Source organism: Peromyscus californicus, unplaced genomic scaffold, assembly GCF_007827085.1.
Source record: "Peromyscus californicus insignis strain IS unplaced genomic scaffold, ASM782708v3 Scaffold_18__1_contigs__length_77618521, whole genome shotgun sequence".
In the NCBI taxonomy this organism is placed as follows: Eukaryota; Metazoa; Chordata; class Mammalia; order Rodentia; family Cricetidae; genus Peromyscus; species Peromyscus californicus.
In genome coordinates, this window is record NW_026294480.1 from 42,412,974 (window position 1) to 42,701,331 (window position 288,358).

At 42.7% G+C, this 288,358-nt stretch overlaps 5 protein-coding genes and 2 long non-coding RNA genes across 14 annotated transcripts; 4 read left to right on the top strand and 3 right to left on the bottom strand.

Moving 5' to 3' along the window:
* The first annotated feature begins 47,220 nt into the window (after window positions 1–47,220).
* Plpp1 (phospholipid phosphatase 1) lies at window positions 47,221–112,728 on the top strand. 5 transcript variants are annotated; one of them, XM_052743296.1, is made up of 6 exons: window positions 47,221–47,462; window positions 79,968–80,122; window positions 101,413–101,693; window positions 104,593–104,650; window positions 111,376–111,552; window positions 112,287–112,728. In XM_052743296.1, the coding sequence occupies exons 1-6, from the start codon at window positions 47,225–47,227 to the stop codon at window positions 112,410–112,412; spliced, it is 1,035 nt and encodes a 344-aa protein (XP_052599256.1). In that variant the 5' UTR covers window positions 47,221–47,224; the 3' UTR covers window positions 112,413–112,728. The 5 variants fall into 5 exon arrangements, with proteins under 5 accessions (XP_052599256.1, XP_052599257.1, XP_052599258.1 ...); XM_052743297.1 differs by lacking the exon at window positions 79,968–80,122 and adding an exon at window positions 96,443–96,594; XM_052743300.1 differs by lacking the exon at window positions 47,221–47,462 and adding an exon at window positions 47,625–47,777.
* Window positions 112,615–181,121, bottom strand: Mtrex (Mtr4 exosome RNA helicase). Its single transcript, XM_052743295.1, has 27 exons — window positions 180,817–181,121; window positions 175,445–175,582; window positions 174,184–174,250; window positions 171,615–171,677; window positions 170,618–170,730; window positions 166,530–166,704; window positions 165,232–165,322; window positions 162,869–162,993; window positions 161,828–161,926; window positions 161,060–161,162; window positions 158,919–159,050; window positions 158,188–158,267; window positions 156,507–156,617; window positions 154,588–154,689; window positions 150,719–150,844; window positions 146,548–146,698; window positions 140,092–140,264; window positions 139,535–139,603; window positions 138,908–139,036; window positions 137,463–137,573; window positions 133,161–133,349; window positions 131,431–131,594; window positions 126,780–126,885; window positions 124,672–124,728; window positions 123,386–123,548; window positions 114,067–114,171; window positions 112,615–112,861 (listed from the first exon to the last, which is right to left on the bottom strand). Exons 1-27 carry the CDS (start codon window positions 180,948–180,950, stop codon window positions 112,809–112,811), a joined length of 3,129 nt encoding a protein of 1,042 aa, XP_052599255.1. The 5' UTR covers window positions 180,951–181,121; the 3' UTR covers window positions 112,615–112,808.
* A 150-nt stretch (window positions 181,122–181,271) lies between these two features.
* Dhx29 (DExH-box helicase 29) lies at window positions 181,272–228,449 on the top strand. 2 transcript variants are annotated; one of them, XM_052743293.1, is made up of 27 exons: window positions 181,272–181,567; window positions 189,945–190,018; window positions 191,159–191,272; window positions 192,689–192,818; window positions 193,318–193,463; window positions 195,629–195,757; window positions 198,342–198,468; window positions 199,162–199,320; window positions 202,502–202,667; window positions 203,079–203,202; window positions 204,917–205,531; window positions 206,320–206,463; window positions 210,769–210,945; window positions 211,920–212,060; window positions 213,403–213,547; window positions 213,647–213,764; window positions 214,848–214,932; window positions 217,211–217,299; window positions 218,471–218,599; window positions 218,681–218,756; window positions 219,595–219,819; window positions 221,651–221,787; window positions 222,327–222,420; window positions 223,880–224,182; window positions 224,651–224,782; window positions 225,989–226,085; window positions 228,156–228,449. In XM_052743293.1, exons 1-27 carry the CDS (start codon window positions 181,387–181,389, stop codon window positions 228,206–228,208), a joined length of 4,110 nt encoding a protein of 1,369 aa, XP_052599253.1. In that variant the 5' UTR covers window positions 181,272–181,386; the 3' UTR covers window positions 228,209–228,449. The 2 variants fall into 2 exon arrangements, with proteins under 2 accessions (XP_052599253.1, XP_052599254.1); XM_052743294.1 differs by lacking the exons at window positions 181,272–181,567; window positions 189,945–190,018; window positions 191,159–191,272; ... (3 more) ...; window positions 198,342–198,468; window positions 202,502–202,667 and having other exon boundaries at window positions 199,209–199,320.
* A 119-nt stretch (window positions 228,450–228,568) lies between these two features.
* LOC128113540 (uncharacterized) lies at window positions 228,569–239,894 on the bottom strand. The gene is made up of 4 exons (XR_008219528.1): window positions 239,827–239,894; window positions 237,830–237,919; window positions 234,522–235,132; window positions 228,569–232,713 (listed from the first exon to the last, which is right to left on the bottom strand). It is a non-coding gene; the product is annotated as an uncharacterized LOC128113540 (long non-coding RNA).
* Window positions 239,895–240,029: 135 nt separating this feature from the next.
* Window positions 240,030–243,147, top strand: Ccno (cyclin O). Its single transcript, XM_052742818.1, has 3 exons — window positions 240,030–240,633; window positions 241,144–241,329; window positions 241,955–243,147. The coding sequence occupies exons 1-3, from the start codon at window positions 240,247–240,249 to the stop codon at window positions 242,438–242,440; spliced, it is 1,059 nt and encodes a 352-aa protein (XP_052598778.1). The 5' UTR covers window positions 240,030–240,246; the 3' UTR covers window positions 242,441–243,147.
* A 2,433-nt stretch (window positions 243,148–245,580) lies between these two features.
* On the top strand, window positions 245,581–251,688 carry Mcidas (multiciliate differentiation and DNA synthesis associated cell cycle protein). The gene is made up of 7 exons (XM_052742820.1): window positions 245,581–245,974; window positions 246,069–246,165; window positions 246,341–246,432; window positions 248,717–248,789; window positions 249,287–249,528; window positions 250,939–251,049; window positions 251,220–251,688. The coding sequence occupies exons 1-7, from the start codon at window positions 245,858–245,860 to the stop codon at window positions 251,652–251,654; spliced, it is 1,167 nt and encodes a 388-aa protein (XP_052598780.1). The 5' UTR covers window positions 245,581–245,857; the 3' UTR covers window positions 251,655–251,688.
* On the bottom strand, window positions 246,265–250,286 carry LOC128113246 (uncharacterized). Of its 3 annotated transcripts, XR_008219395.1 has the most exons (4): window positions 249,973–250,286; window positions 248,586–248,833; window positions 247,956–248,059; window positions 246,265–247,218 (listed from the first exon to the last, which is right to left on the bottom strand). It is a non-coding gene; the product is annotated as an uncharacterized LOC128113246 (long non-coding RNA). The 3 variants fall into 3 exon arrangements; XR_008219394.1 differs by having other exon boundaries at window positions 246,265–248,059; window positions 248,586–248,749; XR_008219393.1 differs by having other exon boundaries at window positions 246,265–248,059.
* Window positions 251,689–288,358: the final 36,670 nt, after the last annotated feature.

Consider the following 288,358-nt stretch of genomic DNA (forward strand, 5'->3'; position numbering starts at 1 on the left):
CCCCAGGGTGTGGTTGACCTCCCAGATGCTCTGCAGCGGGTTTACGTTCATCCAGCATCATTTGCACTTGCATCATTCTGAGGTTGTGCACTGCGTACCAGCTGCTCACTCTTCCTGCCATTGACTGGTAGTTGTTTTCATCTGTAATCCCAGGCTTCGTGGGATGGAAACTGTGGGAAAATCAGTCTCTAAAGCAATGGAAAGTTCCTAACTACGAGACCAACCCAGCCACCTATGGTGGGAAAGGCCGTGAGACGGCCCCATTGCATCAGCTACAACAATAACAGATAATGTGAAAATGGAAAGAGATTTGATTTTATAGGCCTTCTATTCATCTCCAAAGGAACAATGTGTTTTTAGGCATTCGGTTCAAATTCATTTGCCTTACCCCTCAGCTGCTTGGTTATTTTTCATTCTATTTCATTAACAGACTGTATTTCCCAGCCAAAACATTGCACACTGTTAATTCTCGAACAGTCATGACCCATGTGGTCCCCTGGCCCTTTTTCTTCATAGGGAACTATTGTCCCCAACATTGTCTCATCTGGGAGAATCTCACTGGGATTACTGAAAAGCTCAGGAGCACTCTAGGTACCACCCGTCTTTGGTCATGTCAGCTGCCCAGCCCTTTACTGCCCACATTACCGCCCCCTAGAGGTCACCGCCATCACTGCCACCACTGACCAGCGGAGGTGGCTCTTCTGGAAGCCATGACATGATGTTCATATTATTGAGGTGATGCAACTCTGTATCCAGTGTCCTTCAGAAGCCTTAAGCACTTCTGTTTCCACTTCTCTTCCACTAAAGGAATTAGTGCTCCCCCAAACTCATTGGTCTCTCTTAAAAATAGTTCCTGGTAGCCCAGGGCCCTGAGCAGGCCTAGACATGTCTAAGCCCCAGTAGGGAATGACTTAGGCTTGGCAAAAGTCACTGCTATGTGACTTTCAAAGTTACTGCAGTTCTTCTATCTACCCATACGATGCTTTCTAAAAACACAGCTAACTGTGACGACCTGAGTTATTCAGTCAGAAGCTGGTCATTTTCTTCTGCCCATCCTTATGAGTTCTCAGATGTCCAATGACTGACAGATTAGTGAGCTTATGCCCGATCAGCACTCTGTTCACCTAAAATAACTTTCCTCACATTAATTCTTATACTGAGATGTGGAGACATCAGACCGCTCACCCACTGGTGGGAACGGAAAATGCTCCGGCCACTTGGGCAATCATTTTGACAGTTTCTCTAAAAGTTAAACAGAAGTACAATGCAGCCCAGAATTTCCACTCCTAGGTATAACAAGAGCGTTGGAAATGTATGCTTTGCACAAGACCTAGTAGTAGACAAATCCTCACAGCAGCATCCTTGAGCATCATAGTCCCAACGTGGAAATAAGTCAAAGGCCCCTCCATTTGGACAAACAAAATAGGAAACGGCCATGTGACGGAATACTATTGAACCATTTAAAAGAAAGAACTAATTGGTACATGCTACAACTGGCTGGCCCTTGAGAAACAGCCCAAGTGAAAGAAGCCAGACACACCAAGCCGCAGGCTGTAAAACTTCATTTATTTGAAAATGTTCAGAACAGGCAAATTTAGAGAGACAGAAAACAGACTGCCAGAGTCTGGGAGGAGAGGAGAACGGGGAAGGACTGCTACCAGAGAGAGTTTCTTTGGGCAACAATGCAAATCTCCTGAAGTGAGAAGTAGTGCCAATGTCTGTGCCTCCTCATAAGCGTACTAAAACAAACAAGCAACACCAGTCCGGTCTACACACTTTTTTCTAGAGGTAGGGACCAAACCCAGAGCCTTGTATTAGTATCAAATGATCTTCCACTGAGCTACATCCCCAGCTCTGGAACGTACATTTTAAAGGGATGGATGGTGTCAAAAAAAAAAGAGAGAAAGAAAGAAAGAAAGAAAGAAAGAAAGAAAGAAAGAAAGAAAGAAAGAAAGAAAGAAAGAGAGAGAAAGAAAAGAAGAAGAACAACAAACCAGGCCTTAGACATGCTCCTGTCATGCTGGCATTTAGGAAATGGTGGTAGGGAGGTCAAGGGCTCAAGGTCATCCTTGACTGCTCAGTGAGTTCCAGACATCCTGGGATACATGTGACTCTCTCTCAAAAATACTGAAAGCACTGGTAAGATACCCATATTCCTGTAAGCAACTCCACTGAGACATGTTGGTGACACACAGGAAAGACATGGAGATTGAGGGGACTAGTGGGGACATGGGGAGGAGAGAAGAGAGAGTGATAGGGGTGAATATGATCAAAATACATGATAGACACATGTGAAAATGTCGTAACGGGACCTGTTAGTACGTATAATCCATATACACTAACAAAAACATACTAGTTGCTAGGGATTTGGCTCAGCTGGTAGCGCATTGTCCTAGCCCGGACAAAGCCCTGGGTTTTGTCCTCAGTGTCACAAAAAACTGAGTGCGTGCATGCAGTAGTACTTGCCTGTAGGCTCGACCCTGAGGTGGGGGAAATGAACGGATCATGTGTTCGTGGTGATCCTCAGCACTACGTAGCTCATGGTGACTCAAAGAGCAGCCTAAGCAAAGGGAACACAGTTTCTGCTTAGGGGAGATGCAGGCTCTGCAGAGAAAACCCCCAGCTCCAGCACCAGGGCTCAGGGGAATCTGTCTGAAACCGTTGGCTCCCCGACCAGAGCCCTGAAGTTGAGCCAGAGCAGAGTGAGGCCTCTTCCAGGAAGAGGGAACCCAGAGTGCAGGCGTGGGCAATGAGAGGATTCAGGGTGCTTTAGGAACCAAAACAGTATGGGGTGGCAAACTCTTGAGAGAAGCCCCAATCTGCTTGGCAAGAGTCGAGTCCAGACTGCAGCGCCTAAGACTCGGCCCTTCTCTCTTCTTTGAACTTTCTTCTGTGCCAGGCTATTTTCACACACAGCTAACAGAAACTAACTCCCACAGAAAGATATGGACACGCGGGTTTTTAAGCTAGAAAGCTTAGTGGTGGGGTGGACTGGAGAGTGAGTGGATTCTGCGTCTTACAGCTCTCTTTCTCTCTCTCAGCTTCTTCCCGAGGCAAGTTACCCTTGAGGCCACATGACCCGAGACAGGCTGCTTCCTTGTCCCTTTTGGGAAAGTAAGACTCCTAGCTCCTGTTTCTGGATGTTCCCAACAATCCTCCTCTGCTAGCTCACTGACACTAATTCCTGGCTGAGCCTTGCTGAGTGAGGGCAAGTGGCCAGTGTGGGGGCTTCTCTGTTGGGAAGTCACCCTTGGAGCCACCACACAGTGGGTCCTAACCCGAGGGACTGCCTTGGGCTGCAGGGGCCGGCACCTGCTTTGGGGTTTGCCTCCTCCTGGGCAGCTAAAAATAGGTCCGAGTCCAACTTCAAAGTACAGGTTACAAATGTAGCTTTGGACGGCAGCTTTTCTAACGACTGGCTATCATACAAACCAACCTCCTAAATATGATCTTAAAACCTCTTTCCACCCTCAGATTTCCATAACTTACCTCGGCTACCGCATCTCCTTCCCTCCACGCCATGATCCCCACCATACACACACACACACACACACACACACACACACACACACACACACACACACACACACCTCACACAGTGTGCAGCCAGACTGGCCTTTGCCTCTTCCCCAGCTCCTTTCTCAGGATTACTCAACTTGGATTTTTCACCTAGCAGAAACCACCTCCAAAGGCTAATTTAGAAGCTGGAGGATACTTGTAAAATGTATCTCACTTTCCCTATACAAATCAGTAAGAAAAAGAAGTCCACAGGCAAAATAGAGAAGTTGTCAGTTTACAAGAGAGAGAGAGAGAGAGAAAGATTACAGGTCATGTTTTGCCAGAGAGATTACAGGTCATGTTTTGCCTATCAGATTGGCAATGTTTAGGAAAAGCTCATTAGCACTCAATGCTTGTGTTATGAGAGCATCAGCCAGGATGATTTTTCTAAAAAACAGTCTGCATGTAGATCGATATTTAAGATGTGTGTGTGTGTGTGTGTGTGTTACTTTTTTGTTTGCTTCTTTAGACATAATTTCGCTATGTCACCTAGACTAGCCCCAAACTCAGCATTCTCCCATTTCAGAATGCTGGCATTGTAGATGTGTTCTACCACACCAGGTTCGAAGCACGTGTGCTGTCAGTTCGTTTGGTTTGATTTGGGTTTGCACGAAAGTACATATAAGCCACCATGCAGTTTTGTAGCTCTTGGTAGGTTAACTTGACGACAAAGTCTTTATCGCAACTTGTCAAAATCGTGTTCAAGGAGATACAAGAAGAAAAGCCAGGAGGAGTTCAACCGTATGTGTTGTGATGAACTCAGCAGGCAGGAGACAGGATGCCCTGTTCCCCACAGGGCCAGGGACCCAGTGAGTCAAGCTCACCCCTTGCTGTCAGTATCTAGAAATAAGGACAGTCCCTACATCTGCTTCGGGAACAGACCGGTTCCTGGGACCTAGCCCCAGAGGGTCAGCTGTTCCTCCACAGCATACCTTCAAAGCCCACAAGAGGCAGCCAGTTCCTCTGTCACGGTACAGGAGACTGACCAAGTTGTCCTCACTTGTGTGCAATTGTCCCTGAAAGTGGAACTGGGTGTTCAGGGTGGGAAAAGGACGGGGGGGGGGGGGGGGGGGGGGGGGGGTTGGGCCTGGTCTCCTTTGGACTTGGATAATGTCAAATTTGAAGCCAGACATCTAGGCCACTATGAAGGTGTATTTGTAAAGGTGAAATACTCCATTTACAGCCAGGTTGGCATGATTTCTAACTTCTAAGGAAGTTAGATGGATGCTCTGTTGGCATTCATCTGTAGTCTAACTCCACAAGTGTTATAGATAGGGTCTGAAGACTGAGAACAAAACTCTGTGTGTGTGTGTGTGTGTGTGTGTGTGTGTGTGTGCGCGCGTGTGCGTGTGTGTGTGTGCGTGTGTGTGTGCTCGCGCGCTCTACTCATAATGAGAAAAGAACAAAATAAGTTATTTTGCTTGACATGGTGGCTCGTGCCTGTAACCCTAGTATGCAGGAGGCCAAAACCAGATCTCCCTATGCCTGAGGCTTGTCTCGGCTATAGAGCAAGAGCCTGTGTCAACACATAAGTGAATGAATAAATAAAAAAGGACACGTTATTTTAGAAGTAGTCATGGCTGCCGGCCAGCAGATACTTCACTTCCATTGTACGGACTAGAGAGTGTCCACCACATTTTTAGTTCACTAAGGGCATTCCCCTGAACACTGCGCAAGGTCAGACAAGCAGCATTTTAAAACAGGAACGGCGATACAAAAGGTGCTGCTGTCCAGAGACCCACACTATTCACATTTTCCTAAGTCTCCCTGCGGCGTTTCTCCACACACTGTTTAAAACAGGGTTGAGATCATACTTTATATATAATTTTATGATCATCTCTTTTTTCCTTTGGCTAAATATCACACTGAACATTTTTTTGCATGTCCTTACAAACTCTTTTTAAGGAGAAAAAAATCTTCATAGGTGCAGAATGTGCTAGCTTATGAAGTCTTATAATCTACTTAAGCATTCCCAGTTTTTAGATATTCAGATTGTTTACAGGTATTTTTAACCTAATGTGAGTAAATCTGAAATGGGTGTGATTACTTACAAGTTCTCATCTGCATTCTTGTTTGTTTCCTTAAGACAGATTCGCAGTAGAGAATGCACTGGGTCTCAGGGTATGGACACATTTGAAGACCTTTGAGACACATATCAAATTACCTTCTCCAGAGACACTTCCAGCCCTTCTGGCAGCGCCAAAGGCCGAGCCCGTGGTGATGGAGCCCCACTCACTGTGGACTGGACCAGAAGGCAAGAGTCTGCGTCATGGTCCCTGCTCTGCCACAAACCAGCTGTGACACCCTAAGGAAGCATGATTCAGAAAATACCAATAATAATGACTTAACCATATGTGTAAGCCTCACATAATTAAAAACATCACTTCTGCATGTTTATTTGCTTGTTTTAAATCTCCCAGCCACTCCGTGAAAGCAAAGCTCCGAATGATTAAGCGATTTTTTTTTCAAGGGTCACCAGCAGGAAAATAGCGTGAAACGCACAACTTCTGCCTCGTGTTTCTGAATGTTCTCCACCAGCGTGGGCTGTCTCTTTCCTCCTTGCCATGCACGGTCTCAAGGTGGGACCTCTCGGACCTCACTGGGAACTTGGACCACCTGGGAGTCTGGTTACTACGCAGGCCCTAGTAGGTACAACCCTCACTAACAGCTCCCCAGTGGCCACAGCTGCTGGTCTGTGAACCTCAGTTTGAAGAACAAGGCATGATGAGTCTCTTACATTCTTTTCAAATAATAGTATTACATAAAACAGCATTTACACCCAAGTCCAAATTATAATATATGTCACTTACCTATAGAACACACTAGATCCTACAGTACATACATCAGTGGATAAAGGCTAAGGACTGATTACAAATGGCTCCATAGTCCTTTGGTACAGTTTCAAATAACAATATTAAAATATAAAGCCAGACACACGTCTATGGAAGAAGTCCTCCAAAAGTAAGAGTGCCTATTTCAGGCCTAGCTTGGTCCTGACTACATTTAGCTGGGGAGGCAGGGGCTGTACCTAGGGAAATTCACAAAGGAAGGGCATTCCAGACAGGGGTCACAACCTAGGTAAGGGGAGGTAAAGGAAATAGGAATGAGTCAAATGTCTTCAGGCTACTGAACAGACTCACTTGGGAAGAATGTATAATTTATGCGAGAGATAAGAGTCGCAAAACGCAACTCTGGGCCAGATTTTCACAGCCTGCAGATGCCAGGTTAATTTAGACCATTCATTATCTACTCACATTCAGGCATGGTGCCATGGACGGCTCCTGAGCAGAGGAGGGGTGTGGTGGGATGACGTCAGAGGGAGACAATCAAAGCCTTTAAAAGGCCAAGGGCACCCTGGGGAGGAGGGAAAGTCACTCTGATGAACGCTAACAGGTACAGATGCCAGAGATTGTGTGAAGGGGAAGTAATAGGTTGAAGATACTGATTACGTCCTTACGGGAAGTAGTGGAAGGATTTGCGGCCGTGAGTCTCTCGGGTGTCAGGACCACGATGGCAAGGTGATTGTACCACTAGTGAAATGGAGGGGAGCTTGGAAACCTGGTGCCTTGATACCATTTCCCCCAGACTAACAACCACAACTGCCCAACCAACTTTATATTCCGGCGTGGCCCAGAGTTCTATCATCACGACGGAAGAAAGATTCCTTGAGGTCACGCTGCTCTCGTTTCCTATTAATTAATATTCTGTCTATTATCTGTAAAGATGGCTCCTGGGCTTACCACCGGCTTCCTAGGAAGGAGGAGACACACGGACTTCCGTTCACCATAGCAGCTGTCCCTGAGAGCACCGCACTGGAGGAGCAGGGTGGGGAAACTGACGTGCTGGATCAGAGCCAAGGAAGTGCTCTGTGAGACTATGATCCTGAGGGTGGTACCATGAATTCTGGCTTTCCACTCTCTGCCAGCACGTTCCTCTTTCTGGAGGCCAGCATCTAATTCTGATGTCATCCCCGACCCACTATGCTCCTCTGGAGGCTCCCTTGCTGGAATCTTAAACCCAACTCACAAATCCACTGGCTCCATGGCCTTGTAGAGGCCCAGGCATCCTTAGAATAGCACAGTTATTTGTAGCCAAGGCAGACCTTTGTACACCCTTGGCATCGTCTTCTAGGGCGAGCTCGTGGGAGCCTGGGAGGAAGAAGCCCAGACACGCCTGTGACGTTCCCTCCACGCATCAATTTGTCCCATTGTCTTTTTGAGTACTGCGACCTCAGGCCACAATTGTAAGGTGTTTTGGAAAGTTTGGAGTTGTATTCATAGCTCTTGCAGGATGGACAGAGATGCTTTAATTAAAACAAAAGCAACAATGGCAAATGGTATTTTGGGAAGGGGGCGTGTGTGTGTGTGTGTGTGTGTGTGTGTGTGTGTGTGTGTGTGTGTGTGTGTTAAGCCAAGCATCTTCATCAAATTCCAACCGGCATAGCTGCATATGAAGATTTTTTTTCTCTTCTCATTTCTGATCCTAGATAGATAATTAAGTAAGAATCTGGGAACATCCACTCTAGTCAGAGCACAATATAGGCCTGTCATCCATTAGGGTTCAAAATAAGCTGCTGATTCCATCAGGCCAATAAAGTGTGGCCATTCCCCTTGTTAACAGTCATCTGTTAGAATAGATGGGCTCTGTGTTGATTCGACAGTGGTGTTTGGTGGCATGATTTAACACAAATTTGCAGTTGACTACCAGATGAAGTGGGTCTATGACACAAAGCCACCAAGAAAAGAGTATCTGGCTTCCCTACTTTTCTGGCTTCTGGGAAAGGCTGTCGGGAGGGAGACAGAGTCCTAAGAACACAGATGCAGCATCTCCCTCTGGCACAGCTCGGTAAGAGACTAATTCTCAGCATAGCTCCGATTCTATGTGGCTATATAAATAAACCTAACCTTTATTTTCTATTACCCTTCTCAATCACTTCTGTATCAACCATGAAGCCTGATACAGGAGCCGGGGCAAGAATTATCTAAGAAGCCTCTTCAATCACAGGCTTGTCATTGAAAAGTAGGTTAACTGTTTCAAAACAACTGATTATTTCAACCACAGCCCACATGAGGAAGAGACCCCAAACCGAGTAAATGCCCCACACTTGCCTAAGAACAAACCCACAAAAGGAGGATGGGGCTTGAGGGGAAATCAGATGGGTTCTAATTGCTGCCTGGAGCTCCTTGGCAAGATCTTTTTGGCATAGACTTTTATTTGTAAAAAGTCTCTTATCTGTTGAACCAGCTGAGGTCTTTGAAATGTCACTTCCTTTTGGCATCCCTAAGGAGGACTAGAGCAGAGTTTACTGACTGTGTCCAAACACAAACTGAAGTGGAGAATCTACGAAAGGCGCTGGTTGACTTGGCCCCGAAAGACCTCTTTCGGTAATCTACAGTCTATTTCAGATATGTTCGCCTTTCAGTAAATGGAGTAAAACGGACAGAGACTAAACAATCCGTGTTGCTTCAAGCTTTGCATTTACAGTTTTGGACAGTGTCCTAAGTCTTACAAAATGTTAGATTCACCATAAGTGATGGATTTCTCTTTGTGGGTAGTGTCCTTGTTCTCGTGTGTGAGTGCAGTCCATGAGTGCCCTGGCTTGCCCGTGGAGTTGAGAGAACAGCCTCCCATGTCAGTCTTCCGTGAGAGACACCTTGTCTGAGGTAGTGTCACTTACTGTCCAGTCACTTCAGAAGCTAGGCTACCTGGCTCGCAGGCTTCGGGGATTTTTCTGCCTCTGCCTCCCATATTCCCTTTGGAACGCTGGGATTAAAGATGCATGGTACTGTGTCTGGGATTAAAGATGCATGTTACTGTGTCTGGCTTTGCACAGATTGGAGGGACCTTGTGAGGCATCGAACCATTCCCCTGCCTGGATTCATTCAATTTCGTGTGGTTAAAATACCATTGGAAGGTGATACCGATTTGTATATATATCCTCAAAGCTAAATCTATTGTCACCAAAGCACCAACTCTTCATGTCTTTATCTTCAGAAACATGGTGTGAAGTGTCAGGCTGGTGTGACTCTGTTCCTGATCAGTGTTTCCCCCTCTCACAGCTAACAGTGAGTGCATCACAGAAGCACCAATGATAAACCATGAAATTTTTTATTGAGATAGCCAGGCAGGTGCAATCCCAGCCCTTGGAAGGTTGAGGCAGGAGGATCACTTCAACTCTGAGGTCAAACTGGTCTACAGAGCCAACCTTGGGCCAGCCAGGACTGTATAGCAAGATCCTGTCTCAAAAACAAACTCCAGGCAAACAAACAAGAAATTTTAATATAATATTTTTCATGTCTTCTTTGAAAATCACATAAACGTATACAATGTAGTTTTTTAAAGTTTATTATATTTTAAAAAATTATTTATTTATTTTTTTCTTGCATCTGTGTGTGAAAGACAGCTCTACTTAGTAAGCATAGATTCTGAAACACCACTCCCTAAGTTTGAATTCCAGTTCTTCCTCCATGCTATATTATTTATTCATTTGTTTACCTATTGGTGTTTAGGAGATAGGATTGGCATTGCTCAGCTAGTTGGTCCCTATCCTCCTGGGCCCGAGTGGTCCTTCGGCCTCAGCCTCTGGAATTTCGGGGACTACAGAGGCACATAGCTCTATACTTGTCCTTGATTTACCATGAAGCATACAAAATCCTCGTGCAATTGCTGTTCTGGTTCCTCTTTTCATTTGAGGCAGTCAATGGGGAAATGAAATGCAGTACATTATTGCCAAAGTTACATGCTAGTAGATGTTCAAACTAAGATACAAAGCCTGCTCTGTCTGTGTTTGATCTCAGTCAAAGGCAGAGGAGTGAGACCAGGTCTGTCTTCCCCCAGGCATATGTTTTTCCACAACAGACATATCCACTACAAGCACCCAGTGACAGCAATGTGCTGGCTGTGACAGTCAGTACAATTCCTCTTTGTTGGCTTGCTCCCTGGTTGTGCCTGCCAATAGGGGGCGCTAGTGAGCAAGCACTCGCTCTTTTCCATTTGATTCTCCAGTCACCGGAAACGGCCCTCTCCATAGCGGCAGATCCTTCCAGTAGCAGTAATTTGTTACAGTTTGCATGTTGTCCATCACTCCAAACCAGCCTAACTGCAGCCCTGTGTGAGACAGGTACCATCTGGACCTAGCCCCCCCTTCTGAGATCTGCCTCCCTTCTGAGCCCCAAGAGGCAAACGGCCTCTTACATCTCCCTGCCCTACACCTAATGTTTGCCCACTTTAAATAATCAGCCGCTCCCTTCATTTCTCAAGACCTAATGGTAATCACCATTTCCTGAAGTCACAAGTTCTATGGCAGCTTAATGGTTTTCCTGGCTCTCCAGTACTAGGCAAAGAACTCTTTACATTACTGCTGTAGTTTCTGTCTCTTGACTAGACTCTACCTGGCTAATACGAGTAGTGAGCTTATAATACTGAAGTTTATTTGTAAGACTACCAACAGTGTATCCAGTGCTCTATACTGGATCTGTGGTATTATTAAATGAAAAAGGGAGAAATTTATTGTTAAGGCAAGATGGCTGTGTGTCTGATACTTCAGGGTCTTCCTGACATTGTCTGTGATGTCCACTCACAGCTGTGACTCCCCAGTGAAAGGAACCTTCGTCTACCTTACCATTTAATACCTCTGTAGCTGGAGTTATCCCCAGTCCCGCCTGGGCTGGCAGCCACTCAGACTCAAATAAACACACAGACAGTTATATACCTTATAAACTGTATGGCTGTGGCAGGCTCCTTGCTATCTGTTCTTACATCTGAAATTAACCCATTTCTATTAATCTATAAGTTGCCACGTGGCTTGTGGCTTACCGGTACTTTTACATCTCACATCTTCTGTGTCTGGCTGGTGCCTCCTGACTCAGCCTTCCTGTTCCCACAATTCTCTTCTCTGCTTGTCCCACCTATACTTCCTGCCTGACTACTGGTCAATCAGCATTTTATTTACCAACCAATCAGAGCAACACCTTCACAGCACACAGAATGTATCCACAGCACTTCCCCCTTTTTTCTTTTCAAAAAGAAAAGTTTTAACTTTAACATATAAAAATTACATATAACAAATTATCAAGCAAGAATTACAGTTACAATATACCTTAGATTCCCACTCTATGAAATTAGACCTGTGTAATATGTAAATTACTTCCTAGAGTCACTAAAAGTCATTTCTGTTAGATAGAAAAGGAAATTTCAAAGATTACTATTACTCTGCTTTTAATTAAATTAAAACTATTCACTTCTTAGACATTTTAAGTTTGCTAATAGATTGAACACATAGTACTGGTAGCTCATATATACCTTCTCTTCTCTTTATTCCCAGTTTCCTTGTCTTAGTCTGGTATATTTCTTATAATTGATGAACCAATACTAATACATTTTCATTAACTAATGCCCACAGTTTATGATGGAGTATTTATTGACTTTGTGTCCACAGTTTATGACAGAGTATTCATGGACTCTGTGTGTGTGCATGCACACACGTGCCGAATGTGTGTATAGGAGCGTGTGTGTCACTGCAGACATATGGAGATCAGAGTACAATTCTCAGGAGCTGTTTTTCACCTTCCCCCATGTGGTTCCAAGATAGAACTTGGGTCATTAGGCTTGGTGACAAGGACATTTACCTGCTTGCTAAGGCATTTCTCCAGCCCAAGTCCATTCTTTTTATTGTAGAGTTTTATGATGTTAGCATACACAGGTAAGCATTGTATAGAGTGGTTCCACAGCCCTGAGGAATCCCTATGACTCATGGACTCCTATCATCTCCACCCTGAACTCCTGGCATCCGCTGATCTTTTTATTGTCATAATAGTTCTGCCTTTCCTATGATGTCATATAGTTGAAATAGAAGTATGTAGTTTTTTTAGATGGGCTTCTCTTACTTAGCAATATGCACTTAAGAATCTCCCGTCTCAGCAGACCTGAGCTCGTGGGAGCTCATAGACTTGGACTTACAGCTAGGGAGCCTCCATGGGACCACTGTAGGCCCTCTGCATGTGGGTGACATTTGTGTAGCTTGGTCTGTTTGTGGGGCCCCTAGCAGTGGGATCAGGACCTGTGCCTGGTGCATGAACTGGCTCTTTGGAACCTACTCCCCATGCTGGGATGCCTCTCTCAGCCTTGATGCAGCGGGTAGGAGCTTGATATACCATGCCTTGTTGATTACCATGGAAGGCCTGCCCCTTTCAGAATGGAGGAGGAGTAGATTGGGGGTAGGGAGGTGGGGAGAGGGAACAGGAGGAGAGGAGAGAGGGGAAACTGTGGTTGGTATGTAAGATAAATGAAAATTTTTAATAAAAAAGAACCTCCCGTCCCAGGTCTGGGGATGTAGCGAACTGTAGACACACTTGTCTCGTGTGTTCGAGGTTCTGGGTTTGATTCCCAGCCCTGCAAAAAACGAATATATAAATCTTCTACCTTTGTGTATGCCTTTGTAGTTTATTTCTTTTTCAAGTTGAATTTTATTTCATGGTTTGGACACACCTCAGTTTAGCCATTTAACTATCAAGAGATGTGTTGATTGCATGCAGGCTTTGCCTCTCTTAAAGGTATCATCGACTTTCATGTGCAGGGTTTTCTATGGGTATATATTTTCATCTCACATAGGTAAACAGGGCTGGAATGTAGCTCGATGTAAGACTGTTTGCCTTGCATGTAGAAGGCCCTGGGTTTGATCTCTGGCACCACTTAGGCTCACTCTCAGTATTTACCTAGGAGCATAATTGCTGGATTGTGTGGTGAGAGTATATTTAGCTTTGAAGGGTGTGGTGGCCTGAGTGAGAATGGTCCCCAAAGGCTCATATATTTGAATATCCAGTTCCAGTTGTTGGACTGTTAAAAATTAGGAGCAGTGCCTTTGTTGGAGGAGGTGTGTCGCTGGGGTGGGCTTTGAGGTTTCAAAAGCCCACAGCAGGCCCAGTCTCTCTCCCTCTTTCCCCCCATCTCTTTGCCTCCTGCCTGCAGATCGGGAGGATATAAGCTCTTAGCTCCTGCCCTGGGCATCCTGCCTGCCACAATGCCCCCCACCATGATGCTCACAGTCTCTCTCTCAAAACTGTAAACAAAACCCCCGTTAAATGCTTCCTTTTTAATCGGCTTTGGTCCTGATGCTGTGTCCCAGCAACAGAACACTAACCAAGACAGAGGGGATTGCTAACTGGTGCTAAAGTGACCGTACCATTTGACTTCCGTCAATTACTTGTCTTTGTCTTTTAAATCTAATTTCACAATATTGGGCTTGGGTTGTTGTAGCCTCACATGAAGTCAGGGATTCAGTCCTCAGCACTTCATAAACCAGGTGTGGTGGCACATACCCAGGGAGGTAAAGACCAAAGGATCAAAAATTCAAAGTCATCTTTGGCTATGTAGGGAGTTCTAGGCCAGCCTGGAATACCTGAGACCTGTGTTAAATAATACAAATACTCATACTAATGATGATGATACACCAATCTGACTGGAGTAACCTAGATTCATTCTTCCAGTGTGTGTGTGTGTGTGTGTGTGTGTGTGTGTGTGTGTGTGTGTGTGTACTCAATCTCTTAAATTTTCCCGGGAAGCACACCATTAATCCCAGCTCTCAGGACGCAGAGGCACTTGGATCTCTGTGAATTTGAGTCCAGCCTGATCTACATAGCAAGTTGTAGGACAGCCAGAGCTACATAAGAGAGGCTTTGTCCCAAATACACACACACACACACACACACACACACACACACACACACACGTATATAATTCTTTGACAAATCTAGTCCACCAATTTTACCACATGAAAGATGAAAACCTTTTCTCTTCTCTGTAAATCCAGTGATGCCTTCACGGTGACCCTGAGATATCCAAAAAGTCAACTCACGCACATGCTGGCTCAGCACCCCTTTTAAATGCTAGTATTTTACAATCGCAAAAGAGGACCCAGGGAACATTCCAGGAAAGTGACCAGCAGACTCATTTAGAAAACATTTCAACATGGAAGCCAATCACTGGATAAATGCTAAATCACCCTGGCACGAATCCAGTCAAAGTAAAGCTTCAAGCCACACCTTCTTTTGTTATATAGTTAAATAAATGTTGTGGCCACAGTTGCAAAAGACTGAACTCATCCCTGTGTCTTGGGCTTATCTCCAAGAAATAAGATCCTCTCTGGAATTGAGGCCCATAGTCCGAATTCTGACACTGCCCAGAACTTGCATGGGCAGGGCAGAAGGAGTGGAATTACCATCGGGTAGGATGGAGTGCGTGGTTTGAATGTCAAGGGCATTCCCGAGCTCACTGTAAACCTCCTTCTGATTCTTGCCTTTTCTAGGTTGTTGAACTGAAGCCTGTTTTCTCTGGAGTCCTAAGTTATTCCAGACCACAGATAGAATGATTTGCTCTTCCCACCTCCTTAGAGGTGGAGCCATGGGACAGATGGCTGGCACTGTGTATGTAGCAGACACACACACACACACACACACACACACACACACACACACACACACACACACAGAGTCGACTAATGTACAGGTCCCTACATAAACACTGCTTCTCAAAACCGTTCCAAGGCTTTTAAAGGCACTTTGGTGCTAAAACTTTTTGGGGTAAGGGGTGGGGGTCAGATTGTGTCAGCTACAATCTTGCTCCTTTTTCGTGATTAAAAAGAAAATAAGGATTTCGGGGATGTGGCTCAGTGGTACAGTGCTTACCTAACATGTACAAGGCTTGAAGTTTGGTCTCTGGCACAGAGAGAGAGAGGGGGGGGGGGGGAGAGGGAGGGAGGGAGGGAGGGAGGGAGGGAGAGAGAGAGAGAGAGAGAGAGAGAGAGAGAGAGAGAGAGAGAGAGAGAGAGAATGCATACTCATTTCTTCCTTCCACAGCTCTGTGAAGTTCCAAAAAATAACAAGGATCCCTCAGCTTGCCTCATTGGTGGAAATGCCTGGTTGGAACATTCCTTTGGCCACTTTAGCTGAAAACTGCATACCTAGGAGACTAAAGCATCCCTGCTCCAGTCTCCTGTCTCAGAACTGACTGAGAATTGTCTACGAAGATAGGAGGACTCTGTGCAAAAACCCCCAGAGAAAACAGCACCAAAACCACACCTGACCCCACATGGAGGCTGCCTTTCCGAAGCCAAAACATGATGGGCTTCTGTGTTGGTAGCATCCCTCGGGAGGTCTGTCCATTTTTTCCCTCAGTCACATTCAAGAACATCTAGAGTATCCCTTTGACTATGAAACAGGACAGTTGTCATCATGACACACCACAGAGGCCCTCTGCATCCAGGCTTCTACCCTGCCACTGGAGAAGCCTCTCTAGGGAAAACGGAAAAACTGAACCACCCATTTCTGTCCAGGACACTTTTGCTCCTGGCCCTTTTTTCCTGCATCAGCTTGTACTTAATGGATTGTTTTATTTGGCAATGACCAAGCGAGGAAACCAAGGATATTAATAATGATAATCGACATTTGAACTTCCTGGGTACGATGTGTACTTTGTACCCAAGTGCTGAATAGGATTTTTTTAAAAGGGATTATTTTGAACACGCACAGATGAGACTAAAAAATCGTCACAGACTTAAATAATCCGTTTTCCTTTGTCCCAGAAAAACATATTTTTTTGTCTTTGTGCCATTTGAACCAACTCTGCTTTCTTTTTTCCGTAGCGTTGGCCCTTGGGAACGTTCGAGGTCACGAAGTAACGTTATTTATGCCAGCTGCAACCCTTGCCACAAAGCTTGAGGCATCCTAATTACAAACACAACAGCAGGGAGCTGAAGCAATTCGGTGATTTTCCATCAATAAAATGGTTTCCACCAGCAAAATGCCATGGGGACTGATAGGGCTGCTTGGTGACTCAAATGCCATTATAAATCTGATTGTTTTTCTGGTTTTGCAGTGAAAGGCTGTGTGGATTGTTGACATAGCAGCTCTTTGTAGTTTCTATGCCATCCTTCCTCTGTTTGAAGGGGAAACCAAGGAAGACTGTAGGTGCTGAGAAAACAGAGACCTTGGTAGGAGTGGAATGGGTTCAGTTCAGTAATTCTCAACCTGTGGGTCGCGACCCCTCAAGGTGTTGTATGCCAAATATTTACATTACAATTCATAACCGTAGCAAAATTATAGTTATGAAGTTGCAACGAAATAATCTTATGGTTGCGGGTCACCACCACATGAAGAACTGTATTAAAGAGTCACAGCATTAGGAAGGTTGAGAAACACTGCTTTTTCTCGATTGTGATCTGTGGAGTTCAAGTCCTGGGGCATCAGAAACCTACCACAAATATTTCCTGGACATATTAAAATCTGCCCATAAGACAATTTATCAGGAAAGAAATCCCTGAGGTGGGGAGCCGATGTCCACATTTTTTGCATGGGATGTTCTACATTTCTGAGAAGAACTCAGCCATGCGTGCTTCTGAGAAGTGAGCTGACGACGCGCTGCTTCCCTGAGACTCCATTGCTTCAGATGGCCCAGAGTCAGTCCCATGCCCTGATACTTCTCACAAACCAAAGGGGACACTGTGCCCTTAGAGGGGAGTATCCCCAAAGAGAATTTTCAGTGTCCGTGGTGTGTATGATTGACACAGTAGTAATAACACAGTCAGTGCCAATCCCCAGAAAAAGGATTTTATGTCTCTACCCTTGAAGCCTTGAAGCCTCTTCCCGAGTCATTCGACCTTTTCAGTAGCCTGATCCATCCCATCGCACTTCAGGAATCCTGAAACGCCTTATTAGTGACTAGGAAGAGTGAATCTAGATCCCCACTTACCCTCCAAAGAAAATCCAAAGGTGAGTTGAGAAGCAGCTAGGAAAATGTTAAGGTCCTTAAGTTACCTAATTCATCCCTAAAAATCTCCTTCAGACTCTCTACCTTCTTTGTCTTCTTATTTGGTTACAAAGTATGGTGTCTATACAGAGTATAATTTGTTGAAGCAGAAATCATTTTTAAAAAACCTTTCACTGTTGCATCCGCCAGGAAGAATCATTGGAATCATGTTAGTTTATTTCTTCCTAGTTATTTTTCTGTGCTGAAATTCTAGTATGTTGTGATTACATTCATTATAAATTATGTTATATTATAATGCGAGGTAAGCCATCACACTCACTATAAACAATTCACATACAGAAATTAATAAAGGATAAACATTTCCTAGAATCTGAGATAGGTTGATATGTATTAACCAACTGTATACACTATCTTGATATATGGTACCTATGTGTCAGTTATATATCTATTACATATTAGATATATTTGTTTGATTTTTTTTTGTGTTTTTTTTTTGTTGTTGTTTTTGTTTTTGTTTTTCGAGACAGGGTTTCTCTGTGTAGCTTTGCGCCGTTCCTGGATCTTGCTCTGTAGACCAGGCTGGCCTCGAACTCACAAAGATCTGCCTGCCTCTGCCTCCCGAGTGCTGGGATTAAAGGCGTGCACCACCACCGCCCGGCCTTTTAAAATGTGCAGTCCAAGCTGGCCTCGAACTCATGATCCTCCTGCCTCTGCCTCCTTCAGCAAATCCTACCGGTGCGCGCCACCACAACTGGCTTGATTTTTTTCAACCAAATGGTTTGTATTATACACTCTAGTCTTTAATTTCTTTTTACAATATGACAATATACCTAGACATCTTTTCAAGTTCAGCTATGTATAATGGCTCTGCTTTCAAAATGACTACACAGCACCTCACTGTACGACACCTTTTAAAATGTGAACCCTATTGGAAGTAAAGACTTACTCTTTCTATTTTTTTGTTATTTTAAAGTATGCATCCTTGTGTATTTGTCTTTGCATACCTATTTGGGAAGCAGAGCTACTAGATCTAAGATTTGAAAAATGCATGTTTTCACATAAGCATGGTTACATCACATTTAACTGTGCGTATTGTCACATCACAGGTCTTGGCTGTAGCTCAGTGATAAAATGACTGTCAAGTGTGTACCAGACCTTGGGTTTGATCCTCAACATCACAATCAACCAATCATCAATGACAGTAAGGAGGAGAGGGGATGTGTCACTTAGGACAAGAGAATGTTTCCAGATTAAACCATTGGTTCAATTTCATTGGTTCACAGTCTGGTAGCCCAGGCCTAGTAGGCACACAAGAGGCTCAGGCAGGAAGATTACAAGTTCAAGACCTGCCTGGTTTGAAGAGTAAATGCTAAGTTAGCCTGAACAACTTAATGAGAACCCTGTATCAAAATAACTTTAAAAACAATTTCAAAGACTGAATATTTCTCAGTGGTAGAGTGCTTGCCTAGTATATAGTCAATCCTACTACTACAAAAATAAATAAGTAAAATAAATGAACTTAAAAAGCAGTTAATCTGGCTGGGCGGTGGTGGCGCACGCCTTTAATCCCAGCACTCGGGAGGAAGAGCCAGGCTGATCTTTGTGAGTTCGAGGCCAGCCTGGTCTACAGAGCAAGATCCAGGAAAGGCACAAAGCTACCCAGAGAAACCCTGTCTAGAAAAACAAAAAACAAAAAACAAAACAAAAAAGCAGTTAATCTAGGAAAACACAGCGTTTTCTGATCACAGTGTCTGGGGCCTGCTTTCTCATTTTCTTATTTAAATATACAATGGTCCAGGAAAAATGGCAGCTGTCATATCTTCATATATCAAATAATCTTCTAGTTAACATGAGCATTTACACATGTGTCTTAAAGATGCATTAGCTCACACCTCGGTCAAGAACATAGATTACCCTTGGTTCAAAAACTTGTTTTCAAGAACAAACATTCACACCAGACTGGGAAACCCTGGAAACATTTTTATCGCTTGCTTTATGTAAAGATTAATGGTCTCAAATCTATGGTTATCAAAAATGAAAGCATAAACTCCTTTTCCTAATAGAGTTGAAGAGTGTAGAAGTAACCAACCGTCTTATTGAATAAGAAACACAGAGCCAATGTAAAGATAAAAGCCCAAGAGGTCAGAGCTAAGAGCCTTACCCTTCCTGCTTCAGCGATCCTCTTCACCCAAGAGAGACCTACTTCCTGTGTGTTTGTCTTTATATAGACTTTCTGTTCTGCCTTCTCATTGGTTGTAAACCCAACCACATGACCGCCCCGTCACTGCCTGTCTGTACAGACCTCCGGGTCGTCTATGGTTGGTATTGGGATTAAAAGCGTGTGTCTCCAATGCTGGCTGTATCCTTGAACACACAGAGATCTACCTAGTTCTGCCTACCAAGTGCTGGGATTAAAGGCGTGCGCCACGAACGCCCAGCTCTGCTATGGCTTGCTATTAGCTCTGACCCCCAGGCAACTTTATTTATTAACATACGATTAAAATCACATTTCAGTACAAATAAAATATCACCATATTAGAGCTGCAGGGATTAGGGTACCCTGCCAGCCATCGTAAAGGGTTCAGCTGCCATGAACTGAAGAACACGGAAGCATGTGGCGCCAGGCAGTGTTGCAACGGGCCTGACCCCATCTGGGTGTTCAGTTCTCCTCCTGCTCTGTAGCAGGGATGCCGACCGCCGCAGGCCATTCCCTCCGCCTCTTCCAGGAGACCTGGCCAAGGTGAGGCACCGTCGTGTGTCTGGAGGACGGTGGGAGAAGACAGGGCGTTCCTCCCTCTTTTCTGCCACAGCTGGGTTCTCGGCTGCCACAGCATCTTCACTGAGGTTCCCGCTTCCATGGGACAAGCCCACGCTGCTGGTTCTTGCTCCCAGGGGCCCCTGGCTTTGATCTGATCACCTCTGCCCCTGCATCCTAAGGTGGAAATGCCTTCCTGCTGCTCCTTCTGTTTGCGGTGCTGTGACATCGCTTCCCATATCTCAGCTGCCCCATCATGCCACCTTCACTAAAGTCCCTCTTTCCTAATACTCCTTTTCCTTGTTAGATACACAGCCTGAGCTACGGGTCTAGGTAGGGTTCAGAGTCAGGTCCAGTCTGTCTTGGGGCAGGAGGGCCTGGCAAGCACAGGGAAGGCGGGCCCGAAGTCATGAGCAGGGCCATCATCATATGCAAGCCAGGCTTTGTGGCTCGTACTTGTAACAGCCGCACTAGAGGCTGATGCGAAAGGATAGTGAGCTTGAGGGCAGCCTGGACGACATAGTGAGTTCTAGGCCAGCCTGAGCTATAGTGTGGGAGCTTGGAAAAAGAGAGAGAGAGAGAGAGAGAGAGAGAGAGAGAGAGAGAGAGAGAGAGAGAGAGAGAGAGGCAGAGGCAGAGAGAGGGAGAGAGAGAGATTTTCAAGTGTGTATAGAAGCTTGTTATCATCTCATAGGACAAAAGAGCACAGAGGTATGATACCTTCTGGAAGCCATATCAGTGTAATGAATAGCATATAGTAACTTATTAATAAACATCTACCAATTAAATGTGCATGGTTTGCCAGGAAAACCATTTGATCTGATTTAAGAGAAAGAATTTGAAATAGATTGTTTTTTTCACTATCTATGAGTATTTCTGCTATGAAAAGGAAATGAAAGTGGTCCCCCCCTCCAAAGCCATTTAACCGTGTTGTTTGGCACACAGTTTTTAAAATTTGGAATCAACCCAGGACCTCAAACATACTAGGCAAACTCATTACCCACTAAACTACAGGCCCAGGCACCACCCTCTGCAATCTCCTTGAACTGAAGAATATCTTCTTGCAATTAAGTCAGATGTTTAAGACTAGAAAGCCAGGCCTATGAAATAAAGGTTTAAGTCAGAGGTGGTGGCGCAGACCCGTGTATTCAGCTCACAGGAGGCGGAAGCTGGATGAGCATTGGTTCAATGGTGGCCTGTGCTGCACGGTAAGGACAATGCAAACCAGACCCACAGAGAAATAGCTCAGGTATCCGAATTCTATAACAGAAAAGGTAGGGAATAGGGGGAAAATATTGGTACAGAGTACTCATATGCTGCTTGTAGGAATGGCATAGGACAAGGACACTGGAATAGAGTGTGGTAGAGTCAGAGGAAACAGACATACCCACTCCTCATGGCGCTGAGACATTGCATCCAAGGGTAAGCCACAGAAATGTGTTCTTGTGGTCACCAAAAGATGTACATACCATGTCCACACCAGAACATAGTAGCCCCAAACCTGGAAACTACTCTGGTTCCCATAAACTAGAAAATATAAATACATTATCATATATTCATGGAGAGGAACACTTTACAGAAATGAGATAGAATGATTCCAAAACTCCCATGCAGCAAATGGCTGAATCTGAAAACAAGTCAGCGTGAAGAAAAATATTATCCTGTTGCATTAATATGAAGATATCCTGCTGATCCTGAACCCCAACTAGATAATCCCATAAATTTTCATTTCAAATGCATAAAAAATTAATTTGTTTGTAGTTGGCTATGGTGGCACATGTGTGTAATCCCTATATTTAGAGGCTAGGGCAGGAAGGTTGAGAGTTCTAGGCTGGTCTAGGCTACACAGCAAGTCCCTGCCTCAAACTGACAAAAATGAATTTGCTATGTTTTATAGCTGTGGACCTTCTGAGGAACAGAGGTCTGCTTACATGGCATTATGCTCTAGATCTTAAATGTGCCTTTTAGGTCTTGTTTGGAAGGCTTAAGGCCCTGGTGTATGGAGGGGGTGGGATCTTTGTACAGTGAGACCTGGCGGGAAGAAGTTGGTCAAGGTCTGTCTGGTGGGGCACAACTTTAACCCCAGTACTCGGGAAGCAGAGCAGAAGGCTCTCAAGCAGAGCAGCCTGGTCTACAGAGCAAGCTCCAGTGATGAGAACAGAGATCGAGGCCGGTCAGCGAGGGTAGGGGCCCCAAAGCAGCAGATCTGAGAATCTCCTAGCCGGAGGCCAGGAATGTCAGAAGAGTCCAGGTTTCCCCTCCCCCTTTATCTCCTGAGCACCTTTGCCTAAAGGCTATTCTCCATGACGTGACAGAAACTAAGAGGAGGTACCCGGACACCTGGACACCTGGACAGACACCTGGACACCTGGAGGAGAGTGAGTCATCTGGACCAACAAGCTGTGAGGGCCAAGCTTCCATTCCAGGAAAAGAGCAGGGTCGTGGGAGGCCGGGAGATTGAAAAGGATGCAGGGAGCCTGGGGCAGATAAGACAAACTTTATTCACTCCCGCCAAAGGCTCCCGCACAGACAGACAGACATCCATGCACAAGCCAGCACAGACAGACACACGGGCGGGCGGGATGGCGAAATCAGGGCGAAGGATCCAACTAGGGCTCACATCTCTGACTTCAAGGCCAATTTTGCATCAAATCGACACAAAAGTCGCACTCTGACGGGAATAGTTGTGCAACAGTGACGTCATACTTTATTTTCAGTTTCCTGGACGTCTGATAGCAGCCATTTTGTGCTAATTCACAGCTCCCAGATGTCCAGCTTTAGCCATCCCTGCTTGCACTGAATGTCCACATCAGTGTCATGCTTTCTAAACATGAACTGTCCCTTGCAGTTCTTTGGTCCTACAGCAGCTCATGTCTCCGAGAACATCATTGCAGTTTCTGCTCTAAGTCCTTTTAAAAGGCCCCATGGGATCAGCTCCATGGTACCTGATTTCTGAGGACCCCTCCAGGTCTCTTTCTCAAGCTTTCACCCATGAATCTATAATATACTTTAACCTAAAACTCACCATCTATGGCCAGTGAGTTTCCTTCTCCCAGTTTAAGAGCCGGGGACCTGAAAGACTCGGGGAAGCTATGGTGACGCTTGAGTTTCCAGGGTCCTAGCTACCAAAGAAAGACTCCACTGTCATCAAGACACTCCAACATTCCCCTGTCACCAGGCCAGTCAGAGCCACACCCTGAGACTCTATCTCCAAAGAAAGGGACTGAGCCGGGCGTAGTGGCACACGCCTTTAATCCCAGCACTCAGGGAGGCAGAGCCAGGTGGATCTCTGTGAGTTCAAGGCCAGCCTGGTCTACAGAGCGAGTCCCAGGAGAGCCAGAGCTACACAGAGAAACCCTGTCTCGAAAAGCCAAAAGAAGGAGGAGAAAGAGGAGGAGGAGGAGGAGGAGGAGGAGGAGGAGGAGGAGGAGGAGGAGGAGGAGGAGGAGGAGGAGGAAAGGGAAGAAATGAGGAGGAAGGAGGAGGGGAGGAGGAGGGGGGAGAAGAGAAGGAAGGACAAGGAGGGAAGAGGCAGCATGGCACTGGAGACATGTTCTTGAGGGAGACACTGGGACCCCAGCCCTTTCTTTGAGACTTGCTTCCTGGCTGGCACGAGGTGAGCATGACCATGGCTCGCCCTGCTTCACTGTAGGACCAAAGCTGATGATGCAAACCAGTCGTGGACAGAAACCAGGGGCCTAAGTAAGCCTTTTTCCTCCTCAGTTGTTCATCTTGGGCATATTGTCACTGTGGTTGGGAGCTGCCTGGCACACACCCTGTCCCCAGTGCACAGCTATGTGAGCACAGCATTTGTGTCTCTCTTTATACACACGTTCCTAGATAGCCAGAAAACATGCCCCGCCCCCAGATATCTATATTCTTCATATATTAACTGATACTCTAAAAGGGACTTTGCATTTGTGATTAAATTAAAATCATTCCAAGGGGAGATGATTCTAGACTATGTGACAGAGCCCAAGTTAATAAAAGTTCCCAGAGAGCCTCTTCTGATGTGGTCAGAGGGACAGGTGGCATGGGAGACCTCCAAAGATGCCAGTTGCTGTCTTTCAAGATAGAGGATGTGGCCATGAGCCAAGGAATGTGAGCCGCCTTTAGAAGTTGGAGCAGGCAAAGAAACTGATCCCTTCCCCCTCCCATCTGGTATCTTCTAGCAAGGGACATGGTCCTGCCAACACCTTGATTTTAGTGGTGTCCCATGTTCAGATACGTGATGTACTTCTGACCTACATTGCTGTAAGATAACGCATCCGTGCTGTGTTTAGACACTAATGTGGTCACAATTTGTAGCAGCAGCAACAGAAAGTGGGTACATCTTCGTTCTGATCTTACGTCAGAAATACAACTTTTTCTCAGTGTCACGCTTTCAGTCCTTATGGGTTGCTGCTCTCAGTGACATCAGCAACAATCTTAGGCTATTGGAAGTGTGGCAAGGGGAGAGTTATGAAGTGTACCAAAGCACAGTGGCTATGCCAGGAGTAAAGGGCACACGGGGCTTATCTACAGGTCAAACTCTCCATTGTCCTTAAAGGCTTTGCCATAAAGAGAAATGATAACTCAGCAAAGTCACTGCGCCTATGAAAACCTGCCCGAGGTTATTACAAAGACACCTTCACCCATAGAGAAATCTGCAAGTAAGGACATGGCATGCCAATGGTCCTAAGAATCTGTCCATACAGCTGAGGACTGATTAGACCACCCAGACTTGGGATCTTGGGGCCTAATGATCTCTTCAAAAGCCCCACGACAGAAACCCACAACCAATCAAAATGCACAGAGCTGTGTGGCCCAGTCCCAACCGATACATCTACAACACAGCTCCCACACCGAAGGCTCATTGCAGGAGAGGGGGTGGGATGATCATGAGAGCTGGAGGAACAGGGCATTTGCTGGGAGATTGTGTCTCCTGGGAATGTCAGGACCTACATCCATGACGTCTCACCAATATGACTGCCTAAACATGAGCTGAACAAGGACAACCGTAGACATGCTAATGTGGACGGGGGAAAGTTCATGAGGCTTCAACCCCACATGAAGAACTACAGGCAACTAAGGAATGTTGAGAGCAGGAGAAACCGTCTTCTGCACAGAAGAGAACATCAACTGGTTATCCAATACCAAATAGTCAGCTCTGAAAACATACACAAGGATGACATTATGCAGACCGTGAGCAGGTTGCAGCTAGGTATTTAGGAATACACGCATACACACACACACACACACACACATACACACACATATATCTCACATCACAACAATTAACAAAAGAAGAGTTAATTTAAAACAGTTAGGAGGAGTGTATGGCAGGGTTTAAAGGGAGGAAAGGGAGGGGGAAATGGTGTGATTATACTAAAATCTCAAAAAAAATAAATAAAAAGTAATTTTTAAACAAGCTCGACAGCAAGAGAACAACATACCCAGGCAGAGGCTGAGTTGTCATCCGCAAGCCTGCACGGTGGTACCAGGAGAGTGCCCGTCATTGGTGACCTGCTTTCTCCATCCGCATCCTTTGATGTCTTTAATGTATGCCCCCAGCTGTTTTTATAGTGCCATGTAAACATGGCTTCAAAACAAGTTTCCCAGCCTACTCACCACCGTGCTATGCAAAAATCTGGAGCCTCCACTGAGGCTAATGATTTGATAGGCCTCACCGACATGCTTGATTGCATGATTGCCAACCTCCAGTGAAATCGTTTGGAATTACCCTGTAGAGCTGGACATCCCTGGATCTGTCCTAAGAATGATAGAGGGAAGTATCACAATCTCAGTAGCTTTTTAAAAAGATCTATTTTTTTTTTTGCCAGGTGGTGGTGGCACACACCTTTAATCCCAGTACTCGGGAGGCAGAGGCAGGCGGATCTCTGTGAGTTCGAGGCCAGCCTGGTCTCCAAAGCGAGTTCCAGGAAAGGCATAAAGCTACACAGAGAAACCCTGTCTTGAAAAACAAAAACAATGATCTATTTTTAATTATGTGCATGTGTTTGGGTATGTGCACATGAGCAGAGTTGCCTGCAGAAATCAGAAGAGGATGTCAGGTCCCCATTAGCTCGAGTTACAGGTGAAGCACCCAACACGGATGCTGGGAATCGTGTAAGAGCAGTACGCTTGCTGAACTTTCTCTCCAGCCCTAGTCTTGGTGTCAGAAAGCAGAAATATATTCCAACACCCTTCTGGAGACCTGACCTCTTAAACCAGCTTCCCTGGGCCAGGCCATAGGGCGGTGGTTCTTAACCTCTGGGTGGTGATATCCTGCATATCAGATATTTACATTGTGATTCGTAACAACAGTAGCAAACTTATAGTTATAAAACAATATTACGGTGGGAGCTCACCACAACAGGAGGGACTGTATGAAAGGGTCACAGCATTAGGAAAGTTGAAAGCCATTGCCATACGGGATCTTGTGTTCTTTTCTTCAGCCCAGAGTCATGGCTCAAATGGCCTCCCGCTACTGATTAAGCACAGTTAAGGGCCATCTGGATGATTCAGGCCAATCTCCCCTCTCAAGATCCTTCACCTAATTACACCTTCAAGGACTTCCTGTGTGAAGGAGCAGCCACACAGGCTTGGAGGATTAGGATGGGGACATATGTGGACAGGGTTCCTTACAGGCCTGACAGAGCTGGCGAGCAATCCACGAGCTCCCCTCAGTCACTCTAGAAACACCCTTGCCTACAAGCATAAACAGTAATGTTCATACGCACATTTTTTCCAAACTGCGAGACAAACCAGGAAGCCACCCCGATTTATACTGACAGGTGAATGATCGAGGCTAGATCACATCTTCACAAACAGACATTCATTCCTCAGTCAAAATGGCTCATCGGCTGCAGCAGGAAGCAGAACAAAATATGCTTTCAACACAGTGATGAAGACGTAAATTCTTACTAATATATATGATATGATACTGGTGTGTGAGACACGTGTCTTATAGCAGGTGGTGTAGGTTCCCGATTCCCACCTTTTTTACGGCAGAGTCTCTTGCTGTTCACTGCTGTACACGCCAGGCCAGCTGGTCCTTGAGCTTCCAGGGAGTCTCCTGTCTCTCTCCAACTTGCCAGAGGGGCGTTGGTACTATAGACAAGGACTATACACTGTTAAATCCGGCTTTTTGGGGGTTCCTGAGATTTGAACTGGAGTCCTCACACTTGAGCAGTAAGCACTGGATCCACCAAGTCATCTCCTTAGCACTGTGATTTTTTTTTTTTTTTAATAAAGATTAAATCATATGAGGGCTGCAGAGATGGCTCAGCGGTTAAGAGCACTGGCTACTCTTCCGGAGGACCCAGGTTCAATTCCCAGCACCCACATGAGGCAAATCCCAGGGATCTGACGCTTTCTTCTGGTCTCTGAGGACTCCTGCACTGACATGCGCATATCCACACACATCCACGTGTAATTAAAAAAAATTTTTTTTGTTTCGAGACAGGGTTTCTCAATGCAGTTTTAGTGCCTGTCCTGGATCTCACTCCCTAGACCAGGCTGGCCTCGAACTCACAGAGATCCGCCTGGCTCTGCCTCCCAAGTGCTGGGATTAAAGGCGTGCGCCACCACTGCCCGGTTAAAATACTTTTTTAAAAAAGATTAAATCATATAAAATATTAGCTAGGAAAACATATGTTTTCTCTTTGGAGTGAAAGACGACGTGGATAAAATTCAGAATGCACATTAGATAAATAAATAAATAAATAAATAAATAAATAAATAAATAAATAAATAATTTTTTTAAAATTCAGAATAGCACACACACACACACACACACACACACACACACACACACACACACCCCGTGGACAGGAGGGTAGGGGTACAAGACCCAGTAACTTCAGAAGTGCTGGAGATGTTTTAGATCTTAGACTGTGTGGTGAGTCCTTCAAAGTTGGTTATGATTTGCATTTTACATGTGACAAACATGCCTTCCTAGGTATCAAATGTTGCCATGTATTTTTAAAGCAGGCGTTGGGGGCCCGCAAGATGGCTCAGTGGGCAAAGCCCTTGTAAGCCCGACAGACCACCTGGGTTCCATACCCAGGACCCACGTAGTAGAAAGCGAAAACCGACTCCTGAAAGTTGTCCTCTGGTCTCCACGCATGTGCTGTGACGCATACACACACGCATACACATGCTGTACCCGCCCCCCACACACACAAATACGCGTAATAAAAATCTTTTTAAGCAGGCATTTGGAGGCCCCCTGTTAGACCTTCGCTGAGTATAGACACACCCAGGCTTGCTAGCACGCCCGTACAAAGGGCTCTGTTGCAAAGGTGTGTGGGCAGAAGCACAGGAAGTGCTTGGGACCTAACACCTGAGCACTCGCTCCTTGCCCTTCTTGCACAGTCTCTCTCTGTCTCTGTCTCTGTCTCTCTCTGTCTCTGTCTCTCTCTGTCTCTGTCTCTCTCTCTGTCTCTGTGTCTCTCTCTCTGTCTCTCTGTCTCTCTCTATCTCTGTCTCTCTGTCTCTGTCTCTGTCTCTGTCTCTCTCTCTCTCTCTCTCTCTCTCTCTCTCTCTCTCTGTCTCTCTCTCTCAACCTCCAAATTCCCTGAGTAGGGAGGATCTTTTCACCTGCCACAGAGAGTCACCAGTAAAGCGGCCTTACCATCTGTGGCCGCCAAACGCCTTTCCCCTTCAAGTGGATGAGTGTTTTCTACGCGGGCGGCAGAAGACGCTGAGACTAGTGTGCGCCGTGAGAGCATTGCAGTCACGGGGAATGTTCTGCCCTTCTGCAAGGCCGAGTATTTTCCGTCCCCTTTTAACACAATCCAGCTGCTGCACATTTAATAAACATATTTTGGCTTTCCCCGACAGGGTCACGAACAAAAGCGAGTCCAAAGGCATTGTGGAGAGGCTCCCTTCCAGCAGCTTGGGCTGGGGCGTGTAGCTCAGTGGTAGTGTTTGCCCAGCATGCGTGATTCCCAGGTTCCGTCCACAGTACTGCACACACAGAAACTTTACGTCCAGGCTTGAAAAAGTGCCCTTTCTTCCTCTTGGTCTGCTGTTATCTCTTACTGTTTTGCTACCGACAGACTCACAGCCAAGTTTAAAGCCCTTTAACACATCCAATAACGTATTCAACATGAGGCAGGGTGGAAGAGAAGCACATCTATACATCAACAAAGGTAGCTGCAGATAAACATGGTTGTCCTTCTTTCTGCAGTAGACATCTCTGTAATCAATGATTTCCTTTCCACAGACCTGCTGTGTGTGGCCTTGGCCTTTGCCGTCAATCGTCTTATCTATCAAGGTGGTGTGATTCTGGGTGACTTTCTTTGTCTGTTACTTTGATGGCAGAAAGGGCCCTAAATGGCCTGAAGCAATTTGAGGTTTTGTAGCTCCAATTCTGGAACTGGTCTTTTAATTAAAAACAAAACAAACAAACAAACAAAAAAAAAAAAAACGGTGCTGGATATTGAGGTAAATGCTGAAAGATTAGAGAGACAAAGGAACAAGCCACAGTTACGTCTTACCTCTAGGACTCCTCAGCCTGAAAAGGCTTTAGTTCCTGTCTCCTCACATCTTATATACCTTTCTCTGCCCAGCCATTTCACTTCCTTCCTAGTGCTGGGATTAAAGGTGTGGGATTCTCAAGTACTGGGATTAAAGGTGTGTGCCACCACTGGCTGGGTCTGTTTCTCTCCCAGACTGAATCAATCTCATGTAGTCCAGGGTGGCTTTGAACTCACAGAGATCCAGACGGATCTCTGCCTCCTGAGTGTTAGGATTAAAGGTGTATGCTATCACTGCCTGGCATCTGTGTTTTATATAGTGGCTTGTTCTGTTCTCTGATCTTCAGGCAAATTTTATTGGGGTATACATTATATCACCACAACGTTTTGATGCAACTAAAGTTTTCAGGCGGTAAAAGGCCTCTGCTGGGCCCTAAGACTTCAAGGCCAACTGAGTCATGAAGTCTGGGAAAGAAACAAGGTGAGTCCTTCCCGCTTAGTTTTCTGTGTGAGTGGGAAAGACAACTCCTGGTAGGAAGGTCCTCCAGATTCCACCTCCCCACTCAGAGTGCTGTCGGGGCTGCTGCAGCAAAAAGTCTTCAGCAAGCATCTCTCAGCAGCAGAGGCTTCTTGCTGTACTGGACTAGGAACTGCACTATAGCCCACAAACAACCACCTTCTTTTAAAATGTAGTTAAGCCAGGCGGTGGTGCACGCCTTTAATCCCAGCACTCAGAAGGCAGAGGCAGGTGGATCTCTGTGAGTTCGAGACCAGCCTGCTTTACAGAGTGAGTTCCAGGACAGCCAAGGCCACACAGAGAAACCCCGTCTCAAAAAACAAAATTAATGAATTAATTAAAATAAATAAATAAAACATAGTTAAGTTTTATTAGTATATATTACTTGTACAAAATAATGGGTTTAATTCTGACAGCTCCATACATGCATGTGATGTACTCTGATCATATTGGCCCATCTTCCCAAATAGTTCCCCTTCTGCACCGCCCCCGACTCCTATCCTGGGCAGTAACAATAATACTAATTACCTCGTATCTTTTTTTAATATAGATTCTGGGCTGAGCATGGTGGCTTACATGTATAGTCTCAGCACTTGGAATATTTGTTTATGTGATGTGGGGTTTAGAACCTGCTGGTTCATATGCTAGACAAGTACTCTACTACTGAGCTTCATCCTAAGCCTGATGTTTATCTTCCTGAACCTAGTTTATTTTCCTTAACACGATGATCACTATTGAGTTACATTCATCTTTCTGCAAGTGACATAATGTCATTCTTTGTGACTGAATAAAAACTTGATTGTGTATATATGCCACACCTTCCTCATGTCCAGGCTGATTCCACAACTTGGTTGTTGTGAACAGAGCGGTAAACATGGGTGTACAGGTAGCTCTGCTGTATGTGGACTTTGACTCCTGGTACATAGCCAGGAATGGCACACCTGGGTCACGTGGGGCTTCTATTTTTAGTGTTTTTGAGGAAGCTCCATACTGAGTTTTTCCAAGGAAATCCACACCTGGTTAGATTAGCTTACATTTCCACCCACAGTATATAAAGGTTCATGTTTTCCCCACATACTAAATATCCCTCTCATTCAGTCCTTACATTGTGGATTATCTTTGGGGAGTAGTGTTTTCCTCCTTAAATATCAGAATAACTCCAACTGAGTTTAAAAAGACCAGATTCGACAAATCAGAATTACCAAGAAATATGCCAGATGATGTGTAGGTACTTGTAAATGCCTGTTAGGATAAGTGGTTGGAGCATTGCTTTGAGCCTGCTGTAGTGGACTCAACAGACCAGACCGGTACTGAGTCATCCATGCTTCCTGAGATGGATGAATTTGAGTGCATGAATAGCTGAAGCTCGGTCGGGGGCAGTCCCAGCAACTGAGTCTTCATTAGCCATGGGCAGTCAGCTCATTCGAGTAAGACAAAATGATGAACAGAGAGAGGGAAACAGGGAGAGGGGAGAGAGAGAGAGAGAGAGAGAGAGAGAGAGAGAGAGAGAGAGAGAGAGAGAGAGAGAGAGAAACAGCGCCTTTGAGAACAATTAAGTTGCTCTTTTTGCTCCGCATCTGTTTTCAGCCCATAAATGCTACATGATTGTGCAACAGGCAGGAATTCTAGGAGATTTCCCGGTTTTCAGGGCTGCCTGTTGCAAGCATTCTTATTGTTGTTATTGCTCAATAAGTTTGGGTAACCTTATCAGAGATAAGTTGAAACTTGCTTAAGATTTTTTCCTTAGTAACATTTCCAGGGTGATGCTTTCCATGATGGAAATTTGGGGGATTTCTGGATGCCTCCATCTTCAGGGTAAGTGTGCAGAGGAATCACTCGGAACCCTGCGGAAGACACAGGTTTGATTCTGTAGGACTAGGGCAGGCTCTGACAGCCTGCATTTCATTTATTCATTTATATATATATTTTTTTATTTATGGCTTTTCAAGACAGGGTTTCTTTGTGTAACAGCCCTGGTTGTCCTGGAACTTGCTCTGTAGACCAGGCTGGCCTCGAACTCACCGAGATCGGCCTGCCTCTGCCTCCCAAGTGCAGGGATTAAAGGCATATGCCACCACCCCCCAACTGACAGCCTGCATTTCGAAGCAGCCTCCACCAGTTCCAGCGTTGCTAGTCCAGGGTATATTTTTGACAAGCAGCCTCTAGAGCTCAACACAGTGTCAGAGACCAGTTTGAGAACCTAGTAAGAGCTATGGAAACATTTTGTAGTAAAATGCATAAATACAGACTTAAGCGTGCAATTGCGAAGGCCCAGAGCATTATCCTTAGGTCCCAAGATAACTGGGTATGCCATCAACCTGGTTCTGATGAGGAACTACAGGAATCTTAGACTAGTAACGTCCAGCATCTGCTGAGCACCCAGTGTGTGCTTTAGCACTATGCTAAAGGTTAGAGATGTAATAGTTCATTTAAATACAACAAATCCATGAGGAGGGAATTGTTATCATCACTCATTTGACAAGGTCAGGACACTAGCGCACAGTTTTAAGTAATTTTCCCCTGGGTATTTGGGGGAAAATCTTCAGGAGCCTGCCTCCTAAGCCCGTTGTTTAATTATAATTTTGTACTGCGATGACAACGTGTAGCAATTACTTTGAAGGAAGTGGTTCTAGTTTATTAAATGTAAGATGAGAAAATTAGGGCTGGCTAGACCTGAGACTCTCAGATTCTGATGAGAGCAGAATCTCTGGAGGCGGGGTGGGGTGTGATGTGCTGGGCCTAATGACAACCTATCAACATATCGCTTGATGACAACATATCGCTTGAGTTTCTTCCTACACCTTCTGGGTCATCGTTTCTGGGATGAGGTCAGACAACTGCAAGATTAACAGATGGTCTCCTTGATTCTGGTACGCCAAGTTTAAATATCCCTGTAGGAGACCTTCTGAAAAGAGGGATTAACCGTCCGGAGCAAAGTCAAATGAGATTCAGTTTGCCAGGAGCTCTGCAGGGAGATGGCTCTGAAGGCTAGGAAGCGTCCGGATCTACATCTGTATGAAAGCCACCAGGGGACTTGACAAGGCCGTTCAGGGGTCAGAAGCCTTGTCCATTCACAGGTCTTTCGTAGTTTATTTACCAAGCGGACAGAGCCATTTTAAAAAAACAATTTGTACCATTGAAAACAAAAAAAATTATATAAAAAAGTGTACAGATGATGGTAGGATTGACCTGTCTTCTCACCTCCACCTCCAGACAAGCTTAAGGTATGTATGTGTGTATGTATGTATGCATGTATGGATGGATGAATGTATGTATGTATGTATAGATTAATGTATGTATGGATGGATGGGTGGATGAATGTGTGTATTATGGATTAATGTATGGATGGATGGATGGGTGGATGAATGTGTGTATTATGTATGTATGTATGTATGGATGGATGGATGGATGAATGTATGTATGTATGTATGTGTGTATGTATGTATGATGTATGCATGGATGGATGGATGGATGGATGAATGTATTATGTATGTATGGATGGATGGATGAATAGATGTATGTATGTATGTATGATGTATGTATGTATGGATGGATGAATGTATTATGGATGTATGTACAGATGGATGCATAGATGTATGTATGTATGTATGTATGTATGTGTGTATGTATGTATGTATGTATGTATGGATGGATGGATGGATGAATGTATGTATGTATGTGTGTATGTGTGTATGTATGTATGGATGTATGGATGTATGGATGGATGGATGGATGAATGTATTATGTATGTATGTATGGATGGATGGATGAATAGATGTATGTATGTATGTATGTATGTATGTATGATGTATGTATGTATGTATGGATGAATGTATTATGTATGTATGTACAGATGGATGCATAGATGTATGTATGTATGTATGTATGTATGTATGTATGTATGTGGGGTGAACTAATGTCACAACAAGAAGAGGAGGAACACAGCTGGACTTTATCCTAAACTCTTGTTTTCCTTTTCTCGTTCATTGAATTAAAAAATTGTACGTCCCTTCACTGTTCCCCCACGGCCCTGGGAGCTGAGAAAGGGCTGCCTGCTCCCTCCCTCATCAGGAGATGAGTCATCTTTCCAATAAAACTTGGATACCAAGAAAGGGGCTCGTAACAACGGAGAATCACATGCACAAGAGTTGAGAGAGAAAAAAAAAAAAGGAATCGGAGGACGAGAGGGGGCAAATTTTCTTCTCATCTCTGAAGTAGTTGACAAGGATAGATTCTGAGGTAGAACTGAGACGAATCCTGCCTAAGCTTGTTTCTTCTCTCCTCTGACCTCATGCTGGGAGGACTGAATCCAGGCCCTCAAGGATGTTAAGCATACGCTCTACCGTTGAGCTACATACGTGATGTCTTTAAGAGTATAATTTTACAGATAATTAACATATATCTCTGAAAATATATTTTTTAAGTGATTGTTAAATAACTGGTGAGCAGTGTAGAGGAAGGAAGTGGGATCCCAAGGCCAGGTGTGGATTTACTTGGAACAAGTCATGTCAAACTAACCCCATTCTATGGTAGATTAGGGAACCATGGTGGGGACTGGGTTGAGTGGGTGGTAAGGAAGCAGACGTAATGGGTAAGAAGTCTTTGGTTTTTTGTTTTGTTTGAAATATGAAATATGTACCGTGTGGCTGTATATATGTTAGACATCTGCTAAGTATGTAATCACATCTCGTAAGAAACCTGAGAAGAATATTGTCTGTGGGAAGCCCTGGGATCCATACCTAGCACCAAATAAAATAAAATATAAAAGGAAATGTCTTCTTAAAAACAACAGTAAAGGCCGGGCGGTGGTGGCGCACGCCTTTAATCCCAGCACTCGGGAGGCAGAGCCAGGCGGATCTCTGTGAGTTCGAGGCCAGCCTGGACTACCAAGTGAGTTCCAGGAAAGGCGCAAAGCTACACAGAGAAACCCTGTCTCGAAAAACCAAAAAAAAAAAAAAAAAAAAAAACAACAGTAAGAAACTCAGGTTCTTCGAGCCTGTGCCAAAGGCAAGGCTCAGTGGGAGAACATCCTCCTGCAACCAGGTCGCCCATCCACAGGGATCCGATCTCAAGCATCCACTTCCTCTTTATGTCTCTCCCACCCCCCGGGGATGGCGTCTGACTTCTCCACATTGACCGACAGGTTTAAGCATGAACAAAAGACCTTTCCTTTCAGATTCCATAGGAAATCTGAAAGGGGTCTGGAAGCCGTGAAGACTTCAGAAGCTGTAAGATCAAGGCTGAGGAAATAGCTCAGTAGAACTCTTGTCTACCCTATCACGAGGTCCCAGGTCGATCCCTGGCAAAAACCAACCAACCAACCAACCAAACAAACAAACAAAGGAGTGAACCCCAGAGAGGTCGGGATGTTGATTATCTGATTTTGAGGTAAGGGTTACCCACCGATGGTGCACTGTTCACTGTAGAGCTTGTGACCCCCCCACTCCCAGGTTGCAGGGGGCAGAATCCAGCTCAGTTAGCACAGGTGAAAGCCTTTGTTTACAATAATACTGCATGCAGTTTCTCAGAAACAGGACGGAGCAGGTAATCTGTTGTGAATAATTAATACTCTGGGCCTTATTTTCATTGTGAAGTTTCCAGGTTTAAAAGTGACTTTTTCCCCCTCATATAAGAAATGTAGAGGTAGTCCCTTGCTGGTTATTTGGTGGCCTGGTGACATTACAGGTCCCTTGGTCTTTTCCTCAGGGTCACACAGGCATGCTATAATTCCAGACATGGTCAAAGAATGTAGGAAACAATGGGTGGAAGTTGGAAAAGTAAAAACCCTTAAAGAAACCTGCCTGTCAACTTCTGCCTATGTTACATTTATAGAATTGTATTAGTTAGTTGAAACAAGAAGATATATTTTAAGAGGAAAAATGAATAATATGAAGGATGATTATTGAGAATACATACACACACACACATATATATATATATATATATATATAACGTCTATAATTTATAAGGATAAGATTAAACAACCAAATAGAAAATGATAGAAGAGAATAGGCAGTCAATGGAAAAGGAATAATTTTGGTGAATAAATTAAGGAAAAGGTGTCCAAACCACTTAATGATCAGCAAAATGGAAATCAAGTTTACATCGAAATATACATTATGTGCTGTGGGATGGTCTGTATGTCAAATGTGTTGCTGATTGGTCAATGAATAAATCACTGATTGGTCAGTGGCCAGGCAGGAAGTATAGGCGGGACTAACAGAGAGGAGAATTGAGAGAACAGGAAGCTGGGTGAGAGAGACACTGCCAGCCGCCACCATGACAAGCCGCATGTGAAGATGCCGGTAAGCCACAAGCCACGTGGCAAGGTATAGATTAATGGAATTGGATTAATTTAAGCTGTAAGAACAGTTAGCAAGAAGCCTGCCACGGCCATACAGTTTGTAACCGATATAAGTCTCTGTGTTTACTTGGTCGGGTCTGATGACTGTGGGACTGAGCGGTGAGAGAGATTTGTCCTGACTGTGGGCCAGGCAGGAAAACTCTAGCTACAATTATGACCATTAAATCACCAAAAGACAATCACAAACTATTATGCTGAGAATTCAGACTGTTTTCCAGGTGAAAGGTGAAACTGTTAGGGATGCTGTCTGGGTTATTTTGTGGAGCTGAAGAAGGGTGTAGCCATAGCACAGCAGATCCATAGCTAGAAATTCCAAACAGGAGGCTGTGGATGTTTGCAGCAACATCATTAAAAGAAAAAAGAAAGGAAGGAAGAAAGGAAGAAAAGGAAAAGGAAATAGCCTCAGTGACTAAGCCAGAACAATGGCGGTACATTCATGGTAATATGACAGGCACACAGCTGCAGTCAGCGCCAGCAGGTAATGTGAGAAACACCACTGAAGCCGGGCATGGTGAAGCATGCCTATAACCCCAGCAATGCCAGAAGATTGGGAGTCCCGGGCCAGTTTGCTTCCACTGTATTGTCAGTGTGGGGACAGTTTGGACTATATAATGAGACCCTGTCTCAAAAACCAAAATAAAACAATAATAAAACTACTATAATTGAGTAAGGAAAAATAAGGGCAGAAAACTACATATGGTATACATTTTGGGGTGTGTATGTGTAGCATGAATCTTAAAGAGTCTTTATTAATAAAACAAATCCGGGCCAGGTATTGGGGTGAACACTGGAAGATCAGAGAGACAGAACAAGCCACAGCTAACCTCACCTGGCCAACTTCTCAGCTGATCTTGTTTCCTCAGACTGGAAGCCTCTGTGTCCTCATATTCCAATGGCTCTCAGCTGAACTGCGCTGCGCAAAACCTACAAGCTTAACCAGCCAAATGCTTAACTAGCCAAATGCTTCTAGTTTCTGGTCTTCATGCCTTATATACCTTTCTGCTTTCTACCATCACTCCCTGGGATTAAAGGCTCGCTTTCTGGGATTAAAGGCGTGAGTCACCATGCTTGGCTGTATCCTTGAACAGATGGATTTCTGCCTCTGGAATGCTAGGATTAAAGGCATGTGCTACCACTGCCTATCCTAAGTATCTAGTGGCTTTTCTGTTCTCTGACCTCAGATAAGTTTATTAGGGTACACAATATTTTGGGGAACACAATACCACCACATGTATGGGTGTGTGTGTGGGTGTGTGTGTGTGTGTGTGTGTGTGCTTTCCATGAGCTCAGAGAGTTCTCAAAGGCAGGCTGTTTGTTTGATTTTTTTTTTATTTTTAAAGATTTCATTTTTTATTTTCATTTTTTTTAATTAAAAAAACTTTTTTTGAGACAGGGTTTCTCTGTGTGGCTTTGTGCCTTTCCTAGAACTCACTCTGTAGCCCAGGCTGGCCTCGAACTCACAGAGATCCACCTGACTCTGCCTCCCAAGTGCTGGGATTAAAGGCGTAGGCCACCACCGCCTGGCCAAGATTTTATTTTAATTTTAAGACTCTTATGAATTCTTTGAGAGTTTCAAACAATGAATTTTGGTCGTACCCACTCCTCCCCTCCCTCAAGTGTTCCGTGCATCACACCCTACCCATTCAACTTTGTGTCTTTTTTTGGTTTGTTTTTTCCTTCAAGACAAGGTGCCCAAATGTTTCTGGATATGTGGTCTTCACTGGAGAGTGGGCAGCTTACCAAGGGTCACACTCTTAAGGGAAACTGTTTCTCCCTTTCCCAGAGGCTAGTAATTGCCAGGAGCCCCCCATCTTGGAGTGGGGTGCTGTGCCCCACTCGGTTTCCATACTCCACACTGGGATTCGGTCTGGCTTGGGTTTGCACAGATTTTGGTCCATGTCGTTGCTACTGCTGTGAGTTCAGCTGGGCAGCTTCCCTGCCGTGTCCAGAGGACAACATCTCCTGGCAGGCAACCCTTGCCTTAGGCTCTATATTCTTTCTGCCCCCTCTTCTGAAATGATCCCTGTATCTTGGGAGGGGATCAAGTACATATATGCTCCCGTTAGGACTGAACATCTGGCAGTGTCTTAGCCAGTTGTGGTCACTATGCGAATCACCATCTACTACAAGTAGAAGCTTTTCAATTCCGGATGAGAGATGCATTGATCGCTAAGGTTAATATTAGGTTCATTTAGTAGCATCTAGGGCCTATGATCTATCTATCCAATAGATGGCTTTTAGAAAAACTTTTCAGATTAATTATTATTTTATATGTATGAATGTTTTGTTAGCATGTGTGTTTATGATTACCATGTGCATGCCTAGTGTCTGCAGAAGTCAGAAGAGGGTGTTGGATCCCATGGGAATGGAGATATAGGTAGTTGTGAGCCACCACGTGGGTGCTGGAAATTAAGCCTGGGTCCTCTGCAAAAGCAACAAGTGCTCTAAACTTCTGAGTCATTGCTCCAGCTCCATGGCATAAGATTTTTAAAAGTTGAAAGCCAAGATAGACAAACAGACGGATGTACACACACACACACACACACACACACACACACACACACACACACACACCTCTAAATAAGAGCTTTTGAGCAAGGGAACAAGAAAAAGACTATCTGGATGAACTCAAAGATATTGTTAAGATTTACGTGTAAGCTGGGCTGGGTGGCATGCTGCCTGTAATCTTACCTAGCACTTGGGAGATTGAGGCAGGAACTGGAAGCCAGTTTGGTTATTCAGTGAGACCCTGTCATACACATACAAATGATTCAGCCTGTTTTGTTGAGTAGTAGATTCATGATGGTTCATTTTATTATGCTTCATCAAATTGATATAAAATATTATATGATAAAAACTTTAATCAGAGCCAAACAGTTTTGACAATAAGTATAAAAAATACACCATATTGTGTGATTTTCTTTTAGGGATACATGCAATGTGGAAACAGCCCTTTATATTAACTATTCTAGTTTTACGATGCTATTTGAATATAATAAAAACTCTATTTGCTTCAGTTCACTTAGAGAAAAAGGACATAGGTACATGGAAGCACAAATATACAAGGTTATTACAAATATATTAGTTATTATCCTGCAGACACTTTGTTCAATAAAGACATGGGGAGCTCTGTTGCAACGGAGGAAGACTTACCAATAACCTACCAGAGCATTCTTAATGAAGGAGTGGGACAGAACTGAGGTCAGGGGTAGTTAAGAGGAGAGGAAGTGCAGGACAGAGACTGTAGACTCTAATCTTCACCCTCAACTTGACTGTGTTAGAATGACTTGGGAGATCCACCTCTGGGCTTGTACCTGAGAGGGAAAGACACAGCCTAAATGTGAGTGGCAACATCCCATGGGCTGGGGACCTGGACAGAAGAAAGAAGAAAGCAGGTGGAGTGCCAGCATTCACTGCTTCCTGTGTCATCATAGGGTACCATGCGCCCAGCTGCCTTACTTTCCCGCTGCCATCCCCGAAAGCCTCTCCCACCATGCCCTTCCCTGCCATGATGGACCATGCAGTAGACTGTGAGTCTAATCATGCTTTTCTTCCTTGAAGTCGCAGCAGTGACTACAGTATCTAATGCAGACTCCTTTCTGAAGTTCAGTAATGACAGAAGAGAGAAAAGTAGTTTCTTTTGGGGGAAGTCTTCGGGAATATTTTTCCCAAGCCCAGGATACTTAGCTTTTGTTTGACGTCTGAGCTGCAGGGAGAAAAACTGTTGGGTAAGGATAAACTAAGCATTTAAGGGATGTTCTGAGGATGGGTTCATCTTTTCCCCCAAAAGTTATTATCAAGTGCTGTCACTACTTGAATTTTCTTTTTTTAATTGTTACTGCCATTTCAAAGTTGTTTGATATATTTTGTCTCAGTGCTCCAGAAGCTAGCTAATCATGATCATACAACTCCCCAAGGTGAGGTGAACCCTACTCCAAAATCAAGTATTTCTCAATCATTCTTTTTCCAATTCAGAATATACACAGCACAGACTTTACTTTAAATAACAGGGAAGGAGTTCAGATATTTTAATGGAATTTGATTTATTAACTATTTTTTTGAGGCAAGGTCTCAAATATATGTAGCTCTGGCTGTACTAGAACTCACTATGTAGATCAGGCTGGCCTTGAACTCAGAGATCCTCCTGCTTCTCTGCCTCTCTTGTGCTAAGACTAAAGGTGTGTGCCAACAGGCCTGGCCATTAGCCTGCTGTTTAAAGTTATTATCTAGGACTCCTGAGTTGGGGAGGGCCTGTTAACATCTCAACTGTGTACTTCCTTTTCACCCAGGAACACTGTCAGTGTGGCAGAGGGCTGGGAAAAAACAATGCAAGAGTCGCCTTCCTACGGCATCTTTCCAGGGCTCCCACTCTGGTCTGTGAGCCTGCTGTACACCAGCACACTTCTGTACAATGCTGCATTCATTTATCTACATGCCTGGCTTTCTGAGTGGGTAGCAGGCTACTTGAGGAAAATGTCCTCTCTTGCTCACTTTGGCCCTTCTACAACTGTGTCCTGAGACATATATATTGCCAGATCAATAAATGCTGCATGAATCACTCAATCATTGAGGAAGGCAAATCACCTCACACCTCTTAGAATGGCTAGTATCAAAAGAGTCACATCGGTGAGGATATGGTGATACAATAATTCCTATATACTGCCTGTGAGGTATAAATTAGCATAACCATCATGGAGTTTCTCCAGAATGCTAGAAATAAAACTAGCACATAATCCAGCAGTCCCACAACTGGTGTATATCCAAAGAGAGACATCTGCATGTCCATATTCATGGCAGCACTATTGACATTGGCTAAGACGTGAGATTAACACGTATATGTGGAGATCGATGGGGGGCAAGTCCAGTCATAAAAAGAATGAAAGACTGTGACACATGGGTGAACCTGGAGAACACCCATTCAAGTAAGTCATGCGCAGAAAGAAAACTACTGTACAATCTCACTCATGCATGGAGGAAGACTGACTCGCATGGTGGTTACCAGAGGCATGAGTAAGTGATTGGGAAAAAGAGAAGGGGAGATGTTGATCAGAGGTTAAATAGAGGCAGATGGGGTCGGGAGAAGAAGACTGGAATGGGCAATTATATAGAGACAAGAAGTAGGTAAGTAATTACCATTGGAAATGACTACTTATTGATAGCTCTAAAGTTTCCTTCTTGACTGGTGACAATGTGTTAAAGTTGATTGTGGCCATTCAATTCTGGGAACATCCTCAAAATTGCAGGGCTATATACTTTCAACAGGTGAGCTGTAGGATAGAGGAATGAAGTCACTTAGACAATGTATTTATTGGTGTGTGTGTGTGTGTGTGTGTGTGTGTGTGTGTGTATGTGTGTGTGTGTGTGATATGTGTGCATGAGGAGGGTTTGCTCGCGCCATGGTGGAGTCAGAGACAACTCTCGGAGTCAGTTTTCTCCTTTCACTTTTGACTCTGGGGCTCGAACTCAGACTGTTAACGCTTGTATGGCAAGAGCTTTTACCTGCTGAGCAATCTTGCTGGCACGAATGATCTCTTAATAGAGCTGCTTTTAAAAATAAATTTAAAATGGATGAATAAATAATTAATGAAAACAATAAGAATGTGTTTTCACTTTCTTTTGGAGTAGGAAAATTGGAGGACTGGGTTTCTCTTACTCTGTGACCAAGACTAGCCTGGAATTTATTATGTAGCCTAAACTGGCCATGAACTCAGGATCCTTCTGGTGCTGCCTTCCTAGTGCTGGGAGTAAAGGCATGCACCAACACTACTGCAGTGTCTTCTTCTTCCTCTTCCTCTTCTTTTCTTTCAAGTTGGGGTCTTGCTATGTAGTCAAGTTAGCCTTGAATTGAGTGCAGAGATTTAATAAGGTGAGAATGTTCACCTGTTTTTGGTGTGTGTGTGTGTGCGTGTATGTTGTGTGAACATGTTTGTGTGGTGGAGGCCATATACCAAACGTAGGTGTCTTTCTCAATCACTCTCTAGCTTATTTCTTTTTGGACATGGTCTCTCACTCAAACTACAGCTCACCAATAGGCTACACTGGCTGTCCAGGAAGCTCTAGGCATCTGTCTGTCCCTGCCTCCCCACTGATGGGATTACAGGTGCACACTGCTATGCCCTGATTTTTACATGAACGCTGGGAATCCACACTCAGGTACTCATGCTTGCATGACAAGCACTTTACCAGCCTAACCATTTCCCTAACTCTTGAAATTTCACATTTGAATATAACACTTCAGTAGTAGATATTTCTTATAAATTTGTATGGTTGCTATCTCATAGTTTCAGTTGACTTATTCCTCCATCCAACATCTGCTGGTGTAGCCAGAAGTTTCTCCCGGCCTGCCCAGCTCCACAGTCCTGCAGCCGCCTATAAAATAATCACTCAGAGGCTTAATATTAATTGCAAATTCTATGGTCTATTGGCTCAGGCTTCTTGCTAGCTATCTCTTACAACTTAACTCAACCCATAACTATTAATCTATGTATCACCATGTGTTCCATGGCTTTATCTGCGTCCCATTACATGTTGCTCCTTGGACCGTGGTTTGGCATCTCCCCCCACTCTCCTTTCTCCTCTATCTGTCTTGGATTTTCCCACCTGGCTCCATCCTGCCCTGCCATAGGCCAATTCAACTTTATTTATTAGCCAATGAGAGCAACACATATTCACAGCGTACAGAAAGACATCCCACAGAACTTCCCCTCTTCTGTCTAATTAAAAAGAAAGATTTTAACTTTAACATAGTAAAATTATATATAACAAAGCAGTTATCAAACAAGAATTATAGTTACAATATCTAGTCTATTTGTATTTGACAAAATTAAAGAAAATATTCTATCATCTATCCTATTTTGTGAGTCTAGTTTTATATCTAATTTACCTTTTTTTTTTATTTTTTATTTTATTTATTTATTTATTTATTTTTTTTGGTTTTTCGAGACAGGGTTTCTCTGTGTAGCTTTGTGCCTTTCCTGGCTGGCCTCGAACTCACAGAGATCTGCCTGGCTCTGCCTCCCGAGTGCTGGGATTAAAGGCGTGCGCCACCACCACCCGGCGCTTAATTTACCTTTTATCATGACTAAGGAAAACTATAATTATAATTATCTAGTCTTCAACTTCATCAACAACCCCGGAAGGATTATAATATTACCTGAGTAAAGAAGAAATGCATTGCAAGCAACTTTTATAATTCTAGAAATGACAGAGATAGCTGGTTGCCTAGACAGTCACCCAAAGTTTTTCTGTAATGTTGGGGCATCCATCTTTAGCCTATGGTCCTAGAGTCTCTCAGTCGCTCTTTCCTGTGTCCTGTAGAATGTATGGAGTCTCCTCTGCGAAGCAGGGACCCAAAGGACCATTTCACCTTGTTATGGCAAAATTTAGTGGTCATTTTCCTATGGGTCCTGTATGTCCAGTTTATACAACATATTATCAAGCAGTCTAGGCAAGAGCAGTTTCTTGCCCAAATGGCTATTTTTGCCATAAAGAAAGCAAATTCCATGTGGAGTTTCTTTGATGCCCATCATCCTCTTTGAAATAATTGGTACTGCCAGGAGCAGACATGTCTCATTGTCTAGAAAAGTTTAAGTTTTTAAAACATTTAAAATGCCATATTCTGTAGGTCTCTGAAGTGTTTGAAGATTATCTACCTAATTGAAATATATCCATGTATACCATGTTAACTAACATGACTATAAGTTTGATTATCACAGATGACTATTAATCTGTATTTCTTAATGACATATTACAACTTCAAATGAGTTACATAAACATAATACCTCAAACAAGAGTAAAATTATACATAGATAAGACTATAACAAAATTAACTTTATTTTCTTTTAAGGAAATTAGATTTTTTTAAATTTCAGCTGCTTTGAATAATTTCTAAAAGCTTTCAACAATTTATACCCAGAAAGATGTGCCAGTTTTGATTCTGTTTTCCTTACCTCCAGAGTTATGAGTCCCAGACTATAAGGTCACAGACAGTCATGCTTGGATGAAACGTCTTTGGTTCCAGTGATGCTCTGTATTTCACGTTTCACGTCATCAAAACATAGCCAATGTCTTGTCTTAAACTTAGTGAAGCTGAATCTGACCACCTGAGTTCATGTGGTAACAGTCCGATCTCTTCTATAAAGTTAACCTTTTCTTTTTTTGTCAATAATAAATGAGCTATGGGTAGGTGGCAGGATGTGGACCTCAAAATTCCCATAACCCAGTTGCCTAATAATTTTAACATCTGTTCATTCATATACATTTAGTAGTTGACACTTGTCCTGGTTAGGTTGTTTTTTTTTGTTGTTGTTGTTTATTTTGTTGTTGTTGTTTTTTTTGTTTTTGTTTTTGTTTTTGTTTTTTGTCAACTTGACACATGCTACAGTAATCTGGGAAGAGGGAATCTCAATCTCAATTGAGGACCGGCCTCCATCAGACTGGCCTGTAGGGTCTGTGGGACATATTCCTGATTAATGATTGATGTGGGAGGGTTCAGATCACTGTGGGTGGTGCCACCCATAAGATGGTGGTTGGTCCTGGGTGGTATAAGAAAGCCGAGCAAGCCAGGAAACAGTGCTCCTCCATGGTTTCAGCTTCAGTTCCTACCTCCAGGTTCCTGCCTTGAGCTCCTGCCCCCGACTTCTTTAATGATGAACTGTAACTGTAAGCTGAAGTAAACTCTTTTCTCCCCAAGTTGCTTTTGTTCATGGTCTTATCACAGCAACAGAAACCAAGCTAAGAATTCATGTGGAAGGAGGTTTATCATCAATAGGACTACAAACTTGCTTTGTAGCCAAGGTTGTCCCTGGAACTTCTGATTCCCTTACTTCTGCCTCTCAAGTGCTGGAATTACAGCTGGGTACCATCTTGTCCAGCATGTTCATCTCAAAGCTGTTTAGATAAAACTTCAAGTCTAGACTGTACCTAGCATACAGTATGTATTCGATAAAAGTTAAAAAAAATGAATAGTCCTATCACAAGTGTTTTAAATGTATTAAGACCTTGCTCTCTAGGACTCATAACTCTGGAGTTAAGGAAAACAAATCAAAACTGGCACATCTTTTTGGGTATAAATGGTTGAAAGCTTTTAGAAGCTTTCAAAGAAGCTGAAATTAAAAAAAATCTAATTTCTTTAAAAGAAGATATACTTTTTTTCCCAAATACATATTTCATCTGTGGTTTTACAGTTGCACTTGGAAATATACATCTGACCCCCAAAGATTAAGATCCTTCCATTTGTCTTTTGGGGTGTTTTGCAGCAAATGCCCGAGAAGCAGAAGGTGTGTTTTGTGATTTCTATTTTACATCTTCATGTAAGAAGGTAAGCTTATGAACACCTTGGCGTGGAGGCTCAGGCTTATAATACCTTGGGAGGTAGAGGCAGGAGGATCAGGAGTTTAAGGCCATTCTCTGCTCCACTGCAGAATGGGAGGCCCTCCTGGGTTATATGAGACTGTCTCAAAAAAAAAAAAAAGCTATGAACAAGGAGGAAACCATCTATTGTTAACATCGGTAGTGGTGGTTTAACTCTTTATAAAGCGATATCCACACTGCCTTCTCTTAACCTTACCACTTCCTCTTGAATAGAACAGACAGCAGGGATCGTCAACATCCCCTTTTTACAAAGGAGGAAACTGAGATTACTAAATGTGTTCCAAAGGCCTCCTGGGAATGAGCAAGGGGATTGCCACTATTGAAAAAGGATTGATACTTATTAAGACGTCATTAACTCTATTGTGAATGTGAGCACCGGGGTGCTACGCTACCAATCAAACCTAAGGCCCCTCTATGCAGGGCCGGAGCTTTACCACCGGACACGTCTCCACACTCCTCCCCAATGAAGTCCCTATCAAGTCTCCTGCAGTTGGAGTCATGAAGGGGAAACTCAGCTGGAGATCTGTAGCTGGGGAACAAAGAGTGAAGTGAGCCGGTGGACAGAAAATTACTAAGAGGACAACCATGGCAGGGGTATTCTTGCTAAGGGCAGACCGCGGATTTACATCAAAGGTGGGACGGTAAATCCGTTCAGATATTGAGTATTAAAATATCAAGCATGATCAGACAGCAAGAAGGATTCTTGCAAAAACTGAGCTCAGCTAGAACCACGAGGAAGGCCTCTCCCAGAAGGGGGCTTAGAGGTAACAAACTTAAACAATTCGGTGAGGGCGAGCCCGCCACGGTCCCATCCTCACGGGAGGAGAGGGGTGGCAGGCCGTCGGAGCTGCGGGATGGTGTCCCCCGGGTCCGGCTCTCCTTTAAAGGAAGGATCGCCTAGCAAGCACCAAGGGCTGAATGGAAAAAGAGAGGGCTCGCAATCCTTGCAACTCGCCCCGCCCCCCCGTCCGCCGGCTCCCAGATTCAGGGCGGGCTCTGCCGGTCGGCGGACGGGGTCGCTGACGCTGATTGGCTACCGGCGCGGGCTTGGGGGTTTCCCCGACTCCGCCCCATCCCCGACTCCGCCCCGTTGTCGCCTGGGCGCGCTCCTTCAGCCCGCGAGAGCGCGCTCAGGCTTCAGCCGTACCGCCAGGCGGGAGGAGCCGGAGCCCGCGTCCCTCCCTCTCTTCGCCCTCCCACCCCCACGGGTCCTCATCCTTAAAGCTCGAGTCCGCTCGCCCCGCCTGTCTGGAGAGGGTACCGGGCAGCGGCGAGCGTGCGGCCGCGGCGAGCCAGCGCTGACAAGGGCAGGCGCCCGGAGGCGACGGAGCGGCGGCAGCTGGCCCCGAGTCCCCGTTGAAGAGGAGGGGGGGCGGGTGGAGGGGACGGGACGGTGAAGGGAAGAGGGGTCCAGGTCCTGCTCGCAGCCCTGCATGGTCGCAGCGCTCAGCCTGGCCCATTCTGCCCAGACGCAGCACCCGCTCAGTACCCGAGGCGCAGTCGCTTGGGGCCGCCGCCATCCCGCGGGCGAGCCTCCCGGGCATTGGCTCTCCCGACCCGCCGCGGTCCGTTCCAACCGCCGCCCGCCCCAGGTAGCCGTCCGGCCGGAGACCATGTTCGACAAGACGCGGCTGCCGTACGTGGCCCTCGATGTGCTGTGCGTCTTGCTGGGTACGTCAGGCGCCGCGGTCCCCGGGGGTCTTCCGGGCGGGCGGGGGACGGGGGGCGGGAGGCGGGGAGGCCGGGGTTGGAGCGGGGTGCGGGGGGGCGACGACGACCCTGCCGCGGAGCCGCGCACTTGGTGGTGTAGGGTGGGTGTGCCCGGCCCCCGCGCGCGCGTGCGCGCGTGCGCCGCCGCCGCCGCGGCTGCGGGAAGAGAGTTGTCCCGGGAGCCCGCTTGCGCAGCTAAAGGGGGGACTCCCCCCCCCCCAGCTTCTGCATCCTGCACTCTTGGCTCCCGCGTGGGCTCCCCCTGCCTGTCTGCCGGTGCGCTGAGTCCTAGCCCTGCTTGGCCGCTCTTCTCGCCTGTGCTGTTACCCTCTCTTCCCCCCCCCCCCCCCTGGCCACACTCCACCGGACAGGGTGGGCTCCTCCCTCTCCACGGTGCAGAGAAGCCTAGCCACTGGCTCATCAGGTTCTGCAGCGCAGCTGGAGGTTTGATGCAACCCCCCCCCTCTCCACCCCCCTCCAGGCTTCTCTGGAGCACCAGGCTCCAGTGCCCGGTGTACCATAACTTGTGAGAAAGCACTTTAAAGTTTTCGACTATAAAAGGCTTAGAACGTTCCTAATTAGAAGGCGTTGCCAGGTTGTAAATTGTCAGGTTGCAAGAGGGGAGGATGAGGATGCCAGGTTTCTGCCTGGTGAGGTGTGAAGAAGGTTGCGTTCCCTCCCCACCTTCCTCCTCCACCCCCAACCCAAACGCAGGAGTCCTGCTGTTTCCTTCTTGCGCAGACCTTGCGGCGGTTTACCTTTCGGTCTCCTGTGACAGACAGCCCAGCAAGGAGTTCTAGACACTTCTCTAGCTACAGCAAAGTCGGCGTTATTTTCCTGATCGGAAGAATTCAGTTTGGGGGGTCTCTGGTCGCCAGGTCTTTCTTTCCGGGGGAAGGAGGCTGGAATCATCTGGACAAGGGCTCGGCTTTGGAAGCAGTGGCTGCTTCCACCTTTTTTTCTGTATAGTCAGTTGTAAACCGTTGGAGGTTTGGGTGATGGTTAAAGTAATTGAAGTAGTCCTGGCAAGTTCTCAAGGCGACTAGTGGCTTTTGCATCTTAGGTACAGATATGCCTACTGGCTTCTCAGAGATAAGACCTATTTCCTCAGGCTTTAATCTAGCAGCTCTTGACTATTCCTCTCTCCCGCTTCCAGCCTGACCGTTTAGACTTCTTGTCAAACTGTGAAAATTTTGGTACATTTTTTTAAAATGCATTTTCTTAGAGTCCTTTCTTAAAAAAAAAAAAAAAGAATCCGTGCAACTTCTCTCTTTACCAGGACACCTTCACCCCGCATTTTCACAGTGAATTGTAGGGTTGGTTTAAAAGAGAGGATTCAGTCTTAGGACAGGCTTTAGTAACATGTGGTAGCCTGTTACCCAGGCACCTGTGAGGTGGAGGCAGGAAAATATTTAGTTCAGATCCAGCCTAGGCTACCTAGGGAGATCCTGGGTCACTAAACAAAAGCAGTCTTTGTGGAAACACCTTTTCAGATGTTAGGGCATATTATTTTAAAATTACTAGCTTAGGAAATACTTTCCTTTTTTCCTTTCTTTTCTTCTTTCCCTCCCTCCCTTTCTTCCTTCTTTCCGGACAGGGTCTTGCAGTGCAGCCTGGTTTGGAACTTGTGCCTCTTCTTCCCCAACCTCCAGAGTGTTGGGGATATTGGCATGCTCTCCCATGCCTGGCTAAATTATGATGTCCTTTTCCTATACCAAACACCGATTAGGAGGGCTGAACCAACCCGTACTACTCATAGGCAGCCACAGCTCATGTTATTAATAGGAGGCCACATGGTAGATCTATCCTTTTAAAAAATTCATGCGTGAGACTGGTGTTCCGGCTCATGCTTGTAATCCCATCACTCAGAAGGTGAAGGTAGGAAGATTGTCATGAGTTAGAGGCTAGCCTGGGCTACAGACATAGTTCAGGTCAGCCTAGTCTACAGAGTGAATCCCTATACTGAACAAATAAACTGACAGAGATCATGTGTAGTGGGAAAATGTGTACGCAGTGAAATTTTATAAGTTATATTTTCTGGTGGCCTGTGTTTTCAACGTGATACATTCTGTTGAGCTTGGAGTGATCTGACTGCCCCAGTTGACCCCACAGTTTCAGGAATAAGATATCTGTAAGGCATTGATCTATATATGTATATATAGTTTTTGTTTTTTTTCAAGACAAGGTTTCTCTGTGTAGGCCTGGTTGTTCCGGAACTTGCTCTGTAGACCCGGCTGGCCTCGAACTCACAGAGATCTGCCTGCCTTTGCCTCCCGAGTGCTGGGATTAAAGGCATGAGCCGCCGCCGCCACCGCCACCGTCGTCCAGCTAATTTGCTTTTTCAAAAAGCTCTTCATCTATTTGAATCTTATCTTATCGGTGTAGTATTGTTTGTTTGTTTTTTCTTGTGCCGCGACTGCAGTTTCTTTTAAAGTAGTTCAGTGCATTGTCAGGATTTCCCTTTTCCTAAGTAGAATGTAACCTACTTATTTTCATTAGATATGTACAGAACGCCGTTAGATTTAACCACATCACCTCTCACACGTAACACGAAGGGAGAATGACGACACAGGACCTTTTAAGACTGACTTTTGGAAGATAGGTTTTTCTAATAAACTTACCCGTTTTAGACGAGTCTGAGGATTGCACTAAATTTGGGATTTATTCACCTTACTGACAGCCAGGGATTGGCAGCCTAAGATTGTCTTTGCTTCAAGAAAGCTTTCAGCCTGGCTTGGACGTTTTCCTTTTCCCCCTTTTCTGTGGAGCGTCTACAGGTAAGGGTTGACTCCATGGGCAGAAAGATGATTAAGCACTTCGTAAGTATAGGTTATGTGAAAGTGATTCATAATTACAATGTGATGTGTTCCACTATCACTCTGTGTGCCCATTTTAATATGATGATGGTACATGGTTTCGTTACACAAGTCATTCATAATTTTTACCCAGGGTGATGTCTTTTGAAGTGATCGTTAAACAGTATGTGCATATGTGTTTATGCGTGTGTTTGTTTCTAAATAAACTCCATTAATTCTTCTATATGTATATCTAAATTATCAGCTCCTTCAGTGGATTTGGTAAATCCTTGAAAAAGGAGATATTTGAGAGAGAATATATATTTGATTCCTCTGAAATGGAGTCTTGTCATCTCCATTTTTTTGAGTCTTTGATTTGACACGCCTACCATTGATATCTGTTTGAATTTGCTTGATTGCTTTTTTTATTTATAGATATGGTCTCACCATGTAGTTTTGGCTGACCTGGAACTCACTATGTGGACCAGGCTGACCTTGAACTCAGAGATCCACCTGCCTCTGACTCCTAAATGCTGGGATTAAAGATGTGCGCCATCACACTTGACCTTACTCCTGTTCTTTTGACCAGTGGTTCTAGAACTGTTGGTAAGTCCATCTACAATCACCTGAACACATAAGAAAAGCTACTATATAGAGAACAATAGAGAGTTGGTATAAAAGTAGCTATTTTAGCCCAATGTATTATACTGTGTCCTGAATATAACTTACTTTTTAATTACTAAGGATCGGTATGTATTTTAGCCACCAGGTAATAGATACCGAGTCCATTAATTGATTCAGTGTACACTGGGAGATGACTTTTGTACCTTGTTAGAGTGCTAGGGATATAAAGGTAAATAGGACAGTCCCCTCCCTAAAGGAGCGCAGAGTCTGATGCAGGAGAAACAAACAGGATGTTACATCATGTTAAGTGTGCTAATGCAGGTATGATGCCCTTTGATCACAGAGAAGGGCCATGTCTTAGATCTATACTGTTTAGAGAAACGGCTTCTCTGTTTACTCTTAGAGATACGGAAATGTCAGAAGTTGCATAGCATTACTCTTAGAATTTTTTCCTACCCATTTTTCAACTTGATCTGGGGGAGTGGGAACTCAAGTACCTGTGCTGGTGATTTATCTCTGGGTAGGCCTGTGATATTTGGAAGACTGGGGTGGAGCTGGCAAAGCTGCCTTCTGCATGTCTATATTTTGCTGTGTAGTGATCCCTGTATAATTCTGTGCTGCACAGACCTTAGACTTAGTGCTGATGTTGCTACCGGAGGAGAAGCCACCGTTCCTAACTGCTGTCTCTACATGCTTTCAAAGTGGCTCCCTCAGCTTTTCCTCTTGACTGTAGCATTTGGGTGTGCTGGGCTTTGTGTTTGGTTGTTTTCTTGTTTGGGCCAGGATCTGATAATACCTATCTGTGTCCAAACTAGAACTGAGAAAGTTTCCTTCTTGCACCAGTCACCAGGTACAGTTGTTTTGATAGCAGATGCAATAGGGTTCTTGCTGGCTTGTTTTTTTAAAGGTTTATTTATTTTTATTTGTGTATGTGTTGTGTGTGTGTGTGTGTGAGAGAGAGAGAGAGAGGGAGAGAGAGAGCGCGTAAGAGCTAGAGAGCCTGTTTGAGTTTTTGTGCCATGTGTGTGCAGTGTCTGTAGAGTAAGATGGTGTCATATTCTCTGGAAAGATGGTTGTGAGCCACTCTGTGGGTGCTAGGAACCAAGACTGAGTCCTCCAAAAGAGCAAGTGTTCTTAACCACTGAGCCGAGCCATCTCTATCCCAGGATGGTCCAGTTTCCTTATCATGTTCCAAATAAAGCATCATTGTGCCGACACACTCCATAGGTGTAGATAAAATTTGACAGCAAAAACATTGGCTACCGACAGTAGGCAGTTATGAAATCTCTGTTACTTGTTAACTCAAATACTGATATGTCATTACCACGATGCTGACATTCTTTTAACACAGTCCCCAAGGAGTGATCCCTTTGCTAATCCTCAGGCTGAGTTGCTTTAAGAGCAGAAAAAAAGATACATGGAAATAGTTCGGTTTCATAGTCTCCAGCATTTTTGTACCTTACCTTTTCTCCTAAAACTAATTCATTCATTCACTTATTTCATACATTTACTAACAGCTGAATAGGTACTAGCTTTAATTACGGACATTTCTTTTGCCTTTGATGGAAGTTTGCTAGGTTTGTTTCTTTAACTTTTCTCATTGTTTCTAGTAACAGGAGGAGAGAAGGAATCTCAAGGTGAACAAAAGTTGATCAAACTTCATGTGCTTGTGTCAGATTAAGATTCTGTCGCAAAGCTTTTTCTTAAGTTGGATGGGCAGTTTGGAACAAGAGCAGAGACTGGAGGGGACTGCTATGCTTTGGTGACTACTTGGCTTCATGAAGTTGAGTTGACTTGACCTTAAATGTGCCCCACTTGGACCTGAGTATGGAAGTGTTTGGAGAACTTTGTCCATATATGTTTTATGAACTGTGAATTCCTCCTTCATATTCTCTTTGAATTATATCCTTTTGGAAACTCAGAGACATGCTACGAATCATACTAATCCCACTCACATATAGTCATTTTTGGCTGAACTCTACTAACGTGTTTGAGATGTTTGGGGACTTACTCTGATTCTAAAAAAACCCAAGGTTTTACTGTTTGAATATGAGGTTGTCACTGTTGGCTAGAGATGGAGATGCTGGCAGCATAGGCGAGCGGACACTCAGATTCAGGTGGACCAGTTGGCCCAGCATGTAATTTCAATTTTTGTGGGAAGGAATTTGGATTATTTTTTAAAATTATTTTTGTGTGTGCATGGTGTTCAGAGAGCGACTTTGAGTAGTCTGTTTTCTCCTTCCACTTCTGAGTAGGTTCTGGGATTTGAACCCAGGTTGTCAGAGTTGCAGGGCAAGCACTTTATACTGACTGAATGACCATCTCACTATCATATAGTCTGCACGGTAAGCTAATTAGGGATTGGTCGCATAGGCGCCATTTTGTCTCTATTTTCTTTTCAACACAGCATTTACTTTCCAGAGGTTATACATGATGGTTGCAAGAAGCTTTCAGACTTTTTTTTTCCTTTTAAAAATGTTCTTGTTCTTTTTTTTTTTTTCAGTTAAAAAAAATTGGGGAGGGGGTCTCATGTAACTCAGGCTGGCTTTGAACTTGCTAACTGAAGATGGCCTAGAACTGCCTGTGTCTCCCGAGCGCTGGCATTAGGGGAGTCCACCACCGAGCCTGGTTTTAGGTGGTGCTTGGGATCAAAGTGAGGCCTTCTTAGATGGTAGGGACAGTCTGCCAGCTGAGCCACATTCCCCATTGTTTTTCATTCCTCCCAACTTCCTTTTCTTTCTCCTTTTAAAAGGTAGGTTTTTAAAGTCTAGATGGCTTAGGCAGAGCTTTGTTTTGCTTTTAGTTTTATTTTCTTGACCCAAAGAAGTCTAGAATTGGAAATGACTTGCTCTTTGAAATCTGTACGTTTTTCTTTAGCACATTAGAGACAGTGCATTCTTGCAGTGGACTTTGGACCCACACTTCCTCAATTCAATTTCTTCTTTAGTTTGTTATCTCTGTGACCTTGGGAATGGTCTCTCTGAGTACCTGTGTTTCCTCAGCTGTATAATATATAATGACCTATTTACATCTCTTTTGTGAAATTTAAATGAGTCAGTATGTAAATTACTTAGGCAAGTACCTTGCACTTACTATATATGTGGAGTAAAATAATTCCCTGTAATTCTAGCACCCATAACACAATAATTAGTAGAAGTAACATCATCAAGTTTTGTGTTAGGGATAGAAATACAGACTTTAAAATGTTTCCCGTGAGAGCTCATGGTATGCTTTTGAGATCTAGTGTTTCATCAGTTAAGAATAAAACCTACATATATGCAATAGTAATTCCAGGCAAGGTAGAAACTGATCTGTTTAGTTTTGGTAGGCTGTAACTGAGTAAATGGAAAACTCATTACTATATACAGTGATAAGTCCTAGATTTCACTGATTTAAGAAAAAGAGGATTAGTTACATCCTCACTATTTCTACTTTTTTTCTTTTTTCTTTTTTTTGGTTTTTCGAGACAGGGTTTCTCTGTACCTTTGCGCCTTTCCTGGATCTCGCTCTGTAGACCAGGCTGGCCTCGAACTCACAGAGATCCGCCTGCCTCTGCCTCCCGAGTGCTGGGATTAAAGGCATGAGGCACCACTGCCCGGCTATTTCTACTGTTTTAAGTCCTAGGAATGATTGCTCTGCTTGTTTAAAAAAAAAAAAAAAATTGAGCTAAGATTCCTAAGATTTTTTTTTTTTTTTTGAATAGCAGTAATTGTATGTTCTCATCTGTATACAAAGTCTCCCTCCTTTTTTGAGGCAGAATTTCATGTAGTCCAAGTTGGCTTTGAACTGTCTGTGTAATCAAGGATGACCTTGAACTCCTGAGCCTTATGCCTCTTCCAGCACAAGAGCTTGAGACCTGCCACACCTCATTCAGTTGCATTCTGTAATTTGAATTTCTCTTGTAATTAGGCAGCAAAGAAGCAGTTGTGCAGTAGCCTCTCTCTCTTCTTGTGTCTTCCTTTTTCCGTGAGCTCTGTGTTGTGTGTGTTTGCAGTGTCTCTGTGTGCAGGTCTGCAAGCACATGTGGAGGCCAGAGGTCAGCCTCAGTGTTGCTCCCCAGGAGCCTTGTGTTGGAGACAGGTTCTCTCATGGAGCCCCAGGTCTAGGGAGCCCCAGGGCCTCCTGTCTCTGCCTCCCCAGTGCTGGGGTTACAAGCTGCCACCACTATGGCTGGCTTTACAAAACAGCCATGACTGGGTGCTGGAGACTGAGCCCAGGTCCTCAGGCTTGCAGCGAGCACTCTATACCAGCTGAGCTGTCTCCAGTCCTCCTCGCTCTCACTGGATCTTTCTTCTCCTCCTCCTTTTCTTTTGTCCTCCTTCCTTCCCTACTTTACTTCCAGTCTCAGGCCCGGCTGGCCTCAAACTGGCCTCTTTGCAGCTGAAGCTGGCCTCGATTCCTGATCACCTTGCTTCTGCCGCCTAAGCGCCGGGATCTCAGGTACATGCCGCCACGCCGGGCTTACCCTTGTTTTACGGGTATTTGTTTTGACCCATGTTAACCTGTTGTATAAATTTAGCATTACGTTTTGAAAAGTACTTGAGTCTGTACCACTTTTCATTAAATTCACTAAGTGCACATTTAAGTGCCTACTGCTTGGCTAGGGGCTGAAAGCATCAGTGTGAGAGAGGCAGGTTCTCTGTGCTAATACACGACAGTTAGAATGCTTTGCAGAGGTTGTGGAAGAATTAAAAGGGGAACACATTAGTGAGGCTTTGGGGGAATGGCTTCTCTAAGGAAGGAGTATTGGAAATGAGAGATACTTACAGGGAGATGAAAATGAATTGCCCATGGAGGAGCTAGGGGGCTGATATTAAGCATAGGGAAGGGCAGGTGGTGAGGCCCAAGGAGGAAAGGGCATTTTAAAATAGAAAAGATGCCACTGGCCAATTTTGGCATTGCTGTGGCATTTTGGAGCTCATCATGACTAGGGAAATTTCCCTCAGACTTCAAGGCAAAAGAGTTTTGTTTTTGGTTTTGTTTTTAAATTCTACATGCCCCGCCCCCCATGGGACTTTAACCTTAAATGTTACTACGACTGGCAGCAGGCATAACCAGCAGTGACCAGGTGAAGAACCAGTGTTGCGGATCTGTTGAGTGAGTAACAGGCTTCTGGGTATAAGGCTGTGGTCCACAGAGGAGACTGGGGAGCTAGCTAGGAGATGCTCTATCAGCTATCACAGCCTTAAAACGAAGCCAGTATCTCTTTGGACTTTAAAATTGTCCCTAAGCAGCTTATTTTATTTTTATTTAATCAAACAAACAGGGTTTGTCCAGGGGGGAAAAATAGAAAAAAAAAAAAGGTCAGTGTGGTTGAGTTACCATGTGCATCTATACTTCCCCCAACCCCCACACACCTTCTTGCTTGAACCCAGGGCCCTATATATTCCAGGAAAGTGCTCCAACACTGAGCCTCTCCCCTCAATTCCTAATGTCAGTGTAGAAAATAATAACATTGACTTAATGCTTTCTGGGCCTGTATAGACTTGCTCAGGGTGATTTACTTGACCCTCTCCTATCTGTAAGGGATGGAACTTAGCCCCAGGGTTGTTGAGAAACTGACCCAAAGCAGCTGTAAATGGTGTGAGTCAGGAATTGGAAGTGTACTTTTGAGGACTGTAACTTCTGAATAGTGATTAGTTTGTTCAGATTTGGGATGAGTTGTAATGAGTGGGTAAAGAAATGGGGGTGATATTTGGCTAAGTAAAAATAGTGATTACTGTAGGTGGCCCAAATGTTTTATGATTGCCTTTGTCCTGTCTGGTTGTGTGGTTTCAGAGACAGTGTCTGCTTACCATGTTTTGATCATGAAATCTACTGTCTAAAACAGGCACTGTAAGGTTTACAATTCAAATTTGTAGAAACTGTGAAGAATTAGCAGTGAGGTAACTAGTTGGGATGTCATTGGAGGATGCAGTTAATTTGCCTGCTTCAGTGGCGTGCCTAGAGCCTTCTTCTTCAAATGGTGTTATTGTTGTAGGCATTCCTCCTGAGTTCTCACAGGACGGGAAGAACCTTTGCCCTTCCCGTATTTCAGGTGAATCATGGGTAGTGCTCAAAGTAAGGCATTCTAGCAGACATAGTTAGAACCTCGTGGTTTAGTCCCAGGCTGTCAGTTCTTGGAAATGTTGCTTGAATCTTTTTCTGGGTGAGGTGTCTAGGAAAATGACATAGGAAATGGGTAGTGGAAAAGCTCTGTAGTTAATTGACAGCTTCTTAAGCTGGGTTCTGCTTTGCTTTTTGAGTTCATGAACATCCATAGTAGGAGATGGTTGGCTGCTGTAGGCTAGAGAGGTAAAGGAAGAGAGAGCCATTATTTATTGGTGGCCTGTGATTTGTTTTTGGTAAATGTTTTATATAAAGTCATGTACCATGACTCAACTGTGAAGTGTATGTATAGTACTGGTTTTATTTTAATGCCTTACCACTGGGGATGCAAAAGTGACTGGAATAATAAAATTCACGGGTTCTAATGAGTTCTTGCTTATTATGGAACACAGACTCATGAAAAATTAGGATATAACTGTATGATAAGTCACTAATCCTTGCACTGAGATTCCAAAGAGTGAATGAAACAAGGTCTCCATTCTTAAGAGGTGCACACAGCCTTGTAAGAGGAAATAGGCTTCATTCAAAAATTGGACTGTGTTTAGAGACAATTTCCCCTAGACCATTGCTCTTCTCTATGGCAGAGGTAATGTGAAGCTCCAGGAACATTGCTTTTGGATGGTACTGCTAAGTTATGGATCCTGTAGAAAATTCAGGAAACCAATCCATAAACCTTACATTACTATGGATACTTAGAAGGTATGTGGTACATGGTACATAGGCATTCAGATGTTTGTCATATGAATGAATGGATGAGTCAGCTAATCTTCTAAGACTTGAGAATATGCTTGAGTCAGCCAGCCACTCACAGAATTCTAGCTCCATCTGTTACTGTGATACTGGGCAGGTCACCCTAGCTCCCTCGGCATTTCCTCATCTAATGAGGAAAAGGATGATGCTTCTAGTGTCTTCCTCATAGTGCTGTGAAATAAGATGAGATAATGAGTGAGACAATGTTTGTGACACGTCTAGTTTAGTCTTGGCCTACAGGAGCCACTCAGTGTTGTAATTTTAATCATTATTGTTATTAAGCTAATCAACCAATTTTGTATCACTGACACATGGTATTTAAATGTGATTTCCATTGCTAGTGAGTTTTCTTTTGGAATACTGTTGAATGGAGTTCTAATTGCAATTTATTCTCATTCATATACCCCCCCCCCCCCCCCCCCCCCGTGTGTGTGTGTGTGTGTGTGTGTGTGTGTGTGTGTGTGTGTGTGTGTGTTAGGAATCAAACTCAGGGTCTCATGCATGTTAAGCAAAGACTGTACTACTGAACTACAGCCCTAACTACAATTTCAGCAACATTGAAGATGCTCCTCAGAGCCAGATGTGGTAGTTCATGCCTTTAGTCCCAGCACTTGGGAAGCAGAAGCAGGTGGATCTCTGAGTTTGAGGTCAGCCTGGTCTACAGAGTGAGTTCCAGGACAGCCAGGCTACACAGAGAAGCCCAGTCTTGAAAAATCAAACAACAACAACAAAAAGAATATGCTTTTCAGTTACTCAGCCCATTTCTGTTCCTGATCTGCAGATTGCTATGGGAAGTTTCCCCTTTTCTTTATTTTCTTTCCCCTGCCTCCCCCATTTCGTTCTTTCTTTTTCTCCTTAAACAGGGTCCTGCATATCCCAGATTGTCCTCAAACTCAGCAGGTAGCTGAAAATGACTGGGAACACCTGATCTTTCCTGTCCCTGCCTCCTCCAGAGGACCAGGGTTGCAGGTGGAGCTACCACACCAGGCTTGTTAGAATTGTTTCTCACCTGTTTCTTCCTGGAATCACATCCTCATTGTACATGTATTTATATTTCTAGGTGAGCAGTCTACTCACGGCTCACAGGCAAGGTAACTAATGGATGTGCAAGGCTTGAGAGAGAACGGCAAACTAGAAACAGGAATAAACAAGGTGTTTGTGTTGTGAAGTTAGGATGGTTTGGGTAGTTAGAGCTTAGTAACTTAGTAACTTAGTGCTTGGCTCCCAGAACATGAACATTTGGTTTCTTGATGTAAGCTGGTCAAGAGTTAACTGAAGTTTGAGGTTGACCGAGCTAAACTGCTAGCTGTTTGTACGACTTTTCGCAGCCAGCGTCAGCTTAAGGAGAGGGAGCACACAGCAGCCATGCCCACCACTGGTGTTCTGGGGTAATTCTGACTCAAAGAGGGCATTTCGTTAAACATAGGACTCTGTGTAATTACACTTCATATATTTTCATTAAGTGATTAAAAAAATGTTTTCAAATGACATCCCAATATGGTTTAGTTATCCAGGGCCACAGAGGCAAGAGATATTTGTGGTAATTTTTTTCTCCAAAGGGCATAGAAAAGATACAAATATTAAGTGTGCTATTTTCCAAATACTCTCTGCATCTGATCCAATAGCCCAGTAAAGCTATCTTTGATGTTACCAGAACTTGTTAGTCAGGATATGGGTAATGGTGATTTTACAGTTACGGGTGGTTATCTGTATTAAAGCTGTGAAAGTCTAAGTGCTGCCATTAAATGTAGACGATTAATGAAACCCAGAAACAAATGTATAGTTCCTTTTTATGAAGAGAAGTTCTTGCATGGATTTTCCCTTTGCTCAAGGTTAAACATTGTCCATGGTTCTTTTTAGTGAATGGCTGTTTCTTTGTATAACTTTATTTAAAGAGTTAAAAGTGTGGTTTAATAGGAACAGACACCGATTTAAGAGTCAGAGTCTGGCCTTGCCTCTACTACTCCCTGTGATTTTCATGGCCAGAGTCACACGGCTGCTTCATTTAGTCATATGTAAATCATAATGAGGATGATGCCTGTCTCAGGGTCATAGTGAGAAATGAGGTTCATTTCAAAAGAGTCAGACATCTGCTGCAGACTGTATTGCAGTAGTTCATACCAGGGGGCTCGGGACGAAGAAACCACAGTTCCAATCTAGTCTGAATGTCAGATGGACTGCCATCTGTATCAAAAGCAGTTTGTCTTCTCATACAGCATGTCTGTCACAATTTGGGGGCAAAGATATAAAACATGTTGGGGACTCTTTTAAAACTGTAATCTGCCCGTAACCTGCAGGACAGTAAACAGAGGAAATGCCCATTGAACAGAATAAATACAGTAGCGGATTCATGGTTGGGGTGCTGAGGTTTGACTGTTAGGCTTGGATGCTACAGTAAGGCTGCAGCTAACAGATGGTTTATCATCGTATGTGTCTGTAGTATTGTGATATAGATCTGTAGACTCCTGGGGAGTTTCACATACCCTACAGCTGCAGAGACCCAACACCACCAGAATTAAAATACCGTAATATCTTGGCCCAAATTACAAGAAAGCCTTAACAAGTTTGAATCCTATATAAGAACCATATTCACTTTTTCATAATAATTAAAAACTTATATTTAGGACTGGAGAGATGGCTCAGTGGTTAAGAGCACTAACTGCTCTTTGAGAAGACCTGGGTTCAATTTCCAGCATCCATATGGCAGCTTACAGCTGTCTGTAACTCCAGTTCCATGGCAAAACACCAGTGCACATAAAAAAAATGTAAAAACCCTTACATTTAAAAACAGTAAGATGGGCTGGAGAGATGGCTCAGACGTTAAGAGCACCGACTGTCCTTCCAGAGGTCCTGAGTTCAATTCCCAGCAACCACATGGTGGCTCACAACCATCTGTAATGAGATCTGGCACCCTCTTCTGTATACATAATAAATAAATCTTTAAAAAAAATAAAATAAAAACAGTAAGATATTTGAAAAAATGAGGATGACCCATCTCTGCCATCCTCACGGTCCTGGTGATATCAGCCTCCAGTGCTGGTGGATCCTGCAGAGATATGACCTAGATAGAGTCAGGATCCAGGCTAGAGCCTCTAAGGAACTCTCAGGACCTGGGTTTCACCATCCCACACTGGTTGCTGCAATTCCTGGGTGCTCTGGGCCAGATCCAGGGGGTGATTTTCAGTGCCCTCTGGATAGGGGTCATATTTACAGTGACTCAGATTTCCTGAAGTAAGAAATTTGTTCCTTAGGTTAGCCAATTAATTAGACTTGTGTTTTGAGTTTACTAGGAAAATGGGTAGATCTCCGGAAGAACTTCCTGGTGGTTGCCCTGATTTCATACTCTCAGACTTTCCATGATTAAGGATGAAATCCTAGAGCTGGGCATGGTGGCACGTCTTGAGCTTAGGCTTAGAGGCCAGCTTCAGTCACATAGGAAGACTGTTCAGCAACACACATGAAGGACCACAATATTCCAAAACAGCAGCCAACACCTGGATTTGGAAGGCAGGACCTTGGCTTAGTAACCAAGTAACAAGACAAGTTGTTACAGCACAGAAGTTAGACATCTGGAGCTGTCAAATACATCCAATAGGATTATGATAGACATGTTGAGACAGGAGGCCAGGCTTTATTGATACTGATGCAGTAGGACAATACCGTCTATAATAAAGGGTGTAAATTGTTACGTTTCAGAGGGCCAGCAGTGTATCTGTAAAAAACTATATTTACTCAAAACGAGAGTCAGAATGCATGCAATTTTAACAGAGTTTTATTATAATACTTTGTATTAATATGTAAAACATTTTCATTTACTTCACTAGCTTATGGAATGTTTGCAGAATTCTTTTGTTTCATGATGTACATAAACTTTTAAGTGTAGGGACACTGCCACTTCTTGAATCTCAAGTTTGCAGCTCCAGGTTTGTTTTTGTTTTTTGTTTTTGTCTAAAAAGGACTGCGTCTCTGTCTCTAGATGTAGGCCCTGTTCTGGGGCCTGGTGTTGCCCGCTACATGTTAAGCATTTGTTTCTTCCGCAGATATGTGCTCATTTACTATGTGCCAGGCGCTGGGTTAAGTGGCGGTCACATAAACAGAAGAAAACAAACCAGTGTGTGCTTTTGAAGGAGATCTTGGGAGCTATGGTAGTTTATAGTAAGGGGCTTTAAAAGAATTACTTTCTGGCTGAGAATATCATGTTCAGTAGGTGTTTAGCATGTGCATGAGCTAAAAAACCCAAGCCAAACTGAAACGAAAGAGTTTGCCTGGTAGAGTGCTAGCCTAGAACTTAGAAAGAGAGGCCTTAGGGAGATAAGAGGCATTCAAACTGAGGCAATGGTAGTGAGCTAATGCAGTTGGTGGTGGAATTTGGGAAGCTGTCGGAGCCCATCTTAGTGACAGCATAGGCAATGGGTAAGAGATAGTTATCCGAAAACCCGTTCTTAAATAGGGCACTGGGAGAGAACGAGATGTCAGAGGGAGGTGATGGAGAAGAGATGATGAGTTTGGTTTTAGCCTTATGAAACTTTAAACACCTTTGAAATGTTTAAGGAGAGATGCTAAGTTGTAGAACTCAGTGGAGAGTCTGTCTTTTAGGAGTCTTAGGCATATTTGTAGTAATTGAACTCATGAGAACTGGTGAAATTCTAGGAAGTTATAAAATGAAAAGAGCAACACTGATACCTCAGATTGGTCTGAATACGTTAAGACAGTAATTGCTGGGTATAGCTTCATCTCTTCAGAAGTTGTCATGATAGGCTGAGGCGACAGCTTAGTCTGGAAGGTATTTGTTATACAGGCCCAGGGCCTCCGTTTGTTTCCCCAGCCCCACACAATGAGCCGGGCAGAGGCCTGCAAACTAGCTCAGCAGGTAAACTAGGACTTAGCATCAAGCCTGACTCACAGCCTAAGTTGTGGCCTCAACCACAGGAGAAGGCGAGAACCAGATGCTGAAAGCTGTCTTCTGACCTGCACCCTCCCACATCATACACTCACTCTAACGATAAAATGAAAAAAGCTGGAACCGGCGATGTATGCTTGAAATCCCGGGGGGACAGAAACAGGTCACTCCCTGGGTCTTGATGGCCAGCCGACCTAGCCTGCTCTGGTGAGTTTTAGGCCAGTGAGAGACCCTGTTTGTTTCAAAAACAAGGTGGACAATGCCTTCCGAAGGACACCTAAAATTTCTCTCTGGCCTCCACACACTGGTGCACCCATGTGCACCCATACATTGAGAGAATATGGTTGTGAGGAGAAGGGCAATTGTGCAAGGGGAGGAAGATAGGCAGCATGACTGTAGATTCCTTGAGACACTTTCAAGCTCATGCTGATAGATCAGCTTCCACCACCCCTTTGTGACAATTTCACTCTGTGATTCAGGCTGGCCTGGAACTCTCAATCCTTCTGCCTCAGCTTGCATGCCCCCCTTCCTCTCTCTTATTGTGTGTGTGTGTGGTGTATGTGTTCATGATGTGTGTGTGGGTGGTGGGGCACACAGAACACATGCCATAGCACGCATGTGGAGTTGGAGAACAACATTGTGGAGTCAGTTCTCTCCTCCCTCATTTCTGTGGGTTCACGGGGGTCAGATTTAAGTCACCAGACTTTCATGGCAAGCACCTTACCGGTCCAAGCATCTTATTGGCCCACATCAGCTCTTGAATTCAGAGACTGTGGGCGTGTTCTGCCAGGTCAGGCTTAACAGGATCAGTTCTTTTTGAGGAGAACTGGAGGAAGACCAGTTGACACCCTGAGAGTTGCAGGTTGGGTTGTCATAGTTTGCTGTGATGGCCTAGTTAGGGGATGCAACGATCAGTAGAAATAAAGGAAAACAACTTTAGATGAATGGTAAAGAAATAGTTGACCTTACTTAGAAATAACTTATTTGAAACTTACTGAGAAATAACTTATTTGAAGCTCGACATAGTGGTATATTCCCAAAATCCCAGCACTTAGGAGGCAGAGGCAGGAGGATTTCTTCAAGTTTGGGGCCATGCTAGTTTACTAGTGAGATGTTGTCTCCAACGAAACGAAGGAAGCCTTGTGTTGGTTTCTGTAAAGTAACTGTTACCAGGTATGATGGAAGGCATTTGGGATTGGAGCCTGGTATTCAAATTTCAAAATTGTGCTCCGCAGGTTTCTTCTACCAGTCACACTGTTGCTTGGTTCCGTAATGAAGGGAGTATTGTCTGTCTCAGGTTTGATGGGTTTAACAAGAATGTCTGTAAATAAATAACCCATTCCTTAAGCTGCCCCATTCCAATGTGGGCTCTTTTTCTTGTTTCTTATGGCTGTAGGTATTTACTATATAGTTGCAATATTGAATGCTCACTCTTAACCTTAAAGAAGTAATTCATAGGAGTCCTTCCTTCTTCAACTTATCTTCTGTATGAAACAACTTGAGTGGATCAAATAGACATTTTTTTTGAAAAATGGATACATGGTTTATTTCCATAAAAATCATAACTATTAAAAAAGAGAACACTGTAAAAATTTCTTGGCCAGTATGCTTTATATTTGTGTGCATTAAAAGAAGTGTGTGTGTGTGTGTGTGTGTGTGTGTGTGTGTGTGTGTATGTGTGTGTGTGTTTTGTAAACAGTGTGCTAAATTTATAGATGCCAATTTGGTGTCTTCTTGCCGAAGTGAGGGTTTTTTATATTTTGGAGACACTAAAGTTAGTAAATGTTATTTTGGTTTCTGGATGTTTGCCACTTGGCGTAATTTCAGACTAAACCAATTCCATGTAAATGCTCTTGAGATTTGAAAGGTATTTTTTTTTAATTTGGTGGTATGTAAACTATAGTAGGTCTGAGGGTGTGAAGTCCCAGGTCTGGATCTCATTTGATTGTTTATATTTCCCCTACAGTTGAATGCCTGACTTCTAGCATGCTAGGCAGGTTTTCCTGAGCTACCTGCCTTATTTGTAGAGTTCCTGAAATTTTTCTGCACATATTTTGAGCATCAAGATACCTAATTTTGTGTCTAGATAATGAATCAAGTCAGTCTGATTTCTGTAAGTTTGGTTACTGAAGCAGTCTCCTTAAAGATTTTAAAATTTGCTCTCACTGCTACCCTATACAACTTCTGAGGCATTAATGTATTAGCTCTTGTAGATGACAACTCTAGAATTTTCATGAGTATTTGAATTTGACAGCTTTATCAAAGAATTGTTATAATAGTGGCCATGTTCTATTCACAGGAACATAGGCCTTTCTATTGATGGGAGAACTGATTTCCTCTTACTGCTGGTTAAGAAGGCTTCACTGGCTCATATAATTTTGTGAGTGGGCTTGCTGAGCCAAGTCTCAGTGTGTGTTCTCTCATACTGAGAAGCAACTTAACAAGGCATTCTTCCCAAATATATAATTCTTTGTTTTACGAGTTTTATTGTATGTAGACAAACCCCTAAAGCTCACATCTTTAAACCAGAGACTAAACTCTGGAGACTGTACTTCAAAGGGAACATTTTCTTTGATAACTCTCCTGTGCTGTCTGCTGAAGCTTGTCTGGATACAGCATTTGATGAAGTATACCTATGGAACTGCAATGCATTTTCCAATTTAAAAACGACATATTCAGGTGGGGTGGTAGCTCACACCTATGATCAGCACTTGAAGAGGGGAGATTGCTGTAAGTTTGAGGCCAGCCTGGGCTACAAAGCAATGCTGTCTCAAAATAAAACTATGTTTTCTAGAGCCGTATGTGGTGGTACATGCCTGTTAATCCTAGCTATGTGGAAGGCTGAGACAGGATTGCAAGTTTGGGGTCAGCCTAGGCAATACAGTGAGGTCTCATTTGAAAAACTGTGCCTTACCTTTTCACTCTCCTTTTTTTCTCCCCTTCTCTTGCTTTTGACTTTGGAAATTCATGATGCTTCACTGGATAACTATCTGGTACAATCTACTTGGTTCCTCATTTTTCGTATTTGAATCTTAGATGATATGGAATGCTGTCAATTACTGAGTTCTAGGTTAATTTTTTTTCTTTAAAAATATTCTGTGACTTCTGGGTTTTCTAAAATCAGTTTATAATTAATTGATAAAAATCTAAAAGGGCAACAAAATAAAATTTGTGTCATTTGTAATACCATTACCACCCAGAGATGTGGACTTCTTTCCACACTGTGGTTTAATATCTTTTCTGTGTTGTTTTTATATGCATGTGTCTTGTATAGAGTCTTGATTGGCCTGGAATTTGCTACGTATTCTAAGCTGACCCCCAAGTTGCAGCAATCCTCCTGCTTCTGCCAGAAGTGATGGGTTACAAGCTTATACCTACCACCATGCCCAACCCTCCAATTAAAAAAAAAGATTTATTTTGAGCTGGGCATGGTGGAGCACCCCTTTAATCTCAACACTCTGTAGGCAGAAGTGGGCAGATCTATGTGACTTCAAGGCCAGCCTGATCTACATAGTAAGTTCCAGGATAGCCAGGGCTATGTAGAGAGACCCTGTCTCAAAAAACGAAAACCAACCAAACAAACAAACAAAAAAAACAAAAAAAATTAAAAAGATTTATGTGTTGGAATATTTTGCTTGCATGTACGTATATGTACTACATGCCTGGTAGTGATACCAGAAGAGGGTATTGAATTCCCTGGAACTGGAATTGGAGTTTTAGCTAGTTGTGAGCTACTGTGTGGGTGCTAGGAAATGAATCCAGGTCTTCTGGGAAGGCAACAAGTATCCTTAACCACTGAGCTCTTTCTCCAGACTCTCCTCCTCCTCTCTTCCCCTGTAAATATTGGGGCTGGAAGATGACTCAGTGGTTAAGGGCACTGGCTACTCTTCCAGACAACCCAGATTTAATTGCCAGCACCCACAAGGTGGCTTACAACCATCTGTAACTGCAGTACCAGGGAATCCAACATCATCTTTTAGCCTTCATAGGCACCAGACATTCACATGATACACGTGGTGCATATACATGCAGATAAAATATCCGTATAAAATAAATAGAATTTGAAAAAATGTTATTATTGTGTTTGCATGATATGTGTGTAGGGGGCGTATGTGCAATGATGCACATGTGGAGGGCAGAGGACAACTTAATGGGATCAGTTCTTTCCTTCTGCCGTGTAGGTTCTGGGTCCTCAGGCTTGTGTGAAAAGTGCCTTTATTTTCGGAGACATTTTGCTAGCCTATTGCCTTGTTTTTATTTTTTAAATATATTTTTAATGGGTGTGGATATTTTATCTGTATGTATATGTACCACATGTGCACCTGATGCCCACTGAGGCCAGAAAAGGGCACTAGATCCTTTAGAACTGGAGTTACACACACTTGTGAGCTGCCATGTGGGTACGGGGAATTGAACCCAGGTCCTCTGGAAGAGCAACCAGTGCTCTTAACCACAGAGCTATCTCCAGCCTTCATTTTTTCTATCTTAAACAAAATTATTATGACTATCATTATTACTGTGTATGCATTTGAGTGTCTGTGTACTTACATATGTGGGTGCCCCTGGAGGCTAAAGGGGAGACAGATCCCTTGGATCTTAAGTTACAGACAGGATGCTGGGATCCGAACTTTGGCCCTCATGATAGAACAGCAATCACTTTTAAGCACCAGACCGTGTCCCCAGCCTGCTAATGTTGGGTTTTGAGATGGGATCTCACTATGCTGGTTGCCCTGACTACAAACTCCTGCTACAGAAGTTCTGCCTCAGCTGTCCAAATACCAGACTGTAATATACTCCAGCATATACAGGTTATATTCTTTGTAAAATGAAGGTAGTCTTTTTCTTTTTATTTTTTTCCTTTTCTTTTGAGACAAGGTCTCATTATATAACAAAGGCTAGTCTAGAAGTTACTGTATAGCCAAGCTGGCTTCAAACTTGAAATCCTCCTGCCTCAGTCTCTCAGAGTGCTAGGATTATAAATATGTGTCACTGTGTCTGGCTAGTCTTCAGAATTTTAATGGTTATATGATATTTCATTGTTTGTATTTGATACTCGCCACTTTGTCCCTCGTTTAAAAACTTTATGTATTTTGAAATATTCATTTGGGTGTGCATGTGTATGAGTGAGTGTTCTGGCTCCCATGCGGAGGTAAGAGGGTAGCTTTTGAGAATTGGTTCTGTCCCTCCACCATAGGCTTTACTTGCTGAGCCGTCTCACTGGCCCACATTTGAAACTCTAGGTTAACTGCAATTTTTGTTCTGTTCTGCTGCCCAGTACATCCTTGGAGAAACTTTGGCAACCTCGGGTCTTCCTGGTTATTCAGTGTACTCTGATCTGGTCTGTCAGCTTCTGTCTCTCTTTGGTAACTCCTGTAACATCAGATCAAAACAGCTGAGCAGATTAGATAGTGTTGACTCTGAGACAGTGAATCTGCTAGCTTCATTCTGATAGATTGACATATCACATCAAGAGAACAGAAGAAATTACAGAATAAAGCATTTTTAAGATAAATCTTAATATGCTAGGTATCACATTAGTGAATGGGCTTTTAGTTCATAACATTTCTGGGTGGTAGGTAAATATTTTTCTCATTTACTAGACAAGGAAACTGAAATAAGGAAAGAAATTTGCTGATACTCATTCAAGTAGTCACTGGGAGTCTCCTGGTACCCAGACCCGTGGTCCAGTCAACCTCTCCATGCAGACCTGCTGGGTACAGCCACTAGGAAACCTAGTGGGAAGGTTTCCAGAAGTAAACCAATGTAGGCATATCTTACTACCCAGCCCTGTCCAGGACTCCATCCTGCTACACCAAAAGGAAGGATTACAGGATATTGGAGTAGCAACTTGTTGGAGCCCACTAGGTTTCCTAGTGGCTGTACCCAGCAGGTCTGCATGGAGAGGTTGATTGGACCACGGGCCTGTGTGCCAGGTGACTGTAACTAGCAAGGGGGAGGGCTTTTGCTCCACCCCTTGGCATTGTTATAAATAGACCTTTGGAAGAAAGCTCTGGGCCGGTGGATAAGGATCCAGACCCACCTGAGTTTATTCTGTGTTTTCTCTCCCTTCTCTGTGTCTAAGTCTCTTACTCCTCATTCCTCAAGAGTTCCCGGGGTAAATAAGTGTGGGGGCTGGTCCCTCACAGCAAATCATATGGCAAGTAGGCTGAAGTCACTGGTACAGCAAATATGGAGGTGAGATGAAGCCTCAGCTAAACTGCAATGATATTTTCTTGTTGTTGTTGATTTGTTTTGTTATACAATGTAAATTTCTTTCTTTTGGCACATGATGAATTTACATTAACTTTTAAAAAAGTATTTATTTATGTTTATATGTGTGTGTGTGCATAGGTTTGTTTGCACCGTGTGTGTACAAGTGCCCAAGGAGGGCCAGGTGTGTCAAATCCCCTGGAACTGGCATTGCAAACCATTGTGAGCCGCTCCATGTAGGTGCTGGGAACCAAGTCCAGCTCCTCTGCAGGAGCAGTATGTACGCTTACTTAATCTCTCCAGTCCCATAGAATGAACTTAGGCAAAGTAGAATTTAGCCATGTAGTTGCTACAAAGTCAGGGTACAGAATTGGTCACTTTTTCCATAAGTCACTGGTTTGTTATTCTTTCACACTTTTATCTGCTCTTCCCACTGCTCTTCCCCTCTGGTTACCACTGAGCTGTTCTCCATCCTATAATGTCCTAGAATTCGTATCAGTGGAGTTAAATGATGTGTGTAGCCTTTTGAGTCTTAGCATACTGCATTTCTGATAGGCTGCTCATTTATTGTTCTGATACAATTTTGCTTTCAAAATGTGCCCTTATTATTTCCAACTCCAGTTCCAGTTCTGTAAACAGTGGTTTTCAGCTAAGACATTATTAAGTTATCACTTCAGGTACCAAAGAAATCTCCAATAGATTTCCCTGGTAAGTGTCTCAGAGAAGGGAAACTAGAAACAAGCACATATGACTTAGTTATCTCCCTGCCTCTTGCATTCAGAAAGCCACATGGAAAGTTTGCTACTGACTGTGACCTTCGGCAGCTTGAAAACAGAACAGCTGTTAGCTTAAGGGAGTGGAAGGCATGAATGTTCTTGGCCAGTTGGCACTGTTCTCACGTGCTTTTCTGGAAAGGAAACAACAGGTGTGAATAAATAGGTGAGCACTCTTCCCTCTCCTCCTCCCCCAACAGCCTTGGAAATTCACGGCTTTGCCTTTGTTTTCTTGTGATCCTGTGGATTGAATCTGAGGGTCATACATGTTACCCAGATACTCTACTACTGATCATATCCTCAGCTCCACCTCTGCATCTTTCTAAAAAGCTGTTTAAATATATACATTAAAAAGATCCTAAGTATGTGAATTAACTAAAATATTGCAGTGAATTGCCAACTCAAAACCATAAAATGCAAAACAACAACAAATTACCCCCCCCCCCCCATAAAACCCCACAAAACACCAAAACCCTTCTTTGGTAAGTTTCATTTAAACACAGACTGCCTTTTCTCCCTTGCTTTCTCTTTTGTCCCAATGAAAGAGAAGATGTGGAGTACTTTTTGTAGTAGCCAAGCAGCTAAGCCAGAAAGAGCTGAGGGTGCCTTGTTCTTTGCCCCTTGCCTGTTCACTCTCATCTCTGAACCAGGGCTCTGTAACACTGGCCCCTCTCACCTGCCCTTCACCTCTACCTACAGCTGACCCTGTTCTGAAGTACAGCTGTCACCGATTCTCCTTTGGTCAAGAATACATGGATGTTGAGGGCCAGCAAGATGGCTCAGTGTATACAGGTGTTTGCTGTCAAGTCTGAGATCTTGAGTTGGAGCCCCAGAACCCATGTAGTAGGAGAGCATCATCCTGCAAGTTGTCCTTTGACCTCCACACATGCTCAGAAATAGCACATAACAGTTGATCGGTAGGAGGATGCTTCATGTGACTGGAAAGATTTTGTAACCCTGTTTTTGGAAAGAAAGTAAGAAACTGTATTTTGTCAAAACTGAATTGGACACAAAAGAACATTCCTTAAGGTGGGAATAAATAGAACTTTCTAAGAGCAACTCAGATAACACAAAGCAGTAAAGGCCAAAAAATTTACTTCTGACCTTCAGCAGCTAGAGGAGGAAATGAAAGGGTTGTAGAAGCACACTTCACAATCTGGACTACTAGAAAAATGCAAAAATGTGCACACATGGTCAGATTTACATAACCTATTTTCCCCTATGGAATGTGTTTCTTACATGTGAGTTTTATTTATTTCCTTTTTCGGTGAAACATTAGTCTAGAAGCAACTTCCTGACTGTTTAATATTGTAGATTTTGCCGAGGTTTTACAATTCCTTTCCATTGTTTGCAGTAGAGTACTTGGGCATCAAGATGGCCGCTTAGCCTGAGTGTGGTAGAGTAGCTGTCCCAGGGTCGCATAGAACATGACCACCTCCATATACAGACTGGTGAACAGAAGAGAGGTATGTTTGTGTGTGTGCAGAGCTGCTCAGGTTCACCAGGTTATAGACTGAAGGTGGGTTAAGAGAAAAGGTCTTCCATTCTCCCAGGAAACCATTCCCTGGTGGTCAGACCCTTTTCCTGGAGGACAGCTGGAAGTATGAAGAGACACATTGTGTTATGATCTTGTCCTCCCTGCTAAACGTGGGATGCTGCTTACCTGCCCTACGACACACTCGGCCACTGACTACCCCGGAGAGTCAGTGTCTGAGTTTCTGACACTGTTCAGCTAAGAGATGCTACTAGTGATAACAATTTTTTATCCTTTTTAATTTTTATTTATTTATTTTCATTTCATGTGCATTGGTGTTTTGCCTGCACATATATGTGAGGGTGTTGGATCCTCTGGAACTGGAGTTACAGACAGGTATGAGCTGCCATGTGAGTGCTGGGAATTGAACCTGGGTCCTTTGGAAGAGCAGCCAGTGCTCTTACCACTGAGCCATCTTTCCATTCCCAACAATAATTTTTTAATACCTTGCTTTGGCTTTGTTCCCCTCCCCCATTTTTAAAAGCTAAATCATGACCAACCATTTCATAAGCCTGTACATGTGCCATACACCAACACATGTTTACACATCTCATTTCAATCTACCTTTTGGTTGGTTTGTTTTCTGTTTAGTTTCTGTTTTATATTCCTTAAATTTTCCTAAGCTCCTAAAAAAAAGTTTCTGCAGTGATACTTGCTTAATTAATTTCTTTTTCTTTCAGCTTTTTGATTCTGAGATATTTTGTTTTGTTTTGTTTTGTTTTTTAAGACAGGGTTTCTCTATGTAACTTTGCGCCTTTCCTGGAACTCACTTGGTAGCCCAGGCTGGCCTTGAACTCACAAAGATCTGCCTGCCTCTGCCTCCTGAGTGCTGGGATTAAAGGCGTGCGCCACCATCGCCTGGCGATTCTGATATTTTTTTTGTTTGTTTGTTTTGAAACAGGGTCTTATAGTCCAGGCTGACCTGGCATTCCCCTTCCTTATCCTCGTGTCAGATTATAGGCGTGAACCATATACATGGCTCAAACTGTTCTTTTATATATTTGTGGTATGAGATGCCAAGTACTATATGAATATATTCTTAATTGCCGTGTTCCTCATATATGAAAAATAGAAGTTATAATTATAATTATTGAAATTAAATGAATTAAAAGTCAATACTTAAGTCACATTAGCCACATATAAAGTGCTCACTATCCTCATGTAGCCATGGGCTATTTTACTGGACATTGGTTTCTGTCAGAAATTCAGTTAGTTAACACTTCTCTGCACTATATTTTTCCCTCTGTTTGCCATTAAACTAAAGATGGCTTATATTAATATACTTTATTAGTAATCAATAACTTTGAGATTTTTGTGCTTGTTTTAAGATAGGGTCTTGCTGTACAGTCCAGGCCAGTCTTGATCTTCTTTCCTCAGCCTGTTCCTGTGTAGCCAACTTTGACTCACTAGAGTAGCATTCCTTTGTTCTTCTGTAATTATAGAATTAGTACCACCCTTTGGAATTGCCTTCCTGAACACCATTATAAGAGTATTCAAGAAGTGACTAAAGTCACCCATTCTACCAACCTGTTGAGCTTTAAGATTATTTTTGTTTTTGTATAAACATGTCATATAAGCTAGCTTTTCAGCTTTATTATTTTTAGGTGATCCAGTTATTATGGTTATAATTATGCAGTAGATCTCAAAAGTTGCAAGAGAGAAAACCCCTAGAACAATGGTTCTCAACCCATGGGTCACGCCCCCTTGGGGGTCGAATATCAGATATCCTGCATATCAGATATTTACATTACAATTCATAACAGTAGCAAAATTACAGTTATGAAGTGGCAACGAAAATAATTTAATGGTGGTGGTCAGCACAACATGAGGCACTGTATTAAAGGGTCGCCGCATTAAGAAGGCTGAGAAGCACTGCCCTAGAAGGTACTTATTTCAGTGTACGTCTCTGAGGCATCATGTAAGCCAAACAGCTAGTCATTGCTATTTACTGCATCCTCTCGGTTTTAAATGGACTATGAAGACAAGCTGGTTTTAAACAATTTCTTACAGATATGGCTTTTCCAGGGGATATATATGTATAATTATAGGAAAGGGAAATTCAGGAAAATGATAATATAATTTTAGGTAAGTTATAAGCATAATTTTAGGAAATATACTTAAAGTATTATGATCAAGCATTTAGAAAATTCAGATGTAGTAGTGAACTTAATCTTTTGTTAGAAAATAGTTCCAGCACTTGGGAGGCAGAGGCAGATGGATCTCTATGAGTTCGAGGCCAGGCTGGTCTATAGAGCGAGTTCCAGGACAGCCAGGGCTATGCAGAGAAACCCTGTCTCAAAAAAACCAAAAGAAAATAGTTAAATTTGAAGGTGTACACAGCAGGAAATATCTTTTACCTGATTGTGAAATACCAACCTAAAAGTTGAAGATTATTTTGCTGAATATAGTGAATATATATTTTTTGGATCTGATCCATACTTTTATTACTGATTAAGTTTTTTGCTTTTAACTTTTACAGATTATGTGGTAGGAAATCTGAAATATAATTATGTCCTTCTGTGAAGATGAAACGTGCTTATCGTGAATGAGCATTAGCATGGTTAATGACCTGGAGTGGTTGCTCGGTAAAGGGTTGTTTCTGTTGGAGTATATGAGAAGGCCATGCAACACGATCCAGTTGTTTCGTTTGTGTGCTGAGACTCAGTAAATCCCACAGACAACTGTGCTGTAAGTCTTTTCTGTGAAACAAGTCTGTTTGTCCTTCAAGGGCTAGCAAGATGGCTGGTCAGTTAACACGCTTGCTCTTCCGGAGTCCTGGCTTCAGTGTCTAGTGCTCCCATGGTGGCTCACAACTCTAGTTCCAGAGGATCTCATGCCCTCTTCTGACCTCTGCAGGCAGGCATGTGGTGCACGTAACATACATGCTGGCAGAACACTCACACACATAACTAAATAAATGAATTAAAAACCCAAAACATGTTTTTGCTTCAAGAAGTGGCTACAGTAAGACTTACATGCTTTACTTACACTATATAGAATTTTATGTACTGCAGAATTACACCGTGAAACTTTCAGAGTCTTAGAACAAAGTTATAGAAATGTCGTTTCCTTGTTAACTTTGAAGATGTGAGTGAATGCTGAGATTAGAAAGTGCACGGAGGGGTGGAATGCCTGTGATGTATAGATCACATATAATCATAATATGTATCATATATTATGTGCCGTAATAACTGTTTCCTATAGTTCTGAGAACACAGGAGCTGAGTCTGGAGCTGATTGTTTGCTTGTTAGGCCTTACTTTGAAGCAGGATTACTATTTGCTCTTCAGCATCTCATGTGTAGGTCTGTTTTTTTGTTTTCTTTCCTGCAAGAGGCTGTAGAATTCTGTTTTGGGGTGGGTCAGTCAAGAAGGTGCAGTTGGGTCCCTGACTAGTTTTTCACTGGGAGGCCCCTGCTGAGAAGCGCTTGCACAGCACTCACAGCTGAGGCTTTGTTCAGAGGTGATGCTGGGCTCCGCAGGCATTGACTTCAGGATTCTGGGAATTTGTAAATTATAAGGTTGCAAAGTTAGTAATTAACATGGCTCTGTTCAGCCTGTTCATCTTTGGTAGCAGTTTGTTTTCATGGAAGAACAAGCCTGAGAAAGAATAGTGTATGGAAATGAAAGTGTTCCCTTGCACAACCTCCCCCTCGTGTGTGTGTGTGTGTGTGTGTGTGTGTGTGTGTGTGTGTGTGTGTGTGTGTGTGCGCGCGCGCGCGTGCGCACATGAGATATTACAGGAAATTAAACCAAGATTTCATGTATGCTCAGCAGGTACTCTGACACTGAGCTATACCTCTAGAATATTCCTGAGTTTCAGATTGTTTGCTGTGTTATTTTATGGTTTCTTTGAACTTGCACTTTTTTTTCCTTTGGTTTTTTGAGACAGGGTTTCTCTGTGTGTAACTCTGGCTTTTCAGGAACTCACTCTGTAGACCAGACTGGCCTTGAACTCACAGGGATCCACCTGCCTCTGCCTCCCAAGTGCTGGGATCAAAGTCATATGCCACCACACCGTGCTTGAACTTGTACCTTTTTTTTTTAATTTTTAATTTAACTTTATTTTATGTGCATTGGTATGAGGGTGTTGGATCCCCTGGATCTGGAGTTACAGACAGTTATGAGCTGCCATGTGGGTGCTGGGAATTGAACTCAGGTCCTCTATAAGAGCAACCAGTGCTCTAAACCGCTGAGCCATCTCTCCAGCTCCGAACTTGCACCTTTTAAGAAAGGAAAATTATGTAAACCTTTTCAGGATATTGTTACACAAGATCACCACGGGCTGCAGAAGGTTTTTTTTAAACCAAAGTTTCGAAGAGAAGGAGTGGTTGAGTTGGGAGCACCCTAAAGGGAACTTAATTGGGGGGGGGGGCATGTGACTGGATAGCAGCTGTGGCCCCAGATTAGGGGTTAAAACCCATAGTGAGCCTGCTGGAGGGAGACAGATTGATAGCTGCCTGTCTCTGTGCTTTTGTCCTCTGGCTCCGGCCAGTTACAGCCTCTCCGTCCCTGTTGGCTAAACCTAACTGAAGGCAGAGGGGAGAGAGTTGTGGGTTGTCTGTGTTCAGCCGCCTATGCTGAGTGAAGAAGGGCGGAGGTGTACTGGGAATATATCTGCAGACTATTAAAACCTGCTTCCTGATAGTCATGTACACGTGAGCTATTGCAAATGAGTTCTCTTATGGAACTTTGAATGAGAGAAACGTGTCTAGAATTATTACTAGTGTCAAACATAATGTCTGTGGGGACTAGAGAGATGACTCAGTGGCTAAGAGCACTTGCTGCTCTTGGAGAGGACTCAGATTTGATTCCCATCACCCACATGGTAGCTCACAACCATCCATAACTCCATTTCCAGAGGATCCAGCACCCTCTTGGGTATCAGTCACATACGTGGTATACATATGTACATGCAGGCAAAATACTCTAACATATACAACAAATAATTTTTTAAAACTTTTAAGGAACATATCTATATTCTTTAGATATTAAGGAAAGAATTGCTTGCCTCATGAAAATTTGTTTAGAGAAGACTCTTCCTGTAATACTGATTTGAACATGCAACTCTCCATCACTCCCTTAAAATATTACAATTACAAATAATCTCTATAGCAAATAAAGGATCTTTTAAAAATGTATATTTTGAGACAGGTTCTCATTGCATCATCCTGGCTGACCTGGAACTCACTGTGTAGACCAGGCTGGCCTTGAATTTACAGAGACCCTTCCATGCTGCTTCCAGGGTACTGGGATTAAAGGTGTGCTCTGCCACATCCCAGAAAAAGTATTTATTTTTGAGATAAGATCTTATTGTGTAACCCAGGCTGGCCTTGAACTCATGATTCTTCTGCCTCAGCTCCTTAAATTCTGGGAACTGTAGGCACATGTACAAATAGAGGTATTTATTCAGAGGGATGACTCTGCCCCCTTTCCCCTCTCTCTCTGTCTCCCTGTAACATGTAACCTTTATGAACAGTAGGGGAAGTCACTGTACTGTACCTTGAAGAAAAGGATGTTTTTATAGTAACAGCTCACACAGCAGACATGAAGGGAGGGGGAGACATGTTGAGCAGAAGAGTTTCAGTGGGAGGAGGGCGGGGAGGGGGAGTGACTAAAACCCATTGTATACATGCTAGAACTGTCAAAGGACAGAAAGTCATTTTCAGAAAGGAACGCTGTCGAGTTAACGGCCTGCCCTTCCGACCCCGTTGTCTCTTCTGAGACCTCGTTCTCCTTACTGCGGGCATTCGACAGTCTGCATTTACCTAGCTAGCTGGCTGTGCGGCGCTCCAGCTTTGGCTTTTGTAGTCTAGCATTGTCCTTTTCTAGTGTTGGTGTTCTCAGAGAATGGTAGTACATGCTGCTAAACAAGGTAGGCACACCCCTGCCCACTAGGGTGTGCAGCCAGCCCTCTTCCTCCTCCTGGAGTCCCTCTTCATGGTTTTATGAAGACCATTAGTTCTTGACGGATCGCTCTGTTATTCTTGACCTTATGCTTTCTCTGAGAACCGTTTTATCCTCTTGAAGTTATAGTTTCGAATGCTTACCCATCTCTATCCTGAATTTTCTTTATTTAGCTCTTTAATACAATTTTATTCAGTTCTAACTATGCTCCTGATCCAAAGGGCACAATAATAGTAAAAATAGTATCCGCTTTTAGAGTTGCTGAAAGATGTGTAAAAAAGCAGTGTCGTGTAAAAAAACAGTGTCGTGGGCCAGGGGAGGGGAGGGGAGGGGCAGCTCTCACCAATAGAAGACGGAGACTCTATAAAGATACCCAGTGTTATGAATTATTGTGGGGGGCGGGAGGGACTATCCTGCACGTGCAGGGAAACATGCTGGGCAGATGCACGCCATGCCGCACCGCAGCAGTAGCGGCCAGTGATTCACAACCCAGCGCTGCATCCACGTGGAGAGTTTATTATAATAGAGAGATGAAGAGAAAGACAGGAAAGAGACAGAGAAAGAGAGAGAAGAGAGAGAGAGAGGTTGAGGATGCCCACCTCCTGGGAGGAAAAGCAGGAGAGAGAGAGGAAGGGGAGGTGTTTTTCCTTAGAATGAGGCTTTTACGTGAGGATGCAGGGCGGAGCCAAGGGGTGGGATTCCAAGGGGCGAATCAGAATATTAACCCCCAGGGTTTCAAAAGCATAGTAGTTCAGTGTGATTGGAGCCTTCAGGGCTGTGAGAGGAGTGGGAGACAAGGCTGACGGCCAGTAGGAAGTGAGGGAGAACCCAGAGGCAGTAAGGACTCTCAGGACTGAACTCACGGGCGTTCACCATGAAGAAAGTCCTTACAACCTCACGTTTCTACCGTAGGGCGACCATTCTCCACTCCAGACACCGAAGTGTCACCTGCCAGTCTGCCTCCGCAGTGTGAGCAGCCTTCAGGATGTGTCGCCCTGTCCACGACGTTATTCCTTTCCTGTTTTCATAGTTGACACTATCACTACCTTCTGAACCATTTCAGAGTTGTGTTAGATAGTTCCTTGTCCTCTTTCGCTGCTTTAGATGTTCATTTCTAAAATGCTTACTTACTGTGTCACTGACTTTGACCAAAAGAAGACTGGTTTTTATTTCCTACAAGGCAAATTCTTTCTTAGACCAGTGTTTTAAACTCAAAATCCTTTAATAAACACAACCCGAAGCCCTCATACTGGCATTAAAACCTCAAACTTTCAGAATTTAGAGATAATTAGCAGCAAAGATGTTCCTCTAACTGTGAGGTTCCATCATGAACAGATGTATTTACTGAACAGGCATTTTTGAAAAGGACAGACCTACTGCCTCCAGTCTGTCTGCCTCGACACAGTTCTAACCTTTTACTGCAGCAGGATCCCTTGTATCCATAGGAGAACATGTGCACACTGACTGGGGGAGTAGCCGGGATTAGAACCCTGGCTGTCTCCAGGACACCATTCTTCACTTCTTTAAACATAGTAAGTAGTGAGCAGTGGGACCCCTCACAGAGTCGAGATAAGGATTGAGTTCATCTGTGTCGTCCTGTGCTCGGCGTGAGTGAGCATGAAGTGTCGAGAAGTTGTCTCGATGGGATGGACCCCTTGTTCATTCCCTCTGCTCTTGTTGCTGCTGCTCTGGTGGCTCTGGTGCTGCCCTTGCTGCCTCCTGGGCCTCCTGCTCTCCCCACCCCCCACCCCCCCACCCCCGGGCCTCCCGCTCCCCCCGGGCCTCCCGCTCCACCTGTTTGCCGCCTCCCCTTGGATGCTCTTTTCTGACTATCTCAGTTTATGTCAATCTCTGAATTTCTATTGGTACTTTTATACCATATAATCATATTTCTGTTTTTATGGTATATTTCTGCTTCTTATTTCTTTTTGGATGTGTGTGCAATAATAATAACTACTAGAATTACCATCACAGTCAAGACCCAGAACATTTTGTTACTCTCCCTTGAAAAAAGTCTGTGTTGGTATTTCTTTTTAAACAAGTTCTCTGATGTCCATTCTGTTTTTACACATACAGCCAAGATCTTGAACCTGTTTTTGCACAAATTAGTTTTCTGTACCCAGCCTTAGTCTAGTGTTGCATATGTAATGAGGGAGCAGATGTGTGGGTGTTTGAGTTGTATAAAGCAAAGCCTGAGTCAGTGGAAATTTGAACATACTTGGAAACTGCCAGCCAGGTGACATGGTGTGGCGGGTAGACCTAGCTTCCTGGGAGGCTGAGGCATGTTAAAGTTTAACACTATGCCATGTTAAAGTAGTTTTGGAGCCCTGCCAAGACCAATAAAGCCATTTTTTTCGTTTGCCTTGGGGAACAAGGGCTTGTTCCTTCCTGTTTTTATTATCAAATATACTTAAAAATTTTTTTCGAACTTTATTCTAATGTGAAACAGATTTTTACTTTTTTGTCCTTCAAATATTATGATGCTATTACTAAATTCATTTATGCTAGTTTGTCTTTTTCCTTAAACGTATTTAGGATATTAAGCTGTCAAATAGAAATTAATTATGGAATATAAAAGTAGAAAACTTGCCGACATTCTCGGCTTTATTTTCCTGTGCATCAGTTTTGCTCTTTTCCCTGGTGGCTTCTTTTCTGATTGTACCTAAGGTGAGAGGTCAGTGCAGGCAAGAGGATCAGTTTTGAATGCGCAGCTGCTACGTGGTCCCATTAACCCTTCCACTGGATATCAGAGAATATCAATCTTTCTCCATAAAGGGTGGAGTTAAGATTTACATCCCGTAACCCCTTCTCCCTAAAGAAGTGAACTGAATGTAATTATATGTGTCTTTTTTTCCCTTCCCCAACAGCTTCCATGCCTATGGCTGTTCTAAATTTGGGCCACATATATCCATTTCAGAGAGGCTTTTTCTGTACTGACAGCAGCATCCAGTATCCATACCATGACAGTACCGTCAGAAGCGTTATACTCATCATAGTGGGGCTTGGCTTACCCATCTCCTCTGTAAGTAAATGACCAAGCAGGTAGTGATGGGTTCTTGTGCTGGAGGTTGGATGAAGTGACGGCATTGGGGTGGGGGTAAATTCAAGCCCTACTTTTATTAGTATTACTATGGAAAATGGTTGCTCAAGGAAGGAATTCCACTGTTTATTCTTAGAGCATCGTGATTTTCCAGTCAAAGGTGTATACTACTTAAAACAGCTTGAAGTCATTGGACCAACTCTTCTCAGGATGCAAATGAAGAGGTAGAGTCCCCCTACTGCTCAGCTCCAGTAAAGCTCCTTCAGGGCTGAGCCTAAACCAAGGTTCTGCTTTATCCTAACACTGTTGGCTGAGAATTGAGATCATAAAAAGATGTTACTTTCTAAATTTGAAAAGATAAACAGAGAAGGATTGTAAGTGAAGTCTACAAGTTACATGAAGACTATCACTATTTTAAAGTTGTGGTATTTGAGATCACCAAGTTCTAGGATTAGGTTTTAGTGTTTTAGGTTACTAGAAACTTCCATCCCATGTTAGCATTCACAAACTGAGTTAAGATGGCCACTGGGGATGTTGTGCCTACTTGCTTTCCTAAGCCTCGCCGTCCGTCTGTGTCTGTCTAAGATGGGTCTCATGTAGTCCATGCTGGTTTGAGACTTCTGGTCCTGTTTCTGTTGACCAAGTCCTGGGATTCAGGCAAATGTTTTTTTTTTCTGACTTGGATTGAAGAAAAGGAGCAGAGCAAAGATTGACCCCCTTGTGTGTCTTCGAGTGCAGCAGGTCACTGTGTCTTTCTCCTGTGTCCTCCTGGGTCTCGTCAGCTCACTCCTTAGGTGTGGCTCAACTCTTAGAGTCTTGTCAGCAGCCTTATTCTCCAGCAGGACTGGCTGCCTTTTCTTTCCTGATTTTTAAAAAGCTTTTTTTTTTTTTGCTTTAGCAGTTCATGAATCTGAATTAAGTTTGTCTTTTTCATTGTAAGTTTTCTTCTTCCCTGACTAATTTTCAGAATAGTTTTCTAGTGGATGAATGACTTTGAATTTTATTACATTTCAAGATACATACTTCTGTATACTTCAAATATGAGTTAACAACTTTATAATAAAAAGAGTGAAAAATTGGTATTAAATTTTAGGAGATACCTTTCCCTAAGAAGCAAGTACCACCACAACTAGCATTATTCAGTTGTGGCACCAGGATTGTGTAGTTGAAGTTTTCTCCAGTCCTGCCCAGCCCCACGGACCCTGCAACCACTTATAAAATAATCACTCAGAAACTTATATTAATTAAACTGCACGGCCATTAGCTCAGGCCTACCACTGACTATCTCTTACACTTAGACTCAGACCATTTCTGTTAATCTATATGTCGCCACGCGTTCTGTGGCTTTACCTGTTGCCTTGACATGTTGCTCCCTGGACGGCAGGCTGGTGTCTCCTCACTCAGCCTTCCTGTTCCCAGAATTCTCCTCTCTCTTTGTCCTGCCTATACTTCCTGCCTGGCTCCTGGCCAATCAGTCCTTTATTTATTAACCAATGAGAGCAACACATTCAGAGCATCCAGAACATCCCGCAGCAGGATTGTGAACTGTGTAGAGGGAAGCTGGCAGAGCCCTCACTTACATGCCCATCAACAGTGCCACTGTGCTTGGATGGAGTGCAAGGTGTTTGTTGTAGCTATGATTTTAAGTAACTGTTGCCAGATCAAATTTTTATAAACTCTTCTGTATTGTGTGAGGCTCAGGAAGTTAACTTCCAATTGCAGGGTTTGGTACATTTCATCTTTTTCTTAAAACTTAATTACAGAAATATAATAATTTATGAATTGAACAACACTTATAAAGTAGATCAACAAAAAAGCAGTAACCTTTAGTCTACTGCCTGATGAAAACTAGTAACATTTCAGTACAATTTAGTGCGGCAGTTTTTATTTCATTATGAGAATACTGCAGATTCAGTTTGTGCCCTTTTTATTTAACAAATATTTTTGAAATAAGCGATCACAATAAATTCCCAAATATTAGGCAGTTGAAATAAAGACCAGTAAGACTAAGGTATGTATTTTCTTTAAAGTAGTGAGAAAAACGTGGTATGAATCTTTGAGTTTTTGGTATGAATTCTTGTGAGCTTGTTGTTAGAACTCGCTTGGAAAAACATGTTAATGTAAACTTAGGAAACTGGAAGAAGAGTATTTGGCTAACTAATGTGATCTGGTTAATGTGATGATGGCTGTGAACCAATGCAAGAGGACTTTATAATTTCTAGAATAGACTTATTCTAATAATTTATGCATAATATTTCGTATAGAAGATACTTGGTTTTCACTTACACAGATTGTTTATGTTTGACATAGCTCTGTGTACATATCTTATATAATTTAATGAGTTAAAGACTTTAGATGGTAAAAAATCTGCATTTTAAAAGTGACTCTTTTTTTTCTTTTAAATTTTTAAAAAGAAACCCAAGTGTGGTGGGCAACGTGCTGTTTGGATCCCAGCTTCGATGTGTTCTAGTTGCCACTCTGGTGGTGTGATAAAATACTCTGACCAGAAGCACCGTAACGAGGGGGAGGGTTTAGGTGGCTTATGCTGCTAGGTCACAATCCATCATTGAGGGGAGTCGGGCAGAACTCAAGAATTGAACAGAGACCGTGGAGGAACACTATCTGCTTAGCTAGCGTTCTCATACAGCCCAGGCGCACCCAGGGAATGATGATGTCTGCACAGGGCTGGCCCTCCTGCACCAGTCCCCTACAGACATGTCCACAGGCCAGTCTGATCTGGGCAGTCCCTCACTTGAGACGCCCTTCTCAGGTGTCCCCTGGCTGTGCCAAGTTGAAGTTAAAGCTAGTATCTAGGACAACAGGAGAGTCTAGTCTTTCTTATTCCACTTTAGAAAAAAGGGAAGTGAAGGCTTATGCATTCATAGTCATTCGCTTGTTTTCTTTTTTTAAATGTGATTTTGAAAACTAGCTGAGGAAGCTACAAACATTGCCTTTGTTTTTTTTTTTTTAATTCAGGCCCTAGGAAATTGGCTGAATTTGTGATATTTGCTTTAAACGATAATGTTATTTTTAAAGACAGAGTCTCTTATAGCTCCAGCTGGCTGCCATGTAGCTGAGGTAAAGTTTTTTGGTCATTAAAAATAATTCTGCCCTTGGGTGTACAGCAGGGAAGGTTTAGGTAGATCCATGAGGAGAAGAAATTAAAATAAATTTCATTAAAATATTCATTAAAATAAAAAAGTTCTACTCTGAAAGACACTGTTAAGAAGTTGGTACAGGTGGTGGTGGCACATGCCTTTAATCCTAGCACTTGGGAGGCAGAGGCAGGCGCATCTCTGTGAGTTCAAAACCAGCCTGGTCTGTAGAGCGAGATCCAGGACAGCCAGGACTACACAGAGAACCCCTGTCTCGAAAACACAGAAGGGGTGGGGGGAGGAGGGAAAAGAAAAGAAAAGAAAGAAAGAGAGAGAAAGGGACACACAGACAGGTGTTTTGGAATGCTTTTCCCAACCCGATGGAGGAGCACAGTTGAAGATGCACTAAGAACCTTAGAAGTCAGCACTGAGAAAACAATCCAAGCTGGGTGTAGTCCTGGGCTTGGGAAACTAAAGCGGGAGCATCTCCAGTTCATGGGGGTGGTCGGGGAGAGCTAAAAAGTGAGGGTGAAGAGAAAGCAACCCGATTCAAAGTGGACGGGCGGTCTGAAGAGAAAACCTCAACTAGAGAAGATAGGCCAATGGTAAATTAAACTGGGGTTCCACCGTGTCCCCCAGAATAGTGAAAATTCAAGACTGATGATGCCAACTGCTGCAGAAAACGGTATAGGTACTTTGGAAGACACTTGGGCAATTTCTTATGAAGTTAATTTAGTCTGATCGTAGGCTTCAGCAATTGTGCTCCTAAGCATTTACCGCAGGAGTTGAAAACTTCTGTTCACATTAAAACAACAAAACAACTGCACACATGTGTCTGTAGCACTTTTATTCATAATTGCTCAAACTTAAAACCAAGCAGCATGCCTTGGAGTAGTTGAATGGATGAATGAACTGTGGTATTGGAGTATCTCACACATGGAATATTCATATCTGGTGACACAGAAACTAGTGGGCTGGGGTGTAGCTCGGTGCTACAGCACTTGCCTAGCATGGGTGAGTCCTGGGTTGTGTCCTTAGGACTTCAAGAACAAAACACAATCCAAGGACATATGCCATCAAACACATAGGGAAGAACCCTACGTGCATATTGCTGAAGACAAGAAGGCAGTCTGGAAAGGCTGTGCATTTTGTGATGTCCACCGTGATATTGTGGAAACGCAGGACTACAGAGCTCGTGCAGAGACACGTGGGGAGAGGGGAGGATAAAAGGAGCACCCAATGCAGAGGGTGTTTAGGACAGAAACTATTCTGTGTGATAGATACTGTGATGGTGGGTGCTGGCCCTGTGTATGCGTCAATGCACATAGAACTAAGAAAGAGCCCTAAAGGGAACCATGGGCTTTAGTTATTACCAGTGTGCTAACATCAAATGTGCTGGAGCAGTGTAAGGTGTTTATACGACAAGCGTGAGTGTTGAGAGCAGATAGGGTGTATATGGGAGCATTTAGTTTCTGCTCAGATTTAAATGAATGCTTTAAGAAATAAAGTGAGGCCTAAAAACTGGTTGAGCACCTGCCTGCCCTATGGAAAGTCCTGGGTTCTATCCCTCCCATTACCAGTACACATACATATACATACATACAGTGAATATTAATTTTAAAATATATTTTTTAATATTCTGATAGTCTGATAAAATGTCAGTGTTGTTTTGTTAAAGAAAAGTAATGATTTTTACAAAATATGGTCAGTATTATTAATTTCTAGGTGTAAGATTATCTGATAAGATATCAAATATATGTTTTAGAGTTTTGCACAATTTGTTACCTAATTAAAAATTACAATTACGCCGGGCGGTGGTGGCGCACGCCTTTAATCCCAGCACTCGGGAGGCAGAGCCAGGCGGATCTCTGTGAGTTCGAGGCCAGCCTGGGCTACCAAGTGAGTTCCAGGAAAGGCGCAAAGCTACACAGAGAAACCCTGTCTTGAAAAACCAAAAAAAAAAAAAAATGCTTTAAAAATTACAATTGCATTTATTTAGTGTGCATATGTGCTTGGTGCAGATGCTACAGTATGCATGTAGAGATTAGAGGACAACTTGGGAGAGTAGGTTCTCTCTTTCCACCTTGTGGGGTCAGGGATTGAACTAAAGACATCAGGCTTGGCAGCATGTACCTTTACCCACGTAGCCATCGAGCTGGCCCTATTTATTAATTCATTTAACATAATATTTATTCCAACTGCAGGCTATTGGTTCTTACATTCCCCGAGCCTACCCTAGAGGCCTCATGCTTCTTAGGAGAGCATTCTACCTCTAAACTATAGCTCCTGGACCTAATAGTCCTTATGAAAGAGGAGTGGTTGACAACTTAATAACTGTATATACTGCTGTTTCTTAAAACTTAAAATTTGGAAAACATAGTGGTACTTAGAAATTAACTTTTTAACAACAGTTTTGTGTTTTTACATTTGAACACTCCTGCCCCATTGTGACATTTATTAAAAAAAAAAAAAAAAAGGTGTTGCCAATTGTGATGGCACATACCTTTAAATCCCAGCACTCAGGAGGCAGAGACAGGTGGTTCTCTTTGAGATCAAGATCAGCTTGTCTCAAAAATTGGAGGGAGAAAGTGTGGTGGGTATTTAGTGCTTTTGATATATGTAGGCAGGACTTTTCTCTCCCACCTGCCTGTTCCCAAATACCTGGCAGCCACTTCTTAAATAATTGACTCTGAGACTTAATATTACTTATAAATGCTCATCTGGGATAGCTCAGGCTTATTATTAACTAGCTTTTACACTTAACCCATAATTCTTACCTATGTTTTGCCATGTGGCTTGATACCTTTTCTCAATCCGACATTCTCATCTTGCTTCCTCTGTGTCTGGCTGGTGACTCCTGACTCAGCCCTTCCTTTTCCCAAAATTCTCCTAGTCTGGTCACCCCACCTATACTCAATCAGCATTTTATTAAACTAATTCCAGTGACAAATCTTTACAGTGTACAAGAGCATTATCCCACAGCAGATATAAGAAGCCATTACTATTCAAATGTTGTACAATAAACCTCTACTACATTAAAAAACCTTTTTGGCTATCTGATAAGTAAGGTAAAAGGTTGAATTTGGAAGCATCTGTAGTGAAGATTTTCTCCAAATATAGACCCACAGTCTAAATCTAAAGCTCTGGGAACCAAAACTTTTAAAATTAATTCAATATTATATAATTCATATGCCTTAAGCAACATCCCTCATCAGAGTCTACGTTGGACCTCATAACCAGAAACAACGATATTTACCCAGTGGAACATGACTAGTTAAAGCAAATGGGGTGAGGTTCGTGGTTGTCCCATCATCTGTTCAAGTCAGGTTTGACAGGAGACGATTTCAGATTGAGTTTGGTGTCGGCTGTTTGGAAAGAACTGAGGTAGGTTGGTGAGAGGCCTCAGCAGGCCTCAGCACTTGCTGCCAAGCCTGATGATCTTCCTTAGCGTAATTTGTTATTTCCTTTAACTACTTAAGATCCCCAAATCCCTTTTTGGTGAGAAAGACTATGGCTAAAAGTTAATCATGGAACCACTGAAATGAAATTACCCCTTGTGACTAGAGTGTAGGTTGTTGGAAGTCCCAGGAAGGAAAGATATGGAACACAGTGCTTTTGAATATCCTTGTGTGTGAATATAGTGTCCCCAAAAGAATTTGTCTTAGTTAGGGATTTATTGCTGTGAAGAGACACCATGACCATGGCAACTCTTATAAAGAAAACATTAGTTGGGGTGGCTCGCTTACAGTTTTAGAGGTTCAGTCCATTATCATGACAGGGAGGATGGCCGAGTGCGGGCAGATGTGGTGCTGGAGCTGAGAGTGCTACATCTTGCAGGCAACAGGAAGTTGACTAACAGTCAGACTGAGGGAAGCTTGAGCAAAAGAGACTTCAAAGCCCGCCCCCACAGTGACAAATTTCCTCCAACAAGGCCACACCTCCTAATAGTGCCACTTCCTTTGGGGGCCATTTCTTTCAAACCACCACAGAAGTCATTCATGAAAGGTTTCAGTATTTTCCATAGCTAGAGATAGCTGATGTTGCACACACCACGCTCTCTAGAACGCTACTCAGTACCAGATGGGGACCAAATTCCTGTGGACTCCATCTTTCAATAATTTCAAACAAACAGAAAACCCACTTTAATACTTTTTTGTTAATGATTTTTAAGATTTTTGCATTTATTGGTTCTTGAGAATGGCAAGGTTTCTGTAGTATAAACCCATGTTTCCAATATCACAAGAAATGGAATCTGTATCACTTGTGGAAAGAAAACTGTTGGTTTGTGTATATATGTTCGTGGGTTAGGAGCAGTCAGCAGGAGCTCAGGGCATGGCGTTAGAGCAACCTGCTTTCTTGGAGGAGAGCTCAGTCACTGCCTGCCTGGTTACAAGGTAGGTACTCCGTGAGGGGTCTTTTAATGGTGGCTTTCCACCGGCTACCCTGCTTTCCTACAGTGAGAGTGGGGACAGAACTTCTCCCTTTCCGGAGGATGAGCAGAAGTCATGAACAGGTTCACTGATTTTTATCAGTAGAATATGTGGGAGTTTTGATATTCAGATATTTCAATGCAGAATTTTTTGGATATTTATGAAAATAAAAGGCTGTGTTTATTGAATAGTTATAAAGGACTGTGGTAGATATATTACAAGTTTTATTAAAACAAGTCCTCAAGATTTGTATATACTTCTCTTTCATAGCTTTTATAGCTGTTAAGCAGTCAGGTATTTAACCTCAGCAAGCCCACTATAGCCTACTATTCAAATTCCTTCTGACAGTACCTCAGTGACTTTAGTGTGGGTTGGGTCTGTTGTGATGGACTTTGTAAGTCATGTGGGCCCTTTTGATATGTATGTTCTTTCATCAGTTACAGATTATGATGAATGTGAGTCTGGTTGTTGAAAACTAATAGAAGATCCTCAAGATCAGGGATCTGTGTGGAAGAGGGGTAGAGGTGGTAGGAGATGATTTCAGGGAAAGTGTTTCCCGGATATAACAGGACTGATACATGCTAGGAACTCACAGAGGCTGTGACAGCACACACAAGACCTGCACAAGCTCAAGCCAGGCAAGATCCCAGGAAGTCCCACGTCTAGCCATTGAGCTGTTCACAATTCCAGATGCTGGGAGAGGAGAAACCAGTCTTCTTCCAATGATTATGTCAACCGTAACCCCAGGGCAGGCCCCATGCTCAGAAGTGGAGTAATCAGTCAACACAAATTGGACTTCATTTTTTTTCAAAGAGAAAGACAATGCAGTTGGGTAGGTAGCAAGGTGGGAGAGGATCTGGGAGGAGTTGAGAGAGAAGAAAGAATAAGATGAAAATATATTGTATGAAATTCTCAAGAAAAATAAAAGCCAATTTTAAAATCTGATTTATTGTAGTAGTTATAAGATCTATGTATACATACAGAATTATACTTAATATAGATCAATACTTATATTTCTAAGTTACATTTTTAAATTAGAAGATAAGTAATAGCTTAACCCCTATAAGAAATAAAAGTATATAAGATAAAAATGAAGTTAATAATTAAAATGCAATTAGCTATTCTTGGTATGTGGAAAGATATGTTGGAAAACTATTATTTTCTTGATTTGACTTTCCAAACCCCCAGATAAGTGCCATTTTGCCAGAAACTCAGTTTTGGGGGTTGGGTAGGCACAGATTAGCATCTGCAAGGATGAATTCAAACCGTTTTCACCCATCTCTTTGGTCTGGGACACTAAACTTGATTGAGCATTACCTGGGGGGTAATGATTCTCTTGTTTTTATACTGAGACAGTGTCTCACCTGTAGCTCAGGTAGCCCAGGAACTCATTATATAACACAAGCTGACATTAATTTTACAATCCTGCTGCCTCACCCTCAGAATGCTGGCATTAGTCATGTGCCTTTATGCCTGGCAGGAAATGTAATTTTGGGATTGGGGGGTTAGGTATTTTCTAATGATCCTGTAAAGATCATGCTTCTGACCACACATCATTGCCAGGAATCCTCAAAGCTCTAAAATTTCTTAAGAGTTGACCAGTTTCTAAATCTTCATAGAAAAGTTCTTTTATGATGCCTACTAATTCTGCACATACGGTGCCTGTATTCCACAACAGGAGTTGTGTTAAGTCCTGTATGAGAGTAATAACTAACGACCTCCAGTGTGTGTGCTGTAACCAACGTCCACTGTAGAGTTTGGAGAGAGCTTCCTGTAGTCTGCATACATTTTTTTTCTTGTTTCTGTTTTTAGGTCTGTAGGTGCCTTATTGTTTTAATACTTTTGACTCTCTTTCCCCCATTTTATTGTTTTTAATTTTTTAACCTGTGTTACAAAATGGTTGGCTATATTTGTATGGGTCTGTTTCTGGACTCTTCCTACTTTATTATTATACCACCAGTGAGTTTATACTGTAGCTTAAAATTGAGTGGTTAAAAGAAAAATTATACCATTGAAGTGGTTTTGTTTGTCTTGTTTTGTTTTGCAAAATTCAGAGTGATTCCTCCAATTTCATTCTTTTTTCCAGATTGTTTCTTGGTTCTAATTTTTTTTTTGTCTTTCTGTATAAGTTTTACATAAAGTGTATATTACTGTTAATGCCTGAAAAATAAGAAGTGCACCAAAGCCAGGTGGTGGTGGCACACGCCTTTAATCCCACCACTTGGGAGGCAGAGACAGGGAGATCTCTGTGAGTTTGAGGCCAGCCTGGTCTACAGAGCAAGTTCTGGGACAGCCAGAGAAACCCTGTCTTGAAAAAGCAAAAGAAGAGGAGGAAGAGGAAGAAGAGAAAGAAGATGATGATGACATTGTACTAGTAGTACACTGAATCTGTAAATCATTCTGGAAAGGAGGAATACCACCACCTAGTTATGTCTCCCAGGCCATGAAAATGCCATAGCGTATATTTATTTTTATATTTATGTGGGTCCTGAGCTTCTCATCAGTGTTTGTAGTTTTTAAGTATACATAGATGCTTTGTGGATTTTTGAGACTTCATACCTAAGTATTTCAGTATGTTGAACAGTTATAGATGGTATGGTACTTTTGACTTTGGTTTCCAATTGTTCATTACAGGTATATAGAAGTGGAATTAAATTTTGTATTGATTTTATACTCAATGTTCTTTCTAACTTGCTATTTTAGGATTTTGGAGTAGATTCTTTGGGTTTTTCTACATTTTTTTTAGGTTTAGTTCCATCTTACCAGATGCATGCAGGTGCCCCTCCCCCATTTTTTTCTTTCTATATAAAAATAATTTATTCAGCCAGGCCATGGTGGCACATGCCTTTAATCCCAGCAATTGGGAGTCAGTGGCACGGGGATCTCTGTGAATTTGAGGCCAGCCTGGTCTGCAGAGTGAGTTCCAGGACAGGCTCCAAAGACAGAGAAACACTGTCTAAAAAACAAAACAAAACAAAAAACAAAAAACCCAAAACAAACACCAAAACAAAAATTTATTTGCCTGTGTTTTTTTTTTTTTTTTTTTTTGCCCCCCCATCCCCTCTTTCATTCTCCTCTGTGAGGGTTCTCTTCTCCATGAGCATTTCATCTGGAGTGCTCTGGGATCACTGGATCCTCATTTCTCCCCCGGACTTGTTCCTTCTGTGATCTCCCCAGGACTCGTGTGTGTCCTCTCTACCTTTAGCCTTGACTTCTTGCCTCCACTGCAGACATTACAGCTGCCGTCTGCTCTAGGCAGCTCGAGCAGATCCATCCCTTTCCCCAGCTCCATGGCCAGGGTTGCATTTCTCAGCTAATGTGGCTTTAAAGGGCTTGCTCAGCTTGCTTCCCACCCTTGACTATTCTCTCATATGTGTACTGAATCAGTCCACCAGCAAATCCTGTTGGCTTAAATCCAGAAATTGACCACAGTCCGACCACTGCCTGACTGTCACCCCTAATTAGTGACCATAAAAAGTGGGATCTCAGTTCATTGTTGAGCTGATTTGGATGATTACTTAATAATTAAAGATGATTTTCTTCGAACATTAAGACCTCATTCTCTGATGCATTATTAGATTTTATAATGAAATGTAACTTAATGTTGACAAAAATAAGATTTAAATGTCTGGAATTGCTAAGACATGAATGGAGTTCCTCAGTCTTTTGGTCTGCATACTGAATTAAATGTATTTAGAATTAAATTACTACAAAGGTTTTTAAGATTTAGTAAAAGAGAATCTTGGCATGGTGATGACTGCCTTTAATTCCAGCACTCAGGAGGCAGAGGCAGGAGGATCTCTGTGAGTTCAAGGCCAGCTTGGTCTACAGAGCAAGTTCCAGGACAGCCAAGGCTATACAGAGAAACATTAACTTGATGGAGGTATTTTCATTTCCCTAATATTAGAAGAGGTTTGTTTGTTTGGTTGGTTGGTTGGTTGTTTTGAGAAAGAGTTTCTCTGTGTAGCTCTGGCTGTCCTGGGACTCGCTCTGTAGACCAGGCTGGCCTGAGTTTCTGTCATATAAGAGATAACCAGTTTCTCAGTTTTGCTGAATTTTTCTAACTAAAACAGTTTGTAAGTATTTCTCTTATTGTTCCAAGACCCTGAGTATATGTATAAGAGGGAGTTAAAGAAATTGGTGTTTTTAGCTATCTTTTCCTATGTCAGGTGGAGGATGAAGAAAGATTTTTGTGGTATGCAGTTTGTGAAAGTTAGAGTTATTATGTATCCTTTTGAACCATTGAAGATTTTCATTATTAGAAGCAGAAAGCTGTACTATTTCAAGGATGATTATAAGTTTACTATTCAGAGAACTTGAGTTTTAAATGGGTTCATTGTGAGTGGCCATTGGACATATTAAAAATCAGCATGTGGGAATGTAAAGTGCTATAGCCTCTTTGGAAAATAATTTGACAGTTTCTTAAAAAGTTAAATGTAAACATACCACATGACCCAGAATTCCACTTGTAGGTATCTGCCTGTTAGAAATGAAAATACATCCACACAAAGACTTGTATATGAATGTTCACGGTAGTATTTAGTCATAATATCCCCAAACTGGACACAGTTGAGATGTCCATTAACTGGTGACTAGATAAAGCAAATGTACTCTGTATGGACAGTACAATAGTATATCAATAGGGAAAATGCATGCCACAACATGAATTAACCTCATGGATGTTATAGTGAGTGATATCAGCTACACAGGAAATACCGACTATTGTATGATGCCATTTATATGAAATGCCCAGCAGCAGGTTTGTGGTAGGAGGATGGACTGAATGCACACAGGCTCATGAATGTCCTAAGGCTAGATGGTGGTGGTTGGTGTAGTGGTAAATCTACAGTACGGATTTTAGGGGATATTCTGTGCTTTAAGGTTATTTAAAAGGGGGGAGGAGAGCTGGGGAGATGGCTCTGTGGATAAGAGCACTTGCAGTTCTTGCAGAGGACCAGGGTAGGTTCTCAGCACCCACACTGGGTGGCTTTATAACCACCTGTAAGTCCAGTTCTAGGGGCAACTGATGTCCTCTTCCGGCCTTTGTGGACATACATGTGCACAAGGTATACAAATAGATAAGCAGGCGCAGGCGCGCGCGCGCGCACACACACACACACACACACACACACACACACACACACACACGATAAACAAGCAACTCTTTAAAAATAGGAGAGAAGTTAGAATTAATTTCTTAGCTAAAATTATAAGAAAAATATTGGCAGACACAGTCATTTAAGAAATTATGAAAAGAGATTTTTTTTTAAGAGATGTAGTCTTTCTGGTAAACGTAAAAGGATATTTGATTTGAACTGACAACAACATAAACAGTCCTTTGCTGTGAAGTCACACATGTCAAAGATAACATCAACTGTCTGAATATTCAATTTTTCCACACTTGTGTACTGATTCTGGTGAATTGGTAATGTACAGTTACATTTAGGGAGAAATAATTGGTCAAAAATGTTAATGTCTATATCCTTTAATTTTATATAGAGATATTCTAAGGAAATAATTAGGAATACAAACAAGGATTTGAATTGGAAGTATTCCCCATGGTGTGTTTTTTATTATTAACCAAAAAACTAAAAGCAACCTTTGCGCTGTCCCTGTTGGAAGAAGATCAGGATTGTTGCAGGAGTAGGAACTGTTCCTCATTAGCGTAAGTAGAACTTGTTTGTTGAAACAGATAGACGGTGCTCAGCAGCCCGCAATAGTGAGACCATTGAGGCCTGCTGGCAGCGGGGACCAAGCTTCCTTTTCCTTGTGCCCTGGGGAGGGTCAGGCTGCTCACTTCTTTCTCTCTGTCCTCTCTTTCCTTCTTTGTGCCCTGTCCTCGGCCTTTTTGTGTGGGGGCCAGCTCACATGGACTCAGTCTTATATTTCTGAGAGGTTCTAGAAGCATCCTTTTGATTCTTAAGTGGGTCATGAACACCCGTGGCTGGCCTGTACTGCGTTTAGTTAGTGGCAATGAAACTGCATTGGGTCACTATATATTTCACGGGTTTCTGTGACAGTGACAAGGAGTGTTTCTTACCAACTTAAACGTATTTCTGACGCCTTCTGAACTCAAATTCTGAATAGTGAGCACCTGTGGTGGATTCATGCTTTAAGAACCTCTCCAGTCTGGTTTCTACTCTTTTTTCGTCATTAAAGCTCCTTAGTGAAGGTTGACAATTAAAACCAGCTGCAGCTGGGGCTCCTTCTCCATCTCCTGACACATCTGTCTTCTGACTCCCATGGATGCTGCTCCATCCTGCCCTGCCGCCAGCTCACCCGAGCTCGCCCAGTGGGGCTCCTTTAACGTCACTGTTATCTGTGATTGTTCTTCCTGTCACATCCATCCTGTACAGTATCTTTCTCCTGGGGAGCTATGGGAATCCTTTACATCACCCATTCTGTTTTTTTCTTTCTCCTATACCCCTTCCTGCTGGGCTTCGCATTCTAAATCCCCAAACGTAGTGACTAGTCCTTACAACGCTGCACTGCACGATTGTTCTTTCTCTGTTCTTCTCTGGGGTGATTATGTACTGCGATTTTCTCAGCTTTAAAGTCCTGCAAGCACTGAGGATTTTTTTTTTTTTTCCAGGGGAAGGGGAGCTTCCAAGACAGGGTTTCTCTGTGTAACAGCCCTGGCTGTCCTGAAACTCACAGAGATCTGCCTGCCTCTGCCTCCCGAGTGCTGGGGTTAGAGGCCAGTGCACCACACCCGGCAGCACTGAGGATTCTTTATACAGTGTGTTCACTATTCACTCACTTACACATATTTTAAAATGGACTACTTATCACACATGTTCGTAAATTTTATTTTCTTTTTCTCCATCTTAAGAAATATAACCTTTTTTTCTACTGTAAATTTAAGAGTAATTCAACTTGATTTTTGTAGCCAAAGGAGCAAAATCTTAATATTAATGGGTATGTATATTAATATTTTTCTGTATATTTGAGGCTATTAATAATAACTTTCCTTAGACTAAAGACACAAAATGTAAAGTGTTTTGGATACTAATGATCTGTGTTTAATTTCTGTACTGAATATCTTACTACAGAAAGAAGCAATATTGATTGAAATAAATACAACCAATTCAGAAATGTACTGGGTAGACAGTAAAAGTTTCCAGTATTTTGTGCAGAGTTCTTTGGTTTTTTGAAACAGGGTCTCTCGTGTAGCTTTGCGCCTTTCCTGGATCTTGCTCTGTAGCCCAGGCTGGCCTCAAACTCACAGAGATCCGCCTGGCTCTGCCTTCCGAATGCTGGAATTAAAGGCGTGCACCACCACCGCCTGGCTGTGTGCAGAGTTCTTACAAGTAAAATGAACCATAGACAGAATAGTTGTTTGTAAATGTGAAATGAATGTCCGTTCAGTCGTGTGTTGTGATTGGTTGGAGGCTAAGTGTTCAATTGCTGTGTGGACAGGCAGCAGTGAGCCTCAGCCCTGTGTATTTAGCCCTCATTATGTGTTGAGAAGTGTGAGCAGTGTGTGTAAATCTCCTGAAGCTGTGCCACAGCCATGGTATGTGTGTTGAAGGCTTGGGTATTCCACAGACATGTTGTGAATTGGGAGAGGCGTGGAGTGAGAGGGTGGGTTACAAAGGCAGCTCTAGTGTGACTTTTTAAAGGACAGCATTTAGTAGAAGCAAGGCTTTGGGAACCTTGTCGAATTTGAAGGATTTTTAAAGAGTTGGCAGCTGTCATTGGCAAATAGTTGATTGACATTCAGTGTCTAAATGAAAATGGGAAGAGAAGTCGAAGAGCTAGCAGTAAAAGAAATGTGTATCTGCTCGCTTTGACGCTTGTAGGTTGGACAGAGTTGATGCTATGATAAACAGAGCAGCAGAGGCTTGGTCGTCATTCAGCCTTAGGGCTGTAGTGGACTAATGCAGACTTCAGGGGACCGTCAGGGCCTGGTGCCTCGTGGAGAGGAAGCATTTGAACCCGCATTGGACATGCTAGCTTAGTGGGTGAGACATGGCATGCAGAGTGGGAGAGCCTTCACTCCTGGGTCAGTCTGGAAGTGGACCTGTTGAGCATTTCTGTTGGACTACAGAATCTCTCTTTACAAACAGTAAGCTGTAACTAGTAAATAAGCCACGTTTAATGACGTGAAGAACTGAACTCTTGAAATTTACACTTAGGCAAAACTTAAACATTTGAAGAGGTAAGTGTGAGGCATAATCCTCACAGGAAGCATTAACGATGAAGCGGGGGTGTTAGGTGGTTTAAGACCATTGTCGGTCTTAAAAAAGTCTGCTTAACTTCAGGTCCATTCCAAGGCAGCTCTACGTATCCTCTGGGTAATAGAAAGAAACAAATGAGTAGTTAATTTAGACACTGTCCTCATCTAGCTGTGGCCTTGGCTTGTCCAAACGTTGTAATGAAAAAGGATAAAATGGGGAATGTTAAAATGTTTTCCTTTTAGAAACAAAGTCTATGACAGATAGGTCAAGAAAGTGCTGGAGACCTGGTTGGTTAAAGACAAGAAGGTGAGAGGTGATTTCCCCAGAATTTATTGTATTTGGGCAGAAACGAAGGTTGGACGATGCCTTGTGTTAAAGTGACTGACAGAGAACTCTGAAACTGTTTCCTGTAGCAAAACCACACTTAACCCTACATCTCAATCCTTCTAACTTACGCTGCATGCATCTGCCTTTCCTTCTTACATGTGCTCTTACTGACTTCACAGCAAATGCATTTTTAAAGTCTCTGGGGTGGTTATTGCTGTTTAGCAGTTTTGATAATTTTTAATGATATTTTTATTTATTCCCTTTTGCTAGCTGGATTGCCTTTTGCAATTCTTACTTCAAGGCATACCCCCTTCCAACGAGGAGTGTTCTGTAATGATGAGTCCATCAAGTACCCTTACAGAGAAGACACCATACCTTATGCGTTATTAGGTGGAATAATCATTCCATTCAGTATTATCGTTGTAAGTTAAACCTGCTTTTCCAAGTTTATAACTTTTGAGCACATGGCTTACTCTTGTGATAGTTTGTTAATGATTAAATGTATATCCCCTCAGGATTTTTTTTAGCCTTACTGGAAGGATTATTTTGTGGAGCTATTTTAAATGAGATCAAAAGTGTTGAAAAATATGTAATTGTAGCCTAACTCAGTCTGTGTAGATTTTGTGCTAATTTTTATGTCACTGTGATTATTATAGTTCTGATTTGCTACTGTTTCAGTAATTATTTGACTAATTGTTGAATGTTACAGCAGTGTGTTTCTCACATAGTTAATGCATTGGATATCATAACTGAATATCTTTTTCTGAGTTCTAGACAAGAAAAATTGCTAACTGATATTAAAACTTCATTTAACTCATTTCTTTTTTTAGAAGAAGTTTAAATACTGCCATAAATGGAGAAAAAAAGTTTTTGAGTTCTGTGATTAGCAGTAAGCGTGGAAGGAGTTTTACTAACACCAAAGGCAACACTTCCAGTTTGAGCCACAGTGTAGCCATTGCTGTCCACTGCCCCAGTGGGGTGCTCAGAAGGCATGGCTCTGGGTGGAGTTTAGTCATAGGCTGTGTCCATGGCCTGTACATCCAGAAACTGTGTTACTTAAATAAACATTTATGTGTTAAAAAAGCTTATGACTTTAGCAACAGTATTTATGTAAACACAGTTAAAGGCAGAAAGTATGATCCTAAGAGAAAAGACAACAGCATGTACCTTGTCAACTTTTGAAGTTAATGTTAAATTAACATTTAATTAATTTGGCAACATCATTAAAATCATCACCGTATCTGATTAGGAATGAAAATTAGTTAATTCATACTCTGTGGTAGACAAGTAATGAAAAGAAACCTACTGTATGAGTGTTTATTTTGTGAAACTGAGATGCCAGGAAGAAGGATGCTGCTTTGTCAGCCCGCGCCTTCAGTGACTGTCCTGGAGCCACTTATGTGACACTGTCTTCAGGATCTGGTGAGGGATCGTATATAGCCTGCATGATTGTCCTGCAGCATGCAAAGGTTAAAGAACTAGTAAAGGGGAACAAGTCCGTGATGGTTTGTCAGAGGAAGTCATCTGTGTAGAGACGGGGTCTCCCTGTGTTTCCCAGCATGGACAAGAACTCATGTGCTTAGGCACTCCTTCTGTCTCAGCCTCTGGAGTAGCTGGGAAGTCTTTTCCTCTAAAAAAAATTATACATGAATCTTCCCTGAGCATAGTGGTGCATGCCTATGCCCCCAGCACTCAGGGAGCTGATGCAGGAAGATTGTAAGTTCAAGACCAGTTTAGACTACTCAATGCGATTGACTCTCATGAGAACAAATACGCACATACAACGGGGCGGGGCTGTCCTGGGTTATAGTTGCAGATAGCGGCTGATGTCCGACCAGATTCACGTATCCCATTTAAAGTGCCTGAGGTCCTGTTCTCTCAGTTGTGCTGTCAGTTAAAGTGCACAGGTAACACTGTAGGCTGCACCCGAGGAGAGGGCAGTGGTGGAGCAGGTGCCCAACACAACAGTCCAACATGGGAGTTACGCTCTGTGAACTTGGAGCTTTGTTTCAGGATGAAGAGATGGGTCAGTGGTCCCTGCTCTTCCAGACTATCCAAGTTCAGTTCCCAGCACCCATGGTGATGGCTTACAGCCACCTGTAACTTCAGCCCTGGAGAGTCTGACACCCTCTTCTGGCCTGGGTGGCCACCAGCACATGTGTGGCACACCCACAGAGACACATATACACATAAGTAAACATTTAAAAACTGTGAGCACAGTCTTTCAGAAGTTATCTTTGCATTTAGTAAAATGATGAGTGAATTAATGTAAATCAAGATCCTTGAAGCGCACATTATTTTCTTAAAGGTGCTAAAAGTACCGTTTAATGGACAGGCAAGATGGCTCAAATAAAGGTGCTTGCTGCCAAAGAGGACCTGGGTTCGATCCTTGGGACTCCCATGGTGAAAGGAGAGAGCTGACTCCTGCAAGTTGTTCTTTGACCTCCACGTGCACGTCTATAAAAACAGATACACACATACACACACACACACACACACACACACACACACACACACACACACACACACACACACACACACACCCTTCCCCAAATAAACATATGCAAAATAAAGGTACTAGGAGTTCTTATTTTCAAATTGGTATCAGCAGAAGCAAACTCTGCTTAGGGCAGCAGCTTCATGAACTAATTTAAAATAATTCTGGTTTACTTATTAATTCAGGTTTTTTCAGGTACTCCTTAATCAGAGTTGTATAAATTGAATTTTATTAGTAAATTGTGCGTGTGTGTGTGTGTGTGTGTGTGTGTGTGTGTGTGTGTGTGTGTGTAAATCATTACACAGCAAGTCACTGATTAGACTTTGCCCCAAGCCTTTGGCATGACTTGCAGCTGATTTTGTAATCTCACTGGTGAAAGTCACAGAGAACCGAGAGGAGGGAGGATTTCAGTACCGAGGAAATGGGGCTGATAACGTCTCTTCAACCCAATAAGTCACTCTTGGCTTTTGAGAAAGAACCTGGAGGATATAAGGCAGTGGAAGCCAGGAGAGCTGTCTGGGAGGTGCGCCAGTAATTTCAAACTTCTTTCGGGCCAGCAGACCCAGAATGAAAGAAGGCCCACTGTAGGGATGCTGTGTAGACAGCATCTTTAGTGGGGATGTAAGGAGCTGGTAAGAGCATGCTGTGAGCATAAGCTCAAAGGGGGACGGAGCAGCGATTTAGAAATTTGTTACCTTTGTAAGGATGCTGCTTCACTCCCTGGAACGTTCTCCTTGTGTATTAATAATTTATTGTAGCCTACTGTCTTCAGTAAATGAAACTGAAGTACTTGAGTTGTAGGACACATTAGGCCACAGTTGGCTTAGGTGTAGACTCGAGCAAAGATTAAGAACAAGGTATAATGGATCAAAGGTCAGGACAGAGTATCAAGATGAGTTAAAGAATGACTGTCGAATGCAGATCGAATAGAGAAAACTTGATGTAGAACTTCCTTTGGCTGTTTCTGTCAAAGAGGAGAGCATGTAACTTTAAAAAATGATGTCTGCTAACAAAGCACTTGTCAGCGTTAGAGCACCCCGGCCACTCTGATACAAGTGTTAGATGCTGCTGCTTGTGTAGGTCAGCTGGTAATCTGCCCCATGTTCGGAACGTAGAGAGCTGGTTTTCTTCCGTCAGTGGCAGGAGCAGGGTTTGAGTGCCTGCAGCTGAGTGTGACTAGGAAGCTGTGCACCTGATTCTGGAACATAACTGAGTTCTTGAAGACAGCTAGCAGCTGAGGCATGGAGGACCCATTGCTAAATTGTGATTGATTAATACACTTGGTGTGTTTCGTACCACCAGAGATCAATGCCATCATGTGCTAGAGAAATCCTTTCTCACTAGCAGCCCATTGGGAATTACCAAAACCTCCTTAATGACCCGAAGAGGCAATATATTCTTTAAACAGGGCCACTGAACGTTGGTAAGGGTGACCCCAGAAGTCCAGTTTCCTTCTCCTATGACCCAGTCTGAGGAAAAGGGTTTTATGAGTTCATTAACAGCTGGACTATTTTTGTGAGGTATAATGTGTTGAAGGGGTTTGGACTTTTACTCCGGGCAGTACCTTTAGTTACCATTTATTGACACCTCCTGTTTTAGGCTCTCGTGTCAAATTTAGCTTTCTACTGAAAAGTTAAGAAACCACCCCAGCTTTACAGAATTCATAGTCTAATTGGCAGGATTCTGACTCGGGGATTCTGGGAGCTATGGAGCCAGATAGGGGAAGAATTGCCGGCAAGGGGTTCTTGAGAATCATTTATTTCACCCATGGCAAGGCTGCTCCGCACACACACAGCCCTTCCCCGATTGGACATGTTTGAGTGCGTTGTAAAACTGCTTATGTAAGTGGAAGGTGAGGGAGAGAAGTCAAGTGAGTGTCTCAAGGGGGACTTCACACAGCTCTCCACCTCCTTCCCACCCACAAGTCAGCAAGCTCATTGTTCTCCAAGTGTCTGTGTAGATGGCAGGCCCGTAGAATGCATCCTCTTATTGACGCGAATAAATGCTGGGGTTTATAGTGATGCATTCGGTATCTGGAGTTCTCAGGATACTGGTGGTGAACCTGTGGAGTTGTTCTGCCAGGAGCTCACTACACTGGTGTGCTCTCCACACACACAGACTGACCACGATAGCGGTCCACAGCATGCTCATGGGAAGACTTTAACTCCATTTTTATAAAATAGTGAAAAATAAGAGGACTCACCTGAAATCACCCTGGGGAAGGAGGAGTCTCAAGTACTTGTTTGATCTCTCAGTAGGGTTCTTTCGAGGAGTCTGCTTTTCTCTGAACTTTCCAGAAGGTAGAACTTGGAGACGGTGGGGCTGGAGTGTTCTTTCTAGTTTGATGGGTGTCTGACTCAAAGGAATGTCGAGAAAAATGGAGACTGATAGATTTTAAACATGGTTATAGGAGGAAGATTTTCATTGGAGAGGTTGTGTTTGAGTGAGCCACAGCTGTCTTTTGGGCGTCACTGTGGCTGTGGGGCTCAGTTTATTTGAATACAAGAAAAGTCCCAGGGCTGTTACTTCATGCAGACTGCGCACTGCTTTTGGCTCAGCCATGGCTTTGTCTGCAGTGCCTACAATCAACCTGGTGCTTTGGTTACTTTAGAATCAGTGTCCTAAATTGACTATTTTTAAAGGGGAATTAAAGCAAAGACCATTGCAACTTAGCACTTGCTTTTCTTTTTGTCTGTTTACAGTGCCTGCTTGTTTTATTCTCCTGTTTTTCCTTCTTTTTCAGATGATTGCCGGAGAAAGTCTGTCTGTTCACTTTAATACCTTGCAGTCAAATTCCTTTGTCGGCAATCACTATATAGCCAGTATTTACAAAGCCATCGGAGCCTTTTTGTTTGGCGCCGCAGCCAGCCAGTCCCTGACTGACATTGCCAAGTATTCTATAGGCAGACTGCGTCCTCACTTCTTGGCTGTTTGTGACCTTGATTGGTCAAAAATCAACTGCAGTGATGGTTATATTGAGAACTACATCTGTCGAGGTAACGAAGAAAAAGTCAGGGAAGGCAGGTGAGTGTGTGCTCTCCAACGCCCATGTCACTTTGAGGAGTGTCCGCTGGCTGCAAGGTTTGCATGCCTGGAAGAGGAGCTGCCTGCCACTTTGCTAAGAGAAGCTGGGGCAAGCCGCGGAGTGAGAGGAATCGTGAACCACCCTTAACCCCAGTCCTGCTGTTTAGACCATGGTGTTTGTGTTCATTTAGGAGCATTTTACTGAAACGGTTTATTTTGATGTATGAGTTTGTAAAATGAACCCGGACCACTTACTTCATGGTTGGTAAACTTTTTCTTAAGATGCTGGTTCAAGGCCTGGAGAGGTGGCTCAGTGGCCTAAGTTTCTTCACTTATAGTAGGGTTATATCTTGACAGAGGCATTTTGAGCTGAAAATGTCGTAAGTAAAAAGTGTATTCAGTATACCTAGGCAGCCTAAACATCTGTCACACAGTGACTGCGTTACACTCAGTAAAGGTGGCTTTCCTTCTTGGTCATGTAGCTAGCCACCAGTGCCCAGGTTCACAGAGTTCTGGACCCTGGATTGTATAATGGAAAGATATTTATAAATCAACTTTTAAGATCCAGTTTCCACTCGGTGAATGTTACTTTGATACCGTAGTGAAGTAAAACAAGTTGTAAGTGAACAGTCTGTGTGTACTAGCTGAACTACGTTTTAAAATCGCTTTACTGGTGTATAATTTGTATCCATGAAATCTGTCCACCCTTAATCAAGGTTGTGAGTATTATTTCCATTGCATTAGGTTTTTGTCTGAGCCTGTGGCAGCCCTTGGGTCAACTTTCTGTCCTCACAGTTCTATATTTCCTATGATGTTGTATGTGAGACATTCAGTGAGGACTGATATGTCTGCCTTCTCTTTTTAACATGTTGGTTTCATGATTCATCCATGTTCTGGGAGATTATTACAGGAGATTATTATGCCGATCCAGTCATCTGAAAGTTGATTGACATTTAGGTTGTTTCTAATTTGGCACTATGAAAAAATAAAGCTTCAGCTGAGCATAGTGGCTCACACCTTTAATCCCAGCTCTTGGGAGGTAGAAGTGAGTTCCAGGCCAGCCGGAAGTACACAGTGAGATCCTGTCTCAAAAAATAAAATGAAGTAAGATAAAAGCTGCTCTAAACATTTGTGTGCATGAATATGCCTTTTATTTTACTTGAATAAACAGGAGCAGAAATACTGAGCAGACAGTATGGGCGTTGGTACAGTTCCAGGCCACCAAGTATCGCAGTGGTTGTGGCACGCTGCATCCTTCCCAGGAACGTATGAGTCCTGGCTGTCATTTGCCATTAGTCTTTGGTGTTTTGGTCACCCTGTGGGCTTTCTGTATCAGTGGTTTTCCTTTGTATTTTGTCACTGGGTGTCTTCATGTGGCTTTGTCCTGTCGGTCCTGTCATCTGGGAAATCTCTGCTCAGCTCTTGTTCCTGTTTAAAAAAAAAAAGTGGGTCCCTTGTTCTCCTGAGTTGTGAGTTACTTCTTCTTATACATGGCATTTTGGAGACATGTTTTGACATATTTTCTCCAAATCTGTTGCATCGCTGTCTTTTTTCTTACTGATACTCCTTGAAGTATAGAAACGTAAACTTTTAAGAGCTTCTTTGTGTGATGTTGTGTGTGCACGTGGAGAGAGAGGTCGGCACTGCATGCCTTCTTCAGTTACAGCCCACCTTAGCTTTGGAGCCAGCGTCTCTGGGGGCTGAGCCGCATCCCTGAGCCTAGCTTGCAGAGAGCCCCAGCGATCCTGCGGTTCTAGGACTCGGGTCCTCGTGCTGGAGCGGCGAGCACTGCTCCAGTGTCTGAGCCATTGTGTCGTTCGCTTTCATAGTCCGTGGCTGGGGATCCTAGTGAATCTAGACCCTCCCGTGCTGTCTAAATCCAGTCTTAAGTTTAGCTCCTACAGTAAGTCCCGCATTTGAACTTATTTTGTGTATAATATAAGGAAAGAATATTTATTTTCCCATGGACTATGCAGTTTTCAGAATTATTGACAAATCCATCTTTGGGGGAAGGGGATCGAGACAGGGTTTCTCTGTTGTAGCCTTGGCTGTCCTGGGACTTGCTCTTGAACTCAGAGAACGGGCTGGCCTCGAGCTGAGATCCACTTGCCTCTGTGTTGGGATTAAAGGTGTGCACCACCACTGCCAGCCAAATACATCCTTTTTAATTTAAATTTTAAAATTTTTTTAAATTTTAAATTTTACTAGCACTTTTGTTGCAAATAAAGTGGGTCTGCTGCCGGTTGCTCAGTCTGTTTCATTAATCTGTGTGCTTTTCTCTGCCAGTGTTATACCGTAACATGCTTTGTCTGTTGTAGGTCTTTTGTGGCTCGTTTGCTAGAATTTTCATTGAGATTGCTTTAGATCTTTACATTTTTGGTGCCTTGTGATCTTTTTAAAATTATTTTTTATTGTTCTGAGTCTGAGTGTTTTGCCTGCATGTATGTATGTATGTGCACCATGCTCGTACCTGGTACCTGCAGAGGCCGGAGGAGGGCGTCAGATCACTTGGAACTTGAGTTACGGACAGTTGTGAGCTTTCGTGTGGGTGCTGGGACTCGAACTTGGGTCATCTGAAAGAGCAGCGTGCTCTTAACTGCTGAGCCATCTCTCCAGCCCCCACAGCTATTAATCTATAACACTGGGTCTCCTAACTCAGGAAGATGGTTTTCTTTAGTTACCAGTGATTACTTCCTTTTCCATCTCTTTCCCTCGATCTCTGGAGCCAAGGAGATGTCACAGTCAAGAACAGTCTAGGCCTGGGGTGTGGCTCCCGGGTAGAACTCTAGCCAGGCATGCCCAGGCCCAGGTTGGATCACAAGCACCAAACAGAAAAAGAGAACACGGGGAGGGACAAGCTCTTGCAGGAACTGAAGTCAGCGTTTCTCTTTGCTCCTAGGTTGTCCTTCTACTCGGGCCACTCTTCGTTTTCCATGTACTGCATGCTCTTTACAGCGGTAAGTACCGAACGTCTCCGGGGCCGGGGCTCTGCACGCAGGTGGAGCGAAAGGAAAGAGGCAGGAAGCTCACTGCACTCAGGAGCTGCCAGGTGCCCTGTGTGCCGACACCGCTGGGCGCAGAGCCTCTGTGCTCCTGGGACAGGGCACTGGGCTGGGGGCCCGGCAGCTGTGGCTACCGCTGGAGCAGCTGTGTCCTCTTTTCATTTTCTGAAACATTCCCTACAGACTGCACTGCTAGGTCCAGCTGTGAGCCTGTGGGTCAGCACACTTGCCATGTTCCAAGTTGGCATGGAGGAGTTAGAAAAGATGGCCACCCACAGCTCACGAACCCAGAGATGAGTATGTGAGACTCCGTTAGTACACATTCTAGGAATCTATATATATGCTTATATGCACATATATATTTACGTATTTTTGTTTTTTTCAGACATGGCTTCTTTGTGTAGTTTTGGCTCTCCTAGAACGAGCTCTGTAGATCAGGCTGGCCTCCAACTCAGTTGTTATATTTTATAACATTCTTTCTGTACTTACATAATTACTTATGTCATTCCATCAGCTACAAGTTTTGTGCTTTTTCTTTAAAAAGTCTTTTATTATGTTTACATGTGTGTGTGTGTGTGTGTGTGTGTACGTACGTGTGTACGTGTACATGTACATGTGTGCCTGTGGAGGACAGAGGACAGCTTGTTAAGTGTTCTCTTCCTCCCTGTGGGTCACTGGGACTGAGCTGAGGTCAGGCTTGGTGGCATGCGCCTTTACCTGCTGAGCCATCTTCATGGTCCTATGTTAATTTTCTTTGTAAGTAAATTTTTATATAGTTTAATGCATGTAAATTTGCAGATTCCTGTTTTTCCCTTAATATGACTATATGTTAAATATAACATGAGTATTTAAAGGTTAGATTAAAAAAATCCATTATATAGTTGGGCAGTCACATAGGTCTATAATCTAGCACTTGGGAAGCCTGAGTTCTGGGCCAGCTTTATCTGTGGAAGTCAATCTCTGATGTGAATGAATGTTGAATTAATTTGGTAACTGAATTTATAATCAACTTTAAATTTTTTTATTTGAAAAACCTGTAAAAAATTTTTGCAGATGTTATATAACATTCAAGTCCACAACTTCAAGGCATTACCAGGTGATTTTTGGATTCAACATTCTGAAAAATCACAGGGCTTTCCTCTTACGACTCAGCAGAATCAGAGCTTCCTTTGAAGACACACACTCAAGTCTTTCTGTAGCTATGCCATAGAGGTGTGACTCATTTCAGGGTAGTTAACAGCAAACTGTGCTCTAACATTCTCTGTTTATCTTTTTTTTTTTTTTTTTTTTGGTTTTTCGAGACAGGGTTTCTCTGTGTAGCTTTGCACCTTTCCTGGAACTCGCTTTGGAGACCAGGCTGGCCTCGAACTCACAGAGATCCGCCTGGCTCTGCCTCCCGAGTGCTGGGATTAAAGGCGTGCGCCACCACCGCCCGGCTCTGTTTATCTTATTAGGAAAAATTAGCTCCTGTTCCAAAGGAACCAACCATGTTTTGTTTTCTAACTAGGATACTAAGGAAAGCTGGGCTGGTCAGAGCCAGGTGTACCCCACATAGGACTTGGTCCAAAGCACAAGGTTGTGGGCTACAGTGATTGGCTTTGGAAGTGTTCAGCCAGACCTGCTTGGGTCTGTGATTTGTCTTCTTCATGACCTGAGTGTCAGTGTCTCTGTCCTTGAAAGAGACGTAGGATTCTGTTTTGGTTGCTGTCAGTGATTTATATTTTACACTTAAAACAAAACTCTTTCTTGTAATTTCCATGTAGAAAAATGTGGAGCTTCTGCTGCTCTCGAGGGGAAGAGTAGAGGCCTTGGAAGGGGCTGTGGTCTGTGAGCTGTGCAGAGTCTCTTGACAATCAAGGGCACTTGCTTTTTTGATTACCTGAAAGCTTGGAAGTCACATAGATGGAGGGAGGCTCAGCTTGCCCTGTGGGTATGTGGGAGCCTTTGCGAATCTGTTCACACCATGAAGTGGTACCGGGTCAGTGTGACTTGACAGAAGCCTGGGGAAGGTGGCTCAGTTAGTGAAGGGCCTGCCTGCAAGGATGACCCCCAGTTCCAGTCACAGCGCCCATGGAAAAAGCTGCATGTGCTGGCCCTTGCCTGTAACAGCAGCACCGGGAAGGCAGGCAGGAGGCCTTCTGGAGATCACTGGCCAGAGCTCCCGGTTCAGTGAGAACCCTGACTCAAAAAGTAAGGCTGGAAAGATGGCTCAGCGGTTACTGCCTGTTCTTCCAGAGGACCAGGGTCTAATTCCCAGTACTTACATGGTGGCTCAGAACTGTCTGCAGCTCCAGTCCCAGGAGACGCAGCACTGCCTTCGGGCCTCCAAGGGCACCAGGCATGCGGATGTACACTCAAGCAAAACGCATACACCGAACACACAAGTGGAAAGCAATAGAGGAAACCCAACACAGACTTCTGGTCTCAATGTGGCACCTACCCATATTCTTAAGTGTACCCAAATTCTTCAGCTCAGGTCTGCACTTAGCATACAAACTTACAAAGAGAGAAGTCTAGCTAGGTGTGTTATAAACCAAGGCGTTTCTGCAGGACAGCAACCACATGCTGTTTAACTGGCTTGACACAGTAGAGACATGGACTTGATTGGCATGTAAGCTTAGCTTTGCTTCATCCCTGAACAGTGTCTCCTGGCTTTCCTATTTATATACAACACAACCTCCCCTCTCCCACACTCCTGAGGCAGTGACTCACCTTGTTTCTCTGGGCATCTTGGCATTATAGGTCAGTCCCAGGTTTGGGTGGAGATAAGTCATTTAAAGTCTGAAGATTCCTGACACTTACAAATTAAAATTACAAATTTAATTACAAAATTCCTCCTAAAGCCCGTCCTTTGACTGTTGTGGCCTGGCAGGCAGCCCAGCCCTGAGCTCAGTGCCGGGAAGGAGCCCCAGTGCCAGAGCTGGAAGGGCTCCGGGCAGGGCCGCTTTGCACTTGCTGTGACTCCCCTTGAATCTGGTTGACCGCCAAAAATCACAAATTTTGTGACTGTCAGAGTAGTCATGAGAGAGGACAGTGAGTGAGAAATGTATCAGGTTTTTCGTGGAGCCATCCTACTGAGGTTTATTTACATCATGGCCCCTGACATCTCTTTCACAAAAGCAGTCACACCTTCTTTCCTAGCATCCTTACCACTCAGGTATAGACACCTGCCTATTTAAACCTGTATTCCTTCACACCACTCCTTCCTTGAGACTTGTGGTCATGGAGCACTGACCTTGGCCCACTTAGCAATGTTTCTGGAAGATGTTTTCAAACTGTGGAGGAACACTGAGCAGGTGATGACTTCATGGCTCACAGGGGTCACCTAAGACCATCAGAAAATGCATTTACATTACAGTTCATAACAGTAGCACAATTAGGAAGTAGCAACGAAAATAATTTTATGGTTAGGGGTCACCACAGCCTGAGGAACTGTCTTAAAGGGTCACAGCACTAGGTTGAGAACCACTGAACTAGAGGGATGGGGAAAGGAGAGAGAAATGCCTCACAGCGGTTTCCTTGTGAAACTTGCCGCTTGGCTGGCGCCCATTATCACAGCCTTCTGTGGTTTACGTGTAGACAGAAAGTCAGGGGGGGAGGAATGTCTAGGGTGGTGAAGTGGGTTTTTGTTCGGCCTTCTTCATTCTGAACCATCTCCTGGAAATGCCCACCTCATTGGAGTTCTAGAGCGTTCCTGTGATAACAGGGATGGCAGAGCACCAGGCTCTGGTGGTCCTTTTGTCATTATTACTGTTACTATTAAAGTTGCTGATGGAGAAGAGCCCAGTGCAGTGATTTCCGGGTCTAGTCAATGTTTTGCCAATGGGGAAACACCAGTGTAGGTGGACCTGGAGGAGAATGTTTCAGTGTGTGCTGGAACTTACTTGACTACTGACCCATAGTGAACTCAGTTCTTTCCCTTGGTAGCTGGGGAATAAAATTCTGCAAAAATAACACTGAACGTGCCTGCAGGCTTCTCTGGAAGGAAGGATTATATTTGTTAAGAGGGATTTTGGAGCAGGGAATGTTCTTTCCAGTCCCATCTCTGGGTCTCTCATGTCAAGATACACAAAAACGATCTTCCTCATTTCATTTAGAGGTGCTGTATGCCCACCCTCCCTGCAGAGATGGGTAGAATTCTTCCTTCCTTGATTTGCAAACATTTGTAATTCTCAGATGTTTTTATTGTCTGAAAAGGAACAACCTGCTGCTGACAGCTGGATGTTTGTACACTACCCAGAACTTGGCTTCAGCTGTAGTCTAGAAACTTCCTCTTTAAAATGAACTTTGTAATTAAGGTGGAAATAATGAAGTGATGTTTAAGACTCTTAAACAAGAAGGGGGGTGGGGGCAGGCTCTGTAGAGCCAGCAGCACTCAGACAACTGTATGGCATTTTGTAACTGTCCACACCTGCACTTGCTGTACCGTGTAGATGGTTGGGAGGACAGTGTTTAGTCCAGTCAGAAGTCACTGAACCGATTCTAGTTCTCTAAGTGCCTGTGGACACGTGGACGCTAGGGGAGGACAACCTTAGGTCTCATCTTCAGGAATGCTGTCCCATCCTTTGAGCCTGCCTTACCATCAGTAAGGTAGACTGGCTGGCCAGGACCTTCCTCTGCTGTCTCTGCAACCCCAGCTCTGGGATTACAAATGCAAACCATTGTGCATGGCTTTTCTCTGTGGGTGCTAGGGGACCCAACTGTGGCCTTAATGCTTCCAAAGCAAGTGGTGTACAAACTGTCTTAGGGTTACTATTGCTGTGTTGTAGATGTATCCAACCTTCCCATCAAACAATAAACACAGAACCAATGCAAAGAAGAAAGCCAAGAGGTCAGAGCCAAGAGCCAAAACCTTACCCTTCCTCCTGCAGTGGTCCTACCTCTCCGAACCAGAGCTACCCCTGTGTTAAAGTCTTTATATAGAGTTCCTGTCCTGCCTTCTCATTGGTTGTAAACCCAACCACATGACCGCCTCCTCACAGCCTGTCTGTATAGGCCTCCAGGTTTTCCATGATTGGTATTAAGATTAAAGGCATGTGTATCCAATAATGGCTGTATCCCTGAACACACAGAGACTTACCCAGCTCTGCCTACTAAGTGCTGGAATTACAAGCATACGCTACCACTGCCCTGCTTTCCTATGGCTTGCTAATAGCTCTGACCCCCGGGCAACTTTATTTATTAACATACAAATAACATTTTAATACAAATAAAATATCACCATACTGTGTTGAAACACCGCTGCCACAGCAACTCGAGGAGGAAAGGGTTTATTCAACTTACTCTTCGACATTACAGTTCATCAAAAGACATCAGGACAGGAACTCAAACAGGGCAGGAACCTGGAGGCAGGAGCTGATGCAGAGGCCATGGAGGGATGCTGTTTACTGGCTTGCCCCACCTACTTTCTTACAGAACCCAGGACCAGCAGCCCAGGGATGGCCCCACTCACAATAGTCTAGGCCCTCCCCATCAATCACTCACTAATTAAGAAAATGCACCGCAGGCGTGTCTACAGCCCGATCTTAGGGAGGTATTGTCCCAATTGAGGTTTCCTCCTCCTCCAGTGACCGACTCTAGCTTGTGTTGTTATAAACTAGCCAGCACACTGAGCTATCCCCTCTTAGCCTGCAGATTTTTATTTTTTGGTTTCTCAAGACAAGGGTCTCTCTGTGTAGCCTTGGCTGTCCTGGAACTCTCTCTGTGGACCAAGCTGTCCTCAAACTCACAGAGATTGGTCTGTTTCTGCTTCCCGAGTGTTGGGATTAAAGGCATGTACCACCCAGCGCCTGCAGGGTTTTTTTCTTTTTAGGCGTGTGAGTAGGGGTGATGGTGTCATGACACAGGGTCTTGTATCCTAGATGGCCTGGAACTTTCCATCCTCCTTAAGTGCAAGGATTACAAGGATACACTATTACCACCTATAACTAAATAACTAGAAGTATAGTTTTTTTTTTTAATTGTTTTTTGGAGGTTTTTTTGCTTTTAAAATAAGATTTTCACTGGAGATTTCCTTCTGTATCAAAAATTTCAGGTATTTATGTGCCAGAATCATGGGGAATGTCCTCAAGTATAGAAACGGTAACAGGTTAGGGGAAGAGCACATTGCTTTGCTGATCCTGACTGCATTATAACCCACACTGCTTATTTGGGCAGGTTATTATATTTACTTAGGTAGATCATTTATTTAGTTGCAGTTGCTATTGTTTGAGGATAGTAGAACTCTTGGGTAAACTGGTAAGCTAAGCAAACAGTCCTTAGATGTGCTGGGCAGGACCCAGAAGTCTGGCCTAGAGCAAGGGCCAACCCTTGCCTGAAGTCTAACAGTGGACCCCAAGACTAGCGACAAACGACAACCCTGTACACTACCAGAATTGTAGCTCAGGCTACAGGGGGAGGAAGGACTACTGTGAAATCCTGTCTATAGACACAGTGAAGCCCTGCTTCACACTTCCAAGGGCCTGGGCTAGCTAAATAGGGAATAAAGTCTCCTAAATACAAGCTCTAGGACAGTATTTGTGGCGGGGTGGGGAATCCTTTAAAGTAGTAACTAAAGTTCTATTTCATATGTAAATATTTTGATAATCTAAATGCCAACACTTTAGAGGGGAAGTGATCCTCAAGTTTTCAGCTTGCTTGATAAATGAACTATTCTTCCTGCCCCCGCCCCTTTCTATTAGCTTTATCTTCAAGCCAGGATGAAGGGAGACTGGGCAAGACTCTTGCGCCCCACACTGCAGTTTGGTCTTGTTGCTTTATCCATATATGTGGGCCTTTCTCGAGTTTCTGACTACAAACACCACTGGAGTGACGTGATGGTTGGACTCGTCCAAGGAGCCGTGGTTGCAATATTAGTTGTAAGTATACACAACTGTAGCCTGCGTGCTGACTGACACTGCTCGACATTTGAAAAATCCCCAGTGAGGAACCTGACAGGGTAGAAAATGTGGCCCAGTAATTCCAAGAATCCCGTTTTTGCTTGTTTTGTTTTTTTGTTTTTCCAAGATAGGGTTTCTCTGTGTAGCCTTGACTGTCCTGGAACTCACTCTGTAGACCAGGCTGGTCTTGAACTCACAGAGAGCCGCCTGCCTCTACCTCCCAAGTGCTGGGATCAAAGGCATGGTAAAGAATCTCAATGTTAATAAAATCTTTTGCAGGATAGGTCAGATAGGTAAAAATTAGGTTACTTCTTTGTGAATGTTGTAAATTCTTAGTGTTTTCATTGCTAAAGTCTATTGCTATAATAAACAAGTTTCTTTTTGCATGAGCTGAAAACTGATTCACTTAAAAAAACTCATTAAGTGTTAGCTGAATGAAGCTATTTACTAAAGACATACACTAAAAAGCTTTTTTTTTTTTTTTTTTTTTTAAAGATTTTCTTTTAGCCATTTTTTCTTTTTGAGACAGTGGTTCACTATGTAGCCCTGGCTGGTCTGGAATTCCAGAGAGCCACCTGCTTCTCCTGTGTTGGGATTAAAGGCATACACTATTACCACCAGCCCAGCCAATTATTACTTTATGTTCCTAATTGCTTCCTGAAATTTTGTATATGATTTTTAAATTTATGTAAATTCTGCCCTGTTCTATACAGGCTGTGTATGTATCAGATTTCTTCAAGAACAGACATCCTTATGCAGAAAGGAAAGAGGATGACTCACATACGACTCTCCATGAAACCACCACCTCAAACGCGTACTCAAACAATCACCAGCCTTGAAGGGTATGGAGGAGCTGGTCAGCTTTCTGAAGGAAACCGCTAGAAGGAGGCGGCGGCGGCGGGAGGATGCATATTACTTTCCGGTGTATAGGCCATTGAAGGACTGCTGCTATACCTCTTGGATTACCTACTTTACCTGTGTATATAACACAATGAGTATCTAATAGCCCGATTTAAAAAAATATTCAAGCCTTCCACTAAAAACACTGCCCCACCTGTACATTTTTTAATTGAAAGATGCTATGTACAAATGTGTATGTTACATGCCTTCTTAGAATGATATCTGATTTAAGTATAATAAAATGCTTGAAACAACTCTTGATGGGAGGACCACTTGGACACTTGTAAGCAGTTACAGTCAACTGTAATCAGATAGATGGTGATTAATGTTGAACTCTATAAGTAGAGGCTGGCAGCAAATACAATATCCCTCTTGATTTTGGTGATTCCTATGGGAAAAAGAAAATAATGCTTAAACTTTCAAGACCATAAAGCATAACTTCCTTGTACTAGGATTTTACAGCTCAGTCCTGACTAAATTGGTAAGAGAACAACGTGGACTATAAAAAGCTGTTAGCTTAAGAGACTTCAGAGTCACTGAAGAACCTCGGGGACAGTCCTTGCTCTTTTGACTGTGGTACACATGAGTGGCTACTTAAGATGTCAGAAGCAGATGATCCAGATCCAGCAGTTGTCTTTATACCAGAAGACATGGGAAACTTTTAGACTAAAGCAGGACAAGTATACACATTTTTAAACTGTTTATATCAGCTGCCTCTATCAACATTCTACTCAGTGTGGTACAACATGTAAGTTAGAAATCACTAGCATGAACTGACTTTATAGCCTGTCTTGTCTTGGCCGAGATACAGGTAGAGATGTGGAGATGACATGCTATTTATGAACAGCATGCTTCCCAACTCCCCACCCCCCAGTTTACAGTCTAGCCATCCTTCCTAACCTGGTCTCCCTATATCCTCCTTGCTAATCTACAAACTTGGCCATTTCCATCTCCCCGTCAATCCCTACTGTACTTGCTCTGCTCCAAGCACACTAGCCTCCTGCTGCTGCTCAAACATTTTTGAGTCTGCAGTAAAGGCCCAGTGTCATTCCTGTGGAGGTCTTTAGGCTACTGTCTTTTTCTGTTTCCTTCTTGCAGACTTAGTGAGCGCTGACTTATTATCTCCCTCACATTATAAGATAAGTTCCATTAATGCACTTTTATGTCCACTCTTACATTTCTTTTTTTTTTTTTTTTTTTTTTTGGGACAGGGTTTCTCTGTGTAGCTTTGCGCCTTTCCTGGAACTCGCTTTGGAGACCAGGCTGGCCTCGAACTCATAGAGATCCGCCTGGCTCTGCCTCCCGAGTGCTGGGATTAAAGGCGTGCGCCACCACCGCCCGGCCACTCTTACATTTCTTAAAACAATGCTGGACACCCCGTATTTAATAAATATGTAAATGGGAATCTGTGTATAAAACAAAAATCCCAAAAATGTCCCACATAAACGTCCCAATTTTATGTACATACTGTTAGTTGACCTTCCATGACAGTCTGGCCAAGACACCTCAAAATTTCCTTCTTAGCTGTGTCAAAGGCCCAAGTCTCAAGATTTGCCTAAATGATCAGAAAAGGCTTATAAACTAAATACTGACCTTCAGCAAATTTGTTCTCCAGCTCTGTGTTTCCAATGGCTTTTGCTGCTTGACACATCTGTCGAAGCAGTTCTTCCAGGCGCCTCATACAGCGAATTATGCTGCCTAGACAGAAAAGGAATCAATGGGTTCCTTGGGAGTACAACCAGGAATAGGAAAACACTTGTTACGATACAAAGCAGGAGAACATGAAAAGCTTCGATTAATGGCAGTAAAAGACATAATCTAAGGACACACTGGCATGTTTTTAGAGTGGGTAAACCAAATGCCCTGGCAGAAAAGAGAACAACTTGAGGAAGGTTGGCAAGGATGGCAGCTCTGAGCCTGTAAGAATCACCAGGTCTCTGGAGACAGTGCACAAAAGCCTAACAAAGTACCACGTACCAGGACCCTGAGTGAACCCTACTTAGGATTCTGGATACCCAGGCACTAGCTGTGGAGAGAACAGGGTTAGCATGCTTCCTCAATGTTTTCTTTACAGTGTGGTCTTAGAAGTAGAGAGGAGACAAGTTTCTCCCTACAGACTGCAAATCTGGAACAAGTACCTATCAGAGCTGAAGCTGTAGACAGTGCTATTTGTTAGACTTGTGTGGGGAGAGACCTGGCCTGTCTCCAAGTGTGATCTTACGGTGAGATCTGAGGATTTCACTGTAATGTCCAGACTACATTAGGAGCATCATTTATCTTAAGTGCAAGCTGTAAGAAAGGCGGCCATACTCTCTGACTTCTTGTAACACTGAATAGTTCATTATTATGAAAACTGATAAATGTTAATCACTGCTCAACGCTAAGGATCCTTCTTACTGCTTATATCCTCCATATTATGTTCCAGCATGTCCAAGTGGGATAAATAACTGAGATACAACCCAAAGCTGGATAAAAACAGGGAAGCTAAGTATGGTGGTGCACAGCTTTAGTCTCTCCCAGTACTCAAGGAGCTCTATGAATTTGAGGCCAGCCCAGTCTACATAATCAGTACCATGCAAGGCTACATAATGAGACCCTGTCTCCAAACAGTACTGGAGTTCAAACCCCAGGACCTTCCATGAGAGCTCTACTACTGAGCTGCATCCCTAAGTCCCAATAAATAGCATTTAAAATGAGGATTTGTCTCACTTGAAAGAACACAACTAAAGTCTATTTGTAATACACAATTTTTGTGAAGTTACTTGGCTCCTGGTTAGAAAGCTCATTAAATGAGTCAAAAGCAAAAGGTAGTTAACTACGGCTTACTCACTGCTGTGCTAAAAGACCTAGCTTAACTAAGGAAGGAAAGATTTATTTTGGCTTATGGCTTAGAAGTCCATCACGGAGAAGTCACACCAGGTATGACTGAGCAAGCATGTGCCATGACATGACTTTGGTCCTGGGAACATGACTGGGGCACTTTGGGGATGAAGAAGACAAACACAGAAGAGCTGGGATTGGGTGGGCTGTGCTCTCTGATGGAGGGCACCACAATGTAATCTGGAAACTCGGGTAGTCTCTAGGGGAGCAGCATCCGGATGCAGTCATCTGGGAGGAGGAAGCTGTGTGCTAGCCTTTTTGTTTTTTGTTTTCCTGCACACACTAGCCAAGCATCTGTAAACACATCTGTAAAAAAGGCTCTGTCATTCCTCTGAGCTCACCTGAAGAAGGTGGCTTTGCCTTTCCATGAGTCTGAGGCATTGGGATCCTTGACATGTCTGTGTTCATGTCAACAATACAGATTCACTCAGGGTTTCCTCCACTCCCCACAAGCATGTTCCCATCTATGTGGATCTGGGTGGCGGGAGAGAAGGCAGGGAGGAGGGCCAGGATGAATCAACACCCTCTGCTCCCACAGGTCCTACAACTTCACAAACAGCAACAGCATCTGGGGACCCAATGCATACATAAGTCTACAGAGAATAGCTCACATTTAAGCCATACAAATGCCAGGATAGGCAAATTCCATAACTACAGACATCAGAACTAGATCAAGAGTGATAACTTCAGCCTCATGTATATGGACATCTTTGGTAATCCCGAAAGCTTCCTTACATGTTGGGAGAGTAAAGAATGTTTAGAAGACAGGATAAAATCAGGCTGAGTATGTCTGAGGAAAGCTGGTGCTGTATACCATTTCCTGGGCACTGATGCTGTGCAGGCCTGTGCTCTGTAGTTTGTGAATTTCTCATTAGGATTTCACAATTCCTCGAGGCAAGTACTATTGTTATCCCTAGTCTGCAATGAGGTAAAGGAGAAAGTTGAGAAGTTCCATACACAAACTGACCAAGGTCAGAGGTAGAATTTATGTCAGGCCAGAGGCTTGGCTCACTGGGAAAAAGGCACTCATGCCTGCCCCCGAAGCCTGAAGACCCAAATTTGATCCATGGAAGCCACAGAGGAATAACAACACTGAGTACTGAAATTTTCCTTTCACCTCTACATGCATACCATGGCACATAAAAAGTATTTGGGAGGAAAAAAAGAATTCACAATGCCTACTCAGATTAATTCACATAAAATTATTTATCTGGGATTTCTAAGATAAGTATATTACAATTCAGTTATACACTTAAAATATTATAAATACTAAATTATTGGTTTTAAACTTTTGCTAGAAATGTTCAATGCTGGTAGTACAAACCAACCAACCCAGAAAACTTATATTAGTATGTTTTAAGGAACTGTTGAGAAACAGAAGTCAGACAAAGGTTCTTCACTCTGCATGCTTGACAGTCTTTAACAACAGTAACTGCACTGAACAGCAGCACTAGAACTGTACAACCACATTCCTTCCCAGAGATGTGACGAGGCTAAAGACGACACTATAAATACTAAGCAAGCATGGGACAGCAGCACCAGACTCTCATTCAGTGCCGGAGGACATGCATTATGCTAGTCTCAAAACAAGGCTACCCTCCAAGAAAACAGGTACAAACTGACAATTTGTCCAGGATCATTACCCCAGGGGTAGGTAATAAGCTCAGATCTATGTTTTTAGCCACTGTTGTGTTGGTAGTAGGAGGTATAGGCAAGAAATATAAGCAGTAAAGCTGGGGAGATGGTTCAGTAGTTAAGAGCACTAGCTGTTCTTCCAGAGGACCCAGGTTCAATTCCCAGCCCCTACATGGCAGTTCACGGGCCTGTGTACTTCCCATTGGTGGGTATCTGACGCCCTCTTCTGGCTTGCTCAGGTACCGCACACATGGGACACACATACATACATATAGGCAGAACAAACTTAAAAAAATAGAAATTTAAGCAGGTTTACATGCAAGAGCAGCAGCAGAAAGGATATGATTTAGGAGGATGACAAAGAATTAAAGATGACCTTGGGGGTCAGAACAACAGAGAAGGTGAACTGAACAGGAAGAGTAAAGGCACATGCAGGTGACTTTCTGGTCAAAAAGTGCCTGGGGCTTTCAGCCCTCCTTCTGAAGAGGACTGATGGAAAGCTGGGCTGGAGTTGAGACAGATGCTCAAGGACAGCAATGAAGGTTGGGAAACTGTAAAGGAAGCCTAGAGAGAATTTCTACTCAGGAGAGTTCCTGAGGTAGAAGGATGTGGGCACATTTCAGCCCCGCCATGCCGTCTACAATCTGAGAACAGTAGCCAACAAAGGACACTAACAAGTCGTCGTGGGAAAGACTACGTGAAGTAGCGTGTAGACGCACACAGTGAATGCTCAGTGCTGACAGTTTACTACTGTTCCCAGGAAGGTCTGACATCATTCTGAGATTATAGAACATAGCTCTTGGGCTAGAGAGAGGGCTCAGTGGTTAAGAGCACACCCTGCTCTTGCAGAGGACCCAAGTTTGAGTCCCAGCACCCACATAGCAGCTCAAAACCGCCTATACCTCCAATTCCAGGGGCTCTGACACACTCTTCTGAATTCCTTGGGCACCTGTATGTCTATGTGCATATACTACCCATACCCCCAGCAATACGCACGTATTTAAAATAACAACGAAATACAGCTTTTGATAGTGCACTGAAGTTTTGTTCAGCAGAGAACTTTGGCAAAATGACAGAGGAAGCAGGTCAGCAGACTGACCCAGGTGATGACTAATAAGGCAGAGGGAAGAAGAATCCCTGCTGCTTCCTGATCTATCTAAGGCTAGAAAGGGGAACTACCTGAAGGGCTCAGATGGCAAGTTTTCTCCAAGGATAATGTTCACTCCACAGCAGCCTCCAGAGAATGAGGATGTGGCTAAGCGCTATCTACCTACATTTTACTTCCTGTGAGTGAGGCGACTCCTGTGACCTTACTCAACTATTTCAAGACTTGGGAAAACCTGAAAAACAAACAGGTTTTTTGTTTCTATGACTAGTATGTGTGACAATATAGTCACAGAAGACACTTTCCATGCAGGCCATTCCCAGCACTGCTATTGCTATTTGACTGATGAGACAAAGGCGGTTAGTGCCTTTTCAGGGTCAGGCTAACGCCAACAGATCTAGGATCAGGTATCAAGAGTTACATGCCTTTAAATGCCGGCACTCAGGAGGCAGATGGAGCTCTTGTGAGTCTCAGGCCAGCCAGAGGTACATGGTAATACCCTGCCCCAAAAAAGGGTGTCTAGCTGCGGGGGTGGGGGTGAGGGGAGCTGCAGGGGGTGTGAATTCTGACCCAGCCCTCCAAGTCTGAACGAGAGGAATGTCTACTGGCTTTCCTTTCCAGCAGTGGGTTCCTTTCAACCTTGGGGCTCAGTCATGGAAGAACCTTAGACCTTCACGAGCCAGAAGCCTTGTGAAGGTTGGCACTGCCACTGCTGCCCTCATGAACTTGGGTTGATGAAGGAGAATGCTCAGTCACTGGTCTACAAGCGGACAACTGAAGCACGTCTCTCTCCATGGTGTCTGGAAGCCTGTGCTGAGCAGGAGGCTAAAAAGGTTCCCAATGAAGAGACTAAAACACACGAAGCAAGCACATGGAAGGGGAAAGCTGAACCACAGTTCTACCTCAGCTCCAAGTGCTAGTATAGGTGCGCTCCACTTGGAGAGATGGCTGCCACTTTAATTAAAATACATGAAGGCTGTTCTCAATATTTAAAATTAGGCCATAGCTACAAAAACTAAAGACAATGCCATTCTAGTTAGATGCTACTGTCAATAAAGAAGATCACTGAGGTATAGTGCAGGTCCTACAGGTATTCAGCTCAGTAGTTCCAAAATGTAAATTTTACAGTGATGTCTGTAATCCCTGCTACTCGGGAGGGTGAAGTCAGCCAGGACTGCATAGCAAGACCCTGTCTTTTTTTTTTTAATTAATTAATTAATTTAATGTATATGAGTGACCTGTCTTCAGGGACACCAAAAGAGGGAATCAGATCCCATTATAGGTGGTTGTGAGCCACCACGTGGTTGCTGGGAATTGAACTCAGGATCTCTGGAAAAGCAGCCAGTGCTCTTACCCGTTGAGCCATCTCTCTAGCCCAAGACCCTGTCTTAAAATTAAATAAATAAATATATAAACAAATAAATAAATAAAAGCACTGGGAATGTAGCTCGGTGGCAGTGCCTTCTGAGAACATGCAAGGCTCTGACTTCTCCAAGGAAGTATACCTCTTCAACTTTCTTCTAAATCTCCTTCATTAACATGCAGAATCGTCAGCCATCTGCTATAAAGAGACCTGACGGGGTTACTGCATCCTGTAAATGAAACAGTGTAAAGTGCTGTGCAGGAGTCCACAGCACAACAGGAACTGATACATACACACTGGCTCTCGTGTTCTCAGGGTTAGGGACACAGGCTCCGCTACTACTTCAGAAGGAAAGGAGAAACGCATTCACAGAAGCTTCTAGAGAAACCAAGGAGCTGGGACAAAAGAGGCTTAAATAAGCATGCAACCCTGATATTAAATGTTCATGTAAACTATTCAAAATTAAATCAGGTAGTGGTTTAAACTGAAATGCATGGCACTTTGGAAAGGAACAGAATGAGTTCACAGGCAATGCAGAATCGTTCAGTCTTACGCTCCATATGGCATCAAAAGTGAGGTACTCCCACACACTTGTTTTAAATGACTTCAAATGTGTACCAAAACCACAACCTAATGTGGTTTTACTATTTCTACAAATATAGGTAAGGAATGTTAAGCAGAATCTGCCAAAGTTATCAGGAGCCACAGCATTTTAAGTAAATTCAGACAACATGTAAAAACTAAAGCAGGCAAACACAACCAGGTCAGGGCACTCACATGCTGTGAATCATTTGTGGACAATCTGGTTGGGACAGGTAACAAGAGAACACTTGAGAACGGGGCACTGGGTACTGGCCGCATATCCAATGGCTCTGGTTCTGGTCCAGAGTCTCTGAAACAGATCACTGTGCACACCCACAAACACCAGCTCTCCACAGCTCCAGCAGCAGAGAGGCTGCTCCCCTGGGGTTAGTGGAGACTGCTGTTGAGCAGTGAATCATCTAACATCTTCCCAACCTCCTGCAGCTCTATGTAGTTCAAGACTTGCCTCACTCCCAGCATCCTGCCTCATCAGTTAGAACCAGCTAAACAAAGACAAAGCCCCAAACATGGACCTCATTCCCACACTATCTCAAGTTGGTATTAACTAGTGCTGATATCTTTTCTTCTGGTCCTTCCAGAAATTAAATTTTTGGTGGTCACTGCCTTTTCTTTTCCAAATAAGTGTAAATATGCTAGCATAAATCCACCATGCTAAGCCTCTTCGCCTGTACAATTGGCAAGCACTGTCTTTTCAATGCTTTGGAACCTACACCAGGTGAGAACTGGAGTGTTCACTCGAGTACTATCTAAGTCAGGGATGTAAGTTCATTACAGGCTGTGTAACTATCACACTATATAATTCTGAACATTTTAATCCCCTCCTCAAAAGTCCTGTCATCACACCCAGTTCTGACCCCACAAGTTATGGCAACCATTCATTAGTTTTCCGTCTCTACAGACCTGCTTATTTTAACATTTTTCACGAATAAAATCATCTGTCTCTTCTGACAGATTATGTTTAAGACTCATCTAAACTGTAACATGTATCAGCATTTCTTTCTATAATAAAAACTTGAAAGATGTGCATAGGTACAACTGAATCACCTATTATGAGTACATGGAACCACATGCTTCTCTATATAAGACCATTTTCAACTTGGTGGAAGGCACAAAACAAATCGCTCTCATAAGGACAGAAAGCAATTTACTCAAGAGACTATTTCTACCTAAACTACAGCTTTCTACCTCACTGAGGTTCACACCCTGCCTAATGGCTGCTCTCTAGTTTGGTCCACGGTTAGGATCCCACATACATCTTGTAGCTACTCACCAATCCCAGCTTATGCCAACTCTTTCTTGAAGGCAGAGATGTAGCCTGTACTGTACTTAGCATAGTACTTGATTCCTACTGGAGTCTCAGAATTATTCATCAACTAAGTATCAAGCACTGCTTACTAACACTAAGCACTGCTTACAGTTTAAACACAAACAATGCACATAAGTAAAATATTATTCTACTATTATCAGCAAAAGTCTTTTCCAACACTGAGTTCCTTGTCCTAGGAAAGGGTAAAACTGCCCTACAGACAGCATTGGGAGAACACATACTGCACAGCATGTGCCTCAAAACCCTACAACAGGTAGAAGGAAATAGCTTCCACAGGTAATTCATAAGGATCTCCTGAAGGCAAATGCTTGTCAGACATTGGGAACAGCTAGTTTAAGTCTTACCAGATCCACCTGGATGGGTGCACTGAAACCCTAAGCATTAGCTTGTCTAGTCACTCAAACTTAGTTTGATAAAATAAACATCCTATCCATTTTTCAAGGCAATAGAGTAAATAATTTCTTATGTGTTTTTAAAGTTCCTCAAATAGATCTCAATAGAAACCTTTTTCTTGAGTAAGACATCCCATAACACGTGGCTATGATTACTACAGTTAACTGGCACATTTAATGTTTGAAGGACTCTACAGTTATTGCTCAAGTTCAGTATGTGAAAACCCTGGCCCTTTCTAAGAAGAATGTTGACACTCTTTAGGAACACAGCACACTCAGGTTTTGCTTGTGATACTGAAGACACACTACCTCGTAGAGCTAGAGGTTGATGTCTAGTCTTCCTCAACTGTTCTTCACCTCATTTTTTATTTTTGGTTTTGGTTTTTTGAGACAGGCTTTCTCTGTGTAGCCCTGGCTATCCTGGAACTCACTCTGTAGACCAGGCTGGCCTCGAACTCACAGAGATCCGCCTGCCTCTGCCTCCCGCGTGCTGGGGTTAAAGGCGTGCGCCACCACCGCCTGCTCTACCTCATTTTTGAAGGTGGGTCTTTTACGGAGCTCTGGAGCTGCAGAAGCCCTTCTCTTCCCACTTCCCAGTGCGGGGACTGCAGGTGTGTGTTGCTGGCCTGGAGTTCTACATGGGTGCTGGGCATCCAAACTCAGGTTTCTGTGCCTGTGCAGCAAGCACCACCACATGCATGAATCCACCTTCCCAAGCCCCCGGATTTCAAACAAAGAAAGAACCACCCCCTACCCGCCTCCCAAAAAAAACCACCCAACAACAACAACAACAAACACCCACAAAACAATGCAACTAAATTCTATCTCTTGCTCCCTTCACTCTCAAGACAGGGTCTCGCTCTGTAGCCCAGGCTGGCCTCGAACTCACAGAGATCCGCCTGGCTCTGCCTCCTGAGTGCTGGGATTAAAGGCGCGTGCCACCACACCTGGCTATTTCTTTAAAACAATACCTATCTCTGCTGTACATCACTACTGTTACATGTCACTTTTGACTTCATGGAGAAGCACACTTGCATACACGTGAACGCTTGTGTTAGTAATTCCTGCTGTTATTATGTAGCAAATGAGCGTTACGTTCACCCTCATCTTGTAAAAGCTGGGCAACACAGAAGTGGTGGCACCATCATGTCATTGCTTTGGTGCCTCTGACACACAAACTGTTGTACAGGGACCTAGTTCCTGTGTGTTAAGGCAGGCTCACAATCTGTTATGTTTCCTTCTTTTCAGACTCCATTGTTGCTGTCTATTACGTGCTATTAAAGACCTCATCATTCTTTGAGCAGGAGTTTTCTGTGGGTAGAGATGATATAGTATAGCAGAGTTTAAGAGATGAAGCTTCCACTTGATATGTATGCCACGATTTTTTGTGAATAGAAACAGAAGAGCAGTGGATGGGGGGAGGAAGGGAAGGCAGAGGAGAGCAGGAGAGGGACTGGGAGGAGAGGAGGGAGGGGAAACTGCAGTCAGGATATAAAATAATAATCATAAAATCACTTAAAAAAGAGATGAAGCTTTAAGTCACACTGCCATCACACTTCACTGGTAACATCATTTACCTTGTACAATAGCCTTGATAATAACCCTACCTTCAAAGACATCTGTCATTTTGCAGATGTGAGCAAATGTGGCTCCAGTTGCCCAGGTATACACCACATCCATCAAGTGAGGTTTGAATGAGCTTAGGTAAGTTTCTTCGTCAATCTCCAGTTTCGCTTCTGCTGAGACTTTTGCAATCCTTTTAGCACATTCCTTAGAAGAATAAAGGGCAGAGTGAGAATTCTCTACTGAATAATACCTCCCATATCCCTAAAGGGTTCTGAAGCCAGGATTCTACAGAATGGCTGTTCTGTTTTAGGAGAGCACAGACTTTCAGGATTGTCTCTGTAAGGTGGATGTCCTGCTTCTAACAGGCACAGTACTCATGCGCACAAGCGGTCACACAGCCGGGCCTTCCTGCGGCAAAGTCAGTTACCGTGCTGGGATGTGTCCAGGGAATGCATCACCTCTGTGCCAGCTGAACATTTCTACAAGTCCTGCACCTCACCACACTTACAACAGCACATCTAACCAACCTCTAACTGTCTTTAAAGGAGACCAAGGGCTCCAGATGGTAGAGCAGTTAAAGGGCTCACCGCTCTTCAGGGAATCTGAGCTGGGCTCCCAGAACCCCATCAAGTGGTGACAACCCCCTTAACTCCAGCTGCAGGGAATCCAATGCCCTCTTCTGGCCTCTGGATACTTGCACTCACATGCATTCCACCCCTCCATACATATGATTAAAAAATAATAAAAAAGTAAATATTTAAAATTACTTTTGAAAATGAAAGCTAATAAATACTAGAACTAAATACTATTTTTTAATACTGAGGAAGATGGTGGCTGGAGAGATGACTCAGAGGTTAAGAGCACTGACTGCTCTTCCAAATGACTTGGGTGCAACTCCTAATACAGGCACAGTGGCTAAACACCATCTGCAGTTCCAGGTCCAGGAAACCCATAGGTGATGCCCTCTTCGGGCCTGCACAGGCACTGAACACATGTGGTGTACACAGAGACATACAGGCAAAACACCTGTACACATAAAATCTAAAATTATCTAAAAAATTATCATGGGTAATACTGAGGAAGAAAAATAATAGACTGTCAGTCAGTATACCTTATTCACATTAGTTAGTTTTAAATCTATACCTATAAAGTCCATGCAATTTGTCACAATAGTGAAAGCAGATGCTTAACTGCTTGACTACTAAAGTGAAAATAAAAAAGGCTAATAAAATAGAATCAATGACACAACTGATACCAAATGTATTTAATCTGTGGAGTGCTACAGTGCCATGGTTAACCTGGTAATCTTTTATAGTCACTAGCTTACCTGCATTTGTCGAAGTGGTCCAGCTAACTGTTCTGTTAATTTGGGCATCTCACTAGACTGTGATAAAGAAAAAGAATATGAAATATGAAAACTCATGCTCAAAGTACTTACTACTTGCTTGCAAAATGAAGCAAAACTTTTTATTTTCTTTCACACCAAATTCTAAGACTTAGATCGTTAGCATTTAAATTTTCTAATAAACTTTGAGTTTTCAAACACACACGCACACACACGCACGCACGCACGCAGGTGCACACATACATAGTCATCTCATCCTCAGTTGTCCTATTTCAGAGAACACTGCTCTGCTCACTTGGCAGTTTCTGTGACTAGACATGGAACCACAGAAGAGAGCCAATGCTGTAAAGAGTAGTGTGGCCATTGTCAATAGTTGATTAAACAGTTTAGTTTATAGCAAAGTTTGCAGAGAGTGAAAATGTAGGATGGGCATTTAAAATACTGTCTCTAATTTTATTTTTACCCAGGTACTTCTAGTTGTTTAATCAATTATAAGGCAGTTCAAAGTTTAATTAAATAATCATTTAATACTTTTTGGTTTTGGTATGTAGATCAGGCTGGCCTTAAACTCAGAGATCCACCTGCCTCTGTCTCTTTAGTGCTGGGATTAAAAGTATGTGCCACCATGACCAGCTGACTTCAATATTGCTCTTCTCAATAGTAAAAATTTGTTAATTTCTAATTTAGATAACAGAATTTAAGTATACTATAACCAGCTAAATAAAATAAGACAAGCTACTTGAATTTAAGTATGTGTCAGGATAAAAAAAACGTATATCACACCATGTATGGGGGTGTCACAAGCGTGTGTGTGTGTGTGTGTGTGTGTGTGTGTGTGTGTGTGTGTGTGTGTGTGTGTGTGTACACGTGCACGCGCGTCATGGGCACAGGTGCAGAGGCTAGAAGATGTCCTTTAAGTGTCGTGTAGGTATCCGCTTTCCTGCCTTGTTAGCAACAGGGTTTCTGTCAATGTGTTAGGTAGGCTAGCTGTCCTGCAAGTTTCCTGAGATTCTTCTGTTTCACCTCCCATTTCCTAGGAATTCAGGCACTTGCACTATTGGGTCTGGCTGATAGGTTAACATTTTAAAAGGCAACTATAGAGTAGTTGCAATATTATCTGCATTAGTATACAGGACTTAGTTTTGATTTCATTATGTGTGTATAAACACATTATGTAAGAAATCATGAACCAGGATTTATATCATTGCTGTAAAAACGAAAGCTTATTACCATGACTGGTGAACAGGGAATGCAAAAATGCTAACTGCCATGGATACAGCTCCATTCATGAGCAAGTTACTGATCCCCTTTCTTTCTTCTGGCCACCATGGGTAGAAGATTGGTCCTGATCTGAGCAGGGTAAGTGGTGCTTTCTGAATGTGTACATTTGGTCCTTCGCTTTCATTTAGGTATCAATTCAAATTTCATACTGGGGAGGCCTTTTCTATTCCTACACATTAGAACAAGAACCTGAGGCATCAGGCATTTTTACCCAGCTCTTCTACATCTTCATTCACCCACACATAAGGCACTAGACCAAGTTTCTGCTGTATCTCCAGTGTCTACATCTATGCACTGTAAACACTGGGTGCTCAATACATTTTTGTGGAGGGCTGGAGAGATGGTTCAAAGGTTAAGAGAACTGGCTGCTCTTTCAGAGGTCCTGAGTTCAATTTCCAGCAACCACATGGTGACTCACAACCATCTATAATGAAATCTGGTGCCCTCATCTGGCGTGTAGACGTACATGGCAGAACACTGTATACATAATAAATAAATCTTAAAAAATAAAACAAATTTTTTGTGAATACTTGATCTTCATATTTGAAAGATTTATGTAATATTCAAAATGCTATAAATGTTACTGAAAAAATAAGAGCAGTTTTAGAAACGTTTAGAAAATACACGTTAGTATGATAAGTACATTTCATCTAACATCAAAGTATTTTATTATAGTTATTCTTTTTGCCTTGACAACATCTTATGGCATATAAACATGAAGCAAGTCTTATTATTAATGAATAGTCATTATACTAATCAAAACTATATGATGTGTGAATCAATAAAGCACACCATATATATTAACTCACATTCTCTTGAAACACAAAACAGCTTAGAAGTGCAGTTGCCTGTTCTGCAGAAAGGTCATTGAAAAGCCCATTAAACATCATCTCTGTTAGAAGGAGCTCATCGGCACTAAAGAGAGAATAAATTTCACAAGTCAGAAGATAAAGACATATCTTTAATGGGTACTTAGTAATAAAATATATTATTTAATCATGAGGAAAAATCAAGGGGTATAACCAAGATTTGTAAAGGAAATGGTAGACCTTTCTAATTGTCAATATATAAAGAGCAGATGTCATACAGATACTTTATATGAGAGCAAATGCAAATAACCAAATGCACATATTCATTCAACTAACCATTTCTTAACTCTGATTTTTTTGGCCCAAAGTACTCTTTTAACTTCTAGTTACTTATAAGTAATGAAGAGAACAATAAAACAACAGAAAACGTTTATTAGAAATTACAATTAGAATGTACTCCTAAGACCCACATCTGTATTTCAGCTGCACTGGACTTTCATGCTGCAAGGAAGTTAAGAGCCTGAACAGAGCAAAGACTGCTCACCAACCGTCCGTCACTCTGGAGTCTAGACGAGCTCTAGATTTAAATTCATCAATGACTCACTGCATCCTGAACAAGTGTCGTCTGATGCTTTCACTAGTGCTAGCTCATTATTTTGGGCTCATCTTTTCCATCATCAAGACACAGCACTTTAATTAAGCCATTGCTCTCTAAGTTCAGAACACCTTCACATCTGGACTTACATTAGAAGAGAAGACATTTGCTACATTTAGATTACTCAGGAATGTTTTTCAGTTTTATTCTTCTCTAGACATTTCACTACATATAAAGTATTATGGAAAATCCATTGTTACAAGTAAGTTTATCAGAAAATAAGATGCTCCAGGTTCTTACCACAGAACAGTACATAAGTTCTTTCTGTTCAACAATTAATTCAATGAGTAAGAATCTCATATTTCCATTTTTGTTCCCTTAAAATTTTTTTTGTTTTGTTTTTAAATTGGTTCTTGGAGAACTTCATACAAAATGTTGTTTTGATCATAATCACCCCTCTTCCCTACCCATCACCACAGTTCCTTTTTGTTCCTAGAAATAATTATATACTTATTGTCTTGTTTTGTGAGCAGGGTCTCAAACTCACTAATCTCACGCTAATCTCAAGTTCACAGTGATCCTCCTGCCTCAGCTTCCCGAGGGCTCAAATAACAGGCTCAAGCTACCGTGCCCAGCCTGTCTGAGATTTTATTTTTATGACTAATTTCACCATTATCCCTGCCTAGGAGGTTCTCTGTGTTATGTTCTAAACTGTGTAATTACAGAACAACTTTCTTAACTATTTTTCTCTGTGATATAGTATGTAGAAAATGAAAAAAATCTCGAATCTCTATCTGTTCAAAGGAAGCAAAATAAGACTATAAAAATGGTAGTCTAAATTTCTATAATCGGGTTTTTAAATTACTCTCTATTTACAAAGGATTTACTAGAACCATACAGTAATCATTAGAACATTTACTCATAAGGAGGAGATAAAATTTCTTGTACTTAGATTTTATTCATGAAACAATAAAGACAGAAACTGTTATCTTTATCACCGTAACTTCAAAACAAGTCAAACACTAAATTTGGGTCTACAAAGCTGAAGTGGGACTTAAGTTGAGAAAAGTGGACAACAGATGAAGCAAGACCACATCAAGGAAGTGGATTTCAGTGTGCGAGGTGGAAGAGCAGGTAGCCAAAGACCACCTATCAGTCATCGACGGAATGCTCTAAAGAAAGTCTAGATAGACGGTTGTATAGGAGACGTCCCAGGCCTAAGGCGGACTGGAAAACACACAGCGAGTTTCAGAAGGTCTGGGAAGACACTGCAGAACGTGGGGTAAAGGTCATACCCAGAAAGGAAACAGCATCGGTGTATGGGATGTGACAAGAGTCTAGAGAGGGAAGCACAGAACATACGAAATTCTGGAACTTATTCTAAACCAACAGGGAATCTGACCTGTGCTTTGGGAAGATCATTTTGATAGCAGTCTATAGAACATGTAGTAACTCTCAAGATGAAGTAAGAATGCCGGGCGGTGGTGGCACACGCCTTTAATCCCAGCACTTGGGAGGCAGAACCAGATGGATCTCTGTGAGTTTGAGGCCAGTCTGGTCTACAGAGTGAGTTCCAGGACAGGCACCAAAACTACACCGAGAAACCTTGTCTCAAACAAACAAACAAACAAACAAACAAAAAAGATGAAGTAAGAATTAAAACAGGGCAGTGTAGTTATCTAGGTAGGAAAAAATAAAAGCACATGACTCAGTGGCAGGGTTTAGAAAGACAAACAGGAAAAGATGTGATTCTAGATTGACTCAAGTTTTTACAGAATTTGAAGTTAATGTGCTTTGACATATAATAGAAAATATATCAGGATAAAGCCAATATTCATTATTCCAAGATGAACTCTAGCTGTATATTCAATTTCTACATTCACCATTCAACTCTAGGTAATCCAAGAAGAACATTACACCTTTAACAGGGGCTTCAGTATATGAATCCTCATTTACACTGTGGTGCATACCTTTAACTACAGAGTAGGAAAGCTGATCTATATCACAGGCTGAAGACAGTGAATCAAGTCTCACTTGAAAGGTCTTATCTGGTGGCTTACCAACTACATGAATAATCTCTGAGTATTTAAATGAAGACTAGACCTGAATTCTGGACTCTGAGCTTCTCTGAGTAGACGCCAGCATCACGCCATCCACGGTAACAGTGTCAACTGTGCAGTCCCTGCTCACAGGTGTCTCTGTAGACTGAGTTTCCAGTGCTTACACAGATGAACAGCATCAACAGGCCTGCACCAGAAACGCTCCAAACCAAACCACTGCCTAAGTCTGCGATTCTCTGGCCATGCCCACTGGCACCATGTTGAGGACATTTAAAAAAAAGTCTCAAAACTGTCCTTATGCACTGAGGATGATGGCCATCATAGCACGAACAAAACAAGACAAACTGTCAGGAAAAATATACTGCTATGACTTAAGTGGGGACAGTCAGGCTAAGGCTTCTACACTATTTATAGCTTCTAGGCAGGAAACATTCATTGGTCAATGATGGAAACTAACTGGAAACTGTTATTTTCTGAGTGGGTTTCAGCAGTATTTCCTTTTTGATGTCATCTTCTACAACTGCACTATCCATACAGGCTGCCTCTGTATAAGTGACAACTTCAATTAAACAATATACAATTTAAAATTCAGTTGTCTATCTTGAGTCACTATTTTAAGTGCTAAATCCCCACATGGCTAATGAACACCTTACAAAACAGTGAAGGTACAGAACATTTCAAGCATAGAAAAGGATTCTGTGGGATAGCTGCTACTTTCCTATCAAGGTGGGTAGGTAGGATATCCTGAGCTAGAAACATGTGACCAAACCATTCTTAAATTGCTGATGCTGTCCTTTAGTATCTGTGAGGTGAAGTCCTAGGGTACCCCATCCCCCAAGATGACAACACCTGAGAATGTTCAAGAGCCTTATAACCTACATAAGTAAGTTATCTCTGTATTACTTACAGCATCTAAGACAATATAAATGTTATGTGAACAATTGTTCTATACTGGCCAGGGATAGGGACCAGGTAAAAGGACAATACACATGCATTTACTTTTTTTCCAACATAATTTTCTATGTACAAGTAAGCTAACTCTGTGGATACAACATAGAGCTGACACTGCATTCCCAAATTTAAGCTGGAGCCTAAAATACGCCATTGTGGTATCTTATGCTTCCCTCCAAACCTTAATAAACCTGCTCACTCTCTTGTGTTCCCTCCATATATGTACGAATTAGAGTTAAGTGTCAAGGTGGAAAATTTTCAGAAAGCAGCATACGAGTTGATATACAAACTAAGATATAATTTGTAAATTTAAACACAAATTATATAGAAAGAATGTCAACACACAAAAAGAAATGTTTCATAGAAAATATAGCAAAAGGCTAGACACACAGGCCTACAGTAATTACTGAGATCCAGGAAATTTTTCTAATTTCTCAACCTCTTGGTCCAACTGCATTTAAAATGGAAAGCATGATAAAACTTTCATATTTAAGAAAGCTGTTTCCTAATGAGTGTTGTCCATGAGAGATAGATTGTTGTAGAATATTATTTTAAGGTGTGTTACTTTTGCTTATGTTGTATTTGTTTAACTCTGTGAAGCTGTGTTACTGTGCCTGTCTAAAACACCTGACTGGTCTAATAAAGAACTGGCCAATAGTAAGGCAGGAGAAAGGATAGGCAGGGCTGGCAGGCAGAGAGAATATAGAGAGAAGGAAAAATCTGAGGACAAGAAAAGAGATGGAGAAGTTAAAGGAGCTGGCAGCCAGAGGAGGAGGACTCCAGGGGCCAGCCACCCAGCTACACAGCAAGCCACGGAGTAAGAGTAAGATTTACAGAAGTAAGAGAACGGGAAAAGCCCAGAGGGAAAAGGTAGATGGGATAAGTTTAGTAAAGCTGGCTAGAAACTAAGTCAAGCTCAGGCTGGTCATTCATAATTAAAAATAAGCCCCTGTGTGTGAATTTACTTGGGAGCTGGGTGGTGGGCCCCTCCAAAATGGGTAAAATACTACCACCACCAAGAGGTCTCTGCAGAAGAACATTTTACCTGCTTATTTCACAAGCCACGCGTCCTTTCATCTCTATGACATCAGAAGACGTAGCAAAGCCCAACCTTCTTAAAACACGCTTGCGACATTTGAGTTCATCCATCTGCAAGACAGTTCTTGCTTTCTTCAATTCTCGTTTTGCAGATTTAATATCGATTGCAATCTAGGGCATACAAAAGTAAAGGCAGTTTAATAATAAACTGAGTAGTGTAACATAGAGAAAATAAAACAAAACACCAAAAAGTAGTTTCTAAGGCCACCTGATCCATATAGCCTTCATCACTAAAACTTCAGGATAGTTGAGAGAGTGTGTATGCTGGAGGAGCTTAGATGCAACTCCAGGGGAGGAATGATGGATCTGAAAAGTTCTTAAACCCTAGCTAAAATGTTAAACATATGAAAAACACAAAATACCCATGTAAACAAATCAGCTATTATTTAATACACAAAATGGATACCTACAATAAAGTGTACCTTTAGGTTTAAGTGAATTTTTAAATCAGATAATCAGTAAACATTACACATTTTCTAACTCTGGCATGAGAAAGGCTCTACAAGAAAAAGAAAACCTATTTTGAAAAGCAAGATTTCAATGCAGAAAGCAAAAACCCCAAGAAAAGTTTAGTGACTGAAAAGATGAATTTGAACCTCTGAATCTCGGTATACTGTGAAACATCAAGGTTCAACGATGGAGAAATGATAAGGTGATGAGCAGTCAGGTTTACTCAGGTCACTGGTGTGCTCCAATGCAGTGAGTTCGATCGCTCACTGTGCTCTTCAGTGAGAGTGGGGGTCCAGCTCAGCAGCAGAGCACCTGCTCAGTGTGTGCAAGCAAGGTCTTGAGTTCACTCCCCAGCAGAAAACAGTAATTTAATAACTAAAGTTTTAAAGCAATTCCAAAAGGTAACAATATCAAATCTACATTTACTACTGACAAAGCTGAGACAAGAGATTACTAAGGAGAGAGGTTAAGGTCACAGAGCTCCTAAGTAATCCCAGGTTTAACTCAGCAATTGATAAGAAGAACCTACTGCTATGAACTGATGAAGTGTCGCACGGTTGCATTATAGGCAGCAGTAATTCCTATGCTAGATCACTGTATGTGAACCAGTAAGACTATCAGGCCTCTCAGAAACAATGATCTGTGTTCCAGGATTTCTTTGACTGAGAGGCCTACATGAGTGGAGTTTAGAACTACAAGAGTCCTAAAACTTCAATTAGAAAAAGAGCCCAAGACGTAAGACTGTTTTGTAGTAAGACCATTTCTACCTGGAGCATAGTGATGAAATGACAGTGTAGGCACACTGAGTGAAATGAAACTATTATCAATGCCATTGTTTCCATGTGGCCACGGACAGTTACATATGTGAACTCTCCTGCATCTCTACTGTCCTTTGCTGCCCCGGATCTCCGGGCAAATCCTGACTTGCTAGCAATGGCTGACATGCTCCAATGCTTGTAGCTTATTTAAAAGACAGCTAGACATTCCCATTTCAGAAGATAAAAATAGGACAGGGAAATACCATATTTAATGAAATACACAGAATTCTAGTATCGAAGTTGTTTCTGGGAGCTGGAGAAGTTGGCTTGGTGATAAGGACTTGTTGCTCTTGCAGAAGACAAGTTTGGTTCCTCCCAGACACAAGGCAGCTCGTAACTAATACATACACATAAAACTGACACACATAAAATAAAAATTAAATCTTAAGAAAGATTATTTCTGCCATACCTGTGCTTTCTTTTCACAAAGTGTATACACGGTTTCCAAATTTGGATCATTGTGAAGTGGGTGTGAATACATCCGATGCTCAAAAGCTTCTACTTTCTGAATGACTTTTTTCAGTCCTTGGTCCTGAATGCCCATATCATCAATAGGATCTAACAAAGGAACGCCATCAGGAAAACGCTTCTGAACTTCCTGAAATAGAAGACATAAAACCGGTTAATAAGAGGAGACTCAATCACTTCCCTTTTTGGTTTTTTCCATGTCTATGGGCCATAAAAAGTATTCTACATACATTTTCCCCACTTAAACTGGAGAGCAATTTCCTGTGGCATTTGTTTTTGAAAACTCCACATTTTGGGGAAGTGGGGCAGGATAAAACAGGGTCTTACTTTGCTGCATGGCTTAGGTTCAACCATGCCATCCTCCTGCTTCGACTTTCTGAGTTCTGAATTACAGACATATTCTGCCACAGCTTGAAAATTCCTTTTCAATTGCCATGCTACAACTAACTGCCAACAGGATATATTATAATCCACTAATATATTATATACCATTGTAGTGTAATCCATTAGTTCTGAGTGTGGCATGATTACTGGTAGACCCACTATTGTATATTTAGGTGGTTGTAACATCTTGGCATCTTATGTAACTGTACTTCACATCATTTATGTGGAAAATTCAATTTTTACATAATTTGGAGGCATGGGTTATTTCTAGTCAGGGCACTATAGAGCTAGAAATCAAACTTTTAAAGACTCCTTTAGCTAACTTCTTTGTCACATGATTACATGATAAGATCATGAGTTCAGAGAATGGATAGTGCACTATGGGCTGGTTATTCCACCCACTACGAGAATTCAGTGTTGTTGACTTTAAAGGTCAGAGACTCGGCCGGGCGGTGGTGGCACGCACCTTTAATCCCAGCACTCGGGAGGCAGAGCCAGGCGGATCTCTGTGAGTTCGAGGCCAGCCTGGACTACCAAGTGAGTTCCAGGAAAGGCGAAAAACTACACAGAGAAACCCTGTCTCGAAAAACCAAAAAAAAAAAATAAAAAATAAAAAAATAAAGGTCAGAGACTCTAAATAGTTAGGACCTATCCCACATGGACTAGGCCCTGGGTTTCACCCTCAGTATGGTAAACACAGAGTAGCACAGACTAGTTAAGTGTGGTGTGCATTTGTAGTCTTAGCTACTTGGGATGCCTAAGCATGAGATTTCTTGAGCTCAGGAGACTGAGACCAACCTGGATGACAGACTGAGGTCTTATCTTAGAAAAAGCAGCACAGAAACCAACCCGGCTTTCTCTGCTCTCCCTCTCCCAGAGACGGCTGCATCTTCTCTGCAGTGTTAGCCTTGTCCCTGAGACTCGATGGTGATGGTTGGAATGAATGGATTTGCCATCTTGAGCGTCTGGTCACTGGGGCCACCTTCAACTCTGGCAAAGTTAGACACTGCTGCTATCAGTGACCGCTTTGTTGCCCTCAACTACATGGTCTACATGTTCCAGTATAACTCTACTCATGTTCCACACACAATTAAGGCCTGATAATAGGAAACTGGTCATCAATAGGAAGGCCATATCCATCTTCCAGGATCAGCATCCTACCAACACCAAATGGGGTGATGCTGGTGTGTTTTATGGGGTGTGCTGCTGTCTTTACTCTCACGGTGTAGGCCAGAACCCACTTGAAGAGTCAAAAGGGTTGTCATCATGTTGGACCCCTTTTGCTGATGCCCCCACGTTTGTGATGGGTATAAATCACCACAGGTATGACAACTCACTCAAGACTGGTCAGCAATGCCTCCTGCACCGACAACTACTTAGATCCCCTGACCAGGGTCATCATGACAACTTTGGCATCGTGGAAGGATTCATGACCATGATCCCTGCCATCACTGCCACTAAGAAGACTGTGGCAAGGTCATGCCAGAGCTGAGTGGGAAGCTCACAGGCATGGCCTTCTGTGTTCCTACCCGGAATATGTCCACTGTGGCTCTGACATGCCGCCTGGAGAAAGCTGCCAGGTATGATGACACCAAGAAGGTGGTGAAGGAGGCACTGAAGGGCCCACTAAAGGGCATCCTGGGCTAGGATGAGGACCAGGTCGTCTCCTGAAATGGTAACAGTGATGCCTACTCTTCCACCTTTGATGCTGGGGCTGGCACTGCTCTCAATTAGAACTCTGTAAAGCTCGTTTCCTTACATGACAACAAACAGGGCTATAGAAATGGTGGTGGCCTCAAGGCCTATACGACCTCCAAGGAGTAAGACACTCTGGACCACCCACCCAGCAAGAACAGAGAGGAAGAGAGAGCCCTTCAACTGCTAAGGAGTCCCTATCCATGAGGAAGAGAGAGAGAGAGAGCCCTTGGCTTCTGAGAAGTCCCTGGCCCTATTCAGCCCCCAACTGTGCATCTCTCCTCAGTTTCTACTCCAGGTCCTTAGAACAAGGATGGGGCTTAGGGAGCCCTGCTCTCTAGAATACCATCAATAAAGCTCACCATAATCTACCCCCCAACACACACAGAAAGAATAAAACTAAAAAATGCAAAGAGTTCAGAAATATTTGAATATTGCTATCAGAAATAAGCTAATAATGCAAGTTGTTTCAAGAAACTGGCTGCTTTGTGCATATAGCAAGTACCGGACAGGGTTGTTCAAAAGGGAGGGCGGGACATTACAGAGTCATATAATTTTATTCATGAACTTGACCTATCCTTATATATTAAGAAATTGAATTATAGGTTGAAGCATAAAGACACAGAAAGACTAATTTTTGTTTTTCAAGACAGGGTTGTTCTGTGCATCCCTGGCTGTCTTGGAACCTGATCTGTGGACCGGGCTAGCCTCCCTCTGCCTCCCAAGTGCTGGGATTACAGGTGTGTGCCACCGTGCCTGGCTAAAATGTACAGTGAGAGGCACAGAGGGTTCTGTAGTCCTCGGGTGAGGGGTTCTTCCAGCACGCTCATCTGCAGCTCTTCCTGCCTTTTGAACAGGACTGAGAAGACCAAGGGGACCAGCCTATCCAGTGTGGACAGGAAACCTGAGACTAAGTGAGGGTCCTGCTGAAGCTAAGGTCAGCGGAGCATGGCCTATACCACGATGTTCAGCAAGTAAGACAAGCCTGGGAGCTGGTAATTTACCTCCATAAAAAAATCATTCCAATCTCAGTTTAAACAGAAAAACATAAGCTGACTTTTTCTGAAGGACAAGGTAATCATTTCCCCTCCAGACAACAGCAGTATTTATACTAACAAAAATAATCAAGTAGTTTTGTTTACAGTTATGGTATTTTTTTGAATTATTAGAATACAATTAGTTGGAATGCTGTATTGCATTTTACTTCCAAGATTTATTTATTTGCTAACAGATTGGTTCATTAGTGTTTTTTCTTTAGGAGTATTCTTAGAACAGTACATCTCCATAATTTTTTAAAAAAAATTCTCAAGAAAAGCACTCATTTTAGAAAGCCTATGGACCACAACTTAAAAGTTTGTACTCTAAGGGTTGGAGAGATGGTTTGGCAGTTAAGAGCATTTGTTGCTGAGGACCCAGGTTCAATTCCTAACAGCCACATGGTGGCTCACAACCATCCGGTTCCAGGGGACTCAAATCCCTCCCTCTGACCTTCACGGGCACCAGGCATGTTTGCATATATGCAGACAAAACAAACAGATAAAATAAATCTTTTAAAAGATTCCTACTCTAAAATGAAAGCAATCTGTTTACCATTGCTTTCTCAAATTCTAGAGAGCCTTCTCTGAACAGTAAGGTATAGTAAATGCTACTCAACTGTTTTTAGCCAAAACTTTTCATTTCTTTATTTCTAGCAGAAAATTAAATCTGAAAGTTATATATTTTTCCTATTGAAAATAAAGTACTTTTTTTTTTTTTTTTTTTTTTTTGAGACAGGGTTTCTCTGTGTAGTCCTGGCTGTCCTGGAACTCGCTCTGTAGACCAGGCTGGCTTCGAACTCACAGAAATCCTCCTGGCTCTGCCTCTCGAGTGCTGGGATTACAGGTATGTGCCACCTCTGCCCCTTTGGAAATAATGTATCTTAATGAATAGAAAATCCTATTTATTATAGCACAGTGAAGATTAATGGTGCAGATTATGAGTCTTCCTTTGGTAATATACATCGATGGTGTACTCAGAACAGATTTGCGATGATTTCTTTTATGAAGAAAACCCATTATTATGTGTGTACAGTTTCTCTGAAATATATTTAAAAGCGTTTCAGTTATTTCTAGGTAAATCCTATGCATGTGAGATTTATGTTTAGGTTCTAAAGGAACATACACACCTGTATGGACTTGAGAACACTCTGTCTGTTGTCCACAGGCCGAAGGTCTTTGGGGATATAGAGCCTGACGGTGCTGATGGCAGACAAGAGATGCACCAGAACTGGAACAACCTAGAGTGCCACACAAGACCACAGATCAATCCACGTTTCCAGTCATCCCCACACTGTAGCCAGCAAAGGAAGTAGCAGTTACAGTATGTCACCGATCAACTGCCTACCACCAAAGTCTAATCTTAGTAGAGACTAGTACATAAAAACTGCTGCAAATCTTACCAGTCACACAAACGTTCACTGAACAAAGACCCTCTCCTCAGAGTCCAACTTACTCACGTTTGTATTCTCACTATTGGCACTTTTTAAACTTACAAAGCTACTCTAGCACTATAGATAAATGCCCCTGTGTAGAGGGTTAGAGAGCCCAGGAAAGAACATCCAAGTTCCAGATGGAATGAGATGGAAGAAACAAAAGCTCTTTAAAGAGAAGGTACCACTTCCCTTAGACATCATCTTCCTGAACACATATCTGAAAACTTTTCCCCATGCTTTCTCCAGGAAGCATGCCTTCCCTCACCACCAAATATGTCATTTTGCTTCTTTGACTGATAAAATCTGGAAGGCCTAAATCTACTTGCAGGGAGGCCAACCATTTCCTAGGCTCACATCTGTCAGCATTTAGTCTTCCACAGCCACATTTACACTTGGTCCCCCAAAAGACTTACTGTTTACCGACCACAAAGACATGCACAGGTGGAAAGACTTCGTGAGTAAAGCACTGGCCTTACTCAGCAGAAGCGGTATGATGGTTTAGTACAGTCTATATTTTAGATCCGTGTGTTTGAAGTCAGCCTTCAGCTAGTGCCCGGGACAAGCTATCTAACTTTTCCTATGTTTCAATTTCCTCATCATAAAATGGGGACAAATAATGTCCATTTCATTAAATTATTATGTATAAAATAGTTCAACATGTATGCCTAAGAGGTCTTAGGATCTTACTGATCCAATGAGACAGTGGCAGATTTAATTTCTAGAAACATGTTTATTATAACAAGTATTTCCTAAAAATTTAGTCAATATGCCATATTACTTACAAATAAGAAAATTCTAGTATGACGTTAATCTTCAGACACTTGGAATCTCTGTAATTAAGATTTTACTACTAATTATCTGACTTATACCAATATAAAAATAGAAGCCACACAAGGGATATATGTAGCTCAATGGTAGAACACTTGCCTAGCATGCACCATGCACAAGCTCTTGGGAGCAAGCCCCAATACTGGGAGAAATACAACAAACCACACACAAACAAGAGAGTGAGTATTTCACATGGTAGATAAGACCAGTGTTCCTTACACTCATTTTTCTTTTGTCTCTTTCGCTTATTATTTTTCAATGTCTTACATTTAAAGCTTATATAATAATCAGAAGATGAAAAGCACACAAACCTGCATCTCTCCTTTCTCGTCAGGTTTTGCTGGCTTTGCTGCCTCAGTAGCCGAATTTTTCAGGCTTTCTTTGCTACAGCGCAGGAGCACTTCCACCACATACAAAGGATCCAGCTCGCCAGAATTAGGCTAGAAAAGCAGGATCAAAAAGTAAGTGCATTAACTCTGTGTGTGAACAGGGCTTATTTTCTCAGTAATATTTACTTCTAAGGTAGTCTCTGTAGCCTTCAAAGCAGTCCTGTTGATGGGAAAACACAGGAGTAACTCGGGTGCTTATTAATTCTAACTTAATATTGTGACCACGATGACCTATGACATCAAACATCACTGCAAGTTTCTGAGTAGTGTGTAAAATTTAGAGAAGCAAAAAAATCAGAGTATCATAAATCTGTCTCTACGAAATAAAATACGGTCTTGTTAATTTGTTAGAAGAGTGGCTATTCTTGAAATTAAGTCAATCATGTGTCATGTGCCTATTATTATTATTATTATTATTATTATTATTATTTAGCTATAGTAGGCAACAATCTGATGGACACAAAGAGGAGAAATGTGAACTCATGAAATTGGAATCTGTTATTATTACTACATGAAAATCCCTGTATCTCTTCAAGGGCAACAGTTTACCTTAACATTTGACTTTTTTGAGAAATTCACCACAACTCCCCAACCAAAATCATCTCCTTCATTTTTCACCTGGAAATAAAAAAGAAAGCAAAAAGTGTTCATATTGAATATGCAATTGTAGCCATCTATATCTAGCTACATTACAGGCTAATAAGAATTTTTAATTTTCCTAATGCTTTTAAAAGATCTATAGTAAAACAAAACAAAACAAAACCATCCAGCACTAGATTTCATCAGCTCTCAGTACTGCCACAATAGGAACCTTTCAACTGGAAAACAAATGCTAATGTTCTGACATTATTAAGTATTTTATATCTATGATTTCAGACTGCAAACTGGCTCATTTTTAGGTAGCATCTTACAATAGAAAACTGAAAAGTGTTGACTGAAAGCCTTCATGGAAACGCCTAAATAGGGACAATGTCAAACAGGTCAAATGACGGATCCTGATCACACCCTATAGCAGGAGACATTTGCCAATATAAACAACAGTCTTTAATCAAAACGTTTTCAGATACTGTAATACACTAACATTTTATAGAGAGACTAGGGCATACCTTTACCAAGCGACCAGGCTGTAGAAATGGTAAGCAGTATTTTGGTTTATGAATATATTCTTCAATCTCTTTTCCCAGCTTGGCAAGTTGCTGCCTAATCTTGTAATAGATGACCACATTTTCTTCATTGGGGATTACTATTTTATTATACTGCTCTTCTGAGTTCTTTACCTCTGCAAATAAAGCACAGATGATGCTATGAAAAATACTACACATCTCCCATAAATCACACCCAGGACTATTTTTCTACTACGATTCTAAAGAACCAAGTCAGTCACTGAGATTCCATGAGAAGGAATGGGTCTCATCTACCTTCTCTCCATTAAGGGTCATTTCACTGTCTTCCTATGGGCACTATGCTCTGTGCTAACCTGCTGCCCATGATTCCACTCCCTACTCTGCCCTTCTAGTGTTAAGCTCCTTTGCTAAAGCACTCCATTATGCTTTCAATCCAGTGTTACATTATTTTTGCTATGGAAAAATATACATCACAGAGAATTTGTCACCATTATGTAGTTCCAGAACTCTGTAAAAACATACACTCACTTAAACATTCACAGTTGATGGATGTATACCCCACTTTCACTCTTCAATTGTCCAAGGTGCTATTATAAATATTCATGGACAGCCTCTGTTGGAACACGTTTTCAACTTAACCATGAGTAGAGCTGCTGAGTCATGTGGTAATTCCCCATTAAACCAGAGGAACTCTAATAATTTTCTACAGTAACATACCATTTTGTTGTTTAGCTTTTTAAAAAAGTACTGATCCCAATGAGTGTGTGAAGTAGTTTTGAACTGTATTTCCCAGCAGTGATGATCAGCATCCTAATATGCACTTCTTACCATTTCTTTATGATTTATCATTAGTTTATTTATTTACTTTCTGAAGAACTGGGGAATAAACCCAGGGCCTTGCACATGCTAGAAAAGTAACCAACCATTAAGCCACACACCTAGCCCATTTGTCCATTTTAAAACTGAACTGTCTTTTGTTGAGTCCTAAGAGTATATTATACATTCTGGATCTAGATTTTTTTCTTTTTTATTAGATAGAGGGTTTGTAAATATTTATCACATTTCTATCTTCTCCATATGTTGTTTTTGCTCTTTTGAGAGGCCTGTCACCCAGCTCCCAAATAAATCACACAGAGGCTTATTCTTACTTATAAATCCCCAGCCTTAGCTTGGCTTGTTTCTTGCCAGCTTTCCTTAACTTTAAATTGCGCATCTACCTTTCACCTCTGTGCTTTTCCTGTTCTCTTACTTCTGTAAATCTTACTCTTACTCCTTGGCTTGCTGTGTGGCTGGTCCCCGATGTCCTCCTCCTTCTCTGGCTACTTTTTTTCTGGCTCCCAGATTTCTCCTTCTATATATTCTCTCTGCTTGCCAGACCCGCCTATCCTTTCTCCTGCCTTGCTATTGGCCATTCACATCTTTATTAGACCATCAGGTGTTTTAGACAGGCATGTGGTGATATTTTGTTGTATTCTAATAAAACTTGCCTGAATATCAGAGGACAGAGTCAGCCACAGTTAAACATAGAGGTCAGGCAGTGGTGGCACACACCTTTAATCTTAGTACTCAGGGGGCAGAGATCCATCTGGATCTCTGTGAGTTCAAGGCCACACTGGGCTATATGAGATTGATCCAGTTTAGGAGAGAAACAAATCTAGGCGGTGGTGGCACACACCTTTAACCCTAGTATTTGGGAAGCACACATGCCATTAATCCCAGCACTAGGAAGGTCGAGACAGGAAGTTAAATGGCTGAGAGGAGAAAGGCACAGAAGGCGTGAGGAGACAGGAACTAGGAGCCTTTCCTCTGAGGACGCAGAGGCATTCAGTCAGAGGACTCGTGGAGACCGGATCTTCTCTTTTCGGCTGAGGAGTTGGTGAGGTGAGAAGTGGCTGTGGCTTGTTTCCTCTGATCTTTCAGTATTTGTCCCAATATCTGACTCCAGGTTTTTATTATAAGACCATGTAGGATTCGTGCAACACAGGCACAGTAACACAGCTTCACAGAGTTAAACAAATGCAACATACACAAAAGTATCATACCTTAGAATAATATTCTACAACATGCATAGTTTCAAGAACAAGTTTTTACTTTTGTAGAAATCCAATTTATTCATATATGTATTTGTTCATACTTGTGGTATCAAATCTAAGAAATCATCGGCAAATTCAAATCTAAAGAGATTTGTGTCTAGGCTGTTTTGAGTTTTCTAGTTTCAGCACTTAAAACATTTGAGTTCATTTTTGTTCATAATGTGAGGTAAGGTCTCAACTTCATTCTACAGTCATTCTGTTCAAAGCTCATACACAATAGATATTGGAATTTATTGTGGACTCTTCTTTGGATTTATGTCAAACTTCTATTTAACGTGTATGCTTCAACTTTTAACAACTGAAGAAAGAGGAGGATAAGACTGTCTACGTAACTTACAAAGCTTTCCTAGAGGCTAATTCAAACCACATATAGAACGTTCCTAGTCACAGTGTAAAGAAGTAACTAGAAGGGTGCTGCAACTGTACTATTAGTCATTTCATTATCTTCAGGCTTTGCACAGACTGCGCCCTAAGACGGCTGCTCTTTTGTGTTCCTAGTTACTTTTAAATGAACTTGTTCCACAATTCAATCAGTAACAGCACACATGATAGAATAAATTGGCAGAAAAAAAAAACTGCTGGTTTATAGAAGGGGATGGAGAGATGGCTCAGTGGCTCTTTGCTGTACAAGGGTGAGGACCTCATTTAAATCCCTGGTACCCATGGCAGGCACCTCTGTAGCCCCAGTGTTACAGCGTAGAGACAGACGGATCCGAGAGGTTTGCTAGTTAGCCAGGCTAGCCTTAAAAGACAAATCTTATCTGAAAAATAAGGCAGGGTCAGAAAGATGGCTCAGCAGATAAAGGTATGTACCACTAATCCCCATGTGCCCAATTTCAATTCCCTGCTTGGTGGACCCACATGGTGGAGGTGAGAACTAACTCCTACAAGTTGTCCTACCCAGAGTCCAGTCTGTTGGTATTATGGGACTGCCCAACTACATGGTTTCACACTTCTTTCCACAATCTTGTAAGATGATCCTTACACAGAAGGACTTTATCGATTCTTTCTGGCATATCCAAATATCCAGCATCACTACAGCTGCACCTTGAGTCATTATTAGTAAAATAAGGGATCCTTGACTACAAACACTGTGACATCCAATCTGACAAGCTAAACTACTGAGTGACTAATGGGTTTACACGTATACAGCACACACATCAATGACAACGCCCAAGGTGGATAAAGAAGATGAAGTCACCATACCACTCAAACCAGTGTGTAGTCAGCACACAGACTGTTTCTTTCTGGACTAGTTCACTTACTATTTTTATCGACGACATTAAGAGTGGAAAGTGAAAACGTAGTCGGGGTGAGAGGCTATCGAATCTTACACCCCAGTCACATGGCCCAAGAAGCTGGTGTCACTATTGGTATGGTTACCACCATGAAGAGCCCCAGTATTTTACAAAACAGCACGTAAAACAAAGCTATAAACCCTTAGTTTGTATCCAAATGCTTCCTTTAGAGAGGAAGGGAGTTTGCTGGCTGGTCAGTCTAGCTGAATCTGTGAGCTACAGGCTCAGTGAGCTACTGTCTCAAAAGACAAGGTAAAGAATGATAAGGGGAGCGGGGCTGGAGAGATGGCTCAGAGGTTAAGAGCACTGGCTGCTCCTCCAGAGGTCCTGAGTTCAATTCCCAGCAACCACATGGTGGCTCACAACCATCTGTAATGAGATCTGGTGCCCTCTTCTGGCCTGCAGGGACACATGCAGGCAGAACACTGTATACATAATAAATAAATTTAAAAAAGAATAATAAGGGGAAATTCTCCTGTCAGTCCCTGCCTCCATATAATGTGGATGGGTGAGCGTACAGCTGCACATACTCATTTACCACATGGACTTTTTGTTTTTAATTAATAAACAATCTGAACCCAGCTGGCTGCCATTATAGGGTTATTTTCTACGGTACCTGCAACATCTCCTTTGGAGCTGTAAAATATGAAGTCTAAAGGGTAGCTTGTCAAAAATAAAGAAGAAAGAAGTCAACAAGAGAGGGGAAGGTGAGAAAGGGGGGAAGAGAATCAGGAGGCAGGCACCCCAAACTAGCCTCTGCCTCTGCGGCACTCGGACTCTGCAGCAGTCTCACGGCGGACGACGTGGGGAAGAACAGACATCCTACTCGGACGGCCCAGCGGTACCTACCAAGGCAAGTCCTTTAAACTACCGGACCCTCTTAGGCCGTTTCAAAGGAAATGTGAAATTTCTAGAATATGAGGCAAAACTAATCAATTTCCTTGTTTTTATACCTCCTTTATTCAAAACCAAATCCAACATAAATTTAACCTTGATTTTAAAAACATTATTATATAGTTCTCACCGACAAGAAATTCAGTTTCTTTAAAAGTCTACTCTCTGAAACTAGAAACATACTTTCCTATCTGCTAACACTACAGTTTATCCAACACAAATAAGGGACACTGTGTAGTGAGAGAAATTACTGAAATGTAGTATCTCCTGAAATTATAAACTTGTTACTAATTTTTTAAGATGTTTCAAAAATTTCCACTTTGCTGATGAAAATTTAAGTAAAAGTGAGACTTAAAAAGCAGCCAGAGGGCTCTACGGGAAAGGTGCTCCCTTCCCAAGTCTGATGACCTGAGTTCAATCCTCAAGACCCACACAGGAGGAGGAGGAGGGAATCAAGTTGTCCTCTGACCCTCAACTGTGTGTCATGGCTGGACAGACACACACACAGTGACACACACACACAGGCAGACACACACAGGCAGACACACATACACACACACACACACACACACACACACACACACACACACACACACACACACGGTAACTTTAGCTCACTTTTCGTTAGTCAGCTTTTGTCATGTTTTCAATTAAACGGTGATAGCAGCTATTTGTCAATTCATCACAAAGGAACAAGCCACGATGTCACAAAAACAAACAAAAACAGTGCTGGTTGTAGTGAGAATCCCAATGTCACCACCAATCAAACATGCAACCTTACAATACTGATTCTCTGCACTCCTACATCTGAGTATTGATAAGATGATGCCAAAGCTCCTTCCAGCTTCGATGTATACGCTGGAGAATCTTTGTTAAACTAAGGCTAGAAATATTTAAGGATAGAAGAAATAGGTTGTCGTTGCAGTGTTGGTGAGTATTGGTGTGTGTGTGTGTGCATGCGTGTGCCTGTCTGTAGGACGGGAGAATGAAGTTGTTTTCATGTTTTAAGTAAATTTACCTCGCTAAGGCTGGCACATTATACTTCATTTAATCTGGGTTATCTTAAAAATCAGTATGTGTAATCCTCTACATCAGTGATAGAGAGAAATCTATAATGTGACTTTATTAGTACTTAACAGTTATGTATAGGGTATTTAATGAGCAATACCAATGTTAAGTGCCACAATTAGTACAAGAGTGCACATTAAGAAAACAGGATAAGGGGTGGGGATTTAGCTCAGTGGTAAGTGCAAGGCCCTGGGTTCGGTCCTCAGCTCAAAAAAAAAAAAGAAAACAGGATAAAAGAACTACAAAGCAGCAGCTGTGGTTGTACAGCTGTCTGTGTATACTAAGAATTAGATATTTCGAAACTGCTCAATTCAAACCCAAGTTAAAGTACTGTAGTTTCTTAATCATTCACAAGGTTATAGCATTCTTTTTGTGTCTGCATACCGTGTGTGTGTGTGTGTGTGTGTGTGTGTGTGTGTGTGTGTGTGTGTGTGTGTGTGTATGTAGGGGTGCACATGCAAATGTGTGCATGTGTTTCAAAGCCAGAGGCTGATGTATTTTCCTCTATTGCTCTCTACTTTATTTTTTAAGACATGGATTCTTAATGAATGGAGTTTCCCAACTAGCTAGACTGGCCGGCCAGTGAACATTAGGGATCCACCTTCTTCTTATTCCATCTAGTACTAGGGTTACAGTCATGTGCCACCACACGTCATTGAAACACTAGCTAACAAAAGCCATGGATGCGAGGGTCCAAATTCAAGTCCCCATGCGTGTAGAGCAGGCACTCTACTGACTGAGCCGTCTCCCCAGCCTGTTAGCATTCTTCTTGTGTGCTGTCAAGACTGATAGATTCATTTTAGATAGCAAATTGTATATTGAGCTTTTTGTTACATTATTCAAGGACATGAATTTTGAATGAAATATATATTAAAATCATAAATTACACTGTGGTTGATCTAACTAGAAAGAAGTATCTTGTCAGAATTGCCTACGTTTATTTTGAATATTCCAGTCTATAAACCCAGAACACAATTCTACATTCTTTATCTTATGGCCAAGATTTGCTGTGCTAGGAAGAAAAGTGATGAAAACAACCAGGAAGGCCGTCGTCGGGTGCAGTTAAAGGAGGGTTTCATACTTACTCTCCACCACTCCCGGGATCGCTCTGTAGTGCTGGAACTGATAGAAGGACTTTTCCAGCATGTACTCGGGGTTAATTTCTTCTACTCGTAGTAAGTTCAAAACCATGTTATACGTCAGATGGAAAGCACTATTCAGAGGGTCAGCAGAGCCCTTCAAGAAAAAGCAGGACAATTTTGCACATTTCCAAAATAAATTTATACAAGACTTGTAATATGCTTAATAATTTATCCTACACTAACAAATACAGAAATATATAAGCTCTTTTTTTTTTTTTTGGTGCACCGAAGCAAAGTGATAAAATGTTTAATCTCTTTAAAAGTCAAGGGTGCCTAAAATCAGTAGGGGATATAGTGGTTCAAAAACTATATGCGAAATATGCTTAGCTCTCTCCTTCCAAGCACAAAGCAGGATCGTCGTTTTGGTTTCCCAGCAGGTAGGATCAATGAATGTGGCGGAAAATGACGTGTTACTTTCTGACCATGTGTTTAACTGCTGGTAGGAAAAGCTACATTCTCCTTCTGGCACACTGACGGTCCATGCTGATGCTCCATCTGGCTGGCTCTTTAAGGATGCTACGTGGAGTCTGTTCTAACAACCTGTGACGAACATGGAGCAGGTCAGAGACATGCACCTTAGGTTACTAAGGTTGAGATTAGTGGCTGCAGCATAACCGGGCATGTAGGACGAAATGTACTTATTTCAGAGTAGTATCTGGAGAAAAACAGTATACTGGAAACCTGTGACATAAGAGCTGCTGACATATTTCCCACGTTATAGGTCTTTCTCTATATTTTGGTAATTCTTTTACACCTCCAAATGTGGCTGTTAGCAAAGAAGAGACAGGGTATCTAGGCACTATTTTGTTGTACATTTTTACTGTAGAAAACTGTTAGCTTGCACCAAAGTTTTTTATCCCAAATATTGCCTCAACATCTAAGCTTACAGTTTGTAACAGTGGCTCTTGAGAAGTATCTTTTTCTTTATAAAATACTTTGCAAGTGCGAAAGCAGCTGTATAGCCATACGAAAGAAACATTATTATTATTATTATTATTTTTGGATTCTTTCCTCAGCTCATTAACCCAGTTCCATGCTTGGAGTGCTTTTTCTTTTCTTAGTAAGTGCTCTCTATTTCTAGTCCATGCCTAACTTAAAAGGCATGACTCTTTCCCCATCTCTCTTCTCTTCATGTAACATGAAGAGTGAGCATTTTTCTTTTAAACTCTTATAAAATAGTTGCAAGCTTTTAAAAAGATGAAATCCTGCCGGGCAGTGGTGGCGCACGCCTTTAATCCCAGCACTCGGGAGGCAGAGCCAGGCGGATCTCTGTGAGTTCGAGGCCAGCCTGGTCTCCAAAGCGAGTTCCAGGAAAGGCGCAAAGCTACACAGAGAAACCCTGTCTCGGAAAAACAAAACAAAACAAAAAGGTGAAATCCTTAGAAAATGCATCCTGAAACACAAGTGCTACTATTTCTGCCACACAGCTCTCAGTGGTGTGATAAACTCAAGAAATGCTGTTAGAGTACTTAACTACTGCGACTTCAGAATTTTAAATGTATGGAGACAAATTTGTGAAGAGTAGTAGTTTTACTCAAGTTTTGGATGAAGTGTTCCTAAATTAGAGAGAGAGAGAGAGAGAGAGAGAGAGAGAGAGAGAGAGAGAGCGAGAGAGAGACCTGCACTAGGGTACCAGTCATGAGGTTTCTAAAACTGATTCTATCTATTTACTTTAAAAAGAAGATCTCAAACAGGTAGAGTTAACAGGAACCTAGATTTATGGAAAAGAATGTAATTTAAGACAATTTCAGCTACTTTGAAATTCTACAGATAGATCCTGCCTTTAATTTTCTGGGGTTTTTTTCCTCTATATTTTCTATAAATCCGGACTCAAATAAACAGCAAATGTTTATTCTAGCTCATCTAAATTCTCAGTGCCTTGACACCTAAAATGCATTCCACATCCAATGAACCCAAGGCCCTTATAACTTCCCTAGCACATTGATAAATATAACCACTTCTTTTCTAATTTGGATAAAAAATATGGTGATACCAATTATTCTGACCAACCTGCCAGATCACATAGCAAGGACAGCAAGCTAAATTCTAATTTAGAAGTAATTTCTTCTGCTTTATTCCTTCTTTTAAATAACTACTGTAGATGCTGTTTTCGGTGTACTTTAGATTAATATTTTTGCTCATCACTGCTATCTTTCTTATTAAACAGTTCATCAAACCATGTTTGGGTTACTATCGTTACCATCCTAAATATCCTGGGTTCAATTTCTTTTGTGATGCTGCCAACTAAATATTCCTAAATATAATTCCATTTTGATTCATGACTTTGTTCAGCAATAAGATATGAGAAGTAAATTTCCTACATTCAGATACTTAAATCAATCACACACTTCACACCAAATGTTGTATTTTCTCCTCATGAAATAGATGAAAAATGACAGAGAAACAAGTTATTTTAAATGTATCCGTCTGGTATAGTTTGAAGCTTCAGTCTTGTATAATTTTCCTGGCTGTTTATAAACAGTCCTCCAGGGCTGGAGAGACAGCTCAGTGGTGAAGAGGAAGCTCAGTTCCCAGCACCCACACTGGATGGCTCTTACCCACCAAGAACTCCCTTTCCAGGAGATCCAGCCTCTTCTGGCCTCAGGTACTTGCAAAGAGGTAGTGCACACACAAGCATGCAAGCATACACACAAGCACATGCACACCTTTGAAGAAAATAGTCTCGTGAGTATCGATCATCGACACTGGAAACTCGATACCAAATGATCACAGAGTGACTAATGTCTGCAGTCCCAGCACCCACAAGGCTAAGTTAGGAGGACTACAATTCAACACCATGAGACCTTGTTTCAGAAAAAGAACTACCAGTTGGATGCAGTATGATCAAGACACATTTTATAATGTATAAATTAATCAAAGAATAAAAACCACTTTTAAAAAGGGCTGCTACCATCTACCATATTGTTGCTTGCTCTGCATGACTATAAATACATATAGATGAACTTTGACATCACTCACATGAAAATGCAGAATATATATACACTTTTATCTATTTTTGCTATAGTATACCCTATTTCAAATTCTTCAAATAGTTCCTAAGTGTTAAAAGGTAAACAGCATATTTCATAGACACAGACACAAATCAATCAAAACATGCTAAAGCTTCAGTTAAAGAAGCTAATGAGCTCTAGGCGGTGGTGGTACACATCTTTAATTCCCCCCCAAAAGGAGCTAATGAGCTGGCAGTTAATACTGTGTTTTTAATTGATGTTACATTTTCTATTTCCTAAGGGCTTTCATAGCATCTAACTAAGTGAAGAAGGAAAGCAACCAGAGCCAACTTCCTTAAGGAGATCTTTAAAGCCCAGCTGTGGTGCACACACCTGTAATCTAGTACTTAGACAAGAGGATCAGGAAGAGTTTAAAGCCAGCTTAAGAGCTACATAGCAAGTCTGAGGGTGACCTAGACTTCATGAGACCTTGCCTAAAACAAAACAAATGAAAATCCCAGACTAACCAAAACTCACAATGAATGTCAGCTAGATGGCTCAGCTGGCAAAGGTGTTTGCCGCCACGCCTGAACACTAATTTCAATCCCTAGAATCCACATGTGAAGAAACTGCCTCCTGCAGGCTATCCTCTGACCTCCCCAAGTGAGCTATGGCACACTGCCCTCCCACACATAAGATGAATGGTTATAAAAAAAAAAAAAAAAAAAAAAAGAAAATTAAGGTACAAGGAAAGGCTATTTTGCAATACAGTTGAAAAACTTAGGTTTATGATTAGGATATTTGTAATTAAAGAGGCTGAGCCAAAGGCAAAGTACTGAGTTAATGTTTTGGGCTTTTTACTCTCACAAAGGTAAAGAAGCAGACAACCTGAAGTACTGGTATCAGGTACCCTACCTCCTGTTCTCATGGTTAGAGCACTTGCCCAACAGAGGAGGCAGGTACAGGGCTTCCTAAATCCGCCCTTTCTGGCCATCTTCACACCCATTATTTCCACTGCCTTAGTTGCTAACTGCTCTGCCGATCAGATGGAACAATATGAACGGTAAAGTTCTTCCTCCTTCCTAAGCCCAGAGAGTCGCAGAGTATCAACTCATCTAGACAAAGTCTAGCCTAGAATCCTGGAGAAAAGAACAGAGTCTTACCTTAAGTAGTTGCTTCCCAACTGTTGGGCTCATCTTTTCATCTACCATAAGAATTACAATTCCTCGGTCATCCATTCCCCTCCTTCCAGCACGGCCAGACATCTGGATGTACTCACCAGAGGAAATCTGAATATGAGAACATTTTCAAGTTTAGGAGAAAATCTGGTTAAAAAAAATATATTCTGATATTTTCTCTTATTGTAGAATTCACAAACAATTTTCTCATTTCACGAAACCATTTAAAAAACTGAACTTTTGGTTAAGTTAAGGCACAACAATAAAAAGCACGTGAGAATCTCAGGAAACCTAAATTTTAGTTCTAAAATGACAACATATTCACTAAACCAACAACTGCCAATTTTTGAAAGCCCTCCCAGGAAATACTGGCTAACACACTGACATAAAAAATACCTTTCAGCTAGATATTATGAAAACAACAACAACAACAAAAAACCCCAAAACCTAAGAACACTAACTACAAAGCAAACTCAACAACTATTAACTTCTTACTTGACCATAATAACTTCTTAATCTTCAAAATTAAATTAACATGAAATTGCCCCCCCCCCCCCCCCCGGAAGGGGGTATAGTTCTTGGTGAGTGTCTCTGGGGGCTAGTAGATTCATCTGTCAGTAAGGCCAATCTACTGGGGATCGATCAGGCTTTCTGACCTTATAAAGGTGAAGACACTTGTTAGAATCCCTAGCCACTTCCCTAGCTCACGACCAAGCATGCACTGTCCAGTAGCCAGGCAAGATGCCTAGTCATCCTAGGGCCTTACGTCCTACGTAATCTATACACATGCGTGGTGTAGCTATGTAAGCCCATATGCACATGGGGGGAATGAGACAGACAGACAGACAAGGACGACGACCTATAAAAGCAGGTTCCACCTATTCCTTCTCTCTCTTCCTGCACGGTCATTCTACACACACCCTTTCTATTCCCTTCCCTTAGTATAGTGGGTTTTCTTGTGCCTCGTGGCTTCTCTCAGACGATAAACAGTGCCTCTTAATAAATAACGAAACTGACAACCCAAACTACTGGTATCCTGTTTGTCCAATGGAGGCAGGTATAGAAGCAGCTTACATGTGGCAGCACTGACCCACCTGAACACCAGCCGTGGTTTCTACATGTGTTTGAGTGCTTTACTCCTATAGAGACAGTCCAAATCTACAATGTTTTTTCCTAAACTTATGACTAAAGAAGAATTAAGAACCACTGTTTTAAGAAGACATACTACTGATAGCCTAGGAACAAAGAGGGTTTCAGAAGAACGAACAAAAGGCCTACTGAAAAGATCAGATGTGTCAAAGGGCAGCCCAATAAAATCTGAGCAGAATCAAAAGGCATCATTACATTGCAGTATATCACTATCATTAAATTGTATAATCTTGACCTTGAATCATACAGATTGCTTTAATTTATCTACTTAACACTTGATCCAGGATCCATGACACAAAATCATTTCCCTTTTGCATAGCACCCAACACATTAAGAAAATTCTTTTCATGTGCAGGTGCTGGGGGTTGCTAGAATGAGTGCTTGTTTGATATGTACCAGGCCTTGAAAAAAAATAAAGCTTTGTGCATGTACTAGGTCAGTAAGCATGATTACTAAGTTCGTAGAGCAAGCACGCATGGCTACAGAACCACATGAAGATTATATAAAGGTCTACATGCAGAACTACCCACCGGCTTAGAGAGTACTGCAATGCAAACAGGCTCCTAACTCAAGGGCTTCAATCTCTGTTGTTCGCACATAATGGATTTTAGTGGTTCCCCCAGGGAGGGTGTGGAAGGATGAGACTAGTTAACTGTCTTAATGTACAAGATTTCAGGTCTTCTAGAACAGCGCTGAGGACCATAGCAACACACACTGCTGAAGAAATGCTCTAAAGCAGTGGTTCTCAACCTTCCTAAAACGGCAGCCCTTTAATACATTTCCTCATGTTGTGGGGAACCCCCAAACATACAATTATCTCCACTGCTACTTCATAACTGCAATTTTATTACTGTTATGATTCATAATGTAAATATCTGTGTTTTCCTAGAGTCTTAGGTGACTGCTGTGAAAGGGTCATTCAACCCTCCCAAAGGGGCTGCAATCCACAGGTTGAGAACCACTGATTTAGAATGCAGCACTCGAAAAAACGCTATTATTCCTCCAAAGATTTCATAAATTTGTAAGTATGGATGACAGTATTTGGAAATGACAGTGGAGAATTCAATCTGGTTTGGGGTTCAAGTTTGGAAGTATGAGACAACGCTACTGTGTGTGTGTGTGTGTGTCTGTCTGTCCGTCCGTCCGTCTTACTATGTTACATATACTGGCTTAATGATATTGTTAATTCTTGGAAGGATTGCTAATGTATTTTGCAGTTACTACTGACATTTAAAGAAGTTTTACAAATAAAGGTAATTAGCTAATGAGAAAAAAACAATGCTTTGCCCTTAAAGTTCTCTCATCATTACTTTTCAGGACTTTGGTAATTATTATGAGAAACTACTACTCTAAGCTGAAAAATGACTAATTTCAAGAGAAAAATTGAGGTAAAGAGCTATCTAAGTTTTTCCAATGGCAGACAGTGAACCTCTGGAACAGACGGAACCCTCAAACTATGCATCTTACTTCCATCACTTCTTTTTCACACCCAACAATGCTTCGTTGCCTGCCTGACACATACCCCACCACTGGTGCTTATTTTAAGGACTGTCTTCTCCTGTAAGACTTCTCCACTGACGTCTGTTTTTTTAAATGAAAAAAAGAAAAAGGTTAATTTACATTTTAGTTACTTGTATGGGCACTTTTCCTGCATGCACGTCTGTGCACCATCTGTATACAATACAGTGCCCACAGAAGTCAGAAGACGGTGTCAGATTATCTGGAACTGGAGTCAGAGACAGCTGTTAGCCACCATGTGGGTGCTGGGAACTGAACCTGGGTCCTTTCGAAGAGCAGGCAGTGCTCCTAACTGCTGAACCATCTCTCCAGCCAGCCGTCTTCTGTTCTTACGATGTACCTTTCCTATACATACTTCTTAGAACAGACAGACATCAAGCTGGAATTATTTTTTTTGTTTGAGGTAGGGTCTCCCTATGTATCCCTGCATGGCCTAGAACTCACTAGTCCAGACTAGGATAGTTTCAAAGCTGTCCTTACATCCCAATGCTGGGCCTACAGGTGTGGGCCACCCTACACAGCTCCAGTTATGGTTTTCCTCTCAGACCCCAGTGCTATCTATCTGTTAGCACTCTACCTCTCTATCTTAGGCTTGGTAACCACTTGCTGAATGGGATACTTGCCGAGAGATTCATTTTACATTTTAGCCCAATTCACTGTTTCAGCCACACTCCCACCTTTCCTTCCTTCGTGGGAAGGAGACCTGTATAAACCGTTTTGATCCTCTACTCGAGAAGACGAAGGGGAAGCCACTGCAGTGGGAGCGCTTCACACAGCCCCAGAGTCACCGGCACCCCATCTCTAAAGCCAGTCATCTACAGGAGTCTGACTGAGGGGCTGGGCACAAATTAAAAGGACCTACGGTTCAATGCTGATGGAACGTGTTTCTTACCATGCTTGGGAACAGAAGTACTTCAGATCTTAAGATATCTCCACAGACCCAACAGAGCATCTCTTATCTGAAACTCTGAAATCTGATATGTCTCAAATTCCAATACTTTTTGGAGACATTACATCAGTGTTCAAGTTTTAGGTTTTGAAGTAGTTTAGATTTTCAGATTAGGGAAACTCCACTTACATTTGAAGCTCTTATACATTTGGAAATAAAAATCTCAACGATATGAGCCAAAGTCATGTGAGATAAAATAAAGATTCATTATTATTTTTAAATACAATTAGTTACTTACCCATCTAAAATCCTTCCCATCAAATTTACGGGCATTTGTAAATAAAACAGTTCTAGCTGGCATATTAATTCCCATAGCAAAAGTCTCTGTGGCAAATAAGGCCTAAATAAAGAAGGAATTTATATAATTAGTTAATGGATTTTAAGGTAAAATTTTTCATAATTTTCAAGATCAAATAAAGCTAGTATTAATTTTTAAATTTAGTTCTTTAATGAAGCCAAAAATAAGTGACAAGATGAATTCTAGACCTATTAAATCATAGATATCACATAACATTACCTAATAGCCATAACTACTGAATAGATATTGCAATATTACATAATAAAATAGACATATCTATTAAATAACACTTAATTTCCTTTACACTTGTCAAACTTATTAATTCAGGGAAATGAGTCTTCCTTACAGCCCAGTGCAGTCTAATGGAGAGGACACAACTGGACCAGTGGACAAAGATGAGACAGTTGAGCATCTTTCTAAGCACAGCCAACTCTCCTGGCTTTCTCGCTGGTCATACCCTAGTTCTGAAGATCACTTCAATTAAGTTTCAATTAAGTACAGACTCACGACTACTGAATTCTAAGCCTTTATGAACAAAAACAGTTGATTTAGGCAAAGTTATAAGTCAATAAAGTCAATTAAATATTCATCAGCAGGAAAGATAATACTTCATCAACTCAAAGGAATACTAGTCATTAAAAAATGAACCATACATATGCCAAAACAACATTGGTGATATAATAACCTTTTGTTTGCAAAAAAGTCGTATGTTTGAATGTATGCTAGTGAACATTTCTGGGAAATAGGGAGCAGGATGAACTTTCTCCTTTTATTTTATTTAAAACTATTTTACTTGAATTCAACAGCCTGTAATTATCACTAATCGTTAAGCTTAGCAAAATTTATAATCTATAGAAGAACATCAACAAGGACTTACTACAGTACTAACACTTCATTAAAATACTTAAGTATTTCTTTTAAATATTCTTCATGAGGCTGAGGACTCTCAGGTAAAACACATGGAAGTGGTTATACACTAAAGTTGTTTCCCATTTCTAATATCCCATTTCTGGGTATAGGCAGTAAGGCTTTTTGATTGTTTGTTTGTTTGTTTTTTAGAGACAGGGTTTCTTTGTGTAGCCCTGGCTGTCCTGAAATTCACTTTGTAGACCAGGCTGGCCTCGAACTCACAGAAATCAACCTGTCTCTGCCTCCTGAGTGCTGAGATTAAAGGTGTGTGTCACCATCACCCAGTCCCGTCAGTCAAGTTTTTTAAAAAAGATCAAACTAGACTCCCACTGAGTTCAATCGACTATCCTAAAACATCCCTTTCCTGAGTATAACAAATAAATTGTATCTAACTACCCCTTTAATCAATCAATGATGGAGTCAACCTCAAGTGTCACAGTCAACCTCAAGTCTAACAAATAGCACATTCTGCACAACTGTACTGCAGCCAGGTGGTGTCACTACCTAAGATAATAAGTAACTTTTTCTACCTACACTCCCAAGTTTATAGCACTGGTAGGGCACCATATGTAAAGTGAAAGTTCATCACCTAAAGTAATGCACTTCCCTAAGGCGTTCTATACAAACAAATTTTTTAGAAAGCAGACAAATAAAACAAAGCTATCAAGATAGGATGGTTCATACCCATAATCCCAGCATACAATAGGCAAAGCAGGATTGCTGCTGGAGGACAACCTGGGCTACAGAGTAAGACACTGTGTCAGAAAAAAGACAAGAGGAAAAAGACAAGACAGGACAAGATCCCAAAAATCTGCCAATAGGGACTGGGTGGTGGAGTGCTGTAAAATCAAATATCAACAACAAACCTGCCGATAAACAATGGTCACTAGTTTGGTCAACTTACATTGTTCATACAATACAATTTTGAGACATAAAAAATAAAACAATACCTTTATCAATCCTTCAGAAAAGAGAATTTCTATAGTTTCCTTCAAAATAGGAAGTAAACCACCATGATGAATACCAATCCCCCGTTTCAAAAGAGGAAGTACGTGTTCAACCTGTAATTTTGGAATAATGTAACGTTATAAGGTAAAGGGAATTTAAAACGTTAAACTTGGGAAAATGGGTAACTAAAGAAGAAAACATTGGTATTTAGGATTTAAGGAAACTTTACGATTTCCCAGAAGAAAAGCAAAAAAACTGAACCTATATTCTCACATATTCAACTTGAAATACAACTGTGGCCTAGCTTTACCATGAGAGCCATGATAAAGACAGACATACAAGGATTCTGCTCCTCAAAGCTGTAAACTTAGGAAGTTGTAAACCGCAACTTCATCTCCCACACAAGTCTAAGCTGTGTCACAGAGTCTGTCTGTAAACTGACATGGAGGGTCACACTTTACAGTCCCAGCTATTCCAGAGGCTGAGGCAGGAATGTCACTGAGTGCAGCAAACCCTTATCTCTTAAAAAACCAAATTAATAAACACAGAAGATCTTGGCAGTTCAAACTCTAACCATGAAACATTAAACTATAAAACGTATTCCCTTTAAAATCAAAAGACTAACTGAAGAGCACATCCTCATGTGCCAAACCCCACATTTTAACTGTTTTAGGATAAAATGCAACAAGCCACGGAGCAGCCATTCAATACCGCCATCCACCTGGAGGGAAAGGATTTTAAATTTTCTAAGTTAAAACACCATTTTAAATGCCAAGAAACATACCCCCATAATTGTAGGCTAACCTAAATCCTTTACAAACCAACATCACCTTCAAGTTGCCTCACTCTAACTTTCCTGCACTATCTAGTTAACAGAGTAGTTTTGTACTTTGGATGCACAGTAAAATCATATGGGAAGTTTTTTTTAAAGATTCTACCAACTAGGATTCAAACTAGACTGATTAAGTCAAAATCCCTGGGAGTGGCACCTAAGTATCAGCATATTTTAGATGCCCAGTCAATCCCAACAGTCAAAGGAAAAGTATGAATTAGATTAAAGAAAAGTAGATGTTCATTTCTTTTCTTTCTTTTTTTCTTTTCTTTTTTTCAGACAGGGTTTCTTTGTGTAACAGTCCTAGCTGTCGTGGAACTCGCTTTGTAGACCAGGCTGGCCTTGAACTCACAGAGATCCACTTGCCTTTGCCTCCTGAGTGCTGGGATTAAAGGTGTGTACCACCACCCAGCTGATGTTTATTTCTTAAAGGATATATAATTTTCATTAGGTATACTCTTTTGTTCAGTATTCTTATAAATTCTTATGAACTGAGAAATTTAATGACTTAAAAATCAACAATAGGGGTTGGGGATTTAGCTCAGTGGTAGAGCGCTTGCCTAGCAAGCACAAGGCCCTGGGTTTGGTCTTCAGCTCCAGAAAAACAAAAAAACAAAAACAAAAAACAAAAAAATCAACAATAAATTCTTGCTATACAGGAATATAATTTCTAGATTATGCTATGTATTCTCTTAAGAGAAAAATTCTTTCACACAGAAAATCTTGCTTGGCAGTTTTTCAGCAATTTGAAACATATATGAAGGTATTTGAGTGCACAGACCAACTGTGCAATAAATTAATCACTATGAGTTAATATCTGCTAAAATCCATACTTATTGGTACTAACTCACCTGAGGGAGCTTTTTATCTTCATCAGACAAGCAGTCAATTGCATTATTGAATACTTCTTCAACCATCTTCTTTTCTTCATCTATGAGAGAAAATTGAAGGGCACATAAATGAATAACCCCTGGGCTGGCAGTCTTGGCTAGGATATGCTACTATCCAGTTGTATAACTTTAAGTAAGGTACATTTACAGTGAATATGAATATATATATATATATATGTATGTATACACATACACACATTTGTTAAATGTCTTATTTGAGAAATTCAGCATGCTTGAGGAAAAGAGTGGGTCTAGACTGCTGTAAGAATGAAGGACAGTGCTTTCGATAAGTTATTCTAACCAAGAGACCTACTCTTAACGAATCAGAGACAGATGCAGAATAACTGGGTTTATAATAATGAAGTACAAGAAGGTATGACTGTAATGGTTCTTAGTAATGTGCTCTGGCTTTAATATAGAGCTACGTAGTTCTAGCTTCCAATGAACTAGGAGAAGGCCAAGGATTCAGCTGCAGTGGTACAGTGCTTGCCCAGCATGTGATAGGCCCAAGGAGAGACAGAGGAGGAAGAATCTGAGAACACTTTATAAAGCTTTACAAAGGTTCTGAGTACATACTATTATGATTATAAGCAAATTGCATATGCTAGCGTTATACAGCAGACGTATGACCAGAAATTTGTCTTAAACTAATTTAGATGCAACATTAAAACCATGTGGAAATTATGTAATACCTGTGTTGAAATCTAATTTAGTCATTTGAAGAGCATATGCTTCACAATCTTTCTTACTAAAACTGAAGATAATTACAGGTTGAAAATTTCTTTCCATAATCATCTTCACAATCTTGAACACATTTGATGGACCTGCAAAGGGTAAATAAACCACACCCCAAATTAACTCAAAATTGACAATAGACTTAAATGTAACTATAAAATAATAATAATAAAAAAACCCTACAATAAAAAATAAGAAAGATCTTCATGATCAGCCAAGCATGGTGATGCACACCTTTTACCCCAGCACTCAGGAGCAAAGGCAGGTGGATCTCTGTGAGTATGAGGCCAGCCTGCTCTACATAATGAGTTCAGGACAGTCAGTGCTATGCAGAGAAACCCTGTCTTGAAAAACCAAAACAAGAATAAAGAAAAGATCTTCACAATCTTAATTAGACAGAGAATTCTTGTCTATGACATTAAGAGGAGAAGCAATTATGACAAAAAGGTGAAACTAGATTTCACCAACATGAAAAACTCTGTGCTTTAATAGATAAGAGCAGTAAGTGAACAACCAATCCAAGTCTACTATAATATGGAAAAAAAAAACCAAACTCAAGTTACTTGATATAGGTCTTCCCAGAATATACGAACTTTTATAATTCAACAGAGACAATCTAATTCAAAGTCAGACAATGGGGGTGCTGAAGAAATGGCTCAGCAGCTAAGAGCCTCAATCATGAGGACCAGAGTTCGAATTTCAGCACTCATGACAACTGGCTCACGAACACCTCTAAGTCCAGCTCCAAGGGACCCAATGCCCTTTTCTGGCCTCCAAAGGCACACACAGATATACACATGAATAAGATAAATTTAAAAACCAAAGTTTTTTTTGTTTTGTTTTGTTTTTGTTTTTTATGAACGTTGTGGCACATAGCCTTTAATCCCAGCACTTGGGAGGCAGAGGCAGGCAGATTTAGTTTGAGGCCAGCCTGGTCTACAGAGTGAGAGTTCCAGGACAGCCAGGACTACACAGAGAGACCCTGTCTTGAAAAACTAAAAGAAAAAACAAAACAAAACAAAACCCACACAAATCAAAACCAAACGAAACAAACAACAAAAACCTTTTAAATAGACAAAGGATTACAACAGCTATTTTATTTATCACATCCTGTGAGGTGCCAAAAGTACCCAGTAAGAAGTTCAACCTCAGTGACCACAGGAGATATGAAGAGTGCACTAGAATACCACTTCACTTTTACTAGGAAGATTATAATCAAATAGACACATAAGTATCCTAGACGCACAAGAAAATGATACTCAGATACACTCCTCAGAGGAATAGCATGAAAAATGGCAAATGGTGTGGCTACTTTGGGAAATAAATTGGCAGTAATCAAAAGGTTAAACTTCCCATATGATTCCTAAATTCTAGATACCTACCCAGGAAAAAAGAAAATGCATAATTCCCACAAAAACTTGTAACAAAATGTTACAGCATATTATTCATAATCAACAAAATAATAGAAACAACTCCATATCCACTCAAATAATGTATATTCTCATGACAGAATATTTATTATTTGGTCATATAGACACATAATATAATTATGTGAATCTTATATCATTCAAAGGAGTCAGCTACAAAAGACTACATGATTCTATTTTCATGAGACATCCAGAAAAGGCAAATCCATGGAGACAGAAAAAAAAGACTAGTGATGACTTCAGTCTGTGGTATACTGAGAAAAGAAGATGAAGAATGTGTGCGGATGCACATGGTTCTGGGAGAGAGGAGCTAATGAAAATGCTTTAAAATCAGATAGTAGGACAGCTGTACAGTTCTATGAATATAATAGAAATTATGAAGATGCACATTTTCAAATAGTGAATTTCATGTTATGAAAACTGTATGAAAATTTAAAGCTGACTCTGGCAATGGTGTTATCATGTGAATATACCCAAACCCACTAATTAACCACTCTATGTGGGTAAACTGTACACTATATATATTTAAATTAATGCCATGTAAGAAAAACAGAGCGCCCTTTATTCATCCAAATTGTCATCAAAAAACGTCCGATGAAAGACAAACTAGAGTAATGTAGCTATTCAATTTGCAAGTACAACGCTTGGCTAACAACTGAGTTCCAAATTACCTTTTGTTCCTCCTTTCCGTCCCTTCTGGTCTCCTTTGGCCAAATCACCTGCGTCTCGAAGCACTTGCATCGCGGTATTAAAATTATCTTCTCTGAAGTCACCCTAGAATCATAGTTTTTTTTTCCATATATATAACACAGGCTACAGAGATGATGATTCAGTGGTTGACAGTATCTGTGCCCTTGCAGAGGGCCTGGGTAGAACCTGCATGGTGGCTCACAAATATTTAACCATAGCAAACATTTCTTAAAACACAAAGTTTCTCCAAAGAGCAAAAGTTTAATGCAACAATAATTATAACCAATGTCACTTAAGTGACCTGTGATAACAAAATGTGATAAAGGAGAGCTGAAATATGGGAAGACACAAATATCTGACATTTCCAGAGCCCTTGATTCTCTAGGCATTTCAAATACGGAGAAAGGAAGAAAGGTAAGTAAATTCGTGCATTAGAAAAAAGTCTCGAATAAAATTTGTTTTTAAACCAGCATCTCACTAAGCTGACCTCAAAATCCTGGGAGCAAGTAACCTTCCTATCTGAGCTTCCCAAAGGGCCAAGCTTGCAGGTGAGTACCACCACAGCATCAAACACAGTATCAGAAATAAAAATATTTTTAAATAATCATTTTTGAAGAGTGAAGTATTTGAGACCAAAAAAAAGTGTGTCTATGTGGAGGGAGTGGTTAATATTTTTCTCCAATTCAAAATTAAAGGGAAAGCAACACATAAAAGATGACATTATATAGACATATGCGTTATTCCCTTACATTTTCATCGACCACAAGGTGAAGGCCATCTCCCCCTGCTGGAAATATGTAGTGTTGCAATGGAGTAGGTCGGTAATCCGTATAAATTACATGACAGGGCTGCAAAAAGAAAAAATTAGAGAGAATTTTAGTTCTTCAAGGCAAAAATGTATATTTGATTTACTCAACAAAATTTAACACTTTCAAATAATTTTAAAAGCTAGGCAAGTGAAAAATGGGGGGAAAAATAGGCCCCCTAATTCATACTACCACCTTCTTAATTTACCGGTTCCCTAATCAAGACCAAACATATGATCTGGACTTCCACTACCCATTAGCTCATCTGAAGTATTGTAATTACAGATAACAAGGCCTAATACTGTGATACAATACAATACTGATGTATAAAAACCAAACAAAACTCTTGTAGCACAAAGGCTTTTTAAAACAGCAGATTGATCTAGCTCTATCAGGAAATTCACTGGGCTTCCATCTTACAGAAGCAACAGAGAAGAGGAATGTGACTGGATATAAACATAAGTTCGTGAGAGTAACAGTGTTCAGCAAAATAAAACCAATATACTCATCAACACCCAAAAACAAGTATTTGTTGCAAAGTCTTACACAAACATTAAAGTTGAACTAGAAAGTCAAAGTAGAAACAGTGAATACTAAGTGTGAACATACTTACATATCAACTACCAAATCAAACATGCAAGAGATAAGCAGGATTTTCTGGTCCAAGACCTCAGAAAAACTCTTTACAGTGTTCTTGTAGCTCACTGTCAGAGCAAACATACTGTCATCAGGATTAGCTTGGGAAATTAGACTCCAAAGACCAACTCTTAGAGCCTTAGCTATACTAGACTGGAGGTGGAACTCAGAAACAACAATTTCTAGTGAGCCTACTCATTTTGATAAGCTGCTTGACTTAAGAAGTAGATTCACACTAAACTGTCTTCTTTCTCTTTAAGAGCATCAGGAAAATGTATAAGAAGGGTATGGCAAGCCCAATCAGCAACATTTTAAAATAACAAAGACATAAAAAGTGTAGGAAAGTACCTGTTTATGTAGGTGGCAAATCCATTCAGCAAACTGTCGAGCATTTGGAATAGTAGCCGAAAGAAAGACATAATGGACATTATCTGGCAGCAAAATAATAGTTTCTTCCCATACTACACCACGCTCTGAGAAACACAAATGTAGTTTGGAATTCAGTGTTAGCTAAGTGATAGTATCTAAAATTATTTTTTCTTAGGCTTACTAACTGAACATGCAAACCACTTCAAACAAGCATATTTTTAGCCACAGACCATACCTGAAACCTACTTCAGTTCATGAATCGATAGAGTAGATACAACATGCAGTAACTTCATGCAGAATAAACTCTGAAAAAGCAGTTCCAGACTGTATCCTTCCCATAACAAACAAGATCCCCAGTACCAAGGCAGCTAATAGTATTTCTGCTATTGGTTAATGATGCCTAGGACATTAGAGCAACACATTCGAAAGATATGCTGTTACTATCCCATATGCCATGTTACCCAAATTACCCTCATGACCTCTGTAACATAAATCTATCTCTAAATTAATATTCATTACTTGTTTTATAATGAGATACTTTAAAAAGCATTTTAATACTTATTAATTACCTGAAAACACTTAGTTGGGCTTTTTATACAATTTCAAAGTTTTGAATACATAGTTCCAAAAAGTAATAGCTCTTTGTTCCATGTAATTTTTGTTTTCCTGTTTGCTCTGAATATTAATTTTAATAACCAACTTCTTTTAGCACTTACACATATTATATTTAACTTCTTTTAATCACAGTTAAATTTGCTTATCACATGATTCTTTGGAGTACTAAATGTTTTTAGTTTGTGTGTGGGTGTGTGCATGCCATGGCACTTGTTTGGATGTTAGAAGAGAACTTTTTAAGAGTCAGTTGACTCAGCTGGGCATGGTGATGCACGCCTTTAATCCCAGCACATTGGAAGAAGAGGCAGTGGATCTCAGTGAGTTCCAGGCCAGCCTGGTCTACAAAGCAAGTTCCAGGCCAGCCAGTGTCCTGGAACACAGAGAAACCCTGTCTTGAAAAAACAAAGAAAAAAGACACAGGTCCTGGGATTGAACTCAGGTTGCCAGTATTAGTGGCAAGAGCCTTAACCCACTAGCTGGCTCAGACCCATCATTTTTAAAGCAAATAGAAAATGTGTTTGAAAGTATCTGTATGAATTTGGCAAAGGTAAGTGTTGATGTTTTCTTACATTATATTATCATGATATATATATTATATATATATATATATATTCACACAAGCAGTTCAAAACCTGTGGGTCTCGACACCAGGGAGATACATATGAGATATTTAAATTGCGATTTCTAACAGTAGCAAAATTAGTTATGAAGTAGCAATGAAATAATTTGTGGTTGGGGGAGTCACCACAACACGAGGAACAATGTTAAAGGGTCTCAGCATTAGGAAGGTTGAGAACCGCGGATATAGACTAATTCAGTTCTTTAAAATAAAAAATCTTACTTTAGGTGTGTACATATTAAACATTAGCTTTTAAATGTCAAATTTTCTGGTATACCCCAAACTGCAACTACATTTATTTTTTTAACTGCAGTAGGGTAACAGCCTGAGGAAAAATATATTTATAGAAGTTTTGTTTTACTTATTTATTTCATACCTACCTTCTTTTTTTTGTTGTTTTTTTTTTTACAAATATGGAGTCACAGGTTTAGAAAACTAAATTAACTTAAAAATTACCAATATTATCTTTGTAAACCAGAAGCTCTATAAATTCTTTCACATTAAATAATTACTGAGAATTGGGCAGTGGTGGTGCATGCCTTTAATCCCAGAACTTGGGCAGCAGAGGCAGGTGAATCTTTGTGAGTTTGAGGCCAGCCTGGTCTACAAAGAGAGTTCCAGGACAGACAGAGCTACACAGAGAAACTGTCTCAAAAAACCAAAAAATAAAAAAAAAAATAGTTACTGAGCTTCTTATGTGAGGGAGGAAAGCAAGGTCTTGCTATGTAGCCTAGACTCACTGATCTCATTTCTTCCTACCTCTGCCTCCCGCATCCTCCTGTCTCAGCCTCCCAAGTGCTGGTATTATAGGCATGCACCATGTCTGGCTTAGTGAGAACTCTATAAAAGCAAACTACTTTTTAATTCCATTTGCTTTACTTGAATGTGTATAATTTTACCCGATGAACATTACTACTTAAGGAACTAAACTTTAATTAAGTCCTACTGGGAATATTTTACCATGTTGTCCACAATTTGAATATGTAGTAGTATACTAGAATTATAGGCACACAAAAACTGAAACTAAGCCCAACAATTCTTATTCAAAATTATTAATGGCATTTGTGAGGGAAATGCATAGCATATATCTCAACACTGCAAAGTATACCTGAATCTCTCATGTAATGAATTTCATCAAATATGACCCAAGCAACTTCTCGCATTACTTCAGAACCTCTATACAGCATACTTCTCAAAATCTAAAAGAGGGAAGACAGATTTAGCAGAACTTTAACATAACATCCAATAATTAGACAAATACTGTTTGTTACCAACAAGAAATTTTTGATAACTTTGTTATGTGGAAATATTAAATATTATAAAGCTAAATATCTTTGACTAGTCAATACATATAATCAGGTATCCACAAAGATACTATTATTATCATACCTACTCTTTTGTTTATTTGGAATATGAAGCCAACTTCCTCTCTACAACATCTTCTCAGGAGCCACACTTTAGGACATAAGAGGTACTTAACTTTTGTTCAAGACAATGGATCCCTAAAGTGTTTATGTTTCTGCCTCACAATGTGGATACACTGTAATAATCATTGTCTTTAGTTGCAAGAGTTAAAGAAAATCTTCAGGTGAAAGTTTTTAGAAAGGATAAACTTATACTGAACTCCAAAAAGAAAAGTGAGCTACCCCTTTTACATACTCTCCAAACTAGAAGCTAATTTATACTACTGTAAATGAAAATGAAATGATACTATGAAAGTATGTATCAAAGTCCTAATAAGGGAGCTGGTGAGATGGTTCAGTGGGATCCAAGTTCAGTCCCCCAAAATCAACACATAAAGGTGAAGGTAGAGAACTGACTCCCCGACGTTCTTCTCTGACCTTCCTTCACACATGCACTATGGCACATGTGCCCACACACACACCATGCACAGAAATACACATACACACAGTTTTTAACGTACTAACTACAGCAGGAGATATTCATGCCCAAATCATGTTATACTCAAAACTTAACAGTGATTAGAAAAAGTTAAGTATAATAGTGAGTATATATTTTTAAGCTGATTATTTACCTGCTTATTGTAATAAATACCCAGGCACAAAAGTAAAAAACAAAACAAAATATGAAACAAAGAGTCACTACGTGTATGAAACAATGTATTCAAATGCTTGAAACTCTATATAATATAAAGAAATCAACTAAATATTTCAAGTCATAGTAATAAGTATTAAAAATACTTTTAAAGGTATCTATGTTTTATCAGAAGTAATAAATATTAATTTAGAGATATGTTTAATGCTGCTAGGGCACTTTACAATTATTATGACCTTTTCAAACAATTCTATTGACAAATAATTATTACATTTTATCTGAAAAAAAGCAGGCTATAAACTATCCAGTGTTGGATTGAGGAAAGGTTAGATGAGGCACAACATAAATTACCTCTGTAGTCATAACAAGACAAGATGCTGTAGGATTAATAGTAACATCTCCAGTCATCAGACCAACATCTTGAAACTCTTCATACATTTCACGGTATTTCTGGTTACTGAGAGCCTTGATTGGGCTGGTAAATATTACACGCTGTTTTTCTCTTAAAGCCAATGCAATAGCATACCTAAAAACACAGAAACAGGTAAGACTTCAAGTTTGGAGAGCATTCATTCATAATCTATTTACTATAAATAAATTATTACACTATAATCATGATTTATCTGAAAGGAAGAAGTCTAACTGAGCAAGGACTTTTTTTTTTTTTTTTTTTGGTTTTTCGAGACAGGGTTTCTCTGTGTAGCTTTGCGCCTTTCCTGGAACTCGCTTTGGAGACCAGGCTGGCCTCGAACTCACAAAGATCTGCCTGGCTGTGCCTCCCGAGTGCTGGGATTAAAGGCGCGCGCCACCACCGCCCGGCTGAGCAAGGACTTTTTAACTCACAGTCACCTGGAGTTAAAACTATAATTGGCTTATCAGTGGATACCCTATTTCTTGCTAGAAAAGCCTTTGGTTCTACTGACAGGCATCCAAAAGTCCATTACTTCTCTCCATCCATTTATACATACACAGACTACAAATAATAAGAAACCCACAGAAGGGGGAGTGGATTTTTCTTCTACAGTTTCATGAGTGAGTTCATCGATATGTACTCTTTTTCTTAATGTAATATTTAACAAGTCATTTTTTTATTTATTGTAGGTTCTATTTATCAAGTTCTTTCCTAGGTATTAATGGAATTCAATACGATGGTATTGTTTGTTTGCTTTTAAAAGAAAGCTCAGTTTAGTATTTAACTACAGGCCATGAAATTAAGGTTTAAGAGGAAACACTGTGGCAGAGACTTTTTAAAGAAACAGTTCCTGCACAAAGTATGCTTATCATACCAGCCATCCTCTGAATTATAAAATTAAGAATTGTTCAAACATGATTAAATAGTAACAGTGAAAGACATATATGGAAAAGCAAATATAGAGATGTTACATTATCTAAAATACTGACTTTTTAACAACAATAATAACAAGGAATAGGAAACAGAAAAGTATAATCTGTACTTAGGGAAAAGTAGACATAAGGAATTGAATGTTTGGCTCCAAAGGTTGGATTTGGCAGAAGAACATCTCAAAAGCAGCTACAGAGACAGCAACTTTTAAAACTATGTCCCTCAAAACACAGGGAACTATGTTCTAAGAATTAAAAACAAACAAGACAATAATTCCACAAATAGGCATTCTCAATAGGAAAATGTAAACTATTAACAATATAAGCAAATGAAAACTGAGGTGGTTAGGGATGCAGCTCAATAGTAGAGCATGTGCCTAGCAAACACAACGTCCTGGGTTTGGTCCCAGAACACTGGAAACAAACAAACAAAAAATCTACAAGTTAAAAACCAGAAAAACAACAACAAAACAGTTGGAGAGAAGGCTCAGGGGTCAGGAGCACTGACTGCTATTACAGAGAGCCTGGGGTCAACTCCCAGCAACTACATGGTAGCTCACAACCCAGTTTCAGAGATCTGATACCCTCTTCCAACTTCCGTGGGCACAGGCAAAACACAAAATAAATAGAAAATAAAAGTAGAAGGAATAGCCAGGTGTGGTGGCGCATGCCTTTAATCACAGCATTCAGGAAGCAAAAGAAGGTGCATCCTCAACCAGGACAGTTGGAGGCTATCTGGTCTTCAGAGCAAGTTCCAGGACAGCTAGGGCTACACAGAGAAACTCTATCTTCAGAAAAAAACAGAAACAAACAAACAAACAAGAAATCAAAACAAACCACAAAAACCTAGGGAAAAAAAGAAACAAACCTGCTATGAAACAACCCTTGGGCCTTAATGGAAATTCCAAAATGACAAAGACACGAAACAAAAACAACAAAAAATCCTTTAATAGCTAAAACTGTCTGATCCTGGGACTATGACCAGCACCAAAAAATAAATAAATTGAACTTCCATCAAAAAGTTCAAAACCACCACTACAATATCTAAGATGAAACAGTCATTTGATAAAATTAATGGCAAATTCAACAATTCAAGAAACAAAAAACTAATAAAATCTGAAGACATTAGAAATTTAACAGAACACAGAGCATGAGCCGACACCTTGGTCTAGTTTAAGAAACAGACTCCTCAATGGGACTCGGGAACAGTTGAAAACAAACCCAACAAGGAATGCAAAACATGGGAGAATATAAAAAACAAAGTGTAGCATAGAGAAATTGTTAAGAAAGCTGGAGAGATGGCTCAATGGTTAAGAGCCCTTGATGTTCTTCCAGAGGATTCAAGTTCAATTCCCAGCCTCTCTGTGGTGATTTACAACCATCTATAATTCCAGTTCCAAAGGATCCATCATCTTCTTCTGCCATCTATAAGCAAGCATGTGCGTGCGTGCACATGCACACGCTCACGCACATGGCATACATATACAGAGAGATACACAAACACACATGTAAAATAAAACAAACTATTTAAAATCTATGATAAGGATAAAATCTTCAAAGCAGCCAAAGAGAAGCAATGCATTACATCCAGAAGAAAGTAAGGATAAGATTGATTTCTTGTCAAAAATTATGCAGATCAAAAAGAAGACTTAAAAAAAATTAACACTGAGGGGAAATGTTTTAAAAAATGAACAAGCAATATTTTTTACAATGTTAAAGCAGTTTCTTATCAGGAGACTTGTACTGAAATAAATACTTCAAGAATTTCTTCATTGTGGGAGCTCGTTTTCAGGTTCCTCGTGACTTTACCCAGCAGGTCTGCATGGAGAGGATGATTGGACCACAGGCCTGAGTGCAGGTGTCTGAGATGGTCTGCACTTGGCTGTGCTTGGGGGAGGTCTTTTGCTCCACCCCCTTGGAGTTTCTATAAATACCTTAGGGCAGAGACAGTCAGGGCCCGTTGGAATAGGTTCCAGGCCCTCTCCAGACTATCCTGTATTTTCTGTCTATCTCCACAATCCAAATCCTTCTATTTAATATTTCCTGCTAATCTCACTCAAGAAAACTCTGGGGAACTGTGGGGTTAATTGGTAAACGCCCCACACTTCATGAAGAAAGAAATGGTATCAGTAGGAAAATCTGGGTCAGCATCAACAAATAATAAGGTCTTTTTATATTAAGACATGTCATTTAAGAAAAGCAAAACATTTCACTAATAGTAAAAATAATCTGTGGAACTACATAAACTTTAAATGCCTCTTAGAAAAAGAAGGTCTCAAAACAACTACTTCCATCTTCCTTAAGAAAAAGGAGAAGAAAGTAAGTAAATGAAGTGAGTATATATCAACGAAATGGAAACAGAACAAAGAAAAAACAATGAGATCAAAAGCTGGATTTTGTCAGATCAAAATAACAGACAACCCCCCCCACCCCACCCCACCCCCGCAGCTAGATTAAGAAAAAAAATCAAATATCGGCCTGATACAAAAACAAAAAGGACATTAACAATAAACAAAAAACCAATGCCCCCCAGAAATGAAGATGTGAAATGTCTTAATAAAATTTTAATTCATCAATCCAACAATATAATACAATTACACATCATGACCAAATGGAATTTATCTCAGGATGATTCACTGGACACCCAGCAACACATTTCATCACATTACCAGGAAAAGGCAAAAATCCATATACAAAGCAAAACTACAAATCATTTCAATATAAAAAGAAAAGGAACTTAAAAAAAGATTGTGTCTCTAAACTCATGCAGACACACTGACTGAGAAAGAGACTAACTGCAAAGTAGGAACACGAGTCATGATAAAAAGATGTCTATGAAAAACTTACAAGTTACATCATGCTTAATGATGATAAACAAAATATGTTCCCAAATAATGGGAACAAAGGAAGAATGGCTCTTGACTACATCTAGTAAAACAGTATACTAAAAATCTTCAATGCTTTAATGAAGGCAAGAAAAAGAAACGACAGGTTACCTAACAAGCAAACCATCCTTATTTGCAGAATACAGACGGGAACTTTCAATGACTAAATAACTAAGTGATTTGACTATTTCAGTTGAAAACACCGATACTTACTCAGCACACACAGTTTTTCCCGCTGACGTATGAGCAGACACTAACACAGACTGATTGTTATCGACACACTGAATGGCTTCTCTTTGGAAAGCATCAAGAATGAATGGGTATTCCTGTAAAAGCAAAGTGACAAGACACATAAACATGCTAAGCTACCGAAGCACACTTAAAATCAAAAGAACTGTCCTTCCAAAGCATTCTAACATTGCTTTATGATTCAACTACCACTCAGCAGTGACAAGGAAGAGGACTACAGAACAGTTTTACAGACAGCATAAGTCTTTCTCACTGTAGTCTATTTGTATTCACACCTAAGTCGGTAATAAAATATCATTATATGTTTTGTGGTACTGTACAACAATTTTCCATATACCATAAATCTTCATAAAATAGTCATATGTATGACTTCCTTTCCTAGATGAAAACTGAGGTTCTGAAAAAATGAAATAACAGCATTATCTAACAGAGAAATAATCTGTTAAACTTTAAGAGTTCATGCTTGCTCCTCTTTTAGAGAAAGTTCTTTGAAAACATTAGCCTATTTCAACCTTTAAAGACTTTTTAAAAATCTAATGAAAACAGTCTGAAGTGAGAGGAGTACACGGGTAAGCCCAGTACAGGTGAGGGAGGCTGCAGCAGAAAGATCAGGAGTCTGAGGCCCTTCTGACAACCAAGAAGACACACCAGAAAAACACACTGGGCTGTGGTTACTTAGAAGCTGCTGAACTGTTAAACCAACAGCAAAACTTACATGCAATGTTTTCTACAGAAAGGCTGACAAATCTCTTAGATTCTTTAAGAAGGTGATAAGCACCCTTTAAATGTTTTAAAACTCATCACACAAAGCCTGGTTTCTAGCATGGTTCTTTACTCAGTTATCACGGTATTTTATTGTAGGTTTCTTCAAAGGCACATACATGAGTAAATTTAAAAATCTCATCTGAAATGTTTTCTTTTTTAAGATCTCACAAAACTTCCCAAATACTCTCGTACAGACCTTTGCTGCCTTTCCAACTCGAGGTTTAAGTGGTATATACTCCTCATCTGCAGGAAGAGCAACCTGATGTCAAGTTTAAGGAGAAAGCAAGAAGTAACCATTAAAATTCAATACTCCAAAACAAATCACGGTTTAAAGAATTGAAATGATCAACAAATGTTTCTGCTGTCTTACATGCTAGAAAATCAACCAACTACAAGAACAAGGGGAAAAGTTCCAAAACGTCCAAAAAATCCCCTCTATTAGTGCTGGCGTAGTGGCAATGCAATCAAAACATGAACCATTATTTCCCTGAAGAAACTGTTTACTGTCTAAGATAGTATCATGACTATCATTATCTTCCCCATACCTAATGTACAAACATTAATGAGTGCTCAAAAAGAAAACTCTGAGACATACAAAATGGGAGATCATCAATAAAACAAAAGTACATGCAATAAAATGGTAATACTTATTGCCAGATCCCCAAGTGTAAGTATTAAAACCAGAGTGCCTGCACTTCCAACTGTGTAAGGATCTAAGCGCTCGGCATATAAATAATAATAAAATGACAACCCTTATTTCCAGATTCCCAAGTGTGGGTATTAACACCAGAATGCCTGTACTTCCAGCTGTGTAAGGATCTAAGCACTTGGCATATAAATAACCTACCAAGTCACTTTAAGGAACACACAGAAATTAGGTAAAACTTCAACTTCTGAGGATAAAATTTCGATAAAAATTAAATGGATGAAGTTAAAAGCTTTAGCAATATTAAGAACAATCATTAAACTCACTACAATCAAGGTACTGTATTTAGTTTCAGGAACGATTAGCTGGAAATGAAAAGTGAACTGGTAATCCTCCTCCCTTGGCCTCCTTCAGCAAATCCTACCAGCGTGAGCCACCACAACCTTGGAGTGCCTAACCTCTTCACAGCAGACTCTGGATCAGCAGTTCTCAAACTGTGGGTCTAGACCCCCTTAAGGGTAGAATGACTCTTTCACAGGGGTCCACTAAGACCATCAGAAAACACAGATATCTACATTACGATTCCTAACAGCAGCAAAATGACAGTTAGGAAGCAGCAACAAAAATAATGCTATGATTGGGGGTCACCACAACATAAGGAACTGTATTAAAGGGTCACAGCATTAGAAAGGTTGAGAGCCACTGCTCTGGGTTATTTTCTAAGGGCATTGGACAGGGTCTAAAATAAGTACTGAAAGTAAATAGTCATTATATCTCACAGCCCTACATAGGCTGTCTCCATAAAATCCCTCCCCTCAGAGCTCAGGGAACCCTGCAGAAGAGGCAGAAAGAGTATAAGGGCCAGAGGGATGGAGGATGGCAGGAGAACAAGGCCCTCTACATCAGCAGGAGCAAAGCTCGGATGAACTCAGGGACTGAAGCAGCAAGCACAGGGCCTGCACACAGGTCTGCACCAGGTCCTGTCCTTATATGATGGCTTCCAGTTTAGTGATTTTATGGGATTTGGTGTGTGTGTGAATGCATGGGTCTCTGACTCCTGTGACTTCTCTTGGGCTCTTTTCCTTCTGCTGGTTTGTCTTGTTCAACTTTGATGTGCTAGTTTTTATTTTATCCTATTTTGCTATATTAAAAAGAATGAATGAATACAAACCTAGTCACTAGGATAAAGGTTAACAATTGAACTGTCATTTATACCTGCTGGGAGAGGGAAAAACCAGTTTTCTCCAATGGAGTGACACTGGGCATATCAAATCATTCCAGGGCAGGTCTCATGTCTCATGTTTAGGAGTAGTAACTGACCAACATATCCTGAACTCCAGTTTTTTGGATGCCCTTTTTGTTTGTTTGTTTGTTTGAGACAGGGTTTCTCAGTGTAGCCCTGGCTGTCCTGAAACTCATTCTCTAGACCAGACTGGCCTTGAACTCAGAGATCCACCTGCCTCTACTTCCTGTATCAGTACAGTGTGGTCAGCTCTCCTTCCACCTTGGGTCCAGGGATTGAACTCAGGTCACCTAGCTTGCATGGCAAGCTCTTTTATCCACTGACCTTTCCTGAAAGTCCAGCCTGATATAAAGTTTCACTGTAATAATAAAAGGCTTAGTGGAATAAATTGAATATATAATTACACTATATCCTATGTGTATACAGTCTCAATTCTATATGGATGCTTTAAGTCGTCAGTGATCACCATCTAATAGCAATTTACTAGTCACTGGAGCATGACATGGAATAGTATGTAAACTGTGAAAACAGTGCTGATAACTTTTAAGTGCGTGAGAAAAAACAAGTCCTAAACACTACTTTTGTGCTGGGTAATTTCCCTATTTGTTTTGGTTTTTTAAATATAGTCTTTACATCTATCCCATTGTTCTAAATTTACAGACTAAATAAACAATGTTCCAAGAGGTTAGAAAATTTGCCCAAGATTATAGTTAGGAGAAATGCTGGGCTAGCATCTGCACCCAAGGCTTTGTCACAGAGCTATAGCTCTTCCCCATATTACATGCACCACGCAGAAATGACTTGATTCCAAAGCCTGCAACGCTAAACAGCCTGCTGATCACCCCAGCCAACCTTACCGTAAGTTGTTGTACTTACCTCATGCGTACAGCCTTCAACTGTTTCAACTGATTGTACCTTGACTCTGGGCATCAGGTCTGCCAAACTTAAAAAGTTATTAAAACGGCATGAATTATTTTCAATAATTAGATCATAAGCCTCCTAGCTGCACTGTTAAAAAAATGACATTGCTCAATTATAACACTGTAAATTCAAAATATTTTAGTTATTGTAAGTATTCAGAGATGTCATGTAACTTAAATGAGCTGAAAATTAAAAATGCTAAGATCATCTTTTGTATATACAACAGACTGCTACGTAGATTACTTAACAAATATAAACTTAGCTCTACTATTTTCGATAAAAACCTCTTCAAAGCACTGTCACTATCAAAAATCAAAGCTGATTCAAAAAACATTACACAACAGAAGGTAAATAAATTAATTTAGATGTTGCTATAATTTTTAGAGATATTCTCATGAAAATCCTACACTGTGCTGATCTAGGCTCTCTGAGCACTGAGAGAACAAAACTATAAAAAAAATTAAACTAGATGTATTTCTATATATACATTATTATGTATTATATTTGTGATACATACTTTAAGACAATCAATATGTTTTTGGTAAAAATTAAAAAGTTACAACAATAGATAACAAGGAATTAAAAAATACAATCACTATTATTTTGCAACCTATTATGCTAATGTGGGCAAATGGCGCCATCTTAAATTTTTCAGTGACACCTGTATCACCATTTATAATAGATAATTTAGTAGTTATAACAGCCTAAACCGGTTAAGGAAAAACAAAATTGTAAACGGCATTATCAGTGACAATCAAACCAACCAAATATATTGGTATTAGGAGTAAAAGTTCTAGCAAAATTTTGAGAAATACAAACCTTTAGCCAGAAACATCCATGGGTCTCCCTTATCAAAAGAAGTAGTTTTGACCATCAAAACCACGGTACTACTTGCAGCAATGAAAGTCTACTCTCCTAATATCCGTGCATACTTATTCTTATCACTGGGTCAGTGTTACTCTATTATCATTTTCTACCAATCATCCTGAGACGTCTAAGCAAAGAAAACATCTTTTCTTCTCTTAAAAAAAGAAGTCTTTAGTGTTTTTCTCAAAATTGGATTCTAAAATATCAAAAGAGGAATCATTTCTGTCTTCTAATTCTCCATATTTAAATAGTTGTTATATATTTTCATGCTTATAAAATAACAAATTTTAAAAATGTCATGCACCTATCAAATTAAGAGTTACTAACTTTATGACTATAGAAATACTACCTTAAATCTTCATTAATTGAGTCTTCTATCCTGGGCTTCTTGCCAAAAATCGGTTCATCTGTGCATTCAACATCTGCATCTCTCTTGTTTTTCCCACCACTGGCTGATTCTGATTGTAATTTAGCATCTAGTCGTTTCCTGAAAAACAATTTAGGAGAGATTCTCAACCTTCCTAATGCTGTGACCCCCACAGTAAAATGATTTCATTGCTACTTCACAGCTGTAATTTTGCTGTTATGAATAGTAATGTAATTATTAATATTCATGGTATCTTATATGTGACCTCTAAACAGGTTGGGGGTGATAACTGTTGGTTTAGAATAAATTCCGTAGTATCAGTTCTAATTTTAAAGTAACACCATATTATTTAATATATTATACATACTTAGCAAAGTCATCTTTTAAATAAATGACCTTCACATATCAAAGCTGGCCAACTCTGAGAATACTCTAACTTCATAACTAGTAAAGCTGAATATTATTCCTTATATATTTCATATTTTCTTGGAAGAGTTGCTTTAAAAAAACTAAAATTCCCATTTAAAAAAAACACTAACAAAATTTTCATTAAGTCCATTGTTCCTTAAAACAGTAGACATTAACATGAAGGCTGTAAACCTTCAAAGTTTTCTCTAAGATTATGATACTATTTGGAAGAAAAAAAAGTTGTATGGTTGGATTTGAAGGTCAAAGTATTGACAAGAAGCCAGGCATGGTAGTAGGCAGAAGAAATCACAGAACTCAGAGGGCTAAGGTAGGAGGATGTAAACTCAAGGGCAGTCTAGGCTGCACAGTGAGACCCTGTTTCAAAAAGGCAAAAACAAACAAAAGAAAGCAAAAAAAAAAAATCCAAAGTGACAATGACTGGGGTTTTATAGCTTGAATATCTGTAATGAATTCAACCTAATTTCCTCCCAGTTAGAAAAATCAACTCCATGAAAATTTTAGATTTAGCTGCCAAGGCCAAAAATAGATAAAATAGGGCTGGAGAGATGACTCAACAATTAGAGCAGCCCTGACTGCCCTTCCAGAGGACCCAGGTTCAAGTCCCAGCACCCACAGGACAGCAGCTCACAACTCTGTAACTCGAGTCCCAGGGCATCCAGTGCCTCCCTCTGAGAGCACCATGCAGGTAAGTGGCACGCAGACATACACGAAAGTTTTGAAAAATTAAATGAATAAGCAGTAAGACTTGGTTCTGCATGCAGGACTTCAATCCCAGTTCTCACAGGCAAATCTCTGTGAATTCAAGGTCAGCCTGGTCTACAGAGTGAGTTCCAGGTCAGCCAAGGCTACGTAGAAAGTCTCATATAAACCAAAAAATAAGTATGTGGATAGATAGATGCTTCTATAAAATAAAATGAGAAATTTATCTTCTGCTGTTGTTACAAGATATAAAATTACTAAAATGTAGGTAATTGAGCTTCACAAAAATTAAGAATTTAATGAAACGCTATCATTAAAAGAGAAGGGGGGTAAGACAAAAGCAGAAGAGAGTTAAAAACCATCAAACTGAAAAGACATAGATCTAAAATAGTGGAGGACTGCAAATCTTCTTTATTTGCTTACTTATTCTGAGGTAGGGCCACATGCTTGTGGGGGTCAGAGGACAATCTTCACAAGTCCCTTCTTTCCTCCCACCATGTGGATTCCAAGGAATGGACTCAGGACACCAAATTTGGCAGCAAGAACACCTGTACCTGGTGAGCCAACTTGCTAGCCCCAAATGTATTTTCTTTTCCATTAAAAAAAAAAAAAAGGCCTTATAGCCAGGTGGTGGTGGCACACGCCTTTAATCCCAGCACTCAGGAGGGAGAGGCAAGACGATCTCTATGAGTTCAAGGACAGCCTGGTCTACAGAGCGAGTTCCAGACAGCCAGGGTTACACAGAGAAACCCTGTCTCAACAAAATAAATAAATGAATGAATGAATGAATGAATGAGTGAATGACTGTTATGTAATTATGAAGAATGACTTAGAGCAAAAAATGATGACATTTATATTGAAGATGTTTAAAATATGGTATTAATTATATCAGATGTGTATAAATTTTATTTTTCTAAAGAAAGATTCCCTAAGCAATTTGTACTGAAAAACCTAAAAGTAATGAAATCAAATAGCATGAGCACCTTATGCACTAAATAAATAACATTCGCCATTACAAGAAACTAAAGCCGTCTCTCAGGCTTACCACCATCTTCCTTGAAACTTCTGCGCCATGAGAGCGCAGAGCAGGAAAAAGCTCATGCGCAGGCTGAAGCGCAGGAAAAAATGAGGCAGAGGTCTAAGTAAACCAGCCTGTGCACCCACGAAGTCTGAAGGAGCAGAGGTGGGGGATGCTGAAGACTGGGACACTGGTACAAGTTGTTGGACTGCGATACTGTCGGTATACGCCTCAATGGACCTGGAACATTACCATCTGCTCGCAGAGACCACCTGAGAGACCTGACTGCCTTCATTACAACCGAAACAGTCCCGCTGGACCTATGGCATTCTGGACTAGTTCTGTTCTCACTGTGGCCAAGTGTAAATCGTGTACAATAAACCATCTGTCTTGTTGTCTCAGCTGAAGAATCAAAACAAAAAACCAAGAAACTTCATAAAGACTCTTTGGAGATACAGCTTATTCCAGCTCTAGGGCAATGAGTCTAGACACCCTTACACTAGAAAGCATATGAGGTACAAAGACTGATAAGTCTCTTTACAAACTCACACTATGGGGCTGTTCAGCCCTTAAAAGCACTTGTTGCTTTTGTAGAGGACCCAGGTTCGATTCCTTAGCACCAACATGGTAGCTTACAGTTATTGGTAACTCTAGTTCTGGGGGGTCCATCAGGTACACATATGTGCACATACATGCATACATACATATAACACATTCATACACATAACATAAATACATCTTAAGAATAAAAATAAATTCATAAGAGCTAGCTTGAAGAGCTCTCACTGGTTTAATGACCGACCATGACCGACCGTAAGTTCAAAGAGCAGGATAATGGACACAGTGCTCAGCTGTAAAAGCACTTGACACACAAGCCTGAAGACCCGAGTTTCATATCCCCTCTCCCCTCTTTTTTTAAAAAGCCAGATGTAGTGATTTACACCTGCAATCCCAGCACTCCTACAGTGAACATAGAAGGCAGAGACAAGACAATTGGCCAGAAGCTCACCTCTACAGTGCTTCAGCTGAAACAAGAGATTCTTGCCTCAAAACAAGGTGGGTGAAAAGCTACCTTCTGGCCTCCACAAGTACACTGGGACACACAAGTACCCAACTCACACAAAAAATAATAATAAAAAAACCCACAAAACTTAAAAATGGTAACAATGTGATCATTAAAAGGCAAAAGTATAAATATGGCACATCCCTAGAACACAATTCTCATCTATAAAGAGAAAAATGTTGGTAAGTTATAGGAACAAACAGCAAATATACTGAGTAAAGTGAGGCGAAAAAAAAAAGATATACTATGCTGAAGTAAAATTTAAATGTTAAATTTAAGCAAATTCTAGATGACGTAAACTGCTCCACAGCCATGGGAAAAATAGGTAGCTTAGGTGGAAGGCTAAAGATGAGAATGCACTACAAAGAAGCTCTCAGAGGTGCAGAATCTACTGTTTGTGGTGATGGTTTAGAGGGCTTCAATTAACCAATGAAAGGACAGAAGGTAGAAAGAGGAAGGGGAGGGAGGTGTGCACACCTCATTTCCTTAATACTGATAAACAGCCAGGCGTGGGGATGAACGCCTTTAATTCCAATAGGCGTGCCTACAAGGCCAATACTGGCTACATAGTGAAACCCTGTCTCTGAAAAACAAAAACAAAACTGACACACAACAAAGCGTTAAGCTTGCCTTTTCTCTATGAACTGTATTTCAAGGTAAAAATGAACAGCTGATGAAAGTCCTAGTACGATTTTTGGTTACTGTAATAAAACACTGACCAAAACCAACTTGGAGAGGAAAGGGTTTATTTCAGCTTTCGTGTTTGCAATCCATCACCCAAGAAAGCCAAAGTAGGAACTTGGAGGGACCAAAGCAGAGACCTGAGAGAAATGCTGCTCATTGGCTGGTTCAATTCCCTTTCTTAAACAGCTCAGGACCACCTGCCCAGGGAAGGTACCACCCACAGTGAACTGGGCCCTGCCATGTAAATTAGCAATTAAGAAAATGCTCCAAAGACTTGTCCCCCAGGTCAGTCTGGTGAAGGCAACTCCTCAGGTTAACAACTGAAACTAACTTTGACAATAAAGAGGAATTTTTTTTTTTTGGGTCCTATTTGTGTGGTATTTGCACATCGTGGAGACCAGAGGACTTCCAGCATCCCACATAATTCCCTCGTGACAGGGTTTCTCAGTGAAATAACTCTGAGGCTAGGTTGGCAGTGAGACAGCCCCAGCCTCTTGGTCGGTGCCCCACAGTGCTAGGGTTCCAGGTGCTCACACATCGATGCGCAACTTTTTTTTTTTTTTTTTTTTTTTTTTTTTTTGGTTTTTCGAGACAGGGTTTCTCTGTGTAGCGCCTTTCCTGGGACTCACTTGGTAGCCCAGGCTGGCCTCGAACTCACAGAGATCCGCCTGGCTCTGCCTCCCGAGTGCTGGGATTAAAGGCGTGCGCCACCACCGCCCGGCTCGATGCGCAACTTTTTATGTGGGCCCTGGGGACTCGAAATTAGGTCCTTATTCTTGCACAGAAAGCCCTCTTATCCATTGGCCATCTCCTCAGCCTCAAGAAAATAGGTCCGAGTAAGAGATACAGAAAGAAAGAAACTGGTCTGACTGAGTGTAGTGGGGCACACCAGCAATTTCAACACTTGGGAAACTGAAATAAAAGAAGAGCGAGTTCTGGGCCTGCCTAACTTACAATAGCGAGATCTTGAATCTGATTTTTTTTTTATTTTTTTATTTTTTAAGCCTCCACCTCGGGAGATGAAATCTCTTCCTCGTGTAAAGCTACTTGCCTTTGCGGTTTAAACACTCTCTCCTACACGTTTCAACCTTGGCTCAACTAGTTCTTAACCGTTTCAAGACTACGTGAGAGGTTTTGTGCAGGTGACACACAGGACCCCCCGGCCCCCCAAAACCAAACTTTCCTAGCCTGCGGTGTGGGGGTTACAGTCAGCAAGCGTGGCCTAAGGAAGCGCAGCGGCAGGAACTCACGCTGTCTGCGGACACGCGCGATCGCCAAGACCGTATTCCCCCCCCCCCCCCACATCAACGTTTTCTTTCTGCCCAACTCTTTCCTCAAACTGCTTCACCTCCCGACTCCACTCAACCAATACCCACGTCCTGAGCTCCTCATCGGAGTCGGGTTTCCTTCATTGGCACCCCAAACAGGGGAAAACAGAAACAGCTCGGAAGCCTTCCTTACCCCGCCTTGTCTGTGGACCCTGGCGGTCCCTTCCATTTCCCTTTCTCCTTGTCTTTGTCTTTCTTGGTTCCTGCTGCGGTGGTCGAATCATCCTCGAAAACGCTGAAAAGCTCGTCCCCGAAGGCGTCCGCCATCTTTCGGAGCTCTGAGTCCGAATCTCCCTCCTACCCAGCAGGCCCCGCGAATCGCACCTACAGTGACGCCAAACAGAGACTCTACGGCGGCCCGAAGGGATCAAGCGAGCGCGTCTTAAGGCCTGCGTGACTTTCCCCCGTTTAGTCTGGGTTTGGCCCCTTTCCTTTCTTTTCGACCACTGCGAGGTGGGCAGTTCAGTGATTAATAACCTGACGGTAAGTGACGTACGACACCGGGCATGCCGCTGGTTCCCGGGAGCCAAGAGGCGGAGCCTGGTAAAACGGACCAATTGAGCCGGAGCCCCAGCCGAGGAGCCCGGATGGAGGAGGCTGGGTGGAGGCGTGGGAGCCGGCTAACGTGAAGAGCTCTCTCCGGCTTCTGTTGTGTGGCCGCCGGGATCTGGATCTGGAAGAACACTCTGCCTGCAGCTGAAACATGGGCGGCAAAAACAAGAAACACAAGGCGCCGGGAGCCGCGGCGGTGCGGGCTGCGGTGTCTGCCTCCAGAGCCCGAAGTGCCGAGGCCGGAGCTGTGGGGGAAGCCCAGAGCAAGAAGCCCGTGGCCAGGCCGGCGCCCGCCGTCCCCACCGGCGCCCGGGAGCCCCGAGTCAAGCAAGGTACGCCCTGGTCCAGTGCCCAGCCTTATGCCCTCAGACCTTGCCCCGTGTCCAGCAAAGAATAGTCAGAGCCGTGCTGATGAGATCCAAACTAGTTGTCCACGCGCGAGCTTGCAAGCTGTCGGTGGAGTGGCCTTGTAGATAGATCGGTCTAAGTAAGGGCCTTTGGCCATTAAAGTTACGAAAGTAACTCCGTTACAGCATGGCATCGGCTTTCTGACTCTCGTTTTCTCCTTCTCAGAACCGAGTAATGGGATCTACTGTTGTTCGGCAGGAATCTGTCCTGAGCTGTCAAAACAGCCACTCCGCTAATGCGGAGAGGAGTAAGCAGTATACAGTGAAGTCCTTCTGTCCTGATGCCAGCGCTGTTTTCTGTCTGTTCTTCATTCTTGCCTTCTTCAGCATCTATGCAGTGCCCTTGTATGTTCTAGAAAAGTCAGTATTTCCTAAGAATAGCAACACTTTACACGTTGAACACTGGGCTAACTTACTGTAAAATCCCCGTGGTTCTTCCGGCAGACTTGCGTTTTTGCTTACCCTGCAGATTGATTTGATGACTTGAAGGTGACTAGTACCTGCCACTATTTCGGCTAGTTTCAAAAACATCAAACTTACATACTGTTTTGTTCTGTTTACTTTGCTTGCGTGTAGTTCTTTTTGTGTTTCGCCAACAAAAACTTGCAAGCATATGTGTTTATATATACACAGATACTTATATATAACCTGGTGGTAATAAGACTGACAAAATAGACACATCACCCCTAGGGCAGCTTGGGAATCTAATTTGCAAATCACACAAACAAGCGTATTGCTTTATAGTTGCTAAGCTCCGCAGAGAAACGCCTGGGAAGAAAGCTTAACAGTGTATTCCTGTTTTTCCAATGAGGAATAATGAAAAAATGACAGTCGAGCCGAAATTAGAGGCTGTCCAGAGGTTAACTCTGCAAAGCGTGGTAGAACATTCCAAAGATCTTGAGTTAGAAAGAGAGCGCTTGGAGCTCTTGAGGAATTCAAAGAATAAGCACTGTGGACAGGGAAATAGATGAGACAGAAGAAATAGGCTAGTATCACACTTACACCTAGAGAGTAGTCCTTTGTAACTGCAAATTATTATTAGGTTTGTGGTTTGAGATATGACGCATTTCCCCGAGTATTCTACAGCAGTCTCAAGCTGCAGACCAAGGTCTTTTTCTTTCCCCACCTCTACTGACATCTCACTGGATTCTTTCAAGTTTCTGGTAGTCGTCTGTTGTATTATCTGTCTTCCTGTCCCTCCAGTCCTAAAATGTTAACTTTCTCCAGGTGTCTGTCCTTGACAGTGGAGTTCCTTTTTACAGTCCTCCCAGAAGAGGTCCCTGTGCCATTACTTGTGACTTTGCCATTGTATTGTCAATGACTTTCAGTCCTGTAGATGACTTCTCAATTGACATTTCTTACACTGGCTTTATTTCCAAGCTCAAGACAGCCATTTCAACGTTTTCTTACACCATTTTCCAGTGTGTGTGTGTGTGTGTGTGTGTGTGTGTGTGTGTGTGTGTGTGTGTGTTCTTGTTTATCCCAGATCAAAGGTTTCTTTTAAAAATAATTTTAACATCTATTTATTTTGTGTATGTGTGAATACACTTATGTATATGTAAGAGGACAATTTGTGGGAGCTAGTTCTCTCCACCACATGGGTTCTGGGGATCAAACTCAGATCATCAGGCTTGGCAGCAAGCTTCTTTATGGCCTAAGCCATCTCGATGGCCCCTTAAGTTACTTTTGATGCTCTCTTTGGTTTGCATTTAATCTGTAGCTAAGCCCTGTGTAATTTTAATATACCCTTTGATGTGTCCTGTTTTGTTCACATTCTTTAAGTATTCACATGGAGTGCCAACAGAGCCTCTTAATAGGTCTCTACAGTTCTGCTCTTTTCTCCTCCAGTTAGTCCAACATGACAACAGATTGATCTCTCAGAAATGCTGCTTTGATGGTTCGTGCCCATGTTCTGCCATAGCATCCTTACTGACTGCACTAAGATCCAAACTGTTCAGTTAGCATAGAAGTCTAGCGTCTTTGCTGATTTGTTTTCGGCTGTTGTAAATCTGGCGTCTTCCTGGTTCCAAGTAGAACTTGGCTTTCTGCCTCATCATCTCTATTTTTTCCTTGAATGGAATGTCATATGTCCCTAAAACCATGTACTAAAACCCTATACCACCCTTTTCAGATATCAGTTCTTTTTTTTCCCTTACCTCTGTAGTTCATGTGTCATGGTTGTTTTTATCATTCTTTTTGATAGTTAAGTCTTCCCTTACACGAGAAATTATACTTGTATATAGCTTACAAAATTATAGTATATAACGGATATGTGTTAACATATCTGAAATATCTAGTTCAATGCTTTTTGTTATTAAAAAAAAAGCCGGGCGGTGGTGGCGCATGCCTTTAATCCCAGCACTCGGGAGGCAGAGCCAGGAGGATCTCTGTGAGTTCGAGGCCAGCCTGGACTACCAAGTGAGTTCCAGGAAAGGTGCAAAGCTACACAGAGAAACCCTGTCTCGAAAAACCAAAAAAAAAAAAAAATTCCTTGGATAAATGACAAGGTGACAGTCAGAGGAGTTGTTAACACCAATAAATCAAAAGGGGAGTTACTTCCAAATTTGCACAATTTACCAAACAGACTTCTCGTGAAAGACAGAAAATAGTGACTTGGTACTAGCTGAATGGGAAGAGACTTCTGTTTTGGTTTGGAATAGGGATGCTCCCCATAGAAAACATTTCAGCCGAGATAAAGCAAACAGCTGTTAGGATTCCTGGAGACAATGTTAAGGCCGAGGAAAGCAGAAGCTCTGTGGGAACAAACGTGGTAGGTATAGGAAGAACGTGCGGTGGGAATAGAAGGGAAAGGGTTCAAATGAGGCAGGAGCCTGGGAAGTGAGTAGACAAAGTTCAGTGCGGAGGGAGGGCTGTTGGTAGTGTTAAAGAGTTAAGAGAAAGAGAAGAAAGCTTTGCATAGGTGCTGACAGTTCAGATTGCCTTTCTTTACTTACCTCTTAGCAGTCTGTACTTTCTGTTCACAGCTGATTCTGGTAATCAGTTCCTTATATTACCCCCCTAGAATAGGAGCCCCATGTGGATAAGTACTGGATTTTTTTTTCTTTCTTTTTTTTTTTTTTTTAAAGATTTTATTATTTATGTATGTGTATGAGTGCTTTATCTGCATGTACAGCTTTATGCCAGAAGAGGGCATCAGATCCCACTAGAGATGGTTGTGAGCCGCCATGTGGTTGCTGGGAGTTGAACTCATGACCTCTGGAAGAGCAGGCAGTGCTCTTAACCACTGAGCCACCTCTCCAGCCCCGGATTGATTGATTGATCTATTTATTTATTTATGTATGTATTTATTTTTTTCTTAACCACCAGAGTTCCTGCTTGAATCTTTTGGCTGATCAAAAGGAAGTTAGAGCTGTCTCAAGTGTCTTAGTGATACGGGGGACATAAGCATTGTTGTGGATATGAAAAATAACACAATATAAGAGGAACAGGCTCCAAGAAAGACAGTATGGAAGTAACTCTGGGTTATTTATTTTTTTCAGCAGTTGAATTACTTTGAAGATGTTATGTGGTACACCATTACATGACCTTTTGGTTATAAATTTAGAATTTATAATACTTTTGTTGTAAAGATGCTGCATACTGACACCCTTACTTCTAGTTAGATTTCTGTTCACTTTTACCATCTGAATAAGTGGTAAGGAAAATAGCTGTCATAAATCTTAAGCAGTTTTACTTGGCATAAGAATGGGAACCAACTTTTCAACAACTATTGACTTAGAATTTTTGTTTGTTTGTTTTGTTTTGGAGACAGAGTTTCTCTGTGTAGCGAATTTGTTTTGTTTTGTTTTGTTTTGGAGACAGAGTTTCTCTGTGTAGCCCTGACTTTCTCTATCTAACTCTGTAGATCAGGTTGGCCTCAAACTCAGATCCACCTGCCTCTGCCTCCGGAATTAAAGTCATGTGCCACCACCACCCAGCTTGATTTAGAATGAAGAAAAATGTTTTAAGTTTTTACTAAGCTGTTTTATACAACCAGCTGTTCATGATGTGCAGCTAAATCATCATCATAAATATATTTACTGCTACTCAATTGTAAAAGCTGTGGGATGTTGAAAAACAATCATAGTAGCAAAAAAAATTCCATGGTTTCTTGTAGAACAAAATGTGAAATGAAATATGTCACTTGGAACAGGAGAAATTCAATACACATTTCTACTTCAGGCTTTCTTCTACTTGTAATACAGTACAAGCTTAAGCTTTTAGAAACTAAATGACTTATTGTAAACTATTTCACTTAACATATTTTGCATTTATCACTTCATATGCTCTATAAACATTGCAATAATTATACTTTAATGCAGAATACTTCCCTATCAGTCCAAAGACTTTCAACAAACTACCTCTAAATACAGTGCAGTGTGTGATTAACTTTGAAATTTATACCCACTGGCTTGTGTGTTTCATGCTTTGAGAGGAATGGTATGTGTCTAGGCTGTCTAAAGCTCACCACACATTCTTTGCATAAGATACTTGGTTTGGGGTTTGTTTTTGTTTTGTTTTTTCAAGACAGGGTTTCTCTGTGTAACAGTCCTAGTTGTCCTGGAACTCGCTCTGTAGACCAGCCTGGCCTTGAACTCACAGAGATCTACCTGCCTGCGTCTCCAGAGTGCTGGGATTAAAGGCGTGTGCAACCACTGCCCAGCTAAGATACTTGCTTTTTGTGTTAACACTAATTTTGAATTTCAGTAATACCTAATATTTCAGAAAGTGGCTTTAAAATCCCTGCAGCCTTCCTTTTGAGAGCAGACAATATAATTCAAACAACTTCTTAAAACAAAAGCTTATTTCTAGTCTGTCAAGTGAGTTTCTGGGCAAATAAGTGTCCCAAAGACCATGAAACCAATGTTTATTAAACAGTCTGTATAAATAGGGAAGGCAACTGTTTGCTCTGTTCTCAGACCTTAACATATGGCTTACAACATTATATACATTGTATATATACCAAAGTAATTTTCTTCTGCAGTGAGAAAAAAAATTAAAGAAAATTAGGGCATTCTTAGGAAAATTGAAGAAAAAAGAACCTGAGACTTTTCAGCACCTCATGAATAGTGCATTAATTGATATAACAATGCATCTTAAAAAAAAAAGCTTTTGAGTTTTTATTATTGTACTTTGTTGTTGTAGGATATTATTTTAAGGTGTGTTACTTTGTTTATGTTGCGTTTATTTAACTCTATGAAGGTGTGTTTGCCTGTCTAAAACACCTGATGATCTAATAAAGAACTAAGTGGCCAATAGCGAGGCAGGAGAAAGGATAGGTGGGGCTGGCAGGCAGAGAGAGTAGAAGGAGAAATCTGGGAGAAAAAGGAGTAGCCAGAGAAAGAGGAGGACCCCAGCGGCCAGCCCCCAGCTACACAGCAGGCCACGGAGTAAGAGTAAGATTTGCAAAAGTAAGAGAACAGGAAAAGCTCAGAGGCAAAAGGTAGATGGAATAACTTAAGTTAACAAAAGCTGGCAAGAAAGAAGCCAAGCAGTTCTAATTAAGAATAAGCTTCATGTGTGATTTATTTGGGATCTGGGTCACAGGGCCCCCAAAAGAGCAAAAACAAACAGCAACACTTTGTACCGTGCCAGGAATTGGGTATTCATTGGGATGAATTTGAAAATGAGAGGACCTTAGTTGAATTGGTAGTATCTCTATGGTAAGATCTCACTTCTTCAGTCCCTTAGAATACTGTCTGGTCTGAAAACACTCATCAGGGTCCCAGTCTCCTTCCTGTGAATGCTGCTGCAGGATTTTCTGAGTCACCTGATGGTTTTCCAAGAAGTCAGCTCTTTTCTTATTTATACTGGAAGTTTGAAATGAAAGCAAGGAAGTAAGATAAGCGAAAGTTTTCGATGAAAGGTTGGAGGAGACAAAGGAGAACCTGCTCAATTCGAACAAGCCAACAGTCTTTGTAAAGGATTTACAGTCTCAACCCTGAGGAGAGCGCAACGTTGTTCCCAGTATAGGCTTGGTTATTTGTTTATTTTAAGACAAGACCACACTTGGTAATATTCTGGGGCTGTTGCTATAAAGCGGTAGCTCTCAGAAGTGTGCTCAGAGAGTCCTAAGGAGCTGCTGACACTTCTGGGGACAGCTCTGACATTACACTGTTAGTGGAAGAGTTCTAAACTTGTGCTTTGTTTTCTCGTGAGTTGTATAGTACAGTTGTCTAGAGTCTACATGATACATATTATAACATCAGATTTAGTGCAGAACCAGATGGTACAGACCAAATGGGTGTGTTCCCGAAGGATGTGTGTTAAAACACCAGCCCCCAGGGCAGCTGTATTTGAGTTAAGGCCAGCAAGGAAGTGATTATGCCTAATGATGTTGAAGAGTAGGATCTGTTCAGTAGAATTAGTGTCCTCATAAGAAGGCCTCCTGAGAACACAATCTTCTCTAGATAAGCACACAGAAAGAACCATGTGAGCGTACAGCAAGGTGATGACCACCTACATAACAGGACAAGAGACCCTAGAATAAAACGTATCTAGCTGGCACCTTGATCTTACCATTCCCGATCTTCAGACTGAGAAATAAATTTCCCTTGAGTGAGCCACCCAGAAGTGTTTACTAGTTTGGCCTGGCTGCCCAAGCAGATTAAAACACCAAATGTGTCAGATTTGTAACATAAGGCTATGTGTGTCCAAGAGACATCACCAAGAACAAAGAAAGCTTTTCAGTACATGAAAGATATATTTTGTTCGTTTGTTTTGGAAAATATGTTTTGCTAAAGTTTGTTTACATTAACATACAGCCTTATTTTTAATGACTAATGCATAAAATTTACTTTTTAATTTATATAATAAGTCAATAGTTACAATCCATGTAAATAAAAATATACTTGAATCCTCAATAATTTTTAAGAATAAAGAAGTCTGTAGCCAGACTTATTGGTGGAGGCCTATAACTCCTGTAATTCCTGCTATTCAGGAGGCTGAGGCAGGAGGCTTCAGAGTTCAAGGCCACCCTGAACTACAAAATGAGTTCAATGTTAGCCTGAACCATTTAGTGAAAACCTTTCTCAAAACCTAAGAAGGGGCTGGCAGGATGGCTCAGCAGGTAAAGGCACTGGGCACAAACCTGAGTTGATCATCAGCCCCATGTGGTGGAAGGAAAGAACTAGCTCCTGCAGGTGGTCCTCTCACCTCCACATGCATGCTGTGCACATGTCCCGGCTCACGCATCCTGGTGGGAAGGTGGGGCAGAGGAAGAGAAAGCATGGGGGTGGGGCAAGAAGCTGCTGTTCACCTTTTCATCAACACCTGGGAAGCAGAGAGCAAGAAGAGGGGTAAGACTGTCCGACCTCAAAGCCACCCCCAACTGTGTACTTCCTCCAGCAATGGTCCACATTCCAAAGGTTCATAACCTCCCCAAACAGCATCACCTTCTGGGAACAAGTGTTCACATACATGAGCCTGTGGGGGACATTTCTCATTCAGACCACCATGGTAGCTCATCAAAACAGCAAGAAAATGTGAAGTCTGGAGGGTAGCATGTTAGGGGAGACACGGGGAAGTTGGAGGAGGGAAATGGGGGTATGTATGTGATCATATTTCATTGTATATGTGTATGAAATTCTCAGTTTAAATATAGGATGGATTATGACTTAAATCCTTGAGAGGGGGCTCATACCTTCTTTTGGGGCTGTGAAACGGAAAGGACATCAAGTATGCGGGCATCAAGTGTGGTGACTTGTTATGACAGCCCTTTAGAAGCTAGTACAGCCTTCCTGGACTTGTGGCTCTTCTCTCCAGCCTGTCTCCTCTTTCAGCATCCTGTTTTCAGGGAAGACTATTTTCTCATTAGATTTGACAGTCTCCTAGAAACCCCCAAGATGTCTCAGCTAGGTGTCAAAGATAAGAACATCTCATCTGGGCAGTTGTAGCACACGCCTTTAGTCCCAGCACTTGGGAGGCAGAGGCAGGCAGATCTCTGGCTTCAAGGCCATCCTTGTCTACAGAGTGAGTTCCAGGACAGCCAGAGCTACACCAAAAAAACAAAACAAAACAACGACAAAAGGATAAGAACATCTGATTAAGAAATGTGAAGATGAAGATAATTGACCTCAAATGAATATAGACATTTGAGTTTTAGGAAAAACTAGTTCCCCTTAAAGAGTGCTAATTGTTAAAATGGTTCTGAAATTTTTAAGGGGTTCAGTGCTTTGGTAAAGTGAGAGGAGAGAGCTAAAATCAGAGGTTTACTATTTAGCACCCTTTAGAGGAAAATTAAAATGATGTAATGAATATTAATCTCTAAGTCCTCTGACTATTTGTTGTCTATTACATACAGGTCCAAAAATTTATAGTTTCAATTCTACAAATGATTCCGGTGGCTCTGCAAGTTTGGACAAATCTATTTTGAAAGTGAGTAAGCAAGGCTTTGCTGCATTTCAGGAGGCATTCTCTTTAAAGAAAACCACAGAGACATGTAAGCAGTTCAGAGCACTTGCTGCTCCTGCAGAGGCCCCAGCTTGTTTTTAGCACTTATATTAAGCAGCCCACAACTGCCCCCGACTCCAGTGTCAGGGGGTCCAACACCTACTTCTGGCCTCTGCAGGCACCCACACGTACATGGCATACACACACACACACACACACACACACACACACACACACACACACAAAGTAACTAAATAAATCTCTTTTAAAGTTACATCCTCAAATAACAGGAAAATTATGGGATATTTAAATTTTTTATAAATAATATCCTGTCTCCTAGGTAGATGTAAGTCAGACACATGTTGAGAGCTCATGAGAAATGAATGAAAGTCTGGATAAAGCTTCCTTTGGCCCCACATGATGTCCTTCATAATTTACAAGTCAATTTCTTGGTAGTGATACTGGCATTTAATGTATCTTCTTAAAGCATTGTCATGCTGGATTACAACTTTATATTTTCTCAGACTAGTCTAAATTCCTGAAGTATGTTTTTGTGCTTACTAGATAACATTTAGTTAAGTAATAAAGGAAATCTGGGTTTTTTGTGGGTGAAAAACGTGTTTTTCAGTTAAAATATCTAAACAACAAGGTAAATGACTAGTAGCATTAGGTGGAAACAAACCAGGAGCCAGAGAATTCATACCCTATGATTGCTGACACATGAGTTTTCCTTTGACGTGCTAGGTCCTTTTTGGTGCAGTCGACAGTCTGTGAAGACGCTTGGGTTGCTTTACAAATAAGGTGGATTTCTAGATTCCGACCAGAAGGGTTCTAATTCAGTGAGGCGGGGCTTGGTAGTCTTCACCCTGACTATCCAAGAATGACCTAAGACATATGCCTGGGAGGCTTTATAAGAGGCTTTTCCACCTTGCCATATGTCAGTAGGAATACGATCATGTTGTAGGAATGTGGGCAAAGGCATGGTAATCCAAAAAATAAAAATATATCTTCTTTTAGCTAAAATTTTGAGTCTGATTGGAAGGAATATTAGAAAACTGTATGATTTGCTGATAATGTTTTGATAATTTAGTTTCTAATTACTGTAAACGTTCTTGACTTCAACAGGTAGTAATTAATAATAAACTAGAACAAAGAATTATTGGAGTGATCAATGAGCATAAAAAGCAAAATAATGACAAGGGAGTGATTTCCGGGAGACTTTCTGCCAAAAAATTACAGGTATTTCCTCCACCACCACCACTCCTACTTTTCGTTTGTTTATCTGATTTTCAAGACAGGGTTTCTCTGTGTAGCCCTGGCTGTCCTGGAACTCAGTAGACCAGGCTGGCCTTGAACTCACGGCGATCTGCCTGCCTCTGCCTCCTGGATGCTGGGATTAAAGGCGTGCGCCACCACCGCCTGGCTTACTTTTCTTTTCTTTGAGGCAGGATCCCACTGTACCCTAGGTTCGCAATACCTGGCTTACTGGGGCTACTTTTTTCCTCCTTCCAGAAGTAGGCATTGAATCCAGGATTTTGTGCATTTATTGGGGACAGTTTAGAGACAGCTCTAAATATAAAAGTGAATATTTTAAACTTCCATTGGAATTACATGTAGATGGTTCCTAACTGCAAGCACAGGAAAGAACTGTCTCGTTACAAGTGCACACACTGAAATGGTGGCATACACAGTAAGTTATATATACTTATATATATATACACACTCCCAAGCTACATCTTTGAGTACCTGTGTGTTCATTTCTGCCCTGCATTTTGCTTACATGCTCTGACATGATAATCCCACAAGGTAGATGCAATTGATCTTTTCAAATGAAAGACCGAGAGTTGGAAAGATGCCAGATTATGGCATAAAGTTACTGATTAGTAAGTATCAAAATAAGCTTGAAACCAGTTCTGCTCAACTTTTTAAATATCATACTGTAGAAGTACTTTATACAGAGAGATGTTTGTCAAACCACTAAAGAAGAAAGTCCTAAGCATTCACACATAGAAAAATGTGTACTTAAATTATGACATATCTATCCAACGGTATATAACTTAAAATTATTAAGAAAGGGTTCATTTCTACTAAGTATACATAAGTCAGACACACGTTGAAAGCTTGTGAGAAATTAAGGAAAGGCTGGGTAAGGAAGTTCTTAATGATCTGGACATGGTTCATATGCCTTTGATCCCAGCACTTGGGAGGAGAAGCAAGTGGCTTTTTGCATTCAAGGCTAGCCTAGTCTACAGAGCAAGTACCAGGTTAGCCAGGACTGTTGCACTGAGAAACCCTGTCTCAGAAAAACTAGAAAAAAACAAAACAAAACTGTAGTCCCCAATTTCTTATTATAATGAGCATATTTAGCTTTAAGTACCAGGTGGGCCTTCTCTACCTTCCCAGCCTCCCTCCCCTTCTCTTTCTCTCTTTTTTTTTTGGGGGGGGGGGATGGGGTGGGGGCTGCTAGGGATTGAGCCCAGAGTTTTTCACATGTTAAGAAAATACCCTCCCACTGAGCTACCTCCCAGCACTCCACAAAAAAATCTTTGAAATTACAGTGTATCCATTTCTGATTTAAAATTAATGAGAAAATGAAATTAGGAATTAAGAACAATGATCAAATTAGCAAATGTAACTTACATTTCTCTTTGATAGGATTTATACATGGCTTTACAAGCGTTTTCCTTTAAGACTAAGGATATTGAAGATGCTATGACCAATACACTCTTGCATGGAGGTGACCTTCATTCTGCCTTGGATTGGCTCTGCTTAAATCTTTCAGATGGTAAACAGTATTGTCATTAATTATTTCCTTTTCTAAAACAGGCTGTCTCTTGTTTGTTTGTTTGTTTGTTTGTTTTAGTTTTGGGGGGTGTTTGTTAAATATTATGACTGTCTATCCTTACATAAATAATAACTCAGCAGAAGGTTGTGGTTGTAACCTTTGTTAAGGACCTGAGGTACAGATAGCCTTTGTAATTGATAGAGTATACTGCCAAAAAACCAAAAAGTGAGGTAGGTTAAAATCTTTTTAAAGAAAATTTCAAAGCTTAACTAGTGAGGTAAAATAAATAGCAGCTAGAAGTGGGCTGGCTGTAGTCTGATGAGGGCACACACTTCTCATTTTGACATGTAAATCTGATTGCTCCCAGGATCTCTCTTAGGAGCTCAGGGTAGAATGGAATTAGATGCTTTAAATCTTGATGAAGTTTATGTGTATACTTAAGTATTTGTGTGTTTGGCATATAGTTTGCATATTTATCCTCAACACATTTTGTTTTAAGATGCACTTCCTGAAGGATTCAGTCAAGAATTTGAAGAGCAACAGCCTAAAAGTAGGCCAAAATTCCAGTCTCCACAGATGCAGGCTACTCTTTCACCCCCACTGCAGATGAAAACCAGGAAACAGGAAGAAGACGCTAAGATTAAGGTAATTTATTCAAGAGTTGAATATTTAGGGGGATGGAGAGAGAGCTCAGTGGTTAAGAGTACTTGCTGCTCTTTTAGAGGATCTGAGTTTGGTTCCCAGCACCCATATCAGGTGGTTCACAGCTGCCTATAACTCCAGCTCCAGAGAATCTGATACACTCTTCTGTCATCCACAGGCACCAACACACATGTGATGTTCACTCACACACACATACACATTAAAACATTCTTTATATTTAAAAAAATAATTTAGGCTGCGGTTGGTTACACATAACCTCTAATTCTATCATTTGTAAGGCCGAAGTAGGAAGATCACTAGGATTAGACTAGCTTGGCTACATAGTGAAGACCCTGTCTCAACAAAGAGAGAGAGTGTCTTAGTTAGGGTTTCTATTGGGAAGAGACACATGCCATGTCTAATAAAGGAAAACATTTCATTGGGGCTGGCTTACAGGTTCAGCGGTTTAGTCTGTTACTGTTATGGTGGGAAGCATGGCAGCATGCAGTCAGACATGGTGCTGGAGAAGGAGCTGAGAGTTCTACATGTGGTCAGCAGGCAGCAGGAAGAGAGAGTAACACTGGGTCTGGCTTGAGCTTCTGAAACCTCAAAGCCCATCCCCAGTGACATACTTCTTCCAACAAAGCCACACCTATTCCAACAAGGCCACACCTAGTACCACTCCCTAATGACCAAGCATTCAAATATATGAGCGTATGGGGCCATTCCTTTTCAAACCACCAAGAGAGAAGAAAGAAAGAAAAGAATTAAACATTTAAAAAAAATTAGCATGAGTTCATAAAATCTCTGAGTTTGAGGCCAGCCTGGCCTACAGGGTGAGTTCCAGGACAACTAGGACTGCAAAGAGAAACCCTGTCTCGAAAAACCAAAAATAATTAAACAGGTTCCCAGGCTTTTCTGTCACTGCACATCTCACCTTTTATTGTTACAAGCTACCCCAAGAGGTAGTAGCTTAAATCAAGTTTCTTTTTTCATGCTTCCGTGGTCCGGGTCAGGGTCAGCTGAAAGTTCCTCTGTTCTAGAAGGAGTGTGCTGGGACATCCAAAATGGCTCCTTTACTCATGTGACTAATGCTTCTGCCAGAGACCAGCCACGCATCCCTTTCTCTACATAGTCTGTCCACATGATTGGTTTGGGTTTCCTCACCTGTGGTGGTTGCAGAGGGGTCGGACTTCTTACATGTCATCGGCTCCCAGGAACAAGTGAAATTGCCCTTGATAATTGTAAGGGATTGACTCCAGGACCTCCAAGGATACCAGAATCTTCAGGTATTAAAGGCACATATTTAAGATAGCACAGTATTAGTCATATCCCCTATGCATGTCCTCTCGTATGCTTCAAGTCATTTAGATTATTTATAATCCAGGAATAATGGGAATGCTACATATGTAGTTATAATGTGTTATTTGGAGATTAGTAACAAGAAAAAAGTCTCACTGTTAGTAATGATACAACTTTATCTTAAATATTCGGTATGTGAGTTGGTTGAGTCCACATGTATGGAAGTCCAACTGTATTTCAAAGTTAATGGCCTATATGTACACATTCTTATTAAGTCCCTGTTTTAATCATGCTTGATAATGTCGTATTGGTTGAAGCAAGTCATGTGGCCAAGCCCAAAGTCTCTTCATGGTGGCATGAATACTGGGACACTAGGAGGTATAGTTCACTAGGGCATTCTCTAAGTACTCTATATGTCATCAAACATCTGGGGAGGTATTATCCTTGTAAAACCACTGTTTCCGGCAACACCACTAGTTTTCAAGGGTGCTAGCTAATCCTTTTTAATTCTATAAAGTAATGCACTTAGAGGAGAAACAGAAAGGCTAACATGTTCTCCTAGTTTAATATTTGGTGGGAACTGGCTGTGCATCCGAGGCTGACCTAAAACTCAAAATCCTCCTGCCTCAGCCTCCCTGGTGCTGGCATTATAAGCAAGTGAGTAGTCATTCTTTGTCTTTTGTAAGTTTAGACTTCTTTTAAAATGTTTAGTTTGTTTGTCCTTTGCTGTATATAATAATAACATGACTTTTGCAATGTTTATATGTCTGCTGTTTTTGTAGATGAAGAACTTATAAAAGTGGAGCTTAATAGTTTTGGCATCTTTTTCTAACTCAATCTTTCAGAGATATGTTTTCTCTTTTTAGCCAAAAAAGGAAGAAAAAAATATGGAGGTAAATATGAAAGAGTGGATTTTGAGATATGCTGAGCAACAAGATGAAGAAGAAAAGAGTGAGAGTTCTAAGAGCTTAGACGATGAAGAAAAGTTTGACCCTGTGAGTAGAACTCTGAATCAGGCCTCTAGCATCCTGGGAATTACCAGGCACAGTACTGAACCCTATTTACTCGGTTTTTCTCACTTGGGAACTGGACAAGTAGCTCTCGCAAGTGATGGAAAAACTAAATAGAATCACATATGGGTAAAAGTTGGCACATAGTAACTAGTAAGTGCTAATTACATCTCTCCCATGTTTAGAGAGATAAACTTCACATGTTTTAACATGAGTGTTCTGTGTAAATAGTATGTTAAATTCTTTGAGTAATAGAAGGAAGGCAAAGCGTATTCCTGTATAAAGGAAGCCAGCAGTTGGGAAAGAAAAATAGGTATCTTAAGATCAAATAAAAGCACGAGACTGGGTGTGTTAGTTGGCTTTCCACCACTAACAGCAGCAGTGAGGGTCAATTTAAGATGGTGAAGTGTTTATCTGGCCCCCAGCTGTAGAGGTTTTAGTCCATGATCACTGGGCTGCATTATTTTGGGGCCTGTTGTAAGGCAGGTCATATAGTGACAACAGTGTTGGGGAAGAGCTGTTCACCTCGTGGTGAATAGGGAGCAGAAGAGACTGGAGTCTCAATATCTCCGTTAAGGGCACACTCCTGTTTATGTGATGTCCAACAGGCCCCATCTCCTACTGCGCTACCACCAGAGGCTAGCGACTAAGCCTTACCATCCGGGCCTTTAGGACACATGTAAGATCCAAAACATTAGCAGTGAAAAAGCCAAGTTATAGGAAGAAATTCATCAAAGAAGTGTCTGAAATTATATGAAGAACTTTTTAAAAGTAAATCCCTCACAAAAATAGTATGAGTGACCAATACATGTTAAAATAATTCAGTGTTACTAGTCATGAAAATAAAAAACTGTAATGAGATACCATGATATATTGGTATCAAATATGTAAAGTTCAGTAATACCAAGTCTAAGGGAGAATGTGGAGGGTAGTGGGGTTTGTCGACCCTCGGTCATGGAGTTAGACACACTGACTGTTGCTGCAATCTCAGGTAAGGAAAACACTATCCACCCTCTCCCTCTAAAGTCTCATCTTAGTCTGCTTAGGTTGCTGTGATAAACAACTTGGGGAGGAGAGGGCTTATTCTAGTTTATAGTCTGTCATGAAGAGAAGTCAAGGCAGGAACTGAAGCAGAAACCATGGAGGAACGCTGCTTACTGCATTACTCCTCATGGCTTGTTCAACCTGCCTTCTCATACAACTCAGGACCTGCCCATGGATGGCACTGCCCCCCCAGGAGTTGCTGATTTTCAGTCTGTGTTAGAATCCTGAAGGAGTTAGACTTAGTGCTGGCCACAGCAGCAGAGTACACAGATCTGCCCGTAGGAGTGAGAGTAAGCAGACGGAAAGGAAGGCTTCCTTCTTCAATGCCCTTTTATCTGGGCTGCCACCATAGGCCCATATTTAGGGTGGGTCTTCCTTCTTAATATCATCTGACTGAGAAAATCCCTCACAGGAGGGCCCAGCAGCTTGGGGTTAGTTGATTTCAGATGTTGTCAAATTGGCAACCAGGATTAGTCATCACACTGTGTAACTCAGCAACTCCATTTCTAGGTATATATTAAGACCTGAAGTCAGGGTCTGGGAAAACATGTCTGTACACCCTGTTTATAGTAATAGCTAGAATGTAGAAGCCATTTGATGTCAATCAAAGGGTAAGTCAGTAAGTAAAGAATGTGTGTACAGAATGGAAGGGAATTCCTGGCACACAGGGTAACCCTGATGGGTCTTGAGGACATTATGCTAGTAAGCTAAGCCAGTCACAAAAATCAAATGCTGTGCAATTCCACTTATGGGAGGTACCTAGACTAGTCAAAATCATAGAGATGGGGGGCGTGGAATACTCTTCTAGGGGTTGATGGAGAAAGAGGAATGGGATATTACTGCTTTCTGAGTGTAGTGTTCCACTTCTGCAGCATACAAAGTTAGCTGGGTTGTGGTTGAGGTGGCTGCCAATGACCTGAATGTGTTAACAGCACTGAAGGAAGAACAAAGTGGCAAGATGCATAAGTAGAGGGATGGTGGCCTCGGTGTCTTGTGGAGGAGAGTGAGAAGAATTCGGATGAATGGGGTGGATTTGCGGCAGTAGCTAGGCCTTGGGTTACTCCACTTCAGTGTGTCTACACACAGAATGGCCCCAGCGATTGGTAGTTGACTCCACTTCGGTGTGTCTACACACAGAATGGCCCCAGCGACTGGTAGTTGTGCTTACTGAGTTGTGTTTTCCTGTGGTGATAACCACTGTATCTCACAGCAGCACCCTCGAGTGCCTCATCTCCACGTGCTGTTGTGCTTATTTATCATCTGCTGTTGCTTACTAACCTAAGGAGAAAGGCAATCGTGGGGTTAAACTTGCTGCTCTTTAGCTTTTGCTTAGGAGTCATAGCCTTGTGTTTTCTGAGTTTTCTTCCACCCTTTTACGTTTCTTAATTGGTTTTATTTCTCTCTGAGAAGTTCAAGAAGGTGATTTGCTAGGTCTAAGGATCATAGGTTCTGACACAATGTAGTGGTCACAGATCAACTGTTCTTAGACTTTTTTATTTTCTCTTCATCATTTTACTTGGAAAAGAATCAAAGGTACTTGAACCTTTCAGCCAAACTTCTGGACGCAAAGGAGCAAGCAGCTGCCTTTAAACTAGAGAAAAACAAGCAAGGCCAAAAAGAGGCTCAAGAGAAAATAAGAAAGTTTCAAAGAGGTAAGAGTTACAAGTCCTTACTTGGAGAAGTGTAACTGTGTCTCTGTGTTTTGCTACCAGTTTAGACTTAAGATTGGTTACCTCTTCCTATAGCAAGCCAAATGATAACTACTGCTGATCTTGTGGACCTTACAGCCTGTTATAACCTCCCAAGTGTTAGAACATAAAGGAGCAACATTAGTTTAAAAAATGAACGACTATCTTGTAATCAGACTTTATTTGTGGACAGTAACCTATATATTTCATGTAATTTTCAGTTCACCAAATACTGTTTTTGTGTGTGTGTCTGGTATATGCATGTGTGTGCTAATGTGCTTGCCCACATGTGCAAGCCAAGTGCCAACGTCAGGCATCATCCTCTATTGCTCTCCACCTTATTTTGTTGTCCGTTTTTTTCTTTCCTGTGTGTGTGTGTGTGTGTGTGTAATAAAATACTATTTCCATTCACAAAATGTAAATGTGATCTTATGTGTACTTTTTCCTAATGAAGGTATTTTTTTACTCTACTACATTTACTAATTCTTTTTAGAATACATTATGAAAGTTAATATATTGCATTTGACTTCTAACATAGATTCCAAGTAGGAAACTAGTTTTAAAAGGAAAAGAAGACATACTGTTTTTAAACTATATTTGCAAAATACAAAGCATAAAAAGCAAATATATAAAACTAAACTTTTTTTTTCTTGGTAGAAATGGAAACTTTAGAAGACCATCCAGTATTCAACCCAGCCATAAAGATTTCACATCAACAAAACGAAAGGAAAAAGCCCCCTCTAGCCACAGAAGGTGAAGGTGCTTTAAACTTTAATTTATTTGAAAAATCTGCAGCTGCCACTGAAGAAGAGAAAGGTAAATTAGGGGAACATGACTGTTGCTTTGCATTTTGGCATACTACTTATATTGACAGTAAAATTATGTTTTCGTGGGTTTGTTTTGTTTTTTTAAGTAATAACAGTTATGATGAGCCATGGGTAGCATTTTGTCATTGCAGAGACACTGGCTAAGTCCCATCTCTCTCTAGTTCATCCTCCAAACTTGACAGCTAGATTTGAACTATCAACTTGACCCTGCCTAGAATCATGTGTGTGTATGTGTGTGTGTGTGGGGGGGGGGGGGGGGGGGCGCGGGGGCGGTTGTGCACATAGTGCCGAGGAGGCCAAAAGAGGATGCTGGATGCCCTAGAGCTGCAGTTACAAGCAATTGTGAGCTGCTTCACATGGGTGCTGGGAACCAGACTCAGGTCCTCTCGGTGTGCACCCTTAGCCATAGGAAGCTAACACTCCAGTCCCTGAAAAAGCAGTCTTATCTTTATCAGATTGGTCTTTGGGCATGTCTGTGAGTGGTTGTCTTCGTTGATAATTGACGTAGAAGGGCCTGGCCTACTGTGAGGGCACTGTTCTCTAGCAGGTGGCCCTTGGCTATGGAAGAAGGCTCACTAAACACGAGGCAGGAGGTGATCAGGGAGCAGCACTCGCCTGAGTCTCTGCTGTTTCCTTGGCCGTGAGTGAGTTCCTGCCCTGGCTTCTCTCAGTGACCAACTTGTGGCAGACCAGCCCCCACACTTACTTACCCCAGGAACTCTTGAGGAATGAGGGATAAGAGAGTTAGTTAGAAAGAGAGAGTAGAGCCGGGCGGTGGTGGCGCACGCCTTTAATCCCAGCACTCGGGAGGCAGAGGCAGGAGGATCTTTGTGAGTTTGAGGCCAGCCTGGTCTACAGAGCAAGATCCAGAAAAGGCGCAAAGCTACACAGAGAAACCGTCTCGAAAAACCAAAAAAAAAAAAAAAAAAAGAAAAGAAAGAAATAGAGAGTAGAGAGAAAACACACGATAGACTCCAATGGGCCTGGATCCTTATCCACCGGCCCAGAACTTTATTCCGAAGGTCTATTTATAACAATGCCAAAGCTCGGAGCAAAAGCCCTCCCCCTTGCTAGTTAGACCCTTACAAACACCTGGTACCCAAGCCCGTGGTCCAATCAACCTCCCATGCAGTCCTGCTGGGTACGGCCATTAGGAAACCACTGTGACCTGGGAACTGTAAGCAAATAACCCTTTCTTCCCCAAGGTTGTCTGTAGTCAGAGTGTTTTAGAACAACACAAGGCAAACTAGGACATGGCTTTTCTGAAAAATGTGAACGCCAGTTTATGTAAAGTCAAGTTCTCTGTTCAAACCTTTTGATTTGTTGCTTCTGGTTTTTAACCCAGGGTCTTGCACATGTAAGCAGGTGCTCTGTAATGGAGCTGTGCTCCTCCAGTGAGAAACTGTTAGTGACATCAGGAACAAGTCCCGAGCCTTTCATGGCATTTGAGAGCTTTTGCATTCTGATTCCCTTTATCTTTCCACTGTTTGCTAGTGTCCTAGCCACTTCATTCCTGACATTTGTTGTTTGACAGTTCCATTCCTTTATTCATCTCGCTACCCCAGTGCCTAGGCGCAAATCAAACAATACAATTTCTTTGACTCCCGAAGTCCTCCATGACCCAAGATGCGAGGAATCGTACATCTCTGTGTATTGCTGCACACACTAGTCATATTCTTTGCATGTTCATCAGATTATATTACAAATCATTCCTATATTAAATAATAGACATTTTAAAATTATTCACTTGTTCAGTAATATTTATTGAATCATTATTGTGCAAATAAAAGGAGTTATATGAACAAAATAACCCAACTTCTTCCCTTTTTATTGGTGCAACCTAAGTTTGGAATATGAGCACAGATAAATTGTCTATTTTTGAATTAAGATTTGTGCTTTCAAAGAATGTGGGCTTTTAATAATAGAGAGAGTAGGGCTAGAGAGATGGCTCAGCAGTTAAGAGCTAAGTTCAGTTCCCAGCACCCACTTTTGGTGGCTTGAAATGGCCTGTAATTCTGGCTCCAGGGACCTGACACCCTCTTCTGGACATCTGTACTCATGTGCACATACCCACACACAGACGCACACATGCAGACATAATTTAAAGTATAATAATAATAATAATAATAATAATAATAATAATAATAATAAAAGTATAATAATAATAATAATAGAGCAGAGAGGTCTAATTTGAACTGGGACCACCTTGCTGCTAATAATAGCTCTGAGACTAATCTAATAGTCTGACAGATAATCAGGTGTTAGCCTGGTAGCAAGTTGGTGGAAATTACCTCCAAAGAAGAGAGATAGTAAGTTAAAAATCTTAAGGTAAAAGTCAGTTTATAGTGTCACTATAAAATTTGACAGATTTTCTATGATAGAAATGTACTATATTTTTGTTATTTGATGTGGTAGTTAATAGCAAAACATGAATATTGAGCACTTAAGATGTGACTGGTATACCTGAGAATTTGAAATCATAATTGATTTCTAACCACAAAGCTGGTAGCTACTAGGCTGGGAATACATTGAACATTTAAAGAATTGCCTGAGGGCCAATGTAATCACAACATTAGGGAAGAGCAGCATACAATATATTGACAGGGGTGGACCACAGAAGTCCTTTAGGGCAGTTATCAAGAGTAAGTACTTCATGTTAGATGTACCAGGAAGCCACTGACAGTTGTGGTGTTGACAGCGGTGGCCATGGTAAGTAGAGAAATGAATGGTATGTGACATATTTTTTTCAGTAACTGCATGGAGGGTATCCTACCAAATATTGTCATTCAGTAAATATGAACATGCATAAGGTCCTCGAGGTCAGCCAGGTGTGGTGGTACACACCTCAGATCCCAACACTTCTTCCTGGGAAGAAGACAAGGAGGATCAGGAGTTCAAGATCATCCTTGGCTACAAAGCAAGTTTCGGCTCTTCCAGGGCCTTGTGAGACCCTGTCTCAAACCACCACCACCACCAACAGATTTGGGATGTTCTGTGGTTCAATCCATGAAGAGGATTGCATCACCGAGAGAAGAGCAACTTTTCTGTGTTCCTCCTTCGCCTGTTCTCAGAAATGCTGTTCCCACAAGGGAGAGCACGCTGATCACTCCACAGAGAATTTATATTGCTGTTACCATTTTTAAAGAACAAGTCTTTGCCTTCCATTTAAGGTAAAAAGAAAGAACCTCATGATGTAAGAAATTTTGACTACACTGCTCGAAGCTGGACTGGAAAATCTCCCAAACAGTTTCTAATCGATTGGGTCAGGAAGAATCTTCCCAAGAGTCCAAATCCTTCCTTTGAGAAAGTTCCAGTAGGTAGATACTGGAAATGTAGGTATGTTTTTCTGGTTAACTGAATGAACTTTTAGAAAAATGTGAATCTTTCTGTTTCTTGTAAATTATGTAAACATTTAGAAATGTCAGGCTTGGTGCTTCATGATTGTAATCCCAGCACTTAAGAGGCTCAGGCAGGAGTTCTAGGCCAGCCTGGACTACAGAGTGAGTTCAAATCTAGTCTGTCCTATAGAGTGAGACCTTATCTCAAAAACAAAACACAAGTAAGCATTTAAGAAACTCTTAATTCCTCATTTCCTGTACACATTCCTTATAAGTCATTATCTAATGCAGTGCCTTCCATGGAAATACTTACATAATTATAAGTTTAAGTTTGATGTTAATGAGTTTCTTTTTGATCTGACCTCACCAACTTTTAAGGTTTTACTATTGTTTTTCTGCTTCATTTTAGGGTAAGGGTTGTCAAGTCTGAAGATGATGTTCTGGTCGTGTGTCCTACCATCTTAACCGAGGACGGCATGCAAGCTCAGCACCTGGGAGCCACATTAGCCCTTTACCGGCTGGTGAAAGGGCAGGTGAGCCCCTTAGGCCTCGATGCTTTAGAAATGAAAGGATGGCCGTGCCACAGTCTGAAAGGCTCTAAAACCCAAATCCTTTTCAACAGTCATGGTGCCACAGTAGAAAATGCTTCACCAAGAAACGTTCTTTTGTGAATGAAATTATTATGACTCTCTGTGGAAGGCATATATAAAACAAACCGTTGGTGTTTAGACAAGGCCTAGCCCAAGTCTAGTCCATTGCCTATGTGCCAGTATCCCTAAGTCTAAAATCCAAAACTTGTAGTTCCAAGTATTTGGGATAAGAAATGCCCATCCTACAATAAAATTGTCCCATAAAACTTAATTTTTCAACTTAAAAATGTAGGCAACTGGTTCCATTTTTCATCTTTAGGTTTCTGTGTGCTTAGAGTTTAAAGAAAGATTACAGAACTACTGAAGGAAAACGCTCTTTGAGAGAATACAATGCTTGTCTCAAAAGTTAGAGTGCCAGCGTTTTCTTTTATAAAAAATGTGTTTCTCTGTCTTCATGGGAATTGTCTTAGTCAGTGTTCTAGTGCTATAAAGAGACACCATGACCACGGCAACTCTTATAAAAGAAAGCATTTGGGGACTGGAGAGATGGCTCAGCAGTTGAGAGCACTGGCTGCTCTTCCAGAGGACCTGGGTTCATTTCCCAGCACCCACATGGCAGCTCACAACTGTCTGTAACTCCAGTTCCAGGGGATCTGATACCCTCACACAGACGTGAATGCAGGCAAAACACCAATGCACATAAAACAATAAAAAATAAAAATTAACAAACAAACCATTCAGTTAGGGCCTTGCTTATAGTTTCAGTGGGTTAATCTATGATCATAATGGCAGGAAGCAGACAGGTGTTGCATCGAGTAGCTGAGAGCTGGCCATCCTGGCCTGCAGGCAGAGAGAGACACTGGGCCCGGTGGGAGCTTTTGAAACCCCAAAGCCTACTCGCAGTAGCATGCTTCCTCCAACAAGGCCACACCTCCTAATCCTTCCAAATGGCCCCCACTAACTGGAGACCAAGCATTCAATCATGGGTCTATGTGGCTATTCTCATTCAAACCACCACAGGAAATTAGCCACTAACTAAGTAGGAGTCCAGACAGTTGTCCTTTTCCAACTTCTGCCCAAGTTCATAATGTCTTCTTTCTTGCATTTTGCAAAGTAAAGTATCATAAGCTATATCTGCTTGATAAAAATGACTGTTGATGTCACAGAGATGGTGGAGGTTCTTTGGTGGCAGAGGAGTAGAATGAAGGTTCCATTTGGTGTTTGAGTTACAGCACTATACCACGGCCAGATCTCACCAGGAGCTTTGTGTTTCAGAATGCTCTGTGGTTCGTCTACATATTATATAGCACCCCTGCAGGAATATTTAATAAACGTTCATTCTGCAGTTTACCATGCTCTAAAAGTCAGCCCTTTACAGGTTCTCTGCAGAGACAGGAAGCAGAGCTCTTCACTTCCTCCCCCATAGACACATAGCCATGAAGTCGAGAAACAGGAGTGCAATGCTGCATCCTTTCTGAATTGATAGCCCGTGTGTGTGTGTGTGTGTGTGTGTGTGTGTGTGTGTGTGTCTTACACTGAGGACTTGAAAGTTTAGGGATCCCGTTACGTTTTTCGATACATCAGCTTGAAGTTCTCACTTCCGGCACTTGGACTCCTTGTCCTAAAAGTAAAGCATCGCTGTTGTTCTCCTTTTCAGTCTGTTCACCAGTTACTCCCCCCTACTTACCGAGACGTTTGGCTGGAGTGGAGTGATGAAGAAAAGAAAAAAGAAGAATTAAATAAAATGGAAACCAATAAGCCACGGGATCTTTTTATTGCCAAACTTTTGAGTAAGTTGAAGCAGCAGCAGCAGCAGCAACAACAGCAACAGCATTCTGAACATAAAAAAGAAAGCTCTGAAGACCCCGAGGAATCTTGGGAAAACTTAGTTTCTGATGAGGATCTTTCTGCACTGTCCTTGGAGTCAACAAATGCAGAAGACCTGGAGCCCGTGAGGAACCTCTTCAGGAAGCTGCAAAGCACACCCAAGTATCAGAGACTTCTGAAGGAGCGACAGCAGCTGCCTGTGTTCAAACACCGGGACTCGATTGTGGAAACTCTGAAGAGGCACCGGGTTGTAGTGGTGGCAGGAGAAACAGGGAGTGGCAAGAGCACTCAGGTCCCACATTTCCTGCTGGAAGATTTGCTTCTGAACGAGTGCGGAGCGAGGAAATGTAACATAGTTTGTACCCAGCCCCGAAGAATCTCCGCAGTGAGTTTAGCCACCAGGGTGTGTGATGAACTGGGCTGTGAAAATGGACCTGGAGGAAGGGTAAGGCCTGTTCTCTCCTCGCCACCTCTGTGAGTGGTGAGCTGACTCTGCTTTGTTTGGGAACCTGTACAGTAATCCTAGTTCTGGTCATTGACTATTCAATATGTTACATACTTAACATTCAAAGAGTAGGCACAATTCAGATTTGACTTCAGCACACCATGAATCTTTTCTGAGGAATGTATCCCTAAGTGGTGTCATTCTTTTCAGTGAATAGAAAAGGAAAGGAAAATAGAAAAAAATATTAGATGATTGAAAAAAGAACAGAGCAAATGATGGGGCTGAAGAGATGGCTCAGAAGGTAGAGGCGGCTATACACAGGCCTGATGACCTGATAGGATAGCAGAAGAGAACCAACAGTCATCCTCCTGTCTCCACATGTGCACCATAGTCTGCATGAGCCTACACTCATGTACACTAACTAGAACATAAAATTGTAAATTATCAAGACAAATCTTAGAGCTTCATACAATTGAAAACCATAGACATGCACTTTTTTGGCTTTTTGAGGCAAGATTTCATACTATAGCCCAAGCCAGCTTGAAACTCACTATGTAACCCGGGCTGGCCTTACACTCCCAGTGGTACTTCTGTCTCAGCCCCCTGAGTGCTAGGACTATAGGTGTGAGCCACCACTTCAGCTAGAGATAGACTCTTGGCAATAAACTGCTTAAGTGGATCTGCCTAACTGTTGCATGGAGTAGCAAGATGAGCATCTGCACTGCACTCTGCGGCTTGTTCGCCAGCTCGCTTGTGAACTCTGTGGCTGCTCTGTGTTCTCCCCGCAGAATTCTTTGTGTGGCTATCAGATCCGGATGGAATCTCGAGCTAGCGAATCTACTAGGCTACTATATTGTACAACAGGAGTTTTGCTAAGGAAACTTCAGGAGGATGGTCTTCTGACTGATGTGTCCCATGTCATTGTAGATGAGGTGAGTAGGTTTTATAATTGTGTCCAGATAAATTCTAAACATGTTTATATTAAAAAGATGCTGTTGGTGACACTAACTAACGTTTTCTTTGTGCTTACATCAGACACTGTCCAGCTAATGATTTGGTTCATCTAGCAGATGTCTTGTGTTAATGGATTTGCTCCATAAGTACTGTATCCTGTTTGCGGTATGCTTGATGCTGTTCAGAGGATCACACAGACATAAACACATGTTCATTGATCTTCCCAGCAATGCTCAGACACTTTCCTTTCTACCGGTGGGCTGCTGCTCAGCCACCACATTGACATGTCTCGTGATTAGCTCTCTAACTCTTACAGAGGACAGGAAATCATCACCGTGCAGTTTTTCTCTAACTATTCTTCTGGGATCAAATTTGAGTGCATGCTTGAATTATGCTCAAAGTTTAACGTTGCAACAATTTCAGACGTCTAACAACCTACTCAAGTAAACTAAATTTGCTAGTATTTTTTTTTTCAAGAAGAGATATATAGCAATTCTCTTTTCAGAAAGTATTATTAAATGTTTATAGCAAGGCAGAATAGCTGACACATGTGTATCTCAGCACTGGGTTGGCTGAGACACAAGTTCCTAGCTAACGTGGAGCAGTGTGCGACTGTCTTAACATGCAAAAAGAAAAAGAAAGAAAAGTCTGATATTAAGTTTTTTATAAATGTCTATTCATTTACTAAATTTAAAATGCAGTAGTAACAGTTTTGTCCTACTTTGGGTTTTTGAGACAGGGTCTTGCTGTGTAGCCCAGGCTACCTCCTTACATCTTAGCCTCCCAAGTGCTGAGATGACAGCATGGGACACCCCAGTTGCTCATCCAGTAATCTGTAATTAATAGACTACATATAGATCACTATATAGGTTACTTTCCTCTTCAGCTTGACGCCATCAGGCTCTTGATGTACAGAGTATCCTGGTGAGGGGCTGGAGTGATGGCTCAGCAGTTAAGAGAGCTGTGTTTGAGTGCCAGCACCTATATCTGTGGGCAACTGCACCCACATGGACATAACCCCAACACAGAGACATACGTGTAATTAAAGTAAAATCTGACACTAGAGATGCCTTGGAGATTGAGAGCATTTGGTGCGCTTCCAGAGGACCCAAGTTCAGTTCTTAGCACCCATATGCATGGCAGATCACATCTGAAACTCCTGTTCCAAGGAATCTGGCACCCTTTTCTGACCTCTACAGGCACCAGGCACACATTTGGTGCATATATACATATGTTCAAACAAAACTCTCATACACATAAAATACAAATAAATCTCTGAAAAGTAAAAATCTTCAATTTTTTTTTAAGAAGTGCCAATGAAATTCATCAGCTCTTAAGGATACGAGAGATTTGGGAAGTTTGTTGTTTCACTCTTCTGGCTATGTTAACAGGAATTGTGTGCTTTGCTAGAGTTTATAGTTGGTGTGACATCTAAGTAACTTTCATTGCTGGCTATGCTCAGAGCTCCATTTCCTGACCACCAGTAAGAGGTATCCTTAATGCTGTACATTTTTATTAACTCTAGTGTATGTTATCTTTTTTTACAATCTTGGTTGTGATTCATTTTCATGTTTCTGATGAAACATGATTTTCCAGATCATTGTAGTCCACTGGATCTCTTTCCTGACCGTCAGACATGAATCTCCAGGTGTCTTCTAGACCCTTTCAGTCTTGGGAACTTTGGGTTCAGTGTTTCTAAAACTCAGACTGTCCTTCTCTTGCCCTACTCCTCTTCTGACCAGTGAGTGACCCCTGCCTTACTAGTCAGCCACCAAAGTAAAAACACCCAGCGTCTTTCGTCCATGTCCCCTAAATTCAGCCACCTAGTTAAGTGTGTTCTGCCTTCACATCCAGTCACTTGCCTCCACGTTCAGTGGTCTTACTTCTTGTAGGGGTCACCAGTGTCTCTTTAATAACTACAGCAGCATCTCATGAATTAGACTTCCTGCTTCATTCCCTGCACCGTAGCCATAGTCCAGAGTAGCTCTTTTTCTGTGACATAGAGTCTGCACAGGCTGGCCTTGAGCTCACAGTGCTCTTGCCTCAGCTTCTAGGGTCCTATTCTTAAAGATGTGTGCCTCATGAACAGCCAGCTCCAGTTACCTTGTGCCTCTTTGTTTTTTGAATTATAAATAATACTTAGATCACATGATTCTGCTCTAAGATGACTTAAGCCCCAGACAGTGATTCCTTAATGGTGCTTATAAGATTTACATGGCGGGGCTGGTGAGATGGCTCAGAGGTTAAGAGCACTGACTGTTTTTCCAAAGGTCCTGAGTTCAATTCCCAGCAACCACATGGTGGCTGAAAACCATCTGTAATGAGATCTGGTTCCCTCTTTGGGCCTGCAGGGATACATGCAGGCAGAATACTGTATACATAATAAATAAATAAATCTTTAAAAAAAAAAAACGATTTACATGGCTATCACTAGGTACCTCTCTAGCTTTTTTTTTTTTTTATTTTTTTTATTTTTCAGAGCTGAGGACCGAACCCAGGGCTTTGCGCTTGCTAGGCAAGCATTCTACCACTGAGCTAAATCCCCAACCCCAACCTCTCTAGCTTTATCTCTTGCATATTTTCCATCCCAGGGCCCAAGTCCAGTATTTTAGTTCCTGAACTATGTTATGAGTCCTTTCGTCTCTCTGAGTTTTTTAATTTTTTTATGTGTGTTTTGGATGCATACATGTCTGTATACCATGTACATGCCTGTTGCCTGTAGAGGCCAGAAGAGGGCATCCGATCTCCTGGAACTAGAGTTATAAATGGGTGCTCAAGTGGAAGAGTAGCCAACACTCTTACCCACTGACCTCTCTCCCCCTCCCCTTATTTGTCTGTTTTGGGTACTCGGAATTGAACCCAGGGCTTTATACATTCATTGTAACTTGACCTAATTACTTTCTCTTCCCTTTCCATCCTGTTTTTCTCCTTCTGTGCCAGCACTCAAACTCAGCCGTTGGTTTTCAGCGTCATTGACAAGTTCTCTTACAGTATATACAGTACCTTCTGTCTTGATTGCTTTTTATCACTTAGCATATGCCACAGTGCAAGGTGTTTACTGTTTGTTAAGCTTTGTTAGTTGACTTTCCATTACCTCATTGGTTGTCTGTAGCTAGAGTTTTCCTGCCTGGCCCACAGTCAGGACAAATCTCTATCACCCGCCAGTCCCACAGCCACTCAGACCCAACCAAGTAAACACAGAGACTTATATTGCTTACAAACTGTATGGCCATGGCAGGCTTCTGCTAACTGTTCTTATATCTTAAATTAATCCATTTCCATAAATCTATACCTTGCCACGTGGCTCGTGGCTTACCGGCATCTTCACATGCTGCTTGTCATGGTGGCAGCTGGCAGTCTCTCCCTCAGCCTTCCGCTTCCCAGAATTCTCCTCTCTCCTTGTCCCGCCTACACTTCCTGCCTGGCCACTGGCCAATCAGTGTTTTATTTATACAGAGCGATATCCACAGCAGTTGGCACACAGCTCTGTGAACTTCTCATTATTTGTATGGATGAGTCAGTAGACCCAGAGATACTCATGTAACTTTCCCAAAGTCACACTATAAGCGGTCAAGCCAACAGATGAACCCAAGGCATTGATCCCCGGGCATGGAGGCGTAAGCACTGTTGTCTGCCCTCCAAGCAGATTATGGACATGACTACTATCTGGATGTTGCTTTTATATGCTTCTGTAGTCTGTTACAAATTAGGACAGAAATGTGTAAGAGTCCAGAAAGTTAGAGCACAGACTTACAGGAGGCAAATACTTGGTATATTCAGGCAGCCTACATTATCTATGCCCTATAGCGAGGTTACAGAGTCCGCTTTCCGTCACCCATGCTTTGTAGTAAACTTAGAGTCACTTGAATGTGTGTGTCAGAGAGCAGGATTCCTACCGCTCAACTCCTTTTCCTCCTTAGTAATAAGTCTTGTGTAATGGCCATAACGGACTTTTACCTGATTAGCAGAGTTAGGAGTCAGCTGACTTCTCAATGAAACTGGGAGGCAGCCTGATCCTGTCAGCCACAAATGGTGTGATTTCTAAAACTTCTCCTTGTGCACAGTTCTACTGTTGCCGTCAATTATATGCTGACCCTTTCCATTGACTCCAGCCTTAGAGAATAAATTGAGTTTTAACCTGAAGGTCAACCTTATTTAAAACATACCTTCATCACCCCACGTGTCTTCGTTGTATTCAGATATTAACTTTTAGTAGATTCAAGCATCAGGTTATTTATTCCCAGGCACTAGATGTGATTGGTTTTGTGTTGCCTTTCCATTAGGTCCATGAGAGAAGTGTGCAGTCAGACTTCCTGCTCGTTATCTTGAAGGAAATTTTGCAGAAGCGTTCTGACCTACACTTGATTCTGATGAGTGCCACTGTGGACAGTGACAAGTTCTCCACGTACTTCACACACTGTCCTATTCTCAGAATTTCAGGAAGAAGTTACCCTGTTGAGGTAAGTTTTCTTTGGGGTGTGTGTGTGTGTACCAGTTTCCCAGAACATTGGCCCTTTCTTGTGGTTGTTTGTTTTTCTCTTTTGGGGGGCCACCACCCAGCTCCCAAATAAATCACACAAGGAGGCTTATTTTTATTTATGAATGGTCGGCCTTAGCTTGGCTTAGTTTCTCACCAGCTTTCCTTAACTTAAATTATCCCAACTACCTTTTGCCTCTGGGCTTTTTCCGTTCTCTTACTTCTGTAAATCTTACTCTTACTCCATGGCTGGTTGTGTAGCTGTGTGGCCGGCCCCCGAAGTCCTCCTCCTCTCTGGCTCCTACTTCCTTTCACTCCTCCATCTCTCCTGCCTCACCATTGGCCGTTCAGCTCTTTATTAGACCATCAGGTGTTTTAGACAGGCATAGTAACACAGCTTCACAGAGTTAAACAAATGCAACATAAACAAAAGTAACACACCTTAAAATAATATTCTACAACACTTTCTTCTGAGCCCAGACCTAGTTCCTAGACCCCACAAGTCAGGGGAGGACCTGGGAGGACTCTAATAGTCAGGCAGCTGGTGCTTGCCTGAGGGTGGGAAGGATGGGAAAGCATGGTCAGTGTCCTGATGACAGACCTCAGGAACTGAAACTTACTTCCACATCAAGTCATGTTTATATGGAAGGTGGCGCCTGCCAGTAAGGCTCTCTGTTTTCAGCCACCCAGCGGTCTGAGGTTGTCTGTCTACTTTCCTGTCAGTGAGCCTTTAGACCCTCTGTGTCCATGAGCCTTTAGCAGCAGACCCTGTCTGTCAGTGAGCCTTTAGACCCTCTGTGTGTCTGTTATGTTCTTCAATCCCAATTATACCGACAGAAAGCTTTCCCTCATATCTTCACTTAATTTAGTGACATTTGAAAGATGAGGCTCTCTGTGTTCTCTTTAATGGTGTTTCCTGACATGACTTTCAGTCCACTCTGTATGCCTTATCTGCAGGTTTTTCATCTTGAAGACATAATAGAAGAAACGGGCTTTGTACTGGAGAAAGACTCTGAATATTGTCAGAAATTTCTGGAGGAGGAGGAAGAAATTACCATTAATGTTACAAGTAAAGCTGGGGGAATAAAGAAGTATCAGGTAAAAGAAAATACTCAGAAAGGTGCAGTGACTATCCAGAGTCCATCCTGCTGTGTGAATTTAAAGTCACGTGGCTAGCACTGTGAATTGGAGTGATGGTTGTGAGAATCAGTGAATTTTAAAGGCTATCTCTTTAATCTTGTTTCAGACTTTAGTCCTTCATCTGTGATATTTTGATTGTCTCTTATACCATTTGGGGGACACTGGATGTATGTAGACTCATGGACCACATAAGTGAAGCAACATTCAGAGCAGTCCGAGCAGTGATTCATGACTGGGGAGTCCATTTCTAGTGATGGTTTTCTACTGTGACTCAGGAGATGGAGCTATCCTGAATAGATCTTTGCTCTTGGTTTTCACAGCAGCTGTGTCTTAGCAGGAGCCAACATTAGATCTATAATAAAGCTGTTCAAGGCAAACAGTTTTTGCTAGGGAGTAAGAGGCGATTATGTGACTACAGAATTACTGCAGAAGCCCCAGGACTCCCTCTTTAGCCGTGGCACCAGATCCAGTCTCTCCACTACGTCTGTGCAACTTGATTTGTATCGAGTGCACGGATCCAGACTGGTGGAAACACAAAACTGGTCTGTGTTTAAACAGATAAGCCAAGAAAGCATAACCTAAGAGCTTTCTCTAAAACCCCCAAGATAAAAATTGAAAACTGAAGAAAGACGTCGAAGGGTATTTCAGACAAGATGATCAGAACTTGGTAGCCAAGGTAGACTGTAGAAAGAATGAAAAGGTGTAAACTACCTTTATTAAAGTTGTTACAGATTCTTTGGGCCTGGATGCTTTTTAACTGCCACAGAAAAAAAGCATGTATGAATGTGGTGTGTTTTTCTACAATTATTTCTATATGAGCATGGAAAGATAAATAGGTTTTTGCTGTTCATAAATTAAAGTATAGGAGAATGATGATATTTCATGACTTTCTTCAGTTTCTCCTCCTAAGTGGGGCGTGGTGAGAAAGACTTGCAGCCCCAGGTACTTGTCATGCTGGGCTGTGAGGACCCCTTGAGCCCACGAGTCCTGACTAGCCAGACCTCACAGCAAGCATCTATTTCAAACATGATCAGTTCACTGATTGTGTGCCTGCTGTGTTTTAGCTGAGTAAGAATGGCAGCAATAAGAACTTGCTTTCCACGGGTAAAGACAGCACCCTTTTTCCTTGTTTCTGTTAATAAAAAAAGAGTTCGGTTTTGGGTTTTGTGGCTTGTGGTGGTGTTTGTTTGCAGTTGTGGGAACTGAACCCAGGATAAGCAAATGCTCTCCCACTGAGCTACATCTACACCCCAAAAATACAGTTTTTTTCAGCTTTCTCTGGTTGGGTTTTGTTTTTTAGGAATACATCCCAGTTCAGACTGGAGCAAGTACTGAATTAAATCCATTTTACCTAAAGTACAGCAGCCGTACTCAGCATGCTCTTCTCTACATGAACCCCCATAAAATCAACCTCGACCTGATCTTGGAACTTCTTGTATATTTAGGTATCTTTCTATTTGTTTTGATAAAACACTTCTACATTTATTAATATTTTATATGCTGTTTCCTGTCTTATTTTGAATTTATCTTTTTTTAAATATCAGACAGAAGTCCCCAATTCAGAAATATTGAAGGAGCAGCATTGATATTTTTACCTGGCCTTGCTCATATTCAACAGTTGTATGATCTCCTATCAAATGACAGAAGATTTTATTCTGAGAGGTAACTACAAATCTTCATTATATTCTTTGTAATTTTAAAACAGAAGATCTGATACATTAAAACTCTTGATGAGAAATTCCAGGCTTTTCAACTTCAGTTAAAATAGTCCATGATAATGCTGGCTAGATGGCTCAGTGGGTAAGAGCACTGACTACTCTTCCAAAAGACCCAGTTTCGGTTCCCAGCACCCACTTGGCAGCTCACAACTGTCTGTAACTCCATTTCCATGAGTCTGACGCCGTTTTCTGGCCTCCCCAGATACTTCATACCCATTTTACACAGAGGTACATGCACATGAAACACCTAAACACTTCCTATTTTGTTTTGTTTTGAAACAGGGTTTCTCTGTGTAGCCCTGGCTGTCCTAGAACTCACTCTGTAGACCCAGCTGGCCTGGAACTCACAGAGATCCACTTGCCTCTGCCTCCCGAGTGCTGGGATTAAAGGCGTGCGCCAACACCACCCGGCTCACATTTTTTTTTTAATTTTACAATTGTCCATGGAGATTTTGTGTTTGTTCATTTTTATCTAGTGAAAATTTGTAGGTACTGTGTCTGCATTTGTTGTTTCTTTAATTTTAATCTGAGCCAAGAATCCTGTGGTTAATTATATATAGATAATAACTCCTGACCCACTGAGTTTTCCAAAAGCACCGAAGTTTCGCACCTTAGCAACCATATCTATTTAAATAGCTGTTTATTTGTTCTGCTGTACTTTATCACTCTTGTTGTGGTTATCATATTAATATCAAAACTTTAAAAAAACATTTAAGCCTCACATTTCACATATAAGCTTACTCATTCTTAATCAAACAATACAAAATCCAGAATCTGGAACACTTATGGTCCCCAGCATTTCAAAAGAGGGATATATATTCAACCTGTTATTTGCTCATATTAATTTTTTCCCTCTGGCAGGCGTATTGTGGGGTCTTATTAGACTGTTCTGTGAAATTCTGTTTATTTAAATTTTTTCATAATAAAATATTAAAAGTTGTTTTTCTATGTGCAAATAAATTTTGTTATTCTTTGCAGTGTCTTCTAAAGAGAACCTCTTGCTAAGAACTATGATTTTAACTTTCAGATATGAAGTCATAGCTCTGCATTCTGTTCTTTCAACTCAAGATCAAGCAGCAGCATTCAGACTTCCCCCTCCAGGAATCAGGAAGGTAAATTCAGAATGTGAATATGTATGGTCTGAGAAACTTGGTCCAGAAAATGAGTTAGTGCTGGACACATGACTAACTACAAGTGTTGTGCAGCTCAGCGTAATCAAAGGGAACCTAGTATTAAATGTCAAGCATTTGGGGCTGGAGAGTGGCTCAGTGGTTAAGAGTATATGGGCCCAGTTTGGTTCTGAGCACCACACTGGCAGCTCACAATTGCCTGTAACTCCAGCTCCAGGGGATCCTTTGAAGCCTCTAACCTCTTGGGCATCTTTACTCACATCATATGCACACAGATATACACATAGAAAAGAAATATCTTTTAAAAACTTTTTTAATTTAGACATTTGAATATTTACATTTGGGCTAATAAACAGGACTTTTGAGGAAAGTAGTAGTTGGAAAATGTGATATGTATATTGCTTTTTAAAAGGAAAAAGAAAAGACTACTTTTTCCTAAGAAAGCATTATAAACCAGACATGATGGCACACGCCTTTAATCCTATCACTCAGAGGCAGAGGCAGATGAATCTCTGAGTTTGAGGCTAGCCTGGTCTACATAGTGAGTTCCAGGACAGCCAGAACTATGTAGAGAGACCCTGCCTCAAAAAAATAAAGAAAGCATCATGAAAGAGATTGGATGTCAAGAGCTACTTAAGTCCTGGGAGGATTCTTATTCTAGACTATTGGTTCTTTCCGCCTCAATTAGTCATTCATTCTGTTCATTAATATGCTAATAGTCGAATCCAGAATGGTGCTCATTCCATGCAAGTGTTCTATCTACTACTGAGCTATATCCTCAGCCCCAGTTTTTCATTCCTGACTGTAGTTCACAGACCTTAGCTTATGGAAATAATTAGTGCCCTCTGGGCATAGTTCTGAATGGAGAGATTCTAGACAAAGAATTTCTCAGGTTTTGAATTTTCTCTCAGAAGAAATTATTTAAAAATATATAGTTATGCTAGTCGGTGGTGTAGCATGCTTTTAATCCCAGCACTCGGGAGGCAGAGCCAGGCGGATCTCTGTGAGTTCAAGGCCAGCCTGGTCTACAGAGCAAGATCCAGGACACACACCAAAACTACACAGAGAAATCCTGTCTTGAACCCCCCCAAAAAAAAAAAATATATATATATATATATGTGTGTGTGTGTGTGTGTGTATACATATATATATTTCATTGTGAGACAGTTTGGGAAGCGGGAACTGTCAGAACAAGCCTGACTGATGCACAAGACCTGAGTCCTCATCCCTAAACTGACCACCATTCAACTTCACCTTCTTTTTATTAATCTGGTGGTCTTCTGAGAACTCCAGAGATCCTGAGACTGCTCTGATCTGCTTCCCTGTAAGAAAGATTTTGTTTGAAGAGTTCACCTTAACAAAAAAATCTTAGCACTGCCAAAGTAGAATAATCACGCAGGTTCTAAGGACCTCATAAATCTGGGAGCAGTCAGTCAGTATTGGAAAACACAGTTAAAATAGAGCAGTGCATCTTGGACTTGACCTGGACTTTCCCCGAGGTTTTACCTCCAAGGATTCAACAAGAACATCAAAAGTGCACAAGGTTGTACTGTTCCACCGTCGCTGCTTAAGAATTTTAAAGCTAGACCTAAAATACCATGTTACTGCACCTCCTCATTTACAGCAGAGGTGTTGAAGTCCAGGGGTAAAGGGACTTGCCGAACCTGGGGACCAGAACAGCCACCTCACTCTTCTCAGTAATATTTCTTCTCCTAGTAACCGATTGTATAGGGTGGAATCGAATGGTCTTGATTCTCTGACCCTGTTCCCAGATCCACTGTCAGATTTAAGCTATTGACTAGAATGAGGGAGTGATGCTTTTGTTGTAATAGGAATCTCTGTCATGTGCTGGAGAGATGGTTAAGCAGTTAGGATCACACACTGGTATTGCAGAGGACCCAGGTTCACTTCCCAGAAGCCACATCAGGCGGCTCATAACCTGGAGCTCCAGCTCCAAGGGGGCAGTGTTGGCCTGCTCAAGCACTGGCACTCATGAGTGTGGGAATGTACTCAAGCACATAATTAAAAATGAAATGAAATGTTTTTTATCTAACAACCTCTTTAAGATGAGCTGATGAAACAGTATAGCAAATTAAAATTATGGAGCAAAACTCTAAATTTTTGTGACTATAATTGAAAGTGGCTTTCTTTTGGTCCCTCCCTCCCCTGCTCTTAAAAGTCACCTTTAAAGACTCTCAGCTCTGTCTAGAGAAATTTCAGGGTCAGTGTCAAAGTACTTTAGCTTCTTGTTTATTTGCAGATTGTTTTAGCAACAAATATTGCAGAGACGGGAATCACTATTCCTGATGTTGTGTTTGTCATTGATACTGGAAGAACAAAAGAAAATAAGTAAGTTTAACTTTCTCACAGTGGGAATTTGTAACGTTGAGTTTTTTGGAGAAATTGCAGAATCATGTTAGGGAAATCCAGATCCTAGAGGTTATAATTCTTCCCAAAGCAAAAAGCCTTTGTAAAAATGTAGGTAAATTTAAAATATCAGAGAATAAATTTCTGAATTTCATACCTTGGATTTTACCAAAAATAATGCCAGTGTACCACTACTTACAAGTGCTATCTGGACAGAATTTCACAGCATACATTTTTATATATATATATTTTGCTTATCAAATAAAGTGTTTAACATAGCATTATTTATGGGGTTGCGATAAAAGCATGGACTTTGAAGAATTGGACATAGATCTCCAATCTGAGCCAAACAGCCCTCCTAATCATCAGATCCTGTGTGCTAATGAAGAAAATGAGTTCACAATTGCAAATGCCGTATATCTCAACCCGAACATTACAGATGTCTTAACTGAACGAACCTCCACAAAATGGTACTACTCTCCGAGTAGTGTGTGCGTTAGCATGTGCTGCACAAACAGTGGAGACCACCGTTAGTTCATTGTAGTCTGTATACAGTCCCCAATATCAGAAAACTACAGCAGGGTTTGGAAAAGATGGCTATGTAATAGAAAATCAGTTCTAAAACAAGCTGTGTGTCTTTAGAGGAAACATGTCCTGGGTTTAGACTGTCTTGGGAGCAGTGCTTTAACTTTAATGTTGGCAGTTCACACCACCTTCCTGTGTGATTAGTAGGTATTAACTGAAATGAAGAGGTCCCTCGGTCAGATCAGTTTGAGGAAAGATGAATTGAGCAAATCATTTCTTTTGTAGCAAAGGTTTTCATTTGGCAGTATGGATAAGCATTTTGCTAAAATATTTAATCAAGAAATATGACTTAAAAAATGTTTGTCAGCCACACATGGTAGTGTACACCTTTAATCCCAAGTCTCTGGAATAAGAGGCAGGTGGATTTCTATGAGTTCGGGGCCACCTAGTCTACATAGTGATTTCCAGGACAACCAGAGCTACACAGAGAGACCCTGTGTCAAACCCCCCACCCCCTAAAAAAGAAATGTTTGTTCACAATAGTAATGAGTTTGATGGTGTTTCCAGCTTTCTCTGGTTTTGCTGGAAGTCAGTTATCCACATACTGTCTCCTAAAACATGTCTTTAGGTACCATGAAAGCAGTCAGATGAGTTCCTTGGTGGAGACCTTTGTCAGTAAAGCTAGTGCTCTGCAGCGACAGGGCAGAGCTGGGCGGGTCCGAGACGGCTTCTGTTTTCGGCTGTACACGAGAGAAAGGTAAGCCGGCCCTTGGGGGACATTCTCAGCACACGGATCAGTGCTGGCTGGCATTCCTCATGATCTGTACCTGTCCTTTAGATTTGAAGGTTTCCTGGACTATTCTGTACCTGAAATCTTGCGTGTGCCTCTGGAGGAACTATGTCTTCACGTTATGGTATGAGGTTTTGGTATGAGGTTTTCGTTCCTCACTCTTTATTATGACTTAAGTGTTCTTAACATTCATTTGCTTTATGTTTTTCAAGTATTGTATGTTTAATATCTGCACTGTGCTTTGATTTTGATGTAGAGTCTATATGGCAGTGGTTCTCAGCCTGTGGGTCGTGACCCCTTTAGGAATCGAATGACCCTTTTACTGGGGTCACCTAAGACTATTGGAAAACACAGATATTTACATTACAATTCAAAACAGTAGCAAAATTACAGTTGTGAAGTAGCAATGAAAACAGTTTTATGGTTGGGGGTGGAGGGGTCACCACAACATGAGGAACTGTATTAAAGGGTCTCAGCATTAGGAAGGGTGAGAACTACTACTCTAGGTATAAATAATTCAAACAGCCTCATAACCTAGTGCAGCAGTCTCATGGGGGCAGTATTGCCTGCCAAGGGACTTGTGGCATTGTCTGAAGGTGTTTTTGACTGTCCTAACTGAGCAGGGGCTATGCTGGTATGTAGTGTATAGAGATGAGGCTGCTGCTGAACATCTGGCTGTGCCCAGGACAGCTCTCCTAAACAAAGATTCACCTAACTCAAAATTTCAGACTGAGAGACCACTAGACTGAAAGTTACTCTTGATTCTGAGATTTCTAACAATAAAAATCAGTACTGAAGAACTAAACTCTACAGATTGGGAGATCCAACCCTCACGCTCAATGCCTAAGATAGATAGCCTTACCCATTTACCCTCTTTGCTCAAGGTTTTGATGAATTTGGACCTTATTTCCAGTGTTACCTCCTGGTGGCACTGATACCCTCTGGTCTCTTTCCCACTGCAGAAGTGTGATCTTGGCTCTCCTGAAGACTTCCTCTCCAAAGCCTTAGACCCTCCTCAGCTTCAAGTAATCAGCAATGCAATGAACTTACTCCGGAAAATTGGAGCCTGTGAACTAAGTGAACCCAGGCTGACTCCGCTGGGCCAGCACCTGGCTGCTTTGCCTGTCAATGTCAAAATTGGCAAGATGCTCATTTTTGGAGCCATATTTGGCTGTCTCGACCCAGTGGTAAGTAAAATACTGCCACTACTTCACTTCACCTGCCATTTGGTTGGGATATTATTATTATGAGTTGGAAACAAGTTTAAATGTTAATTTCTTTCTTTTTCTCCCCCGCCCCCACCTTTAAGACAGGGTTTTTCTGTGTAAGCTTGGCTGTCCTGGAACTCAATCTGTAGATCAAGCTGGCCTCGAAATCACAGAGATCCACTTGCCTCTGCCTCCTGAGTGATGAGATTAAAGGCAAATGCCACAACTACCTGCCTTAAACTTTACATTTTTTTATTTATTTTATTTTATTTTATGTGCATTGGTGTTTTGTCTGTGTGAGGATATTGGGTCCCTTGGAACAGACAGATAGTTGTGAGCTACCATGTGGGTGCTGGGAATTAAACCAGGGTCCTCTGAAGAGCAGCCAGTGCTCTTAACCACTGAGCCACTTAAACTTTAATTTCTTAACAAAATACAATGGGTTTGCTATCATTAAAACCTAGGTGGCCTGAATACCTGTTGAGAATTTTTAAATATATTTAACCTTTTATAATAATATACTTAAAAATCTATTTCTCCATTTACTTACATATAGAAAAATATTATAGCCGGTCATAACACTCAGGAGGCAGAGGCAGGCAGATCTCTATGAGTTCAAGGCCAGCCTGGTCTCTCAAAAATAAAATAAAATAAAAAAAATAAAAAGAAAGAAAAAGAAAAACACCGTTATGTGAGTGTTGCTACCGAGTAGCCAACCTGAAACATTTACTTAATTGAATAAGTAATAATTTGTAGGAAGTTGTTGACACCATAGACTTTAATAGAGTGGAAAACTTCCTTTATCTGAATTCCCTTTCTAAGCTAGTAATTCTTAGAATCTATTTTCTCTATTTCAGAAATAAGCCCTGTCTATCTGTCTGAATCTCTGGGCATGTGGTCTTATGGTGCCCTCTTTATCGAGTGGTGACTTTGAGCACAAGTCAAGGCTGTTCCAAACAGAGAAAATGGGGTTCCTTACTCTGGCCTCCTTTTCTCTAGTATTAGAAGTAAATATGAGACTAGAGAGTGGCTCAGAGACACAGAGCTTGCTGAGCTTTTATGAGGCGGTGGGTTCAGTTCCCAGTGCAATGATAACAGAGCAGGAACTGGGGATTTCTGGGAGGGAGTCAGGTGGTTCCTAGAACTTGCTAAGTTCAAAAAGCACCATTTGCTATTATAGTTTGTCTGAGAACTTGCAACAAGTAGATGATTGTATAGTCCCCCTTACACATTTTTAAAATAATGTGTCATGCTTGCTAGGTAGGTATTGAGCCTACCACTGTGCCATAACACCAGTCAAAACTTGGTTGTTGTCTTTCTTCATTAATAACCAACAGTGATTTATTCTCACATTATAGCAGCTGAAAAATCCAACATGTAGGCAGCACACAAATCAGCATTTGGTGAAGGCCCTCTTCCTTAGCCATGACATCTTTTAGCTGTGTCTCTAGATGGTGAAAGGGCCCCACCTTACACGTGAAAGGCATTGTAACCAATGAAAACTGGCAATGTAGAAGTCTAAGTCCTAAGCTATAGTTTTGAGATTGTCATTAACTAAATGGCAGACTACAATCCCTTGGACACGTTTTCAGTTTTCTCCCTGATTCTGATACTTCCTTAAATCACAGACATGGTCTAAGGATAAAGAATAGGTTTTCTGAGTTCCATGAAAGCAACTAAGCTAAAGTTATGAAATGGTAAGTTAGCAATGTTAAATGCATTGAAAATAGGAGATGGATAACTTGATTGTGACTGTTTTACGATTTATTTTTTAACAACCTCTTTAGTGATCAATTCTATTTATGGGCAGGCAACACTAGCAGCAGTTATGACGGAGAAGTCTCCTTTTACCACACCAATTGGTCGGAAGGATGAAGCAGACCTTGCAAAGTCATCTTTGGCTGTGGCTGATTCAGACCACCTCACCATCTACAATGCCTATCTAGGGTAAAGAAAGAACCTGGTTGCTATCAATAAGCCAGAGGTTGTAGATGCTCGACCTTTTTAAAAAATGTATCTTTGTCGTTAAAAGTATGCTTTCAACAGTTAAATTTGTTCTTCATGTTTTTAATCTGTCAAGATACATTTATATTAGAGACTCATTTAAGAAAAGCATGCTTAATGGGCCATGGTGGCCCACACCTTTAATCCCAGCACTCAGGAGGCAGAGGCAGGTGGATCTCTGAGTTCACAGAGTGAGTTCCAGGACAGCTAAAGAACCCTGTCTTGAAAAACCAAAAACAGAGAACAACAACATAGTTATTGTTATTATGTATGTTTATTTCTCAAATTTGAATCAAGTTAATAATTTCTGTCATACTTAAAAGTACTGCAATTGAATATCACATATAAATGTACCTGCTACAGTAGACAAGACCCCTTTTTCGTAACGGATCATGATTTTATTAAACCTTACTTGTGGTAAGCTCTGAAAAAGAGCTTGGAAGGAGCCGTGGTAGCCTTTTTCCATTGACACTTTTATCTAGGTGGAAGAAAGCGCAGCAAGAAGGAGGCTACCGTTCTGAAATCACATACTGCCAGAGGAATTTTCTCAATAGAACGTCACTGTTGACACTCGAGGTAATTCTTAATCCTGCTCTTAGAATCATGATGTGTTCAAGAAATGTTTTTTATAAAGAGACAGCATGGTTTCATAGAAATAACACTAGCTTGGGAATAGGATAGTTAACTTTTTAATTCTTTGGTTTTTTAAATAAATGACACAAAGGGTATTATCTGCAGTTCTTGCCGACTCTGGTACTCAGTTATTATTTTGCTTAATCATGGAAAATTTCGGAAATGTAAAAAGGTAAATGGAATAGGACCATGAACTCCAGTTCTCCCATTTTCCTCACATCCATTAGTTAGCAACATGTGGCCAGTATTGTTGTGTTTATAGTCCCCTTACTTTACTGTCTGCTCTGGAGACTACGTTTTAGGTAAGTACAGATACTAGATTATTAGAACTCATTTTTTTCTTTTACATCACACCTTTAAAACAGACGAACAAACCATAATATCAAATTACAGTATTTAAATATCCCTAGTCATCTCATAATTTTGTCATAGCTATTCAAATCATGATCCACACAAGATTTACTCATTACATTTGGTTGATATGTCCCCTAAGTTTCTTAATCTATAGTTAATCAACTTTTTCCCCTATTTGTGATTTTTAAGAAATCAGTTAAATTGTCCTGTAGGGTTTCTTGAATTCTGGAAGTAGCCACTTCTGAGCTGGCTGAGATTCAGTATGTGGACATCCCAGTTAGCTGGCCCACAGGTGGCTATCTTCAAATTACTCCTTTCTCCTTTTCTGTCTTTAACTGTCCCCAGCCTCCAGATGGCCTCCCACACCCTTCCTTCTCCTAGCCTCTTCTTCACACCCTGACCTTCAGGGGTCCGGATCTCTGCCAGCTCTGTGTTTACAGCAGCTGCCTTTCCTCCCCGGGAGTCAGGCTAAGCTCTAGACCAAACCTAAAGGACATCCCAGGGTAAATGCCCCCTGTGGCTCCCTTAGACTGTGCTTGGGAAAGCCCCGCCCTTGCTGGATGGTCTGCTGATTGGCACTCTTAAAGGAGCAAAGTATTTTTTAAGTGATGAAGTTGCCATCAGTAAACTTTTGTCCAAATTCTTTAGGAAGAAATTTCTAGAGACAAATAAAGAAGGTGCTTGTTATTGACTATCAAGATTCCCCTGTAATTCTTCCTAATGTTATCCCCCCTGACTAAAAACAAATCAAAATAAATTTTTAAAGGAGGGTTGTATTTAAGTCAATGTGAGTGCAAATGTGGTCAGACCCATGTTCGTCGCTCTCAGAGACTTATATTTTATGACATCAAAGTCCATCAAAGAACAGCTGACTTCTAGTCCTTCACCTCCAAGAATCTTGCTCCCCACCCAAGCTTCTGGCCGTAGTCAATCAAATGGTGCTTTGGCATCCTATTTTTGTAGGAAACAGTACTATGCACTTCACAGTTGTTTGGCAACTTCTCTACTCTAATCAATTGTGATTATGTCTCATCTATCATAAATCCAGGATGTGAAGCAGGAGCTAATAAAGTTGGTTAAGGCGGCAGGATTTTCAGCTCCTACAGCCTCTGCCAGCCGGGAAGGAAAACAAGCCTGGCAGACGCTCTCCTTTCAAGATATTGCCCTTCTTAAAGCTGTGCTGACTGCTGGACTGTATGACAGTGTGGGGAAGATCATGTATACAAAGTCTGTGGACGTTACGGAAAGACTGGCTTGCATGGTGGAGACAGCCCAAGGCAAAGCCCAAGTCCACCCGTCCTCAGTAAACCGGGATTTACAGACTCACGGCTGGCTCTTGTACCAGGAGAAGGTAAAGTACTCACTCTCCAACCCCGGTGTGCAGTTCCGGAACTCCCTCACCGCAAGGTCACATGGCCTGGTGGGGTCTGTCTGCTCAAGTAGAACTAGTATTTTGTTCACATTTGAAATCCAGATGCAGTTTATCAAGGAAAAAAACAACCAACCAAACAAAAAACCCAAAATACTTCTCTCTCAGTAAATAAGCGAAAGACAGTCAGATCTCTCCCCTGGCTCTCACCCTTTCTACAGACATGTATAACAGGTGGACGTTGTTTAATAATCTGTCTGTTCCCAGAGTGTGTCAGTAAAAGTGGTTGTCTCAGAAAGGAAAAGATGTTGGGTAGAGGAATATGGTCGTGTATATATATATATATATGATTTTTCTATTGAATTTGTAAAGAAAATACATACATGAAAAACAGCTGAATGAATCCCTAAATCTCCCGACGATGAAGTTGTCCCCTCTTGTCTTTTGTAGGTGAGGTATGCCAGAGTCTATCTGAGAGAAACCACCCTCATCACCCCTTTTCCAGTTTTGCTTTTTGGAGGCGACATAGAAGTCCAGCACCGAGAGCGGCTGCTTTCTGTCGACGGCTGGATCTACTTTCAGGTATGCCGTCCAGGCGCCTGCCTTACTCAGCACGTGAAAACGGTCCCGTTCCAGTCTCACTGAGGAAGATTTTAAAGTTGTCATTCAAGTTTGCGGAATCGCTTCCTGTGTGGTTTACAGTAGAAAACTTCATCTTCTCTTAAATGTGGTTTTAAATCTGTTAGCTCTGAAAATCATGTTCCTATCACCGAACATATTTATTGATAATCATTATAATTGCCGCCTGCAAGGTATATTGGCACCTGTTTTATATGGATTCTCCCAGAAGATGGCTTCAGTTTGCGACAGTGAGGACACAGGGAGAGGTTAGCCTTCCTAGAGTCCGTGGGTTGGTTGGTAGTTGATTCCCCAAACTCGGGCTTATTCTACTACAATTTGGCCTTTCCATACAAAAACCAAACAGAGTCACAGTTTTTAACACATGGAAAGTTCTTCTCTGGATAAAGTAAGCCAACCTATGCTTATTTGTGGAGGTAAGCTTTCCCCCCCTCTGTAGCCCCATTAATATTGACAGGTGTAAAGCAACTCTCACACATCCTGTTAATTATAGCTGTGTGTCTAGAGCCAAAGGAGCGAATTGTGCATTTAAAAAAAATAGTTGGTTCATGCACAGAAGTTGGAGTGGAAGAGATGCTCTAAAAATTGATTGTACCGATACTGGTTTAAAAAAAAACCTACAAATTTACCAAAAATCATTGAAATTAAGTACTTAAAATGAGTAATTTCTTAGGATTTATAAATTATACCTCAATACAGCTGTTATAGATTTTTCCTCTGAGCAGGTGTGGTAGCTTACACCTTCAATTCCAGCACTCAGGAGGCAGAGAGGCAGAGGCAGGAAGATCTCTGAGTTGAAGACCAGGCTGGTCTACATAATGAACTCTGGCCAGCCAGGGATTCATAGTAAGACCCTGTTTCAAACCGTTCTCCACTACCCTCATCATTCCCAAACATCTTAGTTTTAGAGTCTTACATAAACAGAAACAAAGAATTCTTGGAATAAGTTGCTTTAGTGTGGCAGGAGATAGCAGACCAGACCAACAAGAGGCCTGTGCAGCTGAGCTCCCAGGGCAGCCTGGGTAATTTGTGCATGCTTTCCTCCTTGTGTTTTATGGTAAATCCTGGGGTGCATATGCTTAGATTGACTTACCTAAACACATGCTAATGACTCTGGCTAACTTTGTCCAATGTGACATCTCTCAACAGGCCCCAGTAAAGATAGCTGTTATTTTTAAGCAGCTGAGAATTCTCATTGATTCTGTTTTAAGAAAAAAACTTGAAAATCCAAAGATGTCCCTTGAAAGTAAGTATTTTATTGTGATACAAGTAAAAGAAGGCATACATTTGTACATAGTATACATTTAGAAGATAATATATTTGTGTATAGATAGATGATAGATAATAAATACATGATAATATATTTTTAAAACTTTAAAAATCTGAGAGATTGATTCTAGAAATTGTGATTTAACACTGGAATACCCTGTAGCACACACACTGAAGCCATAATTTTGGTGTAATTATTAACAAAATTTTATTTCAATAAAATCTACTTATGCTAAATTCTGTTCATCTCATATAGCTTATTCTCTTAAAATCTGTACTCCTGGTCTCCTTAACTTTACTTCTAAACTGTCCATTTCACAGAGAAAAATAAATTTTGCTATTCATTGGCTTATCATATCTGTTTTCTCTGCCAATGCATTTCTCACACATACACAGTCAGGAGTTGGTATAAGTAAATGCATTAACCTTTAACAGAAGCCTGAAATAAACACTTGGTTTGTAGGTGGCATGGTGCAGTACTCCCCTAACTTGGGAGTATATCCCCAAATATCCATCGTCTCCTCTTAACAACTGTAAAAGTAATATAAGGCGCAGTGCCCTGTCCCGGGCATACTGATGCCTCTGCAGAGACTTGTGATGGGTTTTATTTCTGTTGACACTTCTCCTCTCCTACCATTGGCCTTTTTAAATGCAGTTATTGGAATAAACCCTAGGATGTCCCAGACTTGGGATTAAGTTGGTTGCATCCTCGGGCTTTGATTTAACATGCTCTTTATAACTGTGGTTTCTGTAAGCCAGTGGTCTTCTCTCCATTAGAGTCAAGTTTTAGAACTAGTATTTCTAGTTGGTACACTAGTCTTCCCATGGCATTGCATCGTAAGCACTGAAGTTTGGCCTTTCTGCTTTAACAGTGCTAAGATTTATCTCTGTGTTCAGTGCTTATTGGGAAGGAGGGTGATACACTAGGGACTTTCCTTTGTGGCTTCACCGTGAAGCAAAGCTGTGACAGTGACTCACACTCTTGAAGAAGTTACCCCTGTGCTTTCCTGTGTCCTCTCCTCTTCTGCACATGAATGGTCCTTTAGATACACATTGATCCACTTCCAACAAGTAGCCTCCCTCCTCTCCCTCCACTTGTACTTCATCCTTCCTTTCTTCCTTTCTTTCCTACAACTCTAGCTCCGAGCACCTGAGAGGCAGACCATGGGCCCAGGTCAAAAGTCTCATGACAGCCACTGTGACCAGGAACCCTGGGACCTCATATAAATGTAAAGTGTCAGTCTTGCCACCCTGCAGCAACAGCCTTCTATGAGGGCCGGCCATGAGAGTCACAGGAAGTCACAATTCCAGGGCTGTGTAAACAAGAGTGGTGTTAATAAACCCACCTTAGCAAATGATGTCACCTCTCTGTTTGTCAGTAGATAGCTTCTCACTTCCCCATTGACACCTCGCTGGGAGCACTTCCCTCTTAGGATTTTTGTTTCCTTGGTCCAAGCCTGGAGAGATTAAAATGATTGCCATCCTTGCCTGTTTGGTGAAAATCCTGTCACACTGCAAAACAGGGAGACTCAATAAAACCTTCCGTGTATTTCAGCTCAGTGGAAAAAAAAAATGAGGAACTTCTTGAAGGAGTTTCTAAAGAACTAGTTGGTGATAGAAATAACAGGCTGGGCTTGGTGGTGCACATCTGTAATCCCAGCACTGGGGAAGTTGAGGCAGGGGGATCAAGAGTTCCAAAATAGCAAGACCTTGTCTCAAAAAGAAAAAAAAAACACAGATATCTCATTATTTGGGGCCTTTGCTTATACGTACTCAAATATTAATTTCTTTTTTACAAAATGTTAACTTTTTAAAGTAGGCATACGATAACCTTAATAATCATTAACATAACCCTTGAAGAGCAACAATTTTGACTTTTCCGGACATCTCTGTTATCATAGTGTACATTCCTAGTGTTAGTTTGCAGTCTAATTTAAGGCAGGCTTGTAACGAAGTGCTCCTCTTGTTTACACATATGTGCATTGGAAAATTCGCCAGTGTTACACTTTTTTCATACGTATTTTGGTTTATTTTTCCATTCTCCTAGATGACAAGATTCTGCAGATCATTACGGAATTGATAAAAACAGAGAATAATTGATGCTGAGATCCATGGTTAACTGCTTTTAAAGTGAAGACAAAGATACAGGCCTGAAATGATGTGAAGATCGACCATCCATGAAGTATTTCGTTACCTGAAATGTTGGTACTAGCCATTCACTTGAAGATGATGGGGAAAAAAGCACATACTTTCAACATGGACTTTTCTAGCTCCTTTGTAATGATGATGATGTTTGGTGTATTTGCCATGACATTTACAATAAATTCTTTGGTATCATTCATGTTTTGTGCATCTTTGTGTCACAGGCCAAGGCCAGTGTCTACTATCTGAAATTTAACTGCTTTGATTTCCTGCATAACCATCCCATCCAATAGCAGTCCTTGACATTTGGAGAATCAATTTTTGTCCTATTTCTTAGTTAGGGTTTCTGTTGCTATGAGAAAACACCATAACCAAAAGCAACTTGGGGAGAAAAGGGTTTATTTGACTTACACTTCCACAGCACAGCCCATCACAAAAGGAAGTCAGAACAGGAACTCAAACAGGGCAGGAACCTGGAGGCAGGAGCTGATGCAGAAGTCATGGAGGGGTGCTGCTTACTGGCTTGTTCCTCAGGGCTTACTCAGCTTTCTTTCTTACCCACTGAGTCATCTCTCCAGCCCTCTCACTGATCTTTGAAACTCTATTTTCATTACTTGGAGGGATTTTCTCATTTCCCAACAAATTTCAAGTACATTTATTTTTAGATTAAATGTAGAAATCTTATACAAAAATAAATAAATGATTTGTCACAGACTGGCCCACTGGGAGTACCACGACCATAGGAGAACCAGGGCTTGGGTAGTGAGGAAGGCAAGGATTCGGCGAATGACAGACAACACACTCAGAAGTGGTTTGAATCAACAATGACTATGCTAGGAACCTACCACGATGACTTGAGTATTACGATAGGTGTTTAGTTTTAACATTCACTGGTGAATGAGTAAAGGACGCTGCCCTTTTCACCTTTTGTGTAGAGGGAAGTGAACGTAACACTTAGTAGCCATCTCTAATTTTAGGTGGATCGTGGCGAAGGACCAAGGAATTAAGAGCAAAGAGTCGAATGTGACTATAGTTTGGAGTCTCTAGCTAGTCCCACTAAGCAAAATGCAACTGTCATCTTAGAGAGGTAGGCAACTCTGGACACATGGAAGCAAAGGAACCCAGTCCTGCATGTAGTGTTGAGCTTGGGTCTCCTAAGCCTGTGTTCTACATATTACTAACACTATAATTGCCAGTTGGCTCTGTGGATTAGAAACTGATATTATGATATAAAACCTAGGCAAGCACTGTGCCTGGACCTCGGAGCATTTGTAGATGGCTCACTTGTGCTGTGATGATTGATCTTGTCACCTTGATGAGATTTAGAATCCCCATTGAGCATGTCTGGGGAGGGTTTCTAGGTTGCGTTAGTTGAGGTGGAAAGACCCACCCTGAAGGTAGGCAGCCCCATTCCATGAGCTGGGGACCTAGACTGAAGAACGGGAGAAAGGGAGCTAAACAGCGTCCTTCACCTCTCTCTGCTTCCTGACTGGATAGATGCTTCTGCCACCATGCCATCCCAACATGATGAACTCGACCCTTCAACTCTACCTCTAAATAGAGTCTCTGCTTAAACTGCTTTAGTCGGGTATCTTGTTGCCCCCTTGGGAAAAGTAAGTCACGTGCGTTCCTGCAAGTGGATACAGAAGCAGGAGAGTAATGATCTTCCTACACAGATGCAGTGAGACTATGGAGGGAAGCAATTCCTCAGTCTCCAAAGACACCAGGAAGCACTGTTCCTGGATGATCGACTTCAACATCCAGGCACGCTATACGAGAAGACGACGCAGCCCCGCCATCAAATCCATGTAGCTAATATACTTAGAGGCTGGATCCTATCACATCCTGAGGGGTCTCCCTGGAGCCTCTTCTCATCTTCTCAAAAGCTTATACACCAGACGGAGGTAGCGCACACCTTAATCCTAGCACTTGGGAGGTAGAGCCAGGTGGATCTCTGTGAGTTCGAGGCTACCCTGGTCTACAGAGCGAGATCCAGGACAGGCACCAAAACTATGCAGAGAAACCCTGTCTCAAAAAACAAAAACAAAACACAAAAAGCTTATGATGAGGCTGCCCTATTTTGGTCTGTACCCTGTGATTTGATTTGATTTTGCTATCAGTGTCCCCAGGTCTCCTCTGTGTTCAGGACAATGGTATGTCTTCTACACCACTGTAAAAGCTAAAGTGGTATATAAAACATTATAAAAGCACAAAAGGACAGCCACAGCAGCAAGGTCCAGTTGCATCCTAGCAGCAGCAGCTTTAAAGGCTTCCTTGAATACTTTGTCGTAGACACGCTTCTTCCGGTGAACGGTGAACAGACAAGCTGTACTCTCCAGCAGGCTGTGAGTCATGCCTCAAGAACAAAGACACCGCCACCCCAGAGTCCGAGGCCAACTGTTCTCTGAACCTTTCTCTTCGTCAGCCAGGCAGCCCAATAGACAAAACTGCACTCCTCAGCAAAAGTAAACTTACCTGTCTATACAACTGGTGCTCTCAGGGTCAAGGGCAGACTGTGCCCACCCTTCTTCATGTAGCTTCATGCTTCCTCTGGCCTCAAAGCCTTGTTTCCTTTCATATCACTCCTGATTCTCAATTAGTTTTTACCTCTTGGAACACACTGGGGGTAGGGAATCCTGCCTGTCTTGTACACCACAGACTCTGCAAGGTGGACCCCAAGAAAAGACACCCAGCTCTGGGGGCTCTTCAGCCTTGGGGGAGTCTGTCCCCTCCACATGGCTCTCCTCTCGTGGCGTTGGTTCAAGGGTGGGCCGGGGCTTTCATTTGACTCTCCTTCAGCATTTAAGAGTGGAGAATGACACAGAGGACGGACACCACACTGGAATCCTGGACTCGGCTTTGAGTCCTTCGTATTGCATTTAGTAGCTGTGGAAAGTTAACTTTTGAATCTGCCTGATCTTGTTCTCGAACCTAAGAAGAGCCTGAGCCTAACTCATCTGAAGGAGGCGACAATTCCAGGCTGCAATGAGGTGCATCCTAATAAGCTGAAGGGCACAGCAAACGCTGACAATAGCTGTTCCATCTGTCTCCACTGCCTCTCTAGCCCAGTCGGTTGCTCCCTCCCGATTCCTCTTCTGGCCACAGTGACCTTCCTTTCTTGCTCCTCCATTCACCAGGCCTACTCAGGCCTCAGGACCTCTGCACTGTGCAATTTCTCTGACAGATACTGTTCCTGCAGTTGTCCACCTGGTCACTCCCGTTACAAGTCCTTGCTCAGATGCTACCTTTGCTCTGCTGCTGCTGACCATTAATACTGCAGCCCAACCCATGGCATCTCCAATGCCACAGTCCTTGTATCTTGTCTGTCTTTGTATAACCATCCTACACCAGCTTCATGAAGGCTGGATAGTGCCAAAACCCTAAATGCCAAAGTCAAAGCAAAGCCAGTCTCACACCCAAAGCTGCTATTCCATTGTCATTATTTGCTGGGATTTGCATTTGTCTCCTCCCAACCTCCCAGTGTGGTTATTTTCAGTGATGGCGCTTTCAAAGGCAATTAAAGAGCCAAGAGAGCTCCTCTCTCCCAAAGGGGATCAGGCCCTCTTACAGAAGGTCTTAAAGTGTGTGTGTGTGTGTGTGTGTGTGTGCGCGCGCGCGCACGTGCGCTCTCGCGTGCACACTCAAGTGTTTACATTCATGAATGGAGTTCAGAAGAGGATCCTCCATCCCCTGGAACCTGACTTACAGGTTGTTGTGAGCTGTCAGACATGGGCGCTGGAAACTGAACTCAGGTCCTTTAAAGAACAATGTGTTGGTTTAAATGAGATTGCCCCCTATAAGTCTCATGTATATGAATCCCCAGTTGGTGGCTATTTGGGGAAGATTAGTACAAGTTGTGGCCTTGTTCCTGGAGAAATATGTCCAGGGAATATAGGGGGAAGGCTTTGATGTTTCAAAACACTCCTGCCGTGTGTGTGTGTGTGTGTGTGTGTGTGTGTGTGTGTGTGTGTGTGTGTGTGTGTAAAGGGATTAGTTAGAATGGTTTACAGGCTGTGGTCTAAGTAGTCCAACAATGACTGTCCCCTGCTGGAAAGGCCAAGGATCTGGTGGTGGTTTGGTTCACAAGACTGAATGCCTCAGCCGTCCCACTCTGGTGCTGGAGTTCCAGGAAGGTCCTAGAGAGCTGCCCGTTCTGTGATGGAATCCTGAAGAAGTAGGTCAGACACCAGTGAAGGAAGAGGGCTCAGGAACAGGACAGATGAACTTACCAGAGCGAGCAAGCAGGCAAACATGAAAGATGCCTCCTTCCAGCCTTCAATGTGGGTTGCCACCAGAAGACGTGGACCAGATTTAGGGTGGGTCTTCCATCTCAAATAATCCAAGAAAAATCCTCCCAGGTGTGCTCAGCTGTTTGGGTTTTGATTAATTCCAGATGTAGTCAAGTTGACAACCAAGATTAGCTATCACAAGAAGGTACCAGAAGAAAAAACACATATCCCAAACTGAAAAACAAAAAAAAAACAAAAAAAAAACACAAACTTATTTTCCTCAGCCATTGTTGGTGGCAAAAAGACATATATGTTATACCTTAGCTAGACTCTCAAATAATTGTGGCAGGCCCAGGTCCTGTTGAACACTTCATGAGCAGATGACCTCTGATGTAATCCCCGTGACAGTCTCAAGGGCTACTCTTACCACTGCCACACCCTGTTTATCAACAGCTAAGGAAACTGAAAAACAAGAAGGCTGTGTGATTTGCCCAAGGGTCACAGTTGGTGGCTGCAGGTGGGCTTGGAACCCAAGCACCTTAACTTGGAAGTAAATGCTTAGAGCCATTGTTGGGTACTGCCTGTGCCCGACAGATTGCCACAGGTGGGCGGGAGAGAGAACGCATCTATGCACAAGGGAAGCGGTACACTTGAGCGTGTGGACTGAACCCTTCATGACCTGGGGATTGGCAAGACACCAGGAAGGTGGCTATGAGAAGAGAGCCATTTCCCCAGGTGGACATTGAGCCACAGAAGTCAAACATCTGATTTAGAAAATGGCCTGGAAAAAAAAAAAAAAAAATCCCTGCCCTTTGTTTAGCAAATACCAGCAAAACTTGTCTGACTTCTAGTACTTTACATACCACTCCGTTTTGGAGCTTAAGCATGGTAAAAGATTCAGAAGTAAATAGAATTTTCATTGACATCAACCTGAGTTTAAAGGTTTACTAAGGGCCCCACAAAGTTGTCTAAGATGGGTGGCAACTCACTGGTTTTGTTTGCCAAAAGAAGGTACCAATGTAAATGCCGTGTTCCTGCATTTCCCCACCCTTGAGCTGGGGTAAGAGGAAAGTGGAGCTTTGTCTTAAGCTGAAGTTCCAAACTGGGCAAAAATAAATCCCCAAATCATTGGCTCTTTCCTATTAATAAAATATTTCCTTGTATGTTTTATAAACTGTACCTGCGAACAACCAGGTCCAATCATGGGTAAGCTGCTTTCATTGTAAAAAGCCTGGGTTTAATTAGGTTTTACATTATTAAAGTTGTTTTTCATGTAGCTTCTTTAAAATGCATTGGGCCAGGCTGGAGAGATGGCTCAGAGGTTAAGAGCGTTGACTTCCCTTCCAGAGGTCCTGAATTCAATTCCCAGCACCCACATGGTAGCTCATAACCATATATAAGATCTAATGCCCTCTTCTGGTATGCAGGCAACATGCAGACAGAACACTGCATACCTAATAAGTAAATAAATCTTTGAAAAAAATGCATTGGGTCCCAGTTCCAGAGAGGTTAACAAACAAGTTATAGACCTTTCACAGGGCAAATGAAAAGCCCTGGAGTTGGACCAAATCATTCATACCACAAATACTGAGGAGAGTGTGACACCAATTTCTCAGCAACAGTCCAGGGTAGAAATTTTCAGAAGGTAGATCAATAGACCATAGTGTGTGTAGGGATGCCAGCTTACAAGTCCCATCTACAACTGCATCCAGAAAGACTGAGGCAGACTGAGGCACAGAATCTCCTGGTCATTGTTGATGGTACTATTCACCCTCATTCATTGATGACACAGAAATTCTCTTCCCCCACCCAACTTCATTCTTTTTTTAAAGATTTATTTATTCATGTATTTTATGTATATGAGTGTTCTGTCTTCATGTACACCAGAAGAAGGAATCTGATCCCAATACAGATGGTTGTGAGCCACTCTATGGTTGCTGGGAATTGAACTCAGGACCTCTGGAAGAGTAGTCAAGTGCTCTTAACCACTGAGCCATCTCTCCAGCCCCCAACCTTATTCTTGAGGCCCCAGCTTCAAATACCTGTTCATCTTCCCCATGTGGGTTCTTGACAGACATCTTCAGAATAACAGGCTCACACAAAATCCTCATCTTCATACAAGCTTCCACTTTGAGTCTTCGCCATCTCAGTGAACGACAATACCATCCTTTCAGCTTCTTGGGCTGGGAAACTTGGGATGAGCCTTTGCTCACACCCTACAGTTTTACGAAAATCCTGTTGGCACATAGTCAAAATATACCTGTACTCTATCCGCTTCTGGCAACCTCTCCAAACCCTGTCCTGGTCCTAGACTCCATCTGCTCTCACCTGGATTCTTTCAGCAGCCTCTTCAGTGGAGTCCATGTCTCTCTGTGTCTTCTCTACCACCTGTATGTATATATGTATTCTCAGTCTGGTTTGAACTTGAACAATGCTATACATAGGAGTATGATGTGAGTCGTATATATAATTTAAAACTTATTTTTATTGTATGTACATGGTGTGGGGGGGGGCTATGAATGGTGAAGGACAATTCTGTGTAGCAGGCTCTCTCCTTCTATCTTATGTGGGTTCTAGGCTCTGAACCCAGCACTGTACCCACCGAGCCATCTCACGGACCTCCATCTATGTAATTTTAAGGTTTCTGGAAATCCTGTTAATAAAAGAAAATATACAAAATTAATTGTGACAGCATATTTTATTATGTATACAGTAGTCTGCCTGCATGTGTCCCTGCAGGCCAGAAGAGGCACCAGATCTCATCACAGATGGTTGTGAGCCACCATGTGGTTGCTGGGAATTGAACTCAGGACCTCTGGAAGAGCAGTCAATGCTCTTAACCACTGAGCCATCTCTCCAGCCCTGACAGTATATTTTGTTTTCAAAACCCAGGCGCCTCTTGTCAGAACCTCTGTGTGTGTACCTTTTGCTTCTACCACCTGTTACTCTACTCCAGACAAGCTCCTGCCTCCTGGCCTTCGCTTCTGCTGCCTCTACCCGAAATGCTCTTTCCCCATAACACAGATGCTCCATCCCCCAGCTCTTTCAGGTGTGCGCTCCAATGTCACTTGTCAGCGCGGATTTTTGTGACAACTTAAGATTCCCCTGTTCTACATGCTCTCCTGTTCCTCTTTCTCACTCCTTTCTTCTTCTCAGTTTATCTCACCATCTAAAATATTAAATATATGTCTAAATATTATTTGACCATTTCATTTGGTCTACTCCTCCAAATTGAACACTTTAAGAGTAGGAACGTTAGTCTACTTTATTTGAAGATATATTCCTTGGATTTAGAAAAATGGGCCTATTAGATGACTTAGCGGGCCAAGGTTTTTTGCCCCAAGCTGGTGACCTGAGTTCAGCCCTTAGGACCCACATGGACGAAGGGAAGAGGTAATCCCCCAAGTTGTTCTCTGACCTCCAAACATGCACCACTATACTTGAGCACCACCGCCTAGGAAAGAGATGTTATAAAATTTATCTTTACAAAGGTGGCTGATACTAGTAGAGGGTAAGTATTTGATGAGTGAGTAAATAATTTAGTAAGAGTAAACATTGCTTTTAACAATGAGCACAAGCTACCATTCAGAGAGGGGACAAGGCGGTAAGACTACTGTGCTGATGCAGAGATGGCTGCTTTGCTTTGCTCCTGTCTGCAGAAGGAAGCACCAGGAACCCCAAGTACCGGAGAAGGGGGCCTCTTCCCGGAAGCAGCAGGTGGAAGTCCTATAATAAATTCCAGTGCTCAGCTTTTCTTGTTTTGGTTCGAGACAGGGTTTCTCAGAGTAACAACAGCCCTGGCTGTCCTGAAACTTGCTCTGTAGACCAGGCTGGCCTTGAACTCACAGAGGTCTGCCTGCCTCTGTATCACCCTCATTAAGTTCAAAACATGCCGGAATCAAAGGCGTGAGCCACCACACCCACCCAGCTCTAGCCCTCAGCTTTGAAGCGACTGTTAGATGGAGTGCTTTACATCCAAGTTCAATCAGTTGGAATCAAGGTTTCTGTTGGCACTAAAGGTTGAAACAGATAGCAAAGCCTCCCCTGTGTGGAAAGACTTCATAGCTGGTGGGGTGCTTTAAGCCAGAAAACCTCCTTTGGGGTGTCTTTTCTGTCAGATTCCGTGAAGCACAGCAGAGCTATGTGCTATGTCAATATTCAGTCAGATCTTGATTGAGGATTTTTTTTTTAACTAAACAACAATTGAAAACAAAAGGCTACTTGTTACTCTTGTGTGTGCCTTTTTTTTTTTTTTTTTTAAATAGTGTGTCCTTTAATACTTGGGTCCTGGTTGAGTTCGAGCTAAAAGACTTGGCTGGAAACTTGCAACGTTCTTTTTGACCTTACCCAGACTCCTGGAGGTTTCACTGTTTTAATCACCTCCTGCTCACTTGCCTGGGTGTGGAGGCCAGACTCTGAATTCTCGGTGTCTCCAAGCCTCTAACACTGAAACCCCTTTAATCTATTTCCTAAATATAGTTGAAATCTCTGATCTCTACCCTCATTCTCCACGAATCCTTTCTTGTATGAACTACTAAGCCTAACTTGCCCCTTCCTCTCATTTTACTTTTTCAGTTCTGGAGATTGAACCCAGGGCATCACACATTCTAGGCAAGTTCTGGACCACTGAGCAACAGCTACAGCCTCCAAGTGATCCTTAAACAAGTGACATGTCCCCTCCTCGGTGGCTTTGGGTAACATCTAAGTCCTTAATGTAGACACAAAGCACTTCACACACTTGAAGTAACTGAAGCATGCATCAAGAATGGAGGCTCAATTTTGCTACCTATGACCTCGATCTTTACTGCTCATGTATGCCTCAGTTTTCTCATCTATAAAAATGGGTACAATAGAAGCTATCTGGTGGAGATGTTGTAAACATCGAATAAGTAGAATATGCACAGAGAAGAACAGAACCTGGCACATACGTTTTATGTAACTATTAGCAATACCCTCCCCCGGCTTCTTCTTACCCCCTCACTCTGCAATGGCCATTCTGCATTAGGCAGGCTGTTACACACATCTGTAGGAGATGCCCCAGGATTTTGCTTCCAGCTCCTCCTACAGCCTTTTTTACACAGAATATTCTTGCCCAAATGCTTCTCTTTTCTTCTGTCCACCCACCTTCCCTACCTTGGTTTAACGATCAATGTTTGGCTACCCTTTCCCAGAACAGCGAGGCCGATCTTGCTACGAAGTTGCATGGCACCCAGGTAAGTCCTCCAAGTATCAGGATGCCCCAATGGATTTGAATAGCCTGTTGTTACAGTATAATGCTCCATATAGTATTTAAATTTCAGATAAACATTTTTTTCTTATGATTATGTCGCATACAATATTCGGGACATACTTATAAAAATGCATTTGTTGGGTTGGGGATTTAGCTCAGTGGTCGAGCGCTTGCCTACCAAGCGCAAGGCGCTGGGTTCGGTCCTCAGCTCTGAAAAAAAAAAAAAAAAAGGTTAAAAAAATGCATTTGTTGTTTATCTGACATTTGAATTTAAGTGGATATCGTAAGGTTTCCCCCACACACACTCCGGCAACTTTAAAACCAGCAAATCCTCTATTACCACCCTTATCACATTCAATACGTATGACAAATGGCTCTTTACCCCAACAGAACATCAGCTTTATTAGGCCCTGTTCAGCCTCCCTGTATTAGACACAGCAACAAGCATTCCACAAACACTGAATGGATCCCCCTTGTTGAAACTCAGGCAACATCTGTTGAGATCCACCCTAAGTACAGACAAAACCCCTGGAAAACAAAGTATTTTCAGCACGGGGGTGGGGGGAAATTTACCTCCAGTGTAATACATAACATTGTTGACTCCTAGGATCAGCTTCAAAATCATCCCACCATTTTACATTCAAAAAGGACATTCGAGTTCTTACATCGATTTCACTTGACCCTCGAGGCAAGTAATAATATTATCCTTTTACAGACGAGGACGGAGAGACCGAGTAACGCCTTGCTGAACATGACCGTTAAATAGGAACATTTGGCCCTTACAAGTTTCCTCTGTGCTCTTTCCAGCTGGACCAGCAGGCAGAATCCGAGTTCCTGGATCCTACCCCCTCACTCTTCTTGGAAGAAGCCTGATAATGAGACCTTCCTTTCTGTGGATTCTGTTGATCTTCCCATAAGGTTAGCTACCACCAACCTGAGAGGAACCAGAAAGCCAGGCACTTGCAAGTTGAAAACCCTTCTCAGGTGAGTCTCAGCCTACCCCCGTGGTGTCACAGGTGCTGCGGTTTAACGGGGAGAGCAAAAGCTCCTTCAGGATTATACAGACTAGAAACAGCGGCGAGAATCGGAATCCAGGCTTTTTCTCTCTCACCGGCTTCTCTGCCGGGTTTCTAGGGGCAGAATTTGCACGTAGACTATAAAAACGTTTCGGCTCTCTTTGTTATTAAGTGAGGATGGCCAAGTGTGCAGATTTCATGGCACCTAACGACCTCATCCACTGGAGTGCTTCTGTGAGGTCCTGGCTGAGCTTTATCTAGGTGTCTTGCATCTGGGAAATGATTACAAGGTCAGTCAGTTAGAAGCCTCTTGTTCCCCAGGGTCCCTTCTCCTAAAGTGTTACAGTCTCTCCTGAGGATTCAAGGTAAAGAAGGACTCCAGCCGGGGTCAAGACCTGAGTCTGGAGTAAACCAGTTAGGCCTGGAGAAGGAGTCGCATTCTTTCTCTCCTGCCTGTGCGCCCCGCCCCCAGCTCTGCATTCCTGTTTCCCCTCCACCCTCCCCAGGGCGCACGGCACAGCCAGGAAAGGCAGAGTTAGGAGCTAATGACCTAAAGCAGAACACACTGTGAGCAATTCGACAGAAATGCCACCTGTGACATTACGTTCTTAAACGGCTACAGCCTCGGTTTTTTTTTGGCTTGGGATGAAAAGTGAGGAACAGAATATCCAGAGGGCAGTAGGCTTGCTGTGCGACGATCCTTTGAGGTAGTTTTCCACGGTGTTGGATCACAAATACCTGGCTGGCTGAACGGGCTCCCACGTACATACTTAGCGGATGCGAATAATATCTCAGATCTCTGCTCCCCGAGACCAGCGGAATGAAATGCAATAGACTCAAATGAATTCATAGTCCTTTTATATGGATCTCTGAAGAAAACTGTACTGACAGAATCTAGCCCGATTCTTGGTCGGGAGCTCAGATGCAGACCCACCTGGGTCGGCGAGTGTCGTCGGCATAGAAGATGATCACACCAGTCCAGACAATCTAACCAAGAACAAGAAGCTGTCCTGTCCCTTCCTTGTCCCCTGGGTGCAGCCTTTCCCTCCCCCCCCCCCCCCCAGGAGGCGGCTGAACCGCTCAACTTGGCCCAAGGCTCACCCAGGTGAGCCGTGGTCTTCAAGGGCTTCCACTCAGCGCGCGCAGCTGGCGCCAGGACCCGGGCTGCGGTTGCCAGGGTGACGCGAGACGCGCGCGGAGCCCGCAGCTGAAGGCGGGTGCGAGGCGCGAGTTTGCAACGCCTCCTCCCCCCCCCCCGCCCCCCGCCCCTGCGCCATCGCCGGAGCCACGCGTTGCCCGCACGCGAGGGGAGTGGCCCTGCCTCCGGGAAAGCGCGGCTCGGGGGGCCGCTCGGGGCTCAGCCAGTGAGAGGCCGGGGGAGTGGTGGAGGGAAGGCTCAGGCCGGGTACTTAGAGCAGCGCTAGCAGCCGGACCCGATCTTCCTCGCTTCCCTCGCGCCGACGCTCAAGGCCCGCCGCAGCCGGGCGTTGTGGGCGCCAAGAGCGGCTACCCCGTTGTATCATGGTGACCCCTTGTCCTGCCAGCCCGGCCAGCCCCGCTGCGGGAGCCGGGAGGCGGGACAGCCATCAGAACCTCCGCGCCCCGGTGAAGAAGAGCAGACGCCCGCGCCTCCGGAGGAAGGAGCCGCTGCGGCCGCTGAACGCGTCGTCGCTCCCGGGAGACTCCGGCGTCTGTGACCTTTTCGAGTCCCCCAGCTCTAGCTCGGACGGCGCGGACAGCCCAGCGGCGTCTACGGCGCGGGACTGCAGCTCCCTCCTCAGCCCTGCCCCGCCCTTGACCGCGCTAGATCTCCAGACCTTCCGAGACTACGGCCAGAGCTGCTATGATTTCCGCAAGGCGCAGGAGAGCCTTTTCCATCCGCGGGAGTCTCTGGCGCGACAGCCCCAAGTGAGGCCGTTGGCAGAGCCAGACCCGGGCCATCGCGCTTCTGCCTCTCTCTTCTTTGCTGCTGTCTGCCCTTCGCAGCGCCCTAGTCGTTGCAGCCCATTATCTGCCATCATTAGGAACAAAAGGGATCTTCGAGGATTGGGCCACTGACCTCACTCTTTAGATGGAGAAAAGTGGGCGGGGGGGATACCTGAAGTCTGTACGTTAGTTCCGGGGGCTACAGGAATTTATTAGAATGCAGAGGAGTCCAACAGTTTCTAAGTTAGAGCCGGAGCTCCTAAATTTGTTTGCACATCTGCAAAGGGACCTTTCCCCACCCCTGATGCACGCCGTTCAGTACCGAGCGCGAGCCCAGGCGTTCCAGGGCTCCTGGACTCAGCCAGGTCTGCACTCCCATGTGTTTCCCATTTTTCGGTGCATTTAGCCTTTTCTCTCTACCTCCGTTCGGGAAAGCTCCCCGGATTATCTTGGTCCCCTGCTGCAGCACGCTTCCCCTCTCCCTCCCGGCAGGTGACAGCCGAATCCCGCTGTAAGCTGCTCAGCTGGCTCCTGCCGGTCCACCGCCAGTTCGGCCTCTCATTCGAGTCTCTGTGCCTGACGGTGAACACTCTGGACCGTTTCCTTCTCACCACCCCGGTAGCTGCGGACTGCTTCCAGTTGCTGGGGGTCACCTGCCTGCTCATCGCTTGCAAGCAGGTACCTCCACCAGGCGCAGGGTGGGATGTGTTTGGAGCCAGCCTCTCCTCCAATGTGCATAGTTCAGCGTTGGGTGGCTGGACTCATCTAGGCAGATGCTCGCAGATCTTTACAGATCACAGCCTTAACTTCGTATAGTTTCACAGAGTGAACAATCCCTACAGACCTCAAAGAGATAGGCTGTAGCCAGCCTCCCACCCAAAGCTGTGTAGCACTTTTAAGTCTCTGGGAAGCATGTTTTTAAAATCTGTGTGTGTGTGTCTCTTTCACACACACACACACACACACTGTCTATCTCTCACACTCTCTATCTCACTGTCTCTGTCTCTGTCTCTGTGTCTGTCTCTCTCTCTCTCTCTCTCTCTCTCTCTCTCTCTCTCTCTCTCTCTCTCACACACACACACACACACACACACGCAATCACACACTTTTTAAAAGTTAGGCTGTCGATAGAGAAGCTGTACCGAAAGCAGCCGTGCGTGGTTTAAGGGTGGAATCGTGGAAAGGTGCGAGGCTGGCTGGAAGGATATAGAGCTCAAGTCCCAGTTTCTCCCTGATTTAAGGCTGGGCGGGCTTGGGGCCCAGGAAACCTCCAGGCCGGGAACTAGAGTGTCCTCTGTTGCAGGTAGAGGTGCACCCACCTCGCGTGAAACAGCTCCTGGCCCTGTGCGGTGGCGCTTTCTCTCGGCAGCAGCTCTGCAACCTTGAGTGCATCGTGTTACACAAGCTGCACTTCAGCCTAGGCGCGCCCACCATCAACTTCTTCCTGGAGCACTTCACTCACGCTCGCGTGGAGGCGGGACATGCTGACGTCACCCGGGCCTTGGAGGCTCAAACCCTGGCTCGGGGCGTGGCGGAGCTGAGCCTGGCCGATTATGCTTTCACCAACTACACACCTTCCCTGCTGGCCATCTGCTGCCTGGCGCTGGCCGATCGCATGCTACAGCTCCCCCACCCGTTGGATCTTCGCCTGGGAGAGCACCCAGAGGCCGCGCTGCAAGACTGCCTGGGCAAGCTGCAGATGCTGGTGTCCATCAACAGTACCTCCCTGCCTCACATACTGCCTCCCCATATCTGGGAGAAGTGCAGGCTGCCCCAGAGTTGGAAATAAAAAGCACACCCTTGGGTTTCTTTTATTCCCCTGGCCCTGGCTCTGTGCCTTCAGGAGAGTGTGCAGTATTAATCCAAAGAGAAGCTCAGGACCCCTGCTTGTAAATAGTGTACAATAGTGGGATCTACTTATTTTTCAGTACACAAGGGCAGGGTGACAGTCCTGGCTTGTCTAAATGCTGTTGTCCAGTCTGCCCTTCACAAGTGATTGATGGTCAGTCAAGATGGTTGCCAATTTCAGAGTCTCTCCTTGCTCCTGACGTTTTTGTACTCTGTAGTTAGCAGCTCTGTGAACACAAGCCAGCAAGATTTTATATGCCACTGTTCCAGTAATCAGACAAGTCAAGGTTGCTTGTCTGTATCTTAACCCCCTCCAGTCTGGAGGCCGTGTCCCCTCCCCCACGACAGTGGCCCAAGGAGTGTGAGACAGAAGTCATTGTAGTCTGTGTTGATCAGAAGGGCAGTGCCTGCCACTCGCTGATATGGATCTGGGAAGCTTGGGGTACCCAGGTAGGCATTACCAGCGAGAGCCAAAGCAAGAGACATCCCTGGTGCACCCCAAGAGATGTTGGAAAGGAAAGTTTTTGCATCCTCTTATAGCTGTTGCAACCTGGGCCATTTCCCCTGCAGTCACATGCATGATTCAGTTCAAGCTGCTGCACAAGCTCAGGGTAGCAACGGCGCGACAGTAATAAAGAATATATTGACTATTTGCAACGTATCCTGCATGTGTTTAACATTTATTTCACCCCTCGACAATGCTATTGAAGCAGTCTTCTCCCACTTTGCAGACATTAGGACACAGGCAATGTAATGCATGAGTCTTAACGCTTAGCCACACTGCTAAGCTGCTACTGTTTATGTTAATGGATTCTTCTAAAGCCCTCTTTCTGTGGTAGACACCTCATTCTCCTTTAGTGCTCCTGGACTCAGCACTCTGTCTTGTCTTTGCTCTTAGCCTTGCTACAGGACTCACTTTACAGATGGGAGACTCGGTTGGGAAGGTTGGGAAGCGGGACGCTTCCTGGGCTGCTGTTGTGGTCGCCATCTTCAGACTCTGTCGTTAATCAGCTGTAGGCCCTGCCCCTCAGCTCCACCCCCTGCAGCCAAGTCTCCAACTCCAGTGGACCTCCGGGTTAAGTTTAAATGAGATTGTTTCTGTGGTGGGGGTGGGGAGAATAGTGGTTAATGGGTAGCTGTGGAGCCAATTTGCTAGGAGAACTTACGCCCACTTCTCGTCTCTAAAAACGGAATAATGGCCCCCATCTTAGGGCTACAGCATGGCTATGCCGAGATGATCACATACCCCCATTCCTAATTCAGAGAACCCTCAAGAATTGACAGTGGTAACCTGCACAGTGACGGGAGGAGAGATGTTTTGCAGGAAAACGAAAACTTAAATTAGGGCGAACACATGGTTCGTTGTTTTTTTTTTTTTTCTTTTTTCTCTCAAAGTTCTTTTGCATGAAAAATTTTAAGTTGTGGGTAAGAAATCCCAGTTTGTGCCTCTGCATGTAGAGTAAGTCGGAATGTATGCTTAAAAAAAAAATGCAACCCAAAAACTTTAGGGCCTTTGCCTTCCTCCACCACAGCCCTCTGGGAGCCGGGTCCCTTGCCTACATTGGGTCCCTCAGGCCCCTCCTCTCTGGCTATGCTGAGATGCTAAGCTGGTAGGGCTCTCTCCTTGGGAACAGCTGCTGTGTGATGATACAAGAAGAGGATGAGGACCCAGTCACCTGTCTAACTCAACCACCTGGGGCCCTCAGCTGAGGTGACAAGGGGACCCTTGAGATCTGGCCCTCATGAAAAGAAGCGGCCCTTTGGGGGTTGTTAGCTTCACTAGTGTCTAAGAGTCCAATCCCCTCTGACATTCCCGTACCTGTCTCCTAAATTTTCCACAGCTAGGGAACAGGACCAGGAACAGGCGATGGGAAGCTGGAAGTTTAGTTGGAAAGGCTGCTTTAAAAAAAGAAAAAAAACCCCTAATTTGTCCAAGCACTAGCCACTGCACATACATAAAGCTGACGCCTCTTCCCAACTCTGCTGGGGGATGAGGGTGTTGGTTTTTCTTAAAGGCATGTCTGGTCTGGTGGGGTCTAATCCCCATCCTTGTGCGTTCTCACCCTGAAGCCAGTGCTTCCTCCCCACCCCCCACAACCCCACCGGCTCAGATCCAGGAAATAGAGGTTTTAAAGTTTACTCACCATTATCCACCACTGTTAGGAATAGCTTGGTTCTTAATTCAGCTAATGGGTGCAAATAAAAGATCCTTCACTTGTGTTAATTAGGTGTAAGGCAAGAGCAAGCTGTCCGTAGAAAGGTACTCAGACTCCTATTTCTGACGCTTGTTTACCTTGAACTGATCTGGGTGGTCCAGAATGAAGTCCCCTCACCCAAAGATGCTCCCTTCTGAGAGATGTCTCTTTCTAGTGGACTCAAATTCTGGAAGATGCTTCTTCCAGGGAGAGGCCTGACTTGAAGAGATCTGTGGAACTGCAGCTGTAAAGGCGACAGCCAAATGCTAGGACAGTCAGCTGAAGCCACCTGGGTTTTAGGGGATTTGGAGATGCCCACAATAGGGGTTTTCAGAAACTGGAGTAAATGTCATTCCCCATCCCACTCCTCCCGCCCCCGCGGCAGCCTTTTAGCTCAGACTGGCCTATGAGCCAGTGTGTAGCCCAAGCTAGTCTCAAACTCACGGCAATCCTCCTGCCTCAGCATTGTCACTTTTCTTGATCCTTAAAAAAATATGCTTAGGCACCATTTCCGGGGAAGTTGCAAGGCTCGAGTACAGAGCGGAGCTCTTGACAGTAGGCAAGAATGAGAGGCCAAATGAAAGCCCTATGCCAAAATCCAGAATGCTGTTCAGGTTTGAGGGCAGTTTCTGTAATCTGGAGGCTGGCCTGGGAAGGTCCTCTATTGGCTCTCTATTCCCCCTCTAGAACCTGCTGAGAAAATTTCGGAGTCCTGCTTTGGCGATTGTCACTCCACTTTTATTGTGTGCCTTGTGTCTGGGGTGGTAAGAACAATCTAAGAATCGTTAACTTTCACATCCCTGCTGTTCATAAATTGGAAGGCTAGGGACGGGAGTTGTCCGCCCTCCCTCCCTCCCCTCATCCCCCCCCCATCCCCCACCTTCGCCTGGCACAGCCAGGATGCCGCGGCGCCAAAGGGCGCTCGCGGGCCGGGCCCCGCGCTCGCAGCTCCCGGGGGAAGCCGGGGTTGCCAGGTTGGTTAACGCCTCCGCCCGCGCGCAGATTGTCCCGGGCAGAAGGCGCCACCTCTGGCGCTCAGGCGCGAGCCGCCCCTCCCGCACAGCCCTTCTCCTCGAGGCCCTCCCTCCGCTCCTTCCACGCGCCGTCGCCCATCTCAGGCACCAACAGGTGCAGCAGCGCTGGGTGTGGGTCGCCATCCCAGGATGCAGGCGTGCGAGGGCAGCGCGGCCGGACGCCGGGCCTTCGACAGCATCTGCCCCAACAGGATGCTGGACCTGTCGCGGCGGCCCCTCGGCAAGCCCGGGAAGCCGGAGAGGAAGGTGGGGATGCTCGCTACGGTCTTGGCTCTGGCAGAGCCTGCTAGCCCTGCGCCCCAAACGCGGACCTGAGTTCTCCGTTTCTGTGCCCGGCTAGTTCGTTCCTTCGTGGAAGTCCTTCTCGGGATGCAGCGGCGACAGCCCAGGGTCGGTGTTCGAGGATCCCCCTGACGCAGAGCCGGCTGCACTGCCAGGTGAGCCCCGAGGCACCTGCGCGACCCCTAGATTATCCATGCCAGGTGGGTGCGGCGCAGGCGGTCTGCAGCCCCTCTGCCCCGGGCTCCGAAGTTTTGGTTGAGGGTCCTGGCGGCGACCTGGCAGAGAGGCTTAGGGTACGCTGGATGCTTGTCTCCCGATCTCCCCGCGCAGCCCTCACCACCATAGACCTGCAGGACCTCGCAGACTGCACCTCGCTACTCGGCTCCGAAGCGTCTCCTAGTGGTGATTCCTCCGCCTCGCAGGTACTCTTTCCCTTGCTTGGAGCTTGGCCACCTACAGAACCAACTGCGAACTTGGTGGGTTTATTGCCTCAAAGGTCTCAAGATGGACTGGGAGCAGAGGCACATTCGGCATATCGAGGGAAGCCAAGCATCCCAGATCCCAATTTTCTCCTTCCTCCTAGTATGTTATTAAGTTCTCATTTTCGGAGCCGGTGTGGCCAACTTTTACTGCAGGGTCCCTTTGTCATTCATCTGAACAAGGCAGTTCGGAGCTGGTAGGGTGAGGAACCACGTGATTGGGGCACACGCGCAGAGAATAACTGTTTTGTTTGCCACCCACTTCTGACCCCTCAGGAACCATTTCTATTTCGTGGGTACCAACGGAGTATCGAAGTCACTGGGGGAGAGGACAAGGGACTCTGTAAACAAGCTGGAGGAAAACGTTCTGTCTGCAGAGATGGACGTTCGGCAGCTGGCCGCTTTAAAAGTTTTATTCTGTTCCTCCCAACATGCTAGTCCTTTGTCATCTTGGAGGAGAGAAACTTTTCCCCGTTTTCCTCTAAACCTTCCTACTTCATCCCATTCTCTCCTCCTGCCATCGCTGACACATCCCAGCCAGAGAATGGAGCCTCCTCAGCTCCAGGACCTCAGAGGCCTGGGTCTTGATTCTTCTTTGGTGGCACATGAAGTGTCCGGAAGGACAGGTGGTCTTATCCAGATGAAACCCACAGGAAGAGGACTACATCCAATTTCCTAACAGCAGATGCTGGGACCACAGGTCCATGGGAACAGGCCCGTTACAGAACTCTGCAAAATTCATAACCACCATGAAGAAGCTAAGCAACATTCCTAAGGACACCTTTACTAGCCACTTACAACCTTAGGGTAGGGGTGGTGCCCAGAAGCAGTATCTTAAGGCAAGGTTAAGTGACCTTAAGGGAGTGACCACTACTCTGCAGAGGCTGCTTAATTCTTTTTAGATCTAATGCTCAAATAAAGAAGACAAGCCTAGGGCTCTGTCACCTGACCCAGAGTCCTCAACGTCCAACAGCTACCGAGGACATCTCTCCTTTTTTCCATGAGGGAATCTGGTACTTTGAAAACAGGGCCAGAAAAAAAGGTTAGAGTCAGAGTAAGTTTTGAGTCCCCAAAATATATGACTTGGAAAGAGGGGCTTTAGGAAGAAGAAAATGATTAATACAAAGATAAGAATCAATAGTGGAATCAGTAGACATTTCTGGTGGGCATCTGGGATGGATCCCTTCATACCATGGTCCTAGAGATTCCTTTCTAACACTGGCCTCCAAGCAAGCCAGGGATTCCTAAAAAGACAGACAATGAAACAGCCAGGAGAGAGGAATGATACAGGCATCGGGCAGTTCATCTTCTGCAGGATTCTCTCTCAAGAGGAAGAAGCATCCTGTGGACCTTGCCTACTTTCCATACTGGGGGGAGGATTAACTAAGAGATTACATAAATAGAAAAATGTCATCGACTTGAAATGTCCATCCCTTAAGAGACTAGGAAGATGCCTGGACCCCCACCTTTTTTCCATTTCCTTCTCTCTCAGGCACCTGGGAACACTGGCCAGGCAACATGAAGGTGTATTCCACCACAGGTGAAAAGCCAACTCCAACTTTTAGAGAAACTGAAAAAAAATAAAAAATAAAATAAAATAAATAAAAACCCAAAACCCCAAACAGCAACCTAACAACACACACACACACACACACACACACACACACACACACACACACACACACACCATAGCTGCTACAGCCCCTGGAACAGATACCTTTCCATAGTATCCCTGGCCCCATTGGTCACAGCCCACGTTTCCCTTTCCTTTATGGGTGAAGTGGTTAGCACTTTAAGCCTAGGCTTTGAAAGCCTTGGTGCCTGTCCTGGTGTTAATGCTAAGTTCTCTGCTCTTAGAGAGGTAAGGGTGTGTGTTGGGGTGGTTGTGGGGTGGGGTTTAAGTTGGAGCTGCAGTTCTATGGGTGCACAAAGAATATGGAAAGGAGTCAGCATGGCTGCGAGACGACCGACCTGTGAGGGAGCTCAGATGAGTTGTCCAAAACCCAGGTGGGCTGGCAGGGGATGGACAGCTGTGCCTGTGGTATTTGAGACTTGGAGGAGCAGCGCTCACTCTTGCCAGCCCAAGAGAAACCTACCGTTCGATGGGTGAGATGAAGCTTAAAATTTCTGCTTGTGAACCAGAGTGCATACAGACTAGCCTTAGGAGCTTCGAGGATGTCTGTCTGTCTAGAATTGTTCTCTGGCTCACACCGTTGGTTTATTTTAGAACCACTCCTTGCAAACCGAAGAAGATTTCAACCTGCAGGATTTCAGAGACACGGTGGATGATCTCATTGCAGGCAAGTTCCGTCTCCTTGCAGTTAAGTAACAGAAGGGCTGTCACCTACCAAAACCAGATTGTGTAGTAGTGAAGGTGATCAGTCCAGCCATCTGTCATTGGCCAGTCCCTCTTTCGCCAAGGGGTCAGACTCTCCCTAATAGAGGGTATCCTTTCTCTACAATGGGGAAATTATGTCACTTGATCTTTAGACTATGCGTTTCTCAGTGTGGGTTCTGGGAACGAGGTCCCTATACTGTGGTGTGGTGTGTCAGAAGTTAAATGACAAAAGTCTATGGAGGGACAAAACCTTTTATGCCTTCTGGGCCCCAGGAGGCGTGACTGATTTCTTTCAGATTAGCTCAGCAGGTGCGTATGAACAAAACAGCGAGAAAGATCAGGGATCATAGACTTTGCCTTATAAAACTCATACAAACCCAATGTCTGGGTGGCATTTTGCCCCCGTGGCTAGTTGGGCATGATCTGGAGGCAGCCAATCCAGCTCCTGCTTTCTCCCAGATTCATCCTCTTTGATGTCGCCTCCCCTGACCGACGGTGACTTTCCCTTTTCCCCTGGCGATGTCTCATCTTTCGGGTCCTGCCTCTCCCCATCGCTGGACCCACCTGCCTTAGGGTCTCCGCCACTGCCCCCACCGCCTTGCGCTCCAGACCTGCCGCCACCGCCAACCGAGCAGTACTGGAAGGAGGTGGCCGACCAGAACCAGAGAGCACTGGGGACTGCTCTCATAGAGAATAACCAAGTAAGGACACCGGTGGCTAGGAATCTTGGGGGTGAGGACAGGGCCTGGTAGAGAGCACAAGTTGGGAGCTGTGAAGGTTGGGGGTGCGCTTGTGTGGGCCCGGTGGTTCTAATAGCCGATACTGTTCCAGTGGCCCAAACTGGTTCAGAACTCGCTAAATCGAAATGATCACACCCCACCGGACTTTCTTTTCTCTTATTTTCAGTTTCCTTTTCTTCCTCACCCTCCCCCCTTTTTTTTTTAGAGACAGGGTCTGCTGTAGCCCAGGCTGGCCTCTAACTCCCTATGTAGCAGCACTCCTGACCCCCCAGACATGCTGACATTTCTGGTTTATGGGGTACTGGGGACCTAATCCAGGGCTTCATGCATAAATACTCCTCCAACAGAGCTACACTCCCAACCCAGAGCTACACTCCCAACCCCCTTTCTTTTCCTTGAACTCACCATGTAGCACACACAGGCTTGCCGAGAATTCTGGTTGTTCTGCCCAGATTAGGACCCCCAAAGAGACCACTGTAGACCAAAGATGTCCAGAATGCAATAGCAAGGTTCACTTCTCGGCGCAATACTTTCTTGGGGAGGTTAGCTTTTGAAGGCAAAAACCACAAAATTCTTCAGAGAGGAGGGGGTTAGTACGGGTCCATCCTTGATTGGTCCAGTCTTCCTGAGCTTGGACTTTATCTTATTTTAGTTTGTCTGTTTGCTCTGTCGGGAGTTTTACAGCCCATCTCCAAAATCTGGTCATGTTATCTCGGGGGGGGGGGGGGGGGGGGAGGGGGCGTCCCGTGGTTAGTCACCACCAGACAGTCTGACTTTGTACTTTTGAAACTTCTGACTTCACCCTGTCTGGGAATGGGGAACTGACTCAGTTCTGGCTATTTTAAGATATCCCTTCCCTCAGCTCTCCGGGCCTTAGGGGGAAGTGGGGAGGGGTGGTCTCTCACTGGTCCTCCTGCCTCAGTTTCCCCTAGTGCTGGGATTACAAGTGTGCATCACTGCTCTGGGTCCCATCAGATTGGTAATCGTACTAACAGCATTTGTGGAAAATTTTCTAAGTGCTGGACTCTGTGCTTATCAGTTTACTTTCTTCTCTCACTTGATTCAACACAGAAGGTAGACAATCTCACTAGCCCCATTTTATAGATATATAAACCGAGACAGGGTGGTTGAACTTCAGGGGGAGAACCTAGATGGGCCTGTGGTCCAAATCAGTACTTTTGACTACCACTCAACAACACATTTAAGTTTAACTGAGATACCGTTTGTCCTACTACTTCATTAAATTAAAAAAAAAAAAAGTCAAATCGTTGGCTACTGTCGGGCGAACAAAGGTCCTGATGAGATGTCAAGGTCTGAGTTTAGACCCACCAGCACTGCGGCCTCTCTCTGATGGTAGATCTCCAACTACAGCTGCACGTGACGCTGACGCAGAAGCAGGAAGAGATCGCCTCGCTCAGGGAGAGGAACGTGCAGCTGAAAGAACTGGCCAGCCGGACCCGGCACCTGGCCTCAGTGCTGGACGTGAGTGGACAGGCGCGCGGGACATCGTCGGAACTGTAGCGCTGCGCCTGTGTTGGGGCCCCTGGGTGTCCCTGGTGTAGCCCCGGGCTCTTCCTATCCGCGCGGCTCTAGGCGAGTCCTCCTGGCTCCAGGCGAGTCCTCCCGGCTCCAGGGCTCTCCATCTTTTACAGAAGCTGATGATCACTCAGTCCCCAGCAGAGCCCTTCCAGATCAAGGCGACGACGAAGAGGAGCCTGGAGGAGCTGTTCTGTGCGGCGGGGCAAGCAGGACAGGGTTGCTCGGAAGTGGACGCCATCCTCAGGGACATCTCCCAGCGCTGCGATGAAGCCCTGCAGAACCGTGACCCCAAGCGGCCCAGGCTGCAGCAAGAGCCCGGCAGCAAGAACGGCAGCTCCAGGAACCTGCACGGGGCCTTCCGAGGGCTGCACACGGACTGCAGCGCCAGCTCAGTGAACCTGAGCCATAGTGAGCTCGAGGAGGGCGGCTCCTTCAGCACGCCCATCCGCAGCCACAGCACCATCCGAACTCTGGCCTTCCCCCAGGGCAAAGCCTTCACCATCCGGACAGTCACCGGTGGTTACAAATTCCGCTGGGTCCCCAGCTGAGCAGGGATGTGGTTTCCCCAAAACACTGCCCTGTGTCCAGACAGAATCGCCGGCCAGCCAGTGGGAATAACTAGAACTGTTTTCCACATCTGGTTTCCAGAATTCTCTGCAAGTGAATGCCGATACCTGTGCACTGAAATGTTCTGCTCTGAAGCACTGTATGTACCTCACCTTTTCGCGGTGAAATTGTGTGTGTATACATGTGCACACATGCTACACACACATCATAGTCCAATTTAAAAGTATTTGTTTTCTAGCGCTTTGATTTTTTTATTTGTTTGAGACAGGTGTCCCATAGCCGAGGCTGACCTCAGACTTGCCATGATGGCTTTGAACTCCAGGTCTTTCTGCTTCCACCTCCTGAGTGCTGGGATTACAGGTGTTCACCACCACACTTAGCTGGTTTTAGGTGTGTTTTTAAGTCATGGGATACTCCAGATTTGTAAGAAGGGGGAATAGTGCAAAGAAATTTTTTTTCCCCCACTAAAGAAGCCTTCTTGGAATCATCCAATCGCCAGTTATGTAAGGATTGATTCTAGGCCCGGAAACCTGGTATCCAGATGAGTGTTCAACACATCTGACTCAATTTTCCTCAGTCTTTGGAGTATACCTAACTGCGTCACTACCGAAAAATTTTATTTCAGTTGAAAAAAAAGAAAGAACAGGCAAAGCTACACAATTAGGTAAACGCTGGCGCAGGACACGTGCTAAACATACTTGTTTAAATAATCATTCCCTGTAATTTGGTAAGATTCGTGACAGCAGGGCTTAGGTTGGCTCAGCAGTTAAGAGTGCTTGCTGTCCTTGCAGAGGGCTGGAGTTCAGTTCCCAGCATCCATTTCGATGGCTCACAACTAACTACTTGGGAGCTCCAGTCCCATGGGGGTTGACATCCTCTTCTGGCTTTTGTGGGTACCTGCAAACTCCGAGGAGACACACACACACACACACACACACACACACACACACACACACACACACACACGAGAGAGAGAGAGAGACAGAGAGAGAGAGACAGAGAGAGAGACAGAGAGACAGAGACAGACAGACAGACAAAATTCTTTTTGAAAGATTTAAATGATAGTTTAAATAGCAATGTCTCCACGCATTCAGCTTCATCAGTGCAAATAAAACAGCCCCAGCCAAACCACACTTAGTTCAGAAGAAAGGCCGGTTGTTTTAAGCAAATGATCTACACTACACAAGCTGGGCCCCTCATAGTGCTTTGCATTATGAGGCTGGATCTTCTAAGCAAAATCCAGTGAACTTGGCTTTGATTCCTGTCTCCTGTTGTCTGTAGTTCCTTCCCCCCCACACTCTGTTCTGAAATGACATGAATGGCATATGTCATGTGTGATTCGTCTCAACCCCCCAGCTCTCACTCTGAGCGTGTCCCCTGCTCCCTGGGCTCCACTTGGGCAGGCCTCCAGTCACATTGCACCACAGGGCACAGCTGCCTCTTCAGGCCGAGTGGACATATCGGGTAGCAGGTGGGTTGGTTAAGGTGGCAAGACCCGCTCCTCTAGTTTCTCGTGTGTCCTGTTATCTGTATTTAAATAGCCATTTAGAAACAAACAAACAAACAAAAATGATAAAATACACCATGCTTCCTCATATTTTGTCTAACAAATGGACTGAAAGAGCAAGTTGTTCAGATTTTTTCCCTCCATAGGCTCAAATATACAGTCACCACAGGTCAGGATCATAAAAAACTAAACAAACAACAATGCCAAAAAATGAAATAAACAAACAAAACTTTTTAAACCATCATGATAAACAATGGCCCTCCTACTCTTTGATTCTCCTACTGAATTATCTTCAGTGGCTACAAACTGTAAAATATATTTGTAGGTTTCTTTTGCATCTTGTGCCTAGATCTAAAATAACCACAGTGCTAATGCCTTTCATTTTTACAGTTCTATAATCACCATGCTAGTGACCAGCAGTGCTAACTCTGACTGTTTTCAAATACATTTTATTATTTTTAGAAATTCATACATGTACACAGTGTATTTTGATCATAATCGCCCCTGTTCCTCCCCTAACTCCCTCCAGATCCACCCCCGTTCCCCATCCCGTCTTAACTTCCCGTTTTCTTCCTCTTCTATATAACACACCAAGTCCAGTTATCCTTCATCCTTGAGGGAAACAGTTCTCTTCTGAACTAATGGTACAAAAGACCAGCTTTGCATTAGTTCATAGAAGAGTCTAAAGGCCAGACTCTTCCCTCTAACATATTTACTGAAATTGATGGGAATCTCTTTGCCTCAGAGTCTAAGAAAACAGTCAAAGAGCAGCAAATATAATTGCTTTTCCAGGAAGAGATAAATGTACAGCAAACATTTATTTAAATGCTGTGAGGAAAACGGAGAAGCGTGAGGAGAGGGTCTTAGCTTGGGCTGCATACAGACAGGCTGGGAGCATAAGCAACAGATGTTTATTTCTCACAGTTGGGGCCTGAAAGTCTGAGATCAAGGTGGTAGCTCCTTAAGTTCTGAGATCAAGGTGGTAGCTCCTTAGGTTCCTCTTCTTGGTTTGAGGATCACTATTTGCTTGCTGGACAATCATGTGACAAGATCTCATTATTTAGCCCTAGATGGGCTGGAACTCCCGGTGTAGACCTGGCTGACCTGAACTCACACAGCTCCACCTGACTCTGCCTCCTACCCAGTTGAGCACTGATATTAAAGGCATATACCGCCATTCCCAGTTATAGTGAAATTTTAATAATAATAATAATAATAAAATAATTATTAATTCCCTGTGCTATAGCAGTCCCTTTCAGAAAGTTCTTCCTGTGCCCATATAGATCCTGAAATGCTTCCTCTACATTTTTCTCCAGCAGCTTCAAATTTCCAGGTTTCACATTAAGGTCTTTTATTCATTTTGAATTTTTGTACAGGGTGAGAGATATGGATCTAGTTTAGTTCTTCTGTATGTGGACATTTCCCAGCATCATTTGTTGGAAGTTTTTTTTCCCGATTTATGTTGTTGACAGCTTTCTTGAACGTTAGCTAGCTGTAGCTGTGCTAAGTTTTATATTTCTGGATCTTTTATTCTATGACATTGATAAGCATGTCTGTTTTTATGCCTGTTTTTTGTTGCTATGGCTTTGTAGGATAATTTAATATCAGGCACTTGATATCAGGTATCGAGACACCTTTAAAATTTCTCTTTCTGCTTAGGATTGCTTTACATTTCTTCAAACGACTTCTCCCACCCCCCCACTCCCCTTTTCTCACCGTTTGATCTCTGCATCTCACAAAAGAGAGTAGTGGCAGCCGGGCGGTGGTGGCACACGCCTTTAATCCCAGCACTCAGGAGGCAAAGGCAGGCGGATCTCTGTGAGTTCGAGGCCAGTCTGATCTACAGAGTGAGTTCCAGGACAGCCAGAGCTGTTACACAGAGAAACCCTGTCTTGAAAACCAAAACAATAACAACAAAGAGTACAAGCTCCTGAAAGTTCTTTTCCCACTGCTTTGGCAAAACCCCCCTGAGGCTGGCAACTTGAAACGTTTAGTTCACATCTTGGGAGGTCTATGAGCATAATGCCAGCATCTGCTGGCTCCAGGGAAGAAATTCTGCCTCCACACAGGGTGGAGGCATCACAATGGGGGTGGGAAGGGGGCACTCTCAGGTAAGTAGCAATCTAAAGATCAAGGAGGGGCTGGCTAGTCTGGTTCTTTTAGACAGTCTCTCTCACAGAAACTAACTGGGGTCCCCACAAGAACCAATTTAAGCCCTTCTAATGCCCCCATGGACCAGTTACCTTGAACTAAGCAGTGACTTCTTAGAGGTCCTGCTACTTCCACACTGTCACATTGGGGTTCAGTGCTCTGACATGTGCACTTTGGGGGACAACCTTAGGTGAACAGCTCTACTGTGAAGTGCTCAAAGACATTTGCAACAGCTCCTGGGCATGCAGGCAATTGTGGGGAAGGAATCACAGTAATAGAGAAGTCTAGTTCTTTCTTTCCACCAGACCCACTCACTTCAGATTCCTAAGCCTAGGCTGAGGTCTCAGGGGGCATCTTGGTCCTGATGCTGGTCAAAATTTTACCTTGGGAGAGATGGACTGAACTGAGAAGGGTCTTTCACACACACCTCAGTGTCTTGGAAGTATGGACAAGCTTATAATTGTATTCCTATGATGGTCCTAATGCTCAGTTGGAAAATGTGTGACTATTGGCCTTCTAGTTACCAGTTTGTTTACATCTCATGTCTCAGCAAGCCATCTTCATCTAGAATCTCCTATATCTATCGGAACTGAATATGGCTTTACTTATTTACTTATTGGGGGCCTTTTATTATCTATTGTTGTTTATACTCTATTGATACATTTGTACAATTAATATGAAATAATTTCTGATGAAAACTTACCCAATAGAACAGTCAATGGTAATGTTAAATGCAAGGAAATCAGTATGATTAGACAGGGCAGTAGTCTGCTTTGAGGCAATCATTCTTTTGGTATTTATTTATTTATTTACTTATTTATTTGAGACAAGGTTTCTTTGTGTAACAGTTCTGGCTGTCCTAGAACTTAATCTATAGGCCAGGCTGGCCTTGAATTCAGAGATCCGATTGCCTCTGCCTTCTGAATGCTGGGATTAAAGGCGTGCACCACCACTGCCCAGCTGAGTCAATCATTCTTTTTTTTTTTTTTTTTTTTTTTTGGTTTTTCGAGACAGGGTTTCTCTGTGTAGCTTTGCGCCTTTCCTGGAACTCACTTGGTAGTCCAGGCTGGCCTCGAACTCACAGAGATCCGCCTGGCTCTGCCTCCCGAGTGCTGGGATTAAAGGCGTGCGCCACCACCGCCCGGCCTCAAATTTGTATAGTTAACAACAATTTCCAGTATTTACTTTTAGTTGCTTAACCAGAAGCTAGGTAAATCAGATATGACAATTAATTGTGATTATTTGTGTACCTAGAAAAATGAATAGATTTCCTCAGGATTTATATGAACAGCCAAGTAAGAATTAGAAGCTGCACTTAGTTATAGGATGTGGAAATTTCAATTATTTCCAGGACATTCCATGGTTGAAAGTAAATACAAATGACTACCAAGTTCTGTGAGAGATAATAATAGCTTTAAATACTTTTGTAAAATAACACCTAATTCTGCAGGCCTCAGGATTTGTACTGCTTTTATTTCTTCAAAAGACAGATTGCTACTGCCAAAGACACTCTGAGATTGCTTTCCAAACTCATGCTAGCTCCTTCTTTTCTGGAGCAGACTTGATTGCACAGGGATCGGTGTGTTTGGTCTGGGTTGCTCTCTACTCCTTCCTCTTCCAGCCATCCCCACGAAAATCACCTATGTCCCCACCAATAGCTGGCTGAGATGGGTGACTGCTTTTATCATATACATTGAGGCATCATTCACATGTTACACATTTCACCTTTTAGAGTAAGTATACTATTCAATGTTTTCAGTATGCTCAGCATTTTGAAATCATCCTTACTATCTAACTTTAGAGTATTGTTCTCCCCCAAAGCAGCCACTCCTTCATTCCAATCTCTTGGCTCTGAGAAACCACAAGTCGATTTTCTGCCTCTATAGATTTGTCCATTTTTAATATGTAATAGAGATTATATTATACATGTATGTACTTCTGTGGCTGACTTCCTTCAAGGACCATGATATTTTCAAGCTCTATCCCTGTTGTAACATGCACAAGTACTTCACTTCTTATTAGTGTGTGTGGTGTAAGTGTGTGTCTCTTCCCATGTTTGTGGGTACGTGTGAGTGTGCAGGTGTGTGTGTAGACCCAGTGTTGATGTAAGGTTTCTTTCTCAGTAGCTCTCCCCTTTATACACTGAGGCAGAGTCTCTCGCTTGAACGCAGAGTTTATCAAGTCTAGTCTAGCTGGCCAGCTTGCTCCAGAGATCCCGTCTTTGTCTCCTGATTGATGGTTTACAGGGCTTTATGCCTGCCTGGCATTTTCATAGGCGTGGAGGATCTGTACACTTGTGAGGTTATCCACAGAGCCATCTGTCCAGATCTATTTCTTCTTTCATCACACCTAAAAATATTTTTATGATGAAATGTTTTAGATTCTTGTTGAATGCTTTTTTCGCCATGAGATAATGTGCATTTTTGTCTTTTGTGTTATTGTTTCCTTACCAGGTCCCAGGGATTCTTGATGCAAGCCAAGCCCATCGGAAACTCTATTTTTCTTTTTTTTTCTTTCTTTCTTTTTTCTTTTTCTTTTTATTTTTTTTTTAGAAAACTCCACTTAGGACTGAGGGGATGGGAGATTTGTAGCAATTTTGATGAGTCTAAGATCCACAACTTTGAAACGTAAAATTTTGGAGATAAGCACCATTTAGAAAGGGGACTGTGGTGGAGTATCCCAGGAAGTGGCCATCAGTGCACTGAGCCCTGAAGCTTAGAAGAACTATATGTGCCTGAGAGAAGGAAGAGAAACCTCCCATGTATATGCACAGCTGATTTGTGGGGTGTGGAATGACGTAGGACAGGGCACGGGCAGTTAATTCCTTTCCCTTGTGCAAAACATAGGGGCTCTTTTAGGGGCTGAGTGGCCAACTGTTGGTGCTTGGCTGAAATAATGTTTTCTAACTGAATTGAAAGCCCGCCGGGGGGAGCGGCGGGGACAATCAATAGTAGCTCCTGTTCATTCCACAATGGTAGCCCGTGCTGTATAAAGTCTCCTAAATACAAGGAAATATTCAAGGGTCAGAGACATCATGATATTAATCACACCATTTGTCTAGCTTAAAGCAAATTCCCTTTTCTTTTTTGGGAGGGTGTGTGTGTGTGTGTGTGTGTGTGTGTGTGTGTGTGTGTGTGAGAGAGAGAGAGAGAGAGAGAGAGAGAGAGAGATATTTATGGTGATATTTTATTTGTACTGAAATGTGATTTTATTTGTATGTTAATAAATAAAGTTGCCTGGGGGTCAGAGCTAATAGCAAGCCATAGCAGAAGTCTGGCAGTGATAGCACATGCCCTTAATCCCAATCACATGACAGGCAGATCTCTGTGTGTTCAAGGACACCACCAGCACAGAGACACACGCCTTTAATCTCAGTACCAACCATAGAAGATCTGGAGGTCTGTATAGATGGGCAGTGACGACGAGGCCATGTGGTTGGGTTTACAACCAGTGAGAAGGCAGAACAGAAAGTCTATAAGAAGACAGATACACAGGAAGTAGCACTCTTCCTGAGGAGGACAGCAGTGGCAGTGAAGGGTAAGGTTTTTAGCTCTTAGCTATTGCTCTGACCTCTTGGGCTTTTAACTCTGCAATCAGCTCTGTGTTTCTTATTTAACCAGATGGTTACATCTACAGAGATTAAAAAGTATGTAATTTTTAATAGTTATCTTGGATTCACAGAAAAATTGAGTGGAAGGTTCAGACAAAGCAGCGCCATGTGTCTTTTGACTCCACACATACACAGCCTCTTCCACTGTCTATATCCCCACCAGAGGGACACATTTACTGTGGTTGACAAATCACTGTTAGCATCCCAAGTTTGTAGTTTCCTTTGGGGTTCTCTTTCAGCACTGTGTATGGGGTTGGCTAAATGAACTCTGCTATCTATCTACTAGTGGTTTCAGAGCCCTGAAAAAGCTTTTGTAGCCATTTACTTGCTCCTTCCCCTCAATCTTTGGTGATCTCTGTTTATTTCACTGTCTTCATAGTTGTACATATTCCATAATTTCATAAAATTGAAATCATACAGTGTTGCTGGATCCTAACGGCTCCCTCAGGGGAAGGGGTAAGAAAGTGCAGCATCAATGGCACAGACACTGGGAGTCAGTTGGAGGCAAACAACAAACTCATTTATTTAATAATGAGGAAGGCCTTATATACCCTCCTCCCAGCACCCAGTCTGTGTTGAAATCTGGTGGCGTTGTATGGTCGTCCATCATTGGCTGGAACCATCAGGAACCCTGACAGCTCCTTGTTGCTAGGCCATCAGGCAGACTCCAGGTTGGGTCATAAGGAAGTATGTTATATGCATGCCTTGGCAACTGGTCTGAGCCAATTTCCTCAACCCTATGGGCCTGTCCTACTATAATACAGTATAGTCTCATGAAGTCAGTTTCTTTCATTTAGTAATATGCATTTATGTCTCTTTCATGACTTTTCATGGATTTTATAGCTTATTTAATGCTGGATAACATCTCATTATTTTCATGTACCACAGTTTAATCACTCACCTACTGACAGACATGTTGGCAGCTTTTAAATGTTGGCAATTATGAATCCAGCCACGAACGATTTGTGTGGAATTTTTTTATGGATGTGTGGTGAGTTGAATGAGAATGACCCTCACAGACTCACACATTTACTACTTGGTCTCCAGTTGGTGGAACTGTTTGGGAGGGATTAGGAGATATGGCCTTCTTAGAAGAGGTTCATCACTGGGGGCAGGCTTTGAGTTTTTAAAAGCTCTCATCATGGCTAGTTAGTTCTCTCTAGCTTCTACTTGGTGATTAAGATGTAAGCTGTCAGGTACAGCTCCAGCACCATGACTGCCTGCCTGCCTGCTGCTATGCTTTCTGCCTTGGTGATCACAGACTCTAACCCTCTACAACTGTGAACCTCAAATTAAATGCTTTCTTTTCTCATTTGCCTTGGTCATGGTATTTTGTCACAGTGACTGAAAAAAAATACTAAGAGGATATGTCTTTTAGCTGACTCTAAATTGAGCCGATTTGACAGTGAAATTTAACCATTGTGGCAATCCATGAACAAAAAGAAATATAACCAGAAAGTTGATTGGAGAACAAGAGAAGACCAGCATTACACAAAGCAAATGTAAACTACAAATCCAGCCCCAGCTACAGGATGGACAGATGTGACCTCTTAGGTTTAGGCTCTTTTGTTTCTAAGCTGAAAGCAGACACGTTGGCATTTAAGTTCAGAAAGTTTTGCTAATACTTATGCTTGCAAGTAAAGACTCCATAGCAAGTGTCTTCACCATAATGTGTGTCCCAGGATTGGAGAGCTCTGCCGAGTGTGGGGAGAAGAGGGTAAGTGAAGTCATGTGTCAACCTTACTTTTATGGGACTTTTTATTTCTCATATGCCCAGGCTGGCCTCAAACGACCTTGAACCCGTCTCCACATTCACCACTATAGCCAAGTCATGAAATACTGGCTATCTGACTCAGGACCTCATGTGTGCTAGGGAAGCACTCTCCTAGCTGAGCTACCAAGCTCAGTCCTAAGTCATTTTCTGATAAAGGTTCATATACAGTCCAGGCTGGCCTGGAACTCACTATGTAGCCAGGGATGACCCTCCTTCTCTTGAGTGCTGGTATTATAGTTGTGGGCCATCACATCTAGTTTATCGAAGTTTTAAATGAATTCAAAGTTATTCCATGAATAATGAAAGTAACTACATCAAAGAAAAATGTTTATACAGTTAAGGAAAGAAACTTTCTTGAACATTTAAAAAGCTCCATCTACAATAGAAGATCAACCTTTGTGTCTGAGCTTAGTGTAGAAGATTCCTCACTTTGGAAGTATTTGGGGCTTAGACTGGCTGGTTTTGTGTGTCAACTTGTCATAAGCTAGAGTCATCAGAGAGGAAGGAGCCTTAGTTGAGGAAATGCTTTCATAAGATCCAGCTGTAAGGCATTTTCTCAATTAGTGGTCAATAGGGGTGGGCCCAGTCCGTTGTGGGTGGTGCCATCCTTGGACCAGTGATCCTAGGTTCTATAAGACAGCAGGCTGAGCAAGCCATTATTAGCAACCAGCAAGGCACACCCTTTCATGGTCTCTGCATCAGCTCCCGCCTCCAGGATCCTGCCCTGTTTGCGTTCTTATCCTGACTTTCTTCAGTGATAAACAACAATGTGGAAGTGTAAGCCAAATAAACCTTTTCCTCCTGGACTTGCTTTTTGCTCACGGTGTTTCATTGCAGCAATAGCAACCCTGACTTAAGACAGGGCTCATAAGCCCTGATCTGTAGCTGAAGAGGTATTGACAGTTGATTGACAGTTGATGGCAGACAGAGGAGGTAGAGTCAGTTTTCTTTAAGGGTGGCCCGGGTAAGTCTGCCATGTTCCACATCTCTAAGTACACGGGTAGCACAAATGGACTTGCTGGGATATTTAAGAAAAAGAGAGGACATGAGTGGGAAAAGTGGGGCAAGGGACGGATCTGGGAGGAATGAGGGGAAGAGTGAGGAGTGAGTGCAATCAAAATACATTGTAATACATTCTCAATTATATACACACACCTGTGAACTTCTCAAAGCATTATCTTCTAAACAAGAGTTTTTGTGAAAGTATGAAAAGTCTTAATGGTTTTATACTGGACAGAAGCTTTTCACAGCCGGGTTAAAAATGGAAGTACTAAAATAAATTAGAGTAAAAGCTTAAGGCCACGAGCATGACTGTACCACACTGTTAGTGTGTGAAAACGTAAACTGCTTTTCAATTATATAGACAGTAGCACCCTCATTCTATTAAATGTTTCATATTTATAGTGATGGTTTAATCAGGTCAACTTAGAGAATATACTGTATGCTAAATGACTCACAGGTAATTTTCAGTTAAACAGGTAACTGATGGTTTGTTAAGAGAGCTAACGGTCTCTGACGTTTAGTTTGTATTAATTTGGGGATGTGTGTGGTATTAGGGAAGGAACCCAAGACTTTGGAGCATGCTGGACAAGCACTCTACTGGTAAACCCACCCGATCTGCTACCCCTGGCAAGAGCACAAAAAGACATTCCAAGAACAGCTCTGTGTTTTGAAGAAACTGAGGTGACAAGACCCTTGTCCTGATTTCTTGGAGTGTTCTCATAAGCACTCAGAATTCTCCTCACATGACTCCATTCCTTGACTGTGTTCCAACATTTATGTACTTTGTGTGTGTGTGTGTGTGTGTGTGTGTGTGTGTGTGTGTGTGTGTGTGTGTAGGCCAGAGGACAATGTACAGCAGTTACTTTTCTTCTATCGTTGTGAGTCCCAGGGATCCAACTCAGATTGCTAGCTTGGTGACAAACGCCATTACCCACTAAGCCATCTTGCCAGCTTTCTGAGATGTTTGATCATGGACTTTATTCTAATGTGAGCTCTCAAATGAAACTGTTTTAAGTCAACTCGTATTGTGCTCTACTAGTACTGTGCTCTACTAGTTCTGTGCTCTCCTAGTACTAATTCACGGAGTCTTTCAACCTGTAAAAGGCCTTTATGTGTGGAAACAGCCAGGAAATTAGAGGAACATTTTCAGATTTAGAAATGGCATTTGGGAAAGAACTCGGGCAAAATCATTTGCTTAGGAGAGCTGACATCAAGGTGGAGAAGGGCATTAGGTGCTTTTCTTATCTCTATGAACAAGTACCGGACAAGATGCAGCTTAAGGAAAGAAGGGCTTGTTTTAGTTCACAGTTTGAACCAAAACTAACTATCGTGGCATTGTGGTAGGTGGCTCCATGGTGAGAGCATGATTTGGGATTCCTCACTAGTCACATTTCAGCAGAACAGACTGAAGTGGCGGGGGGGGGGGGGGGGGGGGAGGGGGGAGAAAAGAGTTGAAGTGAGAAAAAGGACGGAAGGGAAGAGGGGGGGAAAGGAAGAGGAGGGAAGGAAAGGGGGGAAGGGAAGAGGAGAGAAGGGAAGGGAAGAGGGGAGAAGGGAAGAGGGGGGAAGGGAAGGGAGAGGAGGGAAGAGGGGGGAAGGGAAGGGAAAGAAGGGAAGAGGAGGGAAGGGGAGAGGAGAGAAGGGGAGAGGAGGGAAGGGGAGAGGAGGGGAGGGAAGAGGAGAGGCTCCTAGGGCTAGAAGCAGTGCTGGACTTCTATGAACCTTAAACAACCTACTTCCTCATCAAGGATCCACCTCCCGCCAGGCAGTGGTGGAGCACTCTTTCAGACCAGGCTGGCCTCGAGCTCAGAGATCTGCCTGCCTTTCCCTCCCCAGTGCTGGGGTTAAAGGCGTGTGCCTGGCTTCAAGAAGCGGCCTTAAGGGAGGAAATGTCATTTTGGCGCACATTTGGAGGGTGTAGAAAAGGCACAGAAGCAGGTGGCCCAAAGGTGCTGGGGACTTCCTGTGGCTGAGCCTCCTCACCTCCTCACATCTCAGAGGAACAGGAGAGGAACAGTTCAGGAGTCTGATAGAAAGCGGGGTTGGGCTGTAATCTGCAAGGCATGGTCTCTCTCAAGGCTCCATGGCCTTCTGAAACAGCAGCAGCAAACTGGGGACTAAATATTCAAACACAGCCAGGTGGTAGTGTCGTAGTGTCGCACTCCTATGATCCCTCTCTCTCTCTCTCTCTCTCTCTCTCTCTCTCTTTCTTTCTTTCAGGATGTACTTATTTATTTATTATGTATACAGTGTTCTGCCTGTGTGTACACCTGCAGGCCAGAAGAGGGCACCAAATCTCACTATAGATGGTTATGAGCCACCATGTGGTTGCTGGGAATTGAACTCAGTACATCTGGAAGAGCAGTCAGTGCACTTAACCTCTGAGCCATCTCTTCAGCAACACCCCCCCACACACACACACACACTTCCATTCTTATCTTACTGATCCCCAACTGGTGCAATGTAATGAGCAGCTGCCTTACGTTTACACTGTCGTACAATTGCCCACGGCCATGTCTTCCCCACGGTTGTTGCTAGAGTTTTCCTGCCTGGCCCACAGTCAGGACAAATCTCTCTCACCTGCCAGTCCCACAGCCGTCAGACCCGACCAAGTAAACACAGAGACTTATATTGGTTACAAACTGTATGGCCGTGGCAGGCTTCTTGCTAACTGTTCTTACTGCTTAAATTAATCCATTTCTATTAATCTATACCTTGCCACATGGTTCATGGCTTACCGGCATCTTCACGTGCTGTTTCTCATCATGGCGGCTGGCAGTGTCTCTCCGACTCAGCCTTCCACTTCCCAGCTTTATTCTCCTCCTTGTCCCGCCTATACTTCCTGCCTAGCCAATGACCAATCAGTGATTTATTTATTGACCAATCAGCAACACATTTGACATACAGACCATCCCACAGCACTTCCCCTTTTCTTTTCTTAAAAAGGAAGGTTTTAACCTTTACACATCTCCAAAGTCAGCTTGGTATATTTGGGAATTTGGGCGTAGCTTCTCTTACTACTTCCTGCTGGAGGGGGGCGCTGTATCTTCTGGGGAAACAAAGAAAATTTTAGGATCATGGAGTAGTCCGTGAGGCTGTATCATCTGAGCCAGTTGCCTTGAAACGGTTCTGGATGTTGGATCATCTGGGCCATGGTGTCATCGGAGACCTTTCAGGTGGTCTTGGCTGGTCAAACCTGATGTGTCTTAATCTGGAACAAATCCATAGCCTCTTGCTTTCTGTGGAAACAAAAGAGACTCTTTTCCAAAGCAACATATCCTTACATCCAAATTTTGAAGTCAAAGTATCTTTAAAATATACATACTGGTTTAACTCAGCTTCCTTTACAATCAAATATCTCTCTGTAGTTAAGAATCCCAAAGACAACACAATCCAGACTCTCTGTGTAATAGTCATCTCTACGTGGCTTATTTTTTATATTAATTTTACTATCTCTTTAAAGACTTTATTTTTTAAAACCATGTATTTGTTTCTATACTGTATATATCACCTTTTTTTTTCTTTTAAGCCTACGTATATTTTACACACATTTTAAACTATTACATCTGAATCTGTCTTATTGTGAATCTATTGCTTTAAACTGCAGCAGCTGTGGCTGCTGGCTCCGCCCACCTCAGCTTCCCAACATGGCGTGGTACTTTACCACCAGCTCTGGGAGCTATCGTGGGTCTATGCTTTTATCCAAGCAGCGTGTAGCCCAAAAACCTCTTTTTTTTTTTTGTTTTGTACTAGCAAAGGCTAAATCCACCACACAGCTTAATGTGCCACTTGCAGAGGACTCATTCCCGCCATACTGCAGGTCGAGCATACACGCTAGGAACCCGCCAGTAGCTCAAACCGGCAGGCTGCCGCTAGCTTGAAAGAGACAACTAGGAACTGTTTTTAGCTCCGTTTTAGAATCTTTTCTCAGGTTTTAGGTGGAAACTCTTGCCACCACGTTGGACGCCATTTGTTGCTAGAGTTTTCCTGCCTGGCCCACAGTCAGGACAAATCTCTCTCACCTGCCAGTCCCACAGCCGTCAGACCCGACCAAGTAAACACAGAGCACCCCCCCACACACACACACACACACTTCCATTCTTATCTTACTGATCCCCAACTGGTGCAATGTAATGAGCAGCTGCCTTACGTTTACACTGTCGTACAATTGCCCACGGCCATGTCTTCCCCACGGTAGTTGTCTCTATCTCCCCAAACTTGAGCTTCATTAAAAACAAAACAAAATAAGCAATCCCCTGCTTCCTTCCCACCCCAACCCCTAGTTGTACTTTTAAAAGAAAGTACAAGAAAAATTATCACCAGCATTCACTAAAAACTCTCAGGATAGTTATGAGGCCCTCTGAAGGTCAGCTGGATATTAATCCTAGGTAGCCACCTGCGAGCTGTGGAATTTGGGCATATTATTAAATCTGCCTGATTGGGCAATGCAGGTGTTATGAGGCCCAGTCTCACTTCCAGGCCTTACGCATATCACTTTTGAGGCACTCATACATTTGCTCATTTGAGTACACAAGTGCTGGGTGGAGTTCTCATTCCTTCTCGGCGAGTGGATAGGTTTTAGCATCTTTCCTCTGTGAATTCCGAGTGTTTATCTCTGTTTAATTCTTACTTTCACGTATTATCTGCTAAAGCGTCAGAAAATAGAACTGGGAAGTGTGGAAGCATTCCAATTCCTTTCTTCTGGTAAGTGAACAGATGTATTTATCACGAATTGAGCACCACACAATTGGATATATGTACCAAAACACCCATGGAGTCTCAGAGATTATGCTTCAGTTACAGAATATGTATATATGTATATATATAAAACGTGGAGTCTAAGGGCTGAACGGTAAAGCACTCACTGTGCAATCACGGGGACCCAAGTTCAGATCCTCAGTTCATCTAAAACCAGGCATAGTGGCATGCATGTGTAACCAGTGGGTGGAGACAGAGGGATTCTGGAGAATGCTGCCCAGCTGGCCTAGCCAAAACGATGAGCTCCAGGTTCAGGGGAAAACCCTGTCTCAGATATATGATGGGGAATGATTGATTAAGACACCTAATGTCAATCTCTCACTTCCAGATGCACACTCATGGGCATATGCACACACACACACACACACACACACACACACACACACACAGCAACCAGATAAAGAAATTTCCATGTTAAAAGCAAAATCATAAAAATCAAAGGAGTTTTTGGCAATCAAGAACCAGCCAAATTCCTGACCATGAATAAAGAGAAAGTGTGTATGCTGTGTTCAGATGTGTGAGAGCACACATGTGCACATGTGTGGGCCTGTAGTGGAGTCTTGAAGCTGATGTTGGGAAGCCTTCCTTGATTTTCATCCCTCTTGTTAGTTGAGGCAGGTCTCTTATTGAACCCAGACCTTAGCAGATGGTAGGAACAGTCAAGCTAAGTCTCGATAGCAGCTTGTCCAATGAACCCAGTTTGAGTGCTGGAATTATGGGTCGCTGCCATGTCTACTTGGCATTTGCATGGGCTCTGGGAATCAGAACCCCAGTCCTTCTGCTTGTTTGTCAACAAATGCTTCGGCTGCCCCAGCACAACTCATTTAACCCGTACTATGTGGTTGAGTATTTTAACAAATATGTACTGAATCATTAACGTTTTCTGCAGCTATTTTTTTTTTTTTGCAAAAGGGAAGAAAATGCTAGGAAATAAAAATAAGATATTTCTTCTAAAATTTGACCATTTGCGCCACCTTTAAAACGGTGATGTAGTTTTCAGTTATGTAATCTAAGATAAATATTGAAAGCTGAGGATTTAAAAGAGGACAGTAAACAAAGAATTGAGAAATTGGAATGGAAACTATTTAGCTTGAAGGGAGAGCTTAAAAATGGCTTTATATATATAAAAAACCTGACTATCCCCGAGGCTTTGTGTCTCATTTTGTCACTCTCACAGTCTGTGGGTGTTAGAGGTGTGACACTAAACATCTTCTCTTCCCTCCTTGTCTCAATGCTCCCAAAGGAAAATGGATCTTTTCCAGTGCTGGGAATCAGTCCCAGGGCCTTGCCAAGTGCGAGATCCCCAGCCTAGGACACTCTTGTCGATCTGTAGTGGGTGCTATTTGAATAGGGGTGTGTGTGTGTGTGTGTGTGTGTGTGTGTGTGTGTGTGTGTGTTTATTTTAACCGGAGTGTGTGGCATCTGATAGGACGAGAGGGCAGAGGTGGTGTCTCCGGCCACTGTTTTATCTTTATAAACATCTGAAGGAATGGACAGGTGTGCCACTGCAGACTTCTCTAGCGTGCTGCTACTGTTTCCTATTCCCATGAAGAGGAATTTGAGGGCTGCCCTCCCCTGTTCTCCTCTAGTAAATCAGATCCTTGTGGATAATATTACCAGAAAGTCAACACGATTGTGTTGCAATTATAACCCACTTGCTAACTTGTACTGCATGGAAAATGTTAACCCGGGGCTTCTGTGTTTATTCAGGTATGTGCTTACTGGAGCAGTCAAATTGGCAGTGTTTCCTTTAAGTGTGATGATCTTGTGGAGCAGCTGAGGGGCGAGTTCTCAGTACTACAATGTAGATAAAGCTTTAAGAATCTCTGCCGGGCAGTGGTGGTGCACACCTTTAATCCCAGTACTCAAGAGGCAGAGCCAGGCGGATCTCTGTGTGTTCGAGGCCAGCCTGGTCTACAGAGTGATATCCAAGACAGGCACCAAAACAACACAGAGAAACCCTGTCTGGAAAAACCAAAGGAAAAAAAAAAAAAAAAGAAAAAAAAAAAAAAAAAAGAACCTCTACTGGGAAGCTAAGAGCACCAGTATCCACAACACACTGGATACATGTATTCAAATTACATTGTCTCAAACTGAGGTCTGCTGTACAAGTGAGGCTTCTCTAACGGTGTAAACATTTTTTTTTCTCCTTTGAGGCAGGCTCTCTCAAGTTATCTAGGCTGGCCTTAAACTCTTTATGTAGCTTGGCTGGCTATCCTCCTGCCTCTGACTCCTAAGGGCTGGGATTACTGGTGTGAGTCGGGATAATTTTAGCTTCTTGAGCAGTGAGATAATTACAAGCATTTCGGTTGCTTGAATCATATCTTTCCACGGCTGATGACGAAGCATCTCAGTTCCCTTACACCTTGCCCAGTTCGGTCTGAGTCCAGGGGCCGGTGGTGATAAAAACAACGTCTATTTTCCCTTTTATTACTTTCCTCCCTCCTTCCCTGCCGCTCTTCATCGCTACAGCAGGCAACAAAATAAAGGCTCCTTTAAAACTCTCCAGTTAATAACCAAAAGCTTATCTTCTTTTTTTTTTTTTTTTTTTTTTTTTTTTTTGGTTTTTCGAGACAGGGTTTCTCTGTGTAGCTTTGCACCTTTTCCTGGAACTCACTTGGTAGCCCAGGCTGGCCTCGAACTCACAGAGATACGCCTGGCTCTGCCTCCCGAGTGCTGGGATTAAAGGCGTGCGCCACCACCACCCGGCAAGTTTATCTTCTTATCTACTATCCTAAAAAGAAAGTTTATGCCATTATTTTTCTAGAAAAATCAAGTACTGAAGTAAATTGGAGCCATGATACACACACACACACACACACACACACACACACACGCACGCAACTTTAAAAACATTCCATCACTGATGCAGTCAGGGTCAGATTCTAATCTGAGGCCATAAATTACTTAAGAGTGCTTAGCAAGCCAGGCGGTGGTGGCGCACGCCTTTAATCCCAGCACTCGGGAGGCAGAGCCAGGCGGATCTCTGTGAGTTCGAGGCCAGCCTGGACTACCAAGTGAGTTCCAGGAAAGGCGCAAAGCTACACAGAGAAACCCTGTCTCGAAAAACAAAACAAAACAAAACAAAACAAAAAAAAAAAAGAGTGCTTAGCAGGTGGCGGTGCATGCCTTTAATACCAGTACTTGGGAGACAGAGGCAGGTGAGTCAGAGGCCAGTTTGATCTACAGAGTCAGGTCCAGGACAGCTAGAGCTACCCAGAGAAACCCTGTCTGGACACAAAATAAAACAAAACAAAAGTGCTTCTTACAGTGTTTGACAATAGCATCTGATTAAATTTTAAATTTTAGATTTTGTTTTTGTTTTTCGAGACAGAATTTCTCTGTGTGTATTCCTGGCTGTCTTGGAACTCACTCTGTAGACCAGGCTGGACTCAAGCTCACAGAGATTCACCTGCCTCTGCCTCATGAGTGCTGTGAGTAAAGGCATGCACCTCCACCATCCGGCAAGTTTTAGATTCTTTAAGGGAAATGATGATGTATTAGTAAAACTCTCACTCAGAAGTTAATGATGGGCGGGGGAGGGTTTGATCCCCAGCACCCAACAACAGCAACAAGAAGCCAATGGGCTTATTACAAACAATTCGTTTGGTTTCCAAAAGGAAAGGAAAAGAATGAAAAGGAGGGGAAAAGCAATTACAATGATTAAAAGCGGCCGGGCGGTGGTGGCGCATGCCTTTAATCCCAGCACTCGGGAGGCAGAGCCAGGCGGATCTCTGTGAGTTCGAGGCCAGCCTGGTCTCCAAAGCGAGTTCCAGGAAAGGCACAAAGCTACACAGAGAAACCCTGTCTCGAAAAACCAAAAAAAAAAAAAAAAAAAAGAAAAAGAAAAAAAAATGATTAAAAGCACCAGAGTACCTTAGATGTATACATTTCACTTTAGGAACCTGTTAAGAGTCCGAGAAATCCCGAATAAGCTATTGAATGGGGCTAACTGCTTCCTGAGCTCACAGCACCACCTTCAGGGAAGCCGTGTGCTCTGTGTCTCCACCGCACATGCAGCCTGGGATCAAGTATCTGAGGAGCAGGTGGAAGGACAGTGTTTGTTTGCACTGCCATGACAGGGTCTGCTGTCTGTCACCCTGGCTGTCTTCACTGCAGAAGACCAGTCTCTGAGGCTTCAGTTTTAAAAGAATGATATTGAAGAAAAATCTGACTGCAAATGAAAATACATACAATCCCAAATGTGTTTTGAAACACCACACTCAGAAAATCACACGTAAATAATGGGATCTCCGTATGGCCAAGTGATCTGACAGTCTTCCTCCATTGTTTATCCTTTTAACCAGGCTCCATAAGGCTCTTTCCTATCGTTTCAGACCAATAACAGAACTAAGAAGTTACTCACTTCTTGTAGTGTCTGAACCCAAGGATGAACAACTGAGGAATGAGAATGGGCTAGATTAAATGACCAGAAGAGGAGAAAGGAGGAGCCCCATTACCATAAGGGCTGCACAGTCCTGTGGTGCCCTGGCCTCTACCTAGATGCTTGACATGCAGATGGCGTGATCTGAGATGTGCTACAGGTATAGCGGGAATAAGAGTTTGAGGATCTGGGGGTTGGGGATTTAGCTCAGTGGTAGAGCGCTTGCCTAGCAAGCACAAGACCCTGGGTTTGGTCCTCAACTCCCCCCAAAAAAGAGTTTGAGGATCTGAAATATCTCAATAATTTTATATTGATCACATGTAGGTATGATATATTAGGATGAACATATATACTTAATTTTACCTATTTTAATTTTCTTACTACAAAGTTTAAAATTGGACTTACATGCCTCACATTTTCTCTTGTCCCCAAACCATATTTCATATTAAAAGGATAAAAAGACCAGGTTTTAATCTTTGAAAATGTCTTAATTTTCCATATAAGGTGATAAAGAAATTAAAACAAAAATCAAGGAGAAATGTTTTCTCAAGTATGACTTACTTCATTAATAATAAAAAAGTAAGTGAAATATTTTTCATCAGAAATTATAGAGTATTATAGGTCAATTTTGTTCTTTTTAGAAAATATTTTATTGTGTATGATGTGTGTATATTTTGTGTGTATGCTTTGTATGTATGATGTGTTTGTGTGTATGATGTATGTGTGTGAATGATGTGTGTGTGTTTGATGTGTTTATGATGTATATGTGAGTATGTTTGACATGTGTGTATGATGTGTATGTATGTATGATGTGTATATGTGTGTGTGTGAGTGTGTGTGATTTGGGTGTGCATGTACGTGTGAGAGCTGGAACACACCCCGTGGAGGTCAGAAGAGAAACGTTAGGAATTGGTTCCTTCCTTCCCCTGTGGCTCTGGGAACCACACTCTGGTGTTCCTCTTTGCACGGCCGAGTGCTTTCAACCCACGGGGCCGTCTCACCAGGCTAATTTTGTTCTCTGAATATGCTAATTACAATGATAAGAGATACAACTGAATAAAAATAATTGTAGTAAGTACTTCAGCCATTGACTAACTTCATCTTTTTGTTTTGCTTTCTGAGTCAGGGTTTCTCTGTGTAACAGCTCTGGCTGAACTGGATCTCGCTCTGTAGACCAGGCTGACCTCGAACTCACAGAGATCTGACTGCCTCTGCCTCCCGAGTGCTGGGATTAAAGGTGTATACCACCATCGTGTATGACTTTTAATACACTTATTGGGCTTTTTGATTCTGATGTTATATTTTAATTGATTATATTTTTAATGAGTGAGACCAAATACTTTAAATTTTTAGAAATAAATCTAATTTTGCTCACTTCGTAGCTGTAAGTGAAACTCAAGCTACGTCTTGTGTTTGTATTACAGAAAATAAGTTTAAAGCTAGCCAATCAGAAGCCATCAACTAATTTGTATGAGTGATACCTTCCCTTAACAGGATAGATCAAATAATCCAGCTGTGCCGTTAGAAACAATAAGACATTTTCTTTGCTTTACTACTGTGTTCTCAGTTGAGAATGGTGGTACTTGCTTGTAATCCCAGCACTTGGGAGGCAGAGGCAGGAGGATCCCTGTACATTTGGACCAGCCTGGTCTACATAATGAGTTCCAGGCTAGCCAGGGCTGTATAGTGAGACCCTGTCTCAAAAACCAAAAAACCAGAAAAACGGCAATGAAAACCACAGGACACCCAAACTCCCCAAGCTCTGTGTCATCCTTCTAAGAGCCTTCTCTGTGTAAAGTGGCAATTAACGAGGCAGTTCCACGGAGTTTATCTGATAGTCAAAAGAGGTTTATTTTGGGGCGACTTACAACCGGCAAAGGGATCGGTTACAGGATCCAGGAGAGGTGAGGCGCAGTCCAAGGCGGTTCTCGGGAGAACTCTGACTTGGTCTGCAATCCAGCATCCAGGATCACGAAGTAGCCAAGAGAATGAGCACATACGCATCTCCCCATCTCCCGTCTTAAGGGGTCCCGACTCGGCCACGCCCCGGGTGGGGGGCAGGTACCTAGCAGTTACCTGCTGCCTTCTAGGGGCGGTGTTTCAGGGGTGAAGAACAGACAACTACCCCTATATCTGTGTCCTTCCGAAGTGGTTCAGGGTAACCCAACACAAATACCTTATTGCTATGACAAGAAGGAAGAACACCATTTTGGTCAGCTCTGGAAACTGCCTCCATTATTGTAAACCCACCTGTGGGCATTCCCAATAGTTACTTAAGTTTTAAAAATTAAAAATCGCACCATTTCCCCCTCTCCTTCCCACTCTTCAATCCCTCCCATGGAACCTCAGCTTGTTTTCCTCTTGAAATTATGAACTCTTTTGGCTATCAGTACATATATAAATGCTTAAATATATATAAATACAACCTACTCATTCTGTTTAGTGTTACTTGTACATACGATTTAGGGGCTGACCATTTGGATATACACTTAGGGCCCTCACCCCCAAGGAAGTCTGGGTCTCCTGCTCTCAGGATTCCTCGGTTGCCTGGGGTTCTTTTATGTTAGTTTGTCTGGGGGTTGGGCCCGTGAGATCTCCCCTCTTACGTCAGTGTGTCTATTAGTGTGCCCTAGTTCAGCTCTTGTTGTGGTATCATGGGTGAAGCTTCTCTGTCATTTCCTCAATACATAATCTTAGGGTATTTCCTGTTCCTCTGGCTCTTCGAATCTTTCCTCCCTCCCTTCAACAATGTTTCCTAAACCTTAGGTGCAGTTGTCTTGTAGACATATTATCAGTTGGGGCTGGGTACCCCATGTCTACTTGTTCTCTGCATTTTAACTAGCTGTGGTCTTCTATGGGAATCTTCATCTATTGCAAAAAAAGCAGGTTCTTTGATGAGGTGTGAGAGCTACACACATGTGTGGGCATAAAGATAAATATTTAGAACACAGGAATTATGCTGATTTAGTAAAGTGCTGGCAGTAGGTTCTCCTCCAAGGTCCATTATTGGTTGTAGTATTAAGGCAACTCCAAGTAGTTAAAAGAGAGGTTTATTTTGTGGGGTAACTTACAAGTAAAGGGATAGGTAGGTTGCAGGGTCTGGGAAAGGTGTAGCGCAGTCCATCGGTGTTCCCTGGAGAACTCTGCTCAGTCTACCTCCAGAGTCCAGGATCCAGGATCTAGGAACCAAGAGAGCTGGCACATCCAGATCTCAGGTCTTAAGGGCTCCTGTCTCGGCCCCACTTTGTAATCGTGGCAGTTATGGAAGCCTCAATGGGGGTAGTACTTCCAGGTCAAAGCTGAAACAGAGCTACCCACTGCAGTCCATGACCTACCTCACTAGCCCAGGATAGCTGGCTAGGTTTCCAGTACCAACCGTAAGCATCTTCCTTCCCAGTTATAGAGCTGTTGGTTACCGCTAGGATATGAGTGCCACTATTGCCCTCTTAGGATTATCACACCAGGCTAGCCGTCCTTGTGGTTCATGGGCATTACGGTTGCATTCCCAATAGTTGTGTAGGCTTGCTTCCTCCCTCCCTTCCTTTCTTTTTGGTTTGTTGTTGTTGTTGCTGCTGCTGCTGTTTTGTTTTTTAGAGACAGGGTTTCTCTGTGTAGCCCTGGCTGTCCTGGAACTCACTTTGTGGACCAGGCTGGCCTCGAACTCAGAGATCTGCCTGCCTCTGCCTCCTGAGTGTTGGGATTAAAAGCATGCACCTGGCATGCTTTCTTAAGAGATTAAATTTGGAGAAAATTGGGAAAAAAGAGGAAGGGCAAGAATAAATAAGATTAAAATGTCAGGAGGTAATGGTAGCTTCTTTTGTAGCTCAGAAAAGATGAAGGCTAGTGTTCAACTCTTATTTTAGCACCTGAGATTCATATCAGGCTCCTTGGTTATTCCTCTTCCCATGTACCCCTCTGACACACAGTCTCCCAGTTTCAGAACTAGGTGGGCCACTTAATTTCGTGAGATAAGAGAAGTGGCCTGCGCTCAGACAGGAACAGGAAAAGCTAGGGCTGGAACTGCCCTGAACTCCCTAATACGGCACCAAGCTACCAAGTCAGAAGTGAGATATTAAAGCTGTTAATTGTGCGGATGACCAAGTGTGTTGTGATAATCTAGCAAATACACTACAATAGGATGTGGAGACGAGACAGGCAGGTGAGGGGAGACAATCATCATCACTTCAGTGTGACGGCTAACTTTAGCTGTCAGCTCGACAGTCCAGAACCCCCTGGGAAGAGGGTCTCTGTGAGGGATGGTTTACAGTGGTCTGTGATAGATTGTCTTAGTTTACATGGGATGACACCGTTCTCCATGCAGAGCGTCCTGGACTGTGTAAAAGAAGAGCCATTAGTGGAGCACAAGAAGTCAAGCAAGCCAGCATACATGCATGCATTTCTCTCTGCTCTTGAGCGTGGGTGTGATGTCACCGGCCGTTTGAAGTACCTGCCTTGACTTTGCCAAAATGATGAACTGTAACCTGGGATTATAAGCTAAAACAGACCCCTTTTCCTCTAAATTGCTTTTTGTCAGGACATTTTATCACAGCAACGGAGATGAAACTAGGTTAAGGAATGAATGAAATATATGTGATAATCTCTGAAATGTGTTCCATTTAAGCTGGACATCACACCCGGACACATTTCCAACTTGAAGGAAAATCACAACACGGTGAAAGGCAGGTCTCTGTCCAGGACAGTGCTGGAAGCTGACTGCTCACTACAGTCTGCAAACAGGGGGTTTCCAGAAGTGAGTGCATATGCCCAGGGCTACCTAAAGACTCTCATTCTGACCTGCTGCTTCTAGATGCTGTTGATGCACCTGAAAAGGATGAGCAAGGCATCTGATAATGAGCAGCAAACTGCAACAAAACACGTCGATGGCATTTGAAATTCTAACACATGTTGGGGGGATGATATGGTCAAAACTATTTTTTTAATGAGACTTTAGGGTTGTCTGTATGTAATAGCTAAAGTCATTTTTTAAAAAGATTTATTTATTTATTTATTTATTTATTATGTATACAGAAGAGGGTGCCAGATCTCATTACAGATGGTTGTGAGCCACCATGTGGTTGCTGGGAATTGAACTCAGGACCTCTGGAAGAGCAGTCGGTGCTCTTAACCTCTGAGCCATGTCTCCAGCCCACCATTTTTTTTTTTAACCTCTATTGGTTTTATAAGAGGGGACTGACTATATCATGGTGTGCTGATTAAATTTTCTCCCATAATTTGGGCATTGGTGGGCCAAAAGGACAGAATCATAAAGAAAACTGTGTCTTTAAACCACAGAGGGAACTCATCTCATCCAAGGCTCTTCGTACATAGCTCTGTGTGTGTCTTGAAGCTTCCTAGTGTAGTTATGGAAACAGGCCACAGTGATAAGCAGTGTTTAGCGAAGGTAGTACAGGCATTTTCCTAGCATCCTTCTTCTTTGACCCCTCTACAGTATTTGTTAGTGTTTAATGTTGAAATGCAACATGTGTGTAGAGTACAGGACACTGCACAAGCAGAACTACTGACTTCTGGAACCCACTCCCGCAGCTCTCCCCTTTCCCACATACCTTACTGGATGGATATGCTAACGTTACCTATCTTCTGGGCCATTTCTCAGAACTGACTTGCAGCAAGCCATCTTTGGGGTTTCTTCCTTTTCTTCTTTCAAACAGACTTTCATGTAGTCCAGGCTGACCTTGAATTTGCTGCTATGTAGTTGAGGGTGACCTTGAGCCAACATCCTCTTGCTTCTAAGGTCAAGGTGTTTGCATTACAGGTTTGCATCGTCATGTTCAATTTCAGCAAGCCGTCTTGGACAAAGAACAACTTTGCTTCTCCTTGCTTGTGAAAGCAGAGGTGTCTCCAGGCTAAGCATCTCCCTCTTGTACTGCAACCCACAGTGAGTACAGGCATCTATTTGGAGCCCCTGCTCTGCCTCATCCCTGTGGGATTTGGGGGGCAAGGTGAGTTAGTGGACATGTGAAGCTCATGGCATTTGCTGTTTTTATCTCTGACCCATGAGCCTTGTGTCTTCTGCTAGCATACATGAAACAGAATTAGGCTAACTAATTAGGCTACAAATGGAATAATATCAAATCTCAGAACCTGGAATTTGTATTTAAAGTGTCAGTAGTCCCTGGAAAACTTAGAAAAAGAATGTAAGAGTGTATAGTCATAGTATAGGTAAGAAAAGCCAAGTATGGCTTTTTAAATTAGTCAACTTTTTACATGAATCTAAACAAGCTAAAATTGCCCCTCAATGCTTTATCCCCAGACTGAAAATAAGCCTGAGTTTCTGGCTTCAGGCTCCAGATTGCCTCTTAGAAATACTCTGCTCCCCTACATGTCAAGCTCTGAAAATTAACCTCTTACATGTTCTTGGTTAGTATTCCAGAGGGTCTTCATTTTCATGATCAAAACATGTTAGAGGGTGATTGACTGTTATCCCAGACAAAGCTTCCGAGAAATGTCATATCGTGTCGCCAGTCTATTTGGTCATTTGTGGACTGTGACTGAACAGAAGTAGGAAGCACATTAACACTCCCTCCGTCTACTCACTCTTATCAGTAACTGGACTTGAGTGACAGACCTGTCAATCAATGCCAGAGCAGGAGTGTCTGCCTTGTTCTTTTCATCATGATTCCATTACATGTCTCCAGAACCATTCTCAACTCGTAGTGGCTATGGGGCACTAACAAAAACCAGGCTTGGATATGATGGGCAAACCAGAGCCCATTTGCAGCTGGAGATGTGTCACTATCCAAAGTGGAGCCCCTTATTTTTCCTAGCAAGTCTCCTTAGACTTCAGCTTAAGACACCAGTCAGAAGACTGCTTGGTGAGCAGAGATCTGGAGTATATTTAAATGCATGTGGGCTCCCCTATTATCCACAGCCAGGTGGGTTCCTCTGACTTAGTATATTTCTACTTAAAGAATTGGGCTGGAAGTTTTCATTTTACTCATATATTGGCTACCTACACATCTTCTGTACTTTGGTGCTGAATATAAGAATGAATATTTTGCACAAGTGTTACTTAAGCCAGGCTGTGATGGTGCATGCCTTTAATCCCAGCACTCAGGCATCAGAGGCAGGTGAAGTTCTTGAGTTCAAGGTCAGCCTGGTCTACAGAATGAGTCCCAGGACAGCCTGAGCTATGCAGAGAAACCCTGTCTCAAAAAAAAAAAAAAAAGACATAAATTACTCATTCTTTTAAATTAGACATCTAAGTACTGTCACTTTATCCCAAAGAAATAGATCTATATCTTTAGGGGCTTTATAGTTTCTATTTGTAAAATAGTTGTTATAAGAAGGTGAGAGAGAGAGAGAGAGAGAGAGAGAGAGAGAGAGAGAGAGAGAGACAGAGACAGAGAGAGAGACACACAGAGAGAGACAGAGTGTGTCTTGGATACCTGGATTTGGACATACAGAAAAGGTTAAAACCTGACTTTATCCTGCCATGGAGTGATGTTTGGTAACACAGAACAGGGCACACAGGAGGAATAGACAGAAGCCTTGGACACAGTACGAAAGAAACAAGATCATCCCTTCTGTTTCGGCTTCTGTTGCATTGAAGTACTGATAGAAAATGAAATTTGTTTATTTTGAACAGGGTCTCTCTATGTATCCCTAGCTGACCTGGAACTCACTCTGTAGACCAGGTTGGCCTCAAACTTACAGAGATCTGCCTGCCCCAGCCCCTCTAAATAGAGTAAAATAGATGTTCAAGTCTAGAGCATTCTGGAGCCAGCTTTTCTTGTGTGTGTGTATATGGGGGGGGTTTAACAACATAAACCTGATTTCACCTGTTATATTAATACAGTGTTGTCCTGAGTTTAATATTTGCCTCACATCATCTTGAAACGGTGGAGGAGCTACGGTATCTGGGTAGCACTCTAAAGAGAAAAATGCACATAAGGAAACACATAGTCAGATCTGTGTTTTACAAGCTAGTCAAGCCAGGGAGCTTGGGAGATAAAATGCAGGCCACGCAATCTTGAGGATGTGGGTCCCACCTCCAGCACCCACATCAATAGCTCTGAGAGGCCTGAGCAGAAGCATTCCCGGGGCTTACTGGCCAACCAGCCTAAGAACTCAAGAGCCCCAGGTCTGTGAAAGACCCCCGCGCCCCCAAACGAGGCGGTCAGTTCCCGAGAAAGGCCACGGATTGATCTCTGGCCTCTCCAAGCACACACCCACCCCACACACTAAAAAATTACTGGCAGAAGCTGGGTAAACTTGACTCTCCTTCCCTTTTAGTTGGGGATATAAATGGAGAACATGTGAACGACAGGACCTGTCCTTAGATCTCAGGCAGTGACAGAAAAATACCCCAGTGAGCTGCTCGCACCTGGGAGGGGGGAAAAGCCACACACGGCAGTGGCAGGCTGTATTACAAAACATAGTCTCCGCAGGAAAGCTTTGCAGGTTAAATTTTTAAGCTCAGCTGGTGGTTGCTGGAGCGTTCTGAGGCTACGTCAAATTCTGGGGAGCACTCATCTCAGAGTGGACTTAATTTCCTTCTTCCCGGTGTCCTGCAGTGTGGTTAGCCTCAGCCCCGCCTCTCCAGCCTCCCCAATCCTTACCCAGCCACCCGAGTGACCCCTTCCCGGATCCACCCCCCCACCCCCCAGCTCAGCTCTCCTAACCCCGCCTGGAGAGGCGCGTGCCAAACAGCTCGTTAAAAGCGAGCCCCAACGGTCCCCTTTGTCCAGTAGGCGCGGGCGGGTCGGGCTGGCGGGAGCCGGGGGCGGGAGCCGCCGGGTGTTGAGCGGGAGGCGAGCCCGCGGGCGCGGGATCAGCTCGGCGGGGAGGAACTGCGGCCGGGGTTGGCGGCGGTTGGAATTGGGGATAGGGAAACTCTCTGGTTTGCATTTCTGGGAAGTGGTTAAACACAGTAGAAAAAGCAAAATTGATAGTATAACGGTATCTTATTTGATGTAGGGAGACGCACGGGACCCAGCACCCGTGAGTGTGAAAAATGCTTTGGGGGAAGGAAGAGTTCGGGAGCCAGAGGAAGGGATTTACAGACGTTTACGTTATGTGAAACCAAAGTGTAATTATGTGGTTGAGAAAAGAGGTGCATTTGGGAAGCTTGGGTTATCCTCTGGCTGCCACTTGGTAGAGAACTCTCAGACTCAGCAACCGTAGATTTGAGTCAAGCAAAGCGTTATGTTGGAAGTGGCTGCTCAAACCTGTAATCCCAGCAGCACTGGGAGGCTGAGACAGGAGGATTGCGGAGAGTTAGAGCAGCTGGACTGTTTACCTGTCTCAACGAAGCCAAATTTTCTCACTGATCTGTCAACTCCTTCCTCTAAATCCTTCGAATTGGCCTCTTCACAGCTTTTGTATGACACACATCCTAAAATTCCCACTCTGGGAAAACACAGGCATGTTTGAATCAGATATTTGATGCAAATTACGATAAAACATTCAAACATTTCTCTAAAGAGTTCCCCCCCCCATTTCTCTCTAAAGAGAGAGTACCATAGTTTTTTTTTATATCAGAATAAGCACAATATTAATTAAAAAAAATGAAATTTAGAAGCTGGGTGTGGTGGTACGCCTCTCTAATCCCAGCACTCTAGAGGCAGAGGCCGAGGCAGGCTGATTTCTGTGGGTTTGAGGTTGCTAGGCTGGTCCATATAGAGGGTTCCAGGCCAGTCAAACACTACTAAATACTACTAGTACTACTATCGCCCCATCACCACTAATAATAATAATTGTTTCAGACTTGTGGAAACAGAAATGGAACAAAATTTCCATAACCTCCTTCCCCCAATTTCCCTAGATGTCAACATTTATAACCATAGTACATTGATGGGAGCCAGATTGGTGTTTCCACTATCCCAGTAACTTACTAGATATTATTCAGGTTTCTACATTTAATCAGTGCCAGTGATTTCCCCTCAGTGGAGGATCCCACCGAGAACCTCACAACTCACACAGGAGTGTAGTTTCTCTTAACGGGTGACAATCTTTTTTTTTTTTTTTTTTTTTTGAAACTGGCCAATTATTTGGTAGACATTCAGTGTGGGTTTTGTGTCTCCTCATCATTAAATGGAGATTTTACCTTTTGATCAGGAATACTTCAGAACTGAGGTAATGCCCCAGCAGTTAGTCACATCACATCCGTTGATCTTCTTAAAGTGATTTTAGATTGTGTGACTCAAGTGTTGTCTGACAGATATATTGAAAAACTGCATTTTCCTTTTTGGATTTAATTGTTGAGGGCACACATCCTCATATACACAATAAATCAAGTACTTTGACCTCTGAGTATAATAGTTATTACTGTGGTACTTACTAAGTGATAAACTATTTCCATTTTTCTGATACTAAATTTTAGTCTGAATAACTAAATAAATTTAGTTGTATAACTTGGGGGGCAGTGGTATTGGGGATTGAACTTTAGGGTCTCCTGCATGCTGAGTTAACATTCTACCACTAGGCTGCTACAATTCCTAGCCCCTAAATGCACAATAACATTTTAGAGGAAGACACTTGGATAATACTTCCCTGCTTCACATAAGAAAAGGGAGTTTAGGGGCTGTGTAACTGTGGAGCGAGTGTCTATAGGTACTTTTAGACTGTGAAACAGATAGCTGCACTGTAAGCAAAGAATTCACTGTTAGTCTTTATAAGACGTTGGATTCTTAAAACAAATTTACACGGATCTATGAGCTCCTTGTTTTTACAATGACTCCCTTGTTCCTACAAAATGGGTACATGTGAAAATGATATTAAAACAGAATAGAGCAGATAAAAATTTCACATTTTCAATATATTGCTAGTTTGGGTTAACAGTTTCAAAACTGATCATTTAAATTAACAATCTGCCTGACTCATGCAATGATGGCTCACTTTTAGTCTCAATGTTTGTGGGAAGGATTTACTGGGACTTGGAGTGTGTAAGCATTTGAATACCCTACAAGAGAAGTAGAATTCTTGTGGGTAAGAACGATATTTTAATACAAGCATTTCGGTAAATCTCATTTGAAGATTAGGTTACCTGCACACATTTTCAACCTTTGTCATTGAACACGGGGAACTGGGTGGCTGCGAATCCAGTACTTCTTGTTTCAAAAGCATTCGAGTGAATTTTCAAAAGTACTAGAGTGGATTTAGTGGTGTTTGTTTAAAGCATCGACACGTTTGAACATCTGTCTGATACCTATGAATCTCCTACCCCAAAATGCACAAAGGAACCTATTAGAGTAAAATGCGATTGATGTCAACTTGGGATGAGGGTGTGAGAGGCGAGAAGCCGGCTGCTAGACCGGTTTCTCAGACAGCTGAGCTTCCTGCGGTTATGGCACAGCTTGCTTCTTTGGCAGCTCAGATGGGCGGCCAAGGCTGCGAAGCCCATCTGGCTCCTTGTCAGGCCCCTCCAGTAATTCCGCCACCAATTCAGTCCCGGGCCTGGTCAGTTTGTCTTGCTGGCTCTTTCCTCTCTCACAAGCCTCCTGTATAGGAAGTAATTCACAGATCCAGCTAGAGAACTTGACCAGTTCCCAAAGTGCAGATAACTTATTGAATGCATATGTGAATGTTTCCCTTTCTCGCAGCCTAGACAATAATTACTGAATGGATAGTTCAGTATTTTCCCTTCTCAGCAGCCCAGACACCGCCTACATTTTCTTGAGTTTGAAGATAGAGGAGTTGATGTGCTCATTGGGAAACCCGTTAAAAGTTCAGTAATTTTCACAAGCGGTCCTCACCAGCAGTGATCAGAAGAAGGCTGAGAGAATTGCGGGTGGGATTGGAGAAAGGGAGAAGAGAGCGGAGAGGGCTTAGAGTCCGTTAGAACCAAACGTTTTTTTGTTTTTGTTTTTCTGAAAACGGATCGAAGGTGAACTCCAAACACCCGCTTCCCTACCCGACGACCCCGCGCCTCCTGCGGTGGAGACGGCGCTCCGCCGGCCCGCCACTGCTGGCGGCAAAGCTTGGCGCTGCGGCGCGCGCCACCACCGGGGAGGCTCGGTGCCAGACAGCGGGCAGGAGGGGGCACCCCCACACCCCACGCCGGGGAAGCCCTCCTGGGCTCCACGTCATCGAGGCGCTGGCCTATGGCGGGGCGGAGGTGGGGGTTCCCGCTTAGATTGCCGCCCCGCGGGCTTTTTAAAGGGTACCCTGGGGAATACGCTCCCGGAGCGGTGGGAGGAGCGGGGATGCAGAGGCCGGAGGGGAAGAAGGATCGCGGGCTTGGGGGTGGAGAGGGGGGGTGGGGATGAGGCTCTAGCGGTTTGGGAAGTCGTTCTTAGCCCTTGCAGGAAGAGGCCAGACTCCAGAACAGCGCACTCACCTGGAGATGGAGTGGAAACTGCAGCGCACCGCCCCGGAGGAGGACCCGGATCGAGGAAGGATGCTGTGCGTGAGTACCATTCTTTTCTTTCTGGGCCCAAGAAAGGCTCTGAAGGGGCTTCTTGAGGAAGGTGAAGTTTGTAGTACCCGCTTAGGAACAAGAAATGCCACGAAAGTCTACAGCCTAGTTAAAATTTTGTGCTGTGTGAAATTTATACTCTGGAGGTGCCCGGTTGCTTTAGGAAGAGTGAGTGAATGTGGTCCCGCAAGCTCGGGATCCAGAAAAATTCCACACCTCCCCCTTAAGATTTTCCTAAAGAGGTTTCTCCCTTCACGTTCATCTGTTTTCAAAGAAAAATGACATGCGGACGCTCGCCAACGACATGAAGCAGCAGCGAAGTCCAAGTTCCCCCAAGGTGAGTGTTCGGGGCTTGCCCTTCTGTCTTCATTCTGATCTTGAGCAAACTAATTCTTGCCAAAGAAGGCATTTGCAGGAAGTGTGGCGTAGTCTGAAAATGGGAGAATCAAAAACCTTTAACTACAGAATCTACTTGAGACTTACTAAGAAACAGATTCTCACACCCGACGGTAGCCATTTATACCTGGTTGGCGGGCGCTTCCTGGCTTCTGTCTCCGCAGAGGAGGAAGCGAGGGTGTGTCAGGCAGGCAGTGCATTGCTAGCTGGCTGTTAGACTTCCATCCCAACAGCTGCTCGCTGCACTACCCTCTGCCACGCTCAGAAGCATGCAAAGACGTGGAAATGGTGCCATCTGGTGGATAAAGAGGTGTACTCACGACAGACGGGATGCTGGATCCAATGGCGTATTTCTGCCTTGTAAAGAAAGGCCCAACCCAAAACTTGTAGTTTCTCTCTTTTTAAATAGAGTGTCCTTTTGAAAATTCTTATTATCTTATGTATATTTCCATGCATGTATATCTGTGCACCAAGTGCATGCCTGGGGCCGGTGGAGTCCAGAAGAGGGCTTCCGATCCCCTGGAGTTTCAGACGGTTGTGGGCCATCCCGTTGGTGCTGAGAATCTAACCTGGGTCCTCTGGAAGAGCAGCTAGTGCTTTTAACCACTGAGCCACCCAGCCTCTGTACTTTCTTTACTAGATGAAAAAGTTAAAGGCTCATATGACTCACATCTTATTACCATTTGCCATGCTTCTCATTATGCCAAATAGCTCATTTTCTTTTAAACATACTTAGTTCAAACTTCACCATTTGAATAGGTTTTTCTAGACAATCTATACATTTTTCTATATCCAAGCAGTGACACTCACAATTGAATACACAGCTGAACTTTAGAAATCAGTGACTAATGTCACCTATAATGGGAGAAAAATGACGTTGAAAAGCCCTTACATTCTTTAGACACTTTAATACTGATTTACCACGCACATTTCCTCAGTTATAATCCCTGCCCAAATTATTTTTTATCTTCCAGATGCTTTACTGCCTAATTCAATTGAACCTTTGTTAATTTATTTTTTCTAAAATAATATTTTTATTTAGAATTTTAATTTGGAAAACCTAAGTATAAGAATTCAGAGTTCTTAGCTAGGTGGTGGTGGCACATGCCTTTAATCCCAGCATTTGGAGGCAGAAGCAGGTGGACTTCGGGGCTCAAGCCCAGCCTGGTCTACAGAGCAAGTTCCAGGACAGCCAGGGCTACACAGAAAAACCCTGTCTCTAAAACAATTTGATTGCTTAAAAGATTTTTTAAAAACATGCTTATAGCTTGGAAATATGAACTTTATTTCTTATAGTTTAGGAGAAACGGAAACAAGGTGTCTCTATAAATTCTCTTCGGTGTAGCTACTAAGATTAGAGTTCTGGGGTTGGCGAGAAGGCTCAGCTGGTAAAGGCACTTGCTGCTTATCCTATCCACCTGGGTTTGATGCCCAGCATTCCCATGGCGGAAGGGGAGACTCGACTCCCTCAGGTCGTCCTTTGCTCTCTGCATCCACGCCACCACACTCCAGCAGTTCTGCGGCTGTGTTTTACCTTACCAACTTAGCCTCAGAGACTTCATGGGCTGTGAAAATCAGCACACACTCGCCGGAATCAGGTAGGCAGTGTATTGTTAGCTGGCTGCTTTGGGTCAAGTCAGCAGCCACAGCTACCCTGCCACTTGCTTCTGGACAGATTCTTCCTGTAAATGAAGTGCGCCAGCTTAGCTGTGTGGGACGGGTTGGCAGTGTATTGTTAGCTGGTTGAAGATGTGAACGGCACCAGCTAACATACAACTGCTGTCCTATTGCACATACAGTCACCATAAGGATGCTATCACATAATTCATGTGTGTGCTTTGCCGTGAAGAAGGGCACCGTTTATGATAACAGTTATTATTATTATTGTTATTCTTGGGTGACTTAGTTATAGTACAATGGAAAGATTTATAGTAATGAAAGTACTACACTTACTTTTAAAAAATTCAAGTAATAGTTTTGGAGTCCCGCTTGATAAAGCATTTATAAACTTAGGTGTTTGTTTTTTGAACACCAGATTTAGAATATAATGGAAAGCCTCGTGTGTCTCCCCCTAAAACTTTGATATTCTTTTGGGGCTGTCAGTTTCATAATATGGCAATAGAGTGGGCCTCTGTGACCTTGTGTGTACACCATTCGAAGAGAGAAGTGGGTTAGTTTTCAAAACAAGCCACGGACTGTGCCTTTTTACTTGGAGTATCTAGAACATTTGGGATCTTTTGGGGGTGGGGGATGGGCTGATATTTTGGAAGACAACTCAGTTCTCCTATTTTGTGTAAAATACTGCATATTGGTTTACAATAACTGGAAGAAGATGAGCTCTAGTCCACGAAGAGGGAAGAACTGACCACAAATATTATTTCAAACACTTCCACATTCTCTGGGAGGCCGTTTGACTCATGGAGCAGAGTCAGAGGGTCATATGGTGACCTCGGGTGGATATTTGCAGCAAATCACTAGAATTCACTTTGGCGGACTGGCCTATTAGTGACATATAAAAGAAAAATACAATGCTATTTAACTTAGTGGGCCCAAAGTTACTGTTGAAATAATTTTGTGGTTACTATTTAAATTTTAATATATCTCTTGGACATAGGTTAAACAGATACTTTTAATTGATTTCTATGCATTTTACTACTTTCAAATCTCATCCATTTTTGGGGGGGTGACCAACATTAAATTCTTTTAAAAAAGAATTTAAACGTATTCTTTGATAATGTCACACATGTACACAATATATTGAGCATATCCAACCCACACCCCCTCTTTCCCCCTCCTCTGGGACCTTTCCTAACACATCCCCTACCACCTCTATGGCTCCTTTAAAAAAGAAATAACATACTGAGTCCACTTAGAGCTGTTTGCACTCACACAGGTGTGGGACCATCCATCTGAGCACAAGCAATCCACTAGCAGCTCCTGCCTCTGAAGAAAAATAACCTGCTTTCTCTCAGTAGCCATCTTTTGCCAATAGCTCCTCAGCTGGGGTGGAGCCTCCTGAGCCCCTCCCCCAGCCATGATTGACAGTTGGCTGGTTTGATCTTAGGCAGGTCTGGTGTATCTGTTGTGAGCTCATGAATGCAATGACCACACTCGTCCAGAAGACAATGTTTCTCAGTACTCTTCCTTATCCTCTGGCTTACATTCTTTCTACCCGCCTTTCTATGATGTTCCCTTGTAGGGGTTGTTTTTTTTATATGTATGTATGTATTATGTATATATGCATATATATGTATGTATATATAATGTATGTCATATAAATGTCCCACTTAGGGCTAAGTAACCAACAGTCACTTATTCTCAGTACTTTGACCTATCATGTTTTCATCTTTTTAAAAAAGGTTAAATTTCAGCATGTTTTTTTCTGTAGTTAAAGACCTGTCAATAAAAATAAAATCTACTAAATTTAGAAGGCTTTTCATGTGTTTTATTTTTAAATTGAAGAGCGAGGACTAAAATCACCCATAGTTGTACTCAGTAAGCATGTCTAGATTGTGGAGTGCTGGGGATGTAACCTAGGCCCTGTACAAGCACATATATTTAAAGCTGTTCTGTAGTTCTATTCCTGAGATGATGAGGAAGGAGGAAAGGAATGGAGTGAAATCACTGTAAGGTAATGAGATCAGTGAGTAAGGAGAAAAATGAAGAAATATATATATATTGCACCTGCAATCCCAACTCACAGGAGGCGGAGGCAGGCAGCACAGCAGTTTAAGGGCAGCCTTGGTTTGAGGCCAGTCTGCAGTCTGGGTTTTATGAGACTCCCATTTAAACAGATAGACAGACAGACAGACAAAACAAAACAAAACCCCAAAGCCAAATCAAATACAAAGAAGAAAAAAACCTAAGGGAAAAAGGGCGAACTACTGGATAAAAAATCCAAGGGATAAAGGGTAACATTCCTGTGGGGGCGGGGTGTGAGGGAAGTGAAGGGACCAGCCCATTAAAGGTGGAGGAGGAAGCGACTCTGCTGCCCTGGGAAAGCTCCCATGCTAGTCACGGTGCGGGGTGGGGGGGTGGGGGGTAGGGGTGTGGGGTGGAACTGTGCACTATGGCTACCCCATGCTCTCCATGCCCTCGAGGATAATGCCCCAGCAGTGTCTGGGAGGAGGAAGAGTGGGATGGATTCATCTGTAGGCAGAATAATAGAATTGTATTGCAAGTCAGTCTGGGGACTAAAGGACAGTGTCCCTTTACCAGCTCTATCCAGGCAGGTCATCTTTCTTTCAAGGAAACACTATGAGCATATTTTGTACAGGAATCACTCAGCGCTTCTCTCGCACAAGGCAAGACTTGTAAAACAGTTAACATTTGAATATAAAACATAGAATAGATTTGGTTTCCTTCTTGGGTTCCCTCTCCCTCTTCCTCCCCTTTCCCTTTCCTCCCCCCCCTTTTCTGCCTCACCTCTTTCCTCACTCTTCTTTCCCCTTCCTCTCCTGCTCTACCCCTTCCTTTCTTCTTTTTATTCTTTTTACTAGCATAGCTTCTTACTTCTGTGGACAGTGCTGTTAGGCCAACAGATTTCTCTGTGATCAGGCAACATTTCATAATTCAGAAACTGCACACATGCCCACGTTTGTATGTACCCTCTCAAAATAGCATATTTATAATAAGAAAAGCAGTTTTGATACATTTCAGATGTAGACTTTTCTCCTTGGGGAGCCTTATGACACCTATAATAAGTCTGTTTTTAATGACTTTGGTTT

What these genes read in the sequence shown, in the direction of transcription:
- Plpp1 (XM_052743296.1), top strand. Translation starts at nt 47,225, where the DNA reads ATGGTCGCAGCGCTCAGCCTGGCCCATTCTGCCCAGACGCAGCACCCG. An exon ending in ACTGCATGCTCTTTACAGCG is followed by an intron (nt 104,651 to 111,375) that starts GTAAGTACCGAA and finishes CCTTTCTATTAG; the next exon opens with CTTTATCTTCAAGCCAGGAT. An exon ending in CCGTGGTTGCAATATTAGTT is followed by an intron (nt 111,553 to 112,286) that starts GTAAGTATACAC and finishes TGTTCTATACAG; the next exon opens with GCTGTGTATGTATCAGATTT.
- Mtrex (XM_052743295.1), bottom strand. Translation starts at nt 180,950, where the DNA reads ATGGCGGACGCCTTCGGGGACGAGCTTTTCAGCGTTTTCGAGGATGAT. An exon ending in GATCCCGGGAGTGGTGGAGA is followed by an intron (nt 140,265 to 146,547) that starts GTAAGTATGAAA and finishes CTTTATTTGCAG; the next exon opens with AGGTAAAGAACTCAGAAGAG. An exon ending in TTTGTGAAAAGAAAGCACAG is followed by an intron (nt 131,595 to 133,160) that starts GTATGGCAGAAA and finishes TGTATGCCCTAG; the next exon opens with ATTGCAATCGATATTAAATC.
- Dhx29 (XM_052743293.1), top strand. Translation starts at nt 181,387, where the DNA reads ATGGGCGGCAAAAACAAGAAACACAAGGCGCCGGGAGCCGCGGCGGTG. An exon ending in AAGAAGACGCTAAGATTAAG is followed by an intron (nt 193,464 to 195,628) that starts GTAATTTATTCA and finishes TTCTCTTTTTAG; the next exon opens with CCAAAAAAGGAAGAAAAAAA. An exon ending in AACTATGTCTTCACGTTATG is followed by an intron (nt 218,757 to 219,594) that starts GTATGAGGTTTT and finishes TTCCCACTGCAG; the next exon opens with AAGTGTGATCTTGGCTCTCC.
- Ccno (XM_052742818.1), top strand. Translation starts at nt 240,247, where the DNA reads ATGGTGACCCCTTGTCCTGCCAGCCCGGCCAGCCCCGCTGCGGGAGCC. An exon ending in CTCTGGCGCGACAGCCCCAA is followed by an intron (nt 240,634 to 241,143) that starts GTGAGGCCGTTG and finishes CCCTCCCGGCAG; the next exon opens with GTGACAGCCGAATCCCGCTG. An exon ending in TGCTCATCGCTTGCAAGCAG is followed by an intron (nt 241,330 to 241,954) that starts GTACCTCCACCA and finishes CCTCTGTTGCAG; the next exon opens with GTAGAGGTGCACCCACCTCG.
- Mcidas (XM_052742820.1), top strand. Translation starts at nt 245,858, where the DNA reads ATGCAGGCGTGCGAGGGCAGCGCGGCCGGACGCCGGGCCTTCGACAGC. An exon ending in CCGGGAAGCCGGAGAGGAAG is followed by an intron (nt 245,975 to 246,068) that starts GTGGGGATGCTC and finishes GTGCCCGGCTAG; the next exon opens with TTCGTTCCTTCGTGGAAGTC. An exon ending in GGTGGATGATCTCATTGCAG is followed by an intron (nt 248,790 to 249,286) that starts GCAAGTTCCGTC and finishes GCTTTCTCCCAG; the next exon opens with ATTCATCCTCTTTGATGTCG.